General features: G+C 46.5%; 3 protein-coding genes across 6 annotated transcripts; 2 read left to right on the top strand and 1 right to left on the bottom strand.

The window, feature by feature from the left end:
- Positions 1-57,362: 57,362 nt before the first annotated feature.
- LOC133350568 (glutamine--fructose-6-phosphate aminotransferase [isomerizing] 1-like) lies at positions 57,363-82,655 on the top strand. Of its 4 annotated transcripts, none has more exons than XM_061565034.1 (20): positions 57,363-57,531; positions 59,990-60,097; positions 60,618-60,725; positions 61,011-61,136; positions 61,238-61,296; positions 61,918-62,052; positions 63,956-64,017; positions 64,194-64,273; positions 64,460-64,519; positions 65,616-65,724; positions 67,406-67,569; positions 68,067-68,162; positions 68,298-68,395; positions 68,531-68,651; positions 69,441-69,598; positions 70,030-70,144; positions 72,275-72,402; positions 74,032-74,199; positions 75,030-75,191; positions 77,491-82,655. In XM_061565034.1, the coding sequence occupies exons 1-20, from the start codon at positions 57,525-57,527 to the stop codon at positions 77,533-77,535; spliced, it is 2,109 nt and encodes a 702-aa protein (XP_061421018.1). In that variant the 5' UTR covers positions 57,363-57,524; the 3' UTR covers positions 77,536-82,655. The 4 variants fall into 4 exon arrangements, with proteins under 4 accessions (XP_061421018.1, XP_061421017.1, XP_061421021.1 ...); XM_061565033.1 differs by having other exon boundaries at positions 68,067-68,168; XM_061565037.1 differs by lacking the exon at positions 64,460-64,519.
- Positions 82,656-104,765: 22,110 nt separating this feature from the next.
- On the bottom strand, positions 104,766-187,207 carry LOC133350567 (anthrax toxin receptor 1-like). The gene is made up of 19 exons (XM_061565032.1): positions 187,091-187,207; positions 174,226-174,902; positions 168,686-168,757; positions 167,883-167,954; positions 165,871-165,952; positions 165,023-165,056; positions 164,172-164,251; positions 162,704-162,772; positions 161,555-161,635; positions 158,158-158,218; positions 150,187-150,285; positions 145,932-146,001; positions 139,540-139,618; positions 126,954-127,049; positions 121,279-121,329; positions 119,372-119,467; positions 115,410-115,589; positions 114,559-114,639; positions 104,766-108,416 (listed from the first exon to the last, which is right to left on the bottom strand). The coding sequence occupies exons 2-19, from the start codon at positions 174,387-174,389 to the stop codon at positions 108,387-108,389; spliced, it is 1,497 nt and encodes a 498-aa protein (XP_061421016.1). The 5' UTR covers positions 174,390-174,902; positions 187,091-187,207; the 3' UTR covers positions 104,766-108,386.
- LOC133350566 (PR domain zinc finger protein 8-like) lies at positions 187,084-209,803 on the top strand. Its single transcript, XM_061565031.1, has 4 exons — positions 187,084-187,283; positions 196,056-196,289; positions 203,016-203,247; positions 207,225-209,803. Exons 2-4 carry the CDS (start codon positions 196,062-196,064, stop codon positions 208,670-208,672), a joined length of 1,908 nt encoding a protein of 635 aa, XP_061421015.1. The 5' UTR covers positions 187,084-187,283; positions 196,056-196,061; the 3' UTR covers positions 208,673-209,803.
- Positions 209,804-217,002: the final 7,199 nt, after the last annotated feature.

Genomic DNA, 217,002 nt, shown 5'->3' with positions numbered 1-217,002 from the left:
CGATCAAATTCTCCACGCGGAGCTCTCACTGAATTAAAATGCAGAAAGATGTAAATTGCCGCGCGACTGAAATCACTACCGCCGTAATAACACGATCTCAGTTTCTACTACTCGTGACTACCACCACTGTTAGAAGAATGTGTCTTTAATAGGAAGAAAGCACAAGTGATGTAGCATGCGAGAAGACTGATAATTCACTTCCCCCCCCCCGTATGGACCTCTGTTTCCTCCCACACACAAAATTACTCGGCTGGCCATGTGTCCAAGGCAGGACCCTCCTGAAAAGGAATCTTGAGACTCAGTGTAGTCTTTTGAAGAAAAAAATAATGCCCCTTTCAGTTTTTATTATACACACGAAATATAGAATGCAACACTGATATGTGCGTAGAGTATGCACACGTGAAAAATATGCTCCCGTGTATATTTCATTTTTTGTATGCTTTATATATTTAGGCAGTATTTAACAGCCAACATGGTGATTTGTATTATATATACTTGGGCATATATGAAAATTGAATTATACTAGTGTTGCAGTTCCTGACAAAAAAAAATATTTTGATTAAATTCGTATATGAATTCACAAGTTAGCAAACGAGTATGCTGGCAGCCAATAAGTAATAGATGCCAGGCATTACCATAGCGCACGTCTGCGACACAGTCCCTTGGAGGAAAGGGTTTCTCGATCACCAACACCATGAAACTCCCAAGCCCTGCTCGGCTGGGAAGTCACCAGGAGATGGCGGTACAGAAAATAGGTCGTTGCATCCTTTCGCAGTGGACATTTGAAGTGTCGTCCCGTCACACGCACGGCTTCGTTACTTCATCGAATCTCTTCTGGGTCGTTCGCGTACGGTGACTTAGATGCCGTCCATAAATGACGTCACGCACCTAGGGGGGGGGGGGTCAGACATTTGTGACGATGTGTGACGAGGGGGGGGGGGGGTGAGAAATGTGACGTCACATCAAAATGCGCAACTTTGAATAAATATAGACGACACGTTCTACTTAATGAAATAGACTTTTTAATAAATGTTTTCTCCTACAACATCAGAGTGCAGCGCCACATTAAATACGCACTACAATGACAATAGTTTAAGCGATTTGAAGCATGTTTTATCGTTTTGGAGGGGCAGGGGCAGAGCTTTGTGACGTCATATTTGAAGGGGGGGGGGTCTGACTTTTTGTGACGCCGTGTGACGAGGGGGGGGGGGGGGTCAAAAATCGTCCAAAATCGCGTGACGTCATTTATGGACGGCCCCTTAGTCGTCACACGCATAGCGAGAGGTAACAGTCTCCTGCATGTGGCGTGCACGTTTGCGGAAATAAACATTTTTTTGGGGTCTCCAACCAGGACAGGTTAGAATGGACATTTAGCCTTGAGCTTTCATGCCGGTGGATCGCTCAGATCTCCGGTAGCCAGGAGATGTCAAAGCGGCAAGTTGGTTCTCGAAATCTTTGTCCTGACTTTTTACCCCCTCATTACCCCCCCCCTCTCCCCCCGATACTTGGGTAAGTTTTCTCCCGGTACTTTAGGGTAAAGTGTGGGTACCCCCAATTCTTGCGAGACGTCGGGCCAGCGTTGAAGAGATTTGGCCTCGTCCCGTCGAGAGGGGCTCTAAATAGCTCCTACCCCGGCGGGGACTTTGTTTCTCAGCAAGTCATCAGTATCATTAGTATCGTCACGATCCATGGGCAGATAGCCCCCCCCCAGTAGGTGTCCACTTGACATGTCGTCGTTTACACTATGAGACATCTCCTTTACCAGTGGCAAAATATAGTGATAGGTTTTTACCCTTTCAACTGGTACAAAAAGTGACACCTTTATACGAGGCATCATGTTTGCAATAACCACAACACAAGCAGCATTTTGACTGCTTGTGTTGTGGTTATTGCAAACATAAATTATTTTATGATGTTTATTTTATGATGTTTTATTTTTATTATTTTATTATTTCCCTTCTACGTGACTTTACCGAAAGAACCAAGAAGACGAATCCCTGCAGTCACGAAAGCTTTAAATCGAAATTTAACACTTTTAATGTTCCTGTTGTTGTCCATCCATTCCAGCAGCGGCGTGAAAACAACAATCGCAGGCCTGCAACCTTTACCTTGGTAGTCAGCTTTCCTCCTACCACACCAAGCAAAAACCACAAATGGAATTTGGCCAAATATCCCTAATGCAGGTACCCTTTTGAAGGAGATTAGTGTGACTCGGCGAGGCTCTTCCTGGATAAATAAACACGGGGGCATTAGGTGTGTGTTGTGCGTGTGTTGTGTGTGCTTGCAATGTATGTCGGGAGCGGTGGCGTAGCGGTTAGCGCAGTGCGCTACAAATCTGGCGAGACGAATTAGATTCCCGCTCACGGCCAACACCAGTGACGATTATCTGAACGGAGTCCTGGCCCTCTTGTATATCGATTCAGCCTCAGATGAGTACCTGGTGTGATGTGTATACATCGCCACTAGGGAGACAAAGGCGGCCGGGCGTGGTGTTGGCCACCACCCATCTCCTCGTGTGCCGTGCCGGCCTTCAATCGGTGCTCGCGAACAGCACTTGCCCCTACAGTCTGTTCAGGCTATACGGGGGATCTTTGTATTTGTGTTGTATATGGGGAGCGGTGGCGTAGTGGTTAGCGCGCTGCGCTACGAATCCGGCGACACGAGTTTGATTCCCGCTCACGGCCAACACCAGTGACGATTATCTGAACCGGTCCTGGGCCTCCCCTAGGTCGACTCAGCCTCATATGAATACCTGGTGCAATGTGCATAATTCTAGATTTGAAGCTTTCGTGACTGCAAGGATTCATACTCTTAGGTTTTTTCGGTAAAGTCACGTAGGTAAAAAAAAATAAAAAAATGATAATAGAAATAGAGAAAAAAAAATTACGTGATTTATTATTTTATTTCTATTATTATTTCTATTATTTTTTATTTTTTTGTTAAATCGTTTTACCTACGTGACTTTACCGAAAAAACCCAAGAGTAGCAATGTGTATACATCGCCACTGGGGAGACAAAGGCGGCCGGGCGTGGTGTTTGCCACCCCTCCCCCCCACCACGTGTGCCGTGCCGGCCTTCACTAGCTACTCGCGAACAGCGCTTGCCCCAACAGTCTGTTGAAGACAATACCGGGGGGGGGTGAGGGTGGAGGGATCTTTGTGTGTGTGTGTTGTGCTGTGCGTGCGTGGCGAGTCGCTATATAATGAAATAAGCCAGCTAGAGGGCAATCGCAAGTTCACGGCACGGAAAGGCAGCCAGGGCGATCCTGGGCTCTCCATGCGCCTCTCCGCCGCTTTGCCCCGGGACTGGAGGGGGTTAATGCGAAGCGGCCTCATGGCGGTTCGGCAAGGAGGGTTATTTATCAGCCCCTATTTATTTCCCGTCAGGGGGTGATGGGCTTCACGTAAATACCGTCTGTCTCCCTAATTTCCTAATGATTGCAGTAATGACTTTGCTGGCTGGGGTTCTTGCTCCCACCACACCAGTCTGGCTCCCCTTTGCAATCGCAGCCCCGAGTCCTTTTGCTCTTTCTCTGGCGTTTTTGCCCTTTGCAGTGCAGCGACTCTCGTCAGGGTTTTTTTGTTGTTGTTGTTGTTGTCACGCTCGCTGCGTCCTTGTCAGCTTCATTTTGACGTCTCTGTTTGTCAAAGAAGTTTGACCGCTCGACCGCTGCGTTCACACAGACGCGCCCTTTAATTTTGCACGGTTTCGTTAATGGCAGAATATCTGTGTCCTGCGCTTCGAATTTTCACGTTTTTTTTCGGAACGTACGAATTGCGGTCAAACAGTTTAGAGAAATTGCATTTGTGTAATTGTGGAGACGTACATTTTTTTTTGCATACGCGACTAGGTTTACATTATTTACATCAATGCGTCATTGCAAATTACGCTCATACATGTGCGGTGTATGCATCCATTTAATAGCCGATTCTCAAAATATTTCGACTGTCCCATCATCATCATCGTCATATTTCACTTGATGCAGTAAATTTAGCTGTGACGGTCCCACCTGATGACGGAGACTTGTGTTGCCTCCGAAACGTCGTGATTTATTATTTTATTTCTATTATTACTTCTATTAGTTTATTATTTATTTTTACCTACGTCACTTTACCGAAAAAACCTAAGAGTATGAATCCTTGCAGTCACGAAAGCTTCAAATCTAGAAGTCATATTTGACTTTGCAATCCTCATGCTTCACCCCAAAAAACCCCAAAGCAAACATATCATCTCTACCATGTCGGACCCATGTCAGAAAAAAAATATCTATTTGTGTGTGTGTTTTTTTTTAATTCCCTCCCTCGATTCCTCCTCGCTATCATCCGTTGGCTTCCTGCTGTTCGCCCGCATTCGACCGACCCCGCTGGTGGCTGCGTCGTCAAACAGCGCAGCTGCTGGCCTCGCTCCGTCCAAAACCCCGGTCTCGCTCTCGACGCACCGCGAACACCAATTCGTAGGCGGACCGTTTCCACGCAGGGCCTGAACAGCGCAACTCGTATTTCTAGGTCACGTTCCTCTGGCCGGCCCTCTTCGTCGTGAGCCAATATCGACGTCTGTCCGGGCTCGTACTGCACGGCGAATCCACGCGGCCTCCTTTTTCTTCAGCACGCTGATGATCTTGCAGAGCGCCGGTGTACAGCAATGCCCCTACGACCCCTCCCACTGTCTTACCGTGTTGTTGATTGCCCGCTGCAATACCTTTCGTCTTCTCCGCAACCTCCTACACCCCTCCCACCTCTACCCCCCCCCCCCCAATCCTCACTCCGGACGCCCCTTTCCCTCTTCATCCCCTTCTCGTGCAGATGACTGCGTGGGGATGTGGAGTGATTGGACACAGCTGTCAGGAGCAGAGCGTGCGTGATCAGACTCGCACTCTTGGGGGCTTGGGCGAAAAGGGGGTGGGGGGGGTTATCAGTCGGGAGGGAGCTGGAAGAGGATGGAGTAGCAGAGAGAGTGTGATGGTGGAGGTTAGAGGGGGGGGGGGGTGTTGGGAGCGGTGCACTCTGAAGAACGCAGCAGATGTGCACGTAACCTCGCCTTGCTCATTGCTCCCCCCCCCCCCACTCTGTCTCCCCCCCCCCCCCCGGGCCCGCCAGGCAGTCTGTTCTCAGGGGCTGCGCTGTGAGGTCCCCGTGAAGGCGTCGCGCTCGCTGAGTGGCAAGGCTGCTCGGCTTGCCTGGGCGAGGGGTCAGGGTGGGGCAGGGGGGGAGGCTACCCCCCCCCCCCGCCACAGCCTCCGATACTTTGATTAACGGAAGCTCAACGCGTTCGTCGGTAACAATCTCATGAAAGGGATGAGCATAAATATATAATTGCTGACGTTTCAGGCAATGGTCCTACTTCATGTAGAAATGTTGACAATTATGCCAGAAATGTTGACAATTATGCCAGAAATGTTGACAATTATATAGATTTAAAAAAAAATTCATATATAGAATGTCTGTGCTAATAAGAAGGGTCATTGCCCTTAAGGTCATCTATTCTAAATACATTTCCTTTTATCATGCTGTGTTATTGACAGACATATTGAGTTGTTGTTACTTGTGCTTATGTACGTGTCAATGCGGCATCGCAAAAAGATGGCCTTCCATTGGCCATGACATTGACGCTCGTGGCAACGCTGGAGATAAAGGCTCAGCCCGGCACTTTCTCACTTGAGCTGCTGCTGGCAGAAGGGCCGCCACGAGACAAAGCACAAGAGAGCTCCGCGCCTGGTCAGACGTCTTGGACGAGGTGGGAGAACCCAAACGTTACTCCACCATACACGACCTTTCTGATCAGCTGGATTGTGGTGTACCCATGAGCATTCAAAAATAACATTCAGCAAGTAAGATCTGGCCCGGGAACTTCCGAGTATTTTCCGGATGAACCAGTGGTTATTGTTATTGTTGATCTCCAAATTTAAATGCCACACACACGTGCAAATATTGCAAGCCACTCACAAAAGAAAAATGTCGTGATTTGACAAATCAGTGGAGTGTAAAAAAGTGGCATTCCCCCCCCAAAAACGGTGGAGCGTGCGTCCTATTTGCCACCCACCGTGGAGTGTGCGTGGTACACGCGTACGCGGCTCGGCACGCGCGTGGTATTTGGGCGCACGTGTAGGTATGCGCGTACCGCAGCTCGGCACGTGCGCAAGGGAAGGACGTGCGGGCAGGAGCGCGGTGATTAACGGGCGATGAAAAACGGTTTCCGTTTTTCCCTCGCTGCCCACTGCTCACGCCAGAATTATTTACACGCCCTATTAGTTCGATTCAGCGGCGATACCAGCCAAATGCGTCCAGCGGCTGTTTTAGAATGGATGAGGGCGACGGGAGGAGCCGTAACCATCTGCCTGCATTGCAATTCCAAGAGTGAGATGAGGTTTATTTATTTTTCATTTTTCTAAACAACTAACTTGTAAGAAAACTAAGTTAGGCGCAGCGCAAGTATATATGTATTTTTTGTGTGCGATAGCCCGCCATAAGCTATATTCTCAGGTTTTTTCGGTAAAGTCACGTAGGTAAAACATTAAAATTAATAAAAGTAAAATAGAATAAAAATCACGACGTTTCGGAGGCAACACAAGTCTCCGTCATCAGGTGGGACCGTCACAGCCAGATTTGCTGCATCAAGTGAGGCAAGCTAGTTTAAGCAAATATCGATCAAATTAATACTCCTTGATTCTTTCGGTAAAGTCACGTAGATAGAAAAATTGCTAATAGATCACGACGTTTTGATAGCAACACAAGCCATCGTCTTCAGGTGAAACAATACAGCAGGCGGACTGCTGAGCCAAAAGCATTAATCCCTGCAGTCACGAAAGCTTCAAATCAAGATCGATCAAACGATCACCATGATTACTTCATTACAGCCCATGGGCTGCCTTAGGGCAGTCCATCATGGAGCTTCGAGTGTTTCCACTTAATTTGAGGATGCACATGTGAAGGAAGGCGTTCTTGACGAGATCGTCCCTTTGTGCTTGATCTGGACTGGTTTATGTTTTCTTTCGGCTTAAAAAAAAAAATCTAATGTCACCACAGGGATTTTCATATTTGGAATTTTGGAGAAATTGCCACCCCTGAAAAAAAAATTGGATGCTCCGCCTGATTTGCCGAGGTAAGTGATGCCTTCTGAGACACGGCCCAACCGAATTTGTCTTGAAGAAGAATCCCACACTGCATGACACTGAGGGAACTCCACTCGGTGTTGCTTCGGCTTACAAATCGCCCTGGTTTCTTTGAATAAGCACATCGGCCGAAGAGCGCCAAGCTCGATCTGTAGGCTGTTCATGTTGGGGGGTAATTTTTTGTTTAACACGTAGGCTTTCGCGACCAATATTATTCATAATCAACGTTTTTGGGTTTAGATCGCGTTTATTTATAAATGTGTCGTAACCCTCCACCACCCGACACGGCCAATCAGTAAAAATGTGTCACGTTGACAAAGACAAATAGTTCACTGCTTTAGCCCACCGGTGTGTTGAAGCAACAACATTTACAATTTGAGTACGACGTTTCGCTGGTAATTGCAACCAGCATCATCGGGCAATTCGCCCGATGATGCTGGTTGCCACATTTTTACTGATTGGCCGTGTCGGGTGGTGGAGGGTTACGACACATTTATAAATAAACGCGATCTAAACCCAAAAACGTTGATTATGGGTAATTTTTTATTTTAAAAAATACACAGCAAAACATTGTGATAAATGTGACTTTTTATCTCTCCCTCTCTCTTTTCTAAATGAAACGCACCTCCTTCCGCTTTAATTCCAAAGAGGTGATCTTTCCTTCCTTCGACGACATCCGCTTTCTTGATTGACCGCACGACGTGTTGTGTGCACGACAATCATTTGCCGTGTCTGCCTGTCTTCTGAAAGTTTCCCCGTGGGGTTCGTTTTTGTCTCTCTCTCTCTCGCAAATCTAATGTCACCCGCAGAAGTTGTTCTCCGTGGGAATTCTTTGGAGAAATCGCCAACGCAGAATAAAATGGGACGCTCTGGCCGATTTCACCAAGCTAAAGCGATGTCTCCGTGGAGATCGGTTGCCAATTGTGCTCAAACAATCACCTCCTGCGCCGGTTTTCGAGATTGCGCCTTGTGGTCCAGAGGTCGCAACCGGGTACCCGATACCCGGCTACCCGTACCCGACCGGGTACGGGTAGCCGTTTGCGACCCTGGTGCGGCCGGGTACGGGTACGGGTAGGCCGTGAGTCACTGGTGAGTAGCCGTTTGTCACTCATTTCTGGTAGGGTACGGGTACGGGTAGTGAACCGCTACCCGTACCCTGCCGGGTACGGGTACCCATTTGCGACCCTGGTGCGGCCGGGTACGGGTACGGGTAAGGAATCAAAACCCGTTTGCGACCTCTGTTGTGGGCTCTCCGATGCATTATAGCTCCACGCGCTGGGAGCTTCTTTGGCCACTGGCCGTAGAACGAAACGTTGGACAGCGTGCAGGAGAACACTCGGCGTGACGCGAAAACTCGGGGGAGATTTGTGCGAACGTTGCGTAGTTTCCGCATTTGTTGCACGTGTCTTTTGATACATCTAAATAGCCATCTTCAATTGAAGCTGTATATTAAATAAACTTAACTGTACTTTCAAGAGACGAATTTCTCATAATGGAATGAAATAAGAAGCCACATTTCCAATCGTGTTAAGGAAATCATCATCACCATTGCAAACGGGTTTTATTCACTTCTAAAAACTGTTGAGCAAGCTATTTAGTATTTAGTGTATCCAGGAACACAAGATTTAATTACAACGATCTGAGAGCAGAGCAGTAGTGTAGTGTATAAAGACGTGCAGGTATCCGTTAATGTTTTATCCCAAAGGAAACCAAAACGCAACAGGATGTGTTCTCTCATATTCAAGTTCAAGTTCATTTATTAGGTATAGCCCTGTGAGCCATTCGGCTCTTGAATCGGGTGCAACCGCAACAAACAAAAAACAAAAACATGAACAAAAAACACCTTAAAGTGAATATGTGACTAAGTGCAAACAGAAAATCCAAGAAAAGACAGCAAAATATTGCAGAAAAAACACCGTACACCAACGCTGTGTGCAAAAATCTCAGTGGGATGCAAGTCAAACAACAACAACAATACTGAAAGGTATTATTGGTTCTTTCGGTAAAGTCACGTAGAAGGGAAATAATAAAATAAAAAATATATAAAACAATAAAAATTATCACGACGTTTCGACTGCAACACAAGCAATCGTCATCAGGTGTATTAATTATTATTTAATTATTTCCCTTCTACGTGACTTTACCGAAAGAACCAAGAATATGAATCCCTGCAGTCACGAAAGCTTTAAATCACAATTTAATACTGATAGGCTTTAATGTAAGCAAATCGGGGTATTGAAACGTTTATATAGCTCTTTCAAAATATGTAATGTTGTATATTTCATAATCTTTACCCATGATACATCCCCTGCTGAATGAAGAAGACCTACCAAAGCTGTTGACATGTCGCTCTATCTCGGGATGCAACAATGTAACCCGGCCGCTACGCATGCTCCTGTTCCTTATACGGGGTGTGTCTTTTTTAAAAGTGTACCCAAGTAACGTGTTTTCAATGGACTTTCGTATACTTTGAAAAGACACGCCCTGTACAAAGACGAGTACTGCTTTTAGCCTCAAAAGAAGATGCTGAGACAAGTGCTATTGGAGAGCTCCTGTTGAGGCCAGCACGACTAGCATAGCACAGGCTGCCTCGGTGGGCAAAGCAGCACCAGGTGATCGTTTGAGGTTGAGTTGACCTAGGCGAAGCCCAAGCCTTGTTGAGATGTGATTTGCCACTGGGAGTTCTGTCTGGCTTCGAAGCAGATCTTGCTTTCAGGGACTGTAGGTCCAACCTAACCACTGCAAAACCAATTAAATGTTAATTAGAGCATCAAATAAAAGTGATAATTAATTTATAACTTTTTTTGTGGTGGATTACTCGGGCCGATAAAAAAAAATGGCCACCGCCTTCACACATGCCTCTGGAAGGCAGGAAACCCCCTACAAGCCACGCCCAATATGACACGTGGCTGATAAGGTCGATGATGTCACGAAGTTCTGTCCAGAACCTCCAGTCCAGCGGCACACGTGGGAACAGAGGTGAGACTTTTTTTTTTACCAATTGTTTCATGTTATACAATCATTCGAGTAATTGAGAAATAATCTGTCGGATAATCGATTATGTTACGTAAATTACTTTGTTATAATAGTAATACCGGACACTCAGGATGAATTTCAAATTTAAACATTTAGGATTTCATATTTTCAGGATTGTTCATACGATCTTTTGTTGACATTTTGAGATTCGGATCATTGGCATGACGAAACAATTTCGCGTGTCTTCGTGCTGACAAAAGTGAATCACCCGATGGCACATTTATTTCATTTATTTATTTTTACTTTCAGTATCATTTATTAGGTATAACCCTGTGAGCCATGCGGCTCTTGACTCGGGTGAAAAGCACAGAAGCGACATAACACATGACGTAATTTTCATTGACGGATCAATCTAAGACACGTAACAATTTTTTTTTGGATCATCCCAAAAAAAAACATTTTAGGCCCAATTTTCAGATTTTTTCGCACGAATCTGAAATTTGGGAACACGTGGATACTTCTTCACCCGTACGCTTTTACGCATGCAAATGCAACACTGGGATTGGCAGGTCTTTCATCGCGGGCTCGTGTCGTTATGCAGATACAGGCCACAGACAGGGCCGCGGGGGTGCGTTGCTGAGTTTGCTTCACAGCGTGGGTTAAAAGGAAGCCAGGTTGGTTCCGTATTTCCACTTGCCTTCAATCTTGGGTGAGTCACAGCCCCCTAACGTTCATTGACGTGCTCGTTAAAGCGACCGTATTCTTTTCGTAAAAACATCGCAGGATGTCTCCGTTTAACATCGGGGCTGTAATCGAGACATCTGGTCGCTCCAATATCCATGGCAATAATGCGTGTAAATACGAGGCCCTTATTCGGTGGAAAAATAAACCCGCGAGCGTTTATTCGTCTGCGTGGGAATGAATCCACGCTTAATTTTATTGTAGATTATTTCGTTTCAATTGAAGCGTCAATAACGCCGACATCAACGTCAAATTTAACGTTTGGAATGAACAATTAAACCAAAACAATGCACTAATCCATATAATACGGATGAAATGAAAAAAATCCAATTGGACGAATGCAGATGAAATCACGGCGCTGATGTTACGTTTAAATGTTGCATTAACTGATGTTACGTTTAAAATTTGCATTAACTTAAAGCAGAATCATTGCCGCAACCAAGCGATCAGATATATTTTTTTCGTCGAAATGCAAATTAAAAATTGTGTCCGTGATGCCAGCAGTGAGCTCAAATAAAATCATTACGGGGGGAGCTCCCCACCCCCCACCATCCACCAACAACCGAAAAAGTAACGCGCGTGCCATTTAAACAACAACAACAACAACCACCACCAAATCAACGACACTCGGGCATTCATCAACGGCGCGCGCGAGTGGCCGGGTGCAGTAGAATTGAGACGCAAACGAGCAAGGCGAAGCGGTGCCCGGCTCAGTCTCGCGAACGCCCCGTGCAGTAACCAGCAAGCGCTGTGGATCGCACGTCGCTGGCACGCTCCGTCTCTCAGTGTACCGGTGCGCTCACTTCATCCTCATCTCCTCGTTGCCATCTCTGCTGCTGCCCGCCTGCCCGCCTGCCCGCCCGCCCGCCTGCCCGCCCGCTCGCATGCCGCTCTCCCTCCCTCTCATGCTGCTGTGTCCGGCGCATATGCGGGCACATATGGGTGGGATTAGAGAGCGGAGCCCGGCGGAGTTGGCGCTGCCAAGTGGAGGCGGGCGCACCGCTCTGAGCCCGGCCATATGGATGGGCCGGGTGGGATGAGCCCGAGACGGAGGATGAGAAACTAGCGCAGCTGTCGCTGGGAAGGGTCGGCCCTGGCGCGCGAACGGGCCCCCCTCTCCCTTCGTGCGGCGTCCGTGAAAACGGTGCCGTTAAAATCCGCGCGCGTGCCACGCCGCCACTACCACCCACTACCACCCACCCACCACCACTATTACTACGAGAGAGAGAGAGAGAAAAAAAAGGCACGTTGAAACTTTAACCCATTCATCAGTGTCCCGATTTTAATGTAAAAAAAGACGTAACTAACGTCCTTTAAACGTACTCATTGGTTCTTTCGGTAAAGTCACGTAGTTAGAAATACAATAAAATAAAACAAATCACTACGTTGTGATCGCAACACAAGCGGTCGCCTGATGAAGATTGCTTGTGTTGCGATCGAAACGTCGTGATTTGTTTTTATTTTATTTCTAACTACGTGACTTTACCGAAAGAACCAAATAGAATGGATTCCTGCAATCACGAAAGCTTCAAATCAAGATTTAACGTCCTTAAAATAGACAAAAAATATCAAACGGGGTTATCTGTCTTTGTTTGTTCGGTCCTCTGTTGTTGTTTTTTTCCTGGAATTGCTGTAACTATTTTTTTTAATAAATACGAAATGTTAAATATTCACGGCTTACTCAAAACAGGCCGGCCCATGTCTAATTAAACGTGCTCATATGCTCATCTCGTTAAAGCAAAAATACTAATCCAAAAAAATATATATTTTGATCTTTTTTTTTTGTCTTCTTGAATTGTTACACGTTTGCATTGCATCCTGTGAATGTTTGTATGTATGTATGTGCGGGGTGATGGTCATGCATTGGGGAAAACAGACTTTAGCTCCCCTTTTAAAAATGCAGGCAAATTTGCCCTGGTTAATGTGAGTATTCAATTATACCACCTGAGTTTGGGGAATAACTTAATTATAATCGGAGCAAACCATTCTTAACAATGGGGAATTTTAGAAGTGTATAACAAATGGTAGCCTATTAAAGTAAAGACAACTTTCAGGAAATTACATTCGCTCAACTTCATAAAGATGCAATAAATATACTTGCGTTGAATGTTTTATTCAGAAAAGAGTACGTACATTAAGGCATATTACGCTGCACTTTCTAAAATGTTCACTGCAATACGTTTTACTTCCCAATGGCAGAATCCTCGCGGAGTGGTGGTCCAGTGGTTAGCACACTCCACCGCGAACCCAGAAGATACCTCCTGCCCATGGCTAACACGAGCAGTGAGTGATAGCTGGGACCCCAATCATCCAATCCTGCATGGTAAACTCCGGTCAAACAATTCCCATGACTGACATAGTCTGTGGAGGCCTTCATCAAACAGTGGATCGACGAAAGGGCTGCAGATAATTGACAACATTATTGAGCCCCAAAACCTCTTCCAAAATTTCACTCGGTTAGTGATAGCATACACATTGTTGCATTTTGGATGGAAATACATTTTGAAATTTGACAAACTGAACAACGTGCCCTGATTGCATTTGCGAATTTGCGTTTAGCGGAATGCCAACGAACGCAATCCGTTCCGTGGTGCCACGAACCTCCCTGCCCCGCTCTGCCATCGACGGTGCCCCCCTTCCTTGATCTCCCACCGTACGGAGAGATGAAATAATCACGTGCATTTTTTTGCACGACCTAAATCCGTGCATTAATTTGTAGCACGATTTTTGGTGATGATCGCGTTCTGGCACCACATTAATGGCCTCAAAATTCGGAGTAACCTTCGCCGGACAGACTGTTGATCGCATATGCCGCTGTAAAATATTCCCGCATCGGCTGCCTTGGCCTGGCATTTTGGAGGGCTTGCAGGGACTTGAAACTAGCGTGCGGGTTCCAGTCTCGTGTGCCCCCCCCCCCTTCTAAGAGCAGGGAAATAGCGACAGCTGCGGTGACAGATTTTCTTTGATGGGGTATAAAAGCTCGCCGCGGACCTCCAGATATTCATTTTGGGCGAGGATGTGATTGAGCGTGTATGTAATGAGCCGCTTCACATCTGATGCTCGTGATCTCGGAGCCAAGCTTTGGTCGGTTAGGGCCTGGTGATAAATGGAATTTTCCACCGTAGTCCCTGGCAGACGGGCGCTAGCCTCTCTTAGATTTGGCCGCGCTGCAAGTGATGCACGCCTGCGCATGAAAACATCTATTAAAGTGCCCTTTTTTCTCCTTTAATATAACACTGCAAACTGTACGTATTTGATTTAGTGCCAGCTGCGTTTACGTCCAATGTGTTTCTGGTTTGTTGTAATTTAAAGACAGGTCTACTGCTTTAAGCACATGCTTGCCTTCTGTTGACTTTAAGCCACCTATGATTTACCTCTGACTTGCTAATCAAAGGTCTGCCAAAAACAAATCGTGTGGTGCTGTGATGTGCTGCGATGTGCATGCTTACTGCTTCAGTTAGCTTTTGGAAATGGGTTTTATTTGTTATGATCGTTTATCATAAAATAACAACATGATAGCATTGAAAGAATGGGATGTTTGTTGCACAATAAAACAAAAATGACATTGAATAAAAGGTTGTGAGTGTGATGGAAACAGCAAAGCAGGTAATGGACCAAGATAGAGGGAGGTCATATGCCCCCAACGTCACTCGTCAGCTGCCAGGATGAGAAATGAAGACGGCTACTCTACAGCATTGTTGGATGTATTGATGCTCATTAATGTATTTAAAATAGATGTATTACATTTCTACCAGTAAGCAGTATTGGGCATCACCAGCTTTACATCGGCGTTTGTGTCACAATCCACATGAGGCGAGTAACTTGGGTCACTGATGATGAGAACTGCATTCTGTTTACACGTTTAGCATGCATAATAGAGGTTTTTTGGGTTAGATTGAGTAAATATATAAATGTGTCGTTAAAACCCGCCACCACCCGACACAGCCAACTAGTAAGGGTTGTCACTAGTACAGCACACCGGTTGTGTGTTGGAGAGCCAAGCCACAACATTTACAAACTGAGTACGACGTTTCGCCAGTAATTACAACCAGCTTCATCATGCGACAGCCAGATTAAACGTTTAGCATGGATTTACAACAATTCTGAGATTTTTTGAGGGCAGAAAGTTTTACGTTTTGGTTTTCAGATATTTTTTTCTGCGAGTCAGTCATGACTGTATACACTATATATAGTACATAGGTCATGACTGCATGAATACTAAACATGTAGCAGTGTTCTTCAATGGGAGGCCACTTGGCGGTCTACCGTGGCCTTTAGTGCTGCCCCTGACGCAGTGCCGGATTAAGCTAGTGCGGGGCCTGTAGCATATTTTATAAAGGGGCCCTAAATAAAAAAGAAACCACACCTGAATATAAAAACTTGCATAGTAGAGTAATTGTATTTTTTCATTTGTTATACAGCCAGATAATACGAAAAATCGCCAACCTTAAACACCCTGTCGTTCATAAAGGCGGTATAGTACTATAGTAATAGAGCAAGTGCAGAATTACTGAACCGGAATTGATAGCTTGAAAGCATTTAGCGCAGGGCCATTGAAAGTGCGGGCCCCCCGTAGAATTTGTAGCTTTCTTCTTGGTTCTTTCGGTAAAGTTGTGGCCGAAACGTCGTGAGAATTGTATTTTATCATGTTTTTTTAAATTTCCCTTCTACGTGACTTTACCGAAAGAACCAAGAAGATGAATCCCTGCAGTCACGAAAGCTTTAAATCGAAATTTGTAGCTACTTTTGCTACTACGATAATCCGGCACTGCCGTGACGTGCGGCCCCCAACAATACACAACACGTGACAGCTGCAAGCAGTGTGGCCCAACCTCTGAAATTTTGAGAATAACACTGATTATATATATGATGTGCGTGTGATAATACGCAATTTTTACTTACTGTATATATCATGATAGTCATTATTATACATATCATCATCATCACCAAAGTGATGTTTATTTAAAATACAGTTTATCCGTGTTTAGTTTACAGTGGCCATGTTATTATGATGGATCCTAATGGCCACGTAGAGAGTGAAAATCTGGAACGATAAAATATTGAGATGTTAGTACAGAGCTTAGTGTGAATTACCACTGAAATATGTTGGAGGAATTTAAATTAGTGTTCAAGATAGGATGACGTTTTGCGAGCTTCATGCCATACTCGTCATTTAGTGGATAGGAGAAACAGAAATATCATCCTTGTGTGCGTCTTCAGCATTACTCGGGATAATTGCATTATTGTGTTAAAAAGAATAAATAGAGGAATGTGTGTAAATGTTTTACTATCAATTATGCATGCAGACTAGAAAAAAAATAAAGCTGTCTTTTTTTTTAGGTCATTCAGAACATAACGCTTAGTAACAGTCTGGCAGTGTGAAGGGCATCTGCAGGTCCTGATTAATCAGTACAGCCCTCGGTCAAGCCATTGATGCATCAAAGCCTCCCTATGTCGTGTCGATCACGGGGGTAGTATAACCATATTTTACCACGCTGATCGTTGCGGGTTTGGTGATTTAGCGTGCAGGGCCGGTTAAAATAGCCATGGATGGGAATTGAACCCACTACGCCGGGTTCTAAGCACAACGCACGAGCCACCGGTACGCACTGCCCTACCAGCCGATGAATACGCTTACAGATTTGAATGCATCAAAAGTGTTAACGCGGCACAACTGAGAGTTACTGGCAGAACGGGAGGTTTGGAGGGGTAAAAAAAATTCCGGTTTCACATTTTCTTCTCCCTCTTTTGCATTTAATCGCAAGCAATTACACGCATTTCCCGATGAAAATCCGTGGTGGCAGAGTGCAGAAATTCTTCATCACCGGCGCTCCAATAACAATTTCCATTTTTCACGCGTGTACACAGGCTTTCTATACGCGGACAGCGGTCGCCGCAGACGGCGTCTCATCTCCCGCCGAGCAGGGGGCAGATGTGTCTCAGCGGTGTCACTCGTCTCGACGGGGTTGGGTTTGCGCGTGGGCTGTGCGCACGCGACGGCGTTGATCTTCGACAGGGCACGTTGGCGTCAAGCGTTCGCTCGCTCGCTCTCTCGCTCCCTCGCTCGTTCCCTTGCTCGCTCGCTCTCTCGCTCTCCCACTCAAAACGGCACGGAGCATTTGTCGCAGAGCAGGGGCTGGCGGGTATACGTACGTTTGTACGTTGAACTTCTTTCGCACCGTACGTAGCCAACCGTGCCAATCAGAGTTCCGAACAAATTAGTCTGTAAAAAATGTGATTCTCGGCCACGGATAACATAAAGTAGAGGGTGGCATCTGAACTGATTGTTGGGGCCTCGCTTCAGCCACCCGCGATTTGGTTAAACAACCGCCGCGGCTAAAACAGTGCGGGGGGGGGGGGGGGAGATCTTCATCCAACAGTGGATTCATACGGAGGCTGTTCATTACTGAAAACGCGCGATGCGGCGACCGTCTTTGTTCGAGGGCAGGCCACAAATCCGCCGCTGCTGCTGCGAGGATGAGCGGAGTTGGCGCGATGGTTCATGCTCCTTGACGAGATCGGCAAGGTGCTGCGGGTTCGTCTTGTGGCAAGCACTCTGTGCGTGATGAGCGCGACCTTGTGAGGTTCATGTCTTATGGTTGTTATTGTTTGACTTGCATCATATTGGGATTTTTGCACACAGCGTTGTAATACGGTGGGGTTTTTTCTGGAAGATTTGCTGGTTTTTTCCAGGATGTTTCTGTTGCGCGTCGTCGCATATTTTTTGTTTGTTGCGATTGCACCCGACTCAAGAGCCGCATGGCTCACAGGCCTACACACCGAATAAATGAAACTTGAAAAACGTTTCGCTCGGCCACAATACAATCACTCTACCCTACCTTTTACCCTTTAGCAGGTAAGGTAAAAGTGTAAAAACAACAAGCCTATCTTTACCCTACCTTTGACCTTACCACAATACAATCACTCTCCCCCTACCTTTTACCCTTTAGCAGGTAAGGTAAAAGTGTAAAAACAACAAGCCTATCTTTACCCTACCTTTTACCTTACCACAATACAATCACTCTACCCCTACCTTTTACCCTTTAGCAGGTAAGGTAAAAGTGTAAAAAGCAACGACCCTACCTTTTACCCTGTACCCTTTACCCTTACCCCATGGCATGTCGACACCTTTACCCGGTAAAAAGGGTACAATTACCTTGCCTTGCCGAGGCCTACTCCCACTCCCCTTCTAATAAATTATTAACGGTAAAGTCACGTAGAAGGGAAGTAATAAAATAATAAAAATAAAACATAATAAAATATTATGTTATTATGTTTTATTTTTATTATTATTATATTATGTTATTATGTTTTATTTTTTATTATTGTATTACTTCCCTTCTACTTGACTTTACCGAAAGAACAAAGAAGATGAATCCCTGCAGTCACGAAAGCTTTAAATCGAAATTTAATTATTAACGTTTCAAGTGTGTTTAATGACGAGCCATATCGTGCCCACCACTGAGGTTAGGTATGCCCCCTCTTTAGGCAAGGTCTTGCTTGCTTGAGCATGTCACGTACTTATGAAAAATGAATATCAAAACCAAAAATGTGCTTTTGTTTTTTGGTTATGTTACTTTGCTAAGGGGTGGAAAGGTGGCACAATGATTTTGCGCACACTGCACCGTGAACCTGGCGACGTGGGTTTGATTGCTGGCCATCACGGCTAAGTCGTGAGTGATACCGGGACCGTCCCGGGGCCTCCGACTGACCAGCGTGGGGAAGTATGGCTAAAATACAATCACTGACACGGCATGGGGAGGCCTTCGTCCAGTTGTCAATTTATAACCGGCCATATAGACTATAGAGCAATGACATTTTCAGAAAAATCGGGTGGGATTTGTTGACCTGTTAACCTTAAGCCAGGAAATCGCTTCTTCATTATTCATTTCAGTATTTTCACATTTGCAATTAAGATTGACGCGCGGTACAACTTCTTAGACTTGGAGGGATGGGGGGGGGGATGAGTTAATTAAAAGCACATTTACCCCCCCCCACCACCACCCCCTTTATTTTTCATTCATGACGCCACACGGCAGAATTACGAGAATCTCATTTATATGTAAACTGAGGTGATGAAAGCAGTTGATTTGGATTAATTCCCTCGGCTCACCGTCCTTCAGGGACAGCGCTAAGTGAGAGTGATGCCCACGTGGTTGCTCTCCCTCGCGTCTGGCGGGCAGCAACATCTGATGCGTCCGTGGCCTCTGTCGCCTTCGAAGGCACGCCCCCCCCCCCCCGCATTCCCAGCCCCCCCCAGCCCCCCCTGCCTCCCTCGAGGAACCTCACCGCGGTGCCCTCTAGAAAACTGGAAGCCACGGGTTTTTCCGATGGGCCCACATGGACGACGAGGCCCCCTCCAAGACCCATAATTACCTAATTAGTAGGTCTCGCCTGCGCCTGACAGAGAGGTGTGGAAGTCAGCCTGGGAGACGAGGTGGATGGTCGTGCGATCGCAACCCCCCCCCCCCCCCCGCTGCTTGTCAGATTTAATTCCAGCGTGGGTAGGCACAAGGAGGGCGACCGTTACCGTCGGGTTCCGGCAGCCGGCGGAGTGATCCGGCAAAATGACTCTGCCTGGAGTAGGTGGAGGGTCATGTTGGGGGAGGGGGTGGGGGAGAAGCGGTTAATTTGTCGCTTTCAAGAGCTTTCTCTGCACGCCTGTCATTTATGCGGAAGCTCGTTGAGTGGCACGTTGCATAGGTTTCATTCCGTGAGGCTGCAATCTGCTCGGCGGCAACAACTGTTGACGGGTGGGCCCCATTCGATCCCAGTAGTTTGTATTATTTCCGTGTGTGTGTGTGAGTCTATCTCTCATTCACTGCGCATAGCACAGGGCGGATGTATGTAGGGTAGTCCTCGACTTACTAACACAATTCGTTCCTGGGGCCCGTTCGTAAGTCGAACGGTGTGTAAGTCGAACCGTTCGTAAATCGAACGTTTCGTAAGTCGGAGCAGTATAATGTGATGTATTCAAATACCCATACGATCAGTGTTAAGAAATGTGTTCAGGTTCAACAAAAAAGGGAAGCATTGTTAAACTCATATATAAGGAAAAAATATTGTACATTTGTACGTAACACTGTAAAAAAAATACTGTACAGTAAATAAATTATAATATGAAGTAGAAATCAAATCAGTTTTTTCTCACTTACCTTGAGTGCTGATGCTGGCTTGCTTGTCAGAAGAGGCGCAATGAGTAACCACAATTGCACACACACAGGACATGTGCGCACGCACACAAAGGCACACACACAGAGACACAAAGACACACACACACAGACAGACAGACAGACACAAAGACACACACAGACACACACAGGCACAAAGATAGACACAGAATGTTGAAATCAGCTCGTGCGCAGGTGCTTGACAGGTTTTAGTGACAGCGGTAGTTTGGGGAGGGCTTCATCAAGCAGTGAATAGATCATGGCTGTTGATGATAACATTGTAAATGCCATTGAAAAAAGCACAAAACCATCCGTACATATCCACAGGCATGGTAACACAGCCACACTGACATTAACGAAGGACGGGGGGAAAAAAATTTACGTGCTCAAAATAAGATTCCCCGATGCATATTTAAGAGGAATACGATCACAGCGATCATCTGCTGAACACTCTTGCGGACGTCCCACGCACTTTAAAAAAAAAAAAAGCAAAACTGACGTTTGATGGAAAACAATTCGGTGGAGGAAATTGTTATTTCTGTCGAAATGAGACTATAATGAGAATGATAACCTTTTGCATAGGGCTGCCCCTCATTTTTACAAGTCTCGATTTAAAATTCTCACTTGAGAGGGCTAAATTGAAAGAGAAGATCGCTTTAATTCCCGGATTAGCTGCCTTCGTGGCCTGTCAACCCTGCTTTGCCGCTGACGTCACTGATTCGCCTTGACAAGCCGTTTAAGTCTAGATTTGAAGCGTTCGTGACTGCAAGGATTCATACTCTTAGTTCTTTCGGTAAAGTCACGTAGGTAAAAAATGAAGTAAAAATTAATAAAAATAAAACAATAAAAATCACGACGTTTCGGAGGCAACGCAAGCTTCCTGAAGACGGAAGCTTGTGTTGCCTCCGAAACGTCGTGATTTTTATTGTTTTATTTTTTATTAATTTTAATTTCATTTTTTACCTACGTGACTTTACCGAAAGAACTAAGAGTATGAAGCCGTTTAAGTCCCATATCGGAGGATTTTTGTGCTTAGAATGAACTTAAATGTAACTTTGTGTCTGCGGAATAGCACTTGCTATGCGAGTCATCGCACCGCCAGTGTGTTTAAAGACATCGTACGGATAGAGTCGTAGCCGCTCCTCCACAATGGAGATATGCGTGCATTTGTGAACAGCACGAACTGTGTGTGCTAAAATCAAACAGATGCGGGTTGCCTCGTGTGGTCTGTTAGAAAGTTTAGAGTGTGTGTTGCAGAATTAGAGGGCCATGTCTCAATTAACTGTGAACCATTTAAACAAACTATTCTAACCAGGTAAGGCCCGCTGAGCTCGTTATTTTTTTTAGAAGCGACCTGTCCACAAAAATGATAGCTCAACGAAGTGGCTCGTCATGTGGAAATGTAAAACAGCCGACCACGGGGAGAACCTCCAAACGCCAAATATACAACAGGCCTCAGGGTCGAGATCGAACCCACGACTTCTTGCATACCAGGCGAGGTAGTTAACATTTCGCTACAGTGGCGCCCATCTCTGTAGAGAGAGAGGCGCTTTAATTCTAGATTTGAAGTTTTCGTGACTGCAAGGATTCATACTCTTAGGTTTTTTCGGTAAAGTCACGTAGGTAAAAAATAAAGTTAAAAGTTAAACGTCGTGATTTATTATTTTATTTTATTTACATTATAACTTTTATTAACTTTACATTTTATTTTTTACCTACGTGACTTTACCGAAAAAACCTAAGAGTATAGAGGCGCTTTAGACAACCATTGATGCAAGGGCATGCCACTGCCTCACCTCAATGAGGAGGGGGTCGCTGCTTCTGTGCTGCTGCCGCTAGGGTCTGGAATTATTTTCCTTTGCCCGTTCACACTCTGTTATCTCACACGGTCTTCCGATGCAACAACTTATCGAGCTCCTGGCACATGAGCCAGTTTCATCGCTCCATCTCTCAAGTGGACCCTTCCTTTCCTGTGGCCGCAACTCTGGCGATCGTTTTCACCCACCGGCCATCGTTTTCTTCAAGCGACGAGTTGTTGCCCAAGGGAACCTTACCTTGTCTCATCTAGAAGTCACCCACCACTGATGACTTCCTTCAACACAATTGACCATTCAAATGATCTCACTGCACACGTCCACTCATTGGTGAAGCGTTTAGAGAGCGCTGGCGAACAGTTGAACCGAAGTCCAGAATAGACACCTCATCAGAGACCTAAACATCACACCTCATGGATTCGTCGGCATCCCTCAAAGACGCTGGTGGTGGAACCATCCACCGCGTCAGAACATCGGCAAGGCAAATGCACACACGCGCACGCCTCTCTTTCAGAATGTGTTGTGTTTGTTAAAGACACAAGCCACGGCAGGGGGCCATCCATTTAGTAGGGACGCAAAAATCTGTCAAAACTTGACCTCTCCCCCCTCCCTGTACGCACGCGGACTTTTTACACCCACCCCCCCCCCCCACTTGCGTACGTACGCCTGACGCACCCCCCCCCCACCCCCCGAATCCTATAGAACGGCCGATATTTAATCCACGCATATTAACGTGTTTAAGCAAACAGTCCACCGCCGGACTATCTAACTCATCTGAAGGCCAATGTAGACAAATTATTATCGATGCTTCACCCCCCCCCCCCGTTTCCTATGCGTACATTGTCAGTAGACCCCTCATGTGCAAGCATACGCGTTTGGGTTAAAACCCCCTCCACCCTCCATGCGCACGAACTAAATGGTGACCGTGCAATCCCCAAACTATGGGCCACAGAGTAAACCACTGTAGCCTGCGCTCATTCAATGGATTGGCACGGTTGGCTACGTACGGTGCGAAAGAAGTTCAGCATACATTCGTATAACGGAAGAGGAGGAATACCAAAACTCCACAAACTTTCAGCTGAACCTCTCTAGCGGGTATCAAACTTCGCTATCGGCGTTTCGCTCACGAACATGTTGACATGCGCAAGAATAGAACAGATCCAGCTGCGTTCAGACACTTTGTAATATAGTAATAGGTTTTTACCCTTTCAACTGGTACAAAAACTGACACCTTTATACAAGGCATCATGTTTGCAATAACCACAACACACGCAGTCATAATATCCTCGTTGCTATTGTGTGAACCAATCGAATACTCTGTGAGGGTTGTCTAACGGTATGTGCCATCGGTTTCCTGTTGTATAGGGCACGCCGTTTGATTGAACGCAAACCCCTGTGATAGCCGATGCTTACACGGCACACTCGCCATAGCAAATTCGCGATCGCAGCCTGTGTGTTTTATTTTTTTATTTTAAAGACGGTGAGCTGAAGTGACACTGAATTAATGAACTTGTTTGCTCGTCTGAATGTCTCGTATTGCAGAAACGTGAACGGGCATTATCCAAGCGAGATAAATACAACGTGCGCCAAAACATCATCCGTGAGTGAGGACATTCTTGACGCCAAGCAAAACATAGAAAACAAATATTGAGTAGTTCTGTCGGAGTCAAAGTTGTTCACAGTAATACACAATGCACTTTAGTTAGATTGAATGAATGTGCTGTGCTCGCGCAAAAGTTATCGATAATCTTGACATCTGTCGTGAGTTCTGCGTGAAACTGCCAAAACGAACTCGTGTCGTGCGGTTTCCACCATCAAATATGACGTCTCTGCATTCAACAACAATAATATTTTGCTCATATCACTCATCTTTCACGAACGTTGAGCGGTGTGAATTAACTGCGTGGCATTTTTTGCGTCGGGGCTCAACATCAGTGGCGAGTAACATAAGAACCGATGCTGGCCCACTCCCTTCACCAACCCCCACACTGACCATCGTAAGGTCAAGTAAGGTCACACAACCCCCACACTGACCATCGTAAGGTCAAGTAAGGTCACACAACCCCCATGTTCAACAAAGCACGGGGACGCTTTCATCCAGCAGTGGATAAATGAATGGCGGTAATGTCAAGTCAAGACTGCGCTAATTTCTAAAGCCTTTTCAGAACGTTTTTTTTACATTTTCAACGTGGCGATGGAATACTACAACAATCGTTGGTGATAATTCTCGACGGTACCAGATTCCAAGAACACAGGATGAGATGTTACTATCCTTTGTGCAAGCACTTCCAAGAGTTCATGAACAGTGAGCCTGGTGAAATTTGGGGAGCGCATCGTCAGTAGTGAACCTTTGGTTCCGAGGGTGTTTCAACTTTTCATACTATACACCCTCCCCAAAGGCGGCCAGCGACAGGGTGATCAATCCTACGCTTGCGTCCCATTCCCAATTAGTCATAGGAGTTGCCTTGTTGTTGATAGCCAACGGTACCACAGTCTTTCCGCGTAATTCCCATCCAACTTTGACGATTGACGGTTGCATTTTTTTTCCTTGTGGATTTTAGAATTGGAATTTTTGCAGTGGAAAAAAAATTTTCCATTGTTTTATTATTTACATTTCAAATAAAACCTCCTCTACAAGCTGTGTTAGAAAGGATACATACAAATTCAGAGTGGCGCTTGTAATAACTGTCAGGGTATATTAGAACAAGGTAGAAGAATAACCACACTTTCCCTCCAGTCTGTTGCCTGTTTTTAGTATGGATTTTTCGTCGGACGCAGCGCTGCCGCTGCTGTTGTTGTTGTTGTTTGTGAGTTTTTGTCGTTGTTGATTTCATGTTGGCACGACTGCCACACGTTCGGTCCCACGGAGAGGAAAGTGAAAAATACATGCAGCAGCTCCAGATGACAACGTTTTCTCATTTATAATACACAACGAATCTTATGAATTAAATAGTGACGTGTTTAAAATGCAAACGTTGCCTTTAATATGCACAATCACAAGTCCAGTCTTTGCTACAATTCTATAAGACACCACTCTCTAGAAAAACACGAATGCTCGCCTCAAGCAGTTACCCAGAGCTTTCAGCATCTGTTCTTTCTTGCTTCAAAGTAAAGAACAATGTCAGATGTGGTGGTGGGGGGGGGGGGGGGGTAAGTTGCATATTATTGCATAAGTTGGTTTGTTGTTGCTCCAATTATTATTTCAATGCCGACATGGGCAGTCCAATTATTTTCTCAAATTTCGTTATGTGTAATAGAACGGTTGGATTGATGGTTAAAAAAAAAACATCTCCAGAGAGATTCACCAAGTCGATGCGTGGTTGCGTGGGCTATAAAGGTGTTTGGATATTTTTTATCTCAAAAAAATCTGTGCGTTCTCGAACAAAAAGTAAACGTTGCTTTGCCCTTTTCGTTACCTTGCTACATTCTCTGGGCTGTGCAGATTATTTAATCGACAGAGATCTTGTGCCCTCAATCGGACAGCGCGTGTGAGCAAAATCACGAAGCTCTCACGAGAATTATTGTTGAAAAACCTCAGAAGCACAAACCACGTTTTGTATTTTTACGTTCTTGTGAAAGTTTTAGCATCCGTGACCACAGATGTTTGACTCGGTTTGGCTCCAAATTTCAAGTGTAAACTCATCTTTTAGCCGAGATGTGATTGGAAATTTAAAATAACACAAATAATTTGCAGGGACAAAGAGCGGCACATTAATTAATGAGTCAATTTGAGTGCGCAGTGAGCGCTGTCGTGGTTAGCCCCGAAAGGCAGTGGGAAAGATCCGCAAGTGATTCTCTGGCATTCTTTGTCCAAATCTTGAGACATTCAAAAAGAAAACAACAAAGTGCAACTTCACAACAATAAAAAAAACTATCTTTTACACAGAAATCGATGCGTGCTTATCCATACATGTAATTGATTGCAAGTAGATTTTGAAATTTGTTAATATATTGCTAAAAATTAAGGCTCCCGAGAGGGATTTAAGTTGCCCCTAACATATATTTTTAAAATCACGTAGCATATTGTACAAGGGGGGGACTCAACGTGTGAATTAATATAATGCTGTATATAATTTAACACGCCGTCATTAAAATTTCATCGAATTCAAACAGTGCTTCCGATGAGATTCAGGGACGGAGTCAGCCAAAGTCTCCCAACGCTCCTGCCAGTGACAGTTAAATATACTCAACAGTTTCAAAGATGAGTTGCTGAAAAAGTTTCGCCAGCATAACGCTCGACTTATTTGAAAGTATCATTTTCACGCGCCAATAAGCGCTGACATAGAAACGCCAGTCAGCGGCTGACTGATATGTTGATAACTTGCGATTAACTCATGTTACTGGAATATCTGTCCGGGCTGGAACAGCAATGCAGTGATTTGCGCGTTCCACTATGAACACCTGCGTGGCCTCGTGTCGGTATTTAAGGGGGAGATACGCGGGTGACTAGGGGCTGTTGCAGTCAAGCGAACGTGTCTTCAATAAAGTGCCATCTCAAGAGAAGTGCGTGCCACGTCGTCATTACACTTGTATGCGCGCTCACCAGAGGTGCTCAGAAAGGACAACACACGAAACGCGGGTATAGTTAGACTTCGCAGAGGTATGTGGCAGCAGCTATCATTGATGGCTGTGCTGTGCTGACGAGTCATAATGAGGGTGAAACCGGTCAACGGTTTTGTCTTTTGTTTCACTGCCCGCCTGCTGATTGGTCGCATTTGTCTCAACTCTGAGTTGGTGATCTGCAAGTGACGCATTCCGTCCCATCGCGTCGGAGAGGATTATAATTGTTTAAAGTTTGTTTAAAGTTTCTTGACTTTGTCTTATCCCCGCCCAGCCCCCCCAAAAGTTGTATATGCCCCCCCCCCTACCCCGTTAAACTAGGTCATGCTTACAGGGCTGGTCTCAAGACTGCTTTCTGAAGTTCTGCTTCGGATGTTTGGCCAATTCCTCTGATGCGTTGTGTGTCTGTGTGTGTGTGGAGGAGATCACAGTTCCCTATCGCAGCTGTACGCGTGAATCTGTGCAGACACACCCGGAACTGTTCGTTCTTCCTCGCGCGTGGACACCGCATTCATCAACATACAAAGTGTGCACATGCTTGAGGTTTGGAGACCGTATAATTTCGAGCGTGATTGCAAAGTAAGCCGCCGGGGGCATTCATGCACGCAAATGCGTGAGAGCGAGAGCGTTGTAGACTTTTGGGGGACAAGCAATTTGCGTGACATTTGCCGCTGCTGCTGTTGCTGCTGCTGTTTATTACCGAGCGGAGGGGCCTTGAAGGAGTTGGGTGGTCACTCAGTGGGAGGTCGCTCCATTCTCCTCTGCTGCCCCCACTGTCTGGAAACTGCCTTCCACCAGCCTTGCGCGCTGTCGCTTTCCTATACCCCCCGCCCCCCCTCATTTAAGTCCAGGCTCAAGACCTTTATTTTATTCACTCTGCTTATTACTGACTGCCCTATTTATCTCGTTATCATAAATATGCCCGCTGTTAATGTACAGCGTCTTGACTTGCGGTAGGATTTAGGCGCAACACAAATCCACATTAGGGCATGGCCCAATCACTCGTAATGAGACCGATCGCGTCAGATGTCGGACACTAAGTCGGGCTGATCCGACATCGTGCCTGCATGGGCGAGCACCATGCACAACACAGACGCGGTACGCTTTCTGCAGGGCCACATCGTCCAGTTAGAGGCAGGGCAGCAAACAAATTGAAGTTGTTGTACTGTGCTTCTATGCTCCCGTGTCTATGCTCCCTGTCTTTGTCGACTTACACCGACAAGCATTGTGAAGCATGGTCAACTCCCCCCCCCCCCCCCACAAGCCCATGAATAATGATAATACGGCATTGGGGAAGCTTTCATCCGGCAGTGGATGGACAAGAGAGCTGTACGTGTCTCATAACCGTCGAGACATTTGTACAACCGAACTTAACAACGAAAGCAACACACAAACGTGCCTAGAGGAGCGCCTTTGACACGAAACACGAATGATAAACGTGGACACACAAAATGGAACGGAGGCCAAAAGAGTACGCGTTCGCACATGCTGCGTAGCATTTTGATATACGGTCACATTTAGACGCTCTGTAAATCCGCATTGTTATCGCATCGCAGATTGCTATCGGTGTTTAGTGCGGAAGAAGAATTGAGAGCGGGTGACGGGTGGAGGGCCTGGAGATATTCAGAATTGTTTACCCGCTTGACGTGAGAGGGTGAGAGTGAATGTGGTGGGGGGGGGGGCACGAGAAGGATGCTGCTGCTACTGGGCAGTTGCAGGCAGTCGCCCTCCGACAACAACGGAGGGCAGAGGAGCGACGCTTCTATGGGCACAGCAGTTAACCCATGGCGCCTGGATCTGTACCGTGACCTCCTGCACCTAGCCTGGCACAGCAGTCAACCCATGGCACCTGGGTCTGTACCGTGACCTCCTGCACCTAGCCTGGCACAGCAGTCAACCCATGGAACCTGGGTCTGTACCGTGACCTCCTGCACCTAGCCTGGCACAGCAGTCAACCCATGGAACCTGGGTCTGTACCGTGACCTCCTGCACCTAGCCTGGCACAGCAGTCAACCCATGACACCTGGGTCTGTCCCGTGACCTCCTGCACCTAGCCTGGCACAGCAGTCAACCCATAGCACCTGGGTCTGTCCCGTGACCTTCTGTCCCTATACTGATACAAAGTCAACCCATGGCACCTGAGTCTGTCCCGTGACCTCCTGCACCTAGCCTGGCACAACAGTCAACCCATATCACCTGGGTCTGTCCCGTGACCTCCTGCACCTAGCCTGGCACAGCAGTCAACCCATAGCACCTGGGTCTGTCCCGTGACCTCCCTATCCTGATACAAAGTCAACCCATGGCACCTGAGTCTGTCCCGTGACCTCCTGCACCTAGCCTGGCACAGCAGTCAACCCATGGCACCTGGGTCTGTCCCATGACCTCCTGCACCTAGCCTGGCACAGCAGTCAACCCATGGCACCTGGGTCTGTCCCGTGACCTCTTGCACCTAGCCTGGCACAGCAGTCAATCCATAGCACCTGGGTCTGTCCCGTGACCTCCTGCATCTAGCCTGGCACAGCAGTCAACCCATGGCACCTGAGTCTGTCCCGTGACCTCCTGTACCTAGCCTGGCACAGCAGTCAACCCATAGCACCTGGGTCTGTCCCGTGACCTCCTGCACCTAACCTGGCACAGCAGTCAACCCATGGTACCTTGGTCTGTCCCGTGACCTCCTGTCCCTATCCTGATACAAAGTCAACCCATGGCACCTGGGTCTGTCCCGTGACCTCCTGCACCTAGCCTGGCACAGCAGTTAACCCATGGCACCTGGGGCTGTCCCGTGACCTCCTGTCCCTATCCTGATACAAAGTCAACCCATGGCACCTGAGTCTGTCCCGTGACCTCCTGCACCTAGCCTGGCACAGCAGTCAACCCATGGCACCTGGGTCTGTCCCGTGACCTCCTGCACCTAGCCTGGCACAGCAGTCAACCCATGGCATCTGAGTCTGTCCCGTGACCTCCAGCACCTAGCCTGGCACAGCAGTCAACCCATGGCATCTGAGTCTGTCCCGTGACCTCCAGCACCTAGCCTGGCACAGCAGTCAACCCATGGCACCTGGGTCTGTCCCGTGACCTCCTTCACCTAGCCTGGCACAGCAGTCAACCCATGGCACCTGGGTCTGTCCCGTGACCTCCTGCACCTAGCCTGGCACAGCAGTCAACCCATGGCACCTGAGTCTGTCCCGTGACCTCCAGCACCTAACCTGGCACAGCAGTCAACCCATGGAGCCTGGGTCGATCCCGTGACCTCCTGCACCTAGCCTGGCACAGCAGTTAACCTATGGAGCCTGGGTCGGTCCCGTGACCTTCCCACCAACGAGCCTTTGACACTTCACGCGATAGCCTCAAAGTGCACCTGGCCTGGCACAGCCCCCGTGGTGTCGTCGAAGCTGCTTAGTGGCGAATCGCGGGCATCGGTGGTGAGCTGCTGGTAGGGAGGGTGGGGGCTGTTTGGGGGGCGGGGGGTCTGATGGTGGGGTGGGGGTGAGCTGGTTGTGGGGGGGCTAGTAGGGTGGAGGGGCTGATGGTAGTGAGGGGGGGGGGGCTGGTAGCGGGGGGAGGGGGAATCTGGTGGGAGGGAGCTGTAGGATAGGGGGAGGGCGAGGGGGGGCTGTTAGAGTGGGGGGCTGGTATGGGGGAGGGATAGGGGGGGGGGGTCTGGTGTAGGGGCGGTAGGGGGGCTGGCTGGCTGGTGGCGGCATGGAAGGTGGTTGAGTCTTCCCGCCCTCGGGGTGTTTGTCGGACGCCGAGGTTTGAAGTCTGACCGAGGGCAGATGGGACGGACGGAGGGGATGGGCGCCCTTGGGATGGGCCGCGAGCGAAGCCCGAGGCGAAGTGCGGGGTAAAAGCGAGCGGAGAGCCGAGGGCTTCGGTGGGGGCCACGGGGAACGGCGTCGCGATGAAAGCCGTCAACTCTTGCGGTGGTGGTGGTTGGTTGTGGTGGTAAAAAAAACCCACAACGCAACCGAGGAGTTTTATTTCGATTTAAAGCTTCTTTCGTGACCGCAGGGATTCATCTTTTTGGTTCTTTCGGTAAAGTCACGTAGAATGGAAATAAAAAAATAATAAAAATAGAAAAATATTAATTTAACATAATAAAATAATTCTCACGACGTTTCGGCCACAACGCAAGCAGCCGTCCTCAGGTGGAGCTGCTTGCGTTGTGGCCGAAACGTCGTGAGAATTATTTTATTATGTTAAAATCTTATTATAAATTTATTTTTATTATTTTATTATTTCCATTCCACGTGACTTTACCGAAAGAACCAAGAAGACCAACCGAGGAGTGTTATAAGTGAACAATAGCAGCACGAGCAGAGCGACTCCGCCAAACGGTAACCAGCGAAAGGGTTTGGTGGTGGTGGGGGGGGTGAGAAGGGAGCGGGGTGGGTGGGTGGCTTAAGTGGGGGGCTTACCGTACAATGTTACTGCATTGGAACGGCACCGCCACTGGTCAGACAACATTTCTTGCCGATGGCTACGAGCACAAATACACAAACAAACAACGTCAACACATTTGTCAACAACGCACTGCCTGAAGAGGAAAAATCATTCGACGGGCGAGGTTGTCGGACAAGATATCAAGCACGTCCAGAGAGAGAGAGAGAGAATCCAAGAGGGATGGAGTGGATCTGAGGCAGAGGTCGCAAATGGGTTTTGATTCCTTACCCGTACCCGTACCCGGCCGCACCAGGGTCGCAAATGGGTACCGTACCCGTACCCGGCCGGGTACAGGTACGGCCGGGTACGGGTACCCGTTCCCTACCCGTACCCTACCCGAAATGAGTGACAAACGGTTACTCACCAGTGACTATCGGCCTACCCGTACCCGTACCCGGCCGCACCAGGGTCGCAAACGGGTACCCGTACCCGTACCTGGCCGGGTACGGGTAGCCGGGTATCGGGTAGGGTACGGGTATCGGGTACCCAGTTGCGACCTCTGGTCCGAGGTGGGAGACTTCTGAGACCCACGTGGCGATTTTGAATCAGCGGGGTGACTTGTAACGAGTTCGCCCTCGATGTTGAGTCATTGTCAGCAAGCTCGTAATTATTATCGTTACTTAGGGTCACATTGTCACCAACATAACAAGAAGAGCCATTGTTTTCGAATGCGTTTTTTTATGAGATTAAAACAACTAAATATTTCAAGAGCCGCCAACGCATTGTGGTGAATACGAAACGGTGGGCCCCTTAACGTGTCACATGGCGAATTACACTTACATGGTGAACTACACTTTCATGGTGAACTACACTTACATGGTGAACTAGACTGACATGGTGAACTAGACTTACATGGTAAACTAGATTGACATGGTGAACTAGACTTACATAGTGAACTACACTTACATGGTGAACTACACTTACATGGTGAACTACACTTACATGGTGAACTAGACTTACATGGTAAACTACACTTACATGGTGAACTACACTTACATGGTGAACTACACTTACATGGTGAACTACATTACATGGTGAACTACACTTTCATGGCGAATTGGACTACCGTGTTGAACTGGACTCCTCTGATCAGGGCTCGGCAAACAAAGTAACAATAAGAGCCAATTTTTTCTAATTCGGTAACCTTCAAGAGCCGTATCGCAGTTCCTTAAAGAGCCGCACGTGGCTCCCGGGGCCGCAAGTTGCTCACCCCCTGGACAATGCGACACTTCAATGGGCGCCACCTTCACCAACCCACGTTGCCCAAAAAATGTTGTGAAGTATGGTCAAACAACCCCCCCCCCTCCCGCTCATGCAGCAGTGGAGTTACTAAGAGGGCTGTTGCGCACACTTGGTAGATCGTCAGCGAGAAAGCGAGTTGCGCAGAATGTAGGCCTTGAACGCGACAACAAAGGGAACCAAAATGATCGTGGAGGAGTAGAGGAAATGAAACAAAAGTGACCCGGCGCGTTCAGGATGAGATTCAAGGCACGCCGCTGTCATCATCTCTGTGTTACACACGAGTCGAAAGCCGTTCGGCAGTTTCGTTGTAACCAGCTCGCCCTTCTCGTTAAAGACACTTGTGTTTTGATCTTGCCCTAAATAAGTGTTTATCAACTCCAGTCTTCCGCTTTTTCGTGATGATGAGCCTGTTTTTTTATAGTCATATGGAAATTAAGCCACCGCCCACTCCACGCACCTGATGGTTGGTAATCGAGGAAAGTTGTACCGAGCGGTGTTGCTGTGGGGATTATGATGCACTGCCCCTAAATTTTGTGTTCCCAATGCTGGCCCTTGTCAATGAAAACTATTCAGCATGCAAGCACTGAATGGCCTGCGCAATCATAACTTATCTTCTATATATTTTTTAGCTCCATTCCAAAAACCACACTGCCTAGGCTGCTGTCAATCGCTTTAAAAGGTTTGTGCTCTTTAATGTCGCGTTAATGCAATATTTGACAACCCCTTTGTCATTCCACTGCTGGATTGACAATTATGCAAATATGCCCATGACGGTGACATGGGTACAGTGATCTGCTCTTGTAAGCGGTGGAATGGCATTCCTCTTAGGTAAACACAAATTAGAAGAGGTCGCGCTTGTATGATAATGTTCGAGCAGCACATCAATGGGGATTGAATTTGGATTGGACCTGATGAACCCTGGACCCAAAGGTAATTGTGCTCACCACTATGCCGACTAATTTCATATGAGAATAATAATTAATTGATATTGAGCTCAGCTTTTGCCATATTCCTTGCACTAAAACCCCAGTTACGGTCCATTGCCATCACTATTGGATGGAGACCCATTATGGTCTGTGGGTTTTTAGGGACGAGTGACCATACTTCACCACACTGGTCAGTGTTGCTAGGTGGAAGGGGAGGCCAGGGACTGGTTCAGATATTACTCGCCACTGATGTTAGCCGTGGCCAGGAATCAAACTCAAGGGTGCTAGAGTTCATTAGTGCAGTGCCCGAACCACTGCTTCACTGCTCCACCCATTGCGTTTGAGTGATCTTGAGTAATTTAATTTGTTGAGGCGAGCCGATAGGCTACTCATTGCTGTGTCCAGAAAATATTATGTGCGCCCATCTGCCGATCCACGGACATCTCACACGTGACACTGAACTACACAGAATCCATTTATGTGAAACTCGTCACACGGCTCACTAACGCCGATGCCCAGATCTAAATGTCGTTTTTGGGAAACATTTTGTCGCGACAAAATAGTTTCAAACGGAGATTTTTTTTGTTGTAAAGTAACACCAATACCGTTTAATGCTCGTGTTTAGCTGGTCATAATGCAAGCATGTGTGTGAATGTGTGCGGACCGAATCTGCGATGTATATATGAGAAATATTAATCGGTGGCTTGTTTCAATGCACGCTTTACCTCGTGCAGTCAGATTCTCTAACAAAGATAAATTATGTACCCCCCCAAAAGGCCGCAGGGTTCATGGCTATCTATTTTTTTGTCCTTTTACATTCTCTACGATGACGCTCATGATCATTTTGTGTGGCGTAGCAAAGGGTTAGATACGTTCTATTAATTGCTCAGAAGCGTCGTGGGCTCGAGGAGGAGTTGTTGCTAGAAGGGATAATGGTCAGCGATGAAGGTGAACGACAGAGCGGCGAACAACGAATGCCTACGGTGGAGATGGAGCGATGGGAGAGACAAAATCAGCTCGTGGGCACACGGGAGACGGATTGCTGCATCGAAAGACTCCGTGAGGTGACTGACGACTTGGAGAGGCCTATGCCGAGCAGCGGAGAGATCATGGCTGACAAATTGGACACACGCACGGTGGACTTGAACTTCTTTCACGCCGTGCGTGGCCGACTCGTGATACATCGGAGAGGCGGGGAAAGGACGCAACAACGTACTGCCAGTGCAATAATCAAAAAAGTGCAAGCAATGTAGCAAATGATAAACACAGGTAACATTGATATCCATCACGAGACAATGGCAGATGTTTGGGCAATGTAATGAATAATTAGAATGTCATTAGTGGAATGCAAAACGGGCTATACAATAACAAGGTGTCAAACAATGTCGCTTGCAAATTTTGTTGCGGCATTTTGGACATTGAGGGCAAATGTCAACTGATAATTAAACAAAATTATTTTTTTTTAAATGTAACAAAATAAACGTAGTGCTGCATATTGCTCACTAGATGTCATCAGATAAATGTAAAAAACTGATTTTCGTGAACTCGTCACAACGATCGTGGCCAAACCACAATTAAATGAGTCGAATTATCTTTCGACGGCGCTCACATGTACGTATGCTGCCTGGCGTGAATTTAAATCGAGAAAATGCTCGCATAAACATCTCCTGATTTTGCGTAATTTCGAAATATCTTACCTCCTGATTTTGGGATTGCACTGCAGTCATGGTGACTGTGGTATTGATGCCCATGTCCGGACTTTGTGACCCAGTAACAATACTCACGAACAACGGTTACCTTTGCCAACATTTGCTTTCCAGTGAAATGTAAATAACTGTATTCCAATTCGATCGAACGCTCATCTCCCGTTTGTATCCATAAACCAGCAATGGAAATTCCACATTACCATGGCGGGGGTGAGTCTAATTCACTGTTGATTTCCTCACAGAGCAGGTACTAATGCTATCAACACCAGACGGACGAAGAGCTGAGTTGAGCCCATATATGGTTCTGAAATCACAACATTCCCACTCTTCCAGCCAGTCACCTGGTTGGCTTAGGCACGTCACAGCAAGGTCAATTTGCAGGCCTCATGACGTGAAGGAAGTTCGCTTACCTACCACTCTGCAATAATAATAATAATGAGAAGAATACTATGTGACCCTTGAGGTAGCAGCAAACTTTTGTTTTGGTGTTCAAGCCCCGAGGTGATCAAGTGGAAGAATGTGCACACCTTTGCTGCTCTGTTTGCCTGCAGGTGCGATGACCTTTGACCAGCCTCTACATGTTACAAAGAAAACAACCACGACGACATATATATAATAACTGGTGCAGTGAGTGTTTAGTGGCACATGTCCGTAAATACTTTCAGCGTACACATCTCTTAGTACGTCTTATGAAAACCCCATCGATTAAATCGTGGACATTATCACGCTCACAAAACATGCATGGAATTTGTCAGCGTGAATACTGGTGACCTACCCGTCGTATATGCGCATGATATGCACGTTGGACTTTAATGTTGACTTTAGGATAAACGTGGAGAAGAAAACTGCGCGCAAGTGAACACGCAAACACGTAAGAACGCTAGAAACGAGTTGAGAAGAGTGGGACAACGAAAAAGAGATGTTAATAGCCATCAAAATGGAGGGATTAGTGGTGAGGGCACGGGCAGTCATCTGCCCCACGGGGTAGTTGTGCTGTCCGGCAGATGGCGCTGTCTAAGTGGGTTCTTAACATTCACTGCTGCCTTGAACCCCCGTCGGTGCTCGATTGTTAAAACAAGGATAATGTTTCGATTTAAAGCTTTCGTGACTGCATGGATTCATCTTCCTTTGATGCTGCTAATCCTGCATAATGCACGGGCATGAGTAGTACTAATCACATACCTGCATTTCCCATTAATATGCTAAATGCCTCTTGATATGCATATTCTTTTGTCAAGGCGCTCTTTTCCCCCCTTCCAACCCAGCTTATATATATGCTCCAAGCACGTGTGCTGTTTCATTCAGACGCTGTCACCTCGACAGACCTGGTTTCACCTGAGGACGGCTGCTTGCGTTGTGGCCGAAACGTCGTGAGAATTGTTTTATTATGTTTTATTTTTATTATTTTATTACTTCCCTTCTACGTGACTTTACCGAAAGAACCAAGAAGAAGGATAATGTTAATCATGACGTAGGTGTCACGAAACAAAGTAGTTGTAACTGACGTGCTCCATTTGTGTTTCGTTGATTTACCGTCTCAAAAAATTTGGCCACGTCCCGCACACACCCCCAGAAAGGGACATCTCGCACCCGCTGGGCGTGCGTGCACACCAGGGTTAGAGCCACGGGTGTACCAGTGACCCCTCGTTGATCGCGGTTAATGGGGACCGGAACCCCTCGCGATAGATGAAAATCCGCGAAGTAGGATTGGCCCCCTAGGAATTTCCGTATATGTGTGTGTGGGTACCAGAATGTTTAAAATATGTATATTTATACTTTATATATATATATATATATTTTACTTAAATCTATTTAATTATAAAACCTTAATATTATACATTCACTCTCTCTCTCTCATACGATACGTATTATGGTGTTCTACACTCACCAATAACAGTAGTATCTTGAGACTTGACTCAAGTAATGACGACGACGACGATGACAGACCTGTGCAGTTCGATGAATGTGATGATGAATGATCATGATGATGGTGTTACTGCACAGGTATAATGAGGCCTTTAAATCAGTTCGAAAAATCCGCGATGCACTGAGGCCGCGAAACTTGAACCGCGAAGTGGCGAGGGATAACTGTAAATCATTGAACACATTGAGACGTACAAGCTTTTACTACGGTTGCGGGGACTTGGTTGAATACGTTCCGAGAAGAGAGACTGCGAGGCCCTATGCGCTACTACACATTTTTCAAAATCAGAATCTCTTATTTAGGACTTTGGAGGAATCCGATGAACGATGAAGCTCTTTTTTCACATGTCCAGTCATCGGGTATGATGTCTCAATGGAATATCGTTGGCTTTAGTAACACGATGCACAGCATCTAACGTTGGGATGTCACTCATTGATTGGCATCAGCATTGACGCAAGTGAAAACTCTGATCCTCACATCCCTTCTGCGAATGTCTTGCGTTTAGAGTATTTGGCTGCTATAAATGTCCACATGACGATAAGCCGCTTCGTTGAGCTATCATTTGTGGTCAGGCCGCTTCTGAAAAAGAGCTATAGAGCTCAGTGGGCCTTACCTGGTAAAACACAAAATAAATAAAAATCTAAATTATATTGTCCAGAGCGCTACTGGAATGGAGGATAAAAACAAATCAAACAACGCGCCACGTGGCTCAACGGCAGAGCGAGCGGTTCACAATGCGAAGTCACTTCTTGGTTGTGGGGTTGGGGGTCAGCCCAGTATCCATCTGGGAGACGGGGTCTATAAAATAGGTACCAATTTGTGGGTCAATCAAACAGCGGTTGTCCCGTGGAAATACACGACCCCCCCCGCCCGCCATATGAACGTGGAATCTCCACCACTGTCTATGGACTTTAAAGAGGCGATGAACAACGCCTCGCTGCTCGTGTGAGGAGTACACCACTTCGACTTCGACGAGATGTGACCAAGTGAGCAAAATCTGTCCCGGTTTGAATAATGCCACTTGTTTCCCTGTTGATAATTCCAATTAAGAATAACCAATTGCGTTAAAAAAATGGAACATTAAAGAGTATAAAGCACATGGCCTTGGGCACATGTGGCATTAATAATGACTTATCTTACGGCTGAACATCCAGTGCAGAAAACCGGCCATTCCTAACCCGACAACACGCGCAATCATCAAGTGTAAGCTGATAAGCATTGTCCTTCAAAACAAACACGGCGTGATTAAAAGTAACAATACCACGTATCCTCCGTAATCCGCAGAGCTTATCAACGGTACTTCAACGCCGGACGTGATAATAGCTTAGACGCACTTTCATTTGCACAAAGTGTATTTTCATTACAATACGCAATCCTCAACAATTAACATTTGCCATTATTGCTCTCGATTTGATTTACGTCTGCAGCAAATGGGGTTGGATTATGGGACCGTGGTTTATACATTTCTCAAATAAAATCATTAATCCATTGCACTCAATCATATATATTTTAAATGTGGATATGCTCAATAATTAGGTTTAAAAGGAAGTGAAACAAATACGGCTGCACCACAGAAAAAATAGCGCATTTTGTGCCATAAAGATTGGTATGACACTCAGGTTTAAAAAAAAAGTTCTCAATCTCGTCCACACCCCTAACCGTATGGAGAATCCTGATTGTCAGATGTAGAGGATTTGGCAATTTCCTTCCCGCCGATATTAAATAAGGTCTTAGCGTCCCGAAATCTCATTTAAATAGAAAAATCCCGGGCCAAAATCACAAAATAATGCATCTGTCCCCACCTCTCGCTTAAGTCAAACTCGCCCGCAACTGTATTAAGTTAAATCTGACTGTCCTCCCTTACTGCGTGTCCTCTCACGATTATCTACTCTGCTGGGGCTTTGTGTTTTTTCTTCTGTGCATTTGATCCATTCAATTGGAATGCACCCATTGGCAGATGTATTTGTTCAATCAGATGTTCAACTTGCCCCGGGCTAGAGCCCTTCCTCATGGTTGTTTTGTTTGTTATTGCTTTATTTATTTAACAGTTTATACGGTTATTTATTTAATTCGCGCACTATTAAACTCGCCGATAAACTGCGGTATTGAAATTCAGCTCCGAAACTAATCCCAAGAATTCAACAATATCTAAACTTTCATTTTTCATTCCCCTCCGCGGCTGCATTAAAGCTTAGCATTTCATTTTATTTAATGCCCAAATCTGTTCGCTGAAGGCTTCGCACAAGGATGATTGTTTTTTGCTGTATTTTCATTTTGGATTATGGTGCTATTATTTGAAATATTTAGGATTGGAGAGAAGATAAATATTTCACAAGGAATGTTTGGCATTAGTGTCTTCCTAATACATTCCTAATGCGCAGATGATATGTTTTTCCCGTCAAAGATCACAAATGCTGTTGAGAATATGCCATGACATTGTCTGCGGAGTACACTATTTACATGCATGTTTAAAGTTTCACCGATGCAAAAATACCAAAAAATTACGTGCAAAACACTATCACACACACGCAATGGTCTAGGCGATATCCACGCTAGATTTGCCATTATTTAGAATACCACTGCATTGGTATTGCTGTTATGATGGTGATTCCAAGATCATTCCAGCATATTATAAGACATGTCACCTTGGCAGTGCCTATATAGGGCAATACCTAGCTAAAGGGCAGTGTTGTTTATTTATTTGCACATTCATTTGCTGTGCGCTTCTGCAAATGAATATGTAAATAAAGCAGTATAACATTGAGTAGAACGCAACAGGCATGTATACCTCAAGCAATTATGAAGATGCAATCGTTATTTTGAGATGCAATTTGCATGATTGACACGTTAAATAAATAAAACGAGTATTATTATACACCACGGTGGTGAGATGTTAACTACCTCGCATGGTCGTGGGTTCCGTTCCTACCATGATGCCTGCTGTATATTTGGAGTTTGCATGTTCTCCCCGTGGTAGCGTGGATTTTTCTCCGGGGCCTCGAGTTTTTTCCTTCCACATTTAGAATCAACACGCGCTTAGAGTATTTGGCTGCTATACATTTCCAGAATGACGCTGAGCCGCTTCGTTGAGCTATCATTTGTGATGGTCAGGTGAAAAAGAGCTATATAACTAAGTGGGCCTTACCTGGTAAAATACATTTCGATTTAAAGCTTTCGTGACTGCAGGGATACATCTTCTTGGTTCTTTCGGTAAAGTCACGTTAGAATGGAAATAATAAAATAATAAAAATAAAACATAATAAAATAATTCTCACGACGTTTCGGCCACAACGCAAGCAGCCGTCCTCAGGTGGAGAGCAGGTCTGTCGAGTAGACAGAGTCTCAGTCGTAAGAATTGTATTTTATTATGTTAGATTTTTATTATTTTATTATTTCCATTCTACATGACTTTACCGAAAGAACCAAGAAGATGGTAAAATATATTTAAACAAAACGAGTTTATTAAAGGTGGTTCGGTGTCAGTATCATTGCATGAAGAGATGTACGCTAGAAGGAGAGAGCAACTGTTTAACAATTGAAACACCGCGGATGGAGCCGCAGGCAAAGAAGGGGACGTGCCTAAGAGGATGACCACTGCGGACACGATGACATATTTTATTTCGATTTAAAGCTTTCGTGACTGCAGGGATTCATCTTCTTGGTTCTTTCGGTAAAGGCACGTAGAAGGGAAATAATAATATAATAAAAATAAAACATAATAAAATAATTCTCACTTTTTGTTCATGTTTTATTTTTATTATTTTATTATCTCCCTTCTACGTGACTTTACCGAAAGAACCAGGAAGACGATGACATCTTCTCATGTGCAGCGGTGAGAAACGATCGTGGCACCACAGAACTGTGAGGGACAGTGCTGTTGTGGACAGACCTTAATCCAGCAGTGGATTGATCACGGCTGCTACTGGCGATGATGCCGATCGTGATCAATTTGGCCGAAAATTATTCCTCCCACTTGGCGCTCTCAGGAATGAACAGTTTAAGGATGGTTGATAATTATGCAAATGTGTCCATTACGGTGACACGCATATAGTGACCTTCTCTGGTGAGTGATGTAATGGCATTCCTCTTAGGTAAACACAAATTAGCAGAGGTCGCGCCTGTATGATAATGTTCGAGCAGCACATCAATGGGGGGTGAATTTGGATTAGACCTGATGAACCCTGGACCCAGAGGTAATTGTGCTAACCACTATGCCGACTAATATGTTATCTGAATAATAAGAATTGATTTTGAGCTCAATTTGGTCATAGAACTTGCACTAAATAAAAACAAATACTAAAATAACAATTTACAGCCCATTGTTCAAACCAAGACTGGATGAAGACCACCCCCCCCCCCCAAGGCATGTCGGTTGTGGTGCTGATATGACCATACTTCACTACGCCAGTCAGTGTGCGTTGGTGAAACTGGAGGCCCCAGTCCCAGTTCGGATATTACTCGCCGCCGACGTTAGCTGTGACTGGGAGTCAAACCCGGGTCGATGGGTTTACCGTGCCCTATCCGCTGTGCCCACCGCTCATAATGCACACGCGTGTTAAAATAGCCTATAGAGCAGAACGCTCATGAAAGTACTGTAACTCCATTGCCGTATCAATACATCACTTGTTAGCGTAGAGCAGAAACCCCAGTGCCGTTGTTGTTGTGACATTGACGAGCAATGTAATGCTTCTACAACTAATAATTATGTTGCTTTATTAAGACTAACGTTCAGGCAGCACGTGATTACCAATTTTCGTCCGTGCCATTTTGTCGCAAGATATGGAGTGAAGTTTTATTTTTTGGGGGGGGGGGGGGGGGGTAGGGAGGGTTTGCACACATCCCCAAGTGGACAGACATTCTGACTCAATGGATTCTTTGACCTTGTGGTCACATGATAAACAGTTGTCCCCGCAGGGACTGCAGGTTCTGTCATCGTTTAATGAAATTGACTACAAATTATTGCTATAAGGGGGGGAAAAAGTCAATTTATGAAGCGAGATCTCCCCCCCCCCCAACCTTTTTCAGCGTGTAAAAAAAAAAATCTATTAACTTTTAATGCCCATTATTAACCTTCACACATGTTTATATAACGTTGGCGCCCTTGATTAATTCCCGTAAACAAATTGCTCATTCACTTTTGACTCAATCTTTCGTTACGTAAGCATATATTAATAACAAGTTTGGATTGAACAAGGGTATCGGGGGAAGGCTGCTGCGTTCGACGTGGGAAGACAACGACAAATGCGTCCGATCTTGTCCTTTTCATCCGATATTAACCCAAGTGCAAGGTGGAGATAAACACGAGACAGTAAGAGATTAATGGTGCGAGGATGCGCTCCTATCTACACCGCTAATATTCCCGTAATTCTGATGGATGCTCCCCATATTTTACCCCTGCCCATTAATTTGGGAGCGGTTCCTAATCAGTCGGAGCCATTTAGGAAACAAATGATTTTCTCCTGAATGACATCATTAGGGCGACCCCGTCGGGGAGAGTGATGGGAGGTCTGTCCTTCACTCGTCCCTCCCCCATTAATATTCCCTCTTCACTTCTACACCAAATGGCACCAAAACAAATGACTGCTTTCGTTTAGTTTCATGGTAATTTTTGTTGTTATTGTTGTTGTTACTATTCGGCCCGTCGCAGCTAAACTTTCATAACAGCCTTGTTGTTGTGTCGGAGCATTTGCATTGCACATTGAGGTGTGTGGGACTATGTTGGCAAACTATGCTCGAGGATTCTCTTTTTATATATATTAATAAAAAATGTCTTCCTGTAGATGAGGCATGCAATGTTAAGATAATCAGCAGAATTAGGGTACAACTCAACGAACATGGTTCGTTTTTTTCTATCACTTGGAAACATCCCTGTCACTCTACAATAATCGTAATATTGTTTGCAGTGCGTTTTCCTAAAAGAAAACCATTCTCAAATATGTATGTAGTTGAGTACACGACAAAAACCACCACCCCAACAACAATGCTAATTCATAATTCTTGTTCTATCAACCATGTTCATTTGACGACATCAAAATCGTGGTACTGAACCGTAGCACCATGAGACATGTAGATGACTTTGGGGAGACCTTCATTCAGCAGTGGCTTGATCATGGCCGATTATGATGATGATGGTAAAGAATTGTGGAAGAGACCCCACCGATATTTGCATTCCGATTTACATCCTCTGCTGTTCCCAAAGTGTGTTACAGGCAACGGTTGACAAACCGCTGTATTGGCCATCTCACAATTGACTCTGCTGAATCCCCAACAGCCTAATAGCTGACTCTGGAAATTGGTGCCGTCTTATTTAATGAACTCTCACTTTTTCCCAACCCCCGTGTCCTTAATAGTGTCAATACTAGCCAATCACTTGCTGCTTCTTGCGCGCGCGGCGTGGTTATTGTACGCCGGAATTGCGCACCGCAATAGTAATTCCTGTGTAGTTTGACATCCGCTGACCTCCACATCCCTAGGATGGCATCTGCTCTGTGTAGCATATGATCCAATGTGGCAGCTTGGCAGAATGTTTGCCCGCACTCTCTTCAGAATTAGGATGGATGATACCAATGATTAAGCAATGACGGCGTGCGGAGATCCGTTTAGATCCCACACGTGACGGCAACAGATGTTGATGAATGTTAGAAAATCTCTCCTAAAATATGACAAAGTGAAGCGCAGTTAAAGCAAACTGGAACATAAATGCTCATTTGTAATAAGAAATTGCCCTCATTTTAAATGGGCCCAAAAAAGCCAATGCTACGAGCCTACTATAAAGCCCTTTGCATTCCCCCGAGGCATGTCATAATTAAGATGTATTGGCTAAAATATCATGTAACTCGCGTTTAAAAAAATTCTTGTTGCCACAATAATTCTACTACGTTTTTAATTGGGTTTGCACTTCACATGTAATCCTTTTGAATGTCTCGTAATGAATGCCTAAACATGATTAAATCTACAAACCCAGTTATGAAGAAAATGCTAAAATAAAGTCCACGTATATATGAAAAAAATTAAACCCACAAAAACAAAGGAAAAAAAAAATCGGCAAATGGGTGTTCGTTTAGCAATCTTCCACCACTAAATTTTTTTTTACACATTTTTTTCCTCCCCAGCAACCCTCACCCCACTCCCAACCCGTCTGAGCTGGGGTCACTGCCAGACGAAAACGCCACTAACGAGAGCTCATTAGCACTTCCGAGGAGACGGATGATGCTCGCCTTCCACTGGGACTTGCCCGGCCAGCGTCTCTCCGGCCTCCTGGAAGTAACCCACAAATGTTAATCAGCAACCGCGTGTGCATTATAAACCTCAGCCGCCTGCCGTAATAATTAGGCTCTGCACTGATCCCTGCTTGCCGCACTAATTAGTCAAAGTCCTCATTTCCATGGAGTTTCGTGCACTTCTTCTTTTCGGTGGGGAACTTCCAAAGCCGGAGGCTGGTGGCATCTAAATGCAACGGTGGGTGAGCCGCTCTCGCTCCAGCTGTGGTCGAACACGCGCTCACGTTCACCCTTGCTCACAAACCCTCGCCTGTTCCCTCTGTGTGCCAGGCAATAGATGAAATCGGTGGACAACACGTCCCTGGCACACCATGAAAAATAATACACCAACGCTTGGTGAAATCCGTGAAAATGCAGCGAAATCAAACTGAAATTAGGAGCGAAATTTTGTGACCAAGAACGCATGTGTTTTTTTAATTCTCCCGGATGCCCGATCGCAATTATCAGTCAAAGTTTTCTTCTGACCTCTGCAGTTAATAAAGACAGGTCATTCACCTTACCACCAATGTGCTACACACACCATTAACCCTGAAACGTATTTGAAATCAGGCACCACGGCAGTTTTCATTCATTCGCCTCTCTCCGCCCTTCTGCATATTAATTAGAAGTTTTATAAAAATAAAGACGCTGAGTACCTCAATATCAAGTCATTTACATGAACATGAACAGAGTTAAACAATTTTGGCTTAATGTGAATTTCGCTCTGGTTATAATGGATTTGACGTACATTAAAATTTAATCTGCACAATACTTACTCATAACCATCCAGCGTAATTTTGTACGGTCTGCTTTCTTTTAAAAAATCCATATGCAGTATGCTTTATAAATGTGTGTTTGCAAGCATGCATACGCTGTGTTAGCCGTGGCGGTTGTTTAACCAAATCGTGGGTGGCTGAAGCGAGGCCCCAACAATCAGTTCAGATGTCACCCACTGCCTTATGTCATCCTTGGCCGAGAATCACATTTTTTAAAGACTCATTTGTTCGGAACTGCCTGTTGTTGTGTCTAGTTTGTTGGCATTCCCCCGCCACTCCGATGAGCACGGGTGGCTACGTACGGTGCGAAAGAAGTTTGAGATACATACAAACTCTGATCAATGGATTCATAGAGCAGTTGACAAACCATTGTGCCACCACACCCCACCTCATGGTATGTACACTGTATATGTTTTGTTTTATGTATAAATATACACAGCAGTGGCAAATGAAGGGTATATTTCTCTAAAGAGTCCTCGTTTTCAACAAAGATTCAGCCAACCCAGTGCACGACCAGCCACGATTCCGATTATTGATTCAATGTCCATGAAGTATTATTACGTTTTATTTTATTATTTCCCTTCTACGTGACTTTACCGAAAGAACCAATAATATGAATCCATGCAGTCACGAAAGGTTTAAATCGAAATTTGTTCATGAAGTATTTTGCGTTTCTTGTTATAATCTCACAAAATCTAAATAAACAAGCGTTACCCCGTCTATGTTTAGCATCCAGCAACACGCAACGCAAGACCATGAATTATTGCGCGTGCCAGATTGTGCAAAATTTGAATATTTTTTTGTATATTTGAACCAGGGATTATTGGGTCACTGGCCCAGTGCCCTGACTTTAATCCAAACCTTCTGAGCCTTGTGAATATTTCCTTATTTTCGGAAAAGATAGATAGCATATTAATAAAGCAAAGTCATTCACTGCGCATTTCAAAGTCAATATTCCACATTGTATTTGTCACTGCCTACAGAGAGAAAAACCCTCAAATTAAATATAGATAACTAATACTGCAGAGCATATGGGTATGGTTGGAGGATTTGCATGTGGACGTTGGCTAGTGCACGGTATTTCGTATCACCATACCACCATAGCTTTTCATCTCTCTCGCCTCTGTTGACATCTGTCTCTGTCACTCATTTTCTTCATCCCTCCGTGTCTGGCAGATTCTCTTTTCGTCCGGCTGTCATATCAAACGCACTTTGGGGGGGGGGGGTAGCAGGGACATAAAGGCGGGTGTGAGGGGGGGGGTGCTAAGGCGTTGTGGCGGTAGGGGAGGCGGTGGTATGGTGTGTATGAGGAGAGGATACAGCTCAGGAGGTTTCTACACGGAGTGATACCTAATCATCAGGGAGAACAAATGACTAAAACATCAGCCATTACATCCCAACACAAACATTCATTCCGTCAACTCAGATGGGTTCATGGCACCCCCCCCCACGACCCCCTAGCGATGCTCATTAATATTAAATTACCTTCTCTCTATTAACCAGGGTTCTGCTTACTCCCAGAGGAGACTGAGGTCATCCCAGGTGTTGCGCGGTGGACGGGAGTCGTTTTCAAGCTACGCCTGGCGTCCTTTGGCTGTTTGATGCCCGCCTCTTGGTTTACAAAACGCACCGTGTCAAAGTAAACATTTGATGATCTCTCTCCGTTCACACGGCACAGTCATTACTCATTAAAAGTATGTGTGTGTGTGTGTATATGTGTAGAAGCAACTCATGCAATGACTCTGTTTTACACGTGTCTGTAATGCCTTTCGACTGGTGTAATAACATTTGTAAGTTAATAATGGACAGCCCTTTGTCAAAACACTGTTGGATGTCGTGTTGGTTATGAGGGTTGTTTGCCCATATTTTACCATATTTGACCATATTTCACCTTGAGATAGACGTAAGGACTGGTTGAAACATAAATTGCCACTGTCTTAAACCGTGGTTGGGAGCCAAACTTAGGTTGCCAGGTTCATATTGCAGTGGGCAACCACTTTATCATGACTTCCACCACATCTACTATATGTGCAGCAGGTATTTGTGCAAAAAATATTGAATCGATAAAAAGGTTATTTAATTTCACTACGAGTCAACATTGCGGCAAGCAGACCTTTAAAAGCTTCTCCGTCTCATTTACCCAAAATTGTATTCTTACCTTGTGATTAAATGAACTCTCACACTGATGTGTTTTGACCAGAGGTGAATTTCTCGCCGACTATGTTTGGGTCACTGATAGACTGCAATGGTAACGGAACTTTAAAAGCCACAGCCATCTCGAGAGTCATGCTTGATGCGGTGTGCCGGTTGCGAGGATATTTTCCGGGTTGCAGCCCCGGATGGAGCCGGATAAAATTCAACCCTGGTTGTGTTACACGAAGACAAGCGGTGTCACCGAGCCGCCTTTGTCTCCCTCGTGACGCTGTTTACACATCGCACCGGGTGTACGTAGGGGCTGAGTGCACCTGGGGACAGGTTCAATCAAATAATCCTCACCGGTGTTGGTCGTGAGCGAGATCGCGGGTTGATTGCGCACAGGGGCTCACCACTGCATTTCCACTCCTCACTGTGATTACAAAGACAAAGATCCCTCATATAGCCTTGGGGCAAGTGCTGTTTAGCGAGCACCAATCAAGGCCGACACGGCACACGAGGGGGGGGGGTGGGTTGGCCAGCACCACGCCCGACCGCCTTTGTCTCCCCGGTGGCAATGTTTTTACACACCGCACTAGGCACTAATTTTTTGGCTGAGTCAACCTAGGGGAGGCCCAGGATCGGTTCAGATAACCGTCGCTGGTGTTGGTGTCCGTGAGCCGGAATCGAACTCGGGTCACAGTGCGCTAACCGCGCTGCACTACCGCTCCCCACACACACACACGAATGGTTAGGTACATTGACTAATGTAGTCTCATAGATCCACATGTGTTAAAGTATATAGAGCAACCCCCCCCCCCCCCCCCCCACCGTTATGCCATCATCAGCGCCGCTGATTGCAAAGAGGCGTGCAATCGAGTGCCGCTAGCTGCCTCCGCTCGCCATCGCTGCCGAGACGAGGGCATTTGTCACGCGAGAACCAACGTGGTTGTGGTGGGGGGGAAGAAGCCCTACGTCGCCTTTTTACATTGACCTTTAACACGGCAGCCATCGGGAAGCTATCAGTCCGCTTAGTGACGTGGATAAATGGAGCGTAATGAAGTTGCCGTCCTTGGCTTGTTGGCTGGGTTAGCGGAGGGAGGGGAGGAGGTCGCCTCTGATTGCCGGTGAAGGCGTCGCAACGAATCGGGGGCCCCGCATTTTGAATGCGTCCCCGTGGAACGTGCATCAGCGGTGGTATTTCACCCACAGAGACACCGATTCACCCCCGTGTAGCCTTCACAGACGCTGTCTCCCCGACAGACCTGGTCTTCACCTGAGAAACGGCTGCTTGCGTTGTGGCCGAAACGTCGTGAGAATTATTTTATTATGTTTTCTTTTTATTATTTCATTACTTCCCTTCTACGTGATGACTTTACCGAAAGAACCAAGAAGATGAATCCCTGCAGTCACGAAAGCTTTAAATCGAAACTTCACAGACTGTTGGTGGGGCGAGTGTTGTTAGCGAGCAGCACCTATAAAGGCACGGCACACGAGGGGTTGGATATGGCCAGCACCACGCAGCCTTTGTCTCCCCAGCGGCGATGTTTACACACCGCACCAGGTACTCATGTGAGGCTGAGTCGACCTTGGCGAGGCCCAGGACCGGTTCAGATAATCGCCACTGGTGTTGGCCGCGAGCAGGAATCGATCCCGGTACGCCGGGTCCACTACCGCTCCCCATTTTCATCCACAGAGACACAGACACACAAAGATCTCAATGCCTATTGAATTACAGACAGTGCCACTCGCCCCATCTCGGCAGGGCTTACATTTCTCACTGGTGGAATTGGAGTAGGCGCGTATGTATGTATGTTGAACTTATACTCTTTGGTTCTTTCGGTAAAGTCACGTAGATGGAAATTTAAAATAAATAAAATAAAAATAATAGATCACGACATTTCGTTGAACTTCTTTCGCACAGTACGTAGCCAACCGTGCTAATCGGAGGTGCGGCAGAAGGACAACAAACTAAACACTAAAACGCAGTTCTAAAGAAATGAGTTTGCAATCTAGACTTAAAAGTGCTGTAGTTCCAGTGGCTTCCTAATATTAGAAGGAAGAGCGTTCCAGACGGCTACAGAAGCGCATCTGAAAGCCACATAATTTAGCGAGAGTACAGTATATACTGCAAGTGGTGTGCTGGGTGACCCATATAGGTCAAGACATTAAAAAGGCACAGCGTATTATTTGTTATTTCTTTAATCTGACATCATGTCAATGCAACGCTGCATTGCACAATACTTTGACACTGAATGAATCTCGAGACCCAGTGGTGAGCAACAACGCGCCGACCTTGGCAACTGGGCGCAAATGGAGGCCAGGAAAAGCAGTCCAGGAGGCAACAGCAGCCCTGAGACATGCTGACATTGTGGGTCATGTTCAGCAAGGGAGAGGAGGCTTTGGACTAACTAGCCGTGCTGCTTGGAGTAAGGCCACTGCACCAGAGCAGCGGAAGATGGTAGTGCAGGAAGTACGCCATCAGGAGGAGGCTGCAAGGTGGGCCAAGGCAGTCTCTCTTGCCAAACAGGGACAGTGGACTCGATGGGACAGTGTGGAGAAGAGGAAGATCAGCTGGAAGGATCTGTGGGCCACGGAAGCGAGGCGGTTGAGCTTTTCCATCAGAGCAACATATGACGTCCTTCCAACACCAGTTAATCTTCACCAATGGTATGGTGAAGATCCGGACTGTGCCCTCTGTTCCATGCCAGCCAACCTCAGGCACATTCTCACAGGGTGTAAAACAAGCCTCACCCAAGGACGCTACACTTGGCGTCACAACCAAGTCCTTAAAAACCTTGCATCCGCCCTGGAGGACAAGCGAACTGCCACCAACTCCCTACCACCCCCAGCAGCATCACACCCCTTACGGACGACCTTTGTCCGCGAAGGGGCTAAACCACCAAAGAGCGGCTCTACACCAATAGAGCGAGACCAGCTGCGCTTGGCCCGCGACTGGAAAATGCTAGCTGACATTGGCCGGCAACTTGTGTTTCCTCCGGAGATCGCAACCACCACCCTAAGACCTGACATGGTGCTCTGGTCCCGTTCGCTCAAGAAGGTCTTCATCATTGAGCTCACAGTACCCTGGGAGGACTCAGTAGATGAGGCTTATGAGCGAAAACATCTGCGCTATGCCGATCTAGCTGCTGAAGCACGGCATCATGGCTGGAACACAGAAGTCCGACCAGTGGAGGTGGGCTGCAGAGGTTTTGTGGCAACATCTACAACCAGACTGCTTAGAGACCTGGGAATTAAGGGCCAGAGCCAGCGTTCGGCAATCAGAGCTGTATCGGAGGCGGCAGAAGGCAGCAGTCAGTGGCTCTGGATGAAGAGGAAAGACCCCAGCTGGGCCCCAAAGTGAGAGGGCCAGGAGGTATGCAGTCAACAATGCTTGACTCAGGGATGAGGACGCCCCTGCCATGCATAGTCCCATGGGATGTTGGCTATCAACAACAAGGCAACTCCTATGACTAATTGGGAATGGGACGCAAGCGTAGGATTGATCACCCTGTCGCTGGCCGCCTTTGGGGAGGGTGTATAGTATGAAAGGCCGAAACACCCTAGGACCCAAAGGTTCACTACTGACGATGCGCTCCCCAAATTTCACCAGGCTCACTGTTCATGAACTCTTGGAAGTGCTTGCACAAAGGATAATAACATCTCATCCTGTGTTCTTTGGAATCTTTAAAGCGTGTGCCGTATATAAGTGAACAATTTTAATAAATAATTCACAGCATATGATTCAATAACTATTTGACCCAAATTTGTGTGTAGAAAAAAAACTCGAAATGTTAAGATGTAATATTCTATCCATTATAAAAATGAGTACAGGAATAAATTATGTATTAAACGTTATGAAAGTAGTTCAAACCATACGTTTTTGAGGCTTAAGTAGCTGCCATTTAAAATGACGCAATACAAGTGAATACCGTACATATGTTTTAAACATGCATCAAACTATTTGGCACGTTTAATTTGTATGTGTATGTGTGAAGAGGGTGTATAATGGACGCTTAACTGAGATACTGGGTAAAGATAAATTTGGACCAGAACGGACCAGGGACCTATACTATTGATGATTATCTATCGATGTATTCCTTTTGACCTTTGACAAAGGTGATTACTGCACTGCATAATATGTATCTGTATGCATGCGTTTAGGTCAGCAGGCTTCGGCCTGGATAGTGATTATATGTGTAGTGACATGGAATGGGTCACTACGTAGCATAGCGCTTGTTGCTGGCAGGGAAGGGGATCTGCAGGTACAGCAGCCCTGTCTGTCAGCAGGTCACGTGATAAGCCAGAGAGAGGGTTGTAGGGTAAAGGTTACAGAGGGGGCATGTGAGGGAAGCCCGGGAACCCGCCGGTAGGTTCTAGAAAGGGGGGTGTGACTGGGGCGGAGCGAGGCCACGCCGCGAGGATAAAAGGGGACGCCGAGCGAAGGCTCGGGGCTGTCGCCTGGAGTGGGATCCCTGTTGTGCTGCTGGAGTCTTCGTCAACGTCTTCACCTTCTCGGCGTCGTCAGTCAGGCAGTCTTCCAGCTGTCCTGACTGGGAGCTGTAGTTACCTCTTGTGAACCGTGAAGGCTGTTACTAAATAGTGCCTCCTACTCCTAGTGTCTGTGAGTCAATCACTACGTATGGACAAGTACCGTGCATAAGAGGTGTTATAGGCTGTGGGTACATTGTGGGCAGAGGGCAGCGTGGCAAAATTAAGTTGTCCTCTAATTATATGCGCCCTGCCTTCACACTGGCTAGCGAGGTGAAGTATGGCTAAATAAAGCCTACGATCTGCACGCCATTTGGAGGTCTGGATTAAGAATGATGTGCAATCTACAATCTCCCTCTGTCATATGTTCCAGGTATTCAATCCATATCTATTTCTTTCCAATTTGCAGATGGCAATGAGGCAGTGGTTGCTAAGATATTAAATGTGTTTGCCCACTCTCCAGGTCAAGGTCACGTCCTCGAAAAGAATCAAATGTGCATGCTGGAAAGGGCATTTTCTTTGTTGGTATTTTGGTGTGTTGTTCAACCTGGTGCGACTTTTGTGGAATTGACAAACGCAATTGTCACAATAACGTTTTTGCTGATAACAATGAAGACTAGTAACACGTGTATGCTTAACTTCTTTCGCACCGTACACAGCCAACCGTGCTTATCGAAGGTGCGGGGGAAGGACAGCATGGTTGGCATGGACCCTCGTGCAAATAATGAAACGAGGCCTCACGTTCAATATTCCCTCTCTTCACAGTCCGACGCCTGGGCCACTTGGGCCTGTTAGCCCCAGTGCAGTTGCACCGCTTGCACACCAGTTAAGTACATCACTATGACCTACATTATCAGATGCGCTGAATTTGCTGCTTTAACTCACCACCATCCTTGTAATCATCAGCCGCTGTCTATCCACTTCTGGATGAAGGCCTCCCCACGCAATTGCCATCCCTCAAGGTCCAGCGCTGCTAACATCCATCTCGTTCCTGCATACGACTCCGTCTCATCGCTCCATCTCCGCGGTGGTCATCCTCTTGATCTGAGTCTCCATCATGTGGTCTTGGCCTGCCGCAAGTCGACAGCATGCCACCGTCTGCAGCAGCATGCCAGTGCTCTTCGGTATGCGAGGTCGTCAAATACGGAGTTACCCTCGAGTACCGATCACACCTCACAAATATGCACAAGATCGCAATCGCACGTAGACAATTCCCACCACCACCCTACCACAACGTGCCGGCTCCACGCAGCGACAAGCAAACGCACGATGCATCGGAGAAACCTTTGCCTGCCATTAAAATGCAGCGCAAGATGGCTTTGGGTGCCCCGGAAAGCAAGGTGAGCACTCCGATGTTCTGTTAAGCTTCCGTTTAACATTATGGGTGTGCGGGCGCATTATGACTGATGTAAAGCAGATTGTATCGCACGCACCGTAGCCCTGCGCCATATCGCGGTGAAAACACACATCGCTTTAATGGAATGCTAATCAGCTGGCAAACGATAATTGAAGTAATTAGGAACGTGTAATGGCTGTAATGTCTCATTGCGGCTGATATGGGTGTAAAATATTGGGCAGTCCCATCAGCCACAAAGACTCTTAAGGGCACTAATCTCCTTTTCACTTCACCGAGGCTACAAACTAGGGCTTTTGTCATGTCAATTTAAAATTATATTGTGCCAATAAGTGCGTGATGGATGTCATTATCGAGGCGCGATGAATCCGTTTGTGCGGTACAATTATGTTGCCGGCCTCACGATGATGAATGAACTCTGCGCACGAATCTCCAGCCTCGTGTGCGGTTGCGTGGCCAAGTGTTAACACTTAAACCGGATGCACAGCATCACATAAATTATCGTAAAAAAATGAAAACGTAAAAAAGGTTATGGCTAATTAACTATAATTAAAATCATGTCCGAAGTTGGCTTTTGTTCCCGAATGTTTAGCTGTGCAAGTCAGGTCTGATTTAAACAATTTTGCTCTCTGAATATCCTATAAGCCTGCGGGTCATGTTATAATTATGCTGGCCCACAAAAGCTTGTGAAACACTTGCACTCCGTGAAATTAGTCCAATTAATAGATAGGCATTGAAAAGGTTACAACCTCTCGTTTCATATATGCTCGATATTACTTCCGTGGAGTTAAAGTAAGATGTTTAAATAAGTGGTATAATATCTATGTTATTGCAATAATTCAGGACTTTTTTCCTCGCTTATGCCTTCTGTGGCGATGTTCATGTTTTAGGGAATGTGTTTTCCCCTTTCATTGTGATTTTAATAAATCAAATCTTTGAAATAGACCATTAAACATGGGCTATTGTTCTATAATGGGCATTCTCCCCTTCTGGTTGACTATATTTACAGTCTTTAAACATATTTTATTATTTCCCTTCTACGTGACTTTTCCGAAAGAACCAAGAATATGAATCCCTGCAGTCACGAAAGCTTTAAATCAAAGTCTTTAAACAATTTAGAGATTGGCTGGGAAGACAGCCACGTTCGTGATATTAAAGAGGTCATCATGGCAATGACTTTGATGCCACAACGTTAGCGCCATAGCTACCGTCCTGCTGCCAGAGCTTGCAACAGACCCGCAAGGTCTGTACTCACAGCCTCATCACGACCGTCTGGCGTCAGGTTTTCCATTTGGTTACCGACTTCTCTGATCCATTCCAACCTTTACTCTCATCCACGTGCACCCCCCACTACCCATAACAAACTCCGATTGCTAATTATGCCGACAAAACATACTTGCCACGTTCAAATAATACTAGCAAGATGCGTATACGATCCTGGTGAATAGTTCCAAGCACCTTCCACATGTACCAGAATTTAATGGCAAGAAATGTATATCCATATTTGTATTACGTTGTTACTTCATGTATACGTACAGTGTTTGATTCTCGTTAATGGAATATACTGAGGGTGTGAATATGAGGGGCCGCTATATAATTTTGATCAGAACGTGTCAACAAAAGCGTTTACACTATGAGACCTCCTTTACCAGTGGCAAAATATGCTAATAGGTTTTAACTCTTTCAACTGGTACAAAAACTGACACCTTTATACAAGGCATCATGTTTGCAATAACCACAACACAAGCAGTCAAAATGCAAAAAAGAGAAACAACTCTGATAATGATAATGATATGCACTGTCTTTGAAGTTGATTGGTCCACACCCGAGACAGCTTTTCTTAGAGCCTAGTCTCCATTGGTGTTGGACCAGATGATGCCAAAAGGCATACAACTCAAAAACAGCGCACTATCAGAGTATTGAGAGATCGTGATACACACAACACACATAACTAAACCTAGCATCATCATTGGAACCTCATTTGCCAGTAAAAAATATGATAATTGTTTTTTTACCCTTCTATCTGGCGACAAAACTGACACCTTTTTTTACAAGGAGTCATGTTTGCATAGACCACAATACCTGCAGCCATAATGCAAGCAGAAAACATAACTCTGATAATTTGCACTGTCCTTGAAGTTGATTGGTCCACACCCGAGACAGCTTTCCTTCGAGCCTAGCATCCTTCGCTAGCTGCATAAGTCAATCCATAACAGCCGGATTAACAATAGCAGTAGCAGCGCACTATGATCACAATACATAATAATTTCATACATCGGTCATCTATAGCTATATTTTTTTATTTCAGGACACTGGATAGCAGTGGCAGCTATGGTTGTACGACTCCTCTAGAGCATGTTTGAGTGATTGTCTTGTTGGTAACGATTCAAGCTGTATGGACTTGAAAACTCAATTTCCCTGTGCAAGAATATAGGGTAAACCGTATGGGATTGACAGCTATGGTTTGACCCCTCCCCACCCCTCCTGTGACGTACATGCAACGCGTCACATAGCGCGTGCTAGCTCCCGCCCACGTGACGAGCCCCCGGCGGTGACGTCACCTACACATCGTATGTTGCTGCTGCTGCTGCGTTAGCAAGATAACAAAAAACAAATACAAGGCGACGTTTCGGGAAATGGCCCTTCTGCCATAGCACATAAACAGAGAGGCCAGGGAGACAGGGTGTGTGTGATAAGTAATTGGGGACTAAACTCTACAATACGGGCAATCTTGTTTATTCTGACGTCAGCGCAACAGCAAATCAATCGGAAGTTCATAATAGAGGGTTTCTTTTTGGGGTTAGATCGCTTAAATATAAATTACGTGTCGTAAAACCCGCCACCACCCGATTAATAAGGGTTGTCACGTACACGAAACGTGGCAATTCGTTAGTGGCACAGTGCATCGGTGCGTTGGAGAGTAACATACCTGTCAACCCCTTATCAGTGCCCCTACCTTATTACAGACCAATTCAGACCTTATTGGTCACCCCGTGTCCCTATAAATCTCAACGTTCACCCTACAAAGTCCCATCACAAGGGAGAAACACAAACAAATAAGACATTGTGTTTTGTTTCCCATATTGAAACGGCTGTACGCCTGTACGGACCTGAAAACTCAATTTCCCCTGTACAAGAATAGGAGATAAAACCGTGTGGGTTGACAGCGGTGGGAGTAAAAACCCCACCGCAGCATTTACAATGTTGGGAAAGGTCGCCTCTCGCGATATCGCCACGAGCAATAAATCGACGACCAATACCACGGCGTCTGTGCCAGGCAGATGCACTTTGAGGCCATCACGTGAAGTGTCAAAGACTCGCTGACAGGAGGTCTCGGGACAGACCCTGAGATGACCGGTAGATGCACCACCAAGTTCCACCCCCCACTTTGCAAACTTTCTGCATTTTAACCGCCCCGGCGCTCCCGCTCGTTGTTGTGAGCGTCGCACCTCTGTCCTCCGTCGTTGCTGGAGGTCGACTGCCTCCGACTGCCCAGTAGCATCGTCCTTCACGAGCCGCCTCCACAGAGAGGCCGATCTTGACACCGCTGGGCTTAACCAGAAGGTCGACGGCGAGTCAACTCAGCTTGCATGTCCTCGCCAGAACTTCGACGACGACGCGTGACCCCCCACTCACCCCCTCACCTCACTCACTCCCCACCCCACTCACCCCCCAACCTACTCACTCCCCCGCACACCACTCACCCTGCACCCCACTCACCCCCCACCCCACACACCCCCTCATCCCACTCACCCCCCCTCACCCCCCCTCACCCCCACCCCACTCACCCCCTCATTCCACTCACCCCCCCTCACCCCCACCCCATTCACTCCTCCCGCACCCCACTCACCCCCCCGCACCCCACTCACCCCCCTCACCCCCCACTCACCCCCCCCACCCCACTCACCCCCCACCCCACTCACCCCCCACCCCACTCACCCCCCCGCACCCCACTCACCCCCCACCCCACTCAACCCCCACCCCACTCACCCCCCACCCCACTCACCCCCCACCCCACTCAACCCCCACCCCACTCACCCCCACACCCCACTCACCCCCCACCCCACTCACCCCCCCGCACCCCACTCACCCCCCACCCCACTCACCCCCCACCCCACTCACCCCCCACCCCACTCACCCCCCACCCCACTCACCACCCCGCACCCCACTCACCCCCCACCCCACTCACCCCCCACCCCACTCACCCCCCACCCCACTCACCCCACACCACACTCACCCCCCACCACACTCACCCCACACCACACTCACCCCCCATCCCACTCACCTCCCCACCACACTCACCCCACGCCCCACTCACCCCCCATCCCACTCACCCCCCACCCCACTCACCCCCCACCCCACTCACCCCCCACCCCACTCACCCCCCACCACACTCACCCCCCACCCCACTCACCCCACGCCCCACTCACCCCCACCCCACACCCCACACCCCACTCACCCCCCCCCCCAACTCACCCCCCACCCCACTCACCCCCCCACTCACCCCCCCACCCCACTCACCTCACTCACCCCCACACCCCACTCACCCCCCCACTCACCCCCCCACCCCACTCACCCCCCCACTCACCCCCCCACTCACCCCCCCCCCCACCCCCCTCACCCCACTCACCCCACTCACCAACCCCCAACCCCACTCACCCCCCCACTCCGTGTGACGTCACCGTACCAATGACGTCGCAGCGCCTCGGACCAATCGCTGCCCTCGCCAGTCTCGCGCCTCGGCACTTGCCACGTTTACCCGCTTGGCTGGGAGTGACGGCCTCAGCGCGCCTCACGTCGCCCTCACAGCCGCAGAGCCTCCGCGCCGCTCGCCCTAAGGCCGAACGCACGCGCTAAGACGTTGCTTTGCCCCCACAGTCTCGTCCGAGAAAGCCGACGGCATGTGCGGTGAGCGGCCCGGTGTTCGTGGTTTCGTTTTTTTGCGTGTCTCTATGCAACGTCGCGGGGCGGTGCGGACCCGGCCGCCCGGGTGTCGCCGTTGGTGCGGCCCGGGGGTTGAGGGTGAGGATCCCGGTATGGGAAGCAGGCGAGGGCGGGGCTTCGAACGCGGCCTACGCGAGCTCGCTTGTTTGAACGTGCGCAGTGATAATTGTGGGTTTATTAATAGCGATGCAATTATTTTTATTTTGTTTATCAAAGCTTAGTTTTAACTCATGATGTTGTTAGGAAGGTACAATTTTTGTGTAATATTTTTGACGTTTTTCAGTCACAGTAACGCAATGTATGAATGAAATTGTTTCAAGATTGTATTAGGATCCTACACATAGTAATACAATCGGGCTCAATATTTATTTCAGGAGGGTTTATGTAAATTATGTATCCAATAAAGTTTCACTGAGTTTAAGGATCATTTTTAAAAAATTGTTGTATATTCTTACAGCACTTAAGTCACGGACACAAAATAATCCTGTCGTTATATTTATAGCAAAACACCTCAGACACTAGACTTTTTCATTATTGTATCCGGTGACCTTTATACCAGATAATAGCCCGTCACAATACATTTCTGTAATAATCCATGATTAATTTATGTCATTTAATCGACGTAAGCCTCACTGAGTTTTATGGGACGTATAATAATTCGTATGCTTAACGCATTTTAGCTTGTCCAGGAAATAGTCTCCACGTTTTTAAAGCTAGCTCTTTCAAAAGGTAACAATTTAACGTATTTGACATATCTTAATCGAGTCGCACATTTTTTTCAAAAAGTTCCTGTAGTAATTAGTTTTTTCCAATGAAGCCACAATGAGTCATTTTCAGTAGGATTTTCCTTTGGGATATTTGGACCAGTAGTTTTTTGTTTGCATGTAGGAGGAAACCAGAGTACACGAAGACAATCCTATGCTTTTGTCGACGCAAGAATAAAGTATATAACTCGCTGGCTGTATTTTCTTGGGAGATTATGCTGTGTGTATTTAGGATTACGATGTGTACTGTATATCCTGGTAGGTGTGACGTTTGCATGTGCTGCTGTATTTGTGCAGTTTGGTGATGGTGTCCGTTAGCATATCTCGTTCCTGTGTACTGTACGTGATTTTAAAGTCGTAAAATACGTCAATGTCAAGAACCAAGAAACCGGATGTTTCCACCCAATGTGTACACAGCTTTGCTGTGTCCGGTTGTATTCACGTTATTATGAGTTAATGGTCACTTTTTAAGAGTCCTTAACTGTGTTTTTTTGCCTGTCAATGGCCAGTATTTTTGAACAAATCAATTAGGTCCCTTTAGGTGAAGTTGATCATCTACTTCCAGTAATTCGAATGATAATGTTGCAGATGTTGCTTCCAGGTAGTCAAAGTAGAGTGAAGCACTGACCTATTACGATAATTAGTGGTAATTTGTTTTGTGCCTGCAGGAAATTGTTTTACTGGCAAAATGCCATGCTGATGCACATTGCTTGCTCTACTTTTAATGTAACATACCCCTAACTTGTATTGATTTTGCTCCAAAGCTTCTCTTAGTAATATGGATGTTTGGGTGTGTATTGCCAATATGGGCTGTAACCACAAACAATTGTTTGATAAATTGTGTATAACAAACTATATGAATTTTGTACTCTGTTTGGCCTTATGTGACCAATGTTTGTGCTGCACGTGGCCAGATATTTTTTTCATTTATTAAATACACCTGAATATATTATATCCTCAATTGATTTGATGCAAATGTTACATGTATTTGTAGTCCTGAATTGGCATCTCTGGCCATATATACCATTAGTTATCTATCCACTTACCCATATTTGTCCATGAGTGGATGAAGACCTCCCCCAAACCATAGTCTTAGGATGCAACAATCCATCTTTGAACTTTTACTTTGGCTGGTTTGATGTTAACCGGTTACGTATGTATTTGGTAAAGGTCGAAATATATACCAACGGAGTTGGGTGCTCTGAGTGTTGTAAATTGTTTTCATGGGCTTGGCTGGGGCAGGGCATAGGTGAAAAAGCCACTTAAACCTACATTTTATAAGTCAACAAGACATGTGGTCGGGTTTGACCTCATTCCTGCCTGGTTTCTGTTGAATCTTGACTTAAAGCTTTCGTGACTGCCGGAATTCATATTCTTTGGGTCTTTCGGTAAATCACGTGACTTTACCGAAAGAGGAGGCTTTCTGTTGCTTTGAAATTTACCTGTGGCCTGGCAGCATTTTATCGTGAATTGGCATTGCAGCCCAATTAATTTAGTTCGTGTATATCTCTCCCATGTGTTTTAATTTTGTACCGCATGTTGTTCAGAGCTAAATCTCAGATATTTTGTCGAACCACACGCAGTACGCAGTAATGTAGTTCCTGGAAATGTATAGGAAGTATGTAAAGATGGTGATCGTAGATTGTTTTGCCTTGCAGGAATCTTCGCCTACCTAAACTACAATGTGCCTCGCTCACGGAAGCACATCCTGGACACCTTGGTTAAGGGACTGCAGAGGCTGGAGTACCGTGGATATGACTCTGCAGGTCTGAATGCTGTCTCACTTTAGAATGCCATAATTTTGCCACCTATTACTTATAACAAATATGCATACATATTTACATAAATTATCACCTGCATCCTCATCAAAAATTGTAAAAAACAAACATAAAAGATCTTATCTTGTAGATGCATACCAGCCAGTTTCCTGGGCTGTCTGATATAAGTTTGAACATTTTGTTAGGGAAAAATAATATTTTTAAATCACGCCTGTAAGCATGATTGTAACATCACTCCCAATTAAAAAAATATATAAATCCACCACAGTAGTGTCACTCGAATTCTCTTCACTGCGATTCCATTTTTAATGAAGCTTAGTTCTCATCGGTTACAACTGAACAAATTAGGTGTTTATCTTCAAAGAGATATTTATATTCCGAGTAGCATGTTTCCTTTTATGTGGTATTCTTTTATTTAGTTATATCTGTAGTACTTGTGCCTTCTGAATGAAAAGTATCTGAAGTTGACTATAGGATTTATATTGCTGGTTTGTGGTCTTGTGCACAGGAGTGGCCGTGGATGGTGGAAATGACAAGAACTGGGACAATAACTCCAAGGTTATCCAGCTCATAAAGAAACGAGGAAAGGTGAAGGCCCTGCAGGATGAGATCTACAGTGAGTAACAAGAGAATACTTGTGGGTGAATTTTCATAAAAAAAAAATATCCGTTAGTTTCCTAACCAAATTCAAATGCCCTCCTATATTAACTAGAAATTTGAATGCCAGTTGCTGCGGTCAGTGTGTTACTTGGCGCTGAAGCCACAATTTCCATTTCGTTTATGGCAGATGTCCTTGGGAAGACATCTGCTGAAGCTACCCAACTTACCACTCCATGTTCTGCTTTTTAAACGTCTACCGTCTGTATGTTACATGTTACGTTTTTCTGCATGCTTTGCACAGAACAAGATTCCTTGGACTTTGACATCGAGTTTGAGACCCACGTGGGTATTGCGCATACTCGCTGGGCCACTCACGGAGAGCCCAATGCAGTGAACAGCCATCCTCAGCGGTCAGACAAAAACAATGGTGAGTGAGTAGGTGCCTCTGGGCTTAGCCACTCTGGCAATGCATTCACCCCAAAAATGTCCCTTGTGTTGGAACTCAAATAATGTATTTTCTTTTCCTAGAATTTGTTGTGATTCACAATGGAATCATCACCAACTACAAGGACTTGAAGAAATTCTTGGTAAGTTTTTAAATTTCGAATGAACCCTAATTATCTGTGTGTATATACTTAGTAGGGGCAGTCAGGTTGTTATGACACTGTCACACTTGAAAATATCCCAAAATGTAAAGATAATTTCTCTAATGTAAGACTTATGTAAAATCCACCCTGCAATACACGTATTTTCTTGGCTTCTACATCCATGTAATACCATCAGTGTGTAAATTATCCCATTGATTTGATTCATTTGATTCATTTATACATTAAATTACAATTTGAATGCCTTCAATTTACTATATATTCAAACATCCGTGATTCAGATGCTTCATTTGCTTTTTTCTCTAGTAACCAATTGCCTTCTGTCAGTGCCCAGTCAGCCTATAAGTAGTGGGAGGTAGCTGTGTCTCTTTTGTTATCCCCGTGGGCTGCAACTCCATCCCCCAGCTTTCTGTGTTGTCATCTCCCTACCAGGCACAAAACCTTCCACTGTTTATGATAGCACTCTCTTTTGCCCCAAAAAAATAATACACATTGAAAGCATAAATCCGTCTCCTAGTACAGTGCGTTGGGGTGTTGTTGAAATGTTGACGCTTTGTAAATCTCAAAGCGTAATAACCGGTTGCATTTTAATTTCATTTTCAGGAGAGCAAAGGCTACGAGTTTGAGTCCGAGACGGACACAGAGACCATCCCAAAGCTTCTCAAGTACATGTACGACAACCGCGAGAGCGACGAGATCAGCCTGAGCACCCTGGTGGAGCGTGTCACCCAGCAGTTGGTGAGTGGCTCCAGCGCTGTGCACAGGCCAGCTAACGGGAGGAGGGGGCAACCTGACACGCACTGCTGCTGCTAGCAAATGCATGTCTGGGAGGGGCATCCAGACGTGCATTTGTTGCACCTCCGATTAGCACGGTTGGCCACGTACGCTGCAAAAAGAAATTCGGCATAGATACAGCCGCAGCAGCATGTACACAGAAGGTGACACCTTTGTGTTGTGTGCTGTGCATGCTGTGGAGTGTACCTCCCTTTTATTATTTCACCGCTGGATGAGGGCCAACCCACGCCTCGCCGATCATAGTGGTGAGTTGATCACACCTCGCCAAGCTGGCCACTGAGTTGGTGAAGATGGGAACCATAGTTCTGGGAGCGTAGAAGTACAGTAAAATTATATATTTTTCTGCACTGCCCTCTGCTGTCTACAATGTTGCCCTACAGCCTACAACACCTGGTTTGTGTTTAGTCGTCACCCATCCAAGCATCATCCTGGCCCAAATTCTGCTTATCTCTGAGATTGAGTGCATTCCTGGTAATGTGGTCAAACGCATCATCTTTGTGTAAATTTAGCGGAGGTAACGATGCATCATAATAATATTGATGTTTAAGCTCTTATGCATTGGCTTGTGTGTAAAATTTTACGTTTTTATATTTATATACTAGCTTATTTGCTCGTCCTAGGACGGAAGCTGTAATGTTTACGAAAAAATTGTATCTTGTGTAAATTTAATGGCAGTGAATCTTGCACCAAAGTATGTCATCAAACACTTCACTGCATTTCACTGTAGCACTGTATTAATAGCAGTGATTCTTGCACAAATTTACGTCATAAAACACCTCAATTCATGTCACCTTAGCACTGTATTTAACTCCCCTTCAAGTTGTTCAAATCCACTGCTCTGATACTTTATTCTCTTCTGCTTTCGATTGCTAGGGTTGAAATAAATTGTAATTCGATACAATATCTGGAAATTCACTGAGAAATGTCGATTTTACCATATTGTTGAAGCATAAATTAGACCTACCTCTTTTGTCTCAAGTGCTGAAGAAATAAATGAAGACACCAAATCCACTTTGTTGCTGCGTAGAATTATTTATTAGATTCACTTTCAATAAAGAAACGTCAAACTTAAAGCGAATTTGCGAAAAAATATTTCCGCTCGACCTTCTGCGTGAGTGTAAAAAAATTCACCCGCTCATGAATATTAATGATGGGGGGGGGGTACGGCATGTGGAGTGACGTCACGTGCATTACACACAAACATTCTTGGCTCAATATATTATAGTAGTAATACACTGCATGTAATCAGTTTACACGGCCCCTGCAGCTACGAGAAGCCACTGCCTTGTACAGCAATGTTAAAATAAAGAACCGTTTCTTGCATATAATTGCAACTCTGAATCGTTACTACTGAATTTCCAAAGGAGGTATATGAATGTTTATGCCCCTGAAAAAAATATATGAAAATAAAAATGTAATATTTATTATTTAGGCAAAGGAGTGTTTGTTTGGCAGGGGTGGTTGTGGGGACATGTGGGGCAAAGGAAGCATTTGGAGGGCATTGAATCATTAATTTTATTGCTTATAAAGACACTGTACAGTATTATTTATTTAATGCTTAAACTTATCCAAGTATATGTTCTCAGTTTATTTTAGTATTTAGTTTGTGTCACCTGTAGAAAGGGATTCATTAAAAATTTAATGTAAAAATAAAAACAACAGCTCACATGTTCCCTTCGATAGTTTGAATGCATGTGTTGCCTGCTGTGGCCATCTAGCATGCTGGGAACATATTGTTCAAAACTTGTTCAGATCAGTTTTGGGATTGTAATTATGTTGTGATTAAAGGGGGGTTGATTTGTATATGTCAAGATGGAGTTTGTGTGATCATTTGTTTCTGTTGCAGGAAGGAGCATTTGCTTTGGTCTTCAAGAGCGTGCACTTTCCAGGCCAGGTGGTGGGGACAAGGTCATTACAGCACTAATTTAACAGCTTGAATTGGAAGCCGCAAGTGTGCTAAACCACAACCATATTCGTAGTGATTTTTGCCCCTATTCAGCCCTTGAGTCAACATGAATGAACGCGCGTTTGTCACGTTGTTTAGTTTTCTATGCGCATTTTCTGCATTCACTGTGGACGTGCAGACGTGGAGGACCTCTGCTGATTGGAGTGCAAAGCAAACACAAGCTTTCAACCGACCACATCCCCGTCCTGTACCGCTGTGGTGAGGCACTCGCGCGTTGCTGTGACACCCTGCCAAAGTTGGCAGGCAGCACCCACATCACCCCTAAGTACCCTCTTTCAACTGACATCTTTTTTTTTTAAACAGAAATGCAGTCTTATCATTTTTTATTTTTTTTTATTGTTTGTTGGTTGCATGTGTTTCCACACACGCCTTCTTTCTACCCAGCTGACAAGCAAGTATCAGCATTGCACCAGCTCACTACCCAGTGGAAAGCAGATGAAGATGGCGAGTACTGCTCGTCAGACGTCAAGACCTCCGCTTTCTTTCTAGCCCTTTTATAGAATCCACTTGCCATCTGTGTGCAGAGATGGGATATTTGATTATCATTATCATTCTTGGTGTTGGGGTGTGACGGTGAGGGTGGAGGAATAATAAGTCTGTTCCCATTGTGTGAACTTAATTTAGGCAATCATTTGCTGCCTGCGATTATCATATGCTGTGTTTGGCTGGAGAAGGCTTTTTTTTGCAGTACTTGCCTCCAGCTCGGCGAGTATAATCTTTGCATATGTAATGTAGACACTTCCGTCATTTAAATTTCAATATTTTCACATGTACGTATCATTATTGTTGTTATTCGGAGAACAGAATGTGTAATCTGGCATTGCTGAATTAAGTGATGCATGCATGTGCATAGAATCATCATTTTATTACCGGTAAACACTGATGAACCACAAAAATTTGATGAATAAAAACCCAATTGGCATTTACAATTGTATAATGATTTACGCCGATGCTTGGTCGTAACCTGCAAATAAGCCTCACATTGTGTCGGAATCTTTGCATTGTCATGCTTATTTCCAATCAGCAGGCATATATTGAAGGCTGCAATACAGGAGGTGGGGAACCTTTTCCTTACTGGACTTTTGTGAAAGAGCTTCATAGCTCATCGGAATTCTTCCAGTGTAAACAAGTATTTAGATTCTGATTGCTGAGGGCCAAATAGGACTTTTAGAAACCTTGTCCCGTGCAGGAGTCTCTTGCAGTGACAGAAGTGACTGAGCAGCTTTAAAAATATGTTGTTGCCTCCGGGTCAAATCTTCTCCTCTTGCACCAAATTAGTGTAGCTAAGATGCATTGATGGATAAGTTACGATTAGATGGCTGTTTTTGAATTAAGTGGGTAGGCTTCATGAGAGCACCAGCCTTATGAAACAAATTTGCGGACTGTTGTAGGTTCCCCACCTCTGCTATCATCGTAACATTTATAACGGAAGCTTAATTTTAGGAAAACGTAATCCCACGTAAAGGTCAGTGGATTTGCGGTTGAAGTTCTTTATTTCTGCGTGTTATTTTGTTGGTGTTGCGTGTGTATGTGTGCTTAGGAAAGGAAAAGAAGGCTGTATCAACACTGCCTCGGGTTGATGGGGACACGTGTCTGTACCCGATTGGGGAAGAGACTGGTGTGGAGTATTATTTTGCATCGGATGCAAGGTGTGTCCTGTACTTCAGGATAATGGCATAAATTACCCATTTTTCAACATTCCAGTAGGGCATCTTCTCGGTTCTTTTGGTAAAGTCACGTAGAAGGGAAATAAACAATAATACAAAAATTAAACATAATAAAATACAATTCTCACGACGTTTCGGCCACAATGCAAGCAGCTGTCCACCTGAGGACGGCTGCTTGTGTTGTGGCCGAAACGTCATGAGAATTGTATTTCATTATGTTTATTTTATTATTTCCCTTTTACGTGACTTTACCGAAAGAACCAAGAAGACGAATCCCTGCAGTCACGAAAGCTTTAAATCGAAATTCCAGTAGGGCAGTTCCACGAATTATTTTCATATCCTTTAAAGATGTGGGTGATTATTTGTGTAATCATGAAGTGGCTTTTTACTTATTCATAGCATGCCATCTAATTATGACTAAATTCAGATGGAATTTCCCCCCCACGTTTCTTGGTAAGGGAGACGTCTTCATCAACTAACCGTGGTTTAGGACATTCGGACGGACCAGGATGGAATTGTTTTGGTTCTTCCAGTTCGGATGTGTGTCAAACCGTTGACTTACTTTATTAGCCTATTTTTTGGTTAACTAGACAGGTACCTTCAAATTACACCATATAAACTAATGATGATTTAGATATTTTGACTGATGTTGCCTAATTTGTATGTCTCGTGCTATTTATTGATTTCAGTTGCATCTAAGTTTACCAGGTTTCCATGGCTAACGGGAAAAATTGCTTTGGCAACATTCATTTGACACGATACAATAACATTGCACATGTGGTGTCGTAATTTTGCAAAAAAAAGTTTTTCCAACAAGACATTGCCAAGCGCTCATTGGCATAGCAAGCCATTATATATTTAAGTTCAATAGTACTGTAATACCCCGATTTACGTCTCCCCGTTTTACGTAGTTTCACAAATACGTCGCCACTTTATTATTAACACCGCTGCCTGATTTGCATCGCCTCAAGCCACGCGTTGTTGACAGCATCGTCCGTCCTTTCTCGTATCCGTCGCCTCGGCCTACACCTCCACCTACTACCCTGCGAATCGGTTTGAATGACGTCGTTTTGATATTCGTCGCACCTTTCAGGAACGCATCCCCGACGTAAACCACCGGGGTATTACTGTACTCAAATGCTGAGACAGAAAATATTTTGCAACCGTTGTAGCTTAAATAACACTGAAAAAAACCAGTAGAGTAATTACAGACTTTTACACAACTGGTAAATGAAGATGTACTTGCATCTGATAAGAATCATGCCTGGTTATTACTTGGATCGTTGACTGCCTAGGAATACCATGTGTTCTAGACTTGAGCTGCGTGGTGGCCAAGAGTTTGCAGTAGAGCGACACATTTGATCAATATTCACGTAGGTTTGAAAGTCATCCCCTCAAATCGGTAGGATGTCTCCAGGTACTTTGCTTTTCACATTGCAAGCATCAGTTAGTGGAATTAGTCAAACATTCAGTACCCCCGTGAAAAACACATAATCAGGCTGTCTGTGATAATTAAAGGGATTTGCTATTCTTACAGTAAATTGCATCGTGTTTATGCTTAGATTTTTGAGTGACTCCCGCGCTTTAGTAAACCCTCCTCCACACGAACACCTGCGGCGGCGGGCAGAGTGACATTGCCGCCCACCTGTGTCCGATTTCGCAGCGCAATCATCGAGCACACGAACCGTGTGATCTTCCTGGAGGACGACGACGTGGCGGCGGTTGTGGACGGTCGTCTCTCCATCCACCGCATCAAGCGCACTGCTGGGGATGACCCGGCGCGTGCCATCCAGACCCTGCAGATGGAACTGCAACAGATCATGAAGGGTGCGTCACTAGCCCAGGGCCGTCGGGCCTGCGCTCTTGCTCTCTCTTATCGTGGGCACATATGACGTTTGCGTAACCCTTTAGCCGAAACTCCCAATGGGGGGATTGACCCCAAATTCCACGCAGTCTCCTTTTAAAATTCTAAATAAGGACGGCTATATTTTTTTCCAGGTTGCTACAGTGTTGGTGCAGGCAGCCAGAGTAAAACAAGAATCTTGTTTAAAACTTCATTGACAAATAGCTTTGACCTTGTGTTACGCGTGTTCTGTAGAAATCCAGGTTAGGCTAATTAGAATGGCGCTTGTGTTAAATTACACGATATACATCTTCATTTGTGTTAATGATATGCGGTAGTTTAAACGCACTTTAGCATATTTCTGAGATTTTTGCCGTGACACTTTGACATTGGAGCAATTCCTGTGTTATGCAATGCAAATGTGCCCCTCACACGTGCCTACGTGGGCCCACATCTGTTTGCTGTTGGATTCTCAACGCAGGGAGCTACAGCTCTTTCATGCAGAAAGAGATCTTTGAACAGCCCGAGTCCGTGGTGAACACCATGCGTGGCCGTGTCAACTTCGACGACTTCACAGGTACAGGTGGACAAATTTTCTGTACCTACAGCCCCCAGCCATGCCTCATGTTATTCATGCTCGTAATTCGGATATGAGCTTTGATTAAAAAAAAAAACCCCGGGCAAAGTTTCTCATGTGCGCACCTGTTCGCAGTGTTGCTGGGAGGCTTGAAGGATCATATCAGAGAGATCAGACGGTGCAGGCGCCTCATTGTCATCGGCTGTGGCACCAGCTACCACGCAGGCGTTGCGGTCAGTACCCTCCCAGACAAAAGAAGTCTTTGGACTTGACTCCCAGTGTTGGCAGCGGCAAGGCTTTTCCGCTGCATAGTGCGACGCGAAGGCTCTGACTCGGTCACGTGGACGTGGGGTGCGATTTGCTTTCAGACTCGCCAAATCCTGGAGGAGCTGACGGAGTTGCCGGTGATGGTGGAGCTCTCCAGCGACTTCCTTGACCGCAACACGCCCGTCTTCAGAGATGATGTCTGCTTCTTCATCAGCCAGTCGGGTAAGATTTTTTTAAAAGCCTGTCGACGAGCACAACAAGACGCGGATGTGTTGGGGGCGTCCAAATGCTGCCTCGGTTATTTAGAGATCACAGAGCAGGAATGTGGGTTCTTTGGAATCCCGCACAATGCCCAATGAAGTGTTTTTGCATTAGGCTTTTGTCAACTGGAGTCCTGCAACATGCATGTGAAACGTTACCGTCGGCATCAAGTAGGCGTGAAGTTACTGGTGTGGTGGTTTCCACACTGAGCTGTGAACCCGGAGACTGATGTTGTGATTCCTAGCTTACAGCTATTGTCGGTGGCAAGTGATATCTGCATCCATGTTGGGTCCCCTTAAATAAACTGTACTGACCAGTGCAGTGAAGGAAGTATGGTCAATAAATCCCGTGACTGACACGACATTTATACGTGCATATACTAATTGTTGCTTTTATCTGTACTGTCTACTCAGCCTTACTGTGAAATATGAATGTAATGCTCATGTTTTTTTACGTAAGTAATTCTTACACGTGCAATTCGCTGCGCTTATGAGTCTTAAGGATACGTTTGAATGGTCAAAGTGAAGCATTATTACGTGTGAACTTCTTTCGCACCGTACGTAGCCAACCGTTCTAACCAGAGGTTTCTAGTAACCAAGGTAGCAATCGTAGGATTGGGCGTTTTTATTTTAGCGCACAAAGTTGCCCTGCTATTTCTACCGTGTCACTTGTCGCGGAAGCTCAGGATATTCGAACGGATTGGCTCGAATGGAGGCGATTAGCTTTGACCCCCACGTGTGCTTCAATCAGGGGAGACCGCGGACACACTCATGGCGCTGCACTACTGCAAGGAGCGCGGCGCGCTGACGGTGGGCGTCACCAACACGGTGGGCAGCTCGATCTCACGTGAGACCGACTGCGGCATCCACATCAACGCCGGGCCGGAAGTCGGCGTGGCCAGCACCAAGGTGAGCTGTCGCGCAGCTCACCGTCAAGACGTTTGCGAGGACAGAAATTCAAATGCAGCTCTTGCTTAGCGCAAATATAATGTTACTGGATGATGTCATGATACATGATTTGTTTCAATTATAGTACTGTGATTTTAGTAATGTGATGTGTCTTACACTCAAAACTGCTGAAGACCACTTTTATTATTATTTTTCAATATTACATGTGAGATACATCATACATGTAAGGTTGATGAGACGGAATAATGAAAAAATACAAAGCGGATGGTAAAACTTAACGAAAATATATCGATGCTTAAACTGAATCATGACAACTCATCACACTGTTGGACAACGGGGTGAGGATGGTAGTGATTTGCTAAATGCCCATTGGCCATGATGAGTTTGCATCTTTAAACCTGCTTGGCCGTGCGTGTGCGCGTGTTCCCCAGGCATACACGAGCCAGTTCGTGGCGCTTGTGATGTTCAGCCTGATGATGTGCGACGACCGCCTGTCCATGCAGAAGCGCAGGCAAGAGATCATCAGTGCTCTCCGCACTCTGCCAGGTGAAGATCCCCCCACCCCCGTTGTCAATCGCCCAACATGAACAATGACCTGAGCCTCTTGGTACTCCTGTTGATTTGTTCGAAAAAAAATGCATTCTGTTAATAACTCTAGAACCAAAAGTAATATAAAGCATACGTTGTACATAAATAATCCGCTAATAAAGAATCTCACTTTTAAAAATGCTAAAAAATTTCAGAGCTTGCTCGACAGCAGGTCACAGATGGCGGACTTGAAATATAAATACATTTTCATTATAGCCATATTTATTGAAAGATGTTTGTTTTCATCATCATACTGCTATTGCTATATAAAAAAAATTGGCCATTATCCCATTTTTAACTTAAGAACCAGAAGTGTTACAAGGATGACCCACTGTGTGTACCGTGTAACCTTGTTGTGCATATGGGCTACGGTTGCGGGATTATTCCAAAGGAGGCGCCAAAGCTAGTTACTTATAAACAACTGATTGGAATTCATTGAAAAAGCCAAACATGCTGCATTAGCCTGACAGAGCCCTTCACAAAACAAAACTCACAGACGTATTTGCCAAAATGTTTTAGGCTTACTGAATTACATTCATTACAATTTTTTACGAAAAAAAATTGCAATAAAATGCTATGAAATGCTTCCATTGCTTCTCATAATTTTTGCACAGTGCCTCACAGAGACTAGGTGTCATTAATTAGCAGCTAATTAAATAATATCGGGCACCAGCCTCAAATACCACCAACCTTTTCCGCCTATCGGATGTGCACTGTCCCACCCTGCTGATGGGATGATTAATTATTTTCTCATTTTGGTATTCCCCCTACGCTGAACATGTTCTGTCTTCCAGAATTGAGCAGCTGTAATGAAAGCAACCGAATTGTATTCAGAGTTTGCTCGATTGAGGTTCACGTAAAGATTGCCATTTATACATTCCATTTGCTTGCTCGCATTGTTCATATTTCCTGTGAGTGGGCAGTCTTACTTCCAGATGATGTGCTGCACGTGTGTGTCAATGCGTGACTCAAAGCACTGTTTGCACAAGTGTTGTATAAATATGTTGATTTAATTATTACTGTCACTGTTTGGTTAGCTTGAATGGTTGTTATTTGGGGGGGGAAAGCTCTTATTTTCAGAAGCTAAATTAATTAAATGTTATCCCAGACATCATTGAACAATAGGCAAGGATCATTGACATTTTTTGACAATTCGTGAAATGAAAATAGTGAGCAACTATAGACTGGAGACCTGAAGTGATAAAAAAATATGTTGCTGGCCCCTCCACCTGGAACGCCATCCCCCTCCACATTCGCAGCACTGACGCTTTAGCAACTTTAAGCCCCTTTAAAAAATTAACCATGTTTTCAATTGACTTACTGAGCGGATCTCTGAGCTGGCCTCTGCGTCTCAGGGTCGCTGCCTTCGGGCAAGTGAAAGTTGCGCACGTTACAAATGAGCATTATTATTACGGATAATATTGGTTGCGAAAGCCTACGTCTTAAACTGATCATGCATCGTGCACAGGATGCATGCGATCAAGTCGTCCAAAAAATGCCAATCTCATCAGATGTTTTGAGGCTATGCAGCAGGGTTGGTTGAGTTGAGTTTGTCTTTTTATTGGTGACGACCATTGCTTGCCAGGTGTGAGTGATGCTGGAAGATCATCAGGAGATGGCCATGCTGAGTGTTGCCCCCCTCCTATGCATGGCCTTTCTCTTGTGTATTCCGATTCCCTCCCACATGAATCCAAACATTCATTTGCGGAATTGGCCAAACATTCCAATGCACCTTGTAAGGATGTCCCCCCGATAGACTCCCCCTGGAACTCTACTGAGCACGTCCCACTGGGCGAAGACCCTGGGGCCGGCCCAGGACACGCGGGCAGGACTATGTCGCTCGGCAGGGCTGGGAACGCCTAGGAATTCCCCAGGAAGAGCTAGATTCTGTCGCCAGGGAAAGGGAGGGAGGTCTGGACCGCCCTACTCAACATGCTGCCGCTGCGACCTTCACCAGGTCAAGCGGATTGAGAAACGAACAAATTAATTCCAATGCAGAACCCTCCTGAAAAATCTTCTCGATGAAATAAGCATAATGATTATAACGTGTCGTACGAATGTAAAATTATTTTTTGTTCTTCATTTCAGACCTGATTAAAGAGGTGCTTGCGCTGGATGATCAGATCAATTCGCTCGCTCATGAGCTTTACCAGCAGAGATCCCTGCTGGTGATGGGACGTGGCTTCAACTATGCCACCTGCATGGAGGGTGCTCTGGTATGATATTATTGTGGTGTTGATTGACGTGCATGAAATACGCAAGAGAGATTTTTTTTTTCCAGGAGACAGCGGTAGCTATTATTTAGCATTTTGTAGGTAGAACTGCATTCTGTATGTTTGTATTTTTGTTGACGGGGCCTTTTTCAGCCTGCGATCTAGGGACCAGTGAGCATTTATGTGGCCGTCCCAAGCGTAAATGCTGATTGAATGAGGCCCATTTCAGTTGTGAGAGTGTGTAATCTTTTCTTGGGCCGCGAGAATGAAGTAATGTGTGATCCGATGATGTGACCCTACACAGCTCCATTCAACTGGATGGATTTTCAAATTGCCCGATGGATTTTGAGGTTTTGCCAAGTCCCCTGTAATCACCGCTGCCCCCGCTGCAGTGTGCACAAATGAAATTGGACACATTCATTGTTGACACATCGGTTTCAAAGCTTAAATTCCATTGAGGTGCCTTATCAATTTTACGACTGAAGTGTGCCGCTAACAACAGTTCAGTTTCACATGTGAATTAAAGTGGCTGTTGACCACGGCGTAGTCTTTGCGCGATGCACATTGGAATACTAAATTGATTAACCCTAATTGTAGCCCGTTATCCACGTGTCTGCATGTGGCTTCCTACATGCGTTTCCCTAATCTACAACAGATTGTCCTCTTTGCGTTTAATTTTTGCATAACTTATCCCCTCGTTAGGCTGCTAATTAGCATGTGGTAAGCTGCATTTAATTAGAGAGTGTAAATGAGGTTTCATATGCTCCGATTCAACATGTTATTGCTGAAATGGCTACTGACAGGCCATTGGCACTCAGCTGGGCGCTTAGAGAGAAGCTGGGGCTTTAGTATTGTTGTGGTTGAATTGTGCATGATTTATAATGTGCATAATGACTTTCTAATCTCTATTAACAGGAGTATCATCTCTTTTTATTATAAATCAATTCATTTTGTGGTGTGAAGTGTATATAAAATAGTTTTTTTCCCCTAATTCCTGCTCCTGTAGCAGAATGTTTATTGTAAAATGTATCAATGTAATTAGAATCCAGGCTCTTAAAACAATTGCTATTGCATTTGTGGAGACTGTTAGATTATTATTTAATTATATGGTAAATATGGCTACACTTAAGTTCAAAATGCATGCTTTCGTGTGTTCCATTTTCTGTCTCGTGTGTGTATTGTCAGGACAGCTCAAGGTCTTCGCTGTATCCCAGGCTGTTATTTTTGCTTCTAGTTTAAATTGGTATATTCTCCCACATTGTTTGCCATAGAAACAAACAGGCAAAGGCAACGATGAATTTACGTGGACATTTTTTAAGTCTGTGATTTCCTTCTCAGATGAGCACTGAGAGGCATGAACAGAAGCTCCTGCTTACAAATCTGAGCCAGTGGTGGAATTTCCTTGTTCCTTTTGCAGGAGTGATTATATCCAAAGGACAAGCATGATTTGCTTAGTCACACAATCAACCAGGATTTGAGCTCGCACCTTGCGAGAGCCGCTAGCTCTACCCACACAGTTCCACCCGGCCGGGTTGGAAAATGGAAAAGGGAAATAAAATTGAAACACGCGACTCGGAAGCACGCGTTTGTGAAACGTGTGCGGATATTTTGTTTTATTTCTTGACAATGTAGAAAATCAAGGAGATCACGTACATGCATTCGGAGGGCATCCTCGCCGGGGAGCTGAAGCATGGGCCCCTCGCACTGGTGGACAAGCTCATGCCTGTCATCATGATCATCATGAAAGACCCCACGCACACCAAGTGTCAGAACGCACTTCAGCAAGTGGTGGCCAGAAAGGTCAGATTCATCTGTCTTTCACAGTTCTTTCACAACTGCATGGAGTTGCCTTTTGGATAAATCCATTTGTTTTGTTGTTTGCCATTGGAGTTTTAGATCTCACACCGGAAAGAATAGTTGGCCAAACGGAGGTCGAGGAGTTTAATGTTTACCAACAGTGTGTACAATTATATAAGCGCAATACATTGAACGTTACTGCAGCTATACAAAATGGTTAAACGGATATTATATTATCAATCCACTGCTGGATAAAGCAATAACCTCTCTCCATACCACGTCGGTCATGGGGCTTCACCATATTTCACCACACTGGTCAGTGCGGGTTTGTGAGGGACGAGTTTAGATATTACTGATGTTAGTCGTGGCCGAAATTTAGCTCCATTTGCCGGGTTGATAGCGCACTCCCCTAATCACGCTGCCACCGCTCCACCCCGTTATTACAGTAAGGTCTCGAGTACGCGGGCTCAGAGTATGCGGACCCACTCATACGTGACCGACCCCGATTCATATTTACACTTGTGACTTGTGCTTTCTCTACATGCACGCGGCGGGAAGCGAGGAGTCAAATCACCCACCATCACGCGCACGTGGATTTGAGGGATTGTAACTGTATCGCCCGCGCAAGAAACGTATACTTAGCGACTTGCTTACCATTTCCTCTATTTTGTACTCCTATCGTTTTTTGGTTTTGTTGCGCTGTTGTGACTTGTTGACCCACTCATACTGTACATCTGTGAAAAAGAGCTTCATAGCTCATCGGATTCCTCCAGTCTAAATAAAGATTCCGATTATTCTGATTCCGTCATTTTCACCGACCTCCGTGTCTGCAGGGGCGGCCTATCCTGATCTGCGAGAAAAACGACGACGAGTCGAAGCTGCTCGCATACCGCACCATCGAACTGCCGCACACGGTGGACTGTCTGCAGGGCGTCCTCACCGTCATCCCCCTGCAGCTCCTGTCTTACCATCTGGCTGTCCTGCGTGGCTTTGACGTAAGTTTTGCGCATTTCAAGTGAAAACAAGGAAGAAATATGCCCACGAACAGATTCTCTCACGCCGTCCAAAATGTGGTTGTCACACTGCGCACGGCGTCCAGAATCTGAGACTTGGTCACGCGTGATCACGTCATCGGGAGGGGAGACGCTCGCATGATGAGACATAGAATGATGACATTACACTTAATGATGTGATGTCATGATGTCATCATAGTGGCAGCTAAAACATAATGATTTAAGCGCTGTTTTTTTAAATCGCCAAATTTGTTGCAATCCTTTTATCAATTTGACTGCTTTTCTCGAAGCTAAGTCCTAAATAGCAACACAACTTTTCAAAAAAAAATTATTATCGTGGATCATCTAAGCAAAAGTTATTGTGACCCCTCCTGAGACACAGACAGACAAGCCCGAGCTAATGCAATTAAACTTTCAACCTTAGTCGGGGTGTGGGGGGGGTCGGAGCGTAAAAAATATGAACTCGCTGAAGCGCCCTACATCATTTTCAGATATCAAAGTCCAGCCCGGCTCTGCTTGAGCAAACGTACTTCCTGGCAGTGAGCCCGGCGGCTTGCAGTCGAGGCCCATAGAAAATTGACGGCATGTCGGCGGCCGAGTTGCTGACAGTTGCCGCGAGCTCTGGCGCTCGGGTCTGTGGATCAGACTTGCGTGATGGCAACAACAAAAAAATGGGTCGTGGGCATGGGGGTTTGCAATTTACAATTTTTTCTATTCCGCCCCCCCCCCTCTCCATCCTCCTCCCGCTCCAACTTCAGTACGGCAGCAAGCCCATTTGCTATTTTTATTTTGTGGTCGTAGTGTTGTAAAGCGGCGAGCTGTCATGCCCGGCCGTACCCCCTTCCACTGATCCCGTCACCTTCACTAATGTCAGCGCCGCTGGTATCGCGACAAGATGAGCTTGTTCCCCGCCCACGTCGCCCCATTAATGCGACGGAGAACGCCGTCGCAGCTCGCCCGGGACCAGATGCACAACACAAAATGTTCCACATGGCAGACGCCCGCTCTTACAGCAGCACTTTAATGACAATGGTTCACAAATAATATGCAGATCAAATTCCAAGGTTATTCATAATGCATTTAATGAGGAAGTCTTGAGAATGAGTTTTTATTTTAGGTTTGAAACGGTTGTTTGGCATATTATCCAATGCAAGGGCACTTCTAAAAGAGGTTCTTCTAGTTCTTGGTTCTTTCGGTAAAGTCACGTAGAAGGGAAGTAATAAAATAATAAAAATAAAACATAATAAAATCAAATAAAATTAAATTATTTGATTTTATTATGTTTTATTTTTATTATTTTATTACTTCCCTTCTACGTGACTTTACCAAAAGAACCAAGAAGATGAATCCCTGCAGTCACGAAAGCTTTCAATCGAAATTTAGGTTCTTTTAGCTATATGTTTCAATTGATAGGCTCAATAAATTGTAAGGAATTCAACGTCTTGACCTTGACATGTTTTCATTGATCATTCCTGAGATGTTGGGTTGAAATCTGTGCAACTGCCCAAGCTTAAAACGGGCTTCTCAAGTGCAGCCACTCGGTGGTCTCAGCTTGGTGGTCACCAATGAGTGCACAGAAAACTAAAATCGGTGTTGAAATTGAATCGGGCAAGATTCCAAGTCTGAGAAAGAAAAAAAACCCGTTGATTTATTGGTTTGACTGTCATGTGACAATCTCATAGCAAGAGTGTGTCTATCCAATTTGTGATGAATAAAAATGCATTCTTAGCATTATTTAATACTTTCTGTGTTAATTTGCTTTTTCTAACAATAGTGGAGGTGCTTCTTCTTGGTTCTTTCGGTAAAGTCACGTAGAATGTAAATAATAAAATAATAAAAATAAAACATAATAAAATAATTCTCACGACGTTTCGGCCACAACGCAAGTAGACAGACTCTGTCTCTTCGACAGACCTGTTCTCCACCTGAGGACGGCTACTTGCGTTGTGGCCGAAACGTCGTGAGAATGATTTTATTATGTTGTATTTTTATTATTTTATTATTTACATTCTATGTGACTTTACCGAAAGAACCAAGAAGATGAATCCCTGCAGTCACGAAAGCTTTAAATCGAAAAGTGGAGGTGCTGTGTAAGATTTCTGAATGGACTCTTCGTCCCGTGGAACGCCACGTACAACAACATTGGAACACATTTCGAAAAAGACCCCCCCCCCCCCCCACATTTTTTCTAAGAAACAAAAACATGTGTTTGAGTGCCTTTTAATGAGCAACGAGCAAGTGTAAAAAGTGACCTGAGTTTGTATTTTGGTGTTTTGTGCAGGTGGATTTCCCACGCAACTTGGCCAAGTCCGTCACAGTCGAGTGAAACGGCTCTCAAAGTTCCCCGGTGAAGCAAGAGAAATGTTTTCATTCGACACCGTCCTTTAGTCTTGTGCTTTCTCTGTGGTTTCCTGTCACTCTCCTTTTGGTACAATATGCAGCGTTGTTTCTGTCTTAAGGGTTTGCACCGGGTTCGTTTTTGATAGTTTGTGTGCGTAATAGATTTGCATTCCTTATTTACCGGTGTTGCTTGAAACAACTGTTTCTTCAACTGTCAAGTTAAAGTAGAACGGATGTTTATTTTATAACTATAGCTCTGTAAGCTGCTCTTACATGATGCGACCAATAAATAACACTGAACAAGAATGAAGTGGAAATCGGCTAATGTATTCGTTAAAAATATAATTCAATTCAATGCCGTTAACCCGGTGAGAGCCCAATGAAATTCATGCATTATCTATAACTACATTTAGGAGGAGCCTTTACATATTAGTTTAATGGCATCATGTTTAATTTACTTAGTGTCTTGGCATGCTCGAGATTGTAGAGACTTGTTAACCATAGCCATCCAGCTGTTGTATTTTGGCTTTGTGCGGTATCGCATGTCTTGTTTACAGGACAACAATAAGTGTCGTTGAAGGGAACATGAATGAAAGAATAACGTGAATAATATGGTATTCATCGTCTTGGTTCTTTCCGTAAAGTCACGTAGAATGGAAATAGTAAAATAATAAAAATAAACGTAATAGAAAAATAAAAAAAATACAAATAAAACATATAATAAAACATTTTATTATGTTTTATTTTTATAGTATTTTTTATTATTTTATTATTTCCATTCTACGTAACTTTACCGAAAGAACCAAGAAGATGAATCCCTGCAGTCACGAAAGCTTTAAATCGAAATTTAATATGCTATTGTTCTTCTAACTAGCCAGGGTGGTAATATCTCCAGAATGGAAAAACTCGATTGTCTTGAAGGGACGGTGGCCGATGGATGAGACTAACGAAGGAATGACAGCCAAAGGAGGGAACGTGCCCCGGGGGAGCAAGTCGTCCTCCTCCGAGGTGGTGGAGTGATGGTGTCCGCTCACGTGCAGGTGTGTTAGGTGAATTATTCCATCGCAGGACTGAGAGACGCTGATGGCAATGGCTTTCAGAGGCCCTCATCCTGCAGTGGAATTGATCATGGCTGATGATGTCTATTATTATATGAAACAAAAAATATTAGCTATTCGATATGCATCGACAATGGAAGGCTGTGCAACGTGTGAATTCGCATCAATTATGACACGCGTTGTTGCTTATATTTTTTGAAAAGCAGATGTGATGTGAATACTGAATGCAGATACTGTGGTTGTCGGCAAGTGTGGGAGATTGTAATTCACAGCAAATAGTTTGATCTTGGTGATATGCTGTGTTGGGCCAATTTGCTGCTAAATCACGAGCTTTATGCATGAACACCCATTTGTATTTAAATTATTAGTATTATGCTAAATAGTGGACACAAATAATCAGTTATGTTACCGTGCTTAAAAAAATACAATTTGCTCACAAATGCATCGGTTATTAAGGAATACATGCAAAAGTATGTTTATATTTATGCATTGTACATTTGACGTGTTTGTGTCGGCTCTTAACCTTATGTTAAAAAAAACTTAATTATTCAATCTGTCCTTCTAAAAGTAGAATGAAGCTAAACTTTATAAAGAGATTAGACTTTCAAATTTTTTTGTTTATCCTATACCATTGGAACTGATATAACTGGGCACTTGCGTCACGTGGCAGCATTGACAGGCATTTCGTATTTCCATTCCACATGTCAGGGTTGGCTTCGAAAGCACTTATTCATTGGTAGACAGAGAGACCTGTTTTTGTTGCAACTTTGTTAATTTCCTATTCTTTTAAAGAAGTATTGTACTCCATGTTATACATGAATAGCATGTATGACCCAACAATGTCAATTAGGGGTGTAAAGATCCATCGAGTCATTGATTTATTTATAGATAATTAAGATTATTGATACGTGCATGAGATTGCATATGTAAGAATCGATGTTTCCATTTGTGCAGATATGCAATTATTTCTTTTAGGGTTATGATGTGAGCAAAACTGCACAAACGAGAAAGAAAGAAAAAAACAACGCAAAGGAGATTGTAAAATTGGTACGATACATTCTCAATTATCGGATGGAATTACTGCCCCGATTTGCGTTGATTTGTGAAAGTCTCCCGGCAGGCACGAATCATTGTACCCCCTCTGTCAATGGTGCGCAGTCAATGCCCTCTATTTGCACTTATGTCTTCTTGAGCTCTTTATCTTTAGCCAATTGGAGCGTTCTCTTGTTATTCAAATTGTACGCCACCGAGCACAATGGCTGGGCCCATGCCAGGAACTGTGCGAGTGGACAGCCCCTACTGCCCAGCGGGGAAGAGTGGGTGGGGGAAAGCAGGGGCTTAACAGCTGTTTCACACCCACCCTGGGTACTAATGCCATTTTTTTTTGCAATGGGAACAGGAGTCAACAATTCCATTCAATTTGGTTTGTTTGCGTTTACACAACATCGCGTATGAAAAATAAGGCTTTGTGTTTCCCCCCCCCACTCCCCAAAAGAAAATAAACCCCGACATATCTAACTCATTTCCAATTACACGGGGAATATGAAGGGAGTCAAGCAGTTAAATTGAAAACTAATGCGCATTGACATTTGTGAGAAAAAAAGTGAATTCCAAAAGCGTTTGAAGGAAATTGTAGCAGAGGCCGTTCATAGTTGCACGTATGGTGCGAAAGAAGTTAAACACGTAAGTTACAGTAGAACTGATGCAAAGAGCGGCACACCCCTCCCTATTCATGGACCTCGGCAGGCAAAGTGGAATGCAATTTCAGCCTTCCCGAGGACACTGTTGGCGTCATTGGGTGCACTTCACAAGAGCATCGGCAATGTTCAGGGTAACTGGGGAGATTTGGAAGTTGGAATTACACGCAGTTCAAGCACCTGTTAATTGCGTGGAATGTAAATTGATAGTTTGTTGCAGCAAAAGTTCCGTTATCCGGTATCCGTGGGGAATGAAGTGTGTCGGTTAATCGAATACGCCAGTTATCTGATAAGTTACTTATGAAAAATTCGATAAGGTTTTCGCCTTTCTGGCAATAAAGCAGGTGTTAAGATGTTCATAGACCAAATAAATAACTTTTTGCAAGGAATCAGGTCTGCATTAACCACACTTGTGGTGAACATGCAAACAAACATGCTCTGATAATATACGAGCATTGCCTTTGACACTGATTGGCCTACACCAAAGACGGCAGCCTTCTTCATGGTCTAGTCTCATCGGCGTCGGACCAAACGGCGAAGAGTACAAAGACAATGCACGTGTCAGAGCATTTATAGCTCGGGGTGAGCAGCTCTATCATGGGACTTTTTTGATACTGGCTGTTAAACCTATGTTTCAGCAAATTTTCCAAGTACTTAAGTACATTTAAAGAAATCAACTAAGCCAAAATGTATCGTACGAGAAATAATATACACTTTTTACGGAGGCACTCACGGGTCGTTTGTAGAGCATTCTAAGTTGATCTTAGAGAAGGAGTGGGGCAGTTTAGAGTACGGTATACGGTAGGACAGTACTGTCTGAAGCTCCCGTAAACGACCCCTCTGTGATAAGCGCACGGCAAGATGCCGGATGGCTGTCGGAATTTTTTCCAGATAAGCGAAGGAAGATTTGTATTGCCGTCATGAAAAATGCCGGTTAATCGAGCATTCCGGATAGTAAATTGCCGGGTAACAGGACTTTTGCTGTATTTGTTCTGTGGTGGTGGAGGGGATTGGGAATGGCTGTGAGTATGGGTGATGGGACCAAACAGTACCTTGTAGAGGATACTCAACTTTATTTTGTTGTGCAATAAGTCTGTTAATTTGAAATTGTTATAATACTGGTGTCTGTTATTTTTTGTGGATATACAGTAGGTGGTGTAGCTGGTTTTTTTCCTACTATTACGCAAGTTCATTACCAATGTATCAAGTGTGATGATGATTTTGCGGTGTGATTTGAAAAGGTTACTGAAACTTACAGCTGAAAGCATCATCTGCTGCCAAGTCCAATTTGGGTAATGCTTTGCAGGTAGTGATATGCCCGTTTCCTTGCTTTTTTGAGTTTCGAGGCATCGCCTGTTGGATGTGACACGGGGGACACCCCGTGGAGGTGACACGATTTCAGCTTAAATCATTGGCCTCGAGTCACGGCGAATGGGGAATGGCTATCGTTGCCCATTAGTGTGACTGGACAGCTTCCACAACACCATTGCGTACATGCAAGTGTATCACCAAGCGTCATCGCTTCGGGTATAATGTGTAGTTACGCGGTCAGTCCCACCGTAACGTAATTACAGCGCGGAACAGCAGATCCTGATCAAGAGTTTGACGTGAGCATCATTTTGGGCTTTTGTCGTGCATAAATGCCCGCGTACGATGCTCATACAAACGCTCATTGGATTGAATTGGATCGAATGAAATGTCTTTATGTGGCCTCCGTTGGTCGTGTAATTGCGTTACCGTGGACTGTTCCACGTGGGCACTGCCTATTCCATTTCGGATTTCTATATGTATGAATTTGAGTTGGCAATTTTTTTAAACGATGGCTTAACTGTGTCAAACATGTATTTATAGATTTTGTTCAACAACAACAACAACATAGATACATGTGTGTTGGTTATGCTCCTGCTTTTTTTAGTTTCTTACTGCATGCACAGTATATAGTGCATTGCATGTTTTTTCGCTTTTTTTTCCCTTCGTCGCGTGGGACGTGTTTAACAATCATCAGATGCGTGCAGCGTGGAACAAGTACATTTGTATTTGAATGCCATGTAAATTGGTGAACGTGGAAGGACGCGTGGCGGGTTATTAAGACTGGAGTTTTGGAACCCCTGAATAAGAGCATCTGTAAAGATTACCCAAATTCACTGGCTTCAGCAGCAAGGGCAATGCTGGATTGTGTTCTGCGGAGCTCTGCAATAGAGCTGTGCATGTACAGGGTACGTGGCTGTAATAGGAGGAAGGCTTCTTCCTGGAAGGTTACAGGAGACAGATTTGTGGTGAAAGCCTTTTAATGAAGAACACCCTATTATATTGCTGTTTAGGATTTGTTTCTAATAAAATATAGGACACTCTTACATGCTTTGATTTATTTACCATGTTCATAATTATGCAAACACGCAATCCATTTAGCTGGTCACAGCAAACCAATTTGCATAATTTATCCATGTAAGTACTATGAATATGCACATCGTCGAAATATTAATGCTCTACATTAATTGCACTTCAAAACGTTAATGCATTTTAATTTAAGAGTCATTACCCTTAAGGTTTTAATTTGTACCCATTTTTCAGAACTTTCATGGCAGAACTCATCTCTTTCTTATTTTGGGGGGGGGGTCGGGTGGAGTGGGGGGCTTAAGATTGGTCCGTGAGTGGATCTCGTATCAAGCGAGCTAAATATCTGGCGAGTGTGCAGCGACGAAGCCGGGGCGGACGTCAAGGTTTGGATTGGCCCCGTAAACAGCAGTGACAGAATGTCGCTCCTTATTTCGCGAGGATCGCTTCGCGGGGTGGCGTCAGCGAACTCCGCTTGTGTAATTAGGTGGCCGTGTCCTGCGGCGCACGCTGGGCCGCGCCGCTGACGTCCTCGCTGGTCATTGTCCAACCGTGTTCACATCAAACCGCGAGGTTTTGTCAAAAATGTTTTATTGGGATGTCGAGCAGAGCATCCGAGAGACTTTTTGATTTGCCCCCCCCACCCCTCCGTTTTTTTTTCTTAAAGAGCGGCACTGCTGCCACGCGCATGATGGCTCTCTTCAAATCTATATGATGGGAGGCCGAGGCAAGTTGCCTCATTCAGAAATGTTTGCCTGGCTCCGACGAATATGCACGAAAAACTCCTTATTTTACTGTCATCAACATGCACCATTTTTGTCGTTGAGAAACAAAAGCAAGTGAGGATTGCATTTTTTATTATTGTAATTCACATTTCTAGTTACAATTTTTTTCTTGAACACTTATACATCAATTTAGACTTAACTTTCGTGACTGCAAGAATTCATATTCTTGGTTCTATCGGTAAGTCACAAATGTGCATTTTATACTTTTCACATTGGCATGAATGCCATTGCTACTCATGTGCAGTGTAGAGGGCTCGTTACAATCGCCTGACTCTTCCATTTTGTGCCTCCCTCACACTCCCAAAATTGGTCCCAGGTTTGTGATTTTGAGTGAGGTATGATCGCGTCGCACGTAAATACAAATCCTGTCACTTTTCTCTCGCTCTTCCTCTTCTGCTACCTGATCATCGGCGGCTGCCCGGGTCCAGATAAAAAAAAAACACCAACTGCGTGAGAAATCCTGCGCTGGAACAGCAGCATTTATTTATCACGTGTCTGCCCGCAAGGCTCAAACCCTAGATCATAGAGGTGCTGGCTCTGTTTCCTGACGTTGCTGCATTAGCCCCAGCAATGCGATGACCTCCTGTCGACATGAAAACAACCCTGGTTCTAAAACGGAAATGCAAGCGTAAATTGCCTAAATCGCACTGTTTGGAGATTTAATGGTGATCAAAATTAAAATTAATGACACGTTCAAATGTTTCGCGTGTGAATGTTAACTTCACAAATTCCAACCTGCTCTCATTATGGCAATTTGGTCGACCTTTTTTTCTCTTGTAACAAAAGCAACAAGACCGAAAATCACTCCTCATGTCTTAATTTTGCAATTTTACTTTTTTTTTAAAATAATGTATCCGTATCCGATTATTGCCAGTCATTATTAACATTTTGGGGAAAAGTCGACTTTTTAATGTAGAGTTAAAAAATGTTTCACGTAGAAATGTGGCTATGCCTAATATATAACGATTTCATTTCTAGTGGGAGTGCCGGCATAGCTTTGTATGTATGACAGAAATTGAACAAATACGTTGTCAGTAGTTCAATTGCCACGTTTCATAGAGGGGATAAAAGTAGCTTGCAACAATGCCGTTTGATCGTATGTATGTTTGTGATAAGTTTCAGCTTATAATGAAATTTGCAGCCAGCATGCGTATTCCATGCTGTCATGAATAATTACAATTATTGGTTTCACATTTTTCGATGTAAATTACTAGAATAAAATAAATGTACGACAATGACAAACACATCAAAACTTCGTTTTTTTGGTTTCGCATCGTAAGCACTAAAAACTACGTTCTCCATGATCATCCACTGCTTGCATGAGGTTTCTCCAATCCCCTATCCGTTGGCACCACGGTGGCGAGATGTTAACTACCTCGCTTGGTATACAGGAGGTCGTGGCTTTGATCCTGACCCTTACGCCTGAATATTTTGAGTCTGCGCGTCTCTCTTTCCACGTGGTCACGGTTTTGGCTGCGATACATTTGCACGTGATAAGCCACTTCGTTGAGCTATCATTTGTGGCCAGGTCGTTTCTAGCAAAGAGCTATATATTACAGTGCGCTTAACCTGGTAAAAAGGCTCTTGTGCGCGAGCGGATCGCATTGCTCCATCTCCCTGAAGGACGTTCGCTCAGGTGTACCATTATTTGGATGTCACTCTTGTCGGGCCAACCATCCCTTCAGAATCAGAATATTTATATTGGAGGAATCCGAGGAGCTATGAAGCTCTTTTTCACAGATGTCCAGTATCACAGATGTCCTTCTTGTGATGTGTCCTGCCCGAGCCAACTTTTCTTTACGGTCAATAATCTGAACCCAACACACTGACAACTGCAGCCCAATTCACTGTCCGGTATATCGTGGAGATGTAATTTTAGTCGGCATAAAGTCGTCATATAAAATGATTGTCTCGAGTAATTGTTTACTTATGTTGATCCATATAATCTTGGCACAATTTACAAACGATGACTTGTTGATATCTGAAACTTATTCAGTGATGCATTAATTAACATAGTGTTATATGTCAAGCAAAACAATGTCAATTACACACACTGTGTTGTAGTGGTGCAACACACCACGCACAAGGCAATCTGAGCCACCGTAACCCCAAACGATGAGGTTCCATCTCAAGCTGAAGCGAATAGTTGCGTGGGCATGTGTCTGCGCGCGTATGATTGGACTTGCAAATCACCGGTACCAGCGGTGTCAAGATCGGCCTCTGTGGAGGAGGCTCATGAAGGACGCTGCTGGGCGGTTGGTTGCAGTCAGTCGCCCTCCAGCAAACGACGGAGGGCGGAGGAGCGACGCTCACGGCAACGAGTGGAGCGCCGGGGAGATAAAAACGCAGCGAGTTGGCGCACACTGTGCCTGTAGTTGCTTAACTCATGAAGATGTGTTTTTTTCAAGTATATTTTATGTTTGTGTTGATTCCCCCCACTTAACAATGTTGTTCCAATTCAATTGATCTGAGCTGACAATGGAGCCTTAAATTGAGCAAATAATTTTCAGGCTCACCCGTTGATTCTGAACAAATGCCACGTTTACACAACGGATTTTGCAATTGAGCCGCTTTGAAAAGGCGTAACTAACACTGTCCCATTGCACATACATGTTTGTTAAGTCGGTTTAAGCTCTATGCCACATCCTACCTCGGCCATTATTTTTACAGCCCCTTTAACATTGTACAGCGCAACGCAGTAGCGAACAAATGAATGAAATCAAATTGAATTCTGTCTGCTGGAACTAACGCTGTTTAGCCGTCCCTTGTTTTCTCTCGTCTCTTCAAGTTGGTATCCAACACCGGCGTGGACAAATCAAATTGCGTTGTCAGCCTAGCAACATTGTAATGGTAATGTTTTGCATGTTCACCCTGCTGTATATGCTACGTGATTTAACGCTATGGGATTCGAAAGGTTAGGCTCATTTGTCAGTGGGGTTTTCAAATGATTCACTTTACTGTGCTAAATATAAATCAATGCAGAAAGGAGTTTTTTTCTCCTTTATATTTGCAATAAATACGTTAATACAATTAGCGAGAGTGTGAAAACGGAAATTTCCAAACAAATTAATGTTTTGAAACATGCTAAATATGTATTAATGAGATCGGTCAAAACATCCCAATGCAGAAGTATCCTCACGGACAACTTGAGACTCGGCGAGGCTTTTCCTGTATAAACCGGCGTTACTGCTGTTGAGCAGAAACTCCAGATTGTGCTTTTCATAAGACCTAAACAAACTTGTTTCTAATAGTAGGTTTTTACCCTTTTGGACTTGTTTCTCTTGGACGTTGCTCGTACAATTGGTTCACAGAATTCGGGCTGCGTAATTCCCCTCGCGAGGTTCTTGGTCCAACGTTGGCAGGGCCGTGACGCATGCGTCTGTGCGAGACCACGTGTCGTCCAAATTATAGAATGGAACAGTGTTCGCAAAAATGCGATTCATTGTCAGTTTAGTTTACAAACGCATCGCTGTATTCTCTGGATTGGTAAAACGCTCTGGAAAGTACGACGCACCCCAAACCTATGCCCGGTGTCACACAAAACCCAATGGTTTATACTGGTAGGAACCTCCTGGTTACACCAGCCTACAGGGGATTATTGTGTCCGTCCGTCGTGTAGGGAGGGGCTGGGTGGGGAGGGTGGGGCTCGGTGGGGGGTGGGAGGGGTGGGGCTGGGTGGGGAGGGGCTGGTCACCCCGTGGTTCCCTTATAAAACTCAACGTTTAACCTACTCACGCCGGCTTGTGCCCGCCCTCACAGTCGGCCATATTGCGGAATACACCACGCCGCCGTTGACCCTGGCCATTGACCGAGCAACCCAACGTTCCTACCAGCTCCCTCCGCAGGAATGTGTTTATAAGACGCACCACACCTATTGCCTTAGAATACAGGGGATAGAAACGGTAAAAACACCAAAAACGGTAATCATTATTAGTTGTAATAATAGTGTTTTCTCTCTAAATGAGCTGTATGCCACGAAAGTAGGACTAACTCCCAAGTGTGTTGTTTAAAAGATACACATGTAGTTTGTTGACATATATATACATACGCATATTTTACGTATATATATTTTAATGTTTTGACGTACACAATACATTGTCGGCGGCATGTAATCATGGGCTCGGTTTTGGTATATGTTGACGATACTTAACCACCATCATTGATAACAATCATGACTTTTAAACCGAACAATATATGTTTAATATGAAACACATAACTAGGTGTGTGTGTGTTTATAATGTCAGGGGTAAAGTGATTCCAGGCTGTGCTTTTGCACCATTACCAAAACAGTCCCAGAAATGCTTTTTAAAGATAATTGTAGTTTTTGCCTCTCAAAGAGGTTTCAATTTCGATCTGGGAATAGCCGCAGTGGCAGGGCAGCGTGTTCCTCGATTGATCATGCTCACGTTACAATGTCCAAAGGGGAAACAGATGTAACATTTTATTGGCCAAGTAATGGAGAAATCTGGCATTTTGAAGACGCATTTTTTTGTTAATTCAGAAACCACTTTGGAGAATATAACACCATACGTCATCTTTTTATGTTATAGAGCAGTCCGTTTGCACACAAGAGCAACTCCAGATGTAGTTCATGGCAACCTGCATAACAAACAAAATACCCAACGGACAAAATAAAACTACTAAATCAAAATAATTAAACACGGTCATTGGGGAGCAGATCAAGCAGTGGCGCAACACACAACGCACAAGGCAATCCGAACCACCGTAACCCCAAACGATGAGGTTCCATCTCAAGCTGAAGCGAATCCTAGTGTGCGGATGTGTCAGCGCGTGTATGATTGGACTTGTCGATCACCGGTACCAGCGGTTTTAAGATCGGCCTCTGGAGGAGGCTCGTGAAGGACGCTGCTACTGGGCAGTTGGAGGCAGTCGCCCTCCAGCAACAACGGAGGGCGGAGGAGCGACGCTCACAACAACGAGCGGAGCGCCGGGCGGATAAAATACAGCGAGTTGGCACAGTGGAGAACAAGGTGGCGCATTGGCGAGTCGTCTCGGTCAATCAACCCGCGGCACCTGGGTCTGTTCCGTGACCTGCTGCAAGCGAGCCTTCGACACCTAGCCTGGCACAAGCGCCACTTAGTGGCGAACGGCTCTGTTGTTATTGTTGTGCGAGGAGCGGTAGTCTTAGCGATTCGTGCGCTGCTCTATGAACCCGGCGACCCGAGTTTGATACCCGCTCATGGCCAATACCGGTCAAGATTATCATCTAATATTTTCCCTGGGCCTCCCCATGGCCTCAATTGAGTCCTTGGTGCGGTATATAAACATCGGGGGGAGACAAAATGTGACCGAGCGTGGTGCCGACCGGCCTTCACAGGTGCTCGCGAACAGCACTTGCCCCAACAGTATGTCAAAGCTATACTGGGGGAGGGATCTTCGCACGTGAGCTGCGGTGCACGTGTCATCGCCAGCGTTCGTGAGCAACCAGTTGCGAGAGAGCGAGGGGCCAGCGAGTTATATTGAAGAGCGCAGAGGGAATCTCCCCCGCCCACCCCCCCCCTTACGGCCACACACAAAAACACCCAGAGGGTTTGGTTGGTGTTTGGTGGTGGTGGTATAGAACGAGCCATATGCCGAGTTCTCCCGCCTGTCTGTGAGCCTACGCGTCCTTTGTCTGTGCCTCTGAAGCCACGCTTACGCCCGCCCGGCATGTCTCGGGAGAGAAGGCTTAGCGTCGTTGTTGTCCGCACGCACAATGCAATTCGAGCTTATCGCCCGTAAAAGCTGTTACTGAGAATGTAACATATGTCCTGTACTCGTTTATATTTTTAATTTTAAGAAGAGAAAAAAAACCTGCCCAATCTACTACCCCCCGTACCCTCACCCCCCAACAACTCCAGCCCGTGGCTTTTATGAATTTATTATCACCGATAGTGTTACCCATCACACTTTATAATAAAACAAAATTAAGAGAGCTGTAAATACGACCGCTAGATTATCGCCCTTAATTACGCACCGCAGCGGCGGCAGGAGTTACGGGTTGTAATTTGTATTAAAATTGAATGGACACAATTTGGTTCGTAACAACTACAACGCATTTTTTTTCTCTCTACACACAGACAATATATTACCGCGAACGGATTGCGACGGACGTGCACGTATGGAGCGCAAGGCGAACGATCGTCATCGTCACCACGGCAAGGGGGGTGAATGTGATCACTTTAACAAGGCGGCTACAACTCACGGCGGAGCATTTCAATACAATTTTTTTTGTTTAAACAAAATAGGGCGCGCAATTGCGACGCCCAGAGTAATCTTAATTGTTGTGCGCTCATGCTTGCCGGGGCGTTTATTGCGCGGCTTAGAGGCCCTCTTTGCGTTCGCTGGCCGTGGCAATTATTTTTGGTTGTGATCCTGTGATCTGGCCAAGTCTCGGAGCAAAGCCTCTCGCAGAGTTTACCCTCCCCCTGCGCTGCTCTGTCGCTAATTAACGCTGACTACCCACAATCCATCATCCGGACAACTTCCTGTCCCTCGGAAATGATTAACACCCCCCCCCCTCCCGTGCCGGAGCACTTTAACCAAATTTAATTTGCGTCTCTTTCAATCAGAAGCGGGTCGGAGTACCACGGGAAGTTAAAGGTACGCGTGTGTGTGTGTGTCTGTGTCGAGTGGGCACAACAGCGATATTTGTACCGTGCAGAAATTAGGGGAACGTTTCGTGCTTTCACGCAACTCGTCTTGCAACGCACGAGTTGCAGTGCCGATATGTTAACGAAGCCGCAGCATACCGAGAGGAATCGCCGCTCGTTTTTTTTATTACACGCTTTCTATTAACTCACTCTGTCTGTTGTTGTTGTCGTATCCTCAAATCTTGTAACTAAATTTGAACCCACTTCCCAATGTGGTATCGACTGCAAACTTGGTATACTTATGTCATACTGATGACAATACTCTATTCTGTAATAAAAAAATACACATTGTTTTACATTTTTTTTGATATGTTATGTTTCGGCTTGGCTCTAATTGTCCACGGTCAACTGACGTTGGCTGTAATTGGCCACGGTTCCTTACGTGATGGAAAGCTTCGGGGCCACTTCCTGGAGTCGTGGAGTTTTGCCATTACATACTAGTACATTTCATAAAAGCGTGTTTTTTTAATATTACTTATTTTTACACATCAATGGACTCTGCGGAACATACGCAGAACATTTTAAAGGTGGTTGTACTCTTCTTTTATTTCCACGTTTAAATGTTCTTATTTCGTATGGTGTTTGAAAAAAACGCAGCAGGCTGCCATTGTATATATTTTATTTTGCAAGTCATTCACGCCATCCGGGGGTCATTGAGTTGAGTCGTTTTTGGCTGGCATCAGTCATCAGTGCATCTCACCGCATCCGCAGTGTGTCTGATAGACCCTGGGTCTTCCATTCATGGGCGAAACATGCACACCTTCCGTGAATTGTCCTGACAGCGTTCAGATCGATCCTCTAAATATTCACGATACATTAGAATACATTTCATAGTGTTCCCTCTTAAAATAAAGTCACTTAATATATATTTAAAAAGTAGCAGACTGTACAGCCATTTTCAATACACTGCCAAATGTAGGTCTCTTGCACGCCGTGTCAATCATTGCCGCTCAGTGCAGGTTTGTGAAGAAAGAGGAGGCCTTAGGGAGTGGTTCGGATATGATTCGCCACTGATGTTTTCGCCATGGCTGGGAGTTGAACTCGGGTCACTGGGTCGATATCGCAGCGCGCATGAACGAACCACCACACCAAAAATCCTTCCCATTTTGACGTTTAGCGCGTTACGAACGTAACGAGGGCGATCGCGTGTCCACAATGTGCGGCTTGCCTGATGCAGAGACAGCGCGAAATTCCCCTCCCCCCCCCCCAAAAAAAAAAACAATCGTCATCCCGGCAGATTGGTCTGGGAATTTGTGAAGAACTTGATTTGACGTGGCATTCAATATTTTAGGAGCTCTGAGAGGATGTTTAATGATTGAGCTTCGATCATTTTGTTTCGGCCGTTGCGAATTTCGTCGCTCGCTGCCTTTGCATCTGCGGCCGAGTGTCTCAGTGGCCGTTGGCGAGGAACAAACATTTACAAGCCTTTCGGTAAGAATTCTCATCCAACAGGCCGCCTTGGTGCCCTGGGAAATTGAGACTCAATCAAGACGGCGCTCTATCAATCACAACATATGACCGTCAAGTCGCGTGTTGATCAAATCTCCGCGCACGATAAAATATGGACGAGGAGAGCGATGGGGGGGCTTACTTGTTCCCATTCGGTTTTCAAAAGTGGTAGCATATAGAGCTGCTTTGTTTTGACATTTCCTCCTGGACTTTTGCTTTAAACAAAAAAAAAATGTTTTAACGGATGTTAATAATGATAATGACCACGATGCTGACGGGACGTTCACAACTCTAAACATTCATTTGTGTAAGTGCGACATTGCATCATTTAACAGGTGCCCACCCCACCCCCGCCGCCCCTTCCTTTCCCATATGTGCGGTAACATAAGTGCAGCCTTAATAGAACTTCGAGGTCAAAGAGATATCTTTGGGGAGCCGGTGTGGGGGCCGCGACACACACATGTTAAATTGGCTCCGGTGGGTGGTTCCAGCACTGCCCCTGCCTTCAGCCTCTGCTGATTGATGCTGGAGAGCGCAGATGCGGCCACAATTATGGACGTTTGCGTCGATGCGCGCTCGGTTGGCGCCCTTTGTTCTCTAATGACAACGCTTTATGGGGGCAGACGCATGTGTCGCTAAGTCTCCGATATTTCGGCTGGACGGACACCTCCTGCGGTTGAGTTGAGCTACTTTGTGCAGGTGTAAATTCTCCAACCCTCTGTCTCTCCGTCTGCCGTTCAAGTCATTAGTGCGTTACTTGTGAAATCCGCGATGAAGCTACTCAACCATACTAATAGGGGTTTTTCCCTTTTTTTTCTGGCAACAAAACTGACACCTTTTGCAAGGAATCATGTTTACATTAACCACAATACTTGCAGTCAAATGCTAACAAAAAAACAATACTCTGATAATTTATGGATTGTCCTTGAAATTGATTGGTCCACACCAGAGACAGCTTTCTTTAGAGCCTCGTCTCATATGGTGTTCGACCAGATGACGCCTTTTGGCGTTAATGTAAACATGATTCCTTGCAAAAGGTGTCAGTTTTGTTGCCAGAAAAAAAGGGGAAAAACCCTATTAGTATATTTTGGTACTGGCAAAGGAGGTCCCATGATGCTACTCAACCAGTTTGCGATTTTGAACGTTTCGATATCGTTTGTAGCCTGCCCTCCCGGTCAAAACGTACTAACTATTCGTCCGTCTTCAAAGTTGTCTTGCTATCTTCTTCCGACGTACTTTCTGCTTGTAACCACAGGTTGTTGTCGGGCACTACACGTGCCGAACCACACGCAAGGCACAACCCGAAAACACACGCGTGAGCTGTACGACACAACCGCTGTAAGCCTGCATGACGGTGCCACCTCGGTTCCCTTATCTTTCTCTACCCGCACAGCTGAGCCAAAATAACCAATCGTGACTAATCTCTGACCGGCGCAGCCCACAAATTCGTCTCGTCCCGAAGTTCGCGGCGGAAAACTTTGTTCACAGGGCAGTGAAATTGACGCCGGTGGAAACATGTCATGCAATGGGCGGGCGTCGTTACTTTGTGATCAAGCGACACGTGTCTGAGCTTGGGTTCAATGGGTAAAGTTTAATCCGTGGTAATTGTAGCATAACGATGCTACGATTAATGATGCTGCAATTTACCTGTGAAACTGTTTTAGTGGCCGTATGAAGCCACAACACGAAAGGCCCTTTGAATTGAGCTCCCGTTCTATCACCAGCGGAACAAAAGCGCGAGGCTCAGCAGGTGCTGCATAACAGAAGCATTAGCGGCTCCTACATGTGTCGCTGTTGTCAGCGCAACTTTAAAGTGACCTGAACTTTTATTTCATTCAAAGGCCGAGCGAAATGTCCATTTGTTCCTTTATTTTTGAAGGGAAAAAGTGCGGTCGTTCACATCGTAGGAGCGTGCGAGGTGGTGGCGGCTTGTGGAGGCTTTCATCCAGCTGAAGATTGACCTTGGCTGATTTGAGGACAAGCGTGTCATTTAAATGCTGTGGATATACATATGCATGTTGAACATCTTTCGCACCCTATGTAGCCAACCGTGCAAATCGGAGGTGCGGGGATGTCAGTGTCTTCATAAATAAGACTATATTCTACACTATTGCACCATGCAGTGCATTTTTCTACATTGCTGCTCGTTTTTTTAAAGAGCTATTTCAGTGGTAAATTATACCCGTAGAAATTTTAGCGTAAACTTTCACCTCATTTCATCAGCACGAGTCACTCTTTACTATTTCAGATCACATTGAGTGAATGTTCTGCCAAAATGTATGCCGTGGTTTTTTTCCCCTCCCCTCCATATTATTTAATTAGTTTATGCCTCTTCCAATTATTGTTGGCCCAGCATGTACAAGTGATAGTTGCTGCCAACTCAATCAAGAAAAAGACCTATCAGCAGCAGCATGGTGGCGTTTGCTCTTTTCCGTACATCGAACTGCATTATTGACTGGGGTGGTGCTTCACATTTTGACTGGAGCAGTCCTCCACATTTTGATTGGAGGAGTCCTCACATTTTGATTGGAGCGGTGCTCCACATTTTAACTGGCGCGGTGCTCACATTTTGACTTTAAATGTGGTCTACATTTTGATTGGAGTGGTCCTCACATCTTGACTGGAGCAGTTCTCACATTTTGATTGGAGCGGTGCTCCACATTTTGACTGGATCAGTTCTCACATTTTGACTGGAGTGGTGCTTCACATTTTGACTTGAGCCGTGCTCCACATTTTGACTGGAGTGGTCCTCACATTTTGACTAGATCAGTTCTCACATTTTGACTGGAGCGGTCCTCACATTTTGACTGGAGCGTCCTGGCTCCTTGGCAGCGGGATGTGGACTTAGAACCCGTGCCGTATGCACGCTGCGCTACTCACGAGGCCTCCCACGCTGTCAGAGTTGGCGGGCCCCCGAACCTGGGGTCTGCGGGAGGGCTACAGCGGCACACTTCTCTCTCTCTGCGATGCATTCATTAGCCCCCGCACGTACACAGAGGGGTTCATGGGGGGGGGGGGGGTGTGCGAGAACCACGAGCGGGGGGGCAAGGAGGGGGGGTCGGCCGCGTCAAGCGCCGCATTCCCAATCGACGTCGCCGTCGAGCCGAGCGAGCCGAGCGGGCGCTTTATGTTGCGAGCGCCACTTGAGCGGCCAAATCTGTGCGCCGGCGTGGGGCCCCCAGTCGCGGTGCCTGCCGAGCGTCCGTGCGGGACGCCGTGCGCGCGATGCGATGAGCGCGAGGTGCCTCGGTGCGGAAGGTGCCTACACGCGCCGCAAGTGCGATCACGATGCCCCCCCCCCCCCCGTGAAGAGAGACATTTGTACATGTGCGTGTATTTGTGCTCACCTCCCAGCCCCTTTTGTAGATGAATAAACACGAAGATTGTTTCGTAAATGAGTTTTCCAAGGATTAAAAAAATCACGCTGCTTCGAGTATTTTTTGGGTTGAACAAAAAATATATTGGCGGTTTCTTCAGTTTTTTATGGCAAAAATAAATGATCCCAACATTTTAAAACATGAGTGTTGATGGATAATTTTCCTTTCAGAAAAAATAACAAAATGGCCTTATTTTTTTCACGTAAACAACAATACGGTTGCTGAAGTTATTAAACTCAATGTATACGCATGCACATGCTTGTGAACTTGTTTTAAATTTTAAACATGTGCCATAGCAAGGCTTATACGTTCTATTTGTAGAGGCACGTACACATCTGACTGCATTATCCCACCTCAATATTCCCTTCTCATCATCTAATTAGTGTTCTGCTCGAGGCTCAGCAGAACAATGACTGTAATTGTGGTGATTAACGTGGAACTCATATGGGATTTAGCCGAACAGGTATTCTCCTTTGGTGATGATCTCCCTGCAGTATACACACACACTCACTGGAGCTTGCATCAGTCACCTGCGCTGACATCGGCACTGGTTTACATTATAGGGCACTATATAAAAAAAGCCATTATAAAACCACAGTTTGAGCATTATATGAGAAATTAAACATTGTGCATCATTAAAATATTACAGTTTGGGCATTATAACGGACATTTTGGGGAGTAGATGCCTGTTTAGTGTTTGAACATCTTAACACCTTGTGTATTATTGCCTTTTCTTTTTGTCGTCATCTCGATACTCGCAAAAATTGTGCCAAAGATATTTTGGGTATTCGCAAAACATTTTTGGGCATTATAATTTTACTGCCACCTTGGAAAAAAACCCCTCTTGGTTGGGAGGACATGGTACCTATGTCTTCAATACAATGCCATCACACGTATATATGTAATATTTTAGAAATGAATAATTCATCAAACAGCCCGCCATTCTGAACTGAGATGTTTTAGTTTATTCGTGTTAAACATTTGCGCTGGTTTTCCTACACATACATTTGAGCAAATTAGGCAAAAATAATAACATTTAGACGATGTGTCTATGATTGCCCTGCATACATGTACACGTACACATTGTAGGCAAATGGATTAGGGAACAAAAGAATAGAAACCTACATTGTTGCCCTTAACTTGATGTCTTATGTCTGGTCATTGTACATAAAATGAATATACACAAATGTGAAGTAGATTAATCAATTTTAAAGTAATACGCACATTTGTGAAGGAATTAATTGTTTTAGATCTCTTGACTTTCTAATTGTATAACTGTATCATTGCCCTTCATGACTTCGTCATGTAATATTTTTTTGGTGTTTCTGGTTTCAATTGGGGATTAGTCTTCAGATTCGTGGCGATTTGGGGCGTGTTTTCACGGTACAATTTAAAGTACAGCAATTATTTCAAGGAATAAAATAAATACAGTGTACATGAAAACAAATTAAAACATCTTTGTCACACTTGAACTTATCTTGCACACGCATGAAGGTTTGGCTGAAAGGAGCAGATAAGGACTCCTCGTGGCTCGTTGTAATATGTTATATCTGTGTCAAAACGTAATATAAATGTCTTCCAAACAAGAATGTGTATATGCCCAAGAGAGCGATGTTGGAAATAAGCCATCAGTGGGATCCCAGTCCATCTTTATGATCATCGTAATTTGGAATTAAAGAAGACGGCTAGTTTATCATTTGTTATGTTTATAATCTCGGAATTTATTTTTGCGGTGATATAAACAGTGTTTATTTGTTTCTCTTTATAAAGTATATCCTATTTCTGCCATTCGCATGTTTCAATCTGCTGACCATGCAAAAACAAAACAAAATTCGATGAACGCTATTTAATTTTCTGCAGTTAACGATACAAAATGTTTCAATTAACTCCCATTAATTTACCGCCGTTGCAGCGTAAAGTAAAAAAAAAACCCCGCTAGGATGGTGCGTGCGGTGTGGCGCGCGAAATCACGTCTCGTTTTGTATCGCTCCGTTCTCAAAAAGGGTACTATAAAATCCTGCAATTATAAAGTAATAAGAAAATAATGTCCACGCGATAAATAACCGCGGTGTCCAGGAAGGATCTCTTTTTTTTCTTTCTCCGTGAGCGAGCACACACAGTGTAAATCTTTTCCCAGAGTACTGTCTGGCATTTGAGGAGCGAGCGTTGAGAGTCACATAGCTCAGGGAGGCATTAGCAATGTCGCAATGGATGCAAACGACATTTTAATTAAAACACGCTATCCCGGCTCCAACGTTGGGTGTTCCTTCCACTCCTCGCTCATTAAAATATGCTAATTATTGAACGTAACGAGCTTTGTGATCGCATTCATTATGTCCGCGCAGTAACTGCCATTTTTTTTTCCTTTCTTTCTTTCTTTCTCAAAGACATCGGTGAGACAATGTTTTTTTTTTAAATGATTATTTTATTGGCAGACAGTTGGTGCTTAGCTTAATACAAAGCAATTCACGTGCGTTCATTTGATTATTTATGTTCATATTATGGATCCTATTTGGCGTTGGGGGCGGGCATTGGCTTGGTCTCTGAAGTTTAAGAACTATGTCTTGAAAGCTTTGACTTCTAGATATACATTTTGTCAAATCACTTAGCTGCCTTATCGACTAACAATGCAGCCGCATTCGATCACGCGTCATTGAAGCTAAAACCTATAACTGGTGCTTGGCACTTAACTGAAGTGTCTTGCAAATGGAATTAGACTGCACTCAGGACACGTGCGACAGATAGTGTCATTTACAAGGTACAGCCTGGAACAATTGTCTCTGCATGGCTTCTGGCAAAAGAGCTGCAATTGTGTCTCGCTTTCATATTGTATTTTTTATTCTAAACGTACACACAAAAAATGTATAACCATAGGATTACTCGATAAGTCATTTGAATCCTAAATTTCATTGTCTCCTGAATCTCTCCCAGAGTCAAGTTAACTGACCAAAATTGGAGTTTACAAAATTGTCAACTGCTTGGTCAGTTAACAACACATTCATCAGGAACGCTGCTTTTAAAGGAAGCATATATAAATTTCGATTTAAAGCTTTCGTGACTGCAGGGATTCATCTTCTTGGTTCTTTCGGTAAAGTCACGTAGAAGGAAAATAATAAAATAAATCATAATAAAATACAATTCTCACGATGTTTCGGCCCTTCTACGTGACTTTACCGAAAGAACTAAGAAGATGAAACATATAGAATAGGCAATATGTTGGTCAATTGCCCTCATTCATAGCACATACATATGGAGGCCGGAGAGATTGAGTGGAAAACAAGGGTTGGAGACAGCACTTGTTTACACTATTGACCCTGATAAGAATTACATTGAAAAAATGCTTTCTGATGAGCAGTTTTTGAATTGGCATATGAATAGTTACCTTATAGTAAGTCTTTTGTAGAACCTAGGTATATATAGGGACGAGTTGCACATTGCAGAATTTAACAAATGATCCTTGTGGCGGTACCCTGGGTTACCAAATAATACAAAATGGCCGAGGCAATTCAATATTTTATTTCTGGGACACTATTTTTGTCCAGGGGTGTTACTCAACTCCACGATTGGGGTACCAATCATACCGAAATCAGTACTACTCCATGATGTCGAAACGCAGCGAGGACGATTGCGCCGAAACCCTGAACGCTCGTACGCACTGTAGTGGTACATCATAGTGTACAGCTCGTCGAGATGAGTCAATTGCCGCATCGTCGACCATCAACAGACTAAAAATTACCGCATCACGGACATTATGCGAGAGCCGGGGTACTATTGTACCCCGGGGTACCGCCATAAGGTTCAAATGTGAACTTTTAAAGACAACTATGGATTCTTTTTTTAATTGTCGGATTTTCAGAAACATTTTTGTACCTAATAATTGGACATATCTTTTTGGTAACAAATATGACATCACGGCATGGCACATGCCACCATTGTTGGTGGAAACAATGTGGATGTGACATCATGGAGGTGATGACACTTCCTGTGATGTCATATCTTCGTTTGAATGCAAAACAAAAGAACAGTTTGGATCCTAAATGTTGTATCCAGGCCCGATAAAAAAAAAATGAATGCATATACTGAACGTTTGTCTTTTTTGTTAGCAAGATAATGGGAAAATTGTGATCAAAATGGTTTGAACCGGATGGTGAGCAGTGCCTTTTCCAGTTTCTTGAAGTATCTTGCGCGAGCATTGCTCCTGGTCAAATCTCTATTTAAGGCCATTTCGTTTGCATGTTATTTTTTTCACGCCGTACGCCGACGGTCAAATATTTAAACAAACAAGAAAATCACACAATGTAAAACAAATATCATCCGTGAGCAAATAATGTACTGCAAGCCGAGATCAGTTGTCCATGCAAACTATCTCGATGACGAATGCACATTTAAGGGAAAAAAGTGTACGCATTCTAGTTTGCTGGAGTTTCGTCGTGGGCTTTAATTGGCAGAAGGCCCGAGGGCGTGGAGGTGTGGCACCGAGGGCCTTGCGCCGGTCATTGTCTCACCCTGTTCACGTCAAGTCGTGTCGTTTTGTCAAAAATTTCCCTTCTGATTTTTCACTCCGCGTCACAAACGGCAAATGCGAAGTGACTCGCGGTCTGGCCGGATTTTCGGCAAATAGGCGTAATTGCGTAAGGCGACAGGACGGTCCATCACTCGCCGCTCCTCATGTCATGACCAGGGGCGGCCATTGACGTGACTCTTCAGCCCGACAGCCATCTTTCTGCCTCCACAATTTGTGCAAATCACGGACTCGCCCGCTGCCGACATCTTCCCCTCTCTCTCTCTTCCAACTCGACTCCCGTCCACGCATCCTCCGCTCCGGCAACCGAGGAATTCTGTCAAAGCCCCCGGTCAAACTTCGCTCGGTGGAAGGTCACTTGTTCTCTCATTCTCCTCTGCTTCCGAATGATCTGGAACTCCACTCCCCCTGTCATCCGTGCTGCACACTCCCTGCACCCTCTTCAAGTCTAAGGACATTACCTAATTTCTCCTCGACCTATGGCTGGCTACCTCTCTTTAACTTCTCGCCACAATGGCGAGATGTTAACTACCTCGCCTGGTATACAGGAGGTCGTGGGTTCGATCCCGACCCTGATGCTTGTATATTTGGAGTTTGCATGTTCTCCCCATGGTCGCGTGGACTTTTCTCTGGGTCCTCTGGTTTTTCCCTCCACATTTAGAAACATGTATTTAGCTGCTATAGATTTCCACACGATAAGCTACTTCATTGGGTTATAATTCGTGGCCAGGTCGCTTCTGAAAAAGAGCTAAAAAGCTCAGTGGGCCTTACCTGGTAAAATAAAAATAGTAGAGTAGTAAATAAATATGCCCGCAGATTCAAGTGCAGCCTTTTGACATGATGCCACGTTTGGACGCGATAGAAATTCAAATAATGTCATGCTGTATCTTGTGCAAATGTGGTGGTAAATAATTGTCAGATTGTTTTGTGGTGGGGTTTTACTTTCTTTAAAAAAAAAAGTGGCCACTGCAGGTGATGACCCATTGACAATGCAATGCTGGGGGGATTATAACTAATATTCATTTATTGATAAGCATGTCGAGGTTTTTTGTTGTTTCTGCATAGCTAACATTAGGCAGGCGATGTTAAGGTTTGTCTTTTGTATGAGAGATCTTTGTTGGAGCATATGCTTGCTCTGCAATGCTTTATACAGTAGAACCTCGGAGATCGAACACACCAGAACTCGAACAAATCGGTGTTCGAACGATATTTCCGAACATTTTTGCCCCGGAAACCGAACGAAATTCTCAGGTCGAACGGGCAATCGTGACTTGAAAGAACCTGTATGGCTGAAACGCGTATGGCCCAGCGTGCATGACGCTTGCCCAGACAAAGGTTTTACCGTATGAGAGGCTCAGTTAACACGTAGCTCTCACCCAGTGCAGTTATCCGCAAAACATCGTTCCTTAACTTTTTGGTAAATTTCCTTTATTTTAGTGTTTTTGGTGTTTATCCATACACAATGTCTCAATTTATTTATTGCATTTGTTGTTTTATTGTAAGATTTTATGCATGTAATTACTGTAAACTTCGTGTAAAAATGCTTCATAATGAGAGATGTCTTGTGTCTGGAACCAATTCATGTCATTTACTTTCATTCTTGTGGGGAAAATTAATTCGGTGTTCGAACAAATCGGTGTTCGAATTGACTTCTGGAACGAATTAAGTTCGATCTCCAGGGTACCACTGTAGATACAATTGTGCTGAATTATATGAAAGTTCATTATGCGCTAGTGTGGATCACCGTGGGTGATGCGACGGTTGAAATTCACGTGCGGACACAGATAAAGATCCTCCATATAGCCGACAGACTATTGGGGCAAGCGCTGTTAGCGAGCACGCACACACAGGCTTTTTTATTTATTTCAATTCTTCAGTCTGTGGACCTTCTTGACCCATGCTGTAGAATTGTATTTGTCAAAATTACAAAACAATTGGGGCTGCTTTGGAGGCATGCACCCTCCTAGCTACCTCTTACCCATTCATCTACCCCATCCGTCTACAGCACTTCAAAAACATGCTTCGGTGATATTAATGAGTGAAAATGACTATGATGGTGATACTGATGAACCTTCGACGCCAAATATATTTAGACTAGCTTGTTAGCCCGTCTTAGGACGGAAGATGTAATTATAAAGATGTTAGTATACGTTTTATTGTGCGATTGCAAATGTAGGTACGAAAAGCTGGGCATAACATTGTTTTTGGGGAAATTAAAACCATCACGTTGCCATAGATAGCAGGCCTTACCAAAAAGATGTCCAAAATCTTAAACAAACACAAGATGCAGGTCCGATTCAGTACAGGACACAACATCCGTGATCTGATCCCATCCGTAAAGGATGTCATTCTGACTTGCACTTCAAAAAACCATTACGTTGCCATACATAGCAGGCCTTACCAAAAATATTTCGAAAATCTTAAACAAACACAAGATTCAGGTCCGATTCAGTACAGTACACAAAATCCGTGATCTGATCCCATCCGTAAAAGATGTCATTCCTGACTTGCAGTATCCTGGAGTCTACAAACTGAGTTGTATTTGTGGTGATTGCTACATTGGGGAAACGAAACGACACATATCAAACCGTATTCGCGAGCACAAGGCAGATTTGAAACACGGCAGGACGAATTCTTCCGCCGTGGCTGATCACTGCTACAACGCTGTGGGCTCTCATGATATTGTTTTCTCCGACACCAAAGTGCTCTTGCAAACGTACTTGTTCTGGCACACATGCACACCACAACCACAACAACAACAACAACAACCACCACCACCACTTGCCACTAACTGACAATGATGTCATCTCAGTGCTTGGGCCAGGCTAGGGTGCACTTGGAGGTCACGTGAAGTGTCCAAGGCTCGCTGGAATGAGGTCAGGAGGCAGCGATTATTTGGTAGATACACCACCTGTGCTCCCCACTGTGCCACCACCAAAAGACAAAGACAAATATCCCCCGTATAGCCTGCAACGGACTGTTGGGGCAAGTGCTGTTGGCAAGCACCTACGAAGGCCGGCCTGGCACACGAGGGAGGAGAGTGGCCAGCACCACGCCTGACCGCCTTTGTCTCCCCAGTGGCGATGTTTACACACCGCACCAGATACTCATGTGAGGCTGAGTCGACCTACTGAAGGCCCATGACTGGTTCAGATAATCGTCACTGGTCTTGGTCATGAGCGGGAATCGAACCCGGGTCACGGGGTTCATAGCGCCGTGCGCTAACCGCTACACTACCGCTCCCCACTGTGCCACCATGAACATACACGCACGAACGCACGTGTATATTCACACATAATCCATCGCTACAAATAAATAAAAGTCTTCCACTTCATCAGCCTATGGACTTCCGTGACCCATGCTGTATAATTGTACCTTTTTATTGGTCAAAATGACAAGACAAGGGTTGTTTTTTGTTGTTGTTGTTGTAAATGGATTCTATTAAGGTTGAGAGTGGATTGTTCCTTCTCGTCTCTGTGAGGCTTGTCCGGCATTGGTGTCTGTTAGTGCGCAAAGTGGATTTCAGTGGGGAAACCAAAAAAAGCTCCGTTTAACACATTGGCTTTCGCAACCAAAATAATCCATAACACAGGTTTTTTTTTTGGGTTAGATCGCGTAAATATATAAATGTGTCGTTAAACCCGCCACCACCCGACACAGCCAACTAGTAAGAGTTGTCACGGTAACAGAACGTGCCAATTCGTTGGAGAGCCAAGCCACAACATTTACAATCCGAGTTCTCAGATCGAAAATATTATGGCTTGGCTCTGAGTACTCAGATTGTAAATGTTGTGGCATGGCTCTGAGTACTCAGATTGTAAATGTTGTGGCATGGCTCTGAGTACTCAGATTGTAAATGTTGTGGCATGCCTCTGAGTACTCAGATTGTAAATGTTGTGGCTTGGCTCTGAGTACTCAGATTGTAAATGTTGTGGCATGGCTCTGAGTACTCAGATTGTAAATGTTGTGGCATGGCTCTGAGTACTCAGATTGTAAATGTTGTGGCATGCCTCTGAGTACTCAGATTGTAAATGTTGTGGCATGGCTCTGAGCACTCAGATTGTAAATGTTGTGGCATGGCTCTGAGCACTCAGATTGTAAATGTTGTGGCATGGCTCTGAGTACTCAGATTGTAAATATTGTGGCTTGGCTCTGAGCACTCAGATTGTAAATGTTGTGGCATGGCTCTGAGCACTCAGATTGTAAATGTTGTGGCATGGCTCTCCAACACACTGTGTGCAGTACTCGTAACAAATTGGCGTGTTCTGTTTACGTGGCAGCCCTTACTAATCGTCTGTGTCAGGTGGCGGTGGGTTTAACGACACATTTATCTAATTATACTCGATCTAACCCCCCAAAAAAACTCTATTATGGACGACAAAAAAAAGCAGGTGAAGCAAATGCCGGTCTCGTGCAGAGTCCAGAGCACGTGCACCTTGGCTCTCCGCTTGGCACTGCGAACACTTTCAGCAGCACTGCCTTTCCATAGCTCACCAGTCGTTCTGCTCCCACGCTGAGAATACAGGCTGTCTGGGCACAATAAAGAGGGCTCCCCACGTTTCTTCTTCTTCTTCTGCTGCGATGCTATGAATGCATCGCACGTTCTCTATCACTGCAGCTTTATGCCTATAGTGGAATGTAAGTACGTATGTATGCGATCGTGAGGTCGACGCCGCGCGGAAAGGGTTGACGCCGCCACTTTTGCATTTCCGATTCAATCACTTTGCCACGCGTGCACGACTTGGACGGATGGAGATGCGATTTGTCGTCCTCGCAGCCGCAGCTCTGGTCCCTGGCACTGGAAGGTCACGTGGCGCCAGGCTGTGTGGCACATCTGTGAAGAGGGCATTCTTCGCACGGCGTTGTTTCAAGAAGGGATTTCCATTCACTGGTGTGCCCATTTCAAACGTTCCTTGTAGGATGTGGTGGCTTCAAAAATATAGTACCACTGGATTCATGAATGTCAGTCACTAATGGCTCGAGGGTGAAACAAAACAAGAATAACTCCTGCAATGGACGTTGCTTTTGGACCGCCAAGTGGCTGTGGTTCGTCTCGTTCTTGTGGTTTGAACGCAAGCACGTTGTGAAATTAGATGCAGTATGCCGTGTGTTACAAACTATCCCCCCCACCCCCTCGCTGGGGCTCCCCTTCTGTGAATGTACTCGGTATATAATTGTGTGTGCGCATATTTGACGTTGAGGTACCCGTCCTTTTAATTGCTTAAACTGAGATGTTCGAGTGAACGCTTGCGTAAAAAAAAACATCATAAACCGTGCGGATTTTTTTTTTATATGCAAAGACGAGAATGTTCTGAAAACAGGATTCGTGAATCATTTAAAGTTGTGAAAGAAACGAATGTTTTATTATAAAAAAAGCAAGCATGATATCCAGATACAACGGTTTCACAAGCAACGTTTAAGGTTCTACTGTGGTATTAGTGGTCTACATGACGTTGAAATTACTCGCTAGATTAGTTACGTACACTGAATTCAAGTAAATATATTTTTTGGAATTTTTCTCTTTTTTGGGGCATCCATAAATACTGTGAAGGCCGGCAGCGGTTCGTTCCAACGCAAGATTTTACGCGGCGTCAAACGTCCGCGCAATGCGCCGTTACAACAGCAGCAACAACAACAACGACAACTTGCCCTTCTTCTGCGGCTCGGTGCTGCTGCCAAACTAAATCCCGGCTAAAAAGGCGAAACGTGAAAAAAAATCGGCAAAAGAACCGCACGGAGTGGCGAGCGCGTGTGCTCACGAGGCTACGACGGATGCCTCCCAAAGACGCGTGATGCCTCTCGGGGGCATTGGGGACGCGACAGAAACTTGGCAGCCGGGCGGATCACAGCTTGGGAACGGTCGGTGCAGATGCTCGTTATTAAAGTGGTGCGGCCTCCGTTAAATAAATGGTGCTCTCCGGCCGCACTGTACGCGTGTCCTGCGGTCAAGGGGAGGGCCGGGTCCTGTTGCGCGTTTAGCTTGAGGTCGGCGAGTGCGCATGTTAATAACCACGAAGAGACGCAGCTTTGCAACACTGTTCGATTTCCACATCTGCAACGGTTGTTGTTGCTGCTGTTGTTGTCCCGACCTTGAAAAAATTATACATCTACAAGCTTTTCATGATTAGCGAACCCATATAGGCACACAGTCGATTGAAATGTGTGAATTTCTTCCGCGCAATTTATGTACAGATGAACAGTCTTGCTCGGGGGCACGTTGCAGTCAAGGGAGGTGCAACACTAAACTCATGCGGAGACAGAAATTCCCTGGCAATGTTTACCCATCATTTCATATTTCTTGGAGGTAGGCGTGAAGGCAAATAGGCAGTGTAAAAAAAAAAACTGTTGGCAATATAGCACAGAGTCACACCTACTCGTGTATGTTTGCCTCTTAATGCTCACAATTGCATACGGATGCTATAACACAGGTGCAGACGTAACAAAAAATACAACACAACGTCTGAGCCTACGCATACCTTGGAATTTGTTTCCAAACCATTTTGATAATTTATTGTCTTGCACGTCCCTTTGTAACCCGAAAGCTTTTCACGTAACACATCGCGTGACGAGGCAAAGTGGTGGCCCCGTGGCTAGTTAGCGCACCGCGTCATCTGGTCCAACACCATGTGAGACTAGGCTCTAAGAAAAGCTGTCTCGGGTGTGGACCAATCAATTTCAAGGACAGTGCATACATTATCAGAGTTGTGTTTTTTGTTTGCATTCCGACCGCAGGTATTGTGGTCAATACAAACATGGCGTGTGAGATTTGTTGCCAGAAAAAAGGGTGAAAAAAACAATTACCGATGACCTGAGTTCCATTCTCGGCAACGTTTGACATCAGCGGCGATCGATATCTGAACCGGTACGTGGTCCCCCGCGTGCTTCAGAATGGTAAAGTATGGCCAAACAACTGGTGCAGCTGATACGATGTGAAGAGGCCTTCAAACAGCACTGAACTGAAAAATTATTACATAAGTGTCGTAACATTTTTGGGAAAAGCAGTTGCAAATTCATGAATACGTGGACTGTGGATAATGCTGCCCGCAGCAACGAAGAGCCGACCGGACTTCGACACGAGGCAGGAATTATTAAACATCTCAGCGAGTACAATCATGGCCAACGCGAGCCAATCTTGTGTTTAATTTAGCCGGCTCAATGTCACCAGGCATTAGCGGCGAGGGTAGAACGTACTCAACATGAGATATGTCGGCGTACTTTCCGGCTTGGCTTCGACAAGGGCCACTGTTCTCCATGTGTAGGCAGCAAACCGGTGCAATGGAAAGAGTTTAGGCGTTTGTGATTCAACTTGGGATGTGTTCCCAATGTTTTTTGGAATGCATCCAAAAAATCTGAAAATCAGGCCTATATAGAAATTTCGGATGATGTAAAAAAAATACTTTTGGATTCATGCAAAAATGTAACATCACAGAAAGTGATGTATGACATGTTCTCCCGATGATGCTTGATATAAAAGTCATTAAATAAATTATTAATATTTAAAATCCTTAAATTTATAAAAATGCAATACATTTAAATTATAATCTTAAAATACCAAATCAGGTCTGAAACCGAGCCTAAACGTTTGAAAAGGCAATATCCCTAGAGCCTAGGCTGAAAGATATCGTTGGCTGAGCTGTAAAGTCAAGTAGATGTAATGTTTAATGATTTATATTTGGATTCAGAAGCTGTAAAGCATACATCATAATGACACCAATACTTATTTTTAAAAAATGCTGATAAATACAGCCGAAACACAAATGACTGTTCTGCACGGTCTATATAATTGGCTGATTTCTTTATCACAGGCAGTATTTATTTGAACGATTGACAGCAGGAAAATAGATCTTCTCGTGTTCATGAGAAGTCCGTTGATTTATACAGATAAACGGACAAGACACACATGAAAGGGGGAAGTTAACAAATAGCTGGGCCCAACATCTTCCTCATTCTCTAGATCATAAGACGCCCCCGAAATGAAGATATCCCTCAAATTAGTGCCCGGGAGTCGATCAAGTTAAGCTAATATGATCACACAAACACCTACCAGATTATAAAGACACACACCTCCAAGTTCTGCTACAAACTACAGGGGGGTCGGGATGCGTTGTATAATCCAGAGAACAAGGTAGGGGTGGGAATTCACTTCAACAAGCTAGAACTTATTTTTGTGTTTAGATTTTTGTACTTCTCCCCGCACCTCCAATTATCACGGTTGGCTTGCTAGGTACGGTTTGAAAAAAGTTAAACATACGGTACATAAGGAGACGGGATTGAACCCTGCCAAAAGTAGAGTGTAGTCTGCTCTGCAGTCTATCGCCGTGGATCTTGTCGTGGCTTTATGAGAAGTTCTAGATCGCTTGCTCTTGAATGCAATCCGTTAGGTTTCCCACCTCTTGAGATACAAAAAAAAACCATGGCGCATATGGCAAGAGGAATAGCTCATAATACTGGCAGAAGAGAGAACTACATCCATACGCGCATTGTCACGAATGGTGTATTATTAAGCATCTGACCACCCAAAGAAAACCATCAGGAACTTTTAATTTCCTGGGGAGACGTACAAATTCCGGAAAACAATCTCAAACTGAGGCTGATCCTGGGAAGACCGGGACCCGGTGGCAGCAGTGGCGTTCACATTCGTTGGCGTGGGGCACTACGTTTCGCGCAGGGGTCGGCAAACCTGCCGCTACGGAGGCATGCGCGGCTCTTTGCGGACCATTTCGCAACGTAATGTGTATGCATTCGCTTGCATCGTGGCCCTTGAAATGTTGAGTTTTGCACCGAATTCGAACAAAAACGGCTCTTGTTCATTTTGGTTGCTGACCCCCTTGGTTTGGAGCGACCACTGCCTCCCAACAAGATGGCCGCCTGCTTAAAAAAAGAAAATGGCCGACGTGGGTGCAATGTCACGTGGGAAGATAATCTTCGACTTTGGTTCTGCTCGCGGTCCAGCCGCCCTCCGTCAAGTGCGCCTCATGGTCATGCAGCGACCCTGTGCATAGGAAACAACGTACAGTCATCGTTTTTTTTTTCAAGTCATCACATTTCTGAAGTTCGCAATGTAATAATAACTTCGTGATGTTTGTGTCTGTGTGTGTTAGAAGGATTACAAATGTGTATCGTGTATGTGTGTGAAATAACACTTTAAAGATATATATATTTTTTAAAGGGTAAAGCTGCAGCCCTGAAATGTCTTGCTCACGCCACTGCTGACAAAAGGGCCTCCACTCAGAGCTCCTGATTACCCCCTCTAGAGGGTATTTGGCCTCGTCTTCCACGCTGGCTAGACGTATTTTGGAAGAGGTAAGAGTTACCTACACTCTGCCCCACCACACGTGACCTTCCGATCGACTGACTGCAGCATTTCTCATTTACGCTCCTTGGTGGAGAGAGGTTGGTGGGCATTACAGAAACTTGCCCGTTTGTTTCCACTGCCGCTCAGGTTAAATGATCCACTGACCTCTGGATTGCAAGTCCAGTGTGCTGACCCTTACAGGACAGCATCCGAGTGGCATGATTGGTTATCACACGGTACTTATTTGCCCATAATACAGGTTTTTTTGGGTTAGATCGCGTAAATACAAATGTGTCGTTAAACCCGCCACCACCCTACACAGCCAATTAGTTAGGTTTGTCACGTAAACAGAAGATGCCAATTTGTCACTAGTACAGCACACCGGTGTGTTGGAGATCAAATCCACAACATTTACAATCTGAGTACGACGTTTCGTCAGTAATTACAACTAGCTTCATCAGGCGGCAGCTAGATTTTTGTACTGGAAGGTTTAACGACATTCATATTTACGCGCTCTAACCCCAAAAAAAACCTGGATTATAGATGATATTGGTCGCGAAAGCTTACGTGTTAAACGGTACTTATGTGGTCGTAATGCATACTTAACGACGTTTCTATTTCTATGTTACTATAATTACAGTGTTTCTTTGTGTGTGTGTATGCTTTTACGAGCGATAGAAATTGTTTGTGAAATGTGTATTATTATATATAATATGTATTGTACGTAATTTGTTGCGCGAGGTGTAAATGTTTTAATGATAAGTTTCGCTTTTATAACCAAAAATAATCAGAATGTAATCGGTGCCACTATGAATGTATGTATGTGTATATTCTTAGGTTTTTTCGGTAAAGTCACATAGGTAAAAAATTAAAATTAATAAAAGTAAAAAAATTATTTTAAAAATCACGACGTTTCAGAGGCAACACAAGCTTCTGTCTTCAGGTGGAACCGTCACAGCACGATAGCTGTATCAAGTGAGAGAGATTCCAAGAAAACAGTCCTTGTATATATACTGGTTGAGGGTGGGAGGAGCCAAGGTAGGCCCTGAATATTATTTTTGTGAGGTTCGGTGCGGATGAAGTACGCTGTTAGGAATGGGCCTTTGTTGTGTAGAATGGTTGACTGAGCCTATTATTATGTAGAGGTGGTGCGGCTTAACTCGCTGTCAGGAAGTTAGTCTTTGTTGTGTAGAATGGTTGACTGAGCCTATTATTATGTAGAGCGTACTTCAGCCGCACCGAACCTCACAAAAATAATATTTAGGGCCTACCTTGGCTCCTCCCACCCTCAACCAGTATATATACAACGACTGTTTTCTTGGAATTTCTCTCACTTGATACAGCTATCGTGCTGTGACGGTTCCACCTGAAGACGGACGCTTGTGTTGCCTCCGAAACGTCGTGATTTTTATTTTATTTTTATTTTACTTTTATTAATTTTAATTTTTTACCTACGTGACTTTACCGAAAAAAACCTAAGAATATGAATCCTTGCAGTCACGAAAGCTTCAAATCTAGAATGTATGTGTATGTTAAGCTTCTCTGGCACCATACGTAGGCAACCGTACTAAATCGGAGGTGCGCGGGAGGGAGAACGAAACGAAACACAAGCAGTGACGGCACTGGGCAAAAGCAACCCAAGAAGAGGCTTTGGCCTGCCGCAAATCAAGGGGACCAATTGAAATATCGGCTTAACCGATACGAGCTAAAATTCAAAGCCAAACAAGCAAAACAAGAAAATGCACATAACACGCCAAATTAATGTCTCTCATCGCTATCTTGTCTGCATCAGTGTTATTTAATTTCGCTGCATCTCAACTTTTCTATCGACATTTACATTACTTCGACATCGCAACGGTTTTCTGAATTGTAAGGGAGAGGTGGGGTGAGGGGTGGGGAGAGGGGTGGGGAGGGGGGTGGGGGGGACCCAAAAATATCAAAATCTGTATTTAGCTTGCAGGAGGAATCCGAAGAGCTACTAAGCTCTTTTTTTCACAGAAATCCAATACGGGTGGGTCCGCAAGTTACAACAGCAAAAAAATAAAAAAAATCGTAGTGGTACAAACTTGAGAAAATGGTAGGCAAGTCAAAAAATTTTTGTTTACTTAGGACCCCCCCTCCCGCCCCAGCCACAAATGGGCCAGCACCACAAACTGCGGGGCAGCAAAGTCATGGCAAACGGATGCAAAGTCTCCACGCTTCGCAAGCACGAATGCAGGCTCCGCAGGGAGGGTGGCCGCAGTGTTTTATAAACCTCGTCCCCCAGGAGGGCCAGATGGCGTCAAAAGAGTCCAACTGATTTCCCGCTCAAATACGCATTGACGCGACGCTCAGCTCCCACTTAAAGCCTTGAGCCAATGGTGGGAAATCCACATTCACATGGCGGGGGTGAGTCTATCCATAGGACAACCACCGTTGTTGACTTCCCCACACGCGCACACACACACACACAACAGAATTCACTTAATCGACCTCGGAGGGGTGACGTGTCGAGCAGTGCCGGACTAAGCTAGTGCGGGGCCTGTAGCATATGTTGTTATAAAGGGGCCCTAAATATTAAAAAAAACACATTTTTAACTTGCACAGCAAAATAATTGTATTTTTTCATTTGCTATACAGCCAGATAATGACAAATCGCTAACCTTAAACACCCAGTCGTTTATAAAAGGCGGTATAGTACTATAGTGATAGAGCAAGTGCAGAATCACTGAACCGGAATTGATAGCTTGAAAGCATTTAGCGCGGGGCCCCCCTTGAAAGTGTTGGGCCCGGAGCATTTGTAGCTACTTTTGCTACTAGGATCATCTGGCACTGGTGTCGAGTCAACCCCTGACCAGGATATGAACCCATAACATTCCGATTGTGGGTCTGCTAGCTCTGCCGCTCAGCCAGCTGGCGGGTTCACATGGTGTAGATTATTCTGAATACACAGATGTGTTGGCTTTAATTATAGAGACGGAGAGTTGATGACAAATATATGTCTTGTCCGTACCAGAATTTATGATTAATTGTCCTCTGTTTATTGTTTGGGCAAGGAAAAAAAACGATACGTGGATGTTAACTTAAACAAAAAGTTTCATTAACCGTTAACATCTGTCTAACGTGTTCGCCAGACAACTCTAACACTTTTATAATTACACAACATTCACTTCGAAGAAGTGTTTGTTATGATTATAGAGATAAGTTATTTTCAGCTTTCACATCAGCATGGTCTTAGCCCGAATTGTTCTATTGTTTGGCACTCACTTAATACTGTACACAAGATGACATTTATATATCTTTCGTATGCATCCATATTTCTATTTTGCTCTGCATGGATAGCTTTTAAAATAATGTCGTAGTTTAGACGATCCCCTAGCGAAAGTAATGTTTAAAAACGTATTTATTGGTTATAGATACGACTTCGGGAAGATTAGGTAGATTGATTTATATATGGAAGATACAGCAATATAGATTCATCCATGCCATAAGCTTGGGAACAGCTGTCTTACAGGTCTAAAGGTAAAGGTGCAGTCCTGCAATTCCGCGTTCATGCCGCTGCCGGCGGAAACACCTCGACAACAGAGAGCTCAAGCGAGTGTGTCCACGGTGGCCAGACGCCTGCTGCTGTATATTTGGAGTTTGCTTGTGTTTCTCTCTCTCCCGTGTTCGCGTGGATTTTTCTCCGGGTCCTCCGGTTCCCCCCCCACATTTAGCATCAACATCACGCATCTCAGAGTATTTGGTTGCTACAAATGTGTATTTGACGAGCCACTTCGTTGTGGCCAGGTCGCTTCTGAAAAAAGAGCCATATAGCTTAGTGGGCCTCACCCTGATAAAATAAAAAAAAATGTTCACAGTTTAGTTTTCGTCTCGGAAGTGGTGGGAATACTTACGCTTTATCCCACCACACGCAACCTGCCGATCGACTAACTGTGATGAACTCATTTATACTGCTGGGTGAACCAGAGGCTGGGGGATTTAAGAAACCTGCCCCATTGTTTCAACCTCTGCACGGGGAGAACTAACTAGTGACCATTGTGTTGCAAGTCCAGTGTGCTAACCGTTGTACCACGGCAGTGTCCCTTTACTGGAAATAATATTGTTCCCATTAAGTGCTGTTCTTGCGGTGAACATTCTGCTGTGGTTACTTGACATGGTTACATAAACTAGGCACGTCCACTTGGCTCCAGTGTTAACACCTCTTGGCTTGTATGCGCTAGTTTTCCATCTCCATTTGTGCGAAAAATATTCAAGTGAAAGCTTGAAAAAAAAATCTGAGTAAAAGAAAACGGTAACAGCTGCGGAGGGCCACCACGACTTGGTCAGAGTATAAATGCTCACACGCGTTAATAAATAACCATTTAGATAAATTAAATATCTAATAATGAGGCAAAAAAGATTTAACTACAATTATTTGCCAATCTTATTTGACAGACAACTATTACAGTTTTACCATGTTTATTGGTTGTCTCCCCGTCACAGGTTGAGTCACAAACCGTACCTCTCCATAACAAAGGCTCACCCTCTTAAGCCTCACCTTACCATATTAATAAAAAGTATGCGGTACTTGCCCCACCACCTTCTCCAACCATTATATACGGAGTGGTAGCTCCTGCAATCTCTCATTTACTTGATACAGCTGTCGTGGCTGTGACGGTCCCACCTGAGGACGGAAGCTTGTGTTGCCTCCGAAACGTCGTGATTTTTATTTTATTTTACTTTTTTAATGTTTTACCTACGTGACTTTACCGAAAAAACCTAAGAATATAATAATGAGGCATAAAGCTCGGCCAGGCCAACGCTGACAGTATCTGTGACGCCGTCCAGATTGAGGCCACTTGCTGCGACCCTGGCTGCAGTTCACCGAGCGTCGAGGCAGGGCCAAGCATCTCGCCTTAAAATGTTTTAAACATCTAATTTTTAAACATCTGATAATGACCGTGCTTGCAATACAATATCACAGCTCGCATTCCTCTTCTCTCTTCACCAGACCACACAGCCTTGTTCTACTTTGTGGCGGTCTATGCCCAAAAGCTGCTTTTCTGGAGACAAGAGTTGTTTTACCCTTGTGCTCTTTTGAATGTGCACGTAATCCGACCCTTTCGGGTTAGAACATGCAAGCGGCTCGATGTGAACGTGCAACAATCTCTGCCCTTTGCGTTTGGTGCCTGATCAGTGGCGCGGCTATCGAGTGTGTGCAGGCGGTGCAACTGCACCGCGTCCCACAGACTGGAGGGGCCCAGACCCCGGGCTAGGAAGAGGAGGGGGGGGGGGGGCATTGAACAGGGGGGGGCCCATTTCTTTCCTTGCACCAGGCCCCAAGCCAACAACGCAACACCACTCTGTGCCTGATGTGGGTAATCCCGCCCAGATCATGTGACCCACAGCCCACTTACTCTTAGAGAGACACCAAACTGCTCATGCAGGTGTTATCCTAATAGAGACCTTGATAGAGAAAAAGCCACTGTGGCGTAGCGCTCTACGCATGGTAAAAGCACCGTTCGCTAAAGACGAGCGCGGCGAATCAGAAAAACTTTCTGAGGCCGTAGCTGTCACTGGTTGCGTGCGCCGGCAAGTAGCCACTGCTACGAGTTTCAAACAACACGCACACTCGTGGCAAAGATCACTTAAGCCTTTGTGCGTTAAGCAAAAACCGTCATGAAGTCCTCAAGAAGTGCACTGTGATCCTCTCGGCTTAGGTCACCATCAAAATACATTTGAGCAAAGTATGACCGACCGACAGGCGGCTGTGACTCGGCGATGGATAACTGTAGCCCAGCGTCATCCTCGTTAGGACTTCTCAGCACGGTACGGGCCACCAATGCTCACTGCCGTCACCGCTGCATTGACTACGTACCTTATCGCCGGGCTGCGGCCTCATCACTGACACGCGGTCGTAGCCACTTCGCATGAGGGCCCAGAGAGCGTCCAGCATTCCCTGTTTGGGACGGGAGTCAAAGCGGCCACGTGTGAAGCGCGCTCCGTGACAGCAAGCGCGCTTGCCGCGACGCTCCACAGTAACAGTTCAGCCGCTCACACCCGCGAGCAAACTTTGAAGATGGTATGACGGATTCTTCTTTGCAGCTTTGTCCTGGGGGCTTTAGGTATGAACATTATTGTTGCAGTGTGCGCATGAAAGGCTGTGTGCAAAACAGATGTCGTACGGGGCAAGATTTGCGGCGTCGTTCCTTTTGCCCCAACCGTGCTACAGGTCTCCCGTTTTAACAGATCGTCCACCACGTAGTATTAGGTCAGCCAATCGGTGAACTCAGAACATTTATTTTTTTATTAGAAAATATATAGCCAAATGGCATGTTTTGGTCTCCCCCCCCCCCCCCCCCCCCCCCATTGCATTGCTGTCTCTGATATGTTGCTAATTACTCCTGAAGTGTTGTTATGGTCGCACTTTCATATCTGGTGGGCAGTCATTGTCGTGATCGTAATGCCCCATTACTATCATCCATCCATATCCATCGTCGACTAAAACAATATGAAAACTTTGTCGACAAATATTTGCGTCGCCAATTTCTTGAACGAAACTAACTAACACTGGTCCGATTCACGAACAGCAAAAAAAAAAGACCCCACCATGCTTGCGTTGCCAGTAGCGCGCGAGCACGTATGTCAAAATTTTACGCATTCTTCAATAACGCTGCCCTAAGTTGCCGCATTATCGGCCCTTCTTCATATCAGACAGGAGCAGCTCACCTTGATCGGAGCGAACCACTGTGGCGCAGGCGAGCGGGGGGTTTCGGCCGTGCCATTCCTCTGGGGCCGGGGGGTTTGTTGGAATTGGACCTCCTCCTCCGTTGGCATGGTGACGACCGCGTTGGGGGTGGCCTTGAGCCTGGCCCCCTCCTCTGTGCAGCCTTTGCCACCCCAGCGTACCTATTCACGCGCGCGCGCACACACAGCCACCACCGGGCCCCCACACGTCTGTAGATACATCGGGGGCAACTGGCAGGACGTAGAGGACGAGACCTCCACGCTCTAACGAACGTGACGAGAGATTGACAACATTCACTCGGGAGAAGATACCCGGGGAAGGGAAAAAGAGGCTTGAGGAAGACAGAGCGGAAGAGATGGCGGGATGGACTCATGTAACTTCGGAGGCCACTGATGAATAACACAAACTAAGCAAAACATGGAAGGAAATGGGGTTGGCCTTTGTATGTATTTAAAACTTTTTTCACATCGAACGTAGCCAACCGTGCTAATCGGAGTTGCGGGTGAAGGAATCGGAGGTGCAGCGACAAGTTACAGCCTGATAACAACAACAAACGACAACGCAACGGTTCCTTGAGCCTCGGCCAAAACCGCCTTCGATTGGACCCGGTCGCTCCACATCTCAGAAGCCAAGGAGGGTTGAATTCCAGTTCGTATTTGGATGGGAGACTGCCTTGATATACCAGCTGGCTTTCACAAAGTTGCTTTTGTTTCCTACCAAATGGCAAGTACTCATTGAAGGAATTGCAGGACGTTCCTGAGAAAGAGTCTTAAGACTCGGTAAGGCGTTCTTGCCTAAAGGGCATTATTATTTTTCGATTTAAAGCTTTCGTGACTGCAGGGATTCCTCTTCTTGGTTTTTTCGGTAAAGTCACGTAAAAGGGAAATAATAAAATAATAAAAATAAAACGTAATAAAATAATTCTCATGACGTTTCGGCCACAACGCAAGCAGCCGTCCTCAGGTGAAGAACAGGTCTGTCGAAAGGACAGCGTCTGAATGAACACCACCAGGCTTGGAATGATTATTATTCGTTCTTAAAATCTGTTGCTATAGTCCAGCTCTGCTCATATACCACACGTCTCAATTCACGCGTCAGTTTTGGTCAATTACATTACGTACGTTTGTTTATTGATGAATGTGAAAAGGTGGATCAGTATTGGGGTATGTGTGGTGTCCGGGTGGACGAGAAGACTGCATTAGGAATAGCTGTCCACGCAGCTGCATTTGCATTCGTTGGTATGTGTGTGTGGAGCTGCGAAGAGATATTTGCAGCAAGCTTTGGAGACATGCTCTTTGTCGTGCTGAGATAATGATTCATTTTTCCGGCTCTGCCATATTTGCCAAAGTTTGAAAATCATTTTAGCATATTGCATGGGGTTCCTGAGCGCCAACACAATCTGTTTCCTTTCCGTGCAAACCGAGGTCTTTTTTTGCGATTTCTCAAAAAAATTACAACTGGCTAATTTGGATACTTTTCTCAATAATCAGGACGTAATCTTCTTCTTCACGCTACTACTGCTTGTTCAATCCGAGTGTCCGTCTGCAGCAGACGTGGTGTTTTTTCTTTCGCGACAAACGGTGACGTGTGTGTTTTTTTGCGTCATTCCACAGGCTCGGCTTCAGAAAACACCTCTGTCATGAAGCCACAAACACACTCCAGTGGGGCAGAGCGAAGCCATCTGTCAGCGAGGATCCCGAAGCCGCGGTACGCGGGGGAAGGCTCGGAACGCTCGTGACAAGGCACGACAACACGGTCGACCCTTACAATACAAAATACGCCAAGCCACACCGGTGTGCTGTACTAGTAACGAATTGGCACGTTCTGTTTGCGTTACAAATCTTACTAATTGGCTGTGTCGGGTGGTGGCGGGTTTAACAACGCTTTCATATATTTACGCGATCTAACCCCAAAAAAACTGCATTATGGATATTGGTCGCGAAAGCCTACGTGTTCAACAAACTAAATACAATTTTGATGTGCATGGCATCCAAGATGATAATCTACATTACACGGAAGCTAAGCGGGTTTGAGCCTGCGTTGCTACTCACCACACGCATGAAGGCGGGTGTCAGCAGCTGCTGTGGGGTTACACCGTGGATGAGGCAGCAGATAGTTGTGCAGCAAAGTATATTGTTGTACTGTACTTCTACCCCCCCCCCCCCCAATGCCCCCTCCCCTCTGCGTGCTGGGCAGTGCATGACCAACCAGCCAGGCAGTCAGGCAGCCAGCAAAACTTTTTTCTCATGTAGTATGATTAGATTAAGCCTCATTGACCCAAATCGACCTTGAAAAATATACTTGGGGGTATCACCTGGAATTTTCTTCTTATCGAGCGATCAAACATCTTCTTAGACCATTCCTTTGTAAGACGAAGTAGCACCGAAAAACTTGTCATCATTTTAAAAAGAAAACCCCCACGGCAACAATATAATCCCTGTGTAAAATGGAAAAATGAACATAATCGGGCTTATGTACCACACGTTTACATCTTCGTGCCTTATGTTAATGTAAACACACATGGCTGACCGCAGTGTTCAAAAGAAGCCACCAGAGTTGGTAAAACAAAGCTTGCAATTGGTCCGATTTTTTCCAGAAGACATTTTGGAATTGTAAACAAAAATTGCAGCGATGTGTCTGCGTTGCATATGCAGCCCCCCCCGCAAAGTACGCCTCAATTACTGCACAATTCCTCAGCAGTCTAATTCAAGCACATCGCGTGCTCACACGCACATGAATAATTGATGGGTAAACGGAGCGCATTTTAATGCACACTTGGACAGGCGGGTGGGCAAGAAGCTGAACTACTTAGCAGTGCAAACACAGACCACACGAGCCTGGAATAAAAACAAGCCGAGTGCGAGAAGCGTGTAACAGTTATTCATTCATTTTGGAAACCCGAGTTGAGCGCGGTGCCGCGTGGAGCTGTGATGAGAACTTCGCGTGAGAGAGGCAGCTCCACCATACACTACACTATACACTACACTATACACTACACTACAAAACACTACGCAACAAACACTACTACACTGCACACTCCAATACATGACACTATACACTCCAATACACTACACTACTGCACACTACATTATACACTACACTACAAACACTACTACACTGCACACTCCAATACATGACACTATACACTCCAATACACTACACTACTGTACACTACATTATACACTACACAACCATACAATACACTGCACTATACTAAATTAAAAACACATTTCCTAAGAACTGCTTGTTTGTGTTTAGTTTGTTGTCCTTCCCCCGCACCACCGTTTAGCGCAGTCGGCTACGTGCGGTGCGAAATAAGTTCAACATCCAACACCCAATCATTACAATGGGACAGGCTTTGACTTACGAATACAATTTGTTCCTGTGTCCCGTTCGTAAGTCGGAACACAGTAATCTGCTGTATATTTAAATGCCCACACACACACACAAACACTCAGGCCCAGCACGAGGCTGACTCATTCACATCTCGTGGAGGGGGGATCGCTCTGCCGAACAAAAATAGTGCCGCGGTTCAATTTGCAAGCGAGATTACCATAATAGTAAAAAGTGGGCCGTTCCTGGCCCTTCCCCCACCCCCCCTCAACCATTATATATACGGAGTGGTATCTCTTGTAATCTCTCATTTACTTGATACAGCTGTCGGGCTGTGACGGTTCCACTGAAGACGGAAGCTTGTGTTGCCTCCGAAACGTCGTGATTTTTTATTTTTCTTTTATTTTTATTTTACTTTTATTAATTTAAATTTTTTACCTACGTGACTTTACCGGAAAAACCTAAGAATATGAATCCTTGCAGTTACGAAAGCTTCAAATCTAGAATTGCAAGCGAGAGTTCGCGTTTTAAGCCAATATGAAAAAACCCAGATATTTCATCGAATCTGATTCGTAAGTGCGGCTGTTTGTAAGTCGAGGACTGCCCCTACCTCCATTGGCTTGATGCCACCGATCCCGCCGGCACCATAGTAGGACGCGTCCACCGTTGGCCACTTCTTTTTCGGTGCGATCTCCTCCGGCTCCTCCTGTCGGGTGTCGCACGCGGGGTGGGGAGGGGAAAGGGGCGAGCGAGCGACACGGAGAGATGAGCGCGTTCGTGGAAGAAGGGACCAGGGGGTGGGGGAATCGAAGTTCAAGACTAAGGAGGCAGCAAGAGCAGAATGAGCGATTGTAATATATTACATTTTATCCACATATATACACACATTTTAGATGTTTGTACTCTAAACACACGTTCTTGTTGGGAAATCAAAGCTTATTTTAACGTTGCACAAACTACAAATTTGGGAAACATTTTCTTGGTTATTTCGGTAAAGTCACGTAGAAGGGAAATAATAAAATAATAAAAATAAAACAGAATAGAATAAAAATAATAAAATTATTATTAATAATTAATAATTATTATTTTATTATGTTTAATTTTTTTATTTTATTATTTCCCTTCTACGTGACTTTACCGAAAGAACCAAGAAGATGAATCCCTGCAGTCACGAAAGCTTTGAATCGAAATTTGGGAAACACTCTGAAGTTATTTGTTTCCCCCGTGGGATTTAGGTCCAAATGACCATCTCGTTAGGTGACCGTCTTCCCTTGTTAGTTCATGTGAGATGTGGCGCGTTCCTGAGACCCCATATGTTACTCAGACAACCTTGGAAGCCAGCAGTGAAATGAAAACAACACGTGATATGTACTGTGCCAGCAGATTTCACAGGTTGAGCCAATAATTCCTAGCACAGCACTTAAAGAGGAATTTACAGGTGTTGGGAGATAATAATCTGTTAAAAACAAGTTGCTAGTGTGTTTGCCAAACCGATAATTATAATCAAACACCGGTCTTTCTCAAGAGCTGACGTTAACAATGCGTGTGACACTCTATAACACATTTTCCTTTGTTCTGGGCAAATTAAGATGTAAAGAGAAGCGAGTTGGTGCGTGCCAATTATCTCGACAGCAAATCAAACACAACTCAAAATATAATTTTGCTTCACAACGATTGAGTTTGATTGATTGATTTCGAGTGTATTTGATTTGTTACACGGGTTAACCCGTTTAGCCAGTTTCCCCGGCTAATTTACGCATCAATTATCGCGGGGGGCTTTCCCAAACTCAAGTCATCACGACCGTTTACCAATTTACTCTTTCCGCATTCAAATACAAATGACATCGCTCCACGCTGCACGTGTCCGATGATTGAGTGCAGCTGTGTGGAACACGTGACACGTCTAAACGCACGCACGCACACCGAGATCTCAATCACGATTTGAATCGGCGCTCTCTCTCTCTCTTCACGCGTGCAGCTTTGATTGCTTAGCTGCGTCACGCGGGTCAGGTTTAACAATCATCGGGCACGGGCAGCGCGCGCGAAACGTCTTAATTGGAATGGGCAGTAAATTGGTAAACGCGGAAAATTGGGAGTGGGATGTCGCGATGAAAAAAAAATGTATATTTTTTTGCGCTCACGGCACGCGCATCTAATCACCCGTGAAAGAATCAATATTGTTCAAACCACGCGTGTTGTGTGTGACAGGCGACAGGTTGACGTGACCACTTGAAGCCCACCCACCACAGGTGCAACCGTCCACTGATATGTCAAACAAAACAAATGTAAACCGATGATTGAATCTCATCGTCACCCTGAATTGGATCAGTTTAATTGCGAGTGTGTACGCGCTCCTTTTCTAAACCGCGCAACCCACCCCAATTACAAAAAGCTGCGTTGTCCGCCAAGTGCGATGCGCGCATAGAAGTGGGTGCTGTCGATCAATTGAAACTAATATAAGAATACTGACCCGCGTGTGTGAAGTCGTGTGTTGAATGTCAATTTTAGGATCTTTACCTTATTCACTGGCGGAGGTGGTGGCGGCGGAGGTGGAATCGGCTTCACAACCTGTAGCAGCAAGAACGGACATTGTACTGCTTCCCAGAATTCCTCGCCATATTGTCATTATGGAAGTTAAAAGTCGGGTTAAAAGCAATATAAAATAGTTCCTGAATGTAACTCTTTTGTTGAGTGGTGCGTATGTTGCATATATGTGTATGCATGTGGAATTTCTTTCGCACCCCCCCCTCACTCGCACATCGTACGCTGACTCACACATCATACGCTGACTCACTCACACCTCATACACTGGGAGTGTCATGCTCCAGCTATGGCTGCAAGTTTGGTCGTACGTGTTATGTATATCGTTTATTGTTAAATTTTGAATCACAGTTCCTGTGATTACTGTTGTTACATTGTTTTTGCAGCTTTATTTTGGTGATTCGAAAACACATGGTTCATCTAAATTGTCTTATGGTTGTTATTGTTGACTTGCACCACATTGGGATTTTTGCACACAGCGTTTGAATACGTTTTTTTAAAATATTTGCTGGTTTATTCCAGGATGTTTCTGTTACGCGTCGTCGCTTTAAGATGTTCTGTGTTCATATTTTGTTTGTTGCGGTTGCGCTTGACTTAAGAGCCGCATGGCTCACAGGGCTATACCCAATAAATGAAACTTGAAATGTAAGCCAATCATGCTAATCGGAGGTGCATCGTTGAAAACTCAACACGTGCGTCAATAATTCTGAGAAGGGAAACCACCCCCCCCACCCCCATGATAGGTAACGTTTCGGCAACGGTCCTACTTCACAGCAAAGATATCCTGTGTGGAGATTCAATGGGAAGATTATTAAAGTGGCATTGGTTGAATTCAAGAAAATATTAAGAAATGTCTCAAAGGCCTTGTTGAGGCTTTTTGTGGTTTGTCCACGTATTCAAAGATTTTTTGTTGCGTAAATGAAATTGCATATTTATAAATAAAGCAATGTGGATTGTGGTTATAAAACACATGTTTGTTTACTAATTCATTTGCTTTTAAATTTCGATTTAAATCTTTCGTGACTGCAGGGATTCATCTTCTTGGTTCTTTCGGTAAAGTCACGTAGAAGGGAAATAATAAAAGAATAATATTATATAAGTTGTATTTTTATTATTTTATTATTTCCCTTCTACGTGCCTTTACCGAAAGAACCAAGAAGATTAATACATTTGCTGGTTATTATTTTAAAAATAACTGTGGAGCTCTACATTTTTTTTTTACCAATGTAAAGTGTGGCAGTATGTGGTTATGTAAAACGGTGTGTATCATCATCCATGATCTATTCACTGCTGGATGAAGGCCTTGCTAATCGCCATCGCTCCGGATCTTTTGATGTAAGAATCCATCTTGCACCAGCATGCGAGCCGTATAAAATAATTCTCATCATAAGGGATAACTTTTTTTTTATTATCGTAATATGTGTTTTTATTGTGGACTTGTAAAAATGTAAATATACGTAAAATCAACACGTCCGGTGTGTCGTTATGTAAAACGGTGTTATATAAAGTTTTTCCATTTTTAGTTTCATAAGCTCCATATGAAATGGCGTCGTGTGCACCGATGTCTATCGAAAGCAGCCGTGGTTTACCGCAAACGGTCAGCAGACGTGACTCAAGTGCCCAACGACTACACTTGTCCACGACCTTGACTGCTGGCATAACAAGCCTATTTACCACCGCCTCGCAGGAAACACTTTGGAGCTATAGTTACCAGCACGCTTTTAAGTGTAGCAGAATTAATCAACTAAAACTAAACTATAAACAACATTTATTTTCAGAATTTATTTTACCAGACGAGGCCCACTGAGCTATGCATCTCTTTTTCAGAAGCGACCTGGTCACAAATGACGGCTCAATGAAGTGGCTTATCACGTGGCAATTTATAGCAGTCAAATACTCCGAAACGCGTGTTTTATTAATTGTGGCGGGAAAAACCCGACGACCCGGAGAAAAATCCACGCAGCCACGGGGAGAACATGCAAACTCCAAATATACAAGTGTCAGGGTCGGGATCAAACCCACGACCTCCTGTATACCAGGCGAGGTAGTTAACATCTTGCCACCGTGGCGAGATGGTGGCATCGTCACGGAGCATTGTTGCCTTTGTTGGAGGGATTTGGTGCCTGCTGTGGAAAGTTCGCCGCGCTGGACATCATCGGCAAATGAACGTGTGTGTTGTATTTAAAGTGGCGATTTGGAGTGAGTGCATTCTCCCCAGTCGGGCACTCGTGAGCCGTTCAGGGTTCAAGAGCATCGGCTAACTTGAGCTGACGTGCTTAGGCTAAAATGCAGCCTTGCCAAATGCCCAATGCATTCTCTCCGCTGATTTGCATTGGGATCGCAACCCCCCCTAGATCTTTGAGGCGCAGTGACGTGGATGGCGTTAATAAATGTTGGACTTCAGATGTACAAAGCAAATCTACACAGTCTATGTAATGTGAGCAATTGCTGTTGAATTTTTTTATCTGCATGTATAATTAATCATTGTGTGTTGCTTCAAATATTTCCAGTTGACAAAAAAAATGTAATCTCGTTTTTTTGCATGTATTTTTCAGGAACTGAATGACAAATATTTTCCACACGGACCTGGTTATCGGCAGTAAAAAAAAAATTCGCAAAACCATATTCAATATTTTTAGAAATAAAATGTAAATAATGCATCATTATGTTTCATACACGTCTCTATTGGTTGTTCTTTCAGCAAAGGCACATTGACCAGCGTGGTGAAGTATGGTCAAACAACATGACCGATATGGCACGGGGGTGGGGGAGGATTTTAATTAATTATTATCATTAATAATTATTTAATGTGTGTGTGTGAATGCATATATTTGATTACACCCATCAAAATTGACTGGGAAAAACATCTGCCCTGGTGTAACAATGAGGGTTGAATTCCCCTCGGTAATTACGGGGATATAGATTGCAGTATAGTGCATGACCACGATCACGGTGTACACAATATTGCAGTTATAGCTATGATGACAGTATTTCCTATTGAATACAATTCATGCACCTTCACGTGTATTAACCATTGAAAATGTGTGAACTGTCAAAATGATGATTTTAGATGTATTTCTTATATTAGTAAAGCTGTGTGCTGCTAAGTATAGATGAGTACGATATTTGACGTGTACATAAATTATGCACCGTATGTATATAATGCGCAATGCCCATTTTTCTAAAATAAACCACTGACTCTTTATGAACCCGCAAGATCGTATAATTCCACTACAGTAAGCGCAAGCCAGAAATCTGGCAAAGATTCAACGGAAATCTGGCATGGAAAGCACTCCTTTTAAAAATGGGTCAGTCTGCACAAATTTAGGAGAGTACACAATTTGCAATCTCATCAAGAGTCGTGACCATTTTTGTGGTAGCTATTCGTGAATATAAGGGCACCACTAATTACAAAAACAACAAAAAAATCTAACATTTTATAATTGCTCTACTCCTCCTGGTTTTTTATTCTTCCATTTTTCATTTTGCTCCGCACGTTGTACAATCTTGCTGTCCTGCAGCAGCTTGAGCCGGCCGATGATGCATTTGCCGAGAGACTCGGTGGCTTTTTCTTTAAGATGGTTTGTTTAATCGCAAGCTAACTGGGGCTAATGGAGGTGGCAGACTGGGAGGTATCTTGCAGTGAAATGTATCACTTCTCCACCAGCTGTTCAACCCATCTGTTCCCCACCGCAAAACGGATGCGCTCCGGTCAACGCTAATGCATTCCACGCTGGCAACGCCTTCGTTCATGGGCACACCTCGCCGGCTTGGTCGTTGCCAGCTTCCTGGCCGGGTCTTCACGCGAGAATCGCGCATTATCGATGCCTCGCTAAACTCCCCCGTTTTCTTTTTTTTAAATCCTTTATATTAAGTACACTCGCTTGCTTGCTTGCGCGCTTACGACCGTGCAAATCTTTCGGTCGTTTTTTAACCCACTTCCCGTGATCCAATCGAGCTGACATTTTGCACACAGACTCGTTGTGCGTGACAAGTAATTTTCGTGAAAATTTTTTCCCAAAATGTTACACTGTTTAGGAGAAAATAAATAAATATTTAATTACCAATTGCTTAATGCTGGCAGACAATCATCTGACCCATAGGTGGCAGCCATCTCAAGCCAGAGGACGAGAGGACTCTAGCCGCCACGCATATAAAGGATTTAGAGTGAAAAACTTTGTTTTTACGGGTTAATTTTTTTTGTCTGAGCGATCGGTTGTGTTGCACGTGCGTAATTATTGACTTACGCTAGCACTAGTTTCCAGCGAGCCTGCCCTCCTCCCCCTGCTCCCCACCATTGCATTCGACGACGGTTTGCTGAGAGGTTGAGAGGTGCCGATATGTGTCCTCTCTCTGTGTGCCGTTGTGATGTCTGTCTGCTTGTATGTCTGTCTATAGTTTTCTGGTTAGATTTTTGTTGCTATTTCTTTTATGCCTGATGATGATTGCTTGTGTTGCAATCGAAACGTCGTAATATGCTATTATTTTAATTTATTATTTTATCTTTAGACGTGACTTAACCGAAAGAAACAAAGAATAATTCCTGCAGTCACGAAAGCTCCAAAATTAAGGTTGAGAGGTGCAGTGCTTGGGGCTCAATGCGAGAAGGAGGAGGATATACGCACCACGTGGGAGCTACTTTTTTTGCCGCAAAAAATGTGCACAATGACCTAAGTTATTTTAGAATTCATAATTTAGGGTAGTTTCTCAACTCAAGCTCTTGCCACCCACCCCACCACCACGGTGGGGTCTACGTAGTTTAAATATGGTACGATAATAATGGAGTGTTTATACCAAATCCATAGCAGGCGTCGTAAGTGCTACATCTCCAAAATTGGTCCTTTCATGAAGCTAAGATATTGTTTTCAGGAATACACCAGAAAACTGATTTTCAACGTGTCAAACTTAACCATAGCATGTTTAAGCTTGCAACCATTGTGTTCTCGCATTGTGCTTTGTTACACACCGACCTTTGAAAAAGAATCTTGTAAAACGTTTTACTAGTGCAGCCATTTCTATTTGGCAGCAATCGTCGGGCAGTAAACGGGTGAATTATCACATTACAAGCCAAGCCCGTGCAGGAACACACGGAGGGTGTTGGGCAATAGGGCAGAAAATATTTCTGGTAACTGTTCTGCCAGTGAGACTTAAATTATTGGCATCCAAGTGTTTACCATAACCTTACTGACATTCATCTCAGACTATTATTTTTATCATTATTATTTTTAATACATTTTCAAACGCATTTCTCTGGACTGCCGCCTACATTTCTTTTTTATAACGGGTGCTGTGTAATAATGGATGCTGACAAGACACCCGCGGTCATGACGGACGACAAAGCGACAGCCAAAAATGAGGGCAGACGCCCGAGACTGAATCGGTCGCAGAGAGACGCAGCGACGAAATCACTGGCCCTGCAGAAGCCGGACGCATAACTGTGAGGGATTGCCACGACTTGGGGAGGGGGGGGGGGTGCAGCCTTCATCCAGCAGTAGATATAGAGCACGGCTCATGATCTGCCGACCAGTTTTGCTCGGTGTTAAAGGCTGCTTGATATTGCACCGCGCGATCGCTTTTACTTGACCAAGGTGACGGCTTGAAGAAGGGGGGGATTGTGGACATGGGGGGGTGGGGGGGGTGCTGCTACTCACAATGGTGCAGCAGAGAGGGAGGAACCACCAGAGCAGGACGAGTGCCACCAGCAGCAGGATGACGAGGATGGCGATGAGAGCGATGATCCCGTTCGACTGTAACGAGACGCGTCGCGCGCGCGCGTCAAAGAACGTCAACTGCAGCCACGCGGTTCGTACGGCGATGACGCCGGGCTCGATGGTGCACACACATCCCGTCTTTGTTCGTGGCGGCAAAATGTAGTTGTTTTCATTCGTTGGTATTTTTTGTTTTTCCTCGCGTCTGTAGGGGTCTGTTCACCGAAGCTCAAGGTTTGCATTGGCTTGAGGTGAAATCGTTCTTCGAAGCGATGTTACACCCGTAAGGTAACGGATCCGTTCATGCCGTCGTTTATTGCTTCAGCGATTCGCTGGAAGTCGCATCGTTGAACATTTAAAAGAAGTGTGCGTTCGCAGAGCCACGTACAGTTTTGATACATTTACCGAAATATCTATGTTAAATAATTCAGTCGATTAAACGGACAAGCAGCTTTTCTAATATGCGTAAATCGTCATCGTTAAAGGCATACGATTCACAGAAATTTCACAATTTGACGTTTTCGTTGGAGACACGCATTGTGCTTCAGCCTGTAAACATCTGCACGAAACAGCTACAGATTTTAAGTATCGTTTCCCTCCCAGTGAGAATCTGTTTTCTGCAGCAATGTTTTTCTCGCACTAAATTCCCAGAGTGGCTTTGCCTAAACAATGACTATTCAAAGAAACTCATGAAAACATTTGCCATATTGTTTCCCATTCTTATTTAGATTTCGTCTAAAAGTAACCGCACGCCAACAAAACAACAATTTCAGTGCTTGCGTAACTTAACAAATATCCTGTTTACGAAAAAATCACGTCAATTAGTTGGTCCGCACAAGTCACAAAGTAGAAAATAGACCGCTGAACATTCTAATCAAATTTCGATTTAAAGCTTTCGTGACTGCAGGGATTAATCTTCTTGGTTTTTTCGGTAAAGTCACGTAGAAGGGAAGTAATAAAAGAATAAAAATAAAACATAATAAAATAATTCTCACGACGTTTCGGCTACAACGCAAGCAGCCGTCTTCAGCTCATATATAAGCTCCTAGCTTGGCAGTGTCTCATTCTTCACCTGAAGACGGCTGCTTGCGTTGTAGCCGAAACGTCGTGAGACTTATTTTATTATGTTTTATTTTTATTATTTTATTACTTCCCTTCTACGTGACTTTACCGAAAAAACCAAGAACATTCTACTCAATTTCAGGCAGCGAGTAGAGGACGCTATGATCTCTTGGCTCACCTTCTTACCCGGGCGGCGCGCTCGTGATGCGACGACGACGATGATGACGACTCCCCGCGCATGAACGCGCTCGCGAGTGAATGAACGCGGCGCAAGAAAAACAAACCAGGGCGGGGGGCAGAGGAGGGGGGCACATCACCCCCGATACCTTCCAGCGGTGCCATGACCCTTGCGTTCACTGGCCTCAGCCACTCGTCTCCCCCCTCCCTCCCTCCCTACCTCGCTCCTCCAAACACCGCACCAGCCCCACCTTCCCCTCCTCCCTCCCCAACTACCCACTTCCAATTGTACCGCTTCTGCTGCTTCTCAACCTCACAATTCCCCGCTACTCACCTGCCTCCCCCACCATCACTCGAGTGCCACCTTCTCGGGCACCGCGACCAGCGAATTCCTCTCGGGGGTGGGGGGGGGTCACAACCACGTCTCACCCGTCGATCGGTCACGTGTGCGCGCGCGTCGTGCGCACGTGCGCGCGCGTCGTGCACACGTGCGCACGTGCGCGCGCGTCGTGCACACGTGCACGCGCGCCACGGCCCAGGGAGCTCGTCAATCTGGTTGTAGCGAGTGAATCGCGGCAGACACGAGAGGGGTAGAGGGGTAGAGGGGGGTGGCGTTGCAGCCTGAGACGTGATTGTAACCCAAGCGGCAACGCCTTACTCAGGCAAGCGCAGGCGGTCGCAACGTTTGCGAGGTTTGTTTGCGTTTAGAACAAAAAAAAGATCAAATTGGGCACCGCCCGCACCATCGTCTTCCGTACCACCACCCCTGCCCACCCTCCCAACAACCCTTTACCACTTCCCTGTGCACCCCCCCCCAACGCTGCTGTGTGTTGTTAATGCCCTCGGGATATCGTTCCATAGAGCGCCCAACTGTAAACCGTGCAGTAGGTTCATCTTGTTACATGACATCATGTCACATTCTCCCTCATGTCATTAACTTGTTTGTATGTTGTTTTTTTTTACTTGCTTTGTCCGTACTCTCGAGTTATTACACGAATGTGTCTCTCGATAATTAACCCAAAAGAGCGTTTTAAACTTGAAGCATTTACTGTATTTCTCTTGAAGGCACAGACGTGCAGCTTTGAAACAGAATGGCCTGCAACTGTGTTGAGTGGAATAACAACACCCTAAACGATGACAGGCCCAACACCCATTAACAAACACGCAACTCGTTTAAATTAATGTCGTTTTTACATCAGCACCTTATATTAGCGTACCGTTGTTAATCTATGTCAGTAACATTAAGCAATTGAGCCAAAATTCATAATTAGAACATATAGTGCATTTTTTAAAATAAATGGCAGAGTCGTAACGATTAAGTGCATATGGATGGAATCCATCGTAAATATATTTCATTGGTCCTATGAATAAAACCAGAAATACGTCGTTTTGGTGATTATGAATCTCACGTGATGATAATGCCGTTGGAAGCATTGATAGTGAGGCACAGGCAACCGCTCAAGATGAATTTCCGATTTGACACACGCGTACGAATAAGCGCTTAAATATCCTCTCTGCTCCTTCATGAACATTTGTATAATTGGCCGCACATATGTTTGTGCGAATGAGCGCGAGCCTCCTCACGGTACATTAAAGAAATATATAAAGACAACCTCCCACCCCCCCCCCCCAAATAAATAAAGAAACAAAAATAAAAATTGTTGATGGGCGTTAACATCGCGCAAGCGACGTGTGGGATGCACCCATCAGGTGACGTTACGCGTGGCCTTTTCGCGGTGAGCTGAGCGGTTCTGACTTGGATGCCGGGCTTGTGCGGGCGAGACGTCGTCTCTTCACAACGTCAGGGACACGGGGAGCGCGCGATCCGCCACTCGTCGGCCAGCGGAGTTGCGTTGCGGGGCCCAGGGTCCGGGCGGTGGAGTTGGGGGTGGTGTTTGGTGGAAATGTCCTCGGCTCGAGAAATAAAAAAATTAACCCGTAAAAACTAAGTTTTTCACTATAAATCCTTTATATGCGTGGCATCGGTTTTATTTTATTATTCATTTCTGTTTTTCTCGAGTAAGAGTTTCATTTTTATCACATTGGTATTTTAAATTAAATATAAAAAACTTTTTCCTAAAAAGTGAAAAATTTTGGAATTTTTTTCACGAAAATAATTGTCTCGCACAACGAGTCTGTGTGCAAAATGTCAGCTCGATTGGATCACGGGAAGTGGGTTAAAAAACGACCGAAATATTTGCACGGTCGTAAGCGTGCAAGCAAGCAAGCAAGTGAACTTAATATAAAGGATTTAATAATAAAAATCGCTTTGTGGAACCGGTCGCGGTGGAGGCGCCGTTTGCCGAGTCTAGAGCGCTGTCGAACGGCGCACAATCGACCGTCCCACCACCCACCCCGTCATGTTATTTATTCCTCGTGAGAATGCCGCGTTCGCCAACATCATCGTGCGTTGCGGCGGCGCTTAATGGACCCGCGTTACGGTATTTGCGGTTTTTTTAAACGTTGAATGGGGGACCCATGTCTCGTACGGATTGCCTTTGCCAGTAAGGTCTCTTGTCGCGCGTTTGCGAGGGACGTGATGATTGACATCATTCTTGCAAACGAGATTTGCATCTAGAGGAATTGTGCAGGTGAAACATTTATATATATATTTTTTCATAACAAAGGAAATAAATTAAACGTCTGGTATTCCGGCAGCATTTGTTTAACAAGCCAGACTACTGATGAGACCGAGAAGGTAAAAACCGGCTTAAACAAATGCCACTTGGTAATGTGTCACAAGTCAAGTAGGCTGATGTACTATGTTTATATTTGTTCAATAAAAAATGGAGTGGAGCATTGGTGCAATCTTTTCTGTCAGGCGAGGCTTTTCATCAATTCTAGACAGCGTTGGCTTTGGTGTAATGTTCTGCATTTGAGGGACTCTGAGCTCTGACTGTGCACCTCCGAATTCTAAAAATATCCGTGTTACAAATTTAGTGTATTCTTACTACGACCAGCTGACTATGCTGTGGAGCTGGCGACCTGCTATGAATTTGCTTGCCATCCGGGATTAAGATCAGTGGTGAGTGAAATCTGCCAAACCAGTCTTGTAGCCCACACACCACCGATTAGCACGGTTGGCTACGTATGGTGTGAAAGAAGTTCAATATACATACATTTAAAGATTCATTAGACTGCTGGGGCAAGTGCTGTTAGTTTGACTTACATCACACTGGGATTTTTGCACACAGCGTTGTAATACGGTGGGGGTTTTTTATTCTGGAAGAGTTGCTGGTTTATCCAGGATGTTTCTGTTGCGCGTCGTCGCTTTAAGATGTTCTCTGTTCATATTGTGTTTGTTGCGGTTGCACCCGACTCAAGAGCCGCATGGCTCACAGGGCTATACCTAATAAATGAAACTTGAAATAAATGAAACCTATGAAAGTCGGCAACGCACAGGAGGGGGTGGGTGGCCAGCACCACGCCTGGCCGCCTTTGTCTCCCTAGAGGTGATGTTTACATACCTCACCAGGTACTCATGTGAAGCCGAGTCGACCTAGGGGTGGCCCAGGATCAGTTCAGATAATCGTCACTGGTGCTGGGCATGAGGGGGAATCGAATCCGGGTCGCCGGGTTCGTAGCGCAATGCGCTAACCGCTGCGACACCGCTCCCCATTCCATACACACCCTCCCCCCCTCACCCACCGCTCCCTTATCCTCCCCAGTGTGGCAGATTAGGGACAAAGAACTCCCACGACCGACTGACACAGCTCGGGGAATCCCTCCGCACGGCGGTTTATTGGTAAAGGGCTGTACGTTATTTCTTTGTTGTCGATTATACGTAAACGTGATTGCAAACAGCTGCGCCGTGAAACAGTCTCCGAATGAACAAGTTTCTTTCTTTTTTTTGCGTGAAAATCTCTTGGAATGTGCACTATTTCTATTTTTACACAATTTTTTGTTGGGACCCATAATCTTCTTGGTTCTTTCGGTAAAGTCACGTAGAAGGGAAATAATAAAATAATACAAATAAAAAAAATAAAATCATTCTCACGACGTTTCGGCCACAACGCAAGCAGCCGTCCTCAGGTGAAGAACAGGTCTGTCGGAAAGACAGCGTCTGAAATTATTTTATTATGTTTAATTTTTATTATTTTATTATTTCCCTTCTACGTGACTTTACCGAAAGAACCAAGAAGACGAATCCCTGCAGTCACGAAAGCTTTAAATCTAAATGGGACCCATTATGTTGGCCCTCGTATATCACATCCGTCACGTGGACTAGTCGACAACTTCTGGATCTAACCACATATGGATTTTTTTTGTTACTTCATCTGCATTTTGATACATCATTCATGTATTAATTTCAGTTTATTGAAAATGTCACTGTTGAATTATGAATACGTCCAATTATTTAGCGTGGAAACTGTGATCTTTGGAGAAGGAGCATTTTACAAAGGTTAAGAATGCTTTCAGAAGCCCCACAATGGAATTTGACAGTCATCTGGGGATCTATGGAGTGTCTCTGTGTGTGTGTAAGTAGTGGAGCAGTGCTGCACTGACCTTGCACACTGTTCTATGAAGCCGGTAACGCAAGCCCATTCCCGGTCATGGCTAACATCAGTGGTGATTCGTTGAACTTATCCTGGGTCTCTGCTAGGCTCGACTCAGCCGTAAAATAAGTGGATGTATGTTCTTTCGCACCGTACGTAGCCAACTGCGCTCATCGGAGGCGCGGGGGAAGGACAACAAACTAAACGCAATAATCAGTTCTAAAGAAATGAATTTTCAATCTAGATTTAAGAGCGTGCATAGCTCCAGTCGTTTTCTAATATCGGGAGGAAGAGGCGTTCCAGACGGCCGCAGAAGCGCATCCGAAAGCACGCGATGCGGTGACTGCCGCCTTTGTTCCATGGCCAGCAGCCAAAATCTGCCGCTGCTGCGAACACTCTTTAACTTGGGCGTTCACAAAATCGAGGAAGAGAGCCCGGAAACTGTGAACAGTCCCAGTCGAGCTGACCAAGGTGGCATCGCCGCGAGCGAGAGAGCGACCAGAGTGACAACCGCACTCCTTCCGCTGCGGCGATGGCGGCAACTCCTCTGGGTGTCTCCACGCCGGGCGCCGTGCTCTCCATCCGGCGCGCGGGGAATAGCCAAGCGTGGCTCCGTAATGAGCCGCCGTTATCCGTCGGCGGCCGAGCGCGGACAAAACTTTTTTTCCCGGGAAGGGAAATGTCGCTTTGGTTTGGGGATTTGAAGTTCAGGCATCCCTCCGATACCCCCCCACCACCCCCCCTCCCTCCACACGTCCCAGAGGATGAGCTTCGAACCTTCGACCACCCTGGCTGTGACCCCAATGAGCCCTTCGACCCACCCTGGCCGTGACCCCAATGAGCCCTTCGACCCACCCTGGCCGTGACCCCAATGAGCCCTTCGACCCACCCTGGCCGTGACCCCAATGAGCCCTTCGACCCACCATGGCCGTGACCCCAATGAGCCCTTCGACCCACCTTGGCCGTGACCCCAATGAGCCCTTCGACCCACCCTGGCCGTGACCCCAATGAGCCCTTCGACCCACCATGGCCGTGACCCCAATGAGCCCTTCGACCCACCCTGGCCGTGACCCCAATGAGCCCTTCGAGGCATGATGAGCGTTCGAGTTGCACATCGCGCGCACATTCGCGTGCCCGATCAAGATGCTATTATTTAGGGAGCGCTGTGTAATATTGAAAAGCGCTTACCGTTGCTTGTGGTTGTTTTTTTTGGCTGGCACCATCAATGGAAAGGCAGGGAGATTAAATCAAGCGAGTTAACATTTTAGCGTAATGTGTGGCTCTAATCTAATCAAGCTCATTATGAGTTCTAACTAAGAGGTTGCTACGTTGTAAATAAATTAAAGTGAATGGGCGTTATATTACCCCTGTTATGCTCGCGTAATATTTAGCACACGCGTTAAATAACTAACACCAGCAAATGCCTAGCGATGATTTTCATAAACATATTAATTATAACATAAATGAGCCGTTGCATATGATTAGAAAATCTTGGCAAGATAATTTTAATAAGTGACGACATGACCAAGTGAATAAATATTTGCAAGTAACAACTTATTCGTTCGCGTAACATGCATCCGTGTACTTTAGCAAACTTTATTGGAATTCATGGCTAAATAAAAAAAAATAACAACACCGAAGTTATTTATATACTTCGTTATTTCCGGGCACACGTTTATTGCTGCCTCCTCTGCCCTGCGAGCACGCGAACCCCGAGCTCGATTTTCGATACCGACTGCTGAGCGAGAGGCAATCTAAATAGAGAGACAATTACCGCACGGGCCTTGTGGTAAGTGACGTGCGGTCATCGCAATAATACCGACAATTAACCTCTCATTGTGTCAATGTATTCATTGCGCAAGGTTTACGGTGGAACGCGCTGTGGCTCCCGGGCCAACATTCCATACGCCGCGCGCGCCACGTCGCGTGCACGCGCGCCCCCCCCTCCAACCCACACGCACGCGCGCGCGTGCACGCGCACGGACGTGTGCGTAAACAAAAATCTCACATCAGCGCCATAATGAAATAATTAGCTGATTAGGCTGCAAACAGCGTCGTAATTAAGGCCTCGTTAACCACAGCATTTTAACGAGGTGCAATTTCCAGCGAAGCTGCTCATTAAAATAAATTAGTGTACCGAGGCGGGTCGCTTTCCCGCCGCATAATAAGAGCATATTATTTCACAGCGTGTTAAAATTATTTCAGAGCAGCGTGCACCGTTTGCTAACTGGGGGCTCTTAATGACTGATGCGACTGCAAATGCTATGTCGCTGTCTGGTTCATCCTCGCTTGCACACGCACTTGCATTTAGGCGATAATTTACCGTGTAACGTCTCCAAGCGAATCCTCCGTTCGCCAGCGCAAAACTCTTATAGCGTCCAATGAGTGCATCGGCATCGTTGCGATTGCAATGCGCACCGCATGAGTAACATAGTTGATTTTCAGAGGCTAAAACTACAGACCGCTGGAACACAAGCTAACAAGTTTAATGCCGCACTGTGTGGCTGGCCAAAAAATGTAAGAAGTGAAAACATTAAAATGTGTCCAATGCAACTATCTATTGACCAGTGTTTGTGCGGCAAAAAAGTTTTCCTCCATTGCATCGTGTAAAAAAATCCAATTATTTTACATTAAGTTGTTGGTAAATTAAATATTAAACAGTACATTCTTTGCTTCAGATTTGAACACTGCTGATGAGCTCACATAATCACATTGCATAATAAATAGATGGCCCTGACAAGCAAACCAGAGCTCTGCCAATGTTCACATTAATTGAGATTTTCCCCAAATAATTAGCCGCATGATGTGCAAACATCTTAATAACTCCCTTAACCGCCAGACTCCAAGCATCACGAAGGCGATTGAATGTAATGCGTTTAGTGGAAATTAATAGTCCCCACGAATTTCACTTGGAACGTAGGAGAAAGAAACGTTTTTTTAAAGGAGGGGGAACTTTTTTTTCGGGTATTTTTACAACAAAAAAATCCAGACATTTACTTTTGTCCAAGTGCTGCAGACAAATGGGAGATTCAGACGGAGGGCACGCTGGGCGCTCGTGGCAGCGTGGAGGTTAAGTGCACCTTGTGAGAGAAAAGTCACGGCAATTTCGTGTAAATCCCTCGCCTGCCTCGGCCGTGGCAGCGCTAATCTGGCTTCGCGCAGTGGCAGAGCGCGGCGCTTACAGGAAAAGCGCGAAGGCTAATTTGCCCCGATTTGTTACGCCGCAAAAAGCACAAAACAACAGAGCTCGTTGGAGCTCCGCGAGCCTATTAACTTTGCAAATGCTCCCAATCAACGTGCGCGGTCGTTAGGCCAAATAAAATCGCGGTTTGGTCCTGGTCAAAGTATTCTCTCTGCTCCTGTGAGTCTCTCGTGGTGCGCCGATTGTTAAATTAATATCGTGAAATAAAACACCGTATTTTCATTGTAAAATTAGGATGCATTAATTTTATCGCGAGCATAAAAGCGATAAATCTGGAGAAAATTATATTTAAACATGGTCATTATGTGTTCAATTTAGTTTAAATCCTTTGGTACGAAAATAAATTGAATTTTCAATGAGTTCATTATAATAGTGTTGAATAATTAATTCGATTGGAACGCTCTTCCAAGGCTCTGTTGTAGTAGGAAAACAAATTAAGACAATGTTCTTCTAAAGCTAAAACTGCACATGCATAATCACTTGTTTAAACAAGCAGCGCACAAGAACTGGCCCGCGTGAGTTGTATTACAATTGAGCAGCAAGTGTAAACTTTTAACAAATATGTAACACGGTACATATTCAGTCACGTAGACTCTATAAGCCACAAATAGCATGAGTTTGATTAACCCTACCGCAAACAATAATGTTGCCAAATGGAGCTGAATTAATTTAAAAGTTTTGCAGATTTAAACATCCGACCGTTGACGATGCAGTGTTTAATATGAACAAGACAATTCATTGACATTACACCTGGCACTGCCCATTTTCCTATTATTTTTTCATCTTGGCCTTAAAAGGCATGACTCCACTCTGGGCCGTACGATACACCATCGTATGCTTTCGCCATTCTCCAGGTGCCATTTAACCACCTTGCTTCGGGCTCACAGTGAGGAGGCTGAAGCGTTTACGCGCTTCTGTCGAGGCTGCGATGGTCAGAGAGGTTCCGTCAATATTTGTTCAGAGAAACAGTGGGATAATACAATCTACCTTACAATGTCTCCACACTCGTTGGCCATACCGTAATAACACGTCTCGTCACATCAACAAAAAAGCAAATATCAGCAAGTGAAAAATCAGAAGAAAGGGTATCCCCACCCCTCCCCTCTCCGCGACTTAATTGAAATAATGAATATCTCATCGGATGTAATTGATATCACGAGTAGCAAACAATTTGGCGCAATGTATTAATCATCGACTATTCCTAGAGGACCTTGTTAAAAAATATACACGCGGGCGTTTGACAGCTGGAGTGCAATTTTGATTAATATTTCTCGGTCTTAAGCACAATTTCGGTAATGTACGTCGACGTGAACGGTGGGAAGAGGGTGCCCGTCCGTGCGCTCGTGCACTCGGAGGTAACGATGGAAGGCAACAGCAATAACAACAAGAACAATAAAAAATAATACGCGGGGCCTTGTCCGAGATATCGCAGCACGGAACTAATGTGATGTAAATCACCTTGTCATCTGTCAGGCTGCTTAGCTGGTGTGCCCGTACGCACGCACGCACGCAGACTGGCTCGTTTCTGAAAATTTGCGTCTCGAAATCGCTTGTTGCTGTCAGGCCTCGTTGCAGTGTTCGTCACTGGGTCCCCCCCCCCCCACCGCCCCCCACTCGCCCCCCCCACCCCCCTCGCCCCCCCCCCACCCTTTTTATTTGCATATCTCTGTATGTGTGTGCGTTTGTGAGTGTGTCTTTGTGTGCGTTTATGTCTTTGTGTACATGGAATACGAGTACGCATGTTTGCGAGTGTGTCTGTGTATTTATGCCTCTGCGTGCACGTGCATGTGTACATAGCGTGCGTGTATGTGTTCATGTGTGTGTGTGTATTTCGTGCGTGTGTATTTGTACGTGGACGTATTTTCATGCAGTGCCTGTATGCGTTTGAGCGTGTATATATATATAGTGTCTGTGAATGTGCCTGTTTGTATTCTCATCCGTGTAAGTGTGTACACGTGTGTTTGGAGAGTGTGTGTATATGTGTATGTGCCTTGTGTGTATGAATCATGTGGTGGCAGTGGTGTCGTGGATAGTGCACTCCGCTATGAACCCAGAGACGTCAATTCCAGGCCATGCACAAAGTCAGTGGCATGTAGTATCTAAACCAATACTGCGATCTCCCTGGGTAGACACACCCTAAAATGAAAACTGGTATTCTGGTCTGTTCGGATCAGCACTGGGCAGAGCAAGCCACAGAGCAGAAATAGGTCCCACCTAAGGTAGCAGCAACACTTTAGTTACACCGTTCTATTTTACACGGCTAATATACGTGCATTATACTGGTAGGAACCTCCTGGTTACACCAGCCCACAGGGGATTATTGTGTCCGTCCGTCCGTCGTGCATCCAAAAATGGGAGGGGTGGGGCTGGATGGGGAGGGGAGGGTGGGGAGGGTGGGGCTGGGTGGGGGGTGGGAGAGGTGGGGCTGGGTGGGGAGGGGCTGGTCACCCCGTGGTTCCCTTATAAAACTCAACGTTTAACCTACTCACGCCGGCTTGTGCCTGCCCTCACAGTCGGCCATATTTGCTGAATACACCACGCCGCCGTTGACCCTGGCCATTGACCGAGCAACCCAACGTTCCTACCAGCTCCCTCCGCAGGAATGTGTTTCCATCGGCCACTCATTTCAAATGGCTCTCACACAATTCGCTGTCATTGGCCACGTAAAACTAATTTGAACTACCAAAGTTACGCTGCCTCTTGTGGCACTGCCACGTGAGGCTTTTACATCTGGATTGAATACTCATTCCCTTGGAACTGCTTTGTGTGTTTAGTTTGTTATCCTTACACCCCTGCACCTCCGATGTGCACAGCTGGCCTCGATTTGCACGGTTGGCTACGTACGGTGCGAAAGAAGTTCAACATACTAACATCTCATCACACTTCTCACGAGCGTACCCACATACTCAAGCGTTTATTATAATGATGAAGCACTCATAGTGTGAGCATTTACAAATAATTTCCCCCCAACGTTTAAAATATGTGTATCGCTTTTACTTCCCTACGACACACGGCACGATGAAGGGGGCAGGGGTGTGTCGTCCTTACGCAACTCCTCCCTGAATGGACCACTTGCTTTACGATCAAATAAAATGGTCTGCTGTCGATAAAGTTTCGTTGGCACTGTCGATGAATCTGTATTAAGGCTGGCAGCGCCTCTGTTTTTTCCCTATTTTTTATTTGACAAGGTAAGGCCCACTGAGCTACATAGCTAATTTTCAGAAGCGACCTGGCCACAAATGATAGCTCAACGAAGTAGCTTATCACGTGGAAATGTCTAGCAGCGAAATACTCTTCAACGCACGTTTCTAAATGTGGAGGGAAAAACTGGAGGACCAAAAGAAAAATCCATGCGACCATTGGGACAGAGAGAGAGAGAGAGAGGCGTCAAGGTAGGGATCAAACCCGCGACCTCCTGCATAACTGGCGAGGTAGTTAACATCTCGCCACAGCGGTGCCCACAAAATACAAACAAACACATTGTCCTCGGAGACGTTGTTGCTGCTCTCTACTGAGCTGAAGCGATGCGCGTGGATTTAACGCACGACACGTTCAGCCGTTGTCGCCGTCGTTTTTATTTTTCGGTACTCACGCATTTGGCGGCAGTGATGGTGGTGGAGCTCGTCAGGAAAGACTGCCCCTCATTGATGCTGACCTGCAAATGAACCGTCCTGTGGAAGTCGGCGGAGAGGGGAGGGTGGGTTGGTGGTGGTGTTTTGGGAGGACAGAACAAATGCGAGCATCAGCCAAATGTCCCCGTCACTGGCCCCAGTTCAAGCTCACTTCCCCCAGATGTACGCAAACATTTTGGTATGTTAGTTGATTGTCTTCCTCTTCCCGCCTATCCTATGCTTCTTTTGCACACTTTTAACATTTAGCTCCATTGTTTTTTGTCAATGTCAGTTTTTGTTCCGTACGTCAAAGTGATTAACGCACACACCGATTAAATAAGGACATTCTATTGAACGCATTGAAGAGCGACTGAACGTATGTACGCCTGATGGCCGGTGGTCGGGAAAGACGTCAGTGGCAGGCAAAGGACAAAGGCCTCCCGGCGTCCGTCAATATACTCTTAGTTCTTTCGGTAAAGTCACGTAGGTAAAAAATGAAATTAAAATTAATAAAATAAAAATCACGACGTTTCGGAGGCAACACAAGTCTCCATCATCAGGTGGGACCGTCACAGCCAGATTTGCTGCATCAAGGTTTTTCTGCATCAACCTTGATGCAGAAAATCTGGCTGTGACGGTCCCACCTGATGTTGCCTCCGAAACGTCGTGATTTTTTTTTTATTAATTTCATTTTTTACCTACGTGACTTTACCGAAAGAACTAAGAGTATGAATCCTTGCAGTCACAAAAGCTTCAAGTCCGTCAATATCCCTCACGGTCCCCATGATATCACAACGCATTGAGCAGCTCCTGCACATTGAGCTGATCTTACGGCTTCATCTCAACGGGAGAGTTATCCCGTGAGTGGTGCTCTCTCCTTTGGCCGCCGTTCCGTCACAAGCCAAGCATCACCCATCTCTTCTTGCAAGATGTCCCGCGACAGCTCACTTGCGTTGCTTCATGTCTGTGGCCTTTTTACATTTGTAATTGTATCTCAGAAATTGGTGACAAAAATTTGATTAAGAATAATCTTCACGATCATCATAGCAATCAAGGAATTGCCGACAATTATGTTGCAATCTGGAGCCCATGCAATGTTTTGTTTCACTGATTACATTTCTCCACTTTCTAAGAATGTTTCCAGCCTTATCCCAACAAAAATCAGGACATTTTTTTTGCGTGATTTTGCAATGAACATTTAGCAAAATATTCCCAGCCCTTTTTGCAAACAGAGCACAGAATAATAAGAATAAGAATTTCGCAAATATGTCTATTTAGATTTTTATTTTTCAGCACATCGTGACGCTGTAGCACTGGCCACCTTGGGTGATCTCGACGAGCCATTTTGAGGGCGATGTCTCAATCATCACAAACAAACAAAAAACCCCGCGCTTTTGGTGCGATTGCGATTGATCAGCTTGCTATAAAAACGCTCGGGGAATTCGTTGCATCGGGGCGACGAGAAAAAACAATACGTTAGTCGCCGGGGGTTAACGACTGAGCCGTGAACACGAGTGTCGCAGCTTGGCCTGGCCACGGAGCAGACAATCAAACCAAATCAGAGAAACCCAGAAGGTCTCACCGAGCTGGTAACGAATGCAACTCAGAAGTCAAATTTCAAAAACAAAAAAATCTGTTCACGGCCGGCAACGGCGGTCCCTGCCAGGCGGAGCACGTCACGTAACGCTGGCGAGCGCCCAAGTGCCTCTATCGGGAGCCAAAATGATCAGCGGAACTGACTTCCTGTCGCTGTTCCGACATTTCCTCTCCATCTGTCCTCCGCTTCGAGATGCGCCTGTTCGGGTACAGTGCGGCCGTGCCACCGGTGGCGCGGTGACATTTCTCCCCCGCGCCATCTGCTCCGCGGCCGGGCCAAGCTGCGACACTCGTGTTCACGGCTCAGCCGTTAACCCCCGGCGTCCGCACTAACGTTTTGTTTTTCTCGTCGCCTCGAGATGGCAAACGAATTCCCCCGAGCGGGTTTTTATAGCAAGCTGATCACTCGCAATCGTACCAAAAGCACGCGGGTTGTTTTTTTTGGGGGTTTTTTTTTGGTTTGTTTGTTCGTGATGTTTGAGCCATCGCCGTCAAAATGGCTCGTCGCTTACCACCCAGGGTCGCCAGTGCTCCCAACGATTTGATTGAAATAGCGTGTTTTGGCTTAATTTCAAATATGCACCAATTGTAGTTGGGGTTTTTTTTTATCAAGAAAAAAACTGCGTTCAAGAAGGGAACCACAGTACGTTTGAAAGAGAATATCATTTTTTGAGGGGGAATAAAAATGATTGTGGCGTGAGTCATCTACGGAATAAGAAAGTAAACATTAGGTGTGTATTTAAAACGGACGGTATATACCAGGGGTCGGCAACCTACGGCTCCGGAGCCGCATGCGGCTCTTTACGGGCTGCTTCTTGACGATATGTACGTATGTACAGTATGTACTCAGATGCATTGCGGCTCTTGAAATACTGAATTTTGTACCGAATTGGAAAGAAATGGCTCTTCTTGTTATTTTGGTTGCCGACCCCTGGTATATACGCTGAGATTTCTACCCACGGTGGACAATGACCAAGGTGGACACCATCAATGGCTGGATACTGGTAGCATTTGCCACCCCACGTGGTACTGACCGCGTCCCACCTTGGCTCACCCCACGTGGTACTGCCCTTGGCTCACAGGATTTTGGGATAACCTTGTTGTTTTGCCAGTCTGTTAACGATGTGTTCCAAGAAAAATGTCCCTGCCCCCACCAAAGAAAACCGACTTTACTTGGAAATGTTTATTTCGCGGCCGAGCATTAAAGTACGACGACGCAGCGTGCATTAATGTGGCGGAAGCGTGGACGGTCAGCACTTTTTTTTAGTCTCGTTGCAATGTTAAGAGCTTAAGAATATTTCCAACATACTTTCCATCCCCCCACCCCCTACCCCACCACTTATCACTTGCACAATGAGAGCCGCTGACGATGGCGCTTCAATGCAAATTGGCTAAACACTCGTCTGGAAATAAAAAAATATATATACGAAACTAACAAGTGTAAGAAATATAATGAAGTGTATAATCAAAAGTAAGAATTACTTCCATTTCGCCGAGACAGGGAGCAGCTAAGGAAGCGTGGCATCAAAATGTTATAAACACGCATTCATTACACGCTTGTTCCAAGCAGACAAGGTTAGTTAAGGTTACAGCATTTTTAATGATCCAAAGATTAATTAACTGCTACCCAATGAAATCCCAAAGATTATTTTAAAGATTAATTGACATTCTTTTCTGTTGCGCGTTAATTACATCAGTAACAAAGGGACTCGCAAAATGGTCCCGGGGCCGTGAGGCTAATTTTTTTGGCTTCGTGTTGCGAAGTTACGCTCCGCCTAAACGCGCGACAGCTAGAAACCTATACTCTTAGTTCTTTCGGTAAAGTCTCCATGTAGATAAAAAATGAAATAAAAATAAATAAAAATAAAATAATAAAAATCACGACGTTTTGGAGGCAACACAAGTCTCCGTCATCAGGTGGGACCGTCACAGACAGATTTGCTGCATCAAGGGTGCAGCAAATCTGGCTGTGACGGCTGATGCAGCAAATCTGGCTGTGACGGTCCCACCTGATGACGGAGACTTGTGTTGCCTCCGAAACGTCGTGATTTTTATTATTTTATTTTTATTAATTTTTATTTCATTTTTTACCTACATGGTGACTTTACCGAAAAAAACAAAGTGTATGAATCCTTGTAGTCACGAAAGCTTCAAATCTAGAAATAAGGGGCTTGAACGGTAAAACAAAAAGGATCCGTTAAAGGGAAAGGCCAGGGATTGGCTAGAGGTAAAAACAAGGACGAGAAAGTTCGAGAAAAGGGGCTGAGTGAGATGTAAGGGGAGAGAGCACGAGGAGTGGGGACGCTCGGAGGAAGATACAAGCAGGAAGACAAGGACGAAGCCTAGATCCTCTCATTTGTGGAAATCGTTAGTAGGGTTCCTTCTTTTGTAAACCTTAAATAAAAGTGGCTCTTCATATAACTTGTCGTCGAGTCGTTACACAAATATCCCCGCGCCTCCGATGAGCACGGTTGTCTACACACAGTGCGAAAGCAGTTCGACAAACACATGTGTGCGTAGAGCTCAGTGGGCCTGACCTGTATTCTTGGTTCTTTCGGTAAAGTCACGTAGAGGGAAAATAATAAAATAATAAAAATAAAACAGACGCTGTCTTACCGACAGCGTCTGTTTCTTCACCTGAGGACGGCTGCTTGCGTTGTGGCCGAAACGTCGTGAGAATTGTATTTTATTATGTTTCATTTTTATTATTTTATTATTTCCCTTCTACGTGACTTTACCGAAAGAACCAAGAATATGGATCCCTGCAGTCACGAAAGCTTTAAATCGAAAAATAATAAAATAATTAAAATATAACAGACGCTGTCTTTCCGACAGCTCTGTTTCTTCACCTGAGGACGGCTGCTTGCGTTGTGGCCGAAACGTCGTGAGAATTATTTTATTATGTTTTATTTTTATTATTTTATTACTTCCCTTCTACGTGACTTTACCGAAAGAACCAAGAATATGGATCCCTGCAGTCACGAAAGCTTTAAATCGGGGGCCTTACCTGGTTAAATAAAATACTTTATAGTTCCATTAATTTGTTATCACACCTTCAAGAGTGCCGTTTGTTGCTGGCTGCTGGGCGTTTTCCGCTTGGGTCCGTGGTCGCTCGGCAACGGCGATAATTTTATTTTTTTAGCAAAAAGCCTGTAATTTACTGTGCATTGTTAAAACCGATGGAGCCCACAGAGTGGATTCCGCTGTGAGTTACCGCCAGGGAAGCTTGGCTCAGAGTCGCGGTACCAGATGCTGGGCTGACGCTACCGATCTCCATCCAAGTCAGCGACAAACGCGCGCACGGCGCTCCCGATAAGGAGGTTTTGGCGCTTACGAGCACTGTAATCTTCCCTACAGTTTTGACACGATGCGAGTCGACTGTACGGTCGTTCCAGTAGGCAAAGAACTCAACACGAGCTGGGGTGAATCGATCATACGTCGCGTCCGATTTGTGAAATATTGCACGCGTGATAAGTCGTGTTGATTATTATTAATTCACCGGTAATTTTTATCAATACTGTATTGTCTTCAGTGATAATCTTATGGGATATGCATTGGCTTTATAAAACCTTACATTTCAACTGCAGTTAAAAAACGTGTACTCCTGTACACAATCCTTGATACGACCGTACATAAATTTGGCAAGACTGTAGAAATTATTGATCTTACAAACTTGAGAGAACATATCTCGGGACACTACAGTCACAACAGATTTAAATCACAAGGGTAAATTGAAGAATATATACTCATATTAGCAAAAGCCGTGTCAGTCGATGACGGAATCGACATGAAATGGAGGGCATTGAAAACTATGCCTTTGTGTTTTTTTTCTTCCAATTATCTTCCATATGGCAAATCAATAACATGTCCAGAGAAGTTATAATTATCGTCCACAACTATTTCAGCTAGCAGTCGATCACCTTGTGCCAGAGAGTAGCCCCAAATCGGCTTCGGAGGGCCTTTTAAAATCAGGCCTACTGAAACAAATAATGTGGACACCTTGTTTTATTAGACCCCTAGCAATACCGAATGTTCCATGTCAATTAAACCAAAGTATGGTTTCATGAAATAAGCCAAATTCAGCAACACACCACATTTAATATCATTTGTTTAGTGCAGTCGTTGGTGATCTGATGAGACCATTAACGCTGTTTAATCATGAGTGGCTGAAACCTGGATTGGAACCCAGGTCCCAGAGAGGCTGGCTCAGTGCTGTGACAGCATTAACCGCCTGAGCCAGTCGACATTTAAAATGCATATAAATATATTTTACAGATAAAACTGCTATTTATCCTTGCTTGTGTTGCCTCCGAAACGTCGTGATTTTTATTAAATTTTTATTTTACTTTTATTAATTAAATTTTTTTACCTACGTGACTTTACCGAAAATACCTAAGAATATACTGCTATTTATCTACGGGGAAAATTGCAGGAAATACGTGTGGCAAGCGAACAAGCCATTAAATTTCGATTTAAAGCTTTCGTGACTGCAGGGATTCATCTTCTTGGTTCTTTCGGTAAAGTCACGTAGAAGGGAAGTAAAAAAATATATAATTAAATTATATTATATTATTTTATTATATTATTTTATTATGTTTAATTTTTATTATTTTATTACTTCCCTTCTACGTGACTTTACCGAAAGAACCAAGAAGATGAACAAGCCATTTCCAACGGGGACACAGCAGAGGAGAAGGAACAGCCTCCCATAATGAATAGGCCACGTGTTGCGTGCACCCCTCGTCGGCCGTGTAGGAACAAGGAGAGGGCATCTTACTTTCCCGACTCGTAGATGACGGGTCCCCTGCAGCGCATGTACGTCTCCGTCACGTCCACAGCCTTCTCCGCTGTAACGGCACGAGATGGCACGCGATGGCACAGCGAGCGAGTTATTCCGGCGGGAAGGCAGGGTGCATTTGTGCCCGCCATGCGTCTGCTTGACTCGTCTATTGCGGGTTTGCAGGTTGCACACAAAGAGGCCAGGCGATTAAAGACGCTTCACATACACAGTCTGACCAAAGGTGTTGTGTAAAGTAAAAAGAAAACGACACTCTAGGTCCGTCGGTTCAGAATTGCATGCAGCTGACTACGCCATATCGGCCCACAAAGCGAACATAGAGCCAATTCTGACGTTCAAAGCCATGCCTGTGGTCAGTGACGCGATGTGGTTGGCAGGCATGGGCCCTGGTGCAAGAGATGAAATGAAGGCCCCCGAATCAAATTTTCCTCACGGTTTACAGCCCAGCATCTGAGCCCCTCCGGCCTGTGGACCCCGGTACAGTTGAACCGCCTGCACACCCCATAGCTTTGTCTGTGGTCGATGTGCAGCAACGGTCTCATGTGACAGAAATTGCAAGGAAGCCCTCATGCGAGTGTCCAGTTAGTCAAGGTTGTTGGGTCATAATGGGCAATGTCGCTTGATGGCCACCTTCCACTACATCCCGTAGCTGCTGTAAAACTCGGCATCCACATTTCAAGAACTCTCTGGGTTTAAGTGTTCCCTTTGGTTGCCAATGCCTGTATATTAGCTCTAAGCTACTGCTATAAAATAAACTATTACATTTTAGCGGGTAAGGCCCCCGGAGCGATATAGCTCGTTTTCAGAAGTGACCTGGCCACAATTGATAGCTCAACAAAGTGGCTTATCATGTGGGCATTTATAGCAAGCAAATACGAGAAACGCACGTTGATTCTAAATGCGGAGGGAAAAACAATAAGACCCGGAGAAAGATGCACGTGACCATGAGCAGAACATGCAAACTTCAAATATACAGCAGGCGTCAGGGTCGGGATCGAACCCACGACCTCCTGCATACCAGGCGAGGTAGTTAACATCTCATAGCCACCGTGGTTATGATGAGAGAGAGAGACACACAAACTCCAAATATACAGCAGCAGGCGTCAGGGTCGGGATCGAACCCACGACCTCCTGCATACCAGGCGAGGTAGTTAACATCTCCTAGCCACCGTGATGATGATGAGAGAGACACACAAGCTCCAAATATACAGCAGCAGGCGTCAGGGTGCGATCGAACCCACGACCTCCTGCATACCAGGCGAGGTAGTTAACATCTAGCCACCGTGACGATGATCAAAATAGACAAATTCCAAATATACAGCAGCAGGCGTCAGGGTCGGGATCGAACTCACGACCTCCTGCATACCAGGCGAGGTAGTTAACATCTCCTAGCCACCGTGGTTATGATGAGAGAGAGAGAGACATACAAACTTCAAATATACAGCAGCAGGCGTCAGGGTCGGGAATGAACCCACGACCTCCTGTATACCAGGCGAGGCAGTTAACATCTCGCCATCTACGTAACTCCGTATGTAACCTGCCCTTCTCCATGCTGTACATGAACGTCCCCACCCATCACAATCTTTTTTACCCAATTATATCTAAAACATTTTTTTATCACGTTCTAAAAATTATTTTCGATAATGTGCGCACCTTTGCCAAACTATTGTTGGATGAGGGTCTCCTCCCCATTGCTGCGTGTGCACATGCAAGGATTTTTTTCAACATACTTCACCACGCTGGTCGACGCAGGTCGGTGAAACACTTAATCGTTTAGAACAATTTAGACTCGTAGATACAACACATAAAATATGTACTGTTAGTGAAACTCTATAAGACCACTACTGGGACATGTTATTTATATGTGGAACATTGCCACGAAACCAGTTGCATGCTGAGGAATGTTATTATCTCAGACCGATGGCTAGTTTCCCAAAAAATGTGACACAGAGGCAACAGTGAGCCATTGAGATCGGGTTTTAAAATAGCAACTTCTGCAACGAATGGAACACTTGTTCTGCTGCATGTTTACAAGAGCACATCTATTATTGCCTCTGGGAAGGTTCAATTGGCAATTAGGGGGGGAACGGGTGTTGTTGGTTAAATCATATTGTAATTATAAAATAGTAGGATTTGCATGGCATTGTGTTTTTGAGTTTATCTTATTATTATTGTGAAGCTCCCTGGAATGCTGTGTGTGAAGAGCAGTTTATACAAGCGTTTTGTATCGTATACTGTATTGCATTTCACCTCCCTGGTAAGCGGAGTAGCGAATGGTTTTACCCTGTGGTTTTGCCCAATCTCTTTAACCTCAGAAGCTAAATGAATGGGCAATGGGAGAAAGACTTGATAGTTCTGTGCAGAAGCCGCTCACAGGCTCCCGAATAATGGAATCAATGTAAGTTTATAATGCACTTAGGCAATGCTGTGAGCGTTCCATAATTAAATTACTTTCTATTACGGCACGTATTGACATCCGCTGGAGTTGACCCTTGTATCCATGAAGCATCCAATGTTTTTCTTCCATGAATGCGTACAGTATATACTGAGTGGAGTTGTTGCACAGTGTGTTTCTGCATTTTGGACCCAATGATATGAATGTCAGTCCTGGCCATGGCTCAAACGACACACAAAAGCGCTTGCCACAAATGAACCACAACACCATGCTGATCTCATCTTCTTGGTTCTTTCGTAAAGTCACGTAGAAGGGAAGTAATAAAATAATAAAAATAAAACACATTATTATTTTATTACTTCCCTTCTACGTGACTTTACCGAAAGAACCAAGAAGATGAATCCCTGCAGTCACGATAGCTTTAAATCGAAACATGCCGATCTCGTCAAGTAGCATAATCCACCATCACGTGACACTCTGCCCATCGCAGCAGCAGCAGCAGCAGCGGCGGCTTTTTGATACCCGTCGAACAAAGGCGGCCACCGCATCGCACGGCGCTCTCAGACGTGCATCCTGCAGCCGTCCGGAACGCGAATCCTTCCGCTGTTAGGAAGCTACTGGAGCTATGCAGTTTTACCTGCACCTCTGATTGGCACGGTTGGCTACGTACTGTGCGAAAGAAGTTCAACATGCAGTCCATGCATGGCTGACGTCGATGACCAGTGATACCTGCACTGCTCCCGTGCCCACCTACTTCACCAAGACGCGCCGACCGCCTCCTTATCGCTCTTCTATAGCTACTACCGTGGGTCACTGCTCCCGTGAACTTCACACGGACACATCGATTCCTCCACCCACGTTGAGGGCTCGGTGTCTGAGACACTGACCGTTTCATCTCAATCTAGAATTGAAGCTTTCGTGACTGCAGGAATTATACTCATTTGTTTTTTTCGGTAAAGTCACGTATGTAGAAATAAAATACAAATTTAATAAATAAAATTTAATAAAAATAAATCACGACGTTTCGAACGCAACACAAGCGCTCATCGTCAGGTGGAAATGGGGTAAAACACATAGCGAGGGAACACACAGGGGGACACCACGTGCATAGCACACAGAGATCGGCAAACTGCATGGAGGCAAATACAGCAAGAAGATGGGAGACGAGAACTCAACAAACCTTAGAAACATCACGTGATGCAAAACCAGTCGGCCAACAACACAGACACTAACCTGGTTGACCACGTATTTTAAAAGACTGCTAAATTTTTTTAGTTCATCTTCTGTTTCATCTTATCCATACCGTGTTCAAGCGCCCACCACCACCACCACACCGCAGGCCACAACAAATGCTTCTCTGTCTGCTTATTCCCTTGCACTGCTTCACTTTGAAATTCCCTCCCATTGTCTCTTTTCCCTACAAGTTCTTACAGCCGCGGTGGCCAGGAGATGTTAACTCCCTTGCCTGGTATACAGGAGGTCGTGGGTCCGATCCCGAACCTGACGCCTGCTGTATATTTGGAGTTTGTGCATGTCTCTCTCTCCGTGGTCGCATGGATTTTTCTCCGGCTTTCCTGGAGTTTCCCATCCACATTGAGAATAAACATCGCGCGTTTACAGTATTTGGCTGCGAGAAATGTTCACGTGATAAGCCACTTCGTTGAGCTATCATTTGTGGCCAGGTTCGCTTCTGAAATCAGTTTAGTTTTATTTTATGTATTGCCACTTTGCGACCATGTTGTTTGTTGTTGGGCCTTTAGGCCTGTACTCAGCAAGCGTGTAAATACATATAAAAAAGCACTGTGGTGCAGTAGTGGGGGGGAAGGGGATATTACTCACTGATGGACGTGGTGTCGTTGATCTGGAAGATGCACTGCGTGTTCTCCCCGGCCCGCGCGCGCGTGAAGCCGTTGCCCTGGATCACGACGTCGTACTCCTCTGCGGGAACGTGACACACGGCGGGCGACGTTCATTGCCGCGGTCGAAGATCAAAGACGCGTGCGCCGGGCCTGCAGTCGCCACTGCTGGCGGCCAGGACGCAAGGGCCTCCCAGCTGACGTGAACTCGGGGGGGGGGGGGGGTTGGTGGTTACGGGAATCGATCGGCCCCTTCAACGTGGACCGGTCGGCGTTTGGAAGAGATCGGCGTGAGCCGCGCTTCGTTCCGCCGCGCGCGACCTGCCAACCGCCTCGCCTGCGGTGGTCGGAGGTGCGGGCGATGTGAGAAGATGCGTGTCCCGTTGTTTCAACTGCCGCTCGCTGGACGTGGAGTTGAACCGGCGACCTCCGGATTGCAAGTCCAGTGTGCCAACCTTTGCACGACGGCAGCTGCCAATTGCAATGATTGCGAGCGTTGTATAAGTTGCGTAGATTCTGGCGGTTGTGCTAATGTGCTGTTTAGCTTCTCCTGCAGGGGCTCCCTGGACATCATACCGAACGACAGCACGCGGCGCGGCGCAACTCGAAACCGCATCGGGCGGTCTTCAGTCTTTTATTTTTCTCTTTCGAAAAACACCCCGTCGATCGAGTGTCGTGAATCTTGTCGTGAGCAGCCTGCCACCCCTGGCTTGTTTGTGCCAATTCCTCGCACGCGTGAGGCGACCAGGGGACCCCAGAGAGTACCCGTGACTCGTTCGCAAGAGGAGCGACACTTCAATATTCAACATTACTTCAACAATCGAGATCCAAGGCAGTCTTCCATGCAATGACTAAACCAGGCTCAACCCCTGCTCGACTTAGCAAATTTGATAAGATAGGATGCACTCTGGGGGCGGGCGGGAGGGGGGGGGATGAGGCGTGGAGCGAAATAAAGCCAACACGAGCCACCTCCTGCAATAGTCCAGCAGACGGCTGGAGTTGTGGGCGCAGCGATTGAGGAGTTGTGGGCGCAGCGATTGAGGAGTTGTGGGCGCAGCGATTGAGGAGTTGTGGGCGCAGCGATTGAGGAGGCTCGAGGGAGCGGCACCGACTCACACGGGAGGTCGTTTTCGGAGTCCACGGCGGGGCAGTGCCGTTTCCTCGCGCACGTGTTTAACAAACGTTGTGAAATGTCTAATATGTCATTGACATATTTTAGACATAAAAACAAAACATGTTGCTAAAGCGTACTTTTTCTTGGTTCTTTCGGTAAAGTCACGTAGAAGGGAAATAATAAAATAATAATAAAACATAATAAAATAATTCTCACGACGTTTCCGCTACACCTGAGGACGGCTGCTAGCGTTGTAGCCGAAACGTCGTCAGAATTATTTTATTATGTTTTATTTCTATAATTTTATTATTTCCCTTCTACTTGACTTTACCGAAAGAACCAAGAAGATGAATCCCTGCAGTCACGAAAGCTTTAAATCGAAATTTAAAGCGTACTTATTAGCGGAATGGAGATAGGGTTACATGTTTTTCAACGCAGGTTATGTCAGGGAATGAAATGAAACACCACAGTGTATGTATATGTATAACACGCCACCGTGTATGTATATGTATGATCATCTGCATGCCTATATATTATAATACAGTAATCCCTCGCGACTTCGCGGTTCAAGTTTCGCGGCCTCAGTGCATCGCGGATTTTTCGAACTGATTTAAAGGCCTCATTATACCTGTGCAGTAACACCATCATCATCATCATTCATCATCACATTCATCGAACTGCACAGGTCTGTCATCGTCGTCATTGTCATCGTCATTGTCATCGTCATTATCATCGTCGTCATTACTTGAGTCAAGTCTCAAGATACTACTGTCATTGGTGAGTGTAGAACACCATAATACGTATCGTATGAGGGAGAGAGAGAGTGAATGTATAATATTAAGGTTTTATAATTAAATAGATTTAAGAAAAATATATATATAAAGTATAAATATACATATTTTAAACATTCTGGTACCCACACACACATATACGGAAATTCCTAGGGGGCCAATCCTACTTCGCGGATTTTCATCTATCGCGAGGGGTTCCGGTCCCCATTAACCGCGATAAACGAGGGATCACTGTGATCTATCACTCAATCTGAATTGCTGAGATGATACGTCATTGAGATGTTACAAAAATAAACGGATTCTGAGGGTAATATCCACTGAGGAGATGGAGCAATTAAAATCGGCTTTGTGTGTGTGTACATGCTCCGTGAGATTATCGCATCGCAAGATTGTCGCAGATGGTGATGGCTTGAGGGGGATTTCATCCAGCAGCGGATCGATCATGGTTATTGATGATGATGATGATGACTAATCATAATCAACACAGGAACATCTAAATTTGGGACGAGTAATAAAGGTCGTGATGTTTAGTGATGATGATGATTATGATATGCATTGGATTGTTAAAATACTTTGCAGTTTAGACTGACACAGCTTACACTATATGTACGATTTATTTGCAATCAATGCAGTTTGTCAACCTCTATCTGGTTTCACGTAACCTCCAGTAGTCCATGATGAGGCTGACCAACTTATATCTCACCCCAAGGGTTGGGAGAGCATTATTTTTGCATTGTTATTTCCCCCCCCCCCTCCCATGAATGTATAAATGCAGACGTGCAATTATTCACTGTAAAGATTTTGCGCCATCGTGCATGTGTCTACACTTTGTTGTATTCTAGAAGCTGTTTATTAAATACGTGTCACATGTACTGTGGAAGGAACACACCACTACATCTTTCGAAATCATTAACACCGAAGAATGATGTAAAATATTATTCAATTCTAAGAGCTCACACTTTTTACAATTACTTAAATAAGAATGATTAAAATAATAACAGTACGAAGAATAATATCCATTATTTATCCAGGAAAGCTACAAAGTCTCAAGTCTTTTTTCCAGGAAGCTCCGTACGACCTACACTTGGATATCTTGCCGATTATAGTCAACAAACGACTCGGCGATGCTGTTGCTGCTCCCTTTGCAGCGGTGCCCAATAACACAAATCATATCAAGAAAGAACTGGACACATTTGTTAAGAACACTGCCTTAAAAGGGAAGTATATGCAAAGCAATGTTTTTGGGAAATGGACCCCCCCCCCCCCTCTTCGTTGCACAAATTACTCCATTCAGGAGTGATTTAAATTCCATGAGATTGTGCTTATAAGGGCTATAATGCATTGATTCATGGGCTTTTACCAACACTTAAGCTACAAATGCGTGCCCTCATGTGTGTACGAATCGGTGTTTTTCGATCCATGCAGCTATTAGCTAATGTGATGCCTTCCAGCCAATAGGGGCTAGTAATTTCACCCACAATGTAAAATAAAATGATAATCCATTTTGAAATGGAATCGCGGCCCTAAATTGTGACGACTCAATGAACCCCAAGGGGGCGAATCTTTACACCCGGGAACTTATAAACGCTTGTGACCGCACCGTACACGGCTGATACGGGTACACGTGTTGACATTTCACGGCCGGATCACAATCTGGGAAAAAAGGAGCCAAACCCACATTCACTTTAAGGATACCCTTACGAGGTGGTCATGTGATTCAGAGATCAACCATGAATAGTGTGTGGCTGCTCAGAAAAATAAATCATTTTGATTCTGAACTCGGGCCCCGAGGGGTGGAAGTTTGAATTCGTCATGGGGTCAGGGAAAACGAGCCATTTGCATTTTTCTTTACAAATCCTGAGATTTGGTGCCTCGATATAAAAAAAAATTACGTGTTTTAGTTCATCACCCAATTGGCTTTTGCAGACCAGCATTATCCGGCAGCATTTGCTTAAACAACCAAATTTTCTGGACCGATTTCGACCTCCTGCGTCTCATCAGTGGAGCCAGACTTTCTTAAACAAATGCTGCTGGGTTACCAGATGTTATTGGCAAGTGCTTCAAGCATAAACACAAGCAGACATGGCACGATTCACCATCCCAGTGATTCCATTTGTCACAATTTTGGGTCAAGATTCTACCGAAGAATCAATTATTTTTCAGTCGTCTTTTTTTGCAGTCACATTGGTTTCATTTCGTTTTGTCTCTTAGGCACATTAGCCTAAAAAAGTAACGGGATCTCAATTGCACACCACGTGCACGCACTTAAAATAATCAATTCTCACGTAAATAATTGATTCTCACATTAACAATTCGATGTGAGGCATTATGCGCAAAGAATGATTGCATCCGACGAACTGATGCATCTTTGCTCGTCTAAAGCTCAGAAACACGTACAGGGTTCCAGTGCCCGCATTATTGAAAGGGGCCTGTAATTTGAAGGGGCGATTATCCATCTCTCAGACGCTATCATGAAGATGTGATGGTACCCACGATTTATCCCACCACTATCATAACTGGTCAGTAACTGACGCAAGATCGGATATGCGTGTCCACCTTCCACAAATGGACATGGATCAAATAATTGACGAAACTGCTGCTGTGTTGAAGTCAAAACCGTCAAACACATCCTGGCAGTGTTGGTGCGATCCATACAGCGACCTCTGCCTCTTGGAATAAATGTAAAAAAAAACTAGCATTCACCTATAACACATTTCAATATCCATTATTTATGTATTTATTTACATGTGGCCAGTGTGAATTCTGGATGGGGGGGAAAAAACAACCCAAGTGTTTAACAAGCAGGGTTGGGATATGGTATGAAACTCTTAAATAATGCTGCAAAACAAAACTGAGAAATGTGAAGAGTTTCTCTCCAATATGTGCCAGTGTCAATATGTTCACAGATGTTTACATACAAAATAATAATGGTTAAGCTCGTGATTAATGTGTTGTCGATTATTAGCAAACGAATGAATAGGTACTCATGAGCAGCACCGACATAGTGGGAGGGCGAGCTTTAATTATGTTTCACAGTATATCAAAATTATTAGTAAAAAAAAAAAAAATGCATTTTATATTGTAAAAAAATTATGATTTTTTTTTTAGATATCAGCACTATTACATTATTTTGACATCACACCATACATTTTGTGTTGTTGCTACAAATGTTGCATTTCAATAGCAACACTCAATTGACACATACACTTGCCCGCTATTACTGCTACAATCATCGGTCAAACGCAAAACAAACAAGACACCGCAATATGTGTGGCCGCACGGCGGATCGCTCGCAGGAACGCGCGCTGCCAGGGAGAGGTATTTACTGGACGTGAGAAGATGACCGAGCGAGCTGTGCGCGCGGAGCGATCGGGGGTTTGCGGTCTGGGGACCGCTCGCGCGATAAATCACAAAGCATATCCGGTGGCTCGGCTAAATCGGGGCCACGGGCACAACGCAAGACCGGGGCCAGTGCCCTCCCCGAGTGTTCTCGGAGCAGGCCGCGACTCGCCGGAGCCGTGCACCTCGCCGTAATGTTTGTATCGACCTTGAACCCTCATTTGAATTGGCTATAGTCTTGGGAGGAAAATGAAGCGCTGATTACTGAGCTGTGAAATTAATACATTTATTCGCGTCGGCTTGATATGTAACACTAACTGATCACCCCGGACACAATATTAATACCTTACATTGTGCCAAACCGGGCCTGCTTTACGGTCGTCAGTCGAGCATGATTGCTTTATTGTGTCAATTTAAATATGGATATACGGTGTGGGTTTAATGACTTTCGGGGAGAATGAGTCCGTTAGACAAGACAGTCCCAGCCAATTCGGAAGGCCCCCCCCCCTTCCCCGGGCCACAGCACGGGAAATGTACACGCACACGCGTCGAGATTTTGACACCCACTGTAATAAGCACATCAGAGGACAAATTGGGTCCAATTATAGCCTGAATAATAATTATAGGTGCGATGACTCCAAAATGATCATTTCACTTTAATATCACCCACTCATTATTTGAGCACACACTGCCAAAATGCTTGTCGTCGCACGCTGCCTGCTAGTGACAACATATTTGGCCTTTTCGTCGTTAGGCACGCTTTTACGCTGCTAATCGCACTCGAGCTCGCCGACGTTGGGAAGTTAGCCGATTTATTTGTTCTATTTTATTTCCTCGCTTGAGGCTGGGGGGGCGGGGGACAGACAGCGCAGCGCGACCCGCCGTCTTTCCCGTCTATCGCCGTCGCTTCCTCGCGCAAGGCCCTGCGTCGTCGCCCCGCCGCGTGGCGAGGGGCCAGTCCGAATCGAGGATGGCGGCGCGGGGGTCGGTGAGGAACTCGCTTGCCGCGGTGGTTTGACCTCCGTCGCGCACCCACTCGCTGCTTTGTCGCGCGCCACCCCCAGCCGCCAGGCCGGTGTGGCCAGCTAAGCTGGCCGAGGATCAGAGCGTCTTCTCCAACGCAGAGGATCTCACTCAATGCTGCGAGAGACCAATGAACTGTACGACCTGACTGGTATTTTTGTTTTTCTTGCAAATTTGTGATAATACAGCAGCGGTGCGGGAGTGGTGGCACAGTGGTTAGCGCACTGCGATATGAACCGGGGGTGACCTGATTTCCTCGGTTCGGTTCCCGGGCCGCGGACAACGTGAGTAGCGAGTGATACCTGAACCGGCCCTATGCCTGCCCGTCTTTACCAACCCGCACTGACCAGAATGGTGAAGTATGGTCAAACAACCCACATGACTGACACAGCACGGGCGAGGCCTTCATCCAGCAGAGGATTGACAAAGGACGATGCACAGCCATGAAATGTATTTCATGCAGTTGCTGCTTGCTTATCGTAATTTGACTTGATTTTATTCAGTTACATTAGTTATCCTACCTACCTCTCTGACCTCACCTCTCCCTACGCTTACTCTGACAGGTCATAAATACACGGCCTCTCTCATCTTCCTATCATTCTCTACATAATGGGAGGTCGTGCTGTCTCCTTTCCTACCTCGAGGTTTGTGTCTGTAGCTGACTCCATTGGTATGTTTAAATGAAAAACTAAAGAGCCGTTATAAATTCGTAGATTTTTCTTAAATGTTGATTGACCTGATGCTTAGGAATATGCGTCCGTAGTATATACTTCGAATGCAATAACGATTGTATTGTCGTTATTTTATATTTAACTTTATCTCAAAGCCAACAATCAACCGTGACACGTTGGTGACATTTCTCAGTTCCACACAGTCCAAGTAAAACGACATCTCGTGAAATAGCAACGACAGTTTCGATTTATAAATCGCCTAAATGCCGTTGCATCTCAAGAGACTTTACAACAATCGAGGAAAAAACACACGCCGGTATGGGTGGGAAGGGTGGGAGGTGGAGGGAGGGGGGATTTGGAGAAGGAAATCATTGGAGAGCGGAGAAAGCGACGGTGCAGCACAGCCCAAGGATAGAGCAACAAGACTTGTAGGAGGTTCAGTGTTTATTTCCGAGGCTCATAGAGCGAGACTAAGACACAAATAGCATTCTTAAGGTCCGGCATTAATGGCCTAGGCCAGGGGTCAGCAATTAAAATAACAAGAAGAGCCATTTTTTTTTAAATCGGTCAAACAAAAAAACCCTCAATATTTCAAGAATTTAAAAAAGCCCTCAATATTTCAAGAGCCACATTGCGCTGTGTTGGTGAATACAAGGACGGTGGTTCATTGATGACGCCGATCCCCTGACCTAGGCTCGTGCAGCCAGGCTGAGGCACCTTTGCAAGTTTCTAAAAAAAAATCAACACCGACAACAACGAACGCAGCTGGGTTGCAGCAGCAGCCGGGTTGCAGCAGCAGAAACGAGTTCAGAGCATTGTTGCGGTGGTGAGGGCTTTGCAAGTGGGGGAGGGGGGGGTGAGTAGGACAAGCCCTTCAAATTGCATCGGGCGGCGTTTGCTCCGTTCCATTTCCAGTGACGTTAAAGAGCGACGTTGGCGTGGACGCACACACGGCGGCCGGGGGAGGGGGGCCGGGGGGGGGGGTGGGGGGGGCGGGGGGGGGCGAGCACACGTACCTCCGATGCAGATGCTCGACGGGTCGACGGATGTGATCCCGGTGCATGACTTCTTCAGGATCTAAAGGGGGTGGGGGGGTGGGGGGGGTACAGAGCACCATCACACGCGTGGGTGAGCGTGTCACGGATTCGCGGCGGGGAGGGAGGGAGGAAAGGGGGGGCACGGCGGACATCCGAGCGCTGCAATTTCTGCGCCGTCGGCCGTTTACGATTTGGGAGGCGAGCGCTTCTCACCGTGCGTGGGTAAAAGCTGTTTACATAATTTATGTAGGGAGTCAACGGAGCCCCCCCCTCCCCACCCGCTTGCCAACCCCCCCTCCCCTTTCACAGCGCACACCAGAGGTAGCAACCGGGTACCCGATACCCGTACCCTACCCGATACCCGGCTACCCATACCCGGCTGGGTACGGTTACGGGTACCCGTTTGCGACCCTGGTGCGGCCGGGTACGGTTAACGGGTAGGCCGTGAGTCACTGGTGAGTAACTGTTAGTCACTCATTTCCCAACGTCTTGTCTCTTCTCACAATTCAAGTTCCTAGAATCAACCCGCCCACGCCTGCAACATGGCTTAATCCCAGAGGTCGCAATCGGGTACCCGATACCCGTACCCTACCCGTATCATTTTTTGTGCTAACCCGGCCGGGTACGGGTAGGGTACGGGTACGGCCGGGTACGGGTACCCGATTGCGACCCTGGTGCGGCCGGGTACGGGTAAGGAATCAAAACCCGTTTGCGACCTCTGGCGCACACTCAAATCTCTCTATCTCCCTCTCTCCGACGTGACGTCCGACGTTTCGCTGCCACACGAGCCGGTGGCAGCCGCTTCGGGAACTGAACTCGACTGGAAAATGCACTTCCATGAAGATGTGCTTGGAAAAGGGAAGTTAGCCCCCCCCCTCCGCCCGCCCGTTGGCCCCCCAGATCGTGGTGAAGCAAAACGATCAGTGATGTCGTTGTCAAACGTCGCGCCAACTCCGGCACGACCCCAACAGCAGAGCGGCCACACAACAACAACAACCGACGAAGCAGCATCATATACATCTGCACGAGGATATTTTGCAACAACAAAAAAATAAATAGAAAAACATTTCTTGCACTTTTACAAAGCTGATTTTGCTTTTACTCTAGTTTGTATGTCATGTACGTATGTCGAAACGTACGTAGCCTACCGTGCGTGCTGAACAAATATAATGTATATCATTTTTGTGCTAAACCTCGGAGACTGTTTTTCTTTTAAACAAGTAAAGGCCCTGTGTGCATAAAAACAAGCTTACAAATGTACTGGCTGTAATTTTTTTTTTACGTTGCATTAATTTCCCAATTCTATAAACATTCCCTCAAAGCCCGTCTCGTTTGAGTAACTTTAAATAAATCGAGCCACAATTCTGCGAATGTCTCTCCAGGGCACCTTAATTTAGGCCCTGCACTTTATTTTCCACGAATGTAAAATCATTCTGAGAAGTAAGCTTCGGAATGTATGCGCGTGAGCTCTATTCAGCATTAGCCTGCTTTGTTGCAAAAACACCAGCTTGATCACCACTCGTGGCTTCCCCCTTTAATCAGCGCACGCTGACAGGCACACGCGGCATGTTGATCCATTTATCTACCCGAGTGCACATTCATTTAGCTACTTGCTTTGCTTTAATTCACTCACTTTTCATAGAACAATCGCACCGAGATACCCAATGTAAATTTAAAAGGACACCACATTTCTCGGGGGTATATATATGTATCTATCGCCACGGTGGCTAGGAGATGTTAACTACCTCGCCTGGTATACAGAAGGTGGTGGGTTCCATCCCGACCCTGACGCCTGCTGCTGCTGTATATTTGGAGTTTGTATATTCTCCCCGCGGTCGCGTGGATTTTTTTCCTGGTCCTCTGGTTTTTCCCACCATAGTCAGAAACGTGTGTTTCAAGTATTTGGCTGCTATACATTTCCACTTGATAAGCCACTTTGTTGAGCTATCATTTGCAAAAAGAGCTATTTCGATCAGTAGGCCTTACCTGGTCAAGCAAAAACAGTAGCTTTTAGTTATAGATATACACAGGCGGTCGCCACTTTTACGACGTCGCAATGCGTTCCCGGAAACCCCGTCGTCGAAAATCGGACTCCGATTTCCCCATAGACAGAAGAAACGGTGGCGACATCACTGGCTGATGTGCTATGTAAACGTAGCAATTGCGCATCGGACCGTCGTAAGCCGGGAGACTGCCTGTGAATTTAAAACAAAACTGCCACAGCAGAGCCGGTGAAAACAAGGCTCAGGTGCGTACACAAATGTCTTCGTGTATAAATATGTGAATCCATTTAAGATCCCCATTTTAACATCATCATCATCATCAGCAGCAGCAAATCGAAGCATGACCCATCCACTGCTGGATGAAGGCCTCCCCCACCCCCCACCCAGCCGTCACCATCTCTCATGTCCATCGCGATGCAACGATACGTTGAGCGCCTCCACGTGAGCGGATTCCGCGGCTCCACCTCTGCGGAGGCCAATTCCTGTCGGGCGCGTTCCCAACCTTCGACTCGCGCTCCATTGTTAGCCTCGACCCAACGGCCATTGCCATTCACTCGTCCTGCCCAGCCAAGCCCACTTTCTTGAGCAACGTTACGTCCCTAAAACCTGAGCACGTTTTCTCATCCAGGTCTTCCTCTCGCTGTCACTCATTTTAGGTCCAGGCGTGGTTTAATTGTAAGCGCCCGTGCTTCTGATCCACGCGTAACAAAAAAAGGTGGCGACACAGACTGATTAAAAACCTTCCCTGTTTACGTGCATTGGTATGTTGCCTTTCGTTGCCAAGTCGAGGCTTCCAAATGCACACCGTCTACCTCTCTATCCCGTCATTTTGATCTCGGCCCACTGTCAATGGCTTTCCGGGGCGTGCGCGTTCTGCTGTGTGTTCTATTCGTGTGTCACTCTGACAGATTGGATTTCGAGCGTTCATCGGAGAGAGTTGCCCGTGCCTCTCGCAACACGGCCACGTGCACAGGCCGCTAAATCACCGTCGCTCTACGGCTCCCGGTGAACTATTGCAATTCGGGCCTCTCCGTAACCTTAGGGAGACAATGGCAAAGATCCACCGGGGGGGGGGGGGGGGGGAGGTGGGGGTCCAGCACCACGCCCAGCCGCCTTTGTCTCCCTATCAGGTGACATTTTACACACCGCACCGGGTACTCGTTCAAGGCTGAGTCGACCTAGGGGAGGCCCAGGACTGATTCAGATAATCGTCGCCGGTCTTGGCCACGAGCGGGAATGGAACTCGGTGCCGCTAACCGCTCCACCACCGCTCCCCTTCAGAGAGCCGCACGGTCGCTCGCTGACAGATGTCGGTCTCGTAGCGTCGACGGCGCACGCTCGCACGTCTCGCGAGAGCGCAGAGAGGCACTCACGGAGTTGATGATGTTTCGCAGGGCGCTGAAGCCCCCGTTGACTGGAAACACATGTTCCTTGCTGTCTGCGATCACGGCGAGCTGTGACAGATGGGGGTGGGGGGGGCGTAGGTGTTAAAACTTGAATCGAGGTGCTCGCATGCTCGGAGCGCGCAAGGAGGCAAAGGGTAGAGTGTTCGTTATCAATGACAGGGGCGATGCGCGTGGAGGAGTGGTATTCTGTACGCGACAGCGTTTTGTAGAAATGCGTTTCATTGTGTGATAGTTTTGTTGGGGGTTTTAAAAAGAAAATATATTTCGACTTTTTTTCTTCCCTCCTGGTTGTGTAGATCTCACTGCTGCCTATGCAGGTGGGAGGGCCTCCAAATGATAAATTATGAAGAAAACAAAACGAATTTTTTAAATCCACTGCTGGATGAAGGCCTCCCTGTCGGTCAAGGTGGTTTAACCATACTTCACCAACTCATTAATTGCGTATTTGTGAAGGGTAGGGGCCCAGGCCTGGTTCAGATATCACTCGTCACTAATGGCTATGCAGTATATTAAAATGAAAGAAAAAAAAATACTCTTTAATAACAAGACCAGTGACTTTAATAATATTTATACACGAGCCTTTTGCCCTTCCCAGGACGGGTCTATTGCAGTAAATCTGAAACTTGCAAACGAAAAGCAGACCGCGACGTGATATTCATTGCATCCATTCGTGTTTAATTTGTAAGGCCGCGGTGACACTGACTTGTTTCATTGAAAGGTTATAAACCCTAGTTCATGATGAAGTCCTTTTTACTTATATGTCTCAATAGCGGAGATCGCGTGACGTGAGGGTTCTGCCTTGGCAGTGAGGGTTGTAAGTTGACGCCGAGGAGGGGGGAGGAGGCGCCTCGCCCCCCCCCCCATGTGGAGTGACGTCATCTGCTAATTATTATTATTGGAGGGGGGGAGGGGTGTCCATTTGGAGGACGTCACCTGTGGGTGTTGGCCTCATGTGGAGTGACGTCACGCGCGGGACACACAGACATTAATGGGTCGTTATAGTAGTAAATTATCAAGTGTAATGAAATAAATTAGTTCTCAAAGACAACATGCATGTGTGTGTGTGTGTTACACAACAAGATATAGATAATAATATCAACAATAGAAATTATTTACCTGTTCATACTTAAAATCTTTTACGCCAACGGCATAAACAGAGGCTCCAACTGACCTTGCCCTGTCAGCCTGAAAGAAAATTATGAATTGAGAGTCACAACTTTGTTATTCAAATCCTTAGCCCTCCATCACGCACAGAAGAAAAGAGGCATTGCCCCAGACGACATAAACAAGAGAAAAGTAAACAATGTTATTGAACCTTTCTGCGCGATAAACCCTGGTAGGGTGTTGCAACGCTTTGCCAGACGCGATCTCTATTAATTAAACACAGCTGGCTTCACATTTGTTCAAACAGAAAAACTTCAAACAAAGCTGTAACAGATGTTTCTTGTTTTCAAGCCCAAAGTGGAACATTGTCTTCGTTTCCAACGTCAGCCTTGTTTTTTCCACGATTCGCACGTCGAGACGGAACAATCGACGATCGCCTTCCTCTTCTTGGTTCTTTCGGTAAAGTCACGTAGAAGGGAAGTAATAAAATAATAAAAATAAAACATAATAAAATAAAATAATTCTCACGACGTTTCGGCTACAACGCAAGCAGCCGTCTTCAGGTGAAGAATGTTGTTCTTCACCTGAAGACGGCTGCTTGCGTTATAGAATGTTGTTCTTCACCTGAAGACGGCTGCTTGCGTTATAGCCGAAACGTCGTGAGAATTATTTTATTTTATTATGTTTTATTTTTATTATTTTATTACTTCCCTTCTACGTGCCTTTACCGAAAGAACCAAGAAGATGAATCCCTGCAGTCACGAAAGCTTTAAATTGAAATTTGATCGCCTTCCTAATAAAGGATTTCTGGTGAGGTCGCCGCGTCAGCGTAAATGTGTCGTTAACCCCGCCACCACCTGCCACAGCCAACCGGTAAGCTTTGGATGTAATTACCAGCGAAACGTCACGCTGCTCAGATTGCAAATGTTGTGGATTTACTCTCCAACACGCCGGTGGGCTGAAGTAGTGACTCATTGGCACGTTTTGTTTACGCGACAAACCTTAGCCTCCACTCATGCCGTGAACATTCATCGGTAAGAGGAACGTGCAACTAACTCCGCTACGTGTGCACCTCTTTGCCTCGTAGTTTGGGGACAGTGATACACGACGGTTTCTTGCCACCCTCCAGTCACACAGGCCAAGACTGTGCGAGCAGCCACCGCTACCACGTCCGTGAATGGCTTTGGCTATTTTCGTGGAATTCTTGGAGATTCGTTCAAGCAGGGCGGCAAGCGGCGGTGGTGGCGGCGGTGGAATGCGCGAGGGAGTACCGGGAGCACGCTCGGGGCTCAGAATTCTAGGAAAGTGGCCTCACGCGAGCAGAAACCGGAGCGCAGAAGTGATGGTTTTATTTGATCTCAAGACATGAAATCAGGGCGAAAAATGATTTAATCCTGAAAGCAGTACATAATAGGTTCGTGCGAGGTGAGGGTAACAATGCAGGCTTTGTTCCCCATGCCCCGGCGACGAATCATATTACCGATTTCTTGGCGTAGGGAAAGAGGTTTTCAACGAGGTCTCCATCGGTGAGGGATACAATCACACTCGACACTCTTCTCCCTGGCAAGGACACAAGCGCGGACAGCACGGGCTTCATCGGACGCAATCAAAGGGCAGACGTCCTCAGTCAAATAATATATATTTTTTAAAGCAAGTGTGGTTTCTCGTGGTGCTTATTTCCTGTTCACAGAACCTGAGGCAGTAACGGGAATTCCACATTTCTGCGACAGAGAGTGGGTCTATCCGTGAAACAACCCCGTTGACTTCCCCACTACGCAGTACTTATTTAATCGACTCCATAGGGATGATGCTGATGATGGTCTGACTCAATCCCCCCAACCAGGATTTGATATCGCAACCTTCGGATTGCAAGCTGATCGCTGCATCCATATGATAAAGAAATAGCGGATGTTGGCTTTGTGAATGACTTGACGGAAATTTTATTTTAAGCATCTGCAATGAACGACGATGTGATGTGCCAATTTCAAAGCACCATTGGACGATGTTGTTTATGGCACCGAGAAGCAATGGATCTAACAATATGCTCACCACAGTCGTTTCCGTTCAAACCTTCATGGAATGGGAGAGATGAATCTCGGCAGCTCAAGGGTGAAGCTTTTACGGTTAATTTGTTTTTCATTGAAATATCAAAATGGATTGTTCAGCGGCGACGGCTACGAGTTAAAATCAATTTTAATGGAAGTGGGTTATAAACATGGGCCATCAAATGTAACAATAATGCATGGCTTATTTTGAAGTTATAAAAAAAAAACCCGTGAAAGAGCAATTAATCAGAGATGTGGTACAAGCATCTTCATAAAAAACCCATACCTTTCTGTTGTTCACCCTCAATTTGTACGATTGCCTGAGAGATGAAAGGAAAACGCAGTTATTTTAAGTGAAATATTATTTTTTTGCTGCATGAATCTTGAGTCTTAAATATACAGCGTAAATGTTTGCAATGTATCACTGTGACCCGGGTGCAATCTGGTTATGCCCTAACAGAGATGCTGGGGTGGCTCCAAGAATTGTGCCACTGTACAGAGGTGAACGCCAACCAGCCGGGCACAGGATCAGAATATTTATTTATTCTGCAGGATTCCGGTGAGCTATCAAGCTCTTCTTTTCACAAATGTCCAGTAGGAGCAGGTCAGAACGTTACAACAACAAACAATTCAAAGACACGATAGGAGTGCCAAGTATTGGACGGGTAAATAAACAATTCGAAAAATATATACACATTATTTTTGGTACATTTCCAGGTAAAGTCCACCGAGCTATTTAGCTTTTTTTTTTCAGAAGCGAACTGGCAACTAATGACAGCTCAACGAAGTGGCTTGTCACGTAGGAAATCTTTAGCAGCAAAATAACCTAAAATTACCGAGGACCCAACGAGAAAGAGGGACGAGGCATTCCATACAGAAGCCACGTTTACGAAAACCACAGTTAATCATCTCGCAGTCCCCGCATCTCCTTTGAGCACGGTTGGTGTGAAAGAAGTTCAACGTAGATACGTACCTACTACATCCTGTACGTAAAGATGATTTATTTTTATTTTGACTGTGAGGTTGCCTAAACGATGTAACTTCCCAGCAGTCAACAGGAAACACATTGCAAATGTGCCCCCGATGCCATCCCAGGTTGCACAAGCGTGAGCACGTGGGGCGCGCTCGCCTTACCTCGTTGATGCCCTCGTGCATGTAAGTGTCTCCGGTTGGTTGTACATTTTTCAAGTCCTCCAAACCCTTTTTAATCTTTTCTCTGCACGAGGGCCCATGGGAGAAGGTACAAAGGTTTAACGTGATACATAAACATACCGTACAAGCGCGCGTGCGTGCGTGCGTTTGTTCATTTACTACCATGCAGTGAATGACCTCCACATTTTCTTGGTTCTTTCGGTAAAGTCACGTAGAAGGGAAGGCTGCTTGCGTTGTGGCCGAAACGTCGTGAGAATTATTTTATTTTATTGTGTTTTATTTTTATTGTTTTATTACTTCCCTTCTACGTGACTTTACCGAAAGAACCAAGAAGATGAATCCCTGCAGTCACGAAAGCTTTAAATCGAGACCTCCACATTGTCTGAAGATGGCTCTTGTCGTATAACATTGGGCAACAAATGTGCTTTTGTCGAACAGGCCAAGCTCTGCTAATGACAATTATGAAGTTCAGAGAGTTGGTCTTCCTAAAACTAATGTGGCTTAAACATAATTGGTGGGAAGGCCGAAAACCTGATGGGCTAAAATGTTATTATATTTTTGTTTTCACCATTCATCACCACGCTGGTCAGTACGGGTTGGTGCAGGATTGAGGGGGAGGGCAGGAACGGTTCGTCAATAACTTACAACTGACATCTGCTTTGGCTAGGAATCAAACTCAGGTCACCGGGCTCATAGCGCAGTGGTGGCAACCACTCTGCCACTAATCCCCCCTAATACTTGTTGGAAAAAAAGGTGTCCGTTTTGTTGCCAGATAAAAGAGTAAAAAACCAATTATCATATTTTGCTATTGGCAAAGGGGGTTCCAATGGTGTAAATGCTTACCCCGAGCTCTCATACTCTGATGGTGCAACGTCTTTGAGTTGTGCGCCTTTTGGCGTCATCTGGTCCAACACCATGTGAGACTAGGCTCTAAGGAAAGCTGTCTCGGGTGTGGACCAATCAACTTCAAGGACAGTGCATACATTATCAGAGTTGTGTTTTTTGTTTGCATTCCGACTGCAGGTATTGTGGTCAATGCAAACATGACTCCTTGTAAAAAAGGTGTCAGTTTTGTTGCCAGATAAAAGGGTACAAAAAACAATGAAGTTGTTGGAGTGTTTCACGTTACTATGGCAGGAAAAAAAGACATTTGTATTAACCCTGGAGGTTATAGAAGGCCTGAATTTTCATCCCCAATCAGGATCTAGATTGGCTATCAGCACCCTCTAAAACGCCGCACACAACTTCGCCGGCCAGAGTCGCAAACAATCCGTCGAATATGCAATGGCACATTCTGGAGCAAAGACGCACGGCGGCGTGCGGCATGATCGTCCGCAGAACGTTAGCAGCAACGGAGATCGCTGCGTACTAAAGACGACGGGAAGCACGTGCCGGAGTGACGGAGTGACGAGGCAGCGTGAGCGAGTATTGGGGACTCTGCACGGAATGCTGCTCTGAACGTATTGTTTAGTGAGAGGTACGCGGGGCAACGATGTTGCTTTTGGAATAAAAATGTAAAGTAAAAGAAAAGTCACACTGACCTAACGTTGCTGGTTTATTTAAAAGCCACATGTCCGTGTAGCAATCTCTTCGAAAGATCACGAGCTTTCATTCGAATTTTAAAATATAAGTGCGTGTGTTAATACTCTTAGGTTTTTTCGGTAAAGTCACGTAGGTAAAAAAATAATATTAATAAAATAAAATAATAATAAATGAAAATAACTACATGAAATCACGACGTTTCGGAGGCAACACAAGTCTCCGTCTTCAGGTGGGACCGTCACAGCCAAATTTACTGTATCAAGTGAAGAGAAATCCAGTTAAATTTTTTATAATCCACCACTAAAAAAAATCGGAGAACTGTTTTATTTGTGTTCGTTGGTTGCTGAAGCACATAAATATCCGGGCGCACCGCTGGAGTACACAACCATAGTCCGTGACTCAAGGACGCAAAAACAAAAAAACACGGCGAACCAAAAACCACAGAAATGTACCTGTCGGATGTCAATTCCATGATGACGTAACTCTTGGAGGAGAACACGATGTATGACAATCGCATCATCGGGCTGTGGGGGGGGCGAAATAAAAACCACGCGAGGAGTTTGTTTGCAACAACCGGTTCACCGCGATGCCCAGAGCGTTCGCCTTCAGGCAGCACAAACGCAATGGAGACACCGACAAGTATGAACCGCGTTGTACAATGTGGAGAGCTCTTTATCCAATCCACTGCTGCATTTCAGGGGGCTTCCCCACACCGTGCTTGCAGCAGGGGTTGTATGACCCATAGCTCACCATGATGGTCAGTTTCCGTTTTGGTGAAGGAGAGCATAGCAGTAGAGCACATCAATGAACTCGAGCTGAACTTTATTATATCCATACAAGAACATTGCACCAGTAGGTCTCCAAATATGGTGGTGGACAAGTTAACACCACATTGCCTCCTTTAATTGTGTTGTAACCGGAAGCGTACAGGTCGAGAGAGAGCACTGCGCAGCTGCAATTTAGTTTTGCTTGAGGACACAAAAGGGCTGGGACCAGACAGAACACGGCATGGGAATCAGATGCCCCGGGGGTAGCGATGGGTGTGCCCACATCATTTAACAACGACCGTCCTCGGGGCAGAGGGTCTGCTGAGGACAATGTTTGCAACTATCCCACGGATCAAGTCGACGGAGCATGCTTACGACACGTGTACGGTAGACCGCAATTTTTTTTAAGAGTGAGTAGGCAATGTTGAGTCATTTTATCATTATTTTTGCGGTTATCGTTATTCCCGATTTTTTTTTTGTTCACGCACCTGACAAACTTTTCCGTGAGCTCTCTGACGAAGTCGTAGATTTCATTCCAGTGCATCCCCACGCTCCCCGATCTGCCGACGAGAAGTGGGGGGCCCGCTCCGAGTTAGGAAAACCGCGCGCGCACGAACGTCACGCGTCACGCGACGTGCATTACCCGTGACTCCTGATCAACGAGCGCGAGTCGTCGGATGTGTTCAGCCTGCGGCGCGCGGAAGCCGACGACGGACGGCTGCTCGGGAAAAATACGTTTGCACATTTGCAAATAGTCCTTTGGTGCTCTCGTTTGGGTCCTCCAATGTTTTCAACAAGCCCTTGGAACGAAGTGGCCGCTTTTCAATAAGGCTAAAGTGCCTAATAGAAAGCCAACTTTACTGCGCATTGGTTCGTATTGGATCATTTTCACGAGAGTTATAGTGCCCCTCCTGTTACGGACGGACAGAGCTAATGCATGAACACGTTGAACCTTTAGCTGGAGAGCATTAAATCCTTGCACACAACGGCCTCCCGGCACGTGCTCCACACTGGCCACAAGCCTGCAATGTCTCAGGTGGCAAGAAGTGTCACGCAGCCAGACCGATGGACATTTACGCATCTCAGCGAGTCAGGCTGTAAATGCCGCGTTACATTTAGCCATGATTTAAACTCTATGTGAAATGAAGATAAAGATCACCCGTATAGCCTTAACAGACTGTAGGGGCAAGTGCTGTTAGCGAGCTCCTATGAAGGCCCGACCGGTATACGAGGGGGTGGGTGGGCCAGCACCACGCCCGACCGCCTTTGTCTCCCCAGTGGCGATGTTTACACACCGCACCAGGTACTCATTTCAGGCTGAGTCGACCTAGGGGAGGCCCAGGACCGGTTCAGATAATCGTCACTGGTGTTGGCCGTGAGCGGGAATCGAACCCGGGTTGCCAGGTTCATAGCGCTAACCGCTACACTACCGCTCCCCCTCAAATACACACACACACACACGCGCGCACAGCGGTAGCTATCCAGCACGTAACAATGCAGCCGGTAACAGGAGCATGGAACTTGTTATTGTGCACGATGTTGCGGCAAAAAGCCCACGAGCGTGAGTCGACTGGACAGCTTAGCACTCACTGGAAGAGCCCGCGGCACATGGAGCCAAACCGAATACTGCATCGGCAAAATGAACGAGGATTCTAAGTCGTGGCACGGATAAGTGTGGCCGTGTTACACACTGGCACACAGTGAGCAGCTAATGTTAGGGGTAATGGAATCGCAGTGATTAGCCAGAGGGACCGTTCTACCGTAGATGTCATCTCTTATCCGTTGTCTCTGAGAAGGGAATCGAGGCGGATCGCAACGGGAAGGGGGGTTGGGTGACGAGAGAAGAGTGGAGGGGATGCGTGTTGGTTTCGTACAAGAAGAAAATACAACTACGGACATGTGGACCTTAAAGATTCCGACCCTTGGATGATGCTGACTCGTCGTGTTTTTTTTTGTTCTTGATAGGAACTAGCAACCCGTACCTCATTTGGACGTGACCGTCTGTCCGTCCCTCCCTCCCAGCCAGTCAGCCAGCCAGCCAGCAAAACTTGTTTTTCTAATAGTGATGAGTATGAAGTATGATACCAACGCGTTGTTGGAAGGCATGCCCTTAGGGCACGTGTGTCTAATCAAACCACCTCTCAGATTTGCTCATTCGGGCGACTTAACACAACTCCGACCTGTTGACAGCTCTTTTCCTCTCGAAAAATCGGCGTTCCAGGGAGCTCTGCATTCGAAAGGCAAATCGGCCGCTGCGATCCGCCCTCTCTCACAAACTGGGCTCGAACCCCCCTCTGGCTGGGCCCGCGAACCCCCAGAGGAGGGGCGTTTCCGGCGGCGAGATGCCGGAGAGATTAGCGCTGTGACCACGCAGAGCCGTGTCTCTTAGGGGTAAAGCAAATCGGGGCGATCACCCCGGGCCCCTCGCATTGGGGGGGGGGGGGGGGGGCATTGGGGGGGGGAACCGGGCCCCTTGCATTGGGGGGCCACGCGCATTGAGGAGTCCAAAAGCATCAGGGAGGGGAGGGGGGCGCATTGGGGTGGGGGCCCGGGCCCCTCGCATTGGGGGGCCACGCGCATTGAGGAGTCCAAAAGCATCGGGGAGGGGAGGGGGGCGCATTGGGGTGGGGACCCGGGTCCCTCGCATTGGGGGGCCACGCGCATTGAGGAGTCCAAAAGCATCGGGGAGGGGAGGGGGGCGCATTGGGGTGGGGGCCCGGGCCCCTCGCATTGGGGGGCCACGCGCATTGGGGGGGTCCCAAAGCATTGGGGGGGGGGGGGGGCAGCACGTTGACGTCACTGTGTCGCCGAGTTGCCGTGGCTTCCGGCCGCCGAACTAATAAGATAAAAGGTCGTGCTCATTGCACACAAAGTGCTTGCCACAAGTGACCCACAACACCTTGACGATCTGCTCAAAGAGCACAAACCACCAGGCGCACTCAGAAGCAGCGTTTGGCTATAACCGTCGAACAAAGACGGTCACACGCATCGCGGTCGCTTTCAGACGCGCTTCTGCGGCCGTCTGGAACGCTCTTCCGCCCGATATTAGGAAGCCACTGGAGCCATGCACTTTTAAATGATCTAGATGTTTAAACGAATTTTTTTAGGACTGCGTTTTAGTGTTTCGTGTGTTGTCCTTCCCTCCCCCCGCACCTCCGATTAGCATGGTCGGCTAGGTACGGTGCGAGAGAAGTTCAACAAATGTGCATACATGACGGATGTAATAATCCCCCTCCCCCCCTAGGGGCAGCCCAGCTTACAGGGAGACTGCAGTGGCAAGAAGTTATTGTTAGCGAGCACCTATAAAGACCTGGAACAACGCATTGAACGGCAAACTGCTGTGGTCCGGCACCACGTCTCCTCCGTGTCGATGCCCACACACGACTGGCACCAGAAACTCATTGAAAACGCCGAGCCGACCTATATAAATATAAGGGGCCGTCCATAAATGACGTCACGCGATTTTGGACGATTTTTTACCCCCCCCCCCCCCTTCGTCACACGACGTCACAAAAAGTCAGACCTCCCCCCCTCAAATATGACGTCACAAAGCTCTGCCCCCCCCCCCACAAAACATGCTTCAAATCGCTTTAAACTATTGTCATTGTAGTGCGTATTTAATGTGGCGCTGCACGCTGATGTTGTAGTAGAAAACATTTATTTAAAAAAAGTCATTTAATGAAGTAGAACGTGTTGTCTAGATTTATTTAAAGTTGCGCATTTTGATGTGACGTCACATTTCTCACCCCCCCTCCCCCCGTCGTCACACATCGTCACAAATGTCTGACCCCCCCCCCCAGGTGCGTGACGTCATTTCTGGACGGCCCTTCAGAGAGCGGTGCGCGAACCAATGCGCCACCACTACCAGAGGTGTATTACTATGCTCATCATCATCAGCAGCAGTAACAACAACAAGAAGCCACCTTTTAACAAAGTCCTGCCAAAACACGCAAACCACGGCTCCTATGTATATACAAGTCCTTGACTTACGCACCATTCGTAAGTGTGCGTGTTCGTAAGTCGGAACATGAAACTGTACCGTTTTTAAACGAACAAACGGCCAGTGTTACGGTTCAACAAAAAATGGAAGCATTGTTAAACTCATGACTAAGAAATAGTCTAAATTTGTATTCAATATTGCAATAAAAGACGGACATTAAGTAACATAAATCGGAAAACAAATCGGTTTGATTTTAACTTTCTTTGAGTCCTGATGCTGGCTTGTATGTCGGGAAGGACGCAATAAGTCCCGACAATTGAGCACGCCACGCACAACAACGCTCCCCTGTATAGCCTTTGTAGCACCTATGAAGGCCGGCACAACACACGAGGGGGTGGGTGGCCAGCACCATGCCTGGCCGCCTTTGACTCCCTCGTGGCGATGTTTACCATACACCACACCGGGTACTCATCCGAGGCCGAGTCGACCTAGGGGAGGCCCAGAACCCACTTAGATAATTGTCACTGGTGTTGATCGTGAGCGGGAATCGAACCCGGCGCGTCAAGTTCATAGCACAGCGCGCTAACCACTACACCACCGCTCCCCACACACAGAGACACACACTCACCAGGAATTATCCAGGATAAATAAAGTTCCTGACTCATTACATCTCGCGGAAGATCGCCTCGCTAAACGAAATTGTTCATCAGTCCGAGTTCCCGTTTGCAAGTCAATGTTAAACAAAAACATATCTCGTGGAAGCTGGTTCGTAAGTTGCGGTTGTTCGTAAGTCGGGTGTTCGTAAGTCGGATGTTCGTAAGTCGGATGTTCGTAAGTCGAAGACTGTTTGACAAGTTTAACACTATTCCGAGGTGTCGTTAACTTTGTCTCCGATGCGAAAACTCGTTTGTTTAGAACTGCGTTTTGTTTTTGTGCTCAGTTTGTTTGTGTGTTTAGTTTGTGTGTTTAGGTTGTGTGTTTAGTTTGTGTGGTTTGTTTGTGTGGTTTGTTTGTGTGTTTAGTTTGTGTGTTCAGTTTGTGTGTTCAGTTTGTGTGTTCAGTTTGTGTGTTTATTTTGTGTGGTTTGTTTGTGTGTTTATTTTGTGTGTTCAGTTTGCGTGTTTAGTTTGTGTGTTTAGTTTGTGTGTTTAGTTTGTGTGTTTAGTTTGTGTGTTTATTTTGTGTGTTCAGTTTGTGTGTTCAGTTTGTGTGTTTAGTTTGCGTGTTTAGTTTGTGTGCTCAGATTGTGTGTCTAGTTTGTATTTAGTTTGTGTGTTTAGTTTGTGTGTTTAGTTTGTGTGTTTAGTTTGTGTGTTTAGTTTGTGTGTTTGGTTTGTGTGTTTAGTTTGTGTGTTTAGTTTGTGTGTTTAGTTGTGTGTTTAGTTTGTGTGTTTAGTTTGTGTGTTTAGTTTGTGTGTTTATTTTGTGTGTTTAGTTTGTGTGTTTGGTTTGTGTGTTTAGTTTGTGTGTTTGGTTTGTGTGTTCAGTTTGTGTGTTTAGTTTGTGTTTAGTTTGTGTGTACAGTGTGTGTGTTTAGTTTGTGTGTTTAGTTTGTGTGTTTAGTTTGTGTGTTTGGTTTGTGTGTTCAGTTTGTGTGTTTAGTTTGTGTTTAGTTTGTGTGTACAGTGTGTGTGTTTAGTTTGTGTGTTTAGTTTGTGTGTTTGGTTTGTGTGTTTAGTTTGTGTGTTTAGTTTGTATTTAGTTTGTGTGTTTAGTTTGTGTGTTTAGTTTGCGTGTTCAGTTTGCGTGTTTAGTTTGTGTGTTTAGTTTGTGTGTTTAGTTTGTGTTTAGTTTGTGTGTACAGTGTGTGTGTTCTGTTTGTTGTCCCTCTCCCGCACCTCCCAGGTTGGCTACGCACGGCATCTATGCACTGTGCATATTGAACTTCTTCCGCACCGTACTATCCAACCGTGTCAGTCGGAGGTGCGGGGCAAGGGCAACAAACGAACACACACAAAACAAAGCAGTTCTTACCAAACGACGTTTCAATCTGGCACGATTTAAAAGTGCCGGTGCGAGAGAACTTCAACGCACCCAAACTGCTGACACCCCCCCCCGCCTCTCATCTCCGGCGAGTCCCACTCTTACTTGTCCAGTACGAAGTAGAGGTCGAAAGCGGCGTGGCACTCTCCTCCTCCTCCTCCATCCTGTGCGCCACCGACTGGCACCACCAGCAGCACCACAACCAGCACTGCGGGCAGCAGCAGCAGCGGCGTCTGCGACGGACGCGCTCTGCCTGCCCGGGTCAACATCGTGGTGGATTCAGACGCGACCTCGTCTCGCACGGCACCACTCTGGAGCACACTTCTTTTGAAATGATGATTCGCCGCCACCAAATAAAAATGTGCCCCCTCCCCCGCCCGCCGCCCCCCCACTCGGGATGATCTGCAAAGTCGCTGTGGCTCCTTCTGCTGTGACACGTGTTGTGCACGCGCGTGGCGTGGCGCGTGTGCGTGTGTCCGTGAGCGGTGTGTGTACGATGCAGAGCCCCGTGTGTGTACGCGAGTGTGTGTGGGTGTGTGTGCGTGGGTTAGATCCTTTGTCCCGCACAATGCGTGTCGTCGGTGCCCGTGCCGATGGTGCAAATGCAGTATCCGCAAACGCGGGTGGGTGCGGGCGGGCGGGTGGGTGCGCAACTTCCCTTGGCCGACTGCGCGTTCGTCCGGCGCTGTGCAGTCATTTCCTGTGCTGGGTACGTCCGGGAACGCGGACGAGATCGGGAGGGAGGGGGTCCTTCGGTGGAATTTTGCCCATCCCACCAACCGCTGTTGTGGATTTTTTTTTTTGGGCAGAGAGAGAGAGAGAAACAGAAGAAATCACGTCGTAGTTTGTTGTTTTTTGCGGGGGATTAGAAGAAGCACCTTAAAGCAAGACGTCCTCTAGCGGGTGGATTCGGCTACGGGTTGACGCCCAAATAGTTAAATAATAAAGTCAACATCCGTCAATAAAACTGCATTATCTTAAATAAATATATAACATTGAAGTCTCGGGCAATGCCCCCCCCCCCCCTTCTTGCGCTATGAAACAGGGTCATTGGCCGGAACGTCGCTTATTGTATCGTTTTTTCCTTCACTTTTTCAATGCAATGCTATTGCGTCGAGTTGCTTCGTAGTTGTTGTTGTTGTTGCTAATTGTGCTCTCGTATCGCTGGCAACGCAGCAGCGGCGCCGTGCGATGAGATCAATGCTAGTTCGGTTCCGACATACCTCCCATCATCGTGTCGCGCATTATACGCCGAGTGCACACGTGTCCGTCGAGGACTGCGTCAGATTCCAAAGCCAGGCGCGCGCATTTTTGACCTCATATGGCGGCAGCAGCAGCAGTCGGTTGTGTGACTGACTTGCGGCCCCGGGGGGTTATGGAATGCCACATTTCTTTCGTGGGTCTTGTGTGTCTTTTTACGCCCATGGGGTAAAATAAAACAAGTTAAGCACGCGTGGATTTGGCCTGCAATTCAAGCGTCGCCGTTGGGGGCCGTTTGCCGGTGCACTGTTCGCCACGCGGCGCGCTGTTCAGGTCGGACTGTTCGACGTTCCGCGCAAAGTCTGAAGCGCAGCTGACACAAAACTAATAATAATAAGATGTTGTGCCGGGCCGTCGACAAGGGAAGTCGCAGAGATCTGGCCGCACACTCGCAGCTGCCGGGAGTGTAAGGCGCGCACCGCCAACTTTTTGGTTTAAAATACAGCACACTGTGAAAATATTAAGAGGAGGTTTTGCCCCGTCTGGCAATTAAACAAGTTGTGTTAAGACGTTCAAACACCAAAATAGAAACCTTTTTGTTGCAAGGAATCACGACTGCATTGACCACGCGTGCTTGTGATGAACATGCAAACAAAACATGTTCTCTGACAAAAAAAAGGTCACATTTTACACAGCACACTGCATGCAAAAAGTGCGTCCTATAATCTGTTAGAATATGGTCATATACCGTCGTGTAAAATTTGTGCGTTCATACACTTATGCTCTATTAATCTACTGCTGGATAAAAGCCCCCCCCGCCTCCATAGACCATACTTCACCACGTTCAGTGCGTCGTGGCGAAAGTGGAGGCGCCCATAATCGCTTCAAACATCTGCGCCACCGCTCCACCCTCTGATGATAATGCATCATATAGTGGGTCATAAAGAGTCGTCCTCGACTTACCAACACAATACGTTCCGAGACCCGTTCGTAAGTCGAACGGTTCGTAAGTCGGAACACAGCAATGTACTATATTTAAATGCCCATGTGGTCAGTGTTCCATGTTACGGTTCAACAAAAAACATGAAGCATTGTTAAACTCATAAATAAGAAGAAATACATTTGCATGTAACACTGTTAAACAATACTGTACAGTAAATAAACAAAGTAACATGAATAGATTTTAAAAAAATCAATTTCATTTGTGTTTACCTTGAGTCCTGATTCTGGCTTACTTGTCGGAAGGGGCGCCATGAGCCACCACAATTGCACGCACACACACGGGGCACGCACGCGCCCGTGCACACAAAAAACAAAGACACAGAGACAAAGACATCACAGACAGTTCAACACGTAGGCTTTCGCGACCAATATTATTCATTATCAACGTTTTTGGGTTAGATCGCGTTATTTATAAATGTGTCGTAACCCTCCACCACCCGAAACGGCCAATCGACAAAAAAGTGTCACGTTGACAAAAGACAAACAGTTCACTGCTTTAGCCCACCGGTGTGTTGAAGCGTGAAACCACAACATTTACAATTTTTTTTGCTGATTGGCCGTGTCGGGTGGTGGAGGGTTACGACACATTTATAAATAACGTGATCTAACCCAAAAACATTGATTATGAACATCACAGACACAAAGACAGACACACACACGAGGCACGCGCTAGCACGCGCAGACACGAACACAGACGCACGGCCACACACCCCAACGACATGCTTACACACCGAACCAGGTACTCATTTGAGGCTGAGTCGATCTAGGGGAGGCCCAGGAGCCATTCAGACAATCGTCACTGGTGTTGGCCGTGAGCGGGAATCGAACTCGGGTCGCCGGATTGGTAGCGCAGCGTGATAAACATTTCACTGCCGCTCCCCACACACACCCTCACGAGGTGCACACACACACTCACTAGGTGCATACACTCACTTTCACAGACACACTCACTTTCACACGTAGGCTGAACAGACTGTTGGGGCAAGTGCTGTTAGCGAGCACCTATGAAGGCCCGAACGATACACGAGCGGGTGGGTGTTCAACACCACGCCCGACCACCTTTGTCTCCCTAGTGGCGATGTTTTTACGCACCACATCAGGTACTTATTTGAGGCTGAGTCGACCTACGGGAGGCCCATGACCGGTTCAGCTAATCGTCACCGATGCTAGCCCTGAGCGGGAATGGAACTCGGGCCGCGCGAGGCGGACTTACATATCGCGGAGGATCGCTCCGCTAAACAAAATAGTTTTGGGGTTCACTTACGAACCGGTTTGCTGGTTCTTAAGTTTGGATGTTCGCAAGTCGAATGTTTGTAAGTCGATGACTGCCTGTATCTGGTTTGTCCGTGCCTGTATTTCAGAACATGCTGCAAGATCGGTCGACCATATTCTCGGCAAATAACCAGGCTCATATGACATTGACTTTCGTGACTGCAGGAATTCATATTGTTTGGGTCTTTCGGTAGTCACGTAGAGAGGTTCAAAGAAAATAACAAAAATTACAACGGGTCGACCGCTTGTGTTGCGATCGAAACGTCGTAGTTTTAAGTTTTTGTTATTTAATGTGGACCTATCTACTTGACTTTACCGAAAGACCCAAAGACTATCACGTGACATTGTTTTTAAGAGGCTACTTACTATGTGCCAATAAAATATCGTCATTCATAAACAGACCGGGTCTGTTTCACAACATTTAGACAAAACAAGTCGCTTGTGAAATATAACAACGTGTTTGTGCAAATACGTTTCATAGGCAAGGCAGTGCAGTAACAACGTGTGTCAGCAGCATGAGACGCATGGACGTATACTCTGTCCAACATCAGTGCCTACCGGTCTTCACCAACCCGCACTGAACAGCGCGGTGATTTGTGGTCAAAACAAGTCCCACGAGCCGCTTGTGTTGCGATCGAAACGTCGTAGTTTTTTGTTGTTATTTTTTTGCTATTTTCCTTGAACCGAACCACGTGACTTTACCGACAGAGCCAAAGATTTCACAGCGACGCCGATTCGACGTCCGCTGCTCACCATGCGTTGTCACCCACGTGACGCAAGGCATGACGTCATAATGAACATAGAAATTTCGAATCGCAATTGGTCATCATAATTCATCATCATCATCATCATCAATAAATCATGATCCATCAATCGATATTTCGATATTCGATCATCAGTCGTCAAGAATCCTCCATCACTCGTCATCTGTCAATCTTAAACAAAAATCATCATCATCCCTATATCACCATTGATCGATCAGCGTTCATAAGTCATCATCTGTAAATTATCAACGACCCATAATATAATCAATAATCAGCTTTCAATCATGTGTAAGTCATCATCAATTATCCGCCATCTACGAATCGTTATTCGTATATCAGAATTCGTAAATCACAATCATGCGGAAGTAATCGTCCATCGATGATTATCCGAAAACGATCACCCATCAATATCAATCGTTAATCATCATCCATCACTCATGTATAAGTCATAATTAATTCATCATCATCATCATCCATTCATCAGCATAAATCATTCATCCATAGTCAATCATCATCCATCAAGCATGTATAAACGATCAACAATCGTGTGATGATCATCACAGTCATCTATAATCCTCCATCAACATCCTCCAATCATCAATCGACATCCATAAATCATAATCCATCAATCATCATTCAATAAATAATCGTTAATCTATCATCAGTTATCATCCATCAATCGTGTAAGAATCATCACAGTCATCTATAATACTACATCAACAACCCCAATCATCAATCGACATCCATAAATCATAATCCATCAATCATCATTAAATAAATAATCGTTAATCGATCATCAGTTATCATCTATAAATCGTGTAATAATCATCACAGTCATCTATAATACTACATCAACAACCCCAATCATCAATCGACATCCATAAATCAAAATCCATCAATCATCATTCATAAATTATCATTAATCGATCATCAGTTATCATCTATAAATCGTGTAATAATCATCACAGTCATCTATAATACTCCATCAACAACCCCAATCATCAATCGACATCCATAAATCATAATCCATCAATCAATCATTAAATAAAGAATCGTTAATCGATCATCAGTTATCATCCATCAATCGTGTAATAATCATCACAGTCATCTATAATACTCCATCAACATCCCCCAATAATCAATCGACATCCATCAATCATAATCCATCAATCATCATTAAATAAAGAATCGTTAATCGATCATCAGTTATCATCCATAAATCGTGTAATAATCATCACAGTCATCTATAATACTCCATCAACAACCCCAATCATCAATCGACATCCATAAATCAAAATCCATCAATCATCATCCATAAATTATCATTAATCGATCATCAGTTATCATCCATAAATCGTGTAATAATCATCACAGTCATCTATAATACTCCATCAACATCCTCCAATCATCAATCGACATCCATAAATGATAATGCATCAATCAATCAATCATTAAATAAAGAATCGTTAATCGATCATCAGTTATCATCCATCAATCGTGCAATAATCATCACAGTCATCTATAATCCTCCACAAACATCCTCAAATCATCAATCGACATCCATAAATTACAATCCATCAATCATCATCCATAAATAATCGATCATCATCAGTACGTCATCAGAAATCATCATCAATCGACTATAATCATCGATCACAAACCATCACCCGCGAATCGACATCCATCACCACCAAACGTCGCCCCATCAAATCGCGCGTGAATCATCAATCATCCCAAATCGTGCACGAGTCGCAAAGCGCTACGCGGTCGCGTGCGCGAAGCTGCGATCGTGGTGAGCTCCATCTCCTCCTGTTGTCAACACCTCGCTCGACGCTGCGGGCGACCGACGAAGACGATGACATTAACAGAGGGCACCGTCTGCTTGACCCACCCCCCCGAAAAAAAGAGGGGCCCCCCGTAAAGACCCCCCCGTGGCAATGATTCGCAGGGGTAGGCCGTTGAGAAGATGATGGTTGAAATGTCTGTCGATGTGCAACTGATCCTCGGCGTCCCGGTATCAAGTCCGGTTCTGTGTTTGTAGCGCCGCCTTGCCATTGCGATGACGTATTCATTTATTCAGTGAAATTCCGCACAGAGTCCAGGGACTCTTCTTTTCATTTGCACACACGGTCCTAAGTCTATCCACTGCTAGTCAGTGCGGGCTTCATGTCGGGAGTTACCGAGGAACTGTTTCGACATCACGGCTCACTTTATTTTTTGTTAAACCGTGGCCAGGAATTGAACTCAGATGATGGACCGGGCAGCAGCGCCCCACCCTCTGAGTCCGTCCCATAAAAGAATGAAACTATCAAACAAGACGGCCAAACTGCACTCCGCGCGCGACGTGCGGTGGCGCGTTCGGGACGAGTCGCTCTCGCGAACGAGACGACAGCAGCAGCCCAAAGATTTGCGCCGAACACAGAGAGAACACAGAGAGCACACAGAAAGAACACAGAGAGAACACAGAGGGAACAATCAGCAGCGGTTGCACTCTCCCAGCGCCGTGTGCTGCTGATGTCACAGTGAGCGCCCAATGTTCTCCTTATTCTTGTTCTCATTCTTGTTCTTGTTCTTCTTCGCAGCTCAGATGTTGGTTTACAGAACCGCGTGCGGGACGACGATGATGACGATGATGACGACGATTACGACGACGATGATGACGATGACGACACTGACGACGACGATGATGACGATGATGACGACGACGATGATGACGATGACGACGACGATGATGACAATGACGACAATGACGACGACGATGATGACGACGACGATTACGACGACGGTGATGAAGATGACGACGACGATGATGGTGACGATTACGATAATGACGACGATGATGATGACGATTACGACGACGGAGATGTTTGAACGTTACCAAGGGGCTCTGCAAGTTTCTCCGTGAAAGCGATCCCGCATCAACAACAACAACAACGACCACGACGACGAAGACGAAGACAAGAACAAACCGAGGAGGTGGTTAACACCCCCCCGGTCTGTCTGAACAAAACGGCCGATGCGTATTAGCCGCGGCGTTAGCGCCATATGTCACAGGGACGTACAAAGCGACAGTGCGCATTCTCCCGGGGCCGACCGTTTTACATATTTCAGTAATCACTTCACTGCGTCGCGTTGCGTTTAATAATTCAATTCCGTTAATTGAAATATACGTGATAATCACGCTGGCACGGGCCGCCCGGCACTCGATTGGCCGCCTTCGAGGGTGAATTTAGCGCAATTTGTAGTTTGCTTATAAAAATGGAGCGTGCGGTGGTGGTGGTCGTGGTGGTGGTGGTGGGGGTGGTGGTCGTGGTGGTGGTGGGGGTGGTGGTGGTGGTGATGGTGGTGGTGGTCGTGGTGGATCATGCCGGCGCCGGGCGGACATCTGGAACGCGTTCGCCTTTGTAAATGCGGCAACCCCGCGTGTCAAATAAGTCGGGACTTTGATGGACAGCTGCTTGGATGGATGGATGCCTGTTCGTTGCAGTGTTGCGCCACTGCCGGGGAGGGTTTTGTTAGCCATACTTCCCCAGACTTGGCACCACAGGTTCGGTGAAGCAGGGGAGGAGGGGGTGACGAGATGCTGGGATATCACGCGTCAATAATTTTCGCCGTGGCCGCGATTCGAACTCGGGTGGCTTGGCTTAAGAACGCAGTGCGCTAATCAGTGCCCCACTGCTCCCCTTCCGAGTTATCGCTATTCTGACAACGCGACTGCGTTCGTTACATCTCTGTCGACGCGTCTATCGAACGCGTGTAACGAACACGACTGGGTCAGTGACGCCAATGTTTCACGTTTATCAGGCAAAGTCTTCAAGGTATGTCAGTAGCCACAGTTTCTCGGTGACTGACCACTATTTAAACGCCTTGGCGCCACCCGATTCCCACCCCTGCACGCGCAGGGTTCGGTTGCTTATTGCGGTAAACAGACGTTACGCAAGACTCTATGGCACACTCTAGCAAAACAGATCTTGGGCAAGCTGCACTTGAGTGCCGTCGTAACATTTCCGCGGTTTGCAAATCCTCCTATTGACTCATTGAGTGCGAACGGATGTCTAACCACCACCACCAACCACCAGCAACCACCGCCACATCCGAAACGAAACGAGTCATCATCGCCCCCACTGCCATCTCCTCGCGTTCCAAACCACCCCGTCAACTGCCTCTCCTCCTCCTCCCCCTCCTCCTACTACTCCGCACCCCCTACAAGAGAACAGCGCAACATCCCGGGTCTCCTCTCCATCAACAAACAGCGCGACGGGGGCACATCAAGCAGCTTTTGCCCGAGACCCGTGTCCCGTGTTACTGCCCGCCCGCCTGCCCGCCTGCCTGCCAGCCTGCCCGCCTGCTTGCCCGCCTGCTCGCCCGCTCGCCCACTCACTCGCCCGAAGGGCTCGGAGGCTGCGTGGTGCACAGAGCGGGCCGGCTGGCGAGCTCATCTGGCCAGGGCCGGGGGGATCCCGCGCCGCTCTCGGTCCGGACCGGGCCAGATGGCGAGGGGGGCGAGGGAGGGGCTCGGCCGCCCGCGCGGTGCCGCGCCCGTCTCATGAATAATAAACGGTGCTCGGCACGGTCGCGTCTGGCGCTCGGCCCTGCGTCCACGCAACGAAGGTGGCAGCGAGCTAAGATGGTTTGCCGAGTGGAGGGGGGTGGTGAGCATCGTGCGGGGCAGAGGGAGGGGTGCGCAGGGGGTGGGTGGGGTGCAGAGAGCAAGGTGCCTCGATTATCGAGGCTTCTGCCGTCGAGGCGGCGCGTGCGTAAAAGGTGGTCCAAGCGAGAGCGCTTGTTGCTCGCGCCGTCTCGATCGTCTAGGTTGGGTCGAGGATGCTGGTGGTGTGCGTGAGTGAGCGTGTGCGTGAGTGAGTGAGTGCGTGAGTGAGTGAGTGAGTGCGTGAGTGGGTGAGTGCGTGGGTTAGTGAGTGCGTGAGTGAGCGTGTGCGTGGGTGAGTGAGTGCGTGAGTGAGTGCGTGAGTGAGTGAGTGCATGAGCGTGTGAGTGCGTGAGTGAGCGTGTGCGTGCGTGAGTGAGTGAGTGAGTGCGTGAGTGAGTGAGTGAGTGCGTGGGGTGAGTGAGTGCGTGAGTGAGTGCGTGAGTGAATGCGTGGGTGAGTGAGCGTGTGCGTGAGTGCGTGAGTGAGTGCGTGAGCGAGCGTGTGCGTGAGTGAGTGCGTGAGTGAGTGCGTGAGTGAACGTGTGCGTGAGTGAGTGAGTGCGTGAGTGAGTGCGTGCGTGAGTGCGTGAGTGAGCGTGTGCGTGAGTGAGTGCGTGGGTGAGTGAGTGCGTGAGTGAGCGTGTGCGTGGGTGAGTGAGTGCGTGAGTGAGTGCGTGAGTGAGTGAGTGCATGAGCGTGTGAGTGCGTGAGTGAGTGCGTGAGTGAGCGTGTGCGTGCGTGAGTGAGTGCGTGAATGAGTGAGTGCGTGAGTGAGTGCGTGAGTGAGTGCGTGAGGACGAGTTTGTTGTTTGGTCAACATAGGGCAGTAGAGCAAGTGGGTTGTGATGCCGTCTGTGTGGAGGTGTCATTGTTATTCCCCTTTGAATGTCCGTTGAGTTGTATCTGGATTCTCCTGTTTCGTCCGGCATATCGCAAAACACGCGATTTAAAAATGAAAATGAAGTTGCTGAACATCCCTCATGAAAAAGAGCATTGAGGCGTTCTTCATTAAATAACTTAGTTTACTGTGTTCATTATAAGTTGAATCACATAAAAAAATTCAATCATGAGTAGCTACGTGTAAAGTTGAATAAACTGTGGGTACATTCTGTTGAAGGTTGAAATAGACGCCAGACAATCAACTGGCACACACAACGTCTGTAGCTAAAATGTAAATGTCATATTTGTGTATATATATTTTACGAGTATCACAAATGCGTGCCATTGTCTCCCTGCCCCTCAAAAAGCTATAAAAAAATAAAGTTAGTGATGAATAATTCACGGCCCTTTGCCAATCCACTGCTGGATGAATGCCTCCCCACGCCGCCTCGTAGGTCACGAAGATTGACATCCACAAATAAATGATCGGTGAGTGTGCCCGTGGCTTCTCGATCGCGCGCGTCGAGTCGTACGACCTTCGGATTTTTATTTGGGTGGGGTGGGGGGGGCTGGTTAAGTTGTTTACTGATTGAATGAGTACGCGAGTTAAATCTGTGATCACCAACGAGCCGTAACACTTGCGACGATGTCACTCACTGCATGCACCAGAGTCAGACTCTCGCGTAATGTCCTTCGTGCAGAGATCGAATGTCATCGTCACAATCCATGGGCAGATAAATGCGGTAGGTGCCCACTGCACATTTCGTCGTTTGATCAGTGAGATCAAAATCATAAGACGAGGGACGTGGGGCGATACAAAACAAACCAAAAAGTAACATCATTGCCCTGTTTCTGAGAATTGTGACGGATTAAAGTTGACCCCAAAATGACCTTAAATTGCGAGCGCTTTTGCTTCAACACGCACGCGAGTTTTCACGAAACAACTTTTCTTCCCTCGGAAGAGATTTTAAATAACAACAACAACAACCAAAGATACAAGTGAGCAATTACAAAGCCCTTCAATACGTGGCCCCACTGTTAATATTACACACACGAGTTGTTAAGTGCTGTATTTATACATAATTAAAATGGCACGCGACGAATTTGCGTTCGGGGCTCGATGCATGCGCACTCCGCGGGTCGACCTCGCCGTTCTTAACGCAGCGCGCGCCGTTCGGCGGTCACAGTTGACTGCCTAACGCGTTTGACGTGGAGCTTGCACGGCGTGAAAACTCGGCACCCGTGTGCACACGAGAGGTACGTCGCGGCGTGGCACGGCACTGCGGCGTCCACACTGCACGCGCGGGCACATTTACGCACCGCGTGCGCCAATGATTTTACGGTACGGGCCAGGGCACTTTTGCCGAAGTGCGACACCGCACGCGGGAATCTGCCGTTCGGTTCATTTTCGGGATGTCGAAGAAGCGTTTAAGGTTTTAATACAAACACGATAACGCTTTGTAACATATACACACACAGGGATAATACAACATGCTGTCTTGATAACGGCGTGCGTGCAACTTATTAGAATCAAACGAGGCGGTGTGCTCGCGAGCGCAATGCGGTTTCTCGAGTTTCACAAAAAAAGAAAAACGCGCAAAGTTAGTTGCATCTCGGCGTTTTTTCGCGCTGAACGATTGAATTGGACCAAGTGAAGCGGTTTGTCTCGGCGGTAACTGGCACCTTCGACCAAACGCGCGCGTTTTGTTTTGCACGCAGAAGACGCGGAGTGTATCTTCGCTTCGCTAATAAGAGACGGTGCGCCCGAACGCGATGATTATTCGGCTTGACGAGTACGGTTGTTTTGCTTTCAAAGAAAATAACTGTTCCTTGGTTAAAACTTAAAACAATATATGCATTAACTGAGATTGTTTTAAGAACACAATTGAACGCCTCGAGACGAGAGTGGAAAAAAACTCCCGTTCCGCCGTTACAAAGCCTCACGCGTGAACTCTGCGCGCATTTTGCGCTGGTCGATTACATAATCCAATATAATTAATCCGACAATAATAATAACAGTCGTAATAATAATTAAAACGTAATTTTGCACGCGCGAGATCATTAGAGAGTTGGGCCGCACCGAATGTAACCTCTCCCACGTGACTTTAAACTTTGCATTGCGTGGCCCGGCGCTGACATTGAGATGCGCTTTCTCACTTGAGGCATCTTCACAGAGTGCAGCTGCCGATTATCTCTTTTTTGTTTGTTTTTCGACGTCGGGGTTCGCATCGTCCGTGCGAGTCCGCGTGCGCAAATTACGCATTAAAAAAACCTCTGCGACATCGCGCAACCTATCATCTCCGGCGTCACAAATCACCTACCTTGTGATAATTTTGCGCTGGAGAGCAATCATTAAAATTGCTATTGGATTTTTTACACAAACACGGACACGCGCACGGACGTTTGCGTACGATCTTGACGCGCTTTTGCGCAGTCGTAGTAGTTGTCTGCGCTTAGTAACGCGGGATGTGTGAGTTGGATTTTCGATCGCGTTGTTGCTTTTTTCTTTTTCCCTTTGGCGTAAAGCAGTAAATTACAGTGCAGATTCATCGGCGTCATTTCAATAATAATAAAAGAAGAAAAAACCGCGCCGCGCGCTCGCACGGGCGTATTGGGTCGTGAAAGCAAACTGACTCACACTACCAAGCCAAAGCACAGGGAGGAACAAAGTTCACGCCGCATTTGGACAAACTCGTCGGTCAATGTCGCTAGCGCTGATCTAACTAAGCCACAGATCTAAAGTTTAAAGCCAGCAGGCATCGAGAGTGCAAACGCAATCCAACGCCTCCACACTCCCTTACACGCGAGGCAGCTGTGCATTGAGACGCGATTCGCGTGACTTGACAACTCTACGCATTTACGCATTTACGCATTGACAAGCCGTCGTGATCAGAGCGCGGGTTCGCAGCGATTGCGTCCTCATTTCTCATGCATTCACGATGCAGGGTATTGGGGGGGGGGAATCAGTGAATTAAATAGATAACGCCCCAGCCAATGGCACGCGCCGTCACAACGCGCGCTCGGTCGTGCCTACGTGGTAGGCGAAAGCTGATTGGGCTGGGGGTGGCCTACGGGGGGGGGGGGGAGGGTGGTCTGGGGGGGGGGTGGAGGAGGCGGAGAGTGGTACCCCCCGTGCGCACGCGGCGTTGCGAGCTCAGGGATGCACGCAGAGAGAGGCTCCACGCCCGCCGCCACTCACGCACCTTTATTAGTCGTCGCTCTCCGCCTGCCGATGTGATTACACCTGCCCCGTCCTCTCCCTCGGCCGTCCTCCTCCCTGGCTTTTACGCTCTGACATCGTCGCCTGCGTCTCCTCCTCCTCCTCCTCATCCTCCGCCTCCTCCTTCCCTTCCTCCTCGACCTCCTTCACGCACTCGGCGCGACTCATGTCCAAAGGTGAGAGACATACGCTGGGGTTTTGTGTTCATCATCTCGCCCCGGTGCCCTCCGTTACGATCTTCTAGCAAGAGCGCAGCAGCGGCTGCCGCTGCCGTGCCGAGGTGCTGCGTTGCTCACCGACACTGCCACGCGTCCTGGGCGCACTTTGTTTGAGTGGCGCTCGAGGTGGTCGGCGTTGTCGTCTCGTGCATGTGCGGTGCCGCCGCCACGTGCTCCCCCCCCCCCCCCCCCCCCGCGATGATGAGCGGCTGAGAGTTGAAACGATTTCCATCCGCGTCCTCTCTCTCTCCTTTCTTTCTCGTGCGTGCGCAACTCGGGGTTTCTACAAAAGCGGAATACTTTTCATGTGCGCACGCGAGTCTGTGAGTCTTAATCGACAGCCGCCCGTTATAATTCAAAGCGGAAAAGTGTCACCGTTTTTTCGAAAATGAAATCGCCCCCCAAACCCCACACCCCACCTCCGTTCAATTGTAGTCAGACTTGACGGGACAGCGGCGGTTTCTAGTTTAACAGACAAGACATTGACCGTGCGCCGCTCTTAATAAGAGATGCGATCCATTCCAGAGACGCGTTCAGGACTCGGCACGAATCTTCGCGCTCACCGTTACCAATCGACGCCACTGACGCGTCCGCGTGGCGGAGTGACGTTGGCCACGGTGCGAAATCGAAATCGGACTCCCGCGCGCGCGCAACCCACGCGCGTTGCATTTGCTCGACGATGACTTGGGCGCTGCTCCGTTAACATCGACTGACTCGAACGTCTGGAACTCGTCCGAACGACAGCCTCCCCCCCCCCCCCCCCACCTCTTTTCGCGAAGCTGACGAACGCGCGCGGCTGTCGGCGCAGCATTAGCAATGCGTTTCTGGCACTTTCACTAATTGGCTTTGAACACGTTCGTGTGCGTGTGCGTGTGTCCTCTTCCCGACTTCACACCGCACCCCCCCCCCCCCCCCACCGTTCCACCAATCCTCCAACGCCTTGACCATCACCCAACCGCTGTCCTTTAAAAAAAAATAATCATGGTCATTCTTCGCTCCGATCACTTTTACTTGAGCGCGACAGAGATGCGCGGCGGACAATATGCGAGGAGCACGGGAGAGCGGGCATCTGTCGCCGCTTGCTGTCGGGCCGAGAGAGTGTTCATGAGCAATGTGCCACACAGCAGCCGTGATCGTAGCACACATGCCACCCACCTCGCCGTCAGCATCACAGCAATAGCAGCAGCAGCAACATCAACAGCAGCAGCAGCAACATCAACAGCAGCAGCAACAGCAGTAAGATAAGCAGCAGCAGCGGCAGCAGTATCACTTTGTAGAAGTGTCTGCAAATGCCCCCAAACGCGCAAATTGTAAAGCCCCGTGAAGACGCTAACGCGTTAATTTACAAGCGGCAGTTTTGACGTCGTGCCGATTAGTAGCAGTTCATTTACAGGATCAACTACAATGGTGCGTGTGTGTGTGGTGCACGTCATGCATGAGGACGACTCGTTGCGTTGTTTAATGAATGCTGCGGCTTTGCTGGGTTATTTATACGCACTTTTAATGTATGCGCCGGTTTTGAGACCCATCTGCGCTCCTCACACTGGCTCATGGGATGTGTTTGTGTGTGTGTGTGAACACAAAAAGAACATCCAGGCACGTACTGCGGCCGCGTAAAAGCGAATGATTCAACGCAGACGCGGCGGACCTTATTTGCACGCGTTTTATATTTTTATCCACATACATATATGTAAAAAAGTGACTTGTTTTATATTGAGCCATCGCTTTAAAAACAAAGTATCGGAGGTTTCTAATGCGTTAAAGGAGGTCCCCTAACGCGCAACGGATAATGTAACGGATGGTTGTCACACAACGGCCAGAGAATATTTTCCAATGAATCTAAACGTACATACGACCGTACTTCATCAGGTATGTACATATCACGCGTGTGTGTGTGTGTGTATTGACAATATAGATGTGCGGAATCAGTGAATGTGCGCTCGTTTAGCAGCCGAAGATTGTAGCGCATTCACGAACGCGAGCGAATGCGTTCATGAGCATGAGTCGATTCATTTCACGCAGGCGATTGTAGCAGTAGTAGCAGAAGCAGCTATTTATGCCGATCTCTTTCACACTAAGACAGATATAGAGATCCCCCGTATAGCCTTAACAGACTGTTGGGACAAGTGGTGTTAGCGAGCGCATGTGAAGGCTGGCACGGCACACGAGGCGGTGGCCAGCACCACGCCCGGCCGCCTTTGTCTCCCCAGTGGCGATGTTTACTATACACCGCACAAGGTGCTAATTTGAGGCCGAGTCGACCTAGGAGAGGCCCGGGACCGGTTCAGATAATCGTCTCTGATGGTGCACGTGGCCGTGAGCGCGAATCGAACTCGGGGCCGCCGGCTTCGTAGCGCAGCGTAGCGCTAACCACTGCACCACCGCTCCCCATCACACTCCCGCTCCTACCATCACACTCCTACCATCACACTCCTACCATCACACTCTTACCATCACACTCCTACCATCACACTCCTACCATCACACTCCTATCACCACACTCCTACCATCACACTCCTACCATCACACTCCTACCATCACACTCCTACAGACACACTCCTACCATCACACTCCTACAGGACACACTCCTACCATCACACTCCTACCATCACACTCCTACAGGACACACTCCTACCATCACACTCCTACCATCACACTCCTACCATCACACTCCTACCATCACACTCCTATCACCACACTCCTACCATCACACTCCTATCACCACACTCCTACCATCACACTCCTACCATCACACTCCTACCATCACTCTCCTACCACCACACTCCTACCATCACTCTCCTACCATCACACTCCTACCATCACACTCCTACCATCACTCTCCTACCACCACACTCCTACCATCACACTCCTACCACCACACTCCTACCATCACACTCCTATCATCACTCTCCTACCACCACACTCCTACCATCACTCTCCTACCACCACACTCCTACCATCACACTCCTACCATCACACTCCTACCATCACACTCCTACCATCACACTCCTATCACCACACTCCTACCATCACTCTCCTACCATCACACTCCTACCATCACACTCCTACCATCACACTTCTACCGGCACGCGCGCGCTAACCTCTGCTGTGTAAGGCCGAGGACGGCGCTCCGAGTTTTAGCTCCCCGGCATCATTTGCGTAACGACTATCGGATTAAAACTAATTAAACGCAGGCACCGCTTTTAATTACAGTCTCGGTGGGAAATGCGTAAATATGTAAATGAGATGCGGTGGCGGCGGACGGCATACGCTTCTGTGTGTAACGGGGAAACAGCGGCTGAACAGACGGACACACATACACGCAGAGGCACAGAGGCTCGCACGGGTCGGGCCGCACGTGCGAGCGAGTGTTTGGGTGGTGGGTGGGATGCGTTACGCCGGGGAGCGGTGGCGCAGCGGTTAGCGCTTAACTGCCGCTACGAACCCGGCGGTTTTCCGAGTTGGATTCCCGCTCACGGCCGACACCGGTGACGATTATTTGAAACCGGTTCCTGGGCCTCGCCTAGGTCGACTCAGCCTCAAGTGGGTTAGCTGGTGCGGTGTGTGAACACCGCCACTCGGGAGACAAAGGCGGCCGGGCGTGGTGCTGGCCATCCCACCCCGGCCTTCATAGGTGGTCGCAAACAGCACTTGCCCCAACAGTGTGTTGAGGCTATACGGGGGGGGGGGGGGGGGGATCCGTGTCTTTGTTACAGTGCAATTTTGTTCAGCGCATCGCGTTATAAATGTATATTTATTTATTTAAAAAATATGCCGTGTTCGTCGATACGCGGATCACTCCATGCGCATTGTTGGATTTTGTTTTGAGACGCGATCTAGTTTTCTATTTAATCTATTTCCACGCTCGTTCATATGCTCGGCTACAGACGCTAAAACATTGCGTTCATCGTGAACGCAATGTGTGTGTGTGCTTTCTTTAAATGTTAAACGCTTCACGAATTGCAGATCGTTTTAATTCACCGTTCTGATGTACGTGAATAACTTAGGTCAATCGGGTTTTCTGTCCCCTCTCTCTATCTCTCGAACGTTCTTTCAACATTTCATTTATTTAAGACGTCGGCGATGTGATCCTTCTTGTATTCAGCTCTGTCCATGATATTTACTCAAGAACTTTACATCGTATACTCCTCCCCAGTAACATACACGAGTTCAAACTGCCTTACGCACCTAATTCGCCGTCTTTACTGGCTTCTTGTACCCATAACCGTACTTTTTAAGGACGGTTCATCCGGGATGAATGTGGCTCGTCTATAATAGAGGCGAGTTAATTGGAATGAGTCAAGGCGGATGGATCAAGTTGGGTCATCAGACTTACACACACATCTCCTGCACACTTACACACACACACACCTCCTACACACTTACACACACACACCTCCTGCGCACTTACACACACACACACCTCCTGCACACTTACACACACACACACCTCCTGCACACTTACACACACACACACACACATCTCTGGCACACTTACACACACACAATCTCTCTTGCACACACACACACATCTCTTGCACACTTACACACACACACCTCCTGCACACTTACACACACATCTCCTGCACACTTACACACACATACATCTATCCTGCACTCTTACACACACACACACATCTCTCCTCCACACTTACACACACACGTCCCCCTGAACACTTACACACACTTACACACACTGACACACACATCTCTCCTGCACACTTACACTTACACACACACATCTCCTGCACACTTACACACACACACGTCCCTCCTACACACTTACACACACATCTCTCCTACACACTTACACACACACACACCTCACTTACACACACACACATCTCCTGCACACTTACACACACACACACAGACACGTCTCTCTGTGCCACATCCTTCCTGCAACACCACAGGTCGCAGTGTCGTGACACGAACGACACAACTGAACCACACGCAACGACGCATTGCAATGACAATGCACATACTTCAGCACGCTGGTCAGTGGGGGTTGGTGAAGGAGGGGGGGGGGGGGACAGAAGGACGTGGAGGCGGTTCAGATGTCACTCGTTGGTCACGGTGGCCCAGGCCGGGAATCTAACGTAGATCCACGGGGGGGTTTCATTGCGTAGCACGTTAACCGCCGTGCCAGCCCTCCACCGCACCCAATGCAATGTTAAGCCGCACATACAGCACGTGCACGTTGTAGGATTGTATGTTTGTATCGATCAGCTCTTTCTCGCGGTGTACGTACGTATATACGTACCGTTGCGAATTACGTTCGCGTGTCACGTAAGTGATCGAGCGTCACGTAAGCGCGCTGCACTCTGTTAAATACACAGCGAGTCGCGAACTCCGACGCAGTCAAGCGACGAGTTGCAATGAGCGAAGCGAGGTCGTGATTATCGAACTGCTGATCGTCGTAAAACAACAGCAGCAGCAGCAACAATAACAACCATAACCACCAAAACAACAATTCGGAACGTGACCTGGCCGACAGCCGCGTGTTAACAACGCGGGGATATTTTTGTTTATTACGAACCGGTGGGTCATGGCGGGGGGGAAGGGGGAATGCGGATAATATTGTTGCAATTTCTGTATATATAAAAAATTAAAGTAAAAAGAATAACGGCAAGAGATATTCGACGGAGGGAGTGTTTCTCTCCCAGCGCATCAGCGGCAATGTGTTGTAGAGAGGCTCACCTCAAGTCGCATACTCAGAATTCTTGGCGTGCGGATCCCACATCGTGAGCGAATGGATCGAAGACGAAACCCACGAACGCTCGTCAACGACCCTGCTTTGAAAAGGGAAAGAAAATCTATCATCGGCGACGTTTTTTTTAGGGAGGGGCGATGGCCCTTCTTCATTGCACATCGTGGCACATAATTTGCCACGAAGAAGGGCTATTGCCCGAAACGTCGCCGATGGTTTATATATATTCTTGCAAGGCAGTGTTGTAAATGTGCTTGTGCACCACTGCCAACGCAGGAGCGTCATCAAATAACTTACGTGAATTAATGAGCACAAAATTGCGCTTTTTTGGCCGACACAGATGGAGATTGAATGTAAAAAAAAAATCTTCAGACCTTTGTCAATCCACTGCTGGATGTAGGCCTCTCCATGCCGTGTCGCTAAATGGAGGTGTAAAAAAAGAACATATTTGACGACACGATTCAGTGCAGCTTTGTTGAAGATGGACGCGGATAGAGGGGGGGGGAGGGTGGTCAGTGCCGGTTAACATCATCACTCGCCACTGATGTTAGCCGTGGCCAGGGATCGAACTCGAGTCGCAAGTTCGAGAATGCCGCGCGCTCGCCACTGCGCCGCAAGAACATTCCTGCGGGGACTCAATCATCTGCTCCTTGAGGCTCAAACACTCTTGCCATGCTCTTGGTTCTTTCGGTAAAGTCATCACGTAGAAGGGAAATAATAAAATAATAAAAATAAAACATAATAAAATACAATTATCACGACGTTTCAGCCACAACGCAAGCAGCCGTCCTGCTTGCGTTGTGGCCGAAACGTCGTGAGAATTGTATTTTATTATGTTTTATTTGTATTATTTTATTATTTCCCTTCTACGTGATGACTTTACCGAAAGAACCAAGACGATGAATCCCTGCAGTCACGAAAGCTTTAAATCGAAACTCTTGCCATGGAGACGTCAGGCGTTACCCAATCGCGAACGATACAAAAAGAAACCACGTGCGCGGTTGGTGACAGTTGGCGGCTGAAGGAAGCTCACGTAAACTCACACACGCCGTCATTCTCTTAAGAACGCGTTGTTTTTGGCCTGTGTAAAAACAAAAACAAGGAGAGAGATAATATCTCGATGATAGATTTAATAGAATATTATTTAAATTTTATTCCGGGCATGCAAATAAAAATTGATATATAGATGAAAATAAAATAATAATAATACATAAACACCATTCCTCAACGGCGTTGACACCAATGATTCAAATCCTCGCTATCTATCGGAACTTAAGTGAGAAGTCTTGCAGGAGAGATGTCTTCAGTGAGATGTCTCGCAGGATCTGATTAAGTGACGTGTCATGCCTCGTATATAACACGCTGACACGGTTTTATGTCCCGCTGTGAAAATGAAGACGCCTTTTTCCTCCACAACCGAACACTCGAAACGCGTCTTCCAAAAAAAGAGATATGCTTCAGATATAAACACACCTTTCAACACTTTGTGGGCTCAATAACTAAACTATTTCAGTAATAAAAAAGCGATTTGTTTTCTTTCAATGGCCTGCAAATGTGTCTTTAAATCGGTGAACACATCGGTGTCGAACGTATGCTTTGCTTAGGGTTTTGTGATTTGCGCGTATGTGCGTGTGCGCGCGTGTATGTATGTGTGCGCGTGTATGTATGTGTGCGTGTGTGCGCGCTTGTGTGTGTGTGCGTGTGGATATATTGCACGGCTGATATGAGACTCGAAGTGTCCACGCGTTTGTGTTTGGAACTGTTCACGGCGACGTTCATGAACATTAGGGCCCTAATCTCTTGCGCGCCTGCCACCGCGGGCTTGGCAGCGAAGTTCACGTGAATTTGCAACCGGGTCAATATCAATGGGCAATCTTTTCACTCGCGGGGAGGGGAGGTAGGAGCTGAGTGACCACTATGGAATGTGTCATCTTAACAGATACTCGCCTACAACAAGAATCACCGGCTCACTTTATTCCAATAAGAAGAATAAGTTGGCACTGTTTTTCAATCCAGCCGTGTAGGTCGCATGGGGTAGCTTGCCCATACCTCGCTGGTCAGTGCGTGTTGATGAATGGTGATACCCATGAATGTCTTTACATATATCGATACACCAGCGTATCTATCTATATATATACTGCGGTTGTGTGCACATGTTCAGAGGTAAATGCGCCACCGTAACGAAATCCGGCTCAACGGCGGACCGCGAATTCGTCGGCTGGCAAGCGGCGTTCACGTAACTCTGTGCGTGCGCGTGCATGGCCCCCACACCGACCTTAATAGGTGCTCGCTAACAGCACTCTCCCCACTAACAGCAGGGATGGGCAATCAAAATAACAAGAAGGGAGATTTTTTTGAGAATTCTGTATCTATATTATAAAACAAACTTCCCGTAAATATTGCAAGAGTCGCGAATCCGCGTGGTGGGTAGGAGAGACGGCGATCCTTCGTCAACAGCGTCACGCAGGAGTCATTAGAGAGCGGCAGGTTGTCGAACTCTGCCCTACAGGCTACGTGGGGTCGTGGGGGGGGGGGGGGGGGTCGTTGTCTTCACCAGAATCACGATATTATTTATTTCTACTTGGAGGAATGCGATGAGCTATTAAGCTCGTCTTCACGGATGTCCAGTCGGGACATCAGAACGTTACAACAACAACAATAGATCTGTGATTTGAAGCTTTGTGACCGCAGGAATCTATACTCTTTGGTTCTTTTGGTAAAGTCACGTAGGTAGGAAAATAATTAATTCATAAATAATTATTTTCTACCTACGTGAAAAATAATTAACAAATAATTAATTAATTTTATAATTAGCTAATAAATTATTATTTTTCTTCCTACGTGACTTTACCGAAAGAACCGAAAAGCAACAACAACAACGAAACCACGATATGAGCGCAAAGTATAGGAAAGTGTAAACAAATCACTAGTGAAAAAAAAACCACACGCACGCGCAAACACATATATACATAATAAAAACGAAACTGTCGTTTTTTTCCCATTTCCACCCCGCACCGCAGTCTGAGATGGACGTGGAGGCGGCGGGCATGGTGGTGAAGGGTCCGTGGGACGACGACGTCCGCGCTGTCCAGCAGCGCCTCGCGGACATCTTCACGAGCGTGTTCACCACGTGTGACGTGCCCGAGCACGCCATCCTGGGGCCCTGCCTCCTGTCCAGCGCATCCTTCATCGACACCATCGCCTTCATCGCGCTCAAGGCCGTGGACAAGCGCACCGCGCCCTACGTATTCAGGGTAAGGCGGAGACGTCTGCTGCTGCTGCTGCTCAACGTGCGCGTGGGTGCGGTGCGAGCGCGTTCAGTACCTGTATAGGTGCTCCATAGGGTCTCGCTAAGAGCGCTTGGCCCTACAACCAGTGAGAGGCTGTAGGGGGAGATATTCTTAGGTTTTTTCGGTAAAGTCACGTAGGTAAAACAGGTGGGACCGTCACAGCCACGACAGCTGTATCAAGTACTTGATACAGCTGTCGTGGCTGTGACGGTCCCACCTGAAGACGGAAGCTTGTGTTGCCTCCGAAACGTCGTGATTTTTATTTTATTTTACTTTTTTAATGTTTCGCCTACGTGACTTTACCGAAAAAACCTAAGAATATGAATCCTTGCAGTCACGAAAGCTTCAAATCTAGAATGTTGGGGGAGATGTTTGCAATCGTACGGTGAGCGGGAGCGGTGGTGGAGCGGTGAGCGCGCTGCGCTACGACGCCCGGAGACCCGAGTTCGATTGCGTGTCATCACCGGAGCGCGTCTAAGCTATCGACAGAAGATGATACCGAACAACGAGTTATTTAACGACTGACGTCACCGCCCGACACTTCCTTCCAAATTGTCTTGTAGCGGTCCTTGGGCCCTCCGCCTAGGTCGGCTCAGCCTCAAAATAAGTATCCGGTGCAGTGTGTAAAACATGAGCACTGGGGAGACAAAAGCGGCCGTGCGTGGTTCTGGCTACACGACCCCCCCCTTTATACGCCGTGTTCCGGCCTTCATAGGTGCTGCTCGCTGACAGCACTTGCCCCAACATCACGCGTGGGCTATATGGGGATCTCTGCCTTTGTAGGCCGGTGCCTTACGAAGTTCTGGAATTGTGTTTTTATTCAACGCGTCATGACTGAGGTTGAACTTGTTGGTGCTGTGGTGTTGGCCGTCGGAAGGGCGGAGTTACGACGAATTGTTCTGCCTCGTGATGATCCCAATATGAGCGAACCTCGCGTGTAAAGTTGCGTTGTTATTACGATCTTACCCGAGCGTAAACCCGGAGGCATAAACCATACAAAATATATCAGCTCGAATTAAAGCTACTCCGTCGGCTTTTGCACTGATAATGTAATACTTCCGAAGGCAAATGCATGCTGGAATAGATTTACATTGTCCGTGCTCATGCCTGGCTTTTCCCTTTCCTTGTTCAATAAGGAGCATAACTGCAGGCACGTGCGCCTATTCCCGTTATCTCATAGATCATCGTCATTGCAACGTATTCATAGCGAGGGGGGTTAAGAGCTGCTCAAGAAAGCACAGACTTTGAAACGATCCTCGCATTAGGGTTTTGTTGACTTTCATTTGAATGAAAACCTCGCTCTCAGATCCGTGTTTACAACACGTGTTGTACGCACGTGTTGTACGTTCTTAAAACTGAATTCGTTCATGGTGTCAAGGGTTGTTACGGAATGCGCGCGGTGCAGAAACGGGTGTTCTTCTGCATCCTCCACGCAATGGAGTAAATCGTGAACAGGTTGCGTGTCATCACCGGAGGATGATGCCGAACGACGAGTTATTTAACGACTGACGTCACCGCCCGACACTTCCTTCCAAATTTCGTTTGCGCACGAAGTTGACGTCCCAACCTGTTGTATACATACTAAGACAGAATGTTGCTATGTGTATATATGTGTGTTGTTTTAACGAATTACACCTGGCGAGGTGTATAACCGTCCGCATTGTCACGCGTCCTGATCAATCAATCGGCGTGATTAAGCGTGCGACGCTCCTGCCACGTCGCTTCTTACCCTACCCCCCTCCCCGCTCCCAGAGGGCTGCGAGCGCGTTGATTCATCACATCCCTTGTAACGATTTCATGCGATAACGCCTCCGCTCTCTTCCATCGAGAGAATGCGCTTGAGCTTGATCTCGCGAGGGTTTTTGCTTGAGTGTCGGAACCATGGTGGTGATGATGATGGTGGTCGTGGTGGTGGTGATGATGGTGGTGGTGATAGTGATGGTGGTGGTGGTGATGATGATGATGGTGGTGATGGTGGTGGTGGTGATGGTGTTGGTGGTGATGGTGGTGGTGGTGGTGGTGGTGATGATGGTGGTGGTGATGATGGTGGTGGTGATGGTGATGATGGTGGTGGTGGTGGCAGTCATTATCAATGTTCTATTGGCCAACAGGTCATGGGTAACACATCTAGACGCGTGCACGTCTTTAAACTACCCCTTGTCGTAGGCTCTCCGGTGTGCTTTCGGGGTTTGTGCCCGCGTGTGGTTCGGCATCATGTCTGACGTTTCGCTCCACGTGCTGCCGGGAGCTTCTTCAGGAACTGAAGACCTGTGTGTGTGTTTGTGTGTGATTGTGTGTGTGTTTATGTGTGTGATTGTGTGTGTGTTTATGTGTGTGTTTACTTGTGTTTGTGTGTGTTTGTGTGTGTGTTTGTGTGATTGTGTGTGTTTGTGTGAGTTTTGTGTGTGTATGCGTGTGTTTATTTGTGTCTGTGTGTGTGTGATTGTGTGTGTGATTGTGTGTGTGTGATTGTGTGTGTGATTGTGTGTGTGATTGTCTGTGTGTGTGTGTGATTGTGTGTGTGTGTGATTGTGTGTGTGTGATTGTGTGTGTGTTATTGTGCGTGTTTGTGTGTGTGTGTGATTTCGGCAGGCACCCCGTTATGCGAATAACGAAATCCACTTTATCCCCCGTGGGGGATGTTTCCGTGACCCTCCGGTTAAAGTGCAGCGAACACCGTCAGCGCGCCCCAACAAACGATTGGGTTTCCAAGTTTGACGCTTGAGAAATAATTTCACTCTCGCCATGGAGCTTGAGGGTCTCTCGGTGGACATTCTGACGGGGACTCTTCAGTTTCGGCCACTCCGTTGCTCTCGCTTTCTCACGGCGTGAACAGGGCCAATTACAACAACAACAATCGCTACTTCACGTTGAGTTTGGGCAACCCATTTTATGGCACCAGGAGTTAGTTCGCGTGCCCGCAGCGTTCGAAGCGCGGATCGCACTTCACCACGTTCACAATCTGGTGGACTTTTGTCATTCCCCACGTGTGAAAGGAAGAATTGGCATGTGCCCCGCGTGTCATCCGAACACGACTCTCCGCTCATCCTCTCAGCAGCAGCAGCGGCGGTGGCGGCTTTTGGCTGTCCATTGAACAAAGGCGGTGGTCACCGCCCCGCGCAGCGCTTTCAAGATGCGCTTCTGCGGCCGTCTGGAACGCTCTTCCTCCGCATATTAAGAAGCCACTGGGAGCTACGCACTTTTAGCTCTCGATTGAAAACTAATTTCTTTGGGACTGCGTTTTTGTGTTTTAGTTTGCCGTCCTTCCCCCGCACCTTCGACGAGGAGAGCGGTGTTGGCTGCGTGCGTTCGCGACAGAAGTTCAACGCACTTCCTGCGAATACGAGTGGCCGCACACAGACGGGCACACGGATCCTATTGCCGGCGTCGTACGTGGCAGCGACGTGAGGCTGCTCGCTCGCTTGCTCGCCGAGTCTCTGGGCAAATGCGAAAGATGCGATTCGAGACGACTCGACACGCAGCCCCCCCCCCCCCTTGTTTTCATCCGACTCTCGTCTTTGCACTCCGCTGCACAACAGCGAGATTTACCGCCACGCCGTGGGTCCAGATGATCGCGTTGGCGCTCAGGGGTTATGGTTTAGGGTCAGGGTTAGGGTCATAAAAGTTCCGCAATAGTAGATGAATTGCCGGCTGTAGCAAAGACAAAGGTCCCCCGTATAGCCTGAACAGGCTGTTGGGGCAAGTGCTGTTCGCGAGCTGCACCTATGGAGGCCGGCACGGCACACGAGAGGGTGGGTGGTCAGCACCGCGCCCGGCCGCTTTTGTTTCCCAAGTGGCGCGATGTTTACACGCCACATCAGGTGCTCATTGTAGAATGGGTCGACCTAGGGAAGGCCCAGGACCGGTTCAGATAGTCGTCACTGGTGTTGGCCGTGAGCAGTAATCGAACCCTGGTGGCCAGGTTCGGGCTAACCGCTGCACCACCGCTCCCTCTGCGGCTATAGCGAACCGTTATTCTCACGAGCGCACGCACACGTTCTGCTATTAATTAACAACCGTGACATGCTGATAAGAGTAAGTTAGTTTAACACTCATATTCGTTGAAAGAGCAATACAAATGATGCGGCTGTCGGCAGGCGGAACTGCAAGGTCAATATTTAACATCTAACATCCTCAACCGCACATATTCTTGTAGCAGCTTTATGGCTTTTAATAATAATAATGATAATCAGTAAAGGTGTATTATTAGAGTGACGTTATATCTTAATTAATAAATAGCAATGATAGGAATTTATTCTATTTTTCCAGGTCTGGTATATCCAGGAGTTGTCCTGCCGTGAGAAATTGCATTTCCCTTCGGGTGGGACAAACACGGAGAGATCCTGGAACGAGCTCCACTCACGCTCACTCGGGGGAAGACACTGAAAGCTAAATTTTGATTTAAAGCTTTCGTGACTGCAGGGATTCATCTTCTTGGTTCTTTCGGTAAAGTCACGTAGAAGGGAAATAATAAAATAATAAAAAATAAAAACAAAACATAATAAAATAACTCTCACGACGTTTCGGCCACAACGCAAGCAGCCATCCTCAGGCGAAGACCAGGTCTTAATTCTAGATTTGAAGCTTTCGTGACTGCAAGTATTCCTATTCTTAGGTTTTTTCGGTAAAGTCACGTAGATAAAAAAAAATCTAAATTAATAAAAGTAAAATAAAAATAAATAAAAAATCACGACGTTTCGGAGGCAACACAAGCTTCCGTCTTCAGGTGGAACCGTCACATCACGCTTGCTGTAATCAAGTAAATGACAATGAAAGCTCTGCTACACCACACGGGCTCACGAACCTACTTGCTCTCCTTCCTGGCAAACACATCCGCAGCATAATCGGCTTTGAAAATTGCTAAACGGATCACGGCCGCGTGGCACCGTTCCCGCCTCGAGTCGCTCAATGCTCGTTAGCAGAGGGAGCCCCCGTGGCGAGATGTTAACTACCTCGCCTGGTATACAGGAGGGCGTGGGTTCGACCCCTACTCTGGCTTCTGTGTATTCGGTGTTTGAATGTTCTCCCCGTGGTGGTCGCGTCGATTTTTCTCCGGGTCCACCGGTTTTTGCCTCCACATTTAGGATCAACATCACGCGTTTAGAGTATTTGGCTGCTATACAATTCCACGTGATAAGCCACTTCGTTGAGCTATCATTTGTGGCCAGGTCGCTTTTGAAAAAGAGCTACACAGTTCGTTGAGCCTTACCTGGAAATAAATGTTAAAAAAAAAAATTTATTCGGGTGGGTCAGAGAGTTGGGCTTCGGATTCATCAGCAAGAACATAAGTTATTGCAATTCGAGCACGGGTGCAATGCAGACGTCCAGAAGCGAACTTGGTACAGGTACGCGTGGTGCCGATATGATTCGGGAAGTACAGCTCGCGCTGGGTTAGGACACACGTGGCGGATGGGAGAGGAACCGAGGACCGCCACGGTCATTGGGGCGGTCTCCACGAGTCTGGCAAGCAACGGGAAGACCTTAGTGCAGACGGTGGGAGACCACGAGGGCAGATGTCGGGAGGTCGCTCCGTATCAACCTCGCAGCGACCACGGTGACCTGGCAGCGGGTGACATAAAACATTTGCGAGGTGTGGTGGCATCAGCTACTTCGGCCGTGATGATAAACATATCGATTAAGCGCGCCCGTTGGCGTGGCTTGTTGTTGTTGTTGTTCCTCTGGAGACCGGGAGATCGGTGGTCGATGTTCGGTCGCCGCGTCGATGGCATTCGTCCGTGAATTCTCACCGAACAGAGTGGGGCCAGTGTGAAGGCTGCATCTTCCGACTCGTCGATAAAATCAACAGACCGCGTCAGTGGACAACAGCCCCGATAGCGGCGGGCAAGCGTTTATAGATGCCGCGGTCAACATCTGCAACTTTTTTTCTTCTTCTAGATTTGAAGCTTTCGTGACTGCAAGGATTCATACTCTTAGGTTTTTTCGGTAAAGTCACGTAGGGGGAAAATAAATAAATAAATAAATAAATAACCCTTTGATACAGTAAATCTGGCTGTGACGGTCCCACCTGATGACAGAGACTTGTGTTGCCTCCGAAACGTCGTGATTTATTATTTTATTTCTATTATTATTTCAATAATTACACTGGTCAACACACGTTTTCTGGCATAAGGTATTCCAATGGTTTTAATGTAATTTTGGGGTGCAGATTCCAAATCTGGCATCAGTTTTTGTCTATCACATCAGGTTTTTGAGATATCAAATATTGCATTTTCAATAAAAACTGCAGAAGAAAAATATTCAATAAATGTGGATATCTACATACAATGATATTATAAACACACTATCCTAAAAATACAGCACCATAGTTTAACACTAAAGCAGTCACTGACTCGCAACAACTTGCAATCATAAGTGACAGAGTTAATTTCGGGTAAAATCAATGAAAATGGGGTATGCCGATAGCATAAAAATGAGATGTGATAGAGCAAATCTGAGATCAGATTTGGAATCAGCACCCTGAAATGAGTCTAAAACAGCTGCAAAAGTCCAGGCCAGAAAAAAAACTTTTTTTTGTTGACCAGTGTTATTATAAATTTTATTATCTATTTATTTTCCCCCTACGCGACTTTACCGAAAAAACCTAAGAAAATCTGCAACCGCAAACGCAACCACTCTCCCACCCACCCACCCGTCTCCTCTCTCCTCCACCCCCACGCGGGTTTGCCACAGGTGGACACCACCGCGTCCCAGGGCGCGGCGGACGGCGTCGCGTGGCTGCGTCTGGTGCAACCGGCGAGGGACCGCGCCGAGCAGAATCTCGAGGCCTACCTCAAGAACGGGCAGCTCTTCTACCGCTCGCTGCGCAAGATCTCGCGCGACGAGGAGCTGCTGGTGTGGTACGGCAGGGAGCTGGCCGCCCTGCTGCGACTCGACGACACAGTGCCGCACAAGGCCGCCAACGGTGGGGGAGGGAGGGATGGGTGGGGGCACAAATGTTGCGTTTTGGTTCGGTTGCTCGTGCGTGCGCGCGCGTGTTTTACGGGGGGGAGCGGTGGTGCAGTGGTCGGCGCTCCCCGCGCGCGCTACGAATCTGATTCTCGCTCACGACCGGCGGTGGTGGCGAATGTTCGAAGTGGTCCCGGGCTCCCTCTAGGTCGACTCAGGTGTAAGCATCGCCACGAGAGAGACAGACGCGTCTGGGCGTGGTGCTGGTCACCTACAACACCCTCTCTCGTGTGTGCCGGCCTTCGTAGGTGCTCGTTAGCAGAACTTGCCAGCAGCAGTGTTTGTGTTTTTTTTATATACATGGGTGGAGTGGTGGCGCAGTGGTTTGCACACTACGCAAGAAACTCGGAAGCCTGAGTTGGATTTCCATAGATGTCTACTGTATATCTGTGAAAAAATGCTTTATCGCTCATCGGATGCATCCAGTGTAACTAAACATTCTGATTCTAGATTCCAGGTCACGCTATTATTGGCGACGAGTCATAGTCGGACCGGTCATGAACCTGCCCCGAGGTCAACTCACTGATCACCTCTTTTAGCCGAGACACAGATCCTCGCTAACAGCGCTTGTCGAACACAGTCTGCATGGCGAAACAGCGATTGTGTTTTTAAATGTGTGTGTGCATCAAGTGCACGCAGTACACGTATTGCTGGAGCTATCCAGTAGTAACCGTAAAATGTTTTGTTCCCGGTAACAATTGCGAAGCTAGTAATATGTTTTTCCCCTTTCAACTGGTACAAAAACTGACCGTACCAGTTGAAATGGTAAAAACCTATTACTATATTTTGCCACTGGTAAAGGAGGTCTCATAGTGTAAATTGCAAAGCTGTTTTCGGAATGCGCTGTCCGCCGTCAAATAGACAGAAAATAAAAATCCCTCGACATATTTCTCATTAACAATCTTTTAAAAGGATCAACGGATACAACTGTCCTTCGAGATGCCGTCTCTTACGAAGTATGATGGACTCATCTTCTTGGTTCTTTCGGTAAAGTCACGTAGAAGGGAAGTAATAAAATAATAAAAATAAAACATAATAAAATAAAATAATTCTCACGATGTTTCGGCTACAACGCAAGCAGCCGTCTTCAGGTGAAGAATGAGACACTACCAAGCTAGGAGCTTATATATAAGCTGGGTTGGAGGTGGAAGAGCGCCTTAACAAAAATAATGTGCATATGAAGAGGAATTTAGCATATTCATGGGAAATGCGTAGGAGGTGGACTCAATGACAAGTGACTCTTTGGTCCGGTCAAACAAAAACTATTGAAGTGAAGTTACGCAGGGAGATGTTAGTACGCGTATGCGCATTACATCGTTGTCTGGGAGACATTCTTATATGAGGCTTTGGCTTGTGCGAAAATTCCCGTACTCATCAGCAGACCATTTGTGGGGATGCGGGGAAATTAATTTGCAGGAAGCTACTAATAAGAGTTAACTAAGCCTATAGATGCCTCGTGCGCGTGTGCATTCCTCTACATGCTGTGCGTGTCATATCAATATGTACGGGGAAATCAATTTGCAGGCAGTCGCTAGTAAAGTTAATTATGCCGACGCAACACTTGAGAATTGATGGCTGCAAGAGTAATTAAAACATATGTGTATAGAGTAATAGCAGGCATGCGTGCACTTAAATGTGTCTGTATGCTGCGCTATATAGAGGCACGCACGGTTGGCTACGTACAGTGCTAAAGAAGTTATTATGTTTTATTTTTATTATTTTATTACTTCCCTTCTACGTGACTTTACCGAAAGAACCAAGAAGAAGTTCACCATACATACGCACCATCCACGGTTAAACGCTTCTCGGTGACATGGTAGAACTTCATGAAGTGTGCGTCACAACTCACGCGGATTATACAGCACTACGGCCGGTTTCACACATACACGTGCCATTCTCAGCAACTCAAGGAACAAAGCAATGGAGCTCAAACTCACGCATAGCGTCTATGTGGGATCCAGGATCACCATCATCATCATCATAATATTTGAAGACTGAAAAAAACCTGTCCCCAATCTGAGCCATCGAACAGAGGCGGCGTTTTCAGATGCGCTTCTGCGGCCGTCTGGAACGTTCTTCGTTCCGATATGCGGAGGCCAACTGGAGCGATGCGCTTTTAAATCATGTAGATTGAAAACGAATTTCTTTAGATCTGCTTGTTGTGTTTAGTTTGTGTTGTCCTTCCTCCGGACTCTTCGATGAGCACGGTTGGCTACGTACGGTGCGAAAAAAGTTCAACATACATACGTATATATGGCGTCTCTTTATTGATCATATTCAAAGGGGGTGGGGGGGGATGCTTAACTCTAGTGATGAACTTCTGACGAACAAAGTGATGCCATACGTTTGCAGTTTTGATTTGGGCACGTCGATACACGAGGGGGGTGAGATCATGATAATTAAGATGAACACGTACAATTACAACTTTGTCCAAGTCGCCATTACACATGCATTCTAATGTGGCAAAAGTAGCAATTAAATGTATTACATACTGGCATGACAAACATGCACATATGCATCCAAACATCACATACATACGTAGAACGCAAGACAGACGCCCATTATATACACGACAAACACGACACGCATGCAAACATAAAACACGCGTCACATGACACATACGTGCAATCACACAGGCATGCACACATCACATACATACTGTGAATACACACAGACATTACATTCGTGTATACAGAAACTATCTGCGGACACATGAACATACGCTACTACGTAGACACACAACACACGCGTTACACAGACACCGCCAAGACAAAGATACCCTGTGTGGACTTTTGCAGACTGACAGGGCAAGTGCTGTTAGCGAGCACCTAGTAAGGCCAGCACGACGCTAAACCACCAACAACCGGATATTGACCGATAACTTTCTGACCTGCCCCTACTGGAGATTTGCGACAAAGAGCTTTATCGCTCATCGGATTCATCCAGTACAAATAACGATTCTGATGGGCAAAAAAAAAAATACAGGATTTTGAATTGGCTGGCAGTGGCGTCACCACAGCACCTGTGCCAGGCTAGGTGCGCATTAAAGCCACGGTGAAGGATCGAAGGCTCGCTGCGTTACGGGGAGGTCACGGGACGGCCTCCGGGTGTCAAGGGTTGACCGAGTTGCCCCGCAACTGCGTCAGCTGTGACTTCCACAGTTCCACTCAAGAAGGAACGCCACCCATCTCCTCCCCCCGCTCTAGCTAGGCAAGTGCTGTTAGCGAGCGTCTACGAAGGCCGACAAAGTATGGGTGGTCGTGGGGCGGTTCCTCCAGTGACGCTGTTCACACAGCGCAGCGGATACGCGACTCGTTTGGGGCCGAGTCGATCCAGGGGGGGTCCCGGTAATAGTCGTGAACATTCCTTTTTGGCTGTGAGCGCGAATCTAAATCGGGTCCGCCCCGGGTTGTGAGCGCGGCGCGCTGAACCACGGCACGGACCGCGTGACCGCCTACACACACGTGACCTACCGACACACGAGCACACACGGACCCCGCGCGCTTTCGCGACACTCCCATTGACGAGCACGCGCGCGCTGTCGCCGTTCGCGACACTCTCATTGACGAGCACGCGCGCGGTCGCGACACTTCCAATGACGAGCGCGCGCGCGTTCGCGACACTCCCATTGACGAGCGCGCGCGCGCGCTGTCGCCGTTCGCGACACTCCCATTGACGAGCGCGCGCGCGCGGTCGCGACACTCCCATTGACGAGCGCGCGCGCGCGCGGTCGCGACACTCCCATTGACGAGCGCGCGCGCGTTCGCGACACTCCCTTTGACGAGCACGCGCGCGGTCGCCGTTCGCGACACTCCCATTGACGAGCACGCACGCGCGCGGTCGCCGTTCGCGACACTCCCATTGATGAGCACGCGCGCGGTCGCCGTTCGCGACACTCCCATTGACGAGCGCGCGCGCGGTCGCCGTTCGCAGGAGGCGTCTCCCCATCGTCCCCGCTGCTGCGCTGTGGCGAGTGCCAGCAGGCGTTCCACTTCGAGTTCCCCTACGCGGCGCACTTGCGCTTCCTGTGCCAGAAGCGGCGCGACTTCTCGATCCTGCACGAGAACCTGCGCATCCTCGCCTTCCCGGGGGGCGGCCCCGCGCACCACCACCACCACGGGGTTGGCGGCGGTGGTGGCGCCGTGCTGTCCCCGGCGGCCCTCCTTCACCAGCACCTGCTCGAGGGCAAGCGGGCGGCCGCCGCGGCTGCCGCAGCCGCAGCCGGCCTCTTCCTGGAGAGCGGAAAGCGCGTCACCAACTTCCACAGCCTGGCGCACGACATGGAGAAGGCGCGGCGGCCGTCGAGCGACGCGGACGAAAGGACGCCCGCCAAGAGGGCGCGGGCGAGCGCTAAACCGCTGCCCGCCTCGGGTGACTCCCCGCCAGCGGCTGCGGCCAAGGGCGACTGTGCGCTCGTGAGCAAGGCCGCGTCGGTGCCCGTCGCGGGCGCTCTCGACGAGCACCGCGACGCCACCACCACCACCAACATCGGCGGCTGCGACGGGGCTACCCGCGACGAGCGAGTGGTGAAGGACGACCGCGAGCGCTCCTCGGATGACGTCGACGAGGTGCGGGAGGCGCCGAGGAGGCCGTGCTACGCGACGGACGCGCTGCAGCAGCAGCAGCAGCACGGCTCGAAGCGCAGCGCGTTCACAGAGGTGGTGCGCAAGGCGGGCAAGGAGCGCGCCGAGGACGAGGCGTGCGAGGCGTTCGCCGCGGCGCTCAGGAGCCGGAGCGCCTCCGCGGAGCTGTGCGGCGGTGCCAAGACTCTGTCCGAGACGCGCGCCGAGGTGGCCATCAACGCCGCGGCCGCCTTCACGTCGCTGCTCAAGTCGCCGCTCGGCGGCGCGGAGCGCAAGAGCGCCTTCTCGCAGCCCGTGCGGCCATTCGCGCAGCTCTCCGCCTCCATGCTGCCTCCCTCCATGCAGGGCTCGAAGCAGCACGGCCTCGAGATCAACGGAGGAGGCGGCTTGCAGAACGCGTACAAGCATCACCAGCAGCAGCAGCAGCACCACACGCCGCACCATCATCATCACCACCATCAGCAGCACCATCAGCAGCAGCAGACCCCGTTCCTACTCGCACCCGCCTTCTGGCCCAAGGCGACCGCGATCCCAGTGCAGCTGCCCGGAGCGCTGCCCCTGCTGCCCCCGACGCTCACGCCGTTGGGGCTGCCCGCGCAGAACTGGTGCGCCAAGTGCAACACGTCGTTTCGGATGACCTCCGACTTGGTGTACCACATGCGCTCGCACCACAAGAAGGAGTACGCGGAGGAGCCGGTGCTCAAGCGGCGCCGCGAGGACAAGCTCAAGTGCCCCATCTGCAACGAGACGTTCCGAGAGCGTCACCACCTCTCCAGACACATGACCTCGCACAATTAAAGGCCCCCCCCGGCTTTCGCTGGCTTTGTTGCTCCTACGACCGGGGTTTAACTGAACCCAATTCACCCACCCCACACCCACCACCACCCCACCCCCACCACGGACGTGCAATTTTCAACGTTGTTGTTGTTACCAAATCGTCTCCGTTGCGCGCTGCACGCGGCTGGTGATTGCAAAACAAGTCCCGCGTGACGAAGAGAGCGCCGAGTGTAATTCATAGTTATTCGTGGTGTGTGTGTGCGGGTTACGTCTGGAAGACAAAGGCGTGGGCACGGGCGTGACGTTGGCCACACACCATCCCGTGTTGCCCTGCCGGCCTTGATAGGTGCTCGCAAACAGCGCTTGTCCCCCAACAGTCTGTGTTACAGGCGACACGGAGCGGTGTCTGTCCCTCGTCATCGTCCGCGCAGGTCACGTGTGATTTAAGCGCCGATGAAATCGTAGAGATCGTGTGTGCGACGCAGGCCTCGATATTTCATGAGACATTCTCGGAACACCCCCGAGGTTACGGATCTCCCCCCACGGCACTCCCACCACCCCCCCCCCTCTCTACAGCGCGCGGGTTTGGGGAGGGGGTATTTTCAGGAGATCAGCCCCGGACAGCTCCGACTGAAATGAAGCAACGTCTGTGTACGTGTGGAACTCGAGTACAGATCTGGCGTGCCCCACGCGACGCACCCGAAATTTGAATCGGCCCCTTCCAGCGTCACGTCATGTTACGTGTTTAGCAATCATCGGGCGCGTGCGGCGTGTAACACCGTGATTTGTATCTGCACGGAGAAAATTGCTGAAACGTTGAAAATGCGGACCGTGTTTCTGTCGCGATGACTGGATTTTGCAAGACTCTGCGCTTGGGCCAGGCTAAGCAGAGATCATGTATATACTGTATATGGTATAAACGTATATATGAAACACAGTGTATATACGGTATATAGAGCGCGCATGTTGCGCCTTTAGAGAGGTATTTATATATACAGTACACGAGACGGGGTTCAAAACGTTCCGCGTTACGAGACACTGGGCCCTGTCGCGCGAGCAGCATCCCATAGCCGTCTCGGCGACGAGTCGATCACCAGTTACGTCGACTTGTCTGCCGAGTAGCACGCTTGGTCAACGTACGGCGCGAAAGAAGTTCAGAACACACGCACGCACGCACGTCCGTGCAGAAATGTCAAGTCGGCAATGCGGCCCGCTTAAGGCTCCTCCTCCGAGGGGCTAGTATGGATTTTGTGTCCATCCAACCGCGTCGCTGATGCCACTTAAACGCGATATGAGAATAAGGACCCCGCCCATGTAACGCTGTACACGTGACAGTGCGTTAGGTGTATTTCATACTAGTCTATTTTAATTACTCCGAACCGTAATTGGTAATAATTCACAGCCCTTTGTCAATCCAAAGCTAGATGAAGGTCTTCGCTGCGCCGTGTCGCTCGGGGCGGTTCCTTTGACCATACTTCACCACGCTGGTCAGTGCGGGTTGGTGAAGGTGTGGAGAGGGAGGAGGTCTGATCGACTTAATATGACTCCCCGTGGATGGCGAGCCCACGAGCAGAAATCTAACTCGGGTCATCAGCGTCGCAGCTCATCGCGTTTGTCGGTGGTGATTCTGAACGTGATGCCGTAAACTGCGTTGGGGGGGTACGTCGATAAGATTCGGATCTCGAAGGGTTTTGACCTCCCTTCGTATATCGCGGGTTTGTATGACAAGACACGTGGAAAGGTCAACGCCGTTACAATTTCGTACCCTGCTAGCGACACGCGTTCGAGAGAGACACGGCGATAGAGACGTCAACGTTCACAAGGGACGGTAGAGCGATTAACACAACAACGTCAAAGGTTGTTATAGAGGCACAGATGTTGAAGCACTTTTTGTTGTTGTTGTTATTGTTATTTTTAAAAGGCAGAGTCGTTGCCAATTGTAAACGCGCGACGTGGAGATTGAAATGCGGCGGTCACGTGGCAATGGACGTGCGCTCAATTTAAAATGAAACCTAAACGATCGTGGGGTACATTAAATGGCGATTTCAAAGGACACGTACTCACTCCACGCACTTGAAGTCAATTAAGCGTGATTAGTCAATTGCGTAAATAATTAAGCGATTGATCATTATGACGCGAGTTGGCCACAGGAGGTCACGTTGGTGTTAATGTCATTACCAAGTCGCCGCCGATATCCCGTGCACGTTGAATGACAGAAACACACATTGCACACATTACCATGGACATCGCAATCATCTGGTGTAACACCACCACGTTGTTACCCCCCCACCACCGCCTCCAAGCCCCTCGTAATGATCGGTATAATTAACAAAGACTCAACACACTCGTCAATAATACCACCGTGAACGGATAAAGATGTAAAACGGGCCAGTGTCACTGACAAATGTGAGTTTTGTGATTTGTGCTTTATGCACAACCACAAACCACAGCGGCCCACGCAGTATCACAATTATTTTGTTGACTATAAACGCGTAATTAAGACGCATCAAGAATGACACGGACGGCATTTGAAGGGGAATAGAATTAGCTCTCCGTCAGCAGTGGGCACAGCGTCTTTGCCATAGCGGTGGGGGGAGGGGGAGTGCCGGTTATCCTGGTAGCAAAGTAGCTATTACACGTGTTGTAGCTACTACACGTGTTGTAGCTACTACACGTGTTGTAGCTGCATGTGTAGTAGCTACTACACGTGTAGTAGCTACTACACGTGTAGTAGCTACAACACGTGTTGTAACTACTACACGTGTAGTAGCTACTACACGTGTTGTAGCTGCATGTGTAGTAGCTACAACACGTGTAGTAGCTACTACACGTGTTGTAACTACTACACGTGTTGTAGCTACTACACGTGTTGTAGCTACTACACGTGTAGCTACTACACGTGTTATAGCTACTACACGTGTTATAGCTACTACACGTGTAGCTACTACACGTGTTGTAGCTACTACACGTGTTGTAGCTACTACACGTGTTGTAGCTACATATTTAGTAGCTACGGGCCCCGCACTTTGAAAGGTCCCCGCGCTAAATGCTTTCAAGCTATCAATTCCGGTTCAGTGATTCTGCACTTGCTCTATTACTATAGTCCTATACCGCCTTCAACCTTTATGAACGACTGGGTGTTTAAGGTTCGCGATTTGTCGTATTATCCGGCTGTATAACAAATGAAACATTACAATTACTTTACTATGCAAGTTAAACATTTGTGTTGTCATATTTGTGTTTTTTTTTATTTAGGGCCCCTTTATAACATGAGCTACAGGTCCCGCACTAGCTTCATCCGGCGCTGGGGGGAGGTACAGGGGATTAAAATGGGAGCCTCCCCCCTTCCCTCCCCCTGGGCCCCCCCCCCATCCGTCCCTTAGGCCCCGGTGCAGGGGCAGTTGCACCGCCTGCACACACTCGATAGCTACGCCACTGACTGTGTGGGTAGACGGGTGACACCCACGTGTCGCCTACACGTGACGATGTAGAATTGGGGCTGTCACCAATTAATTCTCAATTCGAAAACGATGGGCACGTGTCTCTCCCCCACCCCACCCACCCACCCCACCCACCCCACCCCCTCTGCCTGCGCTGTCCAAACGAGCAGCAACAATCAGCACACCACATCTGTCTGGCGTGGGACGTGAGAAAGAAAAAGTGGTGGGACAGGTCCAAGACTCGGTACACGTAGCGCTTCCCCGTTCCCACGAGAGATACGTCAACATTTATTTCGATTTGTGTGTTTCTTTTTTGTTAACGTTGTGTCGTGCAACGTCTTACAGTCTCGGTTGCCACAGACGTTTAAGTCGAGTACATTGCACGACCAAAGGGAAGTGGTCGCACGCTGACAAGTGACAACCCCGGCGAACTGAAGGCGAGTCTGTTTTAGGGGCCGTCCATAAATGGACGTCACGCGTTTTTTGGACGATTTTTGACCCCCCCCCCTCGTCACACGGCGTCACAAAAAGTCAGACTCCCCCTCCCCCCCCCCCCGAATATGACGTCACAAAGCTCTGCCCTTTCCCCCCAAAACCATATTTCCATTTTTAAAATAAAACATGCTTTCAAATCGCTTTAAACTATTGTCATTGTAGTGCGTATTTAATGTGCGCTGCACTCTGATGTTGTAGTATAACAATTGGTGTTATAACAATTCTATATTTATTTAAAGTTGCGCATTTTAACGTATCGTCACATTTCTCAACCCCCCCCCCCTTCGTCACACATCGTCACAAATGTCTGACCCCCCCCCCCCCCCCACTCCTAGGTGCGTGACGTCATTTATGGACGGCCCCTTAACACGATTTACGCAAAGACCTCTCAACGCCCGCGTAGACTGCGCCGAGCTTCCGAGGAAGGGTGACGTTCCGTTTCGTTTGTTGTCCTACTCCCCGCACCGCCGGTTGGCTACGTACGGTGCGAAAGAAGTTCAGCGTACGTACATGTCAGCGAGCACAGATTAAGTCCTGCACGCGGGGCAGGGTGTGGCTTTCGCCCTGTGTGGTGCTGTTGTTCGTACACCGCACGAGAGCTCACTGATGGCCGAGTCGACCTAGGCGTAGGACCAGTTCCGATGTCACGTGGCACTCATGTTAGCCGTGGCCGGGAATCGAACTGCGAGTTCGCCGGGTCAGTAGCATCAGTGCCGACATCCGCTTAAGCCACCGGCTCGCTACGCACGCCTACAAAGACAAAGACCCCCCGTATAGCCTTAGGCGTTTAGGGTAAGTGCTGTTAGCGGGCACCTATGAAGGCCGGCACGGCACACGAGGTGGGGGGGGAAGGGGGTTGGGTGGCCAACATCGCGGCCGACCGCCTTTGTCTCCTTCACGGCGATGTTTACTGCACACCGCACAAGGGTACTCATTTTGATGCTGAGTCGACCTACGGCGGTGCCAAGGACCGGTTCGGGTGAACGTCACTGGTGTTAGGCCGACGCACGCCTACACAATGAACACAAAGCACAGCCACACACAGGAACGCTTTTGTTCAATCGGCGACGCATCGCAATTTGACTTTGCAGACCACGCGTGCGCTTCTCATGGCAAAGTTGAGCAAAACTGAATTCGCCAATACGTGAACAACCCTCCCCGTACTAGCTTGACTACTTGCTCTCCGAGTCCTCCACTGCACTAATATACGCGTGTGACCTAGTGTTGATGTACAACGGTGTTCGAAAGTATATAACGAATAAATGAATAAAACACGTTTCGTCTGCGAGGCTCGCTTCTTGCAAAAGCTTGTTGTGTACCACCACCACCATCACTTGCGTGCAAGCAGTAGTGCCTCTGGCGGATGTTCGCGCAGTTGCAATGTCCCCCATATGTACTCTTTGTTTCTTCGGTAAAGTCACCGTAGGTATAAAATAAATAAAATCACGACGTTTCGGGCGCAACACAAGCGTCCGTCATCAGGTGGGAAAGCATGCACGTCGTGATTTATTTCATTTTATTTTCTTTTCTACCTACGTGACTTTACCGAAATAGCCAAAGAGTATGGATTCCTGCAGTCACGAAAGCTTCAAATCAATGTTCCCCATATGCTTTCAAGAAGACAAAGAACCGCACGCTTTTGTTAGTCTGATGCTGTTCTGTGCGATTGACAAGCTGATGCTGGCGATGAGTCTAATCTTCATCGTAATTCAGCACCATGGACAAGGACATCCGAACTCGGCGCATTGAGAATATGTTGAGCTTTATTTATTAATAGATTTTTGGCTGTTAAAAAAAAATCCGCACTTTTAAGAGGATTGCGTGGACTTGTGATTGTATTTGTTGGGCGTTCGTGCGGCAATTGTATTTGATTAGATGGCGTGGGGGGGGGGGCGACATTGTAATACAGGAGACATTTCATTTAATGCTGTTGGACAAATCTGTTTGCACAAGGTGTGTGCGCGTGTGTGTCCGTGGGTCGCGTTCACCTAATTAATCGAACGAGCGGCAGTGCGTCTCCGCCGCTTTATAGAACCTCGGCGGAGGGTCATTGTATAGCCACGCGCTCTTTAATCCTGGCACGGAAAATCACGACAGATGGCTGAAACTTGGCAACATTTTGGGACCGTATTGTGCATCACTTGAAGGATGATTCCCTCATTTGCCGTTTGCCGTCACGTGACATTACTTAATGCCATCCAATTAAGGGTAGGAGGCGAACTCCGTTAAGTCTATTCTGTCGAGCCAATAGTTCTGGGATGCCACGAATGCCATCCCAGGAATGTTCGCTGAGCTTGTGCGGGGTACTGGGGACAGATGAAGCGTCGTGCCGTAGTGTGTGTGTGTGAGTGTGTGTGAGTGTGTGTGAGGATATGAACTCGGTCAGACACACGCTTCACTTTCAACCTTGACCAAAGGACGTTGAGCTAGCGAGCGGCGTGCTCTGTGCAATTTGGTTCTCGATGAAGTGTACGCTTGCATCGCACGGCTTGATTTCTCACTCGATGTTTTTGACGCAACGCTGCTTCTTGGGGCTCCGATCAACACGGTTGGCTACGTACGGTGCGAAAGAATGTGTCAACATACACACATACATTCGGCTGGCTTGCAATAGGGTTTAGCGGCGTGAGGCACTACCACTAAGATCCATTGCAACCGCGGATTTAGACACAATGATGTTAGGGGGTCAGAAGATGACCTTCGATCTCATGTGCCCTATACCCATTAGCACGTTTATGATTTCGATTTAAAGCTTTCGTGACTGCAGGGATTCATCTTCTCTCTTGATATGCAAATTCCTTTGTCAAGGCGCCCCTTCCCCCCTCCAACCCAGTTGAAATATACGCTGCCAAGGCTGGTGGTGTCCATTCAGACGCTGTCTTCCCGACAGTACGGCTGCTTGCGTTGTGGCCGAAACGTCGTGAGAATTATTTTATTATGTTTTATTTTTATTTTTTATTATTTCCCTTCTACGTGACTTTACCGAAAAAACCAAGAAGACGTTTATGAATGTCAAAATGTGGGGTACATTGCAAATAACATCGGGTTGTCAACACAAAGTGAAATAGCTGTGGCTGTCTAAAATACTGCAGTTCCCGGAACAGCATTTGGACCATTTGGCGATGTCATAATAAATACGCTGCTTTGTGCGGGCGACATGACAGCGTATTTTTGGGGTGGTGTACATACGTACGTATCTTTAATTTGGGACTGATTGGAAAGCACAAGTGTGAGTGTGTGTGTGTCTCGGTATGCGAGCACAGATACATTTCCATGCGCTTTCAGAAATCACGTGTTCGTGAGCAGCTCGCCATTGAGACGAGCCATTGCTGGAAGACGCGCTCGAATCGTAACGATTTTAACAACCCCGAACCCAGCCAAACACACACGTGGTGGCCGTCCACGATTCTATCGTCGTTGTCGTAAACCGCGTGCATGGCTCCCCACCCTCACCACCAAGGTAGCAAGCCCACGATAGTTATTGTAAATCATTACTATATATAGGCTAATATAAATAATAATTAAAAATACTTCAAATATGACCCTTTATAGACTATTGTTTTCTACGCAGTGATTATTAACCAATGTTTTGGTTATTAAAACTAAATAAAACATGGATGTAGTGGAAAACAAAATCATCTGGCCTGTAGGTTGTTCTTCTTGGTGGATTGTCATATCGCACAATCTTGTGAGATAGCCACTGCTTGGATATCTTAATCTTCCAGCATCGGATTGTTTAATTGACGATCATGATGATTCATATATTGACTGACTCGTAATTTTACAAAGATCTCCTGTATAGCCTGAACAGACTGTTGGGGCAAGTGCTGTTAGCGAGCACGTATGGACACAAAGATAAATATCCCCCGCATAGCCTTAACAGACTGTAGGGGCAAGTGCTGTTAGCGAGCACCTATGAAGGCCGGAACGGTACACGAGGGGGTGGGTGGCCAACACCACGCCCGACCGCCTTTGTCTCCCTATGGACACACGCACGCACACACACACACACACACCCCTACCTCAATCAATGCGGCGTAAAGTTAGCGGTCGTAACTTCACAGCAGTCCATAGCTCTGTGTGTCTGTGTTGTGTGGAAGTTTAAAACGAATGCTCCCGCTAAATGCACACAACGCGTACTTGGTCGAGAGCGTCCGGCCAATGCGTACAGGTATCCGTGCGGGGATATTATTCGCAGAAGTTTGCTGATGTGCAGTTGACGTTCGCGACATCAAGCGTGAGTGAGCAATGGCAACGTCGTAACGCAGCCGCGTTATTTTGCTCGCGATTTAAAGCACATCGCCGCGTAAAGTGCACTCCCTGTCACCCTTTCACCTTCGCCTGGCGACGCGTCGCCTTTATATTCGCGGGGAGTTTTCCGCGACTCGCCTGTCGGAGAGGAGGGTTCCACGTCCA

This window comes from Lethenteron reissneri, chromosome 34 (genome assembly GCF_015708825.2).
Source record: "Lethenteron reissneri isolate LAM-NWPU_2019-01 chromosome 34, ASM1570882v1, whole genome shotgun sequence".
Taxonomy (NCBI): Eukaryota; Metazoa; Chordata; class Hyperoartia; order Petromyzontiformes; family Petromyzontidae; genus Lethenteron; species Lethenteron reissneri.
The sequence above is the reverse complement of the archived record's forward strand: the minus strand, read 5'-3'. Positions and strand labels throughout refer to the sequence as shown.

Excerpts from the sequence above, each read along its gene's own strand:
- LOC133350568 (XM_061565033.1), top strand. Across the intron at positions 64,274-64,459 it reads CCCCGTCCTGTACCGCTGTG|CTGACAAGCAAGTATCAGCA; the intron begins GTGAGGCACTCG and ends CTTTCTACCCAG. Across the intron at positions 65,725-67,405 it reads TATTTTGCATCGGATGCAAG|CGCAATCATCGAGCACACGA; the intron begins GTGTGTCCTGTA and ends CCGATTTCGCAG.
- LOC133350567 (XM_061565032.1), bottom strand. The coding sequence starts at position 174,389 with ATGTTGACCCGGGCAGGCAGAGCGCGTCCGTCGCAGACGCCGCTGCTG. Across the intron at positions 168,758-174,225 it reads CTCTACTTCGTACTGGACAA|ATCGGGGAGCGTGGGGATGC; the intron begins GTAAGAGTGGGA and ends TCTCGTCGGCAG. Across the intron at positions 121,330-126,953 it reads TCCCTCTCTGCTGCACCATT|GTTGTGAAGCCGATTCCACC; the intron begins GTGAGTAGCAGC and ends TTGCTGCTACAG.
- LOC133350566 (XM_061565031.1), top strand. The coding sequence starts at position 196,062 with ATGGACGTGGAGGCGGCGGGCATGGTGGTGAAGGGTCCGTGGGACGAC. Across the intron at positions 196,290-203,015 it reads CCGCGCCCTACGTATTCAGG|GTGGACACCACCGCGTCCCA; the intron begins GTAAGGCGGAGA and ends GGTTTGCCACAG. Across the intron at positions 203,248-207,224 it reads GCCGCACAAGGCCGCCAACG|GAGGCGTCTCCCCATCGTCC; the intron begins GTGGGGGAGGGA and ends CGCCGTTCGCAG.